We start from the raw sequence: 288,358 nt of genomic DNA on the forward strand, positions 1-288,358 counted from the left end.
CGAAAATTTCCAAATATATTATTTCGTAACAGTGTTGTGCGGTGGTGAAGGAGAAAATCAACTACTGCGTCTATTTGCACCTAGAAAGGTGGAGGTAAATAAGATCAGAGTAAAATCCAACGTTGGAGTTATCCAAATCTTATTGAAATGAGGTATGGGGAGCTCTGATGAACCTCACATCCGACGAATGGAGCGTTATAGTAACAGTTGAAATGAAGGCCTTCCGATGAAAAATTGCAGGTATTGAAAGTTGCCCAAAGATCACAACTATGCGAGTGTTTTCTTTTAATAGATATATACTGATATGTGAAGTGATTTTACAGCCAATTAAGGCATCCTTTGGATATCTCTGAGTACATATAGCATCACAAGTAAACAGTTGTATGGAAATTAAAGCATTCAATTCAGCAAGATATATCAAATATCTTAAGGTCTACTTTTAATCCGCTGATATATCTCCTTCGAGGAGTCTTGAAAAACAGATCGGTAAAATAAAATTGAAAGTAACTAGTTTTAGCCATTTCAGCAGCTTGAGGAAGAATTTAAAAAGCTGTATATCAGACTAATAGACTAGTCCACTATTAATGTTCGTCTCGTCATTGGTCGGTGAGTTTCCTGTTCAGCCAATCGTATCATAGCCTTCCTTTTCACCCTAATAACTATCTTCGTTCTTCCTAATGCCATATATACTGTTATTTTCCTAATCTAAGATTAATTATTTTTTATACGACAGTTTTCACAGAGTTTGATACATTAACTAGAGATATAACTCAATGAGCTCATTTTAAATTTGTTATACGTATAACTATAAGTAAAATGCTAATCTAACTCATCGGCACCTTTTCGTAATGTAGACAATTAACTGATTGCAGGACACATACCATAGTAATTTGCTTATTTGGACTTTATTTTCTTTAGAAAATGGAAATGAAATAACGTCAACCGTTTTATTGAGAGCTTTTTAAGCTGCAATAAGGATGTTAACCGGGATTGTAAAAGAAGTTAGATTTACGATCATTAAACAAAACTCCATCCATTGGCTTTTGTGAAACCTCCTTCCTTCTAATATAACCTAGATTTTGTCGCAGCGATTCTTATCGTGCTCCAGTGACCTTTAACCTTTCTCTTTAGAGTGCTAGTTTCTAACCTAGTTAATTTTTCTCTTCGTCTCTCTTCGCTACCTTCTTCTCTTCTCGTGAAGTTAATTGCACCCGAAGCTCTCTTGCCGGATGTATCACTTAAGTTGTACTTCAGTATGCATTAATTCCCTTCTTGTAACCAAACCAATATCAATATCCAATACAAAAATTTAACACGTCAGTAGAAAACTAGAATAATTATTTCCAATTTGTTTAGGGCAAAAATTCTTGGGAATCAATGTAATTGACTCCCAAGAATTTAGTCCTAAACAAATTAGAAATAATTATTCTAGTTTTCTACTGACGTGTAAAATTTTTGTAACTAGGTTAAGGATGCTGAAATTTATGAGGTTTATTTTTTGCGTAACCATAGACAGCCAATGATGAATAGAGGGCTGCATTGTAATTTATTCTCCGGAAAAAACGAAATACGACCAGGGCAGTATTAAATAAAAACGTGTACTATTATAAAATAATTGCCTTTTAATTATAAAGAATTAGTCTGAGTAGAATTAGCCAAAATCAAAGCCCACTCTCTCGATAATGATTGATTATTTAGCAGAGCAACTTTTTTACTATCAGAGAAAAAAATTCCACAAGAGGAGAATTATCTGGGATATTAAGTGCTTCTCGAACTAGAACATATACACACCCTTCAAAGATACCCGGAAAATATTAAAAAATTATATTAATTCTTGCTTGCGCCCTTTTTTACACCCAAGAAATACGTTCATTATTAAAACAGATATAAGTTGAATATTTTCTTTCGGCACTTCTTTAAGTGGGGACTAAAACATGAATCAATGCATGAAAATTGTTTAAAAAAATTGCTCACTCATATTTTAGCTGAAGAAGTATGTAAAAGCATGGGGTACTAATTTCTAAATCTGTGAAGTATTAAATGGAGAAATCTTTTAGTACACAAAATTGGCTTGTTGTTGCTACAGAATGGAAAAATATTAACGTTATGCATCTTTCCAAAGGAAAAGAGTCAATCGTTTCATCATTGATTTAAGTACCGGTATGCTGCCAAAAAACCAAGCAATGCTAATAAAGAAACAGGAATCTTGCGTCCGGAATAAACAAAATTTCCCTAATTGGTTAAAATATTGACTATAAAGGAACGTAACAGCATAAAGAATCTTCCGTGACCTTTTTATCGGCGAAAGCGATTTAGGTCCATAAAAGGATATTAAATGAATTCCAAGTGTATTCGTAATGTTTTTTTACCTACCCAATATCATTTTAACCACTGTAATTGCCAGTTAGAGAGTAATTGATGGTGGTTAGAGTCAAATCTTTCACTACTGAGCCGCAGTAAAGCTACTTCTGCGGCTCGTGAAGTTAAGAGTACTGTGTATTAAGGGTGACACAAGCAAAAGATAAATATCACATATTGCCAGGGAAACATAATGCATCCAGAATAAACGAAATGACTCCAAAATGGTTAAAATAATAATATTTAATATCTCAGAGAAACCTCCGTGACCTTTTATTCGGTGAAAGTGTTGAAAGTCTATTACATGATATCAAATGAATTCCAAACAGTTTTGTTATCTTCCTACCAATATTTTCATAAGTGTAATTGGTAGTTACAGAGTACAGGCCCAGTCTACAACTTTTTCCACCAGATTTAGCCAAGAATACTCAAATCTGTGTAAAGAGACTAAATTATTGATGGTGGTTAGAGTCAAACTTTCACAGCTGAGACGAGGGAAAGTTACTTCCGTAGCTCTTAGTGTTAATAGTGCTGGCACTGAATGTCAGAGAGATACAAGAAAAAATATAAATGATAACCACGTTTACTCGCCAATATAATGAGTTAGAAGTAGATGTAGAGTATACGAACATAAAATAAAAATACTTTATTCTATTCCACACTTTATTTTAAATAGTACGACCCGGGTTTCTACATATCATGCTATCATCAGAGTATTATTAGTAAAATCTGGTGGAAAAAGTTGTAGATTGCCTTTTCATCACTCCCAGTAAAGAATAAGAGTTTTGTTATGAACATTGAGTATTTCAGTAAGAGTATTTCATGCCTAAAGTTTTTTTAAAGTTGGATTTTGATGATAGCATGATATGCAGAAACCCGAGTCGTACTATTTAAAATAAAGTGTGGAATAGAACAAAGTATTTTTATTTCATGTAAGACTTTACACTTTCCCGGCGAACAACATGTAAAAACTCTTCTCGGGAAAAAATCAGCCATAGTCGAGCATAGCCTGGATGACGACCATAAAATACGGTGGGATGACACCAGAGTTTTATGGCGATCCAATCAATTCTGGGATCGTTTAACCAAAGATGCTATTGAAATAAGATTTGAGAATAAGAATGTAAACAGAGACATCGGATATTCGATCAGCAGCTCTTGGAATAGAACTCTTAAAAGAGTTATGCTTGCCAGAGCTAAGTCTACGCTGGTCCACGGTCCTCAACCAATCCGGCCCCTCCTGATGCTGAGCTTCAACGGTCACTTCAAATTTTCTGTCAGTAGCCGTGAGAATGGGTAACGAGTCGGTGCCCGAAACGTCGGCGCTCTCATATAATCTTACCCGCGCGGTATCCCGAGAAGAGGTTTTTACATATTTTTATTTTATGACGAAGCAGTTCCACAAAGTAACGCCGGAGACCGTGTCTTATATTAGAGTTTACGAAATTAGAATGCTATGATTTATCCCTACCGACTTGTTTTCATTGAACTTTCCTCTGCGGAATACATTATTTTGTCTCGCCACTGAAAGGGAAAAAGGTGCAATTAACAATTTCTCTGCTCTGCTTCAAAGGGAAGCCTCCCCGGATTATCGCGGGCAACACCGCCTCCGTTACCAAGCAACGCGGGTGTCTTTCGCGGATTTTTCAGCGTCAAAAGGTGACGTTTCTTTAGGCCGACATCAATGAAACCATCAAAGAAGCTCAGAATATTGCATGTAAGGATTCCCCAATTTTCTCGAGTGATCAATGAACGCACAAACTAAAACCGTCGGAAATTCTCATTTTCTGTCAACAAGAGGGCAGAATAATGGATGGTAATTATTCTGTGGTATGCTAGTTTAAGCCCTTGATATGGAAGACACATCAATCCATTTAAATACATTCAGCTATGAAATAATTTTCTCCTTCCGACCCGAAGAAAAATTTATGCTTAAATTGATTATGCTTGTGCGTGCTGAGTAAAACTTGAAATGAAAGGCCTTCCAGACATTCTGCCTCACATTAAATTATTGGTGAAAATAATGTAGAGAAGTTTGAAACACGGATATTGTCTTTGGCATGAGTTATGGAAGAAATGGGTACATATGAAAGCTAGGTTTTCCTATGAAATCGATTTCTCAACCTTCAGCCTTTCAAGAGGGAACCTTCAGCAATGGAATTTGAGTAAACTAAATAACCAATTTTTTTTAACAAAATTTTTGACGCAAATGGAGGTATTTAGTCTCTGATGACCTTTTTACCACTGTCTTCATATTTGCGAAAGGATCTTTATGGCTATGAAAATTGTGAACAAAATTCATTGACACCGTTGAAAAACTCTGGTTTAAACTAGCGATACATAATTTTCGAGAGAAAGAATATACTTTTGATTTTAAGTTTTTATTTTTAACAGCAGAAACCCGAGGTTTTACACTTCATCTTTTCTTCACGAGACAAATAAAGATGACTTCTGATGGTGAGATCAGAGCTTATAATAGGAAGAACCTCAGCAAGTGGCAATATATTCGAAGTGATTTAGCTTTTTCCGAATTCAGCGAATATGTGAGGTCATTTAGCTAAGCTATTGGCGTTGGATCATCACTTATCTAGGGCTAGGGAGTCATTTCCTTTCCTTGTATCTTCTTGCACATGGTAGATTTTGTTTTTGGTGTGCCAGGATTTCACTCGGGCCACAGGGTCTTGGATCAGCAACCCACCACTCTTTCCAAGAGGCCACAGCGCTCCCCATTCTGACAATGCAATTATTTCTACGTTGATATGGTTGAAAAAGTCCTCTTTTGATACGTTTTGAAGCTATAACACATGTAGCTTCTGATGACTAATCTTTCTCTCAATGGTATCAACAAGGGGAATCCTTCAAAAGAGGCTCAAAAATATGGCGGTTAAGCGTTAGATCTGTGACCGTTTTACGCACATTTTATTCGGCGGTGCCACAAGGCTGCAGTATCTATTTCAGTGTGAATTTTACCATTTACCGTGGTGGAAGCGATCTTTTTTTAATTTAAAACCCTCTTGCATGCGTTAAATGAGTGGTTCATTAAAATTATTAGCTGAATCACTCATTACTACCGCATATTTCCTCGTAAAAAGCGGATATCGATGACTGGTAGTGCCGCGAGTGGCGATTTTGAAATCTGATTTTAGTGCGAGCGGAGCGACAACAATTCTAGTGGCGGACTTGAGAATTATCCAATTTAATCTTACGAGTATGTTATATTCGTGGCTTTTAGATATGCAGAATAGGTTGGTTTGAAAAAAAATTGACGGATGCCTAGCCAGCTGTACCTCTCAACCAAGGGGACTGCAAGGAGGAGGCCCAATTTCATTCTATAGAAGGCTGATTTCTGTTGCCACTTCGGTCGCATTTTAATCTGTTTTCAAAAACATCCGCGGCGCGGTGATGGATGCAATGCGATCCACTTTATTCCAATATTTTGCAGTATAATGCTTGTCTATGCAAGAAATAGCATTGAAAAGTAATAAAGCTGTTAGAATACATAACCATGTGTATGAATAGGGTGGTTTCCTATTACTTATTTTTTTATTGCCTAAATCAAAAGATTATTACTCCTGGAGTACGTATTTCACGCTTTTAGATTTTTAAATGACGATATCTATTTTTCGCGATTAAATGAAAACGTGAACATTTTCAAGCGCGCGAAAACGCGACGGCTAATTATGAATGCCGGGAAATCTCCGTGTGACGTCGTTCTGGTTCCCGCTGCAGCAAGTGAGGTGACCTTGAGGCGAGGCTTTGAGCACTGATACGACGCAGGATGCTAGCAGGTAGCCGAGTATCATGCTAGCTGGTAGCGCTTGGCTTAAATAAGGATTATTAATACCTTATGAAACGAAGAAAACTTTCCGACCTTAGCCAGTTTTAATAGGTGATTATTAAGACATGTTTCCCTGAGCTCTGTGCCTCATGCCTGCATTGGTAATCTCAGACGATATAAAACTCCTATATACTCATATAGAAACTAGGTCCCTGTGACGTCACGTGGAGTGGCGTCGTATGGGCGCCATTCTGGCCTTTTTCAAATGAGCATAAAATTGGCCATTGCCATTCGTCTAAACTGGTATTTCTAAAACCAAATGATTTGAATATTATGAATACACTAATGGTGGGTAACGAATCGCAATCAATGCCTTTCGTTTTCTTTGATGAAGGAAACTACCCGATCTCGGTAAACACCACTCTTTATACCTTATTTCCCTGGTGCAACTCCGATCTATTTGTCCGTCAGCGACGCGAGAGGCGACTTTTGTAAAGCCATATAAATGCGAGTGGGCTACAACGTATTTAGAGACTGATTTGAGGATCCTCTTTTGCAATATTCATGCTCACACCTGTAACAGTCTATTGAGCAATGGAAGAAGTACGCGGCCGCAAGGGCGCAGCTAGGAATTAAGGCTGGGGGGAGGGGATGTTTCGCTGCAACTAATACCAGTGGTGCCTGGGGACATGGAATATCCGCCAGAACAAGCTGGAGGTGCGAAATTAATATATTGCGGAATTTTAAGATAATTTTTTCAAAATGGTGAGTTTTACGACTTTCTGAGGGATATTTTACTAATCCTTACCCTATTCTATAATTAGCATCAATCCAATTAACTAAAATGGATTAAACTTAAGAATTTCTCTGAGGTCTGGGAGGGGGGGAGGAGTTTATCCCAAAAAACTCCCCCTCGCTGCGCCACCGCTTATTGTTGCGTATACTTATATTCAAGATCTATCGTCGCTTTCGGTTACCTGGTTTCCTTACTCCCTTACCGCGTGGTTACCACGAATAATACAAGAGGATCCTCAAATCGGCCTGTTAATGTGTTGTCACCGACCGTGCATTTGGATGTGTTTGCAAAAGTCACCACTCGCGTCGCTGACGGACAAAGTGATCCAAGTTCCCTATGTTTTCACATAGGCCGTAAGGTTTGTTTGAGTAAAAAATGGACGAATGACTAGCGAGCTACAAATCACCACTTTCATCAGACCATTGAGCAAATAATGGGACTGCGTAGAGGATGCCCAATTCCATCCCACAGAAGACTGATCCCTGTTGCCACTTCAGTTGCATTTTAATCGGGTTCCAAAAATGTCCGCGGCGCGGTTGTGAGTGCAACGCGATCCAATTTATTTCCAATACTTTGCAGTTTAATGTTTGTAATTGCGAGGAATATCATTTAAGTCATACATTTGATAGATCACATCATCATGCGTACGAATTTCGGCTAAACCCCAAATCATACCTTATTTCTCCGTGAAACTCAGATCAATTTGTCACGTCTCATTTATTTTGTTCATCCTGGCCAATACAGGATTATTGTTATCAGGGGCATTATCTTTGCTACAGTGGATCCAGTAGCGAGAAGCGATGGCTGTATAGGTTTCTTTACGTCACGTGACATAGAAGAAGCTGGTCGCCGGTAGTTTTGGTGCAAGGCTCAAAATAAGATTATAAATCCGTTATATTTAAATTAATATGTAATATAATGGGCAAAAATTTGCAATTAAGTTTTTTTTTAATACGCCAGATATATATTTTCCGTAGTTACCAAAAGTCCGATTGCGACTAGAGTGGCGACTTTGATAAGCACATTTTAATGCGTGGTGGGTGATAACGCATTAATAGACAGTGGCGCCGACTCCATGGGGCCTGAGGGGGCCAGTGCCCCCTCAAAAATTCGTAATGGGTGTGAGGAAAAAATGTGTCAGGCTTGTCGATTTTCCCCGGAGTGTCCAGATATCGAGATTCGAGTTATCAGGGTTCTAATTTTGATCATACGACTCTTCTAAAATGCTTAAAAAACTTAAAACTCACTACTTATACGATTTCACGGGGCGAGATACCCGGTTTGGGCCCCACCAATATTTTTTGTAAGTCGGCACCCCTGTCTAAAGACCGACTTGAGTTTCCTCTTTTTTAATACCATACTCCCTCCGTCTACTCATATCCAAGGTCTATCGTCCTAACTCATCGCTTTCGGTTGCCTTGGCTCCTTTCCCGCGTGGGTACGCCGTTTGGGTACCCCGCCTTCAGCTCATCCGGCGAGGAGCGGTGGTGCGCGAAGTGACAGCTGAGGCAATGTGAGTGCGAGAGGGGATTTGTGGTGCTGGAGTGAGGGAGTGACGCTAAATATTAGATGGGGAAAGTAGGTGGGCGAAAAAAGAAAACAGGACGTGATGGGCCGGAAAACAAGAAACTGTCAAATGCCTCCTTTCTACCCCCGCTTTCGAAAGCGGGGATTTTCTCCTTCAGCCAACGGCTCATGAGGACGTGTGCGAGGACGTGCATATTGAAGAGGGGAAGATTTGTTTTTTTATCTTCGACAATTTTCGGAAACACCGATTGGAATGGTACTTTACCCCGCTCTTAGTATCTGATATGACTCAATGGTATGTAAAATGTAAATTGTTTTGTGAACGTACGATGGTTTCATTGTCTATGCCATCATGAGGCGTAGATTCATGGATTAGTCAAAGTAGCTACAATTGTGATACATGTGGCTTGTAGTTTGCAACAGGTTATATTGCAACACAAGAAAAATGTGTGGGGAAAAATAAAATAAAATATATATATGAAGTTATCATTTCATTTATCCTAAAAATATTCTCTGTGACGTTAGGATTTAATTTAAATGATATTGTATTTTAATTGGAAGTTGAAAATTTTGCAGAAAATTTTACAGCTTCAAATTTCACTATCAACTTTGTAATCGGAACGATTATCGCTGAAGTCCAAAATACAGTTAAAATAACTCGCGTTTGATATTGAAAAGCTTTTTTATGCTATTTAGATTATATTTCTCTCACCATTTTAGTTATAAGCTTTCAAATTTCAACAGTGGCGGATCCAGAATAGGGACAAGGGGGGGTTCAAATTCCAGCAGTAATGGGGGTCGGAAAAAATTACAATTCTATCTAGTGGAAATTGGATACTCAAGGGGGTGTATAGCCACCCCCCATATATCCGTCACTGAATTTTAACTCTCTTAATAACCTATTGTTTTGTATTTTAGAGAAGTATTTGTGCCACAAGTGACATTTTGTACAACCAAGTGCAGAAATTCAGCCCCGTAGAAATTAATTCAAATGCTTTTGAAAATTTTCATACAAGCTACTTTGCAGCACAGCGCTCTCATTTAAAATTTATAAATATTTTATATAACGAGGTAAGAATATACAAAAAAGTTTTATCTTATATACGGCAGTTACTCATTTTTAGCAGTCTAGTAAATCCGCAAAAACTCCTCTAATAATACGTACGCTTCTGAAATTGCTTCCCCGCGATTTTTTATGCACCACTTAATTTTTAGGTTACATCTTAAAGAGTAGCTATTTAAAAAATCTGTTAAAAAGTCGAGGCTTATATGTAAAAAAATTTCTCCCCATATTTTCTGCACTGAATTAAGCCCAGAGAAATGTTTGAAATATATCTTTCAGCAGGTGGTCGAAATCATTCTTTTTCTGTAAGTTCATAAGGTCTTACATCCATCTCCAATTTTCTTTCACGTAGCTTGATATTTTAAGCGCATGCAAGGTGATAAAGGAGAGGTGGTCTCAGTGTCTCCCGCCAAAGACCTGTGACGTCACGACCGACACCCAGCCAAAGTCGACGTATGCACCGAATGATAATTCACAGTTTTGTCAACGAATATTGCGGTCTATATCTTTTAATGATTTTATGCCACAACTCGTGCGTTATATAAGAATTATAAAGAATGAGCTATACGGTGGCTACGTGCGCTAACAGCTCTAGCATAGCAAAAAACGGACTTCAAATATTCTTTCATTGGTAGGAAAACCGTTGCGTTGTTGTGATTATATTGTATGAGGAATTATTCCATATAATAATAGTCGTTCATACAAACATGACCACTAATTAATATCAATTTGATTATCTTGAATGGTTTTCGGAAGTAAACGAAAGTAAGGAAGGAGTTGATAATGAAGTGCAAAGGGAAAGGTACATTACGGTTGATTCTAGCCATGTAAGTTCCGAACATATCGCCGTTGAAGACTTAAATAGGGATTAGCAAGAGCTTTACGCGCTATCTCTTGAATCGGAAATTTCATTCGCATGCAGCTCCAACTTTGAATTTGCTTACAAGTTTTATAACTCTTCTCCCAGCTGCAATCAACGAAAGGCTAAAAATGATGCTAAGACGTTGAAAGAAGTAAGTTTTTTATGTTTCCTAATAAACTTACAAAATTGGACGGTGAGTTTTGTTCATAAACATAAAGAAAATGTAAAAAGTTGTCCATCTTATCTCTTTGATTATAAGGTTTGGATATGTCTCCATCTACATAATGCACCTTAAGGGTGTTTGGCAGAGGGTGACAAATAACCAACATGCAACATGCAAGAAGACCGCCACATGCACTCCGGACGGTCATAGAAATATTACGCATATCAGCAAATTATTCATTCATATTCATGCAAAGAATAATTCTTGCCAATGGTTACTAGTAATACTGAGTAACCAAGAGTGATAATATAATGACTGCGTTCCTTTAACACGAATTTTTTCTCCAAATAAGCTGTTGTTTGCTCTTTATACCATGTATTATTGAAATTTTGAGTTATTCGACGTTTTCTCATTTCCTCATTAATAAAATGTTGATATTAATTAAAGCTATTTTTATGGTCCATGATAGCACAGTAGGAAGTATTCTACAAGGCTACATAATGAGTGATGCTGAGAAAATTCCTGTGGAGAATTAACAAGTAGATCACCTAACAGCCAAACTCTCCTAGCCTGCAAATATATACATATTATCTTGGATTGTATTGCTCAATGTTATTTCATGCTGAATTGCTCAGTGTTAAAATAGCATCATTTCACTGTATATTTGCAGCGTGAGACAAGATATTGTTCATTTTTCTTATCATAGTAATATTTTATGTTCATGGTTAACTCTTTTTTAATGTTAAACCTGCAATGCAACCGTTTTTTGTCAAATTAATGGCAAATGGATATCCTGCTAGTGCATTTGCATTCGTAAGTTTTCTGCCTGTAACTTTATAAATTTAATAGTGCATTTTTTGGGGTGCTTTCATGTAATGTTTTTACAAATACCTGCATCGTGAAATAAAATATTATGTTGTTTATTTACATTCAACATATTCATATAGCATTTCATATTACATTTTATCCCTGTTTGGATTCCAAACTTGTGATTCCACTGTTTTCTACCCGTACCTTATTATTGATAATTTTTCTGGCTCATGCCCACATTTTAACCAAAATTAGAGCAATTAAAATTTAACTAATCTATTACAATTGGTCATTTTTATTCATGATATTTTTCTTACCCATTTAATGTTATTGATTCTAATATTGATTTTATTTTGACCACTTTCAAGTCGCTGAGAGGGTGGGAGAATCATTTGGTTTATGGTTATCTTCTGTTTTTCCTTTAAAATTATCGTTGAATTTCAAATTATGCTCAAATTTAAAACCTCATGACACCACTACTTGTTGTGCCATGAAATTAATTACATTTTAGCAAATATGTTAAATTGGTAATTAATTATCTTTGCATGTGATGATAATGAACTAATAATCTCGCTTGTTTTAAAGAAAGTCTTTTTCTGGAAACACAAACGATCACTTGTTTAGCTTCCGTTTTAAAAACAATGGATTCACTATAGCGAATGTTCAATTTTTCATTCAATATGCAGTGTTAGTTGAAATGGATGAATATTCATTTTTGTTTGTTTTTTAAAAAGCACTGGTTGATAATTCTTAGCAGACGATTTTTTGTATAACAAGTACTATTTCGGTCATAAATGCTAGTAAAGTAATGTCATCAGAAATGCTAGCATAGAAGCAAAGTTAAGTTACAAGTTGGAGAAAAATTGGGTCTCGAAATTATAATCCGGGATAGTTGATACCATTGGAAACCAAATATACTCATGATCTTTCGGTCGAAAACGCACCATTTTTAAACTATAGAAGCTTTGAGCCAAGCGCTCCAATTGGTTACGAGTTTGCTATGTTGCCAAATGCTCTGAACATAGGCAACGGCAAATGCAGGTAAACATTCGAAGTCATGAACCTAAAGCATCCGGCAACAGGGCAAACTCACGGCCAATCAGAGCGCTTGGATCGAAATTTCTGTAGTTTTAAAATGGCGCGTTTACGACCTAAAGTTCATTAGTATTTTTGGTTCCTACTGGTACCCGCCAACCAGGATTACAATTTCGTAAAACAATTTTCCTCCACCCAATATAAGGAATATTCTCACCATAAATTTTTCGCATTGAGTTGAGCCATATATTAAAAAATATATATTTCAGCGCGCGGCCACTCTGGATACTGATAAAATCGGTCCGATGGGTTTCCCTCACAAAGGAGGCCCGTTTCTCACTACTCCCGACCTTAAACGCGCTCACCTGAGCCCAGATTTGTATTCAACCGGTCCACTCGCGGAATACAGATCGGAAAACCATCGCGCTGAATGGCTGGAAATGAATTTCGGAGAGATTTGGGAGGGCAGCCGTGCGCTGCCTCTTTTCTTTTTGACTACCCGAAGAAAGAAGTCCTTTTTTCACTTCTTAAGCTTCTATTTTACGCTTCCATATGTGTATTCATTTCATCCTCTCCTCAAAGTATTACTGTAGAGCCAAGTCAGCTGTAGCAGTGGGTCAGAATGGCCTTGAAAGGAAGGATGTAGTGAAAGGGAATCGGAAAATAGGAAGGCGAAAAGTGAGAAGGACGTGGTTTGGGTGAAGATTCTACCAAGGGCCAAGACGATTACATAGGGAGAATAGTTTTACGTAGAGTCTAGAATCTGACTCGTAGAAGTTCACTCAGCGCGCGATTTCATCGGTTTACAAAAATATCCACAGCGTGTCGATGAACAGAAAAATTTGTGTTTTTAAATATGCTGTTCGTTAATCTATTTGATATTCCAAAAAATAATTCATTTACAGTTACTTAGGAGGTTTAGAGGTTATAGTAATGACAGCAAATCTAGATATTATTACTATGATATAATTGTTGGCAAAAGTTTTCATTTTAATGGCGTGTAAAGATGCTCTAAGGTCAGAACTTAGGAGCATGGAATTACGCAAAATAGCAGTCAACTACGAGGATATAGAGGAGTAGTAGAATGATTGAAGAATTTTACAAAGGATATATTTCTTAACATATGACTGAATTCAATGCGGAAAATGTATGGTGAGAATATTCCTTATATTAGGTGGAGGAAAATTGTTTTACGAAATTGCAATCCTGGTTGGCAGATACCAGTAGGAAACAAAAATAATAATGATCTTCAGGTCTAAAATTGAGTGAATTTTACAAAGGAGTACTTGCAATCCTAAGAAGTAGCATTAAATTTATTAGTTTCGTAGGTTATATCGTCATGAATATTAATGGCGGCTCAGAGCCCAGAGAGACAATGATAGTTATTTTCCCATGAAATCCGGACTACTCTGTTGCCAGCGAAGGAAGTGGCGACCGTAAACCATTCAAATGACTTGTTATATAACAACATATCTTGCGGCCAACTGAACCATATTGTAATAATAGTTGACCCTAGGTCCCCTGTTTAACATGTTATTCTTCTCGTTTCTCCAGTTTAAAATTATTTTGAAAAATAAAACGGAAAGTGACAGGGCGAAAGATGAGATCTAGACGGAAGTTTGAGTATCCCAAATTTTATTTTAATGTAAGCAAACTTGGTCCCTTCCATTTATACGTCAATTTTAGCAGGCAGCTTCAATAGGTCAGTGAGGAATTTAGAATCTTGTTTAGATGGAGAATATTCAGCATTAATGTCATAGCATAAGTACACGACTCTCTCGGCTCAGCTATTTAGGTTCCTGAGGTTCCGAAAGATTCTAAAGGTTTTGCCGCAAGGTACACGATTATTCGCCGCAAAGGGATGTGTTATCCCGTATGTAAAAGGAAGGTTCTATTTAATTTGACGCGTGCGAATTTAGGGATGGCAAGTTCCACTCAACCGATTTACATCCAGCCTCCACACAAGATTATGATATATTAAACAATCACTCTACTACTCCTCTATATCCTCAATGTTGACTCCCATTTTGCGTAAGACCATGCTCCTAAGTTCCGACCTAAGAGCATCTTTCCACGCCATTAAAATTAAAACTTTTGCCTGCAATTATATCATATTATCTAGATTTCCTGTTATTGCTAAAACCTTTAAACCTCCTATGTAACCGTAAATGAATTATTTTTTGGAATATCAAATAGATAAACTAACAGCATTTTTTTAAAAACACAAATGTTTCCGTCAAAGTCAATCGACGTCCAGCAAAAAACCTAAAAACTAGCATTATTTCATAATAATTCATTCGTTTACGCCATAAAATATATTTAATTGATTACTGATGCATACTCCGTATGTTCTCTACTACGTACTCTAAGGATGCTGAATGGTAGCATTGTTTCAAAATAAAACCGCGATGGAAATTTATAATTGAAATGTTTTATTACATTATTCAACTTTTTGCATAAAATAATTTTTAAGAAGTAAGGAATGCATTTCGTAAAACTAAATTGAGTTGTTTACGAATAATATCCAAAAATAAATTTAAAAAAATATTCTTTAACTAAGAAAAAAAATACAGCAATTTAAAGGAATGTGACCTGAGATTATGAAAAAAAGGAAAACAAAAAGCAGCGTAAAAGGTCTTGCGGAAATTTGAGTATCCGAAAATTTATTTGGACGCAAACAAGGTAGAGATTAACGTGGGAGGTCCGGGGATTTTCTTGCCACAGCGTCATCTAATATTTCAATGTCGGTGTTAGATCCAAATGTCATCAGTAGATTTTTGGGGATAGTAACAGGTTTTATGAATTTTTGGAAACATAATGGCGAAAAAAAATTCGCAATACTAAACAAAGCTCTCTGGCAGAGGTCGCTGGGTCCATCTCTTGCGATGACACGTACGATTTCGTTTCGCTGGCGATGTAAACCCGTCGAGTTTTGCCGGCGAGCGTGGGATTATGGGATAAGGCCGGTATTCGAATTTCATTAATGGATGTTGGTTGGATAATTGAGGTGAGGATTAAGGTGGCTACAGCCCTTGGTCATATGTGGTACATCTTTTCATAATCTTAAAATTTTGATGAAATACCTCCGTTTGCTAGAGTACTGTTCTTTATGAATAGAGGACTTCCTTTTCTTTTTTTTTGAAAAATCAGAAGTAGTACGTAAGCACTAACGATGTCAACGAAATATGTAGCTGTGCATTAGATTTTCTACTCAATGTTAGCGCAGAACAGAGACACACTTGTATCCCTTGGCCACAAAGTTTTTGTATGTATATTTCTACAATTAATTTCTATGCCTTACACTGTTTAAAAAAATCATATATACGTTTAGGCCTCTAACCCCATCAAATAGCATATTTCAACTGAAACTTTGATTTCACAGCCTGAAAAACAAAAATGTTTCATGAACTCTCCCTTTCAGCAACTGAGAAAAATTAACAGAGAACACAACGGAATGGTTCAGAATGTTAAAAATTATTAGTGTGTATAAATATAACATATAAATATTTATCAAATTTACGTCAATCACCATGCCATAAATCTACTATAAAATCGACTTCTGAAATGTTTCAACTTAAATTTTGATTACACAGCCAACTGCAGAAATTTTTTCTTGTAATATATCTCTAAAAACTGAGAATATATTACAGAGAACGCAACGGAGTAATATTGAATTTCAAGATTAATTTATGTGCACAAGATGGTTGAAGTAAATAATTGTAAAAGTTCTGTACACATTCAACAGTTTTTCTTGGCGACTGCGCGGAAAAAAAAAGATTTGATTAAAACTATCGAACTGGTGTGATAGGGAGTATATTTGCTAAATATACTTAAACTTTGATGCAAATTATTAAGCACTTGATTTATTTTACCAAACGCAAGCGTGCGCTCGTGATATATTTCATCAAACGTTTTGATACTTCATAATTTGGTCAATTGTACGGAAGAGTTTGGTCAAAATAACCGAATTAATTCAATATGATTCTGAGTTTGGTAACTTTTATCGAAGTTATGATTAATTTTACGAAGGTGATTGCTTGTTTGGTAAAAATTATCAAACTCTACATTGATATGCAAATTTGGTTTGATAGAATTTACCTAGTGTTTCGTAATCTATCGAACGGTCTGTCGTTCTTCTTATGTTTATACCAATACCCCAATACACATTTGCAGTTGAAAGATTCTTAAACAGCCCTTACATGGAAGATAGGTTGGTAGAAATGATTTTGTTTTCATTATTTGTGATGGCGATAACGTTTTAATTTTGTTTACGTTCATTTTTCTGTTTTTTTTCCGCCTTAAATTGCAATGCTATTCGTTAGCTGGTGCATCAAAGACAATGATTGAATAGCGTATTATCATAGATATTAAAGCTGTTAGGAGATGTTTGTTTATTTCGACACATTAAAACTTTATCTAGAGGAATTCCTGAGGTATAATCATTCGCGATCATGTTGAATAACATGTGATAAAAGCCGTGATACTAGACCCAATCCATGCTTAGGATATCACCCAGAACGTTAAAGCCATCTCAATATCGATGTAAAAAGCCTGCAAATAAAGTTTTCTTGCGCATCTGCACTAGATATTCATATGGAGTAACTACGTAATGCAATTGTGTGCATCAAGTATTCTCCTTAAGCTTACAAAGGGAAGATGTAGTCACACCTTATTCACATTTCAAAACAAAGGTTGATTATTTCCAATAATAATATATTACAGCGTTTGAGTTATCAATTATTATGGCAACTGATTCAGACTAAAACAAAAAAAAAATTAAACTAAAAAAAATCGGTATGGTCACCTCAGAACTTTGTGAATATTGTAAGATCACAGAAGATTTACAGCACAAATTTTTTTACATGCATAAAAGTAAGAAAAAAATGGTGTGATGTTAAAGCTATTTTTAGGAAGCTGAATATCTTTGGAGAAAAAGATATAAGCGATCTAAAAATTTTATGTTTGGACTATACCCTTTTTCCAAGCCACAAGATGGACGCGATGGGTCTAATAACGGCGTCCTTTATTAATCAGATTGTAAAAAACGAAGTTACCTTTGACAAAAACTTTGAAAATATGGATTTAAACTTATTAGGCCAAGAGGCAAGAAATATTCTCAAATAGTATTCATTTCCCTAAAGTGTATTTTAAACATTAATTAAGCATACAAAGGGAAAATGTAGTCACACCTTATTCACACTTCAAAACAAAGGTTTAATACTTACAATATTAATATATTAAAGCGTTTAAGTAGGCATAAAATATGGCAACCGATTTAGAGTAGTTGTTAGAGTCCGTTGCTACCACGCAGGGGGCCCACGTTCAATGCTTCATGCAGGCATGTTATTTTTCCACTTTATTTTGTATTTCTTTTGCAGAAACTTACGCCAAACTCCTTATTTTATGATTTTCAATCAGAATATTGCTTTTCGGGTTGAAAATCTTTCACATGTGCACGCTACGTCGGTTTTATTACCCTTTCGATTTTGATAGTTTTTACCCAACTGCTGTGGCCATTTCGGTAACAAGTAATAATTACTGAATTTTTCAATGTGCCATATGAACCCAAAAGTTTGATAAATTTCATCAGAATTTCATCATCGATAATTCTAACTTAACTTTTTTTTCCGTGAGGGAAAAAAGAAATTGGATGTTGGAGAAAATTTCATCAACATCTGTAATATATTATGTTTTAAATTATTTACATTTTTCAGTGAATTCTAGAGACATCTGTCATGCACTATCAACATATCTGCGGGAGAAGAAAGAATTTGCCTTTTTATGCAAGTCACAATTCGTATAAGTATGTGCATAGATTATCTTGATGTGAAGAAAATTTAAGGATTTTCGATGACCGAAAGAGTTTAAATCGAATCAAACTTTCAAGATCATGTACCGGTTTAATGCAAATGGTTCAATTACATTTAATGAATCCCAATAAAGTGTGGTAAAATGGCGATGTTGTAAAATGTATCGCAAATCTGACAGAGGAATGGAATAATGCAATTGCGCCGATAAAAAAAACGAGGAGAAAGCAACATTTCCGGTTTACCACGATCATAGCTTTCTTAAAGTATGATCCTTCATAGTTTATGAGACTTAAATATGTCATTATTTGGAAATAATTAGAATATCGGGTAAGTCTGAATATGAATCAGAGCATTGAAGGTGATTTCAACTACAGAAACAGTGGACTAATTCATAAGCAACTGTTATTAAGGTTTATATCAAGATATTACGTCATCAAGGTTTCAACTGATCGTTTTATACTGTATTTTCCTAAGAAATGGCCATTGAATCAGCTATTTTTCATATTTGGTGATATTAATTTGATTGAACTTCCTGTTTAAGGAAGAGGCAGATAAGGGCAATGCTTTCTTGTCGTAAAATCAAAATTTCTCAAATATCTATTATTTCATTCTCGATAACGACTGATAGTCCCCTATATAATTACAAAAATATATATAGATATTTATGAAAAACAAAACAAGAAACAAAAGAATCATTTACAAAGTTTTTTATAAATCATGTTTTCGCCACTTCAAAAATATCCAGGAAATTTGATTTTCCCCGCTTTCAAAAGATGAAAGATAGTATTTACATTTGCACGCCATTCGGCGCTCTCACCTTTAGAAATGAGTATTAATTATTTCTTGCTTATGTTATGTTTAAAAAGAAAATATTAATATCTCTCTGCTAAGGCCGCTCCGTTATAGTTCTAAATATTTGAAATAAGCAGAAAAACAGTGTGAGCTTTTAAATCAATGAAACCTGTTCTTAAAAGGCGTGACTTTTCACGCTCGTGATAATATACCTAAAAACCCTCGTATCCTGGTTTGGACACTCATATTTGTTCATCATAGAAGCTTTACAATCCACAATGTGATATTGAAAAGCAGAGGAGAGAAATTTATTTGCTGGTATTGTGGATACTCTCATTTAAGTAAGAGCTTCTATAAAGGTTTATTTGCGACACGTGTCTGTTTACCTGCTCTGGCGTATGCGTGGATGGAGCCTCTGTAAATATTTATACGTTTATATTACACAGAGTCACCCATTAAGGTCGCGTAGTCCAGCCAAAACCGAAAGCTTAACGTTATATGCACAACTTTGTTTAGCTATGATGGAATGTCTATTTGCATTTTCCTAGTTATTCCTCCACAAGCGTGTCAAAAAGGTGAAACAACTTATTTTTTATTTAATCCTTATTTTAAATCACTGAATTTGGGATACAAAAATATAATTTATATTTACAGATGTAACATTATAGCATTATTTGAGTTTATTAAAAAAATTCCGAATGAAAATAGATCATTGCCTTTAGAAAAAAATTTGATGTACAACTAATACTAACAGGAAATATAAACTCAAGTAGTATACTGAAATAATACATGTAAGCAGTTACGTCAGATTGCGCGTAAAACAGCCTGAGTCCCTGAGAGCAGTTCTAGAACATATGCATTAGTTACGCGATAAATTGATTTGAATCTCCATTTAGATCCATTATTCGAGCTAGCTTCTCACTCACTTTTTCATGACATCCCTTAAGCTCAATAAACCACGTACGCAAATGATAGTTTAAAAGATGCATTGTAGTCAAAATGAGAAAGGTAAAGTAATGGTATTACATTATGTAAGGAAGCTTAAAGTAAGATAATTTCTTAAAAGTACATTCCTCGATGGAACAGCATATATTAATGTTATTGAGCATTTTTACTGCCCATTGCTTCCATTAACGCTATAAAGAGGACATGGTATGGAGTATATTGAAGCATGTGTTATAAATGCTGCTATTTGACCGTAGAGGGAACAACAGATTTCTTTGTCTTAAATAATTCCCTACTTAGAATACGAGTGTTGATTTGGAATCGAATGCTGTACCTGCCGCAGGTTTAATTAGCGAAATAAAAATAAATAGAATTCTACACTGTTTGCTCGTCGCTTAATAATAAACGCAGGATACAGAGGTGCAAACATAGTGAAAGTTGAACGAACTGCTCCATTTACTAGCTTTTCCTAACAGCTATTACTAGAATGTTCCGAAATTGGAATGCCATGACGGAGCAAGACCTGTTAGGGCTGAGTTATCGGGGTGAAAGTCAAGTTTGTTCAGCACAAAGGACAATATTGACGGCTAGATGTACTACTTGATATATTATTACAGATTTTCATGAAATACGAGGATTCATAAGCTAATAATGGGGTTTCCCACGAATAAATATCCGATTAGGCACCACACAGCAGGTAGTTGGGGTAGTAGCACTCAAAAAGAGACGAAATTGAAATATTAATATTTCATCTTTGATAACCATAACTTAATGATGCCATCATCTTAGGTAAAATGACCTCAAAAAAATAAATTTGCAGTAGAAAACCTTAAAATACAATGATGGCCAATTTACCATCACCCTTCTGTATTTTCCTATACCTCAAATTCGTAAGCTTTCCCTTAATATTTTTGCCATGTGCTATTTTTCATATTTGGGAAAGAGAAAAATGCTGGCAAATGCGATATCTCTTGAATTCTCTGAAAACTTCAGGATCTTTTTGAAAGTTTAAAAGGAGTATCACGTTAAATGTACTCTTGGAAACACGAAGAAAAAGCTTTTCAGCGCATTATGATTCCAGTTTCATTAGCTATTTTGCTATCAATATAGGACCATGCTCCAAATCAACAATCTTTATTTGAGAAGTTATTGACCTCATTGCCCATGGGCACCATTGAAAATTCTATGCTAATTTTTTTAAGTGGGCGAAGTCAGGTAGATGTCTCCTCCGTTGGATGTATTTCGTAAGTCGTCATATTTGATCGCTGATTTTCGTCATCAACCTAACTTGATTATGCGCGCTGTCCAAAACGCCCAAAATATCATGAAATAAATTAAAGTCAATGAAAAGGATGGCTCTCTTCTCAAAAAATAGTTTCATTAACTGTAACCAGGGCTAACTTCCTTCCTGGCTCTCATGTTACTTGCACGGATATAATACAAATAAGGGAATGGCGTAGTGACTGATGGGTTACCCAACCTACAACATTTTGGTCTCTGCATGTTCTCAGACTCCTCCGAAGAACAGTCTAGCTCGGAGTGAAGCAAATCCTGCTAAAAATAACACAGAAAGGGAGGAGTTGCGAAAAAAGGAAAATAATTTATATTTATTTCGAGCCTGAACACGGACGGACATTGGTAAAAAAGTTTGATCGTTGGAGGCAGGCCGTAGAGGAAACTGGTGATTTTTTATTAGAGATTCAAAAGCTGTAATGAATACTCCAATTATAATTTTTTTGCGGTTGATTTGATTCCCATGTTTTTATCAAAGGTGTCATTTGCCACAGACTTGTTCTATTAGTTGTTATGTATACATATCAGTCATTAATAGGGTTGTTTCCTATTATTTTTTTAATGCCTAAATCGAAAGATTACTACTCCTGAAGTAGGTATTTCACGCTTTTAGATTTTTAAATGACGAGATATATTTTTCGCGATTAAATGAAAAGTGAAAATTTTCAAGCGCGCGAAAACGCGACGGCTAAATATGAATGCTGGGAAAACCCCGTGTGACGTCGTTCTGGTTCCCGCTGCCGCAAGTGAGGTGACCTTGGGGCGAGGCTTTGAGCGCTGATACGACGTAGGATGCTAGCAGGTAGCAGAGTACCGTGCTAGCAGGTAGCACTTGGCTTAAATAAGGATTATTATTACCCTATCAAACGAAGGAAACTTTCCGACCATAGGCAGTTTTAATAGGTGATTCTTAAGAGACGTTTACCTGAGCTTTGTGCCTCGTGCATGCATTGGTAATCTCAGACGATGTCAAACTCCTATCTACTCCTATAGAAACTAGGTCCTTGTGACGTCACGTGGAGTGGCATCACATGGGCGCCAATGTGGCCTTTTTCAAATGAGGATAAAATTGGCCATTGCCATTCGTTTAAATTGAGATTTCCAAAACCAAATAATTTGTATATTATGAATACACTAATGGTGGGTAACAAATCACAATTAATGCCTTTCGTTTTCTTTGATGAAGGAAACTACCACGTGTTGTCCTTACCCCATTTAATGGGGCGAATTTTTTGCGAGTTAAATACCGATTTTGGCAACGGTACACACTAAGTAAGGCAGTGGTACTCTTGCTCATGTTCTAATAAATCAGATATAAAAAAAATTCTAAAAAATGGAAAGATGGAGCTGTAAATTACCCTCTACTTTGTCGGATTAAAACCTCGGTACTAGTATGCGATGCTAAAGCTGCAGCACAAACCAAATAAGATAAATCGGTAAGTGGATCAATATAACAATGAAGGTGTTACTGAAGTTACTAGCATGAGTGAGGACTACAGTGACCCGCTACCTATCTTAAGAATGTGGTGGTAAAAGCTGGAGAAAAAGCTACCTATCGGGGATCGGTTTGTGTGGTGGTTGGAGTGTTGGATTCCCACCCCGTGGTCTTGGGTTCAAATCCCGGTGGTTGCAGAGAAATTTCAGGGATGCCCGATCCCTGCCTGAATGTTGTGCGGAGGGCATTTCAAGCTCAACACTCCGTCCGTCGGATGGGACGTTAAGCCATGGTCCCCTTGGCGTCTTTCGTTAGGAGCAGGCTAATGCCGACGCCGGGTTTCTCTCCACCCTTCCTTCCATACCCTTCCCTCATGGCGCTAATGACCTCAACTGTCGGACGCCTCCTTCAAATACTATACTATAGTCTCCTACCAAAGTGTTGATAATGATTATAATGTATGTGACTGAGAAAATGATAGAATAGGACAAAAGAGATCAGCAAGACCGCAGGATAAAATTACATATTGCCGTTTCCTCTCGACATTCGAGGGAGGAGATCACTCTTGTCCAAGAACCAACAGTCTAAAATACACTCCTTTAAGTAAAATCCGTATCTTTCATTTCTCACCGCTACTGTCCCTATAATAGGAGCACATTCGCTGCCCGGAATTCCTCAGCGTCGGTCAAGATCCCATGTCTGAGTCGCCCATTGTCCAGCTGTCCACGAGAAGACACGACAATATAACCATTAACGAAATAAAGACCATTAAATAGACGCACCTACCACATTATCGGACGCGTTAAGCTGAGCTAATTCAGAGAAATATCGGCGGTAAAAGTACCCAGCTGTTTATATCTCATCGTATATTCATGAATAGTTTTTTTCTTGAATAAAGTTAATATTGATCTTTCGTTGAGAGATAATCACCGTTTTATTCATCGTTTTAATTTATTGATATTTACGCAAAAAATTAATACCTCTCAATAGCTTATTCACGTTTTCTCTAATAATTACAGACTATTCAGCATTTGTTAATGAGCATGTGCTCATTTCCATCACTTAATCTGAAACATATACTAGAGCATCAAAAAATGTGAAGAAAGACAATTTTGGAATGCATAAAAGGTACCTATGATAAAACATCGGTTGGATATTTAGCTTGTTAAATGCAAATTTGTCGTTCAAACCACTATATTCATACAGTAATGAGAAATAATGCCTTTTGAAATTCGTTCTGATTGTGTTTTTGAAAGTCGTAGAGTTCCTGAAAACAATAAATGAATCAATCCTAGAAGGGATAGTAATCGAGTTGATCAGAAATCAATGTTTATCGGACCAACTGAGCAACGGTAGGAGAAATTTAAAAGTGACGAATAACTTAGCTTATAGAGTAGCATGTCTCATTTTTCCAGTTTTTACAATCATTTACATCCTTAACGTAACCGCGGTAAACAACTATTAATGATTTTGTAAATTATTGACCCGCTAACGAAAACAGAAAAGCCATATTGCACGATTTGGGGAAAAATTATATGAATCACTCTAGGAAATTTAGCGGCAAATACATTAGTTCTGCTCCTTAATGAACCCTGTGGCGTAATTAGGTAAAACTACGACTGCAGGACTTTATAAAGAATGAAATTCAATCATATCGATGTACGACGCTAGAGTACCACCGGGGATTAAAAATCTACCAGACCGTAAAAAAATTTTTCACCGCTGTGGACAGCCTAATATCCACCTCGGTCGGCGCCGGAAGCAGGTTCCCATCGAGTCCCCGGGGTGTATTGACTTCCAATTTCGGTACGGTAGGTAGGAATTTCCGAGGACCAAATCGCTTCGAGAAAAAATTAGCCAGAGGAGTCAAAGGTATCGTCGATATTTCTACCTGATATACTATCAGGTTAAAAGTAACATACGCGGTGGTCGGTTGTTATGCAAATATGATGATATTGTTGAATGTGTAACCTATAAATAATCACGATTTTGAGTGAATCTAACGATTCGAAATAAATAGAGTGGAGACAAATAAATTGCAACACATTCCAATTAATGGTTAAAATATCATGTACTACTATCATCTTACTACATCTACGTACTACCCCGCCAACGTCCTCAATAGGCGTCTGGTGGGGGATGCCAGGACACCAGCTTTTATCAAATAAAAAAGAAATGCTCTAGCGAAAATACGCCTGGCATTAATTATACTCATTTTTTGTGGGATGGAAAAACGAATTCCCGCACACATCCGTTCGACAGAATCCCTCTCTAAATTTATCGTAAAATATATATTCGTATTCATATTCTTATATATTCTTAGAATATATTTGTACCTATACACAAAAATATAATTTATATGCGAGCTTCTAATAACGATTCTCTTCTTCGGCTAGATGAATCGATCAGTCAACGGATCGAATAGACCCATCACCTGATAAAAATCCCAGTACCAGACCCTGCAGATATACGTATAATTTTATGCATTTCCTTTAAAACAAAATAAAATAAAAATGAGCATATAGAAATCCACCTTCTCAATATGCAAGATTCTAATAACGATTCTCTGTGTAGGTAGTTTTAAAGAATCAATTAACCAACGAATCGAATAGACCATCACAATAAATATCCCAGTACCATACTCTGCAGGCATACGTACATATTTACGCATTTCTTTTAAAACAAAATAAAATAAAAATAAGCAATATATATACCACCTTCTCAACATGCAAGCTTCTAATTCTCTGCCTAGTCTAGAATAATCGATTAACCAACGAATCGAATAGATCAATCACTTAATAAAAATCCCAGTACCAGACTCTGCAGGCATACGTACATATTTATGCATTTCCTTTAAAACAAAGTAAAATAAAAATAAGCAATATATATACCACCTTCTCAACATGCAAGCTTCTAATTCTCTGCCTAGTCTTAAAGGATCGATTAACCAACGAATCGAATAGACCCATCGCTTAATAAAAATCCAGTACCATATTCTGCAGGCATACGTACATACAGTGTGTCCTAAAAAGAATTGCCCGATTTTAACTTGTAATACTATTGAAACAAATGTCACTAGACAAGCGAAACAGCACCAGATGTGATCGGCATTGTTTAGAGTTTTAGAAAAATCCGCTGAATGTCACCACGAGCGCTGATGTGGAGCGTGCAGGCCTTAGACCATTGGACTAACAATTAGGTTTAACAATAAGGTGCAGCCAGTCTCGCTGAAGATGACGTACAGGACCGCGAGACCAGGCTTTACACTCTTGGCCTCCTAGGTCCCCTGACATAACACCATGCGATTTTGTTCCTTTAGGGAAATGTTAAACAGCGTGTTTACGCTCCTCCCTTACCTCGTGACATTGATGAACTAAAAACAAGAATATCAGCTGCTGTAGCTTCAGTGACAGAGGACACCTTACGCTCACTTTGGGATGAATCCAGCTATCGACTAGATATCGTCCGCGCAACCAATGGAGGACATATTGAACATTTATGATGGGTTTTTATAAACTTTTGTCTTTTGTGAGTAATTTAGTATACAAGGTGTTGATGTTAAGCCCTTCTTCCTAATAAATAATCTTATTTAAAATCGGTTTATTCTTTTTGGGACACACTGTATTTATGCATTTCCTTTAAAACAAAAAAAAAAAAAAAATAAGCAGTATAGTAATCCACCTTTTCAATATGCAAGCTTCTAATATCGATTCTCTGTGTAGGTAGTCTTGAAGAATCGATTAATCGACGAATCGAATAGACCCATCACTTAATAAAAATCCCCTACGGGTCCCCTCTCGTCACGTTGCCACAACCATAACCCCCTCTTGCGGTCCCTTGGGTGTACTGGCTTCCGGTCCGGGCGTAGTAAGCTCGCTTCGGGTGGGCGGGTGGTTGGTTGGCGCCAGCGGTGTAAGGGGAGGGGGTGAAGATCCGTGGGGCGTGAGATGGGCGGAGCTGCTCCAATGAATGGAGCCACCCGGCCGTGTGCAGTTTCGCCCGTCGCTGCTTTCTTTTTTTTCCTTAAACCCTACCCCGAAGCTTTATTTATTTTTTTCTTCCCTTCTTCGCTGCTTCCGTTGCCATGGGAAGCTGCCCAGCTCAACGAGTGGTGGGGAAGAATGCGAGGCAATTAAGGGAACAAGGAAACAGGGGAGGGCCCGTCGGGGACAGAACTGTAGGGTATAGGACGGATAGGGAAGAGGGGATAGATTCGTGAAGGCTGTAGGGAATAGGGGAGGATAATGAAGAATGCGATAAAGTTAAAGGCTTAAAATTACCCCATGGTAGTCACCAATTATACAGTCATAAGATACACCAGTCCTAGCAGATAGATAGTATTTTGTATTTTTTCCTCACGTAATTGCTGTTTACAACTTATTATTTCACCTTGAAATTCTCTAGGCATTTAGTGAGTATCTTCCTACCTAATGCACGAATAAGAGCCCTTCTATGTACTTCTTTGGATAAATGAATAGGGAAGATTGTATCTAGGACAGCACGTTTGGATATAGGATGGATAGGAAGGAAAGGATTGAGTAGAGTAGGCTAAGGAGAATAGGAGATAATCGATGGTGTAGACGATAACTTTGAAGGTTTGATATTACCCAACGCTTGTCACTAATTAGATAGTTAAAGTGACGTACCACTCCTAGCAGATTGGTAGCATTTTGTATATTTTTCTTCGAACAATAAATGCTCAAAACTTACGCTATCATCTTGAAATTTCCGGGGAATTTATTGAGTACCTTCGACCCCTACGATAAGTTATCGTCGATAACTCACGAAGTTCTTATGTTTCAGCCAAATAATCATTGTAAATGAGTGCTCTTCTCATTTTATGTCAAGGAAACAGGGAAAGGTGCGTTTACGATAACTCGATAGGGTAGAGGGATTACAGATAGGGTAGAATAGAGTCGTGTATACTAGAGGGAATTGGGCATAACTACTGAGTAGACGATAAAGGTGAGGATTTGATGCAACGCCATGGTTGTCACGAATTTTAAGTAAATTGTTGAAAATGACGACTCGTAGCAAATTGGTAGTATTTTTTCCTCGTTTCATAACCGTCTTAAACCGTCCTTCCTAACTATCTGGAAAAGTTGTTGTGTTGCAACAAAATATTTAACTTGTGGTAATTGACATGAACGTCATTCATCCTACTAGAGCATGTGGATGAATGGAGTTGTTTTGGTTTAACTATTGCATATTTTTGTTGTATATTATGGTAATGTATAATGTAAAATATATCTATAAATATAATGTATTACTAGGCAATGCCAGTATTTTATGCTATAGTTAGTAAGGTCTACATGAAGTGAATTTCCAAGAAAAAAATAAATCGTAGCGTGCACTTTAGAGAAAGGAATGACTGTGGTATTCGGGAAAGAACTCTAAATTTATATACCATTATTGAAACGACTGCAAACGTGAGCATAATAAAGAGACAACAATTTATGGTGATGTACATTATGGCTTTTTCACCGGACCACCAATGATCTGATTCCAGGTGAAGCACTTCATTTTTAAATGGACCTTTGATGGATACATCTCCTTGAATCTCTCCCCTCTAAGTTTAAGCGACTGCAAACATGAGAATGATAAAAGTTAAAAATGTCATATGATTTACGTTATTCCCAAGGGACCACAGTATAAAAATTGCACAATTTTTACTTTTTAAAATAAATTTTAACCCTCTGTTTTGACACGCTCTTTGCAGCCTTTCACTTTTTGCATTTATGCCGTCAGGTCAGTGGCAGATTCTTCAGCTAAATTAAGCAAAATATAAAGCTAAACTAAAGCATTAATCGATGAATAAGATAGAAAAATAAAAAAAACTAATCTTAAAGAACGCACATGCTAAAATACATTTCATGTGATCCTCTATATTATTTCTACTGTATAGATACCTTTTTCTCAACTTATACGCAACCAAACTCTACAAATGAGGTACCAAAATGCACAGAATTTATCAGAGAACATGCAACGGCATATATTACTTCCTAAATATTGCTATTGTTTCCTAAAATTGGTTTTAAAGAATAAAAAAAAATAATCGATAGAAAAAATAATCGATTCAGGCAAGATTGTCCTCATCCCAAGAATACAGTTAACGCTGTCGGATCCCACCATGCCTTTTAATTTGACTCGCAGACAATTTCCCATTAAGGTTTCCTATGCGATGGCTATTAACAAGGCTCAGGGTCAGACTTTGCAAAGAGCTGGCTTATTCCTGCCTGACCCTGTATTCTCTCATGGCCAACTTTATGTAGCGTTCTCTAGGGTAAGATCTCTTCAAAATATATTTGTAAATATTAAGGAAAACGCTAAACATGTATTAACAGAGGATAGTGTAATTACTTCCAATGTTGTGTTTAAATAGGTCCTCTGACCTCAATTTGTACATGAGCATTCCAATCAAATTCGCACATAAGACCCTTTTTTTTCTACATTTTATAATTAGAAACGCGCCTATCCCACTGTGGACCAGCATTCAGAAGAATGGGGAAAGCCCGCTGGGGGCGGGCGCATCACGCTCCTAATACTAATAGCCTAAGGAGCACATTAAATTTCACCTTGATGGATCGATTCGGGGCCGTAAGACGGCATGTGTAGGGGTATATGCTTAGCCCGCAAGATATCTTTTAAGTGTTCGAATACACTAATGACGGTGCTTAAAACTTTGAAGGTGCGAAGCCCGAGCACTGAGCCATGCGAAGAGTTGTTAATGTTTTTTCACATCTGCACCTGTCGGGTACATTACGCCTGAACTCAGCAATTCCATGCGCCTGACGAAAGGTTAAAATACACTGTTTAAATAAATAAATCCTTAATTCAGGAAGTCTTAGGGCCGGTTTTATAACGTCTCACTAGCCTTAACCGGAACATGGTGCTGCCAAAACCTTAGCTGGAGAATGTAAGTAAGTTACAGTAAGCATAGGCGGATCTAGGGGGGGCGGCTCGGGGGCACGTGCCCCCCCCAGACCCATTAAAAATATGCAAGATTTTCAGTACGGTCCCACTATCATTGCGTTCGTTTTGTATTGCGAGGCATCTTTGCGAGGCATCATTCCTCCCCCCCCCCCAGAACAAAATCCTGGATGCGGCCTTGCTTGTCCCCCCCCCCCCCCCAGAAAGAAACCCTGGATCCGCCCCTGACAGTATGTATAAATAGTTCAAAATAGCATTAAGCTAAACTCATGATCTCCAGTACAAGGATGAGTTTTATTCAGTTTTCATGCTCCGCAAAATAAAACCAGACATTATAAAACCGGCCATTAAAGCATTACTTCGGGAGTAGGCGCGAACCCCAAAGGAAGGGGATGGAAACATGACGTAGGCACTTCAGGAGAACGGCGTGCAAAGGAGGGAAAGGCAGGACGAGGACGTTCTCGAGAGAGAGGGTGAAGAGAGGAAAGTTTGGAGGGAGATTACGAGGAGACAATGGCGGAAGGTTGTGGAGGGCAGAAGAGACGCAGCGATAGCGAAGGGATGGACGCTTAGCGAAGTGGGAAAAGGAGGATGATGATAAGGGGTTTTGAAAATCGCTTTCGCCTTCCTCAGTTGCGGTTGGGTAAAGTCCTCGCACGCCAGACCGAGGGTTGTGGGTTCGATTACCGCCTGCTTAGGTGCTCTCAATCTAGGAATTGTTTTTTTTTAAAATGAAATCCCATCACTCTGGATAAATTGCTGTTCATATTGATAATTGATATTCAATTACTCTTCTACACCTCGGAAATTGAAATCTATCTTTCGGCCATATGGGCGAAATTTAATTTTGAAAAAGCTATTCGTAATGCGAAGATCTTGTTCTTTCTAAAAAAATAAATAAAATAAAATGCACCGATCCAATATTTTAGTAGTAGAATTGAGCGAAAGGGTGCGTCGACGACAGGGTCATTTTGCACCGCTACTCAATCGTTTGATTCAAGACGCATTATAAATGGATCTTTACTACGCAATTTGTTCACAAAAATTAGAGGGGAACTTTTAAATTGTATTAAAAAGAACCTATTTCTCTGAGAAACAAAATTGTACCACTTAAATTGGTGGGGTGGTCTCTTAGAATAGATTCTAGGTCCCCATTTCGATTGAACCGTGTCCGCGCGTCACGGTATTTGTCGCACTCTGTCAAGATATGTCGCATACTTAAAGGGCACCTGCACTCATCACATTGAGGAGCTTGCTTCTCTTCGGTAAAAAGAAAGGCATGAGTCAGAGGGCAGTGCCCTATCCTCAAACGAGTGATAACTACTTCCTCCCTTCGATTTATACTGGTAGAGGAAGGCCAAGCTGACGTTGTATGTTTGATGCTTCGCAGTTTATTGTCATTCAAAGTCCTCCACGACTCCCACCTCTGTTGAAGTACAACATTTTTTAGTGACACTCTTAGGTCTTCGTACGGAACTAGCGTTGATGTAATCTCTTCGTTAGTAAGAGCTTCCTTGGCCAACAAATCTGCTTTTTCGTTTCCATGTATCCCCGCATGTCCCGGAACCCAAAGAAAAGAAACACTTATTCCCTTGTTCACGAGAGTCAGCAGCGTGGAATGAATGTGTTGAACAACTGGATGCATGGGTGAGAAGTGGCAATATTTTACCCATGACGAGATGAAGGCGAACTTTTCGCGATTTCCATAGTTTTTCCCGTGTTCTTCTTCACTCTTTCGTCCGTCTAAATGTTCATGTTTAAACAATTTTTGATGAGTTATTGTTGTAATCGCACGAGCAATGAGGAAAAACGACCCTGTGGAGCTTCGGCAGGATTTCATGCAAATGCTTGAATTTCAGCGTGCTATCTTTTTTTCGGCGATAGCAGTTCATTCAGTAACTTATAATTCAATCCGATTCTTTTTATAATATTAGTTTTTCTATCACCTTCAATAGACACCGCAAGCCGCTTCCGTAGGCGTATGGTGGGGGTGTTAGGGCACAAGACGTTAAAAAATTGAAAGGAAATGTTATAGCGAATTTCCGCCCCGCATTTATGAAAGATCTTATTTGTTCGAAGATAAAAATAATTCCTGTAACTATCCGTTCGTCAAAATACCTCTCTTAATTTATCGTTTCAGTTGGATGTCGAAATATGGGACCATCTTAGAACCATTTCCCTTGCTCTTTGTATTGAAATACTAAATGTTTTCTTTTTCCCATTTCTATGCCTACTGAGTCATCTTGGTTATGAACTAGTTTCGTGTTATATGTGTGGAGCCAGTGGCGGATCCAGGATAGGGACAAGGGGTAACCTCCCAACAGTAGCGGTGGTCCGAAAGAAAATTACAATTCTATCTAGCGTGAATTAAATACCCAAGGAGGGGCTATAGCCCCCTCACCCCTCCCATATATCCGCAACTGTGTGAAGTTACTCTTTTTCTACGTGGAGTACACCATTTTTAACCGTATACCACAATTTTTTCTGCTCACTATTAAATTCCTTGAGCTTTTCCTTTCTCGAGGGATCATGCTAAAAACCTCTCTCCCCGATTCTCAGTCATTCCGCGCCTTTTCTCTAAAATCCAACTTGAGTCGCTCTCTCGTTCACTCTCTCAAATCCCAAAGCTGCACTTGCTCCCCCCAAGTTAAGTCCCTCGCAGAGCACACACAGACCGAGTGACCCCCGCGAGCATTACCGCCGGCCCCATTCGACGCGAGAATACGCTCGCCGCGACCGCCGCATTCAACAGCTCTTTTATACCCACAGGAGAGCTCGCGATGGAGTTGGCCGGATTAGCGGTGAGGCAAAAGCATTGGTCCTGGCAACACGTACTGCAAGGTTCACAGCTGGAACCCGATCTTTTCGCTCCCATGTCAGGGAAAATATAAGCATCCTAGTTCGCTCTAGGTGGTGGCTCCGCGGTAACCAGAAGCTGAGGCTATCATTGAAACCCCAACTTCAGTAAAATCTCGCATAGTTTTACGGCCCGAAGTTTGGTTTGCATGAGTTAGGGTAGAGCTCGCTCCAGACTTCGCCGCAGCCTCGTGAATTTCACACACTCACAAAGGGCGGGTTACTTTCCCCGGGCAACCTCGCGGACATAAGTCACATCACTCACATAGGGTAGGGCAGTGGCGCAGCGAGGGGGGGGGGGTTTGGGGGGTAAAACCTCACCAGAGCTCAATGAAATTTTTAACTTTAATCTATTTTACTTAATGGGATTAATATTACTCATAGAATAGCGTAAGGATTAATCAAAATATCTCTCAGAATGCCGTAAAACTCACCATTTTGAACCATTTATCTTTATTTTTTTATGGCGGAGGGCCCCCCGCACCTCCCGCTTACCCTGGTGGGTATGCCACACCCCCAGCCCCCTCAGTATTCGTTGTGCCTGAAACCTCCCCATAGCCTTTATTCTTAGCTTCGCCCCTGGGGTAGGGGGGCTAGTTCTTTTCCCTGGAGCTCCTCGCTCCTCGAGGACTTAATCTCGGCTTCACCCGTGGTTTGAAACCGGCTTCCTAATGATTAGCAGCCAGGGGTACTTCACATTAGGATACCACCCTCCCCAGTATTACCTAAGCGAATAGAAAAAGTTAGCAAATGAAATGATAATGGTACATGATTAATTAAAGCCTAATTAAATTCTTAATACTACTACTTTTGGGCGAGCTCTACCCCCTCGAATATACCAGCATTTGGGTTGAAAAAAATTAAACTCTATATTTACAAAATAGTAAGAAATTTAAAGATAAGATCGTTGAATGTGAAAAATGCGATCACCTAAGCAAACACTTATTCGTCAAAATTGGAAAATCTAAAAAAATGCTGAGATATTATTTAAATACTAAGAAAATATTTACATCTTATTGCATGAGTGGTTATCTCAATTTTTGGTTGGGTAGACCTAAAAAAAATTCGTTATCGTCACAAGATGCGATTTTAAAAAAAGCTGCTTTATCTTCATTTTTTATGTGCCATCGTTATCAGGGTTTTTAAAACATAATTAGGGATTGAAATATTTTCATGTTATCAGGCACCAAAAATGAGAATTAAAAAACAACAAAAAGAGTATTTAACCCACTATTTCAAAGATACGAGTACCTTAGTTACAAGATTTCATGTTATAGAGAAATAGCATGTCATTTAGCAAATCTGAGAATATCTTAAATGACGCCAATGGAAATTAACTGGTTAATAGCTTGAATTGAGAACGGCAATGAATGACCTTAAGTCAAGGCCGACGGTATGTATATAAAGCAAAACGACAAACACCGAGAAATACAAATACCTCTCAATTTACTTAGCAGGATAATGTCAAGAGCTATGCCATTGAAAGTGAACTTTGCATTATGTCACTTAATGTCAAAACAACCTTATCCGGGGGAAAGTTATGAATATTTAACTAAAACAATCGTGACACTCATTAGCGATAATGGAGGGCTTACATGACTGGCGGATCAAAGAAATAAATTAACAAAAATAAAGCTGAGTATATACACACAATGTTTAGGAAGAACGAGATCCACGTAGCTCGCAATATAAATAGTTTTAAGTCAACATCAATAAACACAGAAACACAAAAAAGAAACACTCACACGGGAAATTAACTTGGAAGCTTTCGAAGTACTACTGACTTCTTTCTCAACCTGAGTAAGAACGGGGAGGAAAGGAGTGTGCTGGACAAGGAAAAAGAGGGGATAGGTGTATGGGGAGAGGGTTAGGAAGAGACGTTAGGATGCCACGTTCAAACCCGGAAAGCTATTGGCTTGCAAGTGCCAAATGCACGCCAATTCGAGGGTGTGGAGATTGAGGGAGGAGTCGGTGGGAGGGAGGGAGGCAATGACTGAAGCTTTGAAGCATTGATTGAAGACGGAACCGTGCGACTTTCAAAATTTGGTGTGTTCACCCCTAACTGAGACACGTTCAAGTGAATTTTACACGTTCAGGTTAAAGTGGCCAGTGTCTTTCCCTAGAACACCGAGTACGTATTTACAAATTTAATCATCTCACCTTGAGTTATTAATCGAGGGACGTCTGAAGGCTTCACCCGAGATATGACCCCAAAACCTTTCCATCAGAAGGAAAGCACTCAAACCACTAGCCCATAACTTTCAATTAAATACCAAGGCGCGGGTGTATGATATAATCTCGGTCTATGCACTAATACTCGTACAATACCGCTGGTAACCACCCGGAAGAGAGATATGGTCCTAAAATCTCTTTCTTTCAAGGGGTGTTCACCTGCTTAAAATTTGTCGAAATACCCATTTTTTTACGCGTTTCGTAGCGTGAGAATTTCATTTTTATTCCTAACAACAAGATGAAATTGAACAATTTTAGTCATTTAAGGATACAAATACTATTCAACTAATGAAAATTAAAATATTTTTGATATGACTTAGCTATCTGAATTCGGGCGTCAGGGGGGTGAAGACCCCTGTACCCCCCCATTCCACCCCTGCATGAAACTTTCCGTGCTCATGACGTAACATCAACGTCATGGTAGTTATAAGCGAGTGATTGAGGACGTAAGGGCTACGTCATCATTCCTTCGAACGGTATATTCCAGACCGAACGCCAGCCGCCTGCGGCAGTGAGAGACAGTCACCAGTCAGCGCCTGTCTGCCGCGCGGAAAGCTCCAAAAAATATTATTTTCCCTTTCTTCTGAGTTTCTTTATTATTTAGCTCCGCTGTGCAAGTACCCATTTTGAGGTGTGTTATTATATCTATTTTTCACTTCCATTTTATAACATATGATGAAACAGCAATATTTCAACTGAATTTTATTAAACTTCTTCGCAAAAAATATTGCTTTACCTGCATACCTTCAAAGTGAAATTGAAAAAAAAGCATATTGCAGTTGACCAAAAGAAGAATATTAATATTATAGTGAGGCAGTAAACTTTTCTTTACAGCACGTCAAATGAAGTGTAACGTGGTATTTATTTTTGCTCACGAGGAGAAATGGGTGTTTAAAATAGTGGAGCTTAAACGCCTTCTAATATTAATTACACCAAACTGATAGCTATAATCCTACATCAAATGAAAGAGCAACTCAGAAAATTTACATTAAAGTGTACAAGCGTTCAATGTGAGCACTATTCGTCACAGGGCACATATTTAGACGATATGCTAGTTCTTCTCAAACGTTGATCAACGTCTCTCGAGTAATTGTAGCAACAGTTGCTACAATTCGGAAAGGTCAGCTGGTAGTGGAAGCACGGATGTTATCATCACCTGGACGATCAACCGAACTTAAAAACAATCTCAAATTGAACAGTGACTACAGATTCCGTTTTTGCGAATAGAAAAACACAAAACTTTATCAGATAGAATTGTGTGAGGGGATGAGGACTGGGAAAGTTTGCAAGATTATTGCAACAGCAGCTTCAATCATCCTTCTTAATTGGGAAGGCCAGTTGCTAGTGCATGCACGGATGTTATTGTCAGCTGAAGGATTACTATAGAATATAATACAAAACGCACTTTGAACATAACTACATGTTCCGTCTTTGCAAATTGAAAAACTCAAAACTTTACCCTATAGAATTACGTGAGGGACTGGGAAAGCTTGCAGAACCTGAGATGAGCGAATTTTAAGCGTACCGCGAGCCGAAAAAGATGAATTCACTCCATTCCTCTCCAAAGAAACGTTGTGGAAGGGAAAGCATAACAAGAGGAGCGAAAGGAAAGGAGAAGAATCACTTCTGCCCAGCCATTGCAAGAGGAATCTTCAAGAGAGTAAGAGGGAGGTACGAGTTGGAGAAGAAAACAAAACATCCAGCCATCTCTTTAAGCAGAAGAGGCGGTCGGGTAGGAAGAATTGAGGAATGCTCCCCAAGCATGTGGCTCCGCCATGCGGAGGGCGCGAGAAACGAGGCGCGATTTCGTCGACGTGAATGAAGGCAACAGGGCGTGATCTGCCTCACCCCAGTCACAGACTAGCTAAACATTCCCTTTTGGAAGTCACGATCCGCCGACCGGAGGAACATCTATGAATGAGCTCCTAAAACTAAAAGGGCCATTGTTTTCACGGCGATTTTCTGCCTAGCAACTCCTTTTCTCTGCATAGGCCCCGGGTTCCTTCCGCGTAATGTAAACGGGGTACCCCGACTAGAATAAACGACATTGGGGTTTTTGGGTGCTTAATTCCTTGAGATGCGGCAGATATCTTTGAATGGTACATTTATGTGGGATATTTTTTTTGGTGGAAGAGCCATTTACACCCCCCAAGTCTGCATATATAATTGTATTTATACAGACTTTGCTTTCCACGAATTTTTGCCACGCATGATAAGGTCACGCACCTCACAGTAGAGAATCATATAGTAGGTTATTTCTCATAGGCATGCTGAGAGCACAACCTTTGAGAACAATAAAAGAATATATGAAAATAAAAGCACTGCTAGAGAGATACATTGAAAGAGAAATTGAATTTAGCGGATAAAACAAATACATGAGTTACCACGGTCGCATTATTAACACGGAAGATGTATACATAGGTATCTCCTGTGTTAAACGTAGACTAGAGGAGGTTGGAAAAAGGGATTTGGCGAATTCTTAAGGTAAGATATTGAAGGTGATATTAGAGTTTATAAATGGGGTGATGTTTACAAATGCTCTAACTAACCCGTAAGCCATATCGTTTATTTCGAATATTTTAGACGTTTTTTGCTCTTTAGTTCGAAAGACGTTCCCTTTCTCCTCAGAATATAAAACGTCTCTGTGTGAACAATATTTCCACAGATCTGTATTCAATGGAGTATTTTAGGGATTTCTTCAGTATTCACTCCTATCATTTCTCGTAAGATGACGTGACTTATCTTTCCAGGTATCACTCATTGAGTCGTAATGTACCTAAAATCCCTTGTGTGCTGAATGCGCAGAATCAAGACATTGTCATAATATTGCACCTTGAAACTTACATCTTTGGAAGCCAGTGAAATAGCAACGAATTCGCAATAAATTACCATTGTTTACTGGCCAAAGTGTCGCAATGTACCAGTATCTCTATTGGGTTGTATGGGTGGCATGAGGACGATGCCATTTATTATACAAATAGTAATTTACCCCTTGGGAAGTCTGGAAAATAGCAACAAAGAATTGCAATAAATACAATTAAGATGAAAGATAATTACACCTTCAAATGCTAAAATAATCCAGGCACAAGATAAAATCACTGTATTGATTCTTAATTGGAAAATCCCTTTACAAGGAGGTCGCTAATAACGACTATTTGTTTTGTGGGGGCCAACCCGAAATTTATGTGACTCGAAATTCTGGAACTCCGGGCACCATTGGCATAGTCCTAGGGGTCTACGGGTGCATCGTTGGCCTCTGCAACCTGAAGTACGTACCCATCACAGTACCCCTCCGCAAAGAAATAGGATGATGTAAAATTATCTTCAGCAAGGATACTTTCAAGTGGTTTATAAATTTTTCCTCCAAAATCTTTTATTCGAATATTTTTAGAACAATTCTAAACTGAAAAAATATCGATGTATTACGAAACTTATATAATCTTACCCAAAATAAAAATGATAACTCAGCCAGAAAATTTAGTTTAAATTAAAAAAGGACAACGATATACTTTTCAAAAAAGTTTTATGCCTTTTGATTATTTCAAAATAAAATATTATACCATAATACAGCTTAATAAAATTCATTTATTACTCAATTTAACAAAATTATTCTCACCAAAATGTTAAACCACTGCTCATTCAGAATAATACATACAATGAACGTAAAAAAATTTATTTTTAACAGTAATTTTTCTGACACAACCAAAATGACACCTGGTGAGGGGCCAGGCTTATGTGAATTATGCAACAATTTTGCGTATAAAAATCTTAAATGTGAGCTCCATCTTTAGTGGACTTCCTGGAACCTTAATATACGAATTTTGCTTCTCGCACATCATTCAAAGGACGAAATTCTCATTCATATCTTTTTCATCCCCACTACATTCTGCGTCATATTTAATTCAAACTGACATGTCAGATCACAGCCTTTCTGCCATTATTCATATGGGTGGCCTTTTCCCCAGCCTTTTCTTCCCTTTAAAGCGGCAGGCAGATTTTAGAAGCTCTCATTCCCACCCCACAACCACAATGTCGTTCTTTCGAAATTTATCTCCCATCCAATTAATATTTTCATATTCCATCAAGCAATCTTTTCCATTTATCTCTTCAACATGTCCTTCGTAGCTCAGCTTTAGACACCGAAATCCCCAAAAGTAAAAGCAAATTCAGCTGGAAAATTAATTCAAATTCAATATATGTTTGCCATTACATCTTTTAGGAAATGAAAACAATGCGGTCAAAAGGAATTAAAAAATTAAGCCATTATCGTGTGGAGGCAACATTCGCGCTGTGAGGAGCAATAAGAGGAGCAATAAGAGTTTGTTGTTTGTAAGTCAGCAGCAAGTAAGTGTTGTGGATACCTATTTGGATATTTTTCTTATTATTTGGGCAATACTTATCCTAGATTATTGGTTGGTTGATCTTTCAAATTCAGTGTTGGTACTACCAGAGAATTTTAGCGTTGAGATACATTACATATTGACATAATATACCGGCATAACATAGCAATATGATGGTATAGAATAGCTCAAATAACTGTAAACAAATAAAGCACAATAAATATTAAGATTATGAGGTTGCCAAAAATATATTCAAGAAAATCCGCTATATAACTCCTACATCGACGCTTTACCGTCGAAAATGTTTAAATACACCGAAAACTGTCTTGAGCAGCCATCAAACGAGTTGAAGAAAAGTGTCCATGTGGGAGCAGTTATATTATAACAAATACAAGCTCTTCAAAACACCGTTTGAATGCTCGTTTGAACGAAGTCTCTAGATCAGAAGAGGTTTATCCGCAAAATCTGTACCAAAGTATTTTTCGGTAGCAGAGGTTGGGGATTACCCGCTTGAGGATATTAGCCGAAAATAATACGGACGCAGGCCATTGAAGCATGTGGCCATTAACAGCAGGAAGATACTCATTGTTTAGGCTCTAGGGAATAGAGACTGCTTAATAGAGATGGGCGTTTTGTCAGGTTTTCTGTACCTTAATTACGATACGTTTTTGATGCTTAACTGATGCTATAATTTAGCCACCTACATAAAGAAACCTAAATTTTCCGCTCAAGTTTAAATGATTTTTAAAGTACTTAAAAAAAATAAAATGTCCACTTCTGTTCCTTGATTCTATTTTTCATCTTTAACCTAATGAGTGCATACCGATTTTCTAGGAACCATGCTAAAAGTGCAGAGGCTTTTTTGCTGATTTTGCAGTCGGTTAGGAAAAAAATGTCTAAAAACAGCTATAGGTATGCGTTCAAAAACTTTAGGAAATCTTTATTATATGTGGATTCACCTTTTTAATCTAATGTTTGACGAGGATTTAGTAGTATGAGTCAACTTTTCTGATTTAAAGAAAATAGTTAATGTTAAAATAAAATGAATATTGACTATTGAATTATTAGTGAGCTATCAGCATCTGAGAGTGACATTGCAGGAGGAGCGCTATCTCGCTCCAGGCACTTTTCGCCAGAGATAGGAGAAGTGAAATAGCACTCCCCGGCACTGAATATGAGGTAATTGAGCTATTATATATCTTGACCCGCTCTCTTTGAGCTTTTTCTCCCGGTAGTTTTAGCCTGTGTGTTTTGGTGTCTACGTGTGATTGTGTGTGAGTGAGTGAGTGCCAAGGCTGGCCGGTTGAGAGGCGGTATATGGTCCCTGCAGTCCTTTCCCATCTTCGCAAACCATTGCCGCAAACACGGGTCGGAGTAAAACTCTGAGTGCACGCTTCTCACTTACCAATTACACATCTTGACCGCTCTTCTTGAGCTTATTCTCCCGGCAGTTTCAGCTTGGCGTATGTGTGTGAGTGAGTGAATGCAAAGGCTTACCGTTTAGTGGCTGTGTTTGGCCCCTGAAGTCCTTTTCCATTTCGCAAACCATTGCAAAAAATTTCCAAGTAGGCTTCCGCGGAGATTATGATGATATTTAGTGATTTTTCTCCACCAATTGTACAAATATTGAGTTTTAATGTTGTTATGCCGACGTAACACACTTTAGGACAAGAAAATTTTGATTTTTGCAAGGTAAAAAGTAGTCGCTTACTAACTTACGTTTCTTACGTCGTAGGTCCTTATATGCTGCGTATCAAATGTGAAGAAATCTACAAGGCTATTTTTGGTGAAAAAATCATTAACTTACATCAATTCTGAAGCGAGTTACAAGGTTTTTATCTTAAGAAAAAATATTACGGTGCCGCTGGGCCGGGCTTCTTGCTTTCTCTTGCGCGCAGAGGGAAAATTCTCGGGCGGAAAAGGAGTTTTTTGTCAATGCATACTATGAAATGTATTTATCTATTCGTTTCATATCCTAAACAGAGAATACTCATACGTTGTAACATCAGTCTTTTTATCTGAATACATTGATACACGAAAGTAAGCAAGCGGCTTGGAAGTAAGACTCTTACGCCTTGGGTGTTTGGGTCCCATCAGGGAAACCAAGAAAAAGAATATCTCTTAATTTGTACCAAACACTACCCCATCCAGTGCACGAATTTACAAAAGGGGGCTTGGGTTTTTTTCTGAGTTCCTTTCATAGGGTACCATAAAACCTGCCCCAAAAGCGACCCAGGCCGAGGGGGCCGAGGGAAGAATTTACGAAGGCGTTCAGTTGGTCATTGCATTTTTTTGGAGTGAACAAGTGTTGTGTGGTGTATTGAACTTGAGAATTGTGAAGTGTGTTTTACACTTATCTTTGCTGTAACACGCCCAATCAATATGTCCGATACAAAGAAGAGGAGAAAAGGTGAGAAGCTCATAAGCCGCGAAAGACAGTTGGTGCTCAAAGTCTTCTCGTACATAAGGAAATGTCTCAGCATTAGTGAGGCCTGCCGAGAGACTTCGAAGGCTACTAGGTGCTAGAAGTTCACTATTTACAGAGTGAGAAAGGAAAGCTCCCGTGGTCCATTGGTAACTCCTTCAAAAACTAAATAAATTAGACAGCCTTCCAAAAATTCGAGGGCAGTGATTTTCGACGGTTTGGTGAGATCGGGAATTAGAAGGAAGGTACATGAATCCTTCGTGAAAGTTATTCCTCCGACTTTAAAATCCATCTTAAACTCGGTAAATATGGATAGTATTCTCCCAGATTACAAAAGGACAACACGATATCGTGTTCTTTTGGACATAGGCTTCGTGTACGAACGCAGGGGGAAAAGAATCATCCTTATCGAAAGGGATGATATCATTAGTTGGTGGCACAATTAATTATCTAAGGTAGCTAAAAAAATATCGTCGCGAACACAGGTATAGTGTATTTACAGGCGAAAGTTGGATTAATGTTGGACAAATAGTGAACATTAGTTTGCGAAACAAACAATTAGAAAATCCGCGTCAAGCTTTCCTTGTTGGACTAAATACTGGGCTTGGCCCCCACTTCCCGAGGAGGACGATTTGCAATTATAGACACAGGAACGGAAAATGGGTTCATAAAAGGAGCATCGCATGTGTTTCTGTACAAAAAGAACTCAATGGATGAGCATGAAGAAGTGGGTGGCGAGTGTTACGAGAGATGGTTTGAGCATTCACTTCTTGCAAACTTACCCGAAGGATCAATTATAGTGATAGGTAATGCCTCTTATTACTCAAGGAAATTGGAATCCTTCCCTACCACAAGGTGGAGGAAAGAGAACATTAAGGAAATTAGCTTTGAAGATGTCAGCTTGAAAAGAGATCTTTAATTTACAATAAACCAAGTACGGGAAAATTTTGAAAAATTAAAGATTGATGATGTCTTATACAACATCGCCTTTCATGTAATACTAGCTAGAGCCATAAAATATTGCATAATATGGAAGGAATAGAAATTTTGTCTCTTTCAGGAGAGGCTATAATTTTTATTATCCTTCAATTTATTGTTATTTTTTACATTACAGATTATTCATTATTCATTTTGTGCATGGAATAAGTACGTACATGAAATAACAAAAGACTTTTCCTTTTATCCTGCAGCAAAGGTATTGTAATTTACGCTAAAATATTCCTTAATTTACGTCGTCTTTCGTGCGATCCCTAACTCCTTTTTGAACTGAACCATTTTGGCGCTCTATTATGTGTGGTTGCATACGCTGTTGGGATGCCTGCCGGCGGAGCGGAAGCTTGGCAACACTGTTATCCATAAGGCCCGTACTGTCAACTAAATGTGGAACGCTCTATAGTATAACCCGGTACCCCAGTCAAGGCGAATGATTTTTTTCCTCTGTGGATTTTTCACGTAATTTTTGCGTTGCGGGTGACTCCCGTAAAAGTTATCACCATGGCTAGTCCCGGCATACTTAAAATAGTAGAAATTAATTTTCGAAACAAAGTATGCATTATGTTGGAGAGGCTGTGAAAGAGGTAATCCGACCAGATCCATCATGTGACCTCGGTGTTTATGGTTTTAATCCTAGTATCATACGCAGTAGCTGTAAACCACCTGTTTATTTTGAATCCTTGGCTGTCCTTTCTTGTGATTATCCGCTTTATTAACCGTTTAACCGCTCAAGAAAACTGGAAACATGTCTTCGTTCTTCAAAATCGTCTTCGGTCTTCGTTCTCTCCGGTTGATTTTGTATCTATTACAAATCCACATCAACACTGATTGAAGGAGATGTACCTATTCACATATCCGCAATGTATTTCATAGATGTTTAACCCTATAATGACGGCAAAAATGATTGTGTGTCAACTTAGTGTGAACACTAGAAAATAATTTTCACTATTTAAGTACCAAATGCTTATTTTTCTTCCAATAAGAAAATAAAATACCTACAATACCAGTAAAAATCTTGAAAGCAGTAAAGCGGTGGAATTTTTTCCTTTTTGACATGAATTTTGACACCTTCATCTACTTCCATCCTTGTTTTCTCTATATTATCGAATTTAATGACTTTTCCTGCTTATAGTACACATGATATAATATAATACATTGCGTGTTAGTTCCTTGGTGGCCAGAACCATGCCCCTGAGACATATCTTGGTCAACTCAATAGGAAACAGCTTATGGGCTAAGGACATTGATTTGGTTTGCAGGTCAGAAACATGGATATCCCCTAATCTTTGGTTTCTAACAGGAAAATATTTATTAATAAAATTTCCGCACCACGAATTATAGAATATCGGGCAAATGGCTGCTCGTTTCTATGCATGATACGGCCATTTTGCATTCTTCCGTTCTCGCGTTCGCATCCCATCTCGTGACTTGTTTTCATCTCGTGAAACCCTTGTGCGTATATCGTGGCCCATTTATCCGCAGCCTTTGGTCTCTTTTATTGAAACCGTCTTTTCGACGCCTTTTATATTGCGAGTCTCGGCTTTCCAACGAACGCTGAGGATCTGAGAATAAATTGAATGCTTTTTCTCTTTTCGTCCTACCTTCTCTGAACAATTCTTTTTATCAATGAATCTACCCTTCACAAGGATTCATCGCACTATTGAAATTCGATATCTCCCTCCCTTGGAACAGTACCTAAATATTTATATATTAAGTTAATTGGTATACTGATAGCATATTTCTTGCGTCAGTCATAATTTAACACTTAGAGTCTGTAAATGTTAAATAAGATGCTTCAAAAGCCGTAACAAGTTACTTTTATCCGTTTTACACTGACCCGTAATTTTCTGCAATGATATTTAGTAATTTTTTGAACACAACCTTCAAGGAGAAAATAGTGTGAAAAATATTTTGCACAAAATTCAATTCAATACAGACAACGGTCAGGCAGAAAGTGCGAGAAGAAGATAAAGTAAAAAAATACACGTTTCTGACGGAAATTTATGGAAATGTTTTTTATAGCTTTTGTTATAATTTTTATCGAAAAACTAATGGCACCAATGAATGCAGCACCTTTTTCTACATAAGCATAAAATTTTTAATCAGTGCATAACGTAACTTTAATTTTTGTGCTGTTATTGACAACACCGCGCTCCTGGCCTTATGGAGATTAACATGGGAAACGATTCTCCATAAGAGCCCATACTGTCAACTAAATGTGGAACGCTCTATAGAGTTATTAGGTTACATTAAAGTAGAGGTATTTCGACATAATACTTTTTACAATAATTTAATTTTCCAGCTGTTTCCCACTCTCATTATATCTGATAATATAGTGGGGCTTTCTACTTTGAGTACTGGCTTTGGTTATTAAATAATTTACAATATCTAGTTCTTGTTTTCCACCACAATCTTGCTCGGGAGCACTGCCATTCCTGAATTCCCCCATTTTTAGAGTAGAAACTTTAGAGTTCTTGTATAATTTTTCTTCAGAGAGGACATGGAAAACTTCAAGTCCCGAACATCCTGTTGTACATTCTTTGGAAGGTGCCGATTGGAGCCGAGGTGAGGGAGAAATAATCAGTTGAGCTAGATGGAATGTGCTCAGCAAAAGCCATGGTCGGCAGGAAGCTCTCGCCGTGTTGCAATCAATTACTACAAAGAGCCTTTCATATCCGTGGATCCATTCCCGAAAAAAAGAAAACCCCATGGGCTTAGAATTGTGGGGATGGCTGCCTGAGGAAAGCTCACGGAAAAGGAATGTTACGAAATGGGAATGATTCGAAGTTCTGATGGTTGGAGGGTAGTATTCGCTGAATTATGTTTCCCCGACCCGCCGTCGACGCTCGCGAGCGCAACTTTCGCCTCCGGCAGACAGAGATTTTTTCCATTGAGCCCCACGACGAGGAGCGATGAAAATAAATCTAGACACGGGATCTCGCTCCACACTCGTATATGAAATGTAATAGGGAAGCGTTTCCTTTTTAGGTCCAAAGGATGCGTTCGTGGATTCTCATCGCGGGAACGAGGAGGAAAATATCGCGCTCGAGAGGCAATTAAACTTTTTTACTGCAGAGAGATGCTCTACACAGAAGTTTCGTTCTCATTCAGGATGTCAGCAAGGCATGAGGTTGAAAAACCTCTTCACGACATACTCGGAAAACTATATCAATGAAAGAGGTTGGCGGAAAATGACGGAAGGAAGACGTAAATTGGCAAATAAATAGATAATGATAAGCCTAATGCCTGAAATTCACTCTAATCCATATCAACACCATATTCATCTAAAGATGAGTTGCTAAAGATGAAGGAGCAAAGGTTTATATTTTTGAATCTGGCAGTGTAGAGCGAAATAATTAAAAATCTTTATTTTCTTCTAGTCCTCCGCGATAATCTTGCTTGGTAGCCGTGCCAACCCTGCATTCCCTCATTACTGTGCCCCTGGCAACACGCAAATAAATGAGTTTGGGAATTTTAAAACGGCTTAAAAGAGGGGCTGAGGATTTAAGTTGTAGATTACTGAAGGGGTATAGAAGTTCATACATAAATAAAAGAGAACTGATGGGAGTAGAAAAACATATGTTATTTAATTTGGTACTGTGATGGCCTAACTGCAGATTGTCATACTTTTAAAAAAAATGTGCCTATTAATTAAATTAGCATATCTGTCATTAATATTACTAAAATATTCTGCGGGATCAGTCAGGTCTGCACGGAATAATTACGACTAATCGGGCAGTGTCTTTTTATGCTTTTTCCTCTTCAATTCACAGTGAGGCCTATTCCCTTTCACTCTATTTGAAAATCCTATTCCCTTCCTTCCCCTCCCTTGTTCACCTAACATTCTATCCTCTAACACCGTTTTCAACATCCCCTCCCCGCTAAGTACTCGCTCCATCTATACCTTCTGTCTCCTCCGTATTTTATCTAAAAGCTGGCTCTCCTCGCCCACCATGTCCAACACTTCTTCGTTCCTCCTCCTCTCCGTCCACTTCATTTTCTCCACCCTTTACCATACTCACATCTCGAACGCCTCCAGTTTTTTCTCGTCCTCTTTCCTAAAGGCCGTTTTACACGGTACACGGAATGGCGCAATCTGACGTACGTGCGAAGGCGCAATCAAAATTGCGTCGTGTAAAGCGGTGAATTGCTAGAACACATGCGAGAATGCGTGGATGCGAGACGGCAAAATAGCCCCTGTTCTAATTTCGTTCATGCATTCGCGCCATTTCAGAAATTAATGCAGCTCTAACCTGCGCAATTCCGTGTACCGTGTAAAACGGCCTTAAGTGTCTATGTTTCCACAGCGTAAAGCGCTAAACACCAGATTAGTCTTCACCAGCCTCTCTTGTATATTCTATGCATTAAAGATGATTAAAAATACCTTGGACAGTTAAAGCAATATGTAGAATACCCACCAGGATTGATACCTGTGCTTAAGCGTTCAATGGGCTTTTATCAGAATATTATTATTATTAAAGTAATCCACCGAATAAATTAGGTTTCCATTGAGTACTGCAGACGCATTCTGGGAGCCTCCCTTTCCTTCAAGCACTTCCCTCTTTAATTAAGGCCTACTCCCTTTTATTCTATCAAAAAATCCTCTTCTCTTCCTTCCTCTCTCTCGTTTACCCAATATTCATCCCTCTAACACTGATTTCAACATCCCCTCCCCGCCAAGTAGTACATCCATATATGTTTTCTGTATCCTCTGTACTTTTTCTAGAAGCTGCCTCTCCTCACGCACCATGTCCAGAACTTCGTCGTTCGTCAGAATATTAATGATAGAAATTTTACTTGTTGTACGCTTGGATTATATTGCAACCTCAGATAAACGATGCCGCAAAATAATGGCAATGTATCTTCTGTTGCGCTCTCCCTCGAGCTCAGCAAAGGAATAGGAGGCATAAACATAAAATTAAATTCTATTGGGACGTTTTTGTATCGTGGATTACATAAATATGGCAGTTCAAATGATCGCCTTCCTTTGGGAAATACTATTTAGGATGATCAATTTTTCTAAAGCTTTATACCGTTAAATATCTCGCCAGAAATATTAGTATAAGTCTATAATTCAACTTTAAAGAAGAAATTAGGTCATCCTAGTAAATACTATTATAAACAGCGACGAAGTTTATGCGCGGAATTCAAATACACTCAGTGAACGATAAGATGGATGCGGCAACGTGGCAGGTCTGGACTTAACATGAAAGAGGCTGGAGAAGATAAGAAAGTCGGGAAGGAATGAAGAAGAGCTGAACAAGGTTGGGGAGGATGAAAAGCTCCCAAAGCTCCTCGGAAGAGAAGAAAACGAGGAAAAGGCGTTATCAAGGTTCCCGACAAGATTCCCATACCAAAGACAGTGAACTGGAAGATACAAATAGAATTTCAGCGCTTAAAATGCGAGAAAAAGGAAAGCAGAGTTCAAGACAAGATATAATCAAAACCAAGCTGGCTTTGACGGCGGTGTGATAAATAATGTGAAGGTCGCGGGTTTGAGTCCCGCCTAGGTAAGGTACATCAATCCAGGGTATGGATGTTCGTGATTGTACAATTACATATCCAACGATTTTATCGATGGATTTTTCTCTTTAATAGGAAAATCCACCAAAATCGTCGGTACATTAATGGCTGATGCCAGGTTTTGCTATTTAGTGGGCCCTTTCCGCTTCTATTAGCGGTGAGGTGTTTACCCCGTCCCTTCCCTTGCAACCCTATCCCTATCCATGAGGCGTCGGCGGGCTCTTATCGCGGCGGCGCCTCCCGGCGGGCGGATAAGCCTCTGTCTTGGTTCCCGGCCCCGGTGTGTTGTATCCTTCAAAGGACCCACCTAGGAGTCTTGATCTCTCTGTACTATTATGTATTGATTGGATACTCGATATACAGGCCATTTCGACCAATTTCCTGGGCATGTGAAAATAGATTAAGAGATAAGCTTCGATTGATAAAAAAAGGTTAACACTCTGTGAAAAAAATAACCTTAAATCGATTTTATACCCAGTAATAGTAACTGATGGCAAATCTTCTCCTAGACTTCTCAGAATTTTAAAATTATAGCATAGGTTTTATCGAAAAAAAAAAGAAATTTCAATATTTTAAAAACGTATTTGTATTCGTAAAATACACTCAATAAGCATATGTTTTAGATTTTACTTTAAAAAGAAAGAAGTACCTGCATGTCATCATTGCAAAAATGAATTCCTAAGTAACCCTGTACTTAGTAATAACTAAAATAAGGACGACTCTTAAATCATCCGAAGCAATATCACAACGCTGGAAAAATTGGTACGAGAATAAACTGTTATAAATACAAACATTATAACATTTGGAGAGACAGAAGGGCGTTGAGAAAAAATAAGGAGGAAGGCCTAAGTAATTGTTTTTTTCACATAAAAATTGAAGAGATTCGAAAAAATTCAATATGAACGAGGGGTAATGATGAATGCAAGGATATAATGAGTTTTAAAACGAAGATATTTTAAACGGAATATTTTTCTGGTATCATTTAAGGGACATAACTCCAGCTTCAAAATTGTGTCTCCCGTATTAAAATCTCACTCCTCGCATAAATAATAAAATAATATCATAATTTCAACTCCGTTTTTATTGTACTGTAATCGAGGAAGATATCACAAAATATTCCCAAGACAAGAAACGAATTTACGCGCAGGGTCTAACAGCTTATCGAATATTCTCAATTTCTGTGGAATCCTGGTCAATTTCACGGATTAGGACATGTGATACTGGCACATATGATTCCAGAATTTGATACCGACCATGAAAATGTTTTTTATTAGTTCTCATTTAAAAGAAATCTTCTTATATTTTTTAGAATTAACAAAATTTGATTTTGAGAGTCAAAAATGTTTTATCATTCCCAGCTATACTGCATTTGATAAAAAAATTTATCCAACAGCTGATTATAATTTGAAAATTCTATTCTAGTTTATGAATACGATTTTAATTTTAAGACAGAATAGTGTCTAGCGTTGATCAGTGCAAAAATGATTACCCCCGTGAACCTTTACCAATAAATAAATAAAGTAATGGAGACTTTTACATTCAATGAGGCAATATCACGAGGCTGGAAAACTGGATTAAATTGAATTGACATTATAATGATTATTTATGGTGGGGCGATAGTGTTTAGGGGCAATTTTAAGTGAAAGATCCAGGAATTGCTATTAATCTTCAGCCTTGAAATAATGAGAAATAGCCAACATAATAATAATATCATTGTTAGCATTTAATTTTTTTCCGACGAAATAATGAGGCCGTCCTAAAATCAGCGCCCTGAGTTTGATGGCGGAGATAACCATTGAAACGTTGGCAGTACAAGAGTCAACCCAGTTGAATATACGAGAAGAATCTTTCACGACGGCAGTTTTCTTTCATCAAGTTACTACTTGATTTTAAAGCGGATGTAGATATTATTTTCCTTCATTGCCATCAATCCGTCATCATCCTTTGGAAACATGAAAAGTACAAATTAGTACGACATTTCACAGTTCCGACAAATTATTAATATAATGATTAATAGTGGGTGCCTCATTTAAATAAAATAAATTAACCATTCCATTATTGTACTATTTGGGTTTATGAAAACTCCGATTCACGGCAGGCAACCATCCCACTGCGTTTTTTGTAAAACTTTGTCTCTATTCAAGCAACTTCAGTGTCAACTCGCTGCATAAAATGTAGATGTGTCCTCAGACCAATCGGGTGACGAATCAGGCACAGAAGAAATCTATAAAAATGAATATCATTACAGCCCTATGCTTTCATAATATTGTCAGGGGTATTAGATCATATTCATTTCGCTCAACGGGGACACCATTTTTCCTTGCTCTTCAAATAGTCTTGCCAAAATAATATCCATGTGGCCAATAAAAATTATCTTCGAAATCACCAACAAAAAATGAAGGCTAAAAATGAAAATTTCTTATGAGTATGTAGGTACATGCAAAAAAAACCTCAGATATTTCAGAAAAATGAAAAAAGCCACCAGCTTCTAGAGCTGAGGTAACAACATTGTATCCGCAAAAAAAGCCCCCGGCGTCGTAATGTAAAAGGAATTCTACGCGTAATGATCACTCTTGCTATGAGATAGATTCTCGAGAATAACCTTCGATATTTCACATGTAACTTACATGGAAAACTTGCAACGTACAAGATACTTGCAAAATATATAAATATGTACGTATTATTTTACATGCTAATTCATCGCCGTCCTGAGGATTAAATTAGATTCAAAATAAGATATCAGGCAGGCATTGTATTTGATATACGAACCAATTTTGATCATGATTATGTGCCCACTTGTCATATTAGCGCTGCTCGAAATATGAGTTTCCTACCTTTCTTGCTCCGTACTGTGTCATTTTCCAATTCCCGGACAGCGGCTTCGCAGTGATGACCATATAGCGTTCAACGGCGATGGCTGCAAGGGTGACGATTGACAGGAGACCAAAATACCCAACTCCACAGGCGTAAACAACACAACCTGAGGATAAACAAAAAGATGTAAGAAGAATAGCTGCTAAATCTGTAAAGCAGAGGTTGGAAATCCCGATATTGGGGCCCCAATATATTTTCATACGTTATCTATTGCACATAGCCGTCCAATTTAGTAATTATACAATAGAATAAGAGTTACAATAACTATAAGGGAGAGCTATTATCTAAGTTTTGTTCCATATTAAATCAGTATGTTGAAGTGTATGTCCTGAAAAATAAAAGATATGGATTTATTTTTTATTTTTAAACCTTCAGGGCTTGAAATGGGTATGGATATATGATTTTGATATGCGAAAATCAGAGGGTTATACATATGTTTTAATATAATTTACCGTATAATAAAAATTTCAGTTGTATTTTAACAATAAAGGAAAAAACAATAAAAACTGTATCCAAAGATCATTCATTGAGAGTTTTCGCTGAATTTATCATTACATTATCAATAAAAATTGACAGGTAATATTAAAATTGCATCAGATGAACGACCATGTATAATAAAAATTGCAGAAAAGTATGTGTAAAAATTCCAGTTTCTTATTTATTATTTATTTACAACTAAATATGTTTCACATTTGATTATACTATCCATGATAGACTCAAGAAATAGCGTCTGTGATCATGTAGCATTGTTCCTAGTGTTTAATGCAATGATATCAAACTCACCATTCATGTATTTAAATTATGTTATAAATATACCTTTTCATGAAAGACATTTTGACTTTAGTATGGAATTTAGCAATGGATTTAGTATAGAATTTGACCTTTACCTCACACGAAAGTCATTCAGACGCAGAAGCTTTTTTGTAACCTGATAGTTTCAAAATGCTACGATTAGCCTTTGGAAAATAAAACGACTAATCTCTCGTAACGAATCTTGAGCGGCAAGGATGAGATCATAAATGTCAAGTCTAAATTGAGTAGCTCGTATAGTTTCATTTTATGGATACCAAACGCATCCAATGTTGCCATTTCCACTTTAACATTCTATATAAAACTTCATATTATACTTGCACGAGGAGAACCAATGCACATCGTTAGTCATTGATATAACGTATGTGTGATTTTAAATGCAGAAGACATGGAACTTTTAATTGTAAATGTGTGTCATTTAATAAAGGGTGATTATGCATAAGATAACTTTGGATATGTGACAAACTCATAATGTCTTATTCAACTTAATAATCTCTTACGAATCCCGAAAGCCTTGCTACGTGTAAAAACGCATGACATAGTTTTTACGATACCTATAGAATCCTGCCTAAGAATAGCCGAAGAATTACAAAACGATTTATAATTAAATATGATTTTATGCTTTCCCGGCGAATAATGTGGGTAAACTTTTCTCGGGATTCCCACCGGGTTAATGTTTTTATTAATATTTTTTTTATGCTGTTGTAAAAACATTAACCCGGTGGAAATCCCGAGAAAAGTTTACCCACAGTACATAATTAGTTGAATTCTACCGCTCACTAGCCAATTCAACCCATAGAGTACTTGGGATAGTTTAGAGCCTAGCAGGGGTGAATCCAGGATTTCTTTCTGGGGAGGCACAAGCAAGGCCGTATCCATGATTCTGTCCTGGGGGGTGGGGGGGCACAAGGATAACTCGTAATACAAAACGAACGCAGTGATAATGGGACCGTATTGAAAATCTTGCCTATTTTTTAAGGGTCTGGGGGGTCACCTGCCCCCGTTATCTCCCCCCTAGATCCACCTATGGAGCCTAGGATAAGAGGATATAAAAATCATCCCGGACTAAGCCAAATGAGAGTGAATCTAACGAAAAAAAGCAAGGGAGCCAATTCCTTTCTCATGGCTGATTCGCACTGCGAAGACTTAAATTTAGGTGTCAGAAAGCTTCATCTGGGCTTGAACACAGCACCCTTCGATCAGTAGGCCAATGCTCAATCCACTGGGCCAACACGATTGCCCGGGATTTCTCTGCGGGTAGCACAAAAAGAAGGTAACTTACCAGCTTTTCCGAAGGCCCACCCTCTTCTGAAGGATGAGGCGGCTGCCATGGAGTGAAGAAGCGAGTTGCACAGGTCGGCCACCGCAAGATTTACTATGAAGGAACTAGCTGGACCTCGGAGACGCCGAAAACTGAGGAAAAAAAACGGGAAGGGTATATTAGTATCAAAGTGTTTAAGAATCACTGTGCATAAATCTATATAGGGGAACCCGAGGCGGTGCGTGGTAAGCGATTTGTTGTTTAAGTGTTTAAGAGCGAAAAAAGGTGCCGTGCAAGCGGCAATAACTATATCTATTTCAGATTGGTGTTACTTATAAGTTAAGCAATACCAATCTGGACTAGCTATAGTTATTGCCACTTTTTTCGCACTCAAAAATCGCTTACCCCGTTCCGCCCCGCCACCCCGTTCCTCACCGGGTTCCCCTATATATTAAGTTTGCAGAAAGTCAGTCTGTCTGCATTGAAACCAAACTCGAAATAGTCCAGGGGCATGCAAGCAAAAAATTCTCGCCCGTAGGTGCACGTAGTGAGAGGAGTGAATTTGTGTTAGCATGACAGGATGCATGCCTTCGAAAATACGTCGCGTAGTTTGCGTTCGACGCATAGTCTCTGCACGCACAATTTAACTTGATCCCCGCGCTGTGGCTCGACACTGCGTAAAGTTGCGGACGAAAACGTGCAAAAATGGAACAAAAACAGCCTGTCCACAGAACGAGAGACAAAAAGTGGCAGACCACAATTAGCCTTTCGTCAGGCGCAATATTGGAAAATCTGAGTTCAGGCGCAATGAGCCTGACAGGCAGATATGTGAAAAAAAACCATTATAAACTAAGCATGGCTCAGTGGTACACATTTAAAGTTTGGAGCACCATTATTAGTGTAAAATAACACTTAAATGATGTCTTACTTACGATGCATATACCCCTTTACGCACTGCCATACGGCCCCGGACCAATCCAGAAAGATGCGATATAACGTGCTCTTAAGGCTATAAAATATTATTTTATGTACTGTATTTTAGCATCTGAATTCTGTAATATCAGTATTTTTTATTTGGCTGTCTAAATTTTCCAATAAATCTTTTATTTTGCTTTATTGTGACGTTATATTGCTTAATTATGCTGAATAATCCGCCATTGATCCGTTGGCATAAATGCGAAAAATGAAATGCTGCATCGAGCATGTGAAAAAAGGGCTACCGTAAGCGTCAAGTGTCTATACCACCTAGTATCGCGAAGAAATGTAAAAAAGCTCGCGCTGTGCCAGTCTGATCCATTGCGCCCTACGGGTTCCTGTCTGCAGTGGCTCTCCATTTCAAAATTGTAACAATAAACGATTGAAACACCTTGACAGGCAACAGTGCCACAATGATAGACGTCAGCGCAGGACAACTGTATTAACTTCCATTTTAATTCCTGTTAAATATTTAATAATTAATTCTAGTTAATAAACCGTTTTTACACTGCTTTTATCATTGCCTTCTTTATTCTGTTACCAATTTTTAACACATAACCAAGGAATTTTATACCTCACGACTCTTTTAACAATTTATAATAGCCAATATTTATATAATATTTTAATAGGTTTTAGAAATCTATTTATTACTTTACAATGTTTTTCTCACCAAGGTATTTGTATTACTTTTACTGCATTTACAGTATTCGACTGAGTGTCTTCCACAGTATGGTCCATTGGAGCGTCAGGTGACTGCTTGACTTGAACGGAGAAACCAAAATGTCCCAAAAAAATTAATAATGATCAAAGCAAATTCGACCTGCGTGTCGTCTCTGTATTTCTTTAAAATCTGTAAAAAGGGACCTGGTGCAGGGGGAGAGGGGGCCGGTTTGTGGCCTTACCAGGGCCAGGTTAAACAACAAACAAGTCAAGTCAGGGCAACGACCGGTAGCGCAGCGGAGTCAACCTGACAGTGGAACAGGCAGGCTGGCTATGCTAGTCTGTAATTAAAACATGATTTACTTACTCATAAAGTTTTGCATCGCGGTAACATAATATAGGGTAATGAAAAGCGGATTCTGCTCATGAAGTCATTCTTTCCCGGCGGATCAAGTTCGTGAAGTCTCTTAGGGATTTTCACCGGTTTAATTTCCACCAAAGTTTCAATGAACGACTCGTCCAATGGCTTCAGGATTTTATTACCCTCATGACGATGGGCGAGTCGTTAATTTGAACCTTTAGTGGAAATTAAACCGGTGGAAATTCCGAGAAGACTTAATGCAATGGATTCCGCAAGTTTTTTTATTTGGTAATTTTTGCATCATTAATATCGATTGTGAAATATCGTATCAACTGTAAAGTTTGGATCTAACTCAAAGATGTGGCCTGCATAGGTGACGAAACGTCATTATCAACCGACCCAGCAAACACAAAAAAACATGGAGATGCCATAGCAACAGTGCTGAAAGAGCTTCAGGTAGAAATGACTGATTGATAAATGGATTCCATGGTATAGGGAGCTTTGTGAGAAGCTCTGATAAGAGTTTGACATTTCTCAATCCTTTGTGAAAGAAACCCCATGTTTAACCTGGCTGCCACGTGGAAACAGCACACAAGAGCTCTACGGTTAAGACATGAAATGTCACACACATTAAATGTCATCCATGCTAAGTCCGGGTCAAAAATTGCTCAACTTCGGTGATATTAAAAGAACTGATGTGTTAATGTGATTTAAAATTCCTCCCTAAGACGGATTTGATGAGTAAGGCACTGCACTGAACGTAGCACTGAATTTTCTGGAAGCATGAGGAAGTAAGGATCGAAAATTGACGCTTTCCATATGAGTTCAAGGCATGAGGCATGTTTAGGGTTTCTCTGTAAATGACATTATTTCAACATCTAGAGCTGAAAACATAGGGAATCATAGGTACATAAGTTTTCAAAATAAGATTGTTATGCTGCATTTCTTCGACCTATGGAAAAGAAAAAAAATCCGCGGATATGTATTGTCAAACACATTTGGGAATATCGTGTGTTTGAATACTATTTGCGAAGTTAAAAACAAATGATATACAAGTATGCAATTATGAAACTAAACAAAATGGATACGTGATAAAAGGTTGGGTAAAAAATGAAAGTAGGTATATGCTTATCTTGTTAGTCACTTTTATATAATTTACGCTAAAAGTTAAGACAGTGGATAACCTGAGAAACACTTATAATCCGTAAAATAAAGCATTATGCTTGCCGCACATGCTTGAATTAATTAATAATGTATATATGTATATATGTATCCACTTGATGTTTATAACGTATTCACGGCTTTTAGCCGATTCTCAATCTCATTGAAGTTCATATGATAGATTATAATGATAATAAAGAGAGTAATGTGGTTCAAAAGAAAATAATGCCTCTTCTGACGGTTTCTAGAGAAGAGAGCACATAAAACGTTTTAATTCTTTGAAAGGATCGTTTCTTCCGAAATATCATTCAATATTTAACGAAAACAAAATTAGCGCATTAGAAAAAGACTAATGCTGTGTTTAGCAACTTGAAATGGGAAGTTCTGGAACAATATTTTCCATTTTTTGTTCCCTTTAAGATCAAAGAAATTAAAAGTTTCTCTTGAAAAAGCTTGGATGACAGCCAAAGTGGTTTTGAAACGTAACTACGGTAAGCACTAAATTTTTTATCTGATATAAGCCCAATTTCTACCTGTAGCAGCTGCGAGTTCTGGTGACTTACTATCATTATCACGTTCAACATGAATCTATTGACGTAACACTGACATTGTAACTGGTCACTGACGGTGTCTACATTGACACTGGTGGACATAAAACAATTTTTTCGAAAGTTTATTTTAAATAATATCCGTCGTAGTGGCAAATGAACCGAAAAGAAATTTCTCTAAATGATATCGAGCAATGGTACTAAACCCACTTTGAAGAGACGATGAAATTTGCAGCACATTACCACCTTTTCGGCTAATTCTTCAGCTCGCCATAAGAAGGGAGAATATTTTGAACAAATGTCTTTAATCTCGTTCATCATTGTCCAATTAAGCCATTTATATGAGAGTGCCATTTAGTTAGCTCATTATTGCCGTAAAAGGAAAATTAATGGGAAAAATAGAGATAATATCCACTTCTTAACTTCTACTTAAATGACCAATCCACAAGTTTTTCACATTTTCAAGGATTCAGAGGACCCTTAAAACCCTTGTTTTTGGGCCATAGCACTTTTATTGGCCTTAAGACATCCTTCAATCGCGTTAACATACTCAAATAAAGGAAAATTTATATTTTCTACACAAGCTATACTGTCAGCAGCACCGTAACGCCAAGCCGTAGAAGAGCGTGCCTAGAATAAATTCACTTCATTCTAAATTGATTTATAAAATATGCAGTCGGATTCCTTCATTATGATGAAAATTTCATACAACGGTGGGAGAAAATAAGTCTTCTAAACACTTAAACTCATTGACTTATTAATTTATTGATGAATTTGGTAACTTGGTTGGCAACAATATGAGGCATGATGGCCTGATGAAATTAATCGAATAGGGATAGTTAGAAGGGAAAAGGGTGGCCCCGAAAGAGTTACAGAACACAGGTAAGGAGGGATGTAAAAGAGAAGAAATACGCAGCTATGAAGAGGCTAGCGGATAGGACAGTGGAATAGAGAACTGCGCCAAACTAATATTTAAATTACTGAGTTATGATGATCATGAAATTTTAAATATACAAATATTTTAAAGACCGAAAGAGGTTTTTCCATGAAGCGCAGCGTTGCGTGGACAAAACATCTGAAACGCAGAGTTGACATGAGGTGAAGAAGTTCAAGGAATTCGAGATGTGGAAACGGAGGTGAATGGAGAACGTAATTGAAATGACGGATGCGAATTGGTGCTCTCCTTGAAGGCTGACGAAAAAGGTATCTGATGGATGAGATAAAGAGAAGAGGCAGCTCGTGTGAAAGGACTGGGTGTTAGGGAACGAGTAGTTATAGTGATTCATGAGAGAAGGCATTGTATAAAGGTGAGCGTGAAGGAGTAATAAGATATGCACAGCCAGGGCCGGTTCTAGAAATTTCTCTAATGTAAGAGTACAACAGAGTAAGACTGAACTATGGCGTTTTTTGTTGGGGTGGCGCATATTTAAACTCCTTGAAACCTACCGTTTTTTTACAAAAAAGATTTGTACGTATTATTTTGAAAAAGGACAGATTTGAAAGATCCTTCCCACTTTTTCTTCATCTGCGTTTGCTTCCGTTGAGGCATCTATATATTTATAAGGTCCTACGATGTTTTTATGCTAGAAGTGGCAACTCTAAAATATTTCAGTCCTTGCATTCTCCATTTACCCTGCGTAAAATAAGTGTGCCCTTACCACAGCCAAATTTGACTTTGTTTAAAAGGTGTTTTTTTTTGTGCGTAGGACCAAAGGTTTTGTTACCCCAGTCATGCTGTATTTCAAAGTCTTTGAAAAAGTTTTTGCAAAATTCACATTCTTGGCTTCTCACTGAAGAAAGTGTAGAACAAATATTGTTATAAAATATTGATGTAAACGAATTATAAATACTACTTTAGTTGTTTTTTCATGTATGCACTCAAGCTTTGTTAGTATAGAATATCAAGGTAACACAAAATGAGCTACACTATATGTAAAGCATAATGTATTATTATTTTGGATGGTAGCCTCAAACAGGCTATCCTTCGCGGCTACCTAAAATTACTCAATTTTGCTATTGTCATGTAATTAGTGAGTGGAGTAATAAAATTATTTATTATTATATTTATTATTATTATTGGAAGGAAAATGTTCATCCAAATTGATAAAAAATTGTCCTGGATATTAAAGCCAATCTTAGGTGTCTCTCCATCTAGGCACAAAGGTAAATTACTTCCGACATGAAAGCTACGGTACCGAACTGTTTCAAGGGGTTGCCTCATACGTGCCATGATAACAGTGTGGAAGTTTATCTAATCGATGAAAAAATGGGGTTAGACTAGAAAGTGAAACTTTGAAGAAACAAGTACTCAGAAACTATAAAAATAAAATAAGTTTTTCCGTATAATTACAAAAAATGAATAAAAATAGCTTTAACAAGATTTTAACCATTTTGGCAAATAGTTTTCATACCTATTTTTATAGCTATATGAAGTATATATACCCAGCTATAAATATATATACATATATAAATATACCTAGCTATGTGAAAGAAGTGGAAAGCACTACACCCTACATGGCATCTAAGATGCATCTAAGTTTAATTAAAATAATTGGCAGTCATTCTCTTCTCAAGTGCGTAAGTTAATCATACAATGCCGTTCAAAATATCCACATTTATTAGTAGTATTTAGAATATTTAATTCGCCCGCATAATTCAATATTCACCGTACCGAAAACAGATCCTTTAAGGTCTTCGTAGCGGGGTATTCTATCAAACAACAACTACCACTACGAATACATCAAACAAGACTATCATAATTAGCCATGCCTTGAATAGAAGCAATCTACCCAAGCGGAACCTGAGACCTTTGGTATGGCAAGCGATGATTTTGCCCCACCACCACCACACTTCTGCCGCCATAAAATCTTGATGGTTGAAAGAAAACATCACGGCCTGCACTACCAGCCCCGCTGACTTTTTCATTCTGAGAGTGTAACTCAAAATATTCTACAGACTTCAAATGAGGGCCCTAACGTGGGCTGAATATCCAAAAATTTGGAGAAAAATAATCCCTCGAGGTTTTAGCAGATTTTATAAAATGCCCAAAGTAATAGTAGAGTAGATCGAAATATTAATATAAAAACCGCATTTTTATTTAAACTAAAAAGGAGATCATATTACAATGAATTAAAAATTAAGCATGAAAATCCTCGTTTTACTTCAAACTAAAATAATAAAATTGCCTATGCTTAAGGTCCCTTGTTCTAATTTTGAAGATTGAAGTGTACATGGTCAAAACCAAAACATGTGTGCGAGTTTGCTGTACATTTGAGATTGGAGTGATAGAAATACATCATCATTAATTTGAGATTTTACTTGTAGTATTTCAAAAAATGTTTTAAGGGGAAAGACTTTGATTTACTCTACTTATTTATTCCAATACCACCTAATGGAGCACATATTGGCCAATTTATTTCGGAGTGTCAGCAAACTTATCAATTACACGTGCGTAAAGAACCATGCCCTGGATAGGGGCAGCCCACCGAGGCGGGACTCGAACCCGCGACTTCTTGTTTGGTAGGCGAGGCTTTTACCTCACCGCCACCGACTCCGACAATATTATAATGCTGAAATTGATGCGGACAGCGTTTTTGTTTTGAACATGACGTCCCTTATCTATAAAATTTAAGCGTGGGGCCGTAAGGAAAGGCAAGGCTGTTTATTTTTATTTTTTACTTACGAATGAAACGTTTGTTTGTAAATTAATTTGTAAAGTTGTTTGTTAGATAAATATTTGTTTTGTTAGCAAAGTCTAAAACGATGGAATACATGCTTAGCCAGTTAAAAAAAACGAATCTATATAAGGATAATCAATATGATGCCACAATCAGGAGTAGAACCAAGAACCTTCTAATCAGTGAGCGGGCGCATAATCTTTTTTGCCATGGAGCTTTCTGATAGCTCTAAAATATATGCTGGAGCTGAGCGATTAATACATAAGCTGATTGTTTAAAATTGCGGCTCATACTGTCCCTAAAGACCTGCAGACAGCGTTACAATTTACATAAGTTGGTTCTGATCTGTACTGAAAATTTCAAGTCGATGGCTAAGCAGGTTAAATTGAGTTGCAAGATTTTGTCCAGAATGACTAACTAACAGAGAGGAAAATGACTGTGTAAAGACGTGGTAACATGAGCTACATGAATGAAATTAATAGCGGCACACCCAAACCTCCATCCCATCATTATTTCGGTGCAATTAGAATAATTGTTGATCAATTTCATTTTTCAAGCTCGTGGTAAATCATATAATTTATTTGGACATAGACGAGTAAACTAAAAAGTGCATAAAACTTTCAATTCACCAAAAGAATTTAAAAAGCAATCGTAGCTTGCGTATATGATAGTGTGCACACATGACCTTGAGGGTTAAATAAAAACATAAAAGCCTATAGTGTTAACCTCACCGACCTTTCCATTCTGTAAATTTAACCCAAGAAATGCTCCAGTCCTTTCCTTGGGTACTCACTTTAAATTAAAAACGCCCACATCCACAGATGACCAGAATGAAAGGAGACCCTGCGAGAGAGCTTTCTTACGTCCCCGGAAAAACTGGGTCATTACTGCCCAAGGTTGGATGACGTCGACCTGTTTCTTTTCATCAAAACGTTTTTCTTGACTTCACTGGACTTGTGTGCGCTAAGGTGGTATTTTGCAATAGACTTTAAACTTACTTCGCGGTCATCTAAAGCTCTGAAATTTCAAAGCAAGATCAATTCCAGGTGACAATGCATGTTTGAATTGAACAGTTTATTAGCGAAACCCCATAACCAACAATTTTTAAATTTTAGCGGCGTCAAGAAAGAACTTAATTTACAAAATATCAACATATATTTTAATTTAATTACTTTTCTTTGTAAACAACCGAGATATTCACTGTCCCGTCTCTGTCTGCAACAAGCGATGTAGTTATTTCAATTTGTAGATCCATAATGTACTAAAATATCAATATCGAAAACAAATGCCAGAAATGGGGTTTCCACAATAAACGATTCAATTGTTTCAGCTCAGTCGTGACAGGATTTCCCGAGTTTTCTACGATAAAAAAATCAAATATGTAGATAAGTTCAAAAATTAATACAAAATTAGTGGTATCGCTGCAGTCTAAACATTTCAAGCATGAGGGTACATGAGCTATCGAGCGACGAATGATACCCTTGAATTTGTATTGGGCAGCACAGTTAAAAAATTACAAGGCTACGCTCACGAATATCACAATAGGGTATTCTCCGATCGTCCAGTGATCCTTCTATTTGCTTTTTTTGGTGCTTTTTTACCCTGTTGGTACGATGGGGCGCGTGAACACCCAAAATCAGTGGCGCAGCGCGGGGGATTCCCCCCCTAAGATCTCACAGAATTTTTTTAAATAAAAACATTTATTAACTCATATTAGGGGGACGAAAGACTAAAAAAAACATCAAACTATTCACACAGCTTGTGCGAAAAATCGACAGAGGAAATATCATGCGTCTTGACCGGGTTTCAAACCCGGATCCCGGTCAAGGCAAATGATTTTTCCTCTGTCGATTTTTCCTACAATTTGTGCATTACGGGTGACTCCGTAAAAGTTATCACCGTGCCTAGTCCCGGTATACTTAAATATTCACACAGCCGTAAAACTAAACATTTTGAACCATTTATCCTAACCATTTTGTGGGGTCCTCACACCTGCCGCTTACGCTACCGGGTATTCTATACCGCCCATTCCTCCCAGTATTTCAGTAATAGCTGTGCCTAAACACCCCCCTTGCTTTAATCCCTAGCGGCTCTCCTGCCCCAAGTGACTTGGCGACTTTGCAGTCAGTGCTTGACGTCTCGGTGCTTGGACCTTTGCTTCGGATAGCTCTTCAGATACTGCCCGATTCCATCAATCAATTCGTTTTCCAACATAATGTTTCAGAAATACGAAGTAATTTAGCTGACAATTATAAGTAAAGTTAAATACACCAAAGGATGAAGTTCGCCATGAAAAAATATTTGACTTCATGGCGAACTTCATCCTTTGGTGTATTTAACTTTGCACCCGTGCGCGTGACTGCGTACAAAGTCACTTGTTCCTTCAGTGCTTTGAAAATTATAAGTAACTCATCGGACGCTGAAATCAACATTCACTTCAAGTATAGAAAATAAATGCGTAATGAGGATCACCCGAGTTTTAATTATTTCCAGAGCTCAAGCATAAAATCTACGTAACATAAAAATAACATATGTATATTACGATACATATGTTATTTTTCACGTGATAGCTAAGCACAAATAAAGCGTCAACATGAGAAATACTATAAAAAAGGTACATAAAAAGAGCAATTTTGTATTTCCATACCTTTGTTAGTGCAGTGGGAAATTTGAACACACAAACAAGAAAACTATATATTTTGGCGCACAGACCGTGGAAGTGGATAAAGGAGAAATGGAAACGTATAAAAATATATTGGGGAGGTACTCAAGATATGAGGTTTATCAGTTCTACCATAGGTAAAATATGAGCAAAAATATAATATTGGGGTGTCTAAATACTCACCGTGTCACCCACCACGCGTTTAAATGAGTTTACAAAAGCCGGCACTCGCGTCGTAGACGATCAAATGTCATGATTAAATGAGCTATAATTAAGTGCATCAATCTAAGTTTATATTGATGATAGTGTGATCAACCATAACCTCTTCACTGTCATTCCTCGTGATTTTTATGCTAATACTGTCTGTGATTGTCTAATATAAGTTTTTCTCACATCTTGGACCTAAAAGAATCTGAGGCATTCCATATAGCCTCTCTTATTTTAAATGCGTAAATTCTTCACTTCCACGTGGCTGGGTCTGGATCTCCAAAGAAATTTGGAAGCCAAAAGCATATAAGGTGATTTAAAATTAAATATTTTTTGGAGAATAATGAATATATTAGCATATTTCTTGAAAATTGATAAAATTTGGTTCTATTAGAGCAAATTTACTCACCCAGAAATAAGGGAATACCTAAATCATGAAAAAATATATAATTCAAGTGGTTATGTTTGAAAAATGTCGTTTTATACATATTTTTAAAATTTCACTTCTTATTTTCTGTATCAATATAAGGCTGTACGGTTGTAGTATAAGGGTACCGCGAAGTTTCCCCGTCTATACACCTGAGACACACAACTCGCGGGTAGTTACCTTGAAAAGAAAAAAAAATCCACACCCTTTCACACAAACACACACACCCTTCAGCTCCGCTTTCTTGCTCAATGTACACACACCTTTTTTGATAGTACAGAGTCAACACACAAGGGCCTTGCTCCAGTGACAACAGGCGAGACCCGAGCACTGGGTATAGAAGGAGCCCAACGTTTTTCGGTGAGCGGAAGCGCGTAAAATAAGCTTTGGTGGTGGTGGTCGGGGGAGGAAGCTTTCATGCCTCGGTGCCTCATTAATTTTCTCCCCGTCCTCAACTCGCCTTTTACGTTTCCGTGCGCGTTAATTAAAATTCCACGAACTCCTTCCGAACGGATAGCTACATCTCACGCTCCCCTGAAGATTTCATGAGACACTTTGTCATTCCTAAACCATGGGAGACACAGAAGACGTCGGCGAATGAAGACACCAAGCCCAGAAATATATCGGCAAGAGGGTGCGCAAATCGCTGGAGAAGGATCGTTATGCCGGAAATCCAAGCATGACGATGTCTCACCGCCACGATACTGGTTTATTTTGTTTGAAAACTAATAGCGATGCCCTTTACACACCGATGGAAGAATAATTATTATTATTATAGTATTCTACCGATTAAGGTAGGTTTCCATGGAGTACTTGAGAAGTAATTCCCACCCGGCGGGCTCGGGTTCAAATCCCGGCAGTGGCAGAGTATTTTCAGAGACTGCCCGATCCCTGCTTGAGTGTTGTGTGGAGGACATTTCAAGCGCAACGCTCCGACGCAACGATGGGACGTTAAGCCGTGGTCCCCTTGGCGCCTTTCGTCAAGAGCAGGCTAATGCCGACGCCAGGTTTCTCTCCACCCTTCCTTACCTACCCTTCCCTCATGGCGCAGATGACCTCAGCTGTCGGTCGTCTCCTCCAAATACCATACCTTGAGAAGTAATCTGGGATTCTCCCTTTCGTTCCAGCACTTCTTTCTTCAGTTCACTGTAAGGCCTACTCCCTTTCAATCTATATCCATAAATCCTATTCTCTTCCTTCCCATCCCCCTTTACCAAACATTCTACCCTCTAACACCATTCAACATCCCCTCCCCGATAAGTACTCCCTCCATCCAAACCTTCTGTCTCCTCCGTATCTCATCTAAGGAAGTGTAGTTAATAATGTATTTGACTGTGACTGGAATAATAGTAATGTGGGAAAAATCACAGAAATATAATGAAATTGAAGATTTTACAGATTAGTGCGAAATAATTCACTTGTATGTTCCACAAAACTTTATTATTCCGACCCTGGGGTTCCTTATCAATGGAAATTTTCTGTTTATAATTATAATGTAAATATATTAATAGTAAACTACTTTTAATAGCACTTAAACTAATAGTTTCAACTACTATATAAATATTCTATAGTAGTTGAAACCCAAGGTCGGAACGATAAATTTTTGTGGAACATTGCAACGTCAGTTATTTCGCTCTAAGGATGTGTGGTTTTTCCAAGTGAAGTCTGAACTCTTGATATATATGATGGTTCAACAGTGCATTTGGATATTAAGTGGCTACAAAGTTATTGGAAACCAACCGTTCGATATTTTCACCAATTTTTTGCGCATTCATTAGCAGAATTAGAGGTCCAGACAGATTCACCGGACAATTATTGTCATCGGAGTCACAAATGTATCCAATGATAATTGCTAATGACAGTGAAGTAGCGAGGGAGGAGATCGGGGGGTCCAAACCCTCCTCCCCCCCCCCCAAATATAATAACACAATTACTTTCCTTCACGAAAGTAAACAACATATAGATAAATCATGGAATAAAAAAAACATTCTTTGACAAAAGAAGTTTATTCGATTATGAAAAATATTAAAATTATCTTAAAACCCTGTACTAAGTACTCAGTTTTTTTTTAAATTTCCACCTCTGGTTTTGGACCACCCCTCCCCCGAATGAAATTCCTGGCTACCCAACATGATAATGACAATCTAAACATTCACAGGCCACACACACGCTCCGATAATAATAGAGCATTGAAGTTTTACAGATACTTGTTTATATTTCTGTGGTACAAAATAATTGATGATAACGTATCCACGGCGGCCATTTTGACTGCCGAGGTCTGTGAAATACGTAATATCATTCCTACGTGTTGTCATTTCTGAGCTTCCTTGCGCGTCAAAATTAATTCCATGAACACCTTCCGAACGAATGGGTAGCTGTTCGTTCGGAAGACGGTGGAAAATTATGAAAATGAGGCCTAAATCTATATTGGTAGGTGAGGCGAAGATATCAAACGACAATAATAACGTAAAAAAGCTGTATAAATTGTTTCAATAACTACCCGAGCATGGAGAAGATTTTTTTATACAAATGAAAATGTCATTAATAATTCAATTATTTACAATGGAATAAATACATATGACAATATTTGATATAGATTTTTCAACAGCGTAAGTCGAAGTCATGGCAGAGTTTTATTTTTAGACAATCAATCCACACATATACCTACTATATGTATGTATGAGATAACTCACTGAAAATTTTGTATTTTGCATTTATCATAACATTAGTTTTCTTTCAGTTGGTTTTTCCTGCCCTGTGTTTTTTCGCTGAAGGGTATTACCCCCTTTTCCTCATGTTTTTTCCCCACGAATACAAATCTTTTAAAAATAGAATGACCAAACTTGTTTATTCTTTTTAATATTTCACTTACAGTGCATATCGCAAGTGTATATTTTCTATTGTAAATGCATATTTACCTTCAGATATACAGTATATGTATGCAACGGCGCTACAATGGGTAAAGTTAAAGAGGGGACTTTTTAGCCTCAACCTCGTCCAAATAAAGGCATTTAACATTATCTTCCTTCGAAATTATTCCCTGAAAATGTGCCCAATTTGTCACTTTAAGCCGTGGGAGTCACAATAGGCAGACAATTAAAATACCTTGCGAATCTATGAGGGAAACGATCAAAAGTTGAAGAAGACAAATTCTACCCAGCGAAAAGCAGAGCAAAAATATGTTTTAAAATCCCGGAATGATTTAATTTTCTGTTGCGAAAAAAATAGTATGAACATATTTTATATTGAATTTTCAACATCGCTAGTGGGCATCATGGCTGCTATGCAGCTGCTGATGAGAAAAGCAAAATTTTCACGTATTCCTTGCTTCCTTTGTCTTTTATAATCATAGGAGCCACGAAAGACCCTGACGAGTTAAGATCCCGAGGCCATAATCCATACCAATCGCTCAGCGAAGATCGCTCACGGAAATCAGAAATATTCATAAGAGCACAGTGTTGCGGTAAAAACTGGCAAATGGATGGCAAAGTTTTGCACATGCGATGATAGTTTCTGAAATGAAAAATGGATAATGATGCTTTACGCATACATATTATGTAATTAACGGTATGAAATTATGCAACAATAATTGATACTCAATATTTAACCGTAATACCTTGGAGACTACCTGTTGATTACCTAAGTCTTCGATTTTTTCACCTTTTTTGTGTGTTTAGTACTTTGTCATTGCTAGCAGTGGAAACAGCTGAAGAACACGGTATATTATGAGGCCACAGTCCATCGGTATGCGGAGCCATTAATCGCTGTAGACATAATGTTACCCTGAAAATCCGACCATGATGAGGTTCTACAACCGCAATACTGGATAATTTCGGTTTAATAAAATAATTATTCCTTCTTCCTGTAGGTGGAGATCAAATCGATCATTATTTTACCGTTGTATCAAAAGATGTATTGCAATATTATAAAAGAGATGTTTTTAACAGTGGAAATGGGTGGTTGCTCGGTTAATTTAGACCAAATTCTTCAAATTATTCACCAATTGTTAGAACAGTCTGAGTTTTCTCATCATCAGCTATAGAATACATACATATGTCTCCATTTTGGACATGTAATGAGTTATTAACCCATTGGTGCATAAAGTTATTTTTGTCAAATGTTCATTTAAAAAGTAATTATTATGGCTAAAAAGGTTCATTTAACTTATTTCAGCAATTTTTAAATTTTTTAAATCAATAGTTTCAATAATACAGCCCGTCCGATATATCGGAGAGTCATTTTTCAGTGTTGATTGCATATTCAAAATAGTACAGAAAAACTTGATATTTTATAAAATAAAAATATTACATTTAGAAGAAAAATGAGATTAAAGTTATCAACATATTGAGCAAAATACTACAGTAAAAATAATATACTTACCCCGTGCGAGTGACTGAAAATTCTTTCAATGCCATATCTCACAAAAATGCTTCTCAAGTCGATAAATTCAAGGAGTTATATAAAATAATAGTGGGGCGGTGAACATAGACATCCATTTGAAATTATTATAGTATCGAGATGTAGCGCAAGTCAACTGTAGCCTGAAAAAAATTAAATATGAGAGTCCGATATATCGGACGCTGTGAACTAATGGGTTAATTCGCTGTAGTGGCTGAAGATGCATTGCAATATTATAATTTTGACGCTTTTAACAGTGCAAGTGAGTGGCTTTACATTTATTTTAGACCTCGAAATATTCACCAATTGTTTTGACGTTTTGAAACATCTCATCATCAGCCGCAGGAGCCACAGATCAACCAAGCAAATTAAGAAACGGGGGCCTCAACCTATCGAGAACGATAATCGTTAACGACAATCAAGCAGAGCATGTTATGCATCTCCGAGGCGGGTTGCTGTTGTGGAAAACAAATGATGACATCACCTAAATGCAAATGTAGAGTCAATGAATATTTAAACTCAATGGGAGCAAATGAGTGATTGAAAAAGACATCCCATATCGATCACCCTTGATCGTTTGAGGCTAAAAGTATTGCTATGGCGTAGCAATTACGGTTGCTTGTGAAATTACTGCTACCCTCACATCGCCAAAGATACCGGCTTGAGTCTTTTACTTAGACAATGTAGAGTGTCCAGATGTAGAGTTTCAACAATGCAATTGAGCAAGCTCACCCCATTTTGAGATTAATTGTTTCAAACTATTATAATCGCACATTTTCGTCCAACATTAATTATTTAATGCCCCTAAAAATCCAGATTATTAAATTAAATGTTGAAAAGGCGGGATATCCAAGGAAAAAAGTTTTTTGGTAACTGCAAAGTGCATCCAAAACAATGTTTATGTTGCCATAGCTCAGTAACTAAGGAGTTACGACCTCATGATCATGGACAAAAATGCTCAAAATTGCCTCGCCTACCACCTAATGAAGTATTGTTGATCCATGCTCAATAAAAACTCTTGAACTATGTTACCGCGTCAACTTTTGGATCGCCCCGACGTTTCCCGAACGATGCTGGTCACCATCTCAAGGGAATTCGCTAGAATAGAGATATCCTTGAGAAAAGGACCATCATCGTTCGGGAAACGTTGGCGCCACCCAATAATTTACGCGGTGACATATCCCAAAAGTTTTAATCTAAAACGGCTAGTACCCGCGAAAGTTTTAACGAAGTATTGCAGATTTGTCCAGAAAAACCTGTGAATTAATTCCAAATATAAACCGTGCTCACATAAAATAAGTAAAATATCCAGTTTCAAAATATAAGAGCGGAATATTGTCGGAAAAATTCCGCTCGGCGAATAATACATTTCGAACGACTGCATTAAATTTGATTTGAACGTGAAGGTCGTTATTGTGCTACATAAATGGATTACTTTTCTGGAAGTTTTTCCTGCGATTCCCCAATTAGCAGCATTTATAGTATTTAATTAGCAGCATTAATATTGATGAACGGCTAGGAGTTGATGGTTAAAAAAACTACGATCCCAAAATAATTTCTTTGTTCACCAGTATAATTTATTCACGAGACTGTTCTCGACGGATAATTGAAATCGCAAAAAGAGCAAAACGAAAGGTTTTGATTTCAGATGCCTGGGTCTCCTTAACTGCTTCTGCCGATGCGACCAAAGACCTTGAACTCTCTACTCTTATGAGATTGACTTCCCTAAATCTGCTTTCCTAAGGAATCCGCGAATGAAAATCAAATTCTCGTCAGTCGAGTCAAAAAATAAAATAAAGAAGGAGGAATAAACCCTACCCTTTTATAACTTTTTACTCTTTTTATAAAAACCACTGTTTGAGGACAAATATTGGAAAAGTTTGCAGTCGGGTACTTGCGAATTGAGCATCTTCTAACATGAAACCCACTTTAAAAAATGATTTTGAAAATGACTATTTTTAAAACAATACTTTCTTTCCACGAAAATCTTCATTTAAAATTCAGCACAAGAACGATGATTCCAAGGTCTTATGAAATATAGAAAACTCTCTTAAACATTTTATTATTGATATCTATTTCGGAAAATGAATCATTGTTTTTGAATTTCTGAATACGTGCTGTCATTGGCTGAATATTTAAGAGGTAGGTGTAGGTGACATGAGGTAAAGTTACTCCACAAGTAGTAGTTGTGAGCGAGAATTTTATGTAAGAATTAATTAGGTATTTAAAGTAAGATTTTCAATTTTTTCCCCTGATACCAAATTTATCCATCGATATACCATAATCAGCGATGTGACGATGTGACGATACACAATAATCGACGACTGAGTCATGTATAGCAGCAAACAGACCCAAGTTAACTTTATATAAACGATGTTTTCTTTATATGGGGCCAAAGATATATAATATACTGCCTGCTAGAATAAAAATAAATAAAAACTGAAATGCAATGCTAAGACTTGCTAAAGACTGGTTCTTCTCCCACAAAATAGTTGAAAATTTATTTTGATGCTATTTATCGAAAAAACTCATGTATCATTACTGCATTTTATGTTTATTGGCATACATATTGTATTTGATGGTGGTTCAATTCTGGTCCTATGACCTTGGAGACCACCTTAAGCTCCTTCTCTTGTTTTTTGTATAAAGATGTAATAACAAAATGTAGGAGTAATAAATTATTATTATTATGATTTTCGTTACATGTAACAAGGATTTGACACCAACATGCTAAAAACATTGATTTGAAAGTTTTAATTCCTCCCGCTGCAATACGACGTATTAACCGCATCACCGATGATCGATATCAAAGGCGATAGATTCTATAGATGGAACAGTTACTTTGGATACCCCGGGACACCAGGATATTGACCTCTTAGCTCTCACGTGATTGACTTCCCTAAATCTGCTTGCCTAAGGAATTCCCGGTTGAAAATCAAATTCTCGTCAGTGGACTCGAAAAAGAAAATGGAGAAGGAAGAACAAACCCTCATCCTCTCCTTCCTTTGCAATATTACACCCATCGGAAGCCTGCGAAATCTTCATTCATGAAATCAGCACCAGATATCCGCCGCCTACCCGACCCTTCCTGTTTCAATAAAAACCGAAATCGATGAATATTTATGGTCGGCGCGGGTATGAATGGGAAAACAGACCGGGGGATGCGTGGTAAAATCAATTTTCCCCCTGCAACACCCCAAAAACCTTCGTAGAGTCACCCATACGAATGCCGAAAGAATTAGGGCAGGATCATTGTGAAATTGAATGCAAAAACCTATTAAGGTGCGTTAAAATATGCGAGAACATTTCAAAAAATATTTCAATTGTTACCTCAACGCGGCAATATTAAAGCGAGGAATTTTCGCTTATATATAAAAGGCTGTAAATATAAAAGAGGATGTCCTTTTGTCTGTCCGCTATGCATTTCCATACGGCAGCACAGATTGCTACCAAAATGGTTACATAAATGCATCTCATACTCCCAAAACCCTTAGTGCTACTTTAGATTGTATCAACGCGTAATTTACGTCGTTTTATCATTACCCTTTGTTACGTCACGACATTTAACTACTGTGGTTGAATATCCTGCCAGGTAGGCACACCTATTGACACACTTGCATGGAAATCATGACCCCTTTATCCTCTTGGTGCAAGCCTTTTTGCTGAGGTATGCATTCACACCAAGTTTTTGGTCTTCGCACGTACGGACACATGATTATCAATGTTGTAGAGCGGGATGTAAGCTGATCCCGTGCGTGGTGTACGGAAATCGTTTTCGTCGTAACATATGCATACCATCATTAGAGCTGTTTTGTTCCTTTATCAAAGAATCCTACTCCGTGACCATGAATTCCTAGTTCCCAGTTTCCCATTTCTCTGGGTGCTACCCTTCCCGGGAAACGCCGGGTGTCCTGCAAGTCCATATACATATGGTGTATGTATAAAAGAGGATATCTGTTTGTCTGTCCGCCATGCGTTTCCATACGGCTGCACGGATTGCAACCAAAGTCCATAGTTCAAAGTACATAGACACATGCTGTGCTATCAAACTCCGTAGTGCTACTTTTGGTTGCATCTAACGCGTCCCTGTCATCGTTTTCTCATCACCGTTTTTTACGTCACGTCATACAACTTCTGCGGCCGGACATCCTGTCTGTTACGCACATCTCTTTAGTCACTGAAAGGGAAAGCATGATGGGAAGGATATTACACATAATTATAAATCCTATCGGTGCAAACCATTTTGCTGGGGTATACGTTCACACGACGTTCCTTTGCTTAAAAAAACTTCTATGTCGCCATTAATTCTAAGTTCCAAGTTTCCTGCTTCTCTGGGTACTATCTTTCCCGAGTAACGCCTGTCAGTAGGCATATAAAAGAGGATATCTACATCTATATTATACCCTGCAAGCCGCCTAAAAGGCGTTTGGGAGGGGGTAGTAGGACACCAGCCGTTCATGCATAAAAAGGAAGTGCTCAAAGGAAATTACAACTAGCGTTTATTAAAGTCTTTTATGGTTCGGGGGAAAAACGAATTCCCATATCTATCCGTTCGGAAAAAAATCTCTCTTAATTTATCGCTTCTGTCGGACCTGCAAATATAGAGGGGATCTAATATTATGTTCTCCGTGTCGCTCTTGAAGATATCTATTCTCAATTATTCAAGTAATCTAGGCCTCTATTTGTCCGCCTGCTATGCATTTCTATACGGCAGCACGGATTGCAACTAATTAGTTAGTACATAGGTAAACGCGATGGTTTCAGACTTAACTTTGTAAAAACCCATTTTAAACAATTAAAAAAGTATGGCTTTTTTCACACAGTTTATTTAAGATGACCAATTTCGTAGGAGGGGTGACATATTCAGGTACAGAAATCGTTATTTTTGTTGATAATTTTAAAATTTATTTTTAAAAATAACAACAAAAGTAACGATTTTTTTCCCTAACGATGTCGCCTCTGCGACGAAACCGGTAGTCTTAAATAAACTGTGTGTAAAAGTACCATACATTTTTAATTCTTTAGTACATTGGTACATTTAATGCTATCGAACCCTGTAGTGCTACTTTCGGTTGCGTCCAATGCGTTGTTTTTCTCATTACCATTCGTTACGTCATACAAATTCCGTGGTTGGACATCCTACCGGATGGGCAAACCTCTTGACTCTCTCAAAAGGAAACATAATAAGGTTGTACGAATTACAAGCAAAGTAAGTATGTAGGTGCAACTCATGTTCTCAAATCCAGCATTTCTAGTTCCAGCTACGCCAAAAGCGTCTTTTGCGTCGTTTCCTCATTACCATTTGTTACGTCATGTCATAAAACAGCGGTTGGACACCTCTTGACACGGTGAGAGTGGAAAAAACATAAGGGTACTGCACTTACCTATTAATCAGTGGCGTAGCTAAGGGGGATGACCGGGGGATCCGAACCCCTCCCCCCTCTAAATAAAAGTACTCAATTACTTTCCTTCATGAAAGAAAACAAAATGTTGAAAAATCATGAATTTACAAAAGATTTCTTTTCCAAAGTGAAGTTTTTCGATTATGAAAAGTGTTAATTGTAATGACTGCTGCATTTTCCCGCTCTCGCCGACTTCCTTTCGTCGCTCGCTGTTGATGACTCGAAATCCCACGGTATGAGCGGTTTTTAGAGCGGAATAAAGCATGTCATAGAATGTACTCCTGACTCCTTAATTCATCATCTCGTTCCCTTGATGCGTCTCCGACGAACTCCCAATAGTCAATTGATTTATATAATATTAATTTAAAACCTTTTACCAAGTTCCCTGTTTTTAAAAATTTTCCCCCCTGGTTTTGGATCCCCCCCCCAGGACGAAATTCCTAGCTACCCTACTGCTATAAATCCCCTCGAGAGAAATCTTCTTGCTGGGTTGTACTAACGTGCGTTCACACATGGTTTTTGGTCAACGCACGTATCCACACCGTACTGATCAGTGTTATGGAGCGGGATATAAGCTGAATCCGAGCGTGGTGTGCGGAAATCGTTTTAAAAAATCAGTCCAAATAAATCACTACCTGGAGGACTTACAAAAATTTCCCCTTGGAAATAAATGGCCAATAACAGCGAAAAGAGTCTTTCACGATTTCGGCGTGAAGGCTTTGGGAATTATTACCATCGATTCCAATAACCCAAAATGAATTCTCACATCAATTATGTTTGATTAAACTAAAAATATTTGATGAAATAACGCTAAAAGTCAAATATATCATGCAAGCAGTTTTGGGAAAAGTCTCTGCAATCAAGTTTAACGTGTAATTCAGCAAAAGAAAGGTGAGAGAATTGAAGTAGTGGACTTTAAATTCTTAGAATTGAAATAAGAAAAATGGCTTATGCTTTAATGGAAGTGAGCAAATGATAATTCATTGGTCAGCAGTCGTTATAATTGTAAACTCCAGTCGATCCACATCGATAGTAAATACTCTTTCTCAAATTCGTTTATACAAAGTAATGAAATGAATGGTTTACGAGGCTACTTTGTAGAATGGTGACATGATAGATTAAAAAGTAAACTTTGTTAAGATAAACAAGTTTAAGATTATATAGATTAAAAATTAAACTTTGTAAATAAGTGAATTTTGATAAAGACAAATGCGTTCTTAAATCATTTTTGAGTCGTCTGCGAAACAAACATATTATTTTAGATTTAGATAAGTACATCATTGAAGGATGATGGTCAATTGCTAGAACGTATACTCATATATAGTTCAAGGAAAACGTGAAAATAATAGTCACATCGTATTCAGACTTAATTTACGCTCGTTTGAATACTCCCGTTGTACTTTTAACAACAATTCTTTTTCAACTTTGTGACGAGCACGTGAAATGTGTTGTATTTCATATATCCAGTACAAAACAAAGAATGCACCATATTCTAGAGAGATGATTACTTTATGTGATTATTCTCAAAATTGAACATCATGTTCATTTTTAAAGTATACCGGGACTAGCCGCGGTGATAACTTTTTACGGGAGTCACCCGCAATGCACAATCGTGCGAAAGATCCACAGAGAAAAAATCATTCGCTTTGACCGCGATATCATCCCGGTCAAGGCGAATGATTTTTTCTCTGTGGATCTTTCGCATCATGTTCATAATAGATGCAACCTTGAATTCCACTATGAAGCCGTTTTCTTCAAATAAAAGACCTCATGTTTCTATTTATAAGCAGAAAATAAATCCCCCTGCTTTCTTTGATTTAAATGTGGCGAAAAGCTAATGAAACCACATCATGCTTTGAAATCTGTACTGTAATTTGAATTCCGTTCACTGCTGCGCAAGAATGCATCTTCCCAGTTTTGAAATGATCGAAAAAACACAAGCATAAGGCTATGATCTCATCCCGCTGTGCGTAATACGGGAAAAAAACCCACGTGATTTTATTTTCCGAAGGATGTCGGCCGAAAATAACATGCAATCCCATCACAGGCGGCGTGTTCGGGAAATTCTTTCTTTCATTCCCATGCTGCTCTCAAAATGCAAATTAGCTCATCAAAACGCCGCTTTTTGCCGAAAATCTTCCCTTCGACAAAGATTACCAGCAGAGCGTCCACAGTATCGCTCTTTTCTCATCAGTTTTTATGGTATCGTATGGTCAATACTGAATTTAACTGGCAGTGGAATCTACAATTTCGGGTGAAAAATTCAATATATCCATGGAAGAGTTGAATAGGAAAGTAAAAGGAGATTACTAATAAAGTATTCCACCGAGCAAAGTAGGTTACCTTGGAGTATCAAAGAGACATTATGGCAGGCTCTTCCTTCAAGTGAATTCCCTCTTTAATTCACAATAAGGCCTATTCCCTTTCATTATACATACATACAATCCTATTCTCATCATTCGTTTCCATCGTTTACCCAACACTCTGCCCTATAAAGCTGTTATAAAATAAAAAAATAAAGTTAGAAGAATTGGTAGATAAGTATTCAGTGAAGTGATATAGACACCAACATGAGTTGGTGATACTTATTTTCCTAACTATTTCAAATAAATTCTTGATTCCATTAGCACTTGCCCGGAATCTGAGGAGAAAAGTTCATTTTAAAATCTTCTGGGGCCCTAAGCATCTCATTAAACTCTTTTCTGCGAATGAATAGTGCACAAAAATATATTTCTATCCATGATAAAAGTCTAGTAGCGCTAAGGATCAAAAGTTTGTGTGGTTTGTGTCAAATATCTATTGAATGCATTTCGATTCGTTTAGAATTTTGGTTTCAACTCCTTTTTTCCGTCTTTCTCAGGATGTTTACAAATTTTAAAAAATGCTCTTAAAATTTTTAATTCTCCTAATTAGCCGCCAATGCACATCAGTCTCCTTAAAATATATCTTTGAATTTTCCATTAGGTCAATAAGACACCTTTTACGCCTAACTTCTTCCCAGCTCTTCTACCAAAAATTTCCTCAATTACGGCATTCCTCATTCATTGCAGGCTAATCAAATCCATTATTCCCTTCAGTACGGCCACATTACTAGAACTGACCTAGCACACATTAAATTCTATTTAAGGCTTCTGTCACTTTAAAATGAAAAGAAGCATCAAAATTAGAGCTTTGTACGATTAGAGCATTATCTATTTTCATCAATTACATACATGGATCACAATTAAATGCTCTATTTATGTAAATAGGTGGAGATTTCTGCGGTAATTAAATTTTAAAATCCACATAGGTATGCATTCCTTCTAAAAAATTCAATACTTTTTTTTAAATTTACAATTAAATTGCAGCCTTAATGAAATACAATTAGTAGAGTTTTCAAAATAAATGAGAACATACTAGCATGCAAGCCTCATTATATATAAATTAAAGTATTTTAATTTTTAGCAGTGATTTAGCGTTTGCAATTAACCCCTATTTCCTTGTTAAAGGTAGGATTGATAGCGGTAGTTAATCCAAATACGAAAATTTAATTTATACTGCCCTTGAAATAGAAGTTCAAAATTGTAAGCCGATTCTTTCATATATTTAAACGATTTGATAAAAAGACTTATAATTGTAAATTGTAATGTAGGACTTGTAATGTAATTCATTTCTGATGAAGCTTAGGGACTCGACTAAGGATAGAAATTAAAAGAGCGTAGTAAAAATTTCATACGCATTAAATGTCATGTAAATACAAAATTAGTACGTAAAATTATTCAGTACTTATACTATTATCAGAATTACGATTTTATTATATTTTCTAGTGAAATACAATTGGCATAGGTTTTCAAAATAAATGAGAACATATTAATTAACATGCAAGCCTCATTATCTGTAATACATGAATTTTGATTTTTAGTGGCAATTTAGGGTTTGCAAGCAACCCCTAATTCCTTGTTAAAGGTAAAAATAATAAAAGTTGGAGGATACTAATTATACCATATTAACGGGAATCAGGAAGTTCCGATGCGCAAATAGCGAGTTTTCCGCATAATATGAGCTGGTTCATAATTCATTATGGTCAATTATCATTACATGCTTCCTCCGAAAGAGAAACGGCGGGGATAAGTCTCTAGAATTTAAAAATGGCTTACATAGAAGACTGAAATATTAATACTCAATTAGAAATAAACTCGAAAATTATAAATGAAAATATCATTGACCTATAACATCAGCTTAAAATAAAAGACGCGCAGTTATAATTGCAATGTGGCGGTACAGTTTGAGATGCTAAATTATACTTGTATATCAATTATATAGGATTTAATTTTCTTGCTCATTTGCAATTAAAAACTATATAGGCCTACTAAAAATGTGAGCCTCACCGTAAATAGTGCCAAATTAAAGGAAATTTTAAAGAGGGACAGTATAGGTGACAAAACTTTAAGGCACAGTGAAATGTATGCAGAAAGATCATTAATGCTGCTTAATGAGCGAATATCATTTAAAGATGAGAATGTAATTCAACAAGTTGATCATGGAATGAGGAAGGAATGATTTATCGCGAATATGATGCGAAATCTTAGTGGAGCTCTGAAATTCTCCTTCACTAATTGGAGAGGAATGAAGGCATTGAAGAAGGATGTTAGGAATGCTCACTAAGCATTCTAAAAGAGAATGAATACCCCCGGTGCGAGGAGAGACGAAAATGAAGAGAAAATAATAGGAAGAGACCATTTCTGTTGGAGAAAAAGATAACAAAGGAGCCGAAAAGCCGTGATGGACAGGAAGACGAACAAGGAAATGATTTGTCAAGGTGGATAAGGGAGACAAGCTGCTGGAAAGGACGAAAAAGTAAGGAATTAAGTTACTGAAACAGAAATAAACAACTCAGGAGGTGCTGACCCGTTTCTAAGTACGAAAATTTGAATGTGCGAGGTTGGAGGCGCTGGATAAAATGGAAAATATATTATTGGCGAAATATGTATAATAAATTTTACGTATCAGAACACATTTTTTAAAATTCAACGGACCAAATTAGACAAATCCGCAAAAATAAAATATCATCATATTTGCTTTTTAGCTATTAACTCATCAAACACATTTCGCTCCTGCCTTCTTTTTCATACTCTTTGTTATATTAGGAATAGATCCAAAGAATATCCTGGTAAAACCACGACCACGAAATTTTGACGGCTGGCATTAAACACATGCGCCTAAAATCTGTAATCTGAAGTTCTATGTTCAAACACCTAGGTACAAAAATTACTTTTGAAACTAGAAGTTTTTTTTACTTTCCCCATCAATATACGTCAACGCCCTGCTATCTGTTAGCGCATTAATGGCAATTTTTCAAATATTATCCTGGAAAAACCACGAACATAAAATTTTAGCTAAGGATCCTCATTAAATTAAATTTTAAATTATCCTTAGCTAAATAGCTAAGGATAATTGACAAATGACTATCATAAATTAATTTTTCCAGTCAGATTTACGCTCCATTCCACCGATTCATGACTTTACTATCATATCTGCGACGATCGAAAAAATCGACGATATATTTTCGATGCTCGGAACAAGACCACTTGACACCACGCGACGGTTGTCATCCTTTCCACCGGAGGAGAAACTAAGCCTAACAAGGAAGTCGCACAAATCCTTCTTAAGCGTTCCCTTGGCCTGTGCCTGTCTCCCGCACACATTCAACACCACCACCGCGACACCCTTTCACAACTCTTACACCGCCCCCCTCCAGTTTCGGTTTGACTTGATGAATCCATTTTCCGGACACTTGAATACCACTCTCTCTCTCCACCTCCCTTTTCCACGACAAGAAATATTGCTCCCTCTACTTACTGCAGGACGAAAGCTTTCGCTCGAAAAATAAATATGAATATAAAAATACGAGTGAAATACGCTTCAGCATCGAAACTTTTTTTTTACGTAAATATCTCTCTCCTAGGGGAGTCGAGTTGTCAACGTTTCGCCCATTCACATTTTCCCACCGCTCAACCGTGAGAAAAAAATATTAGACCTTGCTGTCAAGATCTACCCCGTGACAAAAATCTAACCAGACAGTGAAAGCGATTGAAAAATCTTTCCAGCGTTTATCGCCAGGAGACTTTTCTTGAGTTTGGCGTCCGTAAATATATTACTTTGGTGCATTTAGAGACAGATAGAAAGGTAGTTTGGGAATCACAGTGAATTTTCGAAGACATTATCTGGATTCTGTATTTTAGTTTAACTGTCATGCGTTGAATTATTCACTTATGAAACCCAGTAATCAAAGGTCAATGGTACTGTTTCAGTAATAAAGAAATTAATAAAATGAAAATAACTTTCCTGAGCTATGCTCAAGTGAAAATATTAATTTTCCCACACGTTACCTTGTGATAATCCGGTGGTTTCAATGAGTTTCATGAAAATACTTTTTGAGGCCGTAAATCATTGTTAAAATGGAATTTGGGCATTGAAGCACTCGATAAAATTAAGTTAACTATATTTTTCAAAAAAGAGATGTATCGATAACTGTAACAATACCGAGAAATATCAAATAAGGATTTATTCCCTAAAAGTTATGATTGTTCTAATATGCCCTGTCAAGAAACTGTTATTGATAACAGGTTATAATTGCCTTAAAACACTAAAGAGAGTTAAAAAACATGTTAAGTGTATGCATATTAATAACTACGAACTTGATTCTGTCAATACTTTTTGAAAGGAGAAGAATTAGGGTATTATTCATTTAGCATAAAGATTATTATGATTTTAATTTTCATATGCAATTTGACTTAAATATAATGAAAAAAATTATATAAGCAAATTTTGCACAAATATTGACGGTCAATAATGAAAGACAAGAGGAAGTAATAAAGTAATGTCTTTTTCCACTGACTTCTCTATGAAACCCAAAATATACGAGTACATTTCTTGCACGTAAAAATAAACAATTTCAAATAATGTAGTACTGAACTAAAATCCGTGATATGATATTGTAGAGTAGGGTCTTAATTTTTATTCTATTCTCAAAGTGGAGGAAATGGAACATTGGAATACAAGCGAAATTTCTTGATTTCAATTCAAGCTACGCCTTGGGATATACACGTGGCGGAATTTTCTACTAAATAGAATTGCGTGGAAACTTACAGGTGGCCCAGGGAGTGGAACGGACCCCCAAAGCGTTTAAGTGTGGATTTCCCGCTCCGACAGCCTTGAAACGGATTCTGCTCTCATACGGCTAGTCCATATTAGATTAATAATTCATGAGGTTGTTCACGTATTTTTTTGTTTTCAAACTATAACTGTCCTCTCTTTCTATGAAGAATGTAGAATATAAATTTATTGTGCTCTAGGTACCATTCACGGAGTAAAACTACAAGTGAGAAGTAGGGGGAACTTAGCTAACAAAATGGGTACATGAAAAAGAAAACATGGAAAGAGTGGTGGGTACAAAAAATAGATAGAGCAGTAAAGATATTGATGTAGCAGTATAACAAAAACAGTAATAGGGATAAAGAAAAGAGGGATGTAACTTTTCACGACTTAACTTAACTTAGAAGGACTTAACGACATTCGTAATATGTAGACTGTGATTTATTTAGCAAGTTCAATTTTGCTTCTCATTGAGTCGAGCCATGCATGAATTGCTTTTTTTTTAGAAAAAAAAGACCCTAACTATGAGTGAAAATACTCACGTATTGTCACTCGGGTATTCTTAATTGAGTTAACTGGTGATGTGCAATATACATACTGTTGAAGTGGACCTCTTCAAAATGCGTATATCAAAGTCTCTCCTAAAAAATATCTAATTCTCTTGAAAGATCTTAAAATGATGAAATTTATAATAAATTAAACGATTCTTTTCATATAAAAAGAATCGTTTACAATTAAATGACCTAGATATAGGAACATGTCAGTGATTTTAATCAATTGCACCGACTAACAGATGTTATCGTATTTCCTACCAATTACTCAAAAACACTTTGCCAAAGCATAAAAGTCCACGACATTGTAATCCAATTTTCCTTTGGGTTGGATATTTTTATCCATCGTATTTTCAACTTCAAATTATTTTACCAACGTAGGGCGTCTCTGAGAATAAAAATAGTTTCACCATAAAGATGACTAATCATCATAAACAGTCGGATATCCGACGTTTGGTTTTATGGAGCCCTACACTCAATTCTCCAAATAGTTATCCTTTAATATTCTTGTTAGTCATCATTTATCTTCGTTTTTATGTATCTAGCCTGTTGACTTTTTCTCCCATTTTTCTCCTTCATGTTTTCTTGCAACTTATACTGTCTTTTTCAATTAAACATCTCTCTGTCCTCCTACTCTTTTTAAGACTTTCAAATTGCTCAAGCGATCCATTTGATTGCCATCATTCTTCAATTCACTACGTTTCGAAATCCACAACACTTGATGAATCCGCTGCTATTATCACCCATGTCTCACTACCATAACGAGGCATGCTTCAAATATAGGCCTTTTTTATATTTCTGCCTTACTTCAATTATTATATCCGCAGCTGTGTGAGCTCTAGTACTTATAAAGAATGTAATTTTAGGTTGGGCCCTTCTGTTGAAGATTTTGTTCTTAATGCGTCCATCACTAGCCACTAGGGTATTTTAATAGGTTAGGTTTTATCCATATTCTATGAGTTCCCATAACTTCAAAAATTCACCGTTCCCCATTTTAACAATGGTCTTATCATATTCTCATCTACAAATCAAATAGACATAATTGACACATCAACTCACGCTTAAATTCTTTTAAAATTAAATGCCCCACATGCTGTATCAATAAACATAATAATAAAAACTTAATACCATGTCTGCAATTCATTATGATGCTTAAATTTATTGCCAGAACCTATGCAATATAAGACCCGTTATCAATTTTATTCTCCAGGAATGAAAGAAAATAGCCAATAGGAATGATATCCTGGAATTACGTGACAAACAATACGTACACGTAGTGCTGGTTGCGTGACAGGATAATTCATAGGCTGTAGGCTAAGCGCTGTTTTTCACAGCACATGAGCACCTAAACAAAACTGAATGTTAGAGATGTATAAGAAAACCAACTTTCAAAGTGATCTATATATTGTATTAAATATGAGTTAAGTAACACTAAAGTTCTGTTTACCGGAAAGCAATGAAGCTCATACGCTTTTTAGGTAGAACTTATCCATGTAACCTTTCTAGATATCCGTAATAAAAATTCATCATGAAGCCGGGACCCCTCAGTGTGAGTTTGATCATGCTACAGGTGACAACACCTTTTCATTGACAGTGCAGTGTATGTATTCTTCAACATTGAGACTCATACAGTTTGTTTTCGCTTAGAAACCAGACAGAGGAATATGAAAAAGAGTGATTTTTCTTGTTTAACAAAAGATAAGAAGTAATAGCCACTAACGGAAGGTGCATCCATTTCTCCTATAGCTGGCACGAAGGTAAGAACACATCGATCAACCCACACAGTATTTTTGTACATGTGCTTGCCGTTAAGATGACAAATTTTCACTTGTTTATATTGCAAACGCCACTTTTTATCCTATCGTATTCTTCATGAAAATGAATCAACTCTGTACCATACCATCAATTAATTACTAAATTATTATACAGGGTTATCATAAATGAACGGTGCGGTTTAAAGATAGGAAGTGCGGTTTCGTAGGAAGATAATATGAATAGGATGGCTGAGATTTTTCAGAGGCTGCCTGATACTTGCTGAAGTGCCTTAAAGAGGGTATATTATCTCATCAGCATCACACCATTAGTGGCCATATAAAATATCTTTGAAGAGATTTCATAGTTACAACTTCCCTTTATTTTTTTTCAATTTATGACATTATATTAATAACTAATTAATTTTAGCTTATTTTTACGAAGTTATTTACATTTCTCCCCTGTAAAAATCCTCACAGACAGCCCAGGTAAATGAACTGATATCAATAGCAGCAATAAAATATCCTCTACTATAGTCTGGGGAAAGCCTTCAATGCCATGAATAGATAAACTAATAAGTGAACTATCCATTTATTCAAAAAAGCAGCTTAATTGGCTCCATGCAAATGCATGAAACAAGTTTTCATCTCAAATTCCTGCCAGCCGTATACACTAATTTTGGCCTTAATTTTTAATTTTCATCCTTCTTCCTATCAATTGCAGTCTTTGTCGCATTACGCTCATGCAAACACTTTGATGAGGGAAGAAAAATCTGGTTTTCCCGGCGAATAGAGTGAATAAGGCTTTTTCGGCTTTCCATCAGAATAAGATCCATGGTGACAGTCATTCCAACTTACGACAAAGAATGTGTTGGACCAGGAAAGTTTGGAAAAAATGGACGCTTTTACCAGCCTGTAAACTCGAGTAAACCTAATCAAACATTGTGTAAGATTGGGACCACAAGTTATTCCGGTGTTAAATTGCACGACCATAAACAAAAAAACAACAATATAGTTGACCTTGGAAAGGAATGCGTAGTGGAGAATACATATTGGTTGATGAAAACAAGATGGCATTTTTTCCACTTTAACTTCGGTACTATGCGTTATAACCGCTAGAACATCGTCAGGCTCATATTTTGATGTTGAAACGCTTAGTAATAAAGTGAAACTTGTGCAAAAAGTGTGGAAATATCATCAGAATTTGGTGAATCTACTTAAAAAGCTATAGACTGACAGTCAACATTTTTCGAGGAATTTAACCGTTTAGTGATATAAAATTCTTTCTCAATTGCTTTTGCTAAAATATGAATAGAGAATGGTATAAACAACCCTCTACATAAGAGGGAACTACTGTGAAGAAAATGCTAGCTTCACGATCTTAATGCTTCCTCTTGGACAAAACGTGACCTTTGTCTCAGAGATTCTCTTGGACTTTTGACATGGTAAGAGAGAGAAAAAGTGGTGCTGCTCATTTTGAAGACAGACCCATAGCATAATCTATTGACAGTTTTGTCGACTCACCGCGTGAATACGAAGAGGACGAGTCCGTTTCCGAGGACGCCAGCCGTGCCGATGATGACGAGGAGCGTGCCGAGGAGATAGTGGAACTCTGGGCGGAGTGGCGGGTACTGCAGCCAGTGGTCGTGCGTGGGCACGGCTGACCTCGCCCACTCCACGTGTCCGTTCTCCCGGCCTCCGTCAGACCACGTGCCCACCCACACGCTCACGCCTAACTCGGACGCCGGAGAAGAGTTCTGGCTGGAGGGCCAAGGCGTCGTCTCCAACTGAAACCACATAACAAAAAAGGAAAAGGATCAGGTCTTGTTCAATGCACACCTCATTTGACTTCACCGACGTACTGTGGCGCCGAATCCATGGGGCTTGAGGGGGCCGGAGCCCCCTTAAAAATTCGTTATGGGTGTTAGAAAAAATGTGTCAGGCTTGTCGATTTTCCCCGAAGTGTCCGGATATCGAGATTCGAGTTATCAGGGTTTTAATGTTGATCACATGACTCTTCTTTAATGCTTAAAAAACTTAAAACTCACTACTTATAAAATTTCCCGGGGCAAGATCCCCGGTTTGGGCCCCCCAATATTATTTGTAAGTCGGCATCCCTACCTACGTAAGGAGAAATAAAGCCTTTAAAAATGAAGATAATTTTTTTAGCACCAATCGTCAAATTAAACAACTTCTCTGCCCGAATAACCCTCCTCTGGCTGTTTATTGAAGTATTGCTTCTTCGCCAAGGACTGCCACAGCTGCATACACACCACCCGAATGAAACCTTTGCAAGGCTGTAGGGACCTCGCTAAGGTAACCTGGGGTTGTAATCTGGGAACCTTCTTGGGGCTGATGGGACCCCACAACGGATGCCGGGTTATTCCCACAATCCCACTACCTGTGATCCTTCGCAGAGTTAATGGGACTTTGGTAAGGATGACAAGTATTCACACAATCACACTCACCAGCACTAAAAAATATTCACTCACACATACGCAGTAGGGCACAAATTCCGGAAGAACCGCTCAAAAATAGTGACGTTAAAAAAACACAAACACAAATGAACGAGGGTGAGTGTCATTTCTTCATCTAAATGCTTTCCCACAAGCCACCTAACAAAGTGTGCGGTGGAGGATGTTAGGACACCAGCCGTACACATATAAAAAGCAATTGGTCAAACGAAATTAAGACTAGCATTTATTAAAGTCCTGCATTGAGGTTATTGCTGCGACTCACAAGGGATAGGTTAATAGCTTATTCTGGATATCGCAACAGACGTCGTTGTTCATCATATTAACAACCTCTAAATCAAGTATGAACGCATCCGTCTTTTTTAGAGGCATATTTATAGTGCACAAATTATGGTTAAAATTTTTGAAAAGAAAAATAAATGAGTCTTACCCATCAAATTTATCAACGCATGCATATTTATCATCTTGATCAGGCAAGTGATAGGCCAAGTGTAGGTCATACAAAAGTTTCAAAGGATAAATGAACATCACTAAGCGCTGCAGAAGCACACAGTAAGCCATAAATAGTAAGAAAATTTGAGAAACCTTGGCTCTCCCTCTCCCTGCTTTGAGAAGATAGCCCTTCCCCACCGAATACCACCCGTTGGCCATGCAAACTGCTATTTTACTCAATTATCAAAGACGCTTGCTTGCTTAAATCATCCTTTTCAAAACATTTCAAACATTCATTCTGCTCCATGTTGTGAGTGATATAATTTCTAATCGGAAAGGACTCCAAATTCTGCCAACATCTAATTTTAACTAATCTTATACCAGTTAAAGAACATCACTATCACCAGCTACACTGGGATCATATCTTTATCGCGCTGCACACCGAGAAAATATCAATTTAGACTCATATTTGCTAGCATGATGCGATTTTATGATCCTTAAACCGAAGAAAAAACAACTTCCTATTTGCCAATTTCCTTTTGGCATTCCTGATAACCGTCTTATTGAAAAACCATGCAACATTTAACTGTATTGAATATCCAGCGTAGCACCGTGGAAAATTTTGGGGAATTCTATTCGTTTCCAATAATATAAATAGGCTAAACTAAAGCATATCTATCAAGAAACAAACACCAAACATGATAGGAGATTTAATTTACACAAAAGATCGGTAATTTCGCAGAATATGACTGAATTAATGAGCAGTCGTCGCTGACCTAGAACATGTGCATCTTTAACTGCCGATAACGGCTCAAGCTTGCAGTTTACGGGCGAGAACGGGATACTATAGCGATGTAACTTTTTTTTATTTATCACTGCACACACGCTATGCGAAAACCATAAAAAGCAGTTGAGAACTGGATAAGCCCGCGGCAGCGTATACATCGAGGAGTCAGAGATGGCTGCCGCCGTCAAAAGGAATTTTAGAGGCCCGTAACCCGCCCTCTTTTGCTTCGGTGGAAAACAATGCTTTGTACAAGGTTAGACCCACAATTTGATCCGCTGCATCGCACGTAGCTACATAACATTCTTTTACGAGAAAGCTGCGAAACTCATTGCAATTCCTATAGTATAAAGGGTAACAGCCTTTTCAACGCTAAAAATATTTACGGCGCCACACCAAAACGAGACCCGAGAAGAGGTCGCAAATAAGAATATTATTGCAGAAAAGTTTCTCGGGTTTTCCACCGGTTGAAGTCGTCCATGTCTCCCGACATTTCGATCAGCGGGCGATCAGATAGGATGATCAGCAGGTCGCTGCTCGAAACGTCGGGAGACATGGACGACATCAACCGGTGGAAAACCCAGGAAACTTTTCTGCACCTGATACGCCGGGAAACCTAAGATCATACGAGAATATTATTACCTTAACATATTGTTTTTGTGGCTTAAAGCCCTTAATACTACAATTAAGTGTCATAAAAGGAAATTTTCACGCCTTAGGAACCATTTTATATAAGAAAGAAAAGGGAATCCAACAAGGTATTCTTTCAACTGTTGATGGCACTATTTGGTGGAATAACATATCGTGGAAGAATATAAAACACTTAAAAAGGAAGACCTCGAACTTTTCTCCGTCATTTTCAATACCATATTTTTTACGGCATTCGGAATACTGAATGCTTCTCGGAATGGGTAATGGTTTCATTGAATCGACCATAGTTTGGGTTTAATTAATTATTTTGCATGCGGTACGATTAACATGCCTTAAGTGATCTAAAAATTAGAAACCCAATGTAATCACGTGGCGTGATGGTGTAGTGATAAGCGTCGTTAAAATGAAACGTGATGACTAGGGTGCGTAGCTTCACCACGGCGATATAACTTAGCGTCTTCAATTTGATCATATTTACCCGGCTTTAATTTAATTTCAACTGCAGCAAACCTTGGCAGGAGGAGAAACTGTTTATCGTCGCAATAGATTTTATGTTGCTAAGAAGTCTTAACTCGACAACGGAAATTAGAAAACAACACTAGGTAGGGTAGGCGTGCACTCAAACTTTAGTATTTTGTAAAAAAAGCCAAGAAGCTTTTTACATTCTGAATGCCATAAAAAACATAGCATTAAAAAATAAAAGGCGTTGCAAGGTACGTGGTATCTCCTTATTAGTAATATTCCACAGCGATTTGATTTCCCTAAAGGGTAGTGTACTGAGAGAATATGTATAGTGATGAGGGAATATTTTTGAAATTTGATAATATTTTGGTTGTAGCGATTAGCTAAATACTACATTGGCCCATCCAGGAGTTTAAACGTTATTGATAACTACCGTTTGTTGTTATCTCTTGGTGACACTTTAGTACTGCATTGCTTATGAGTGGGCTTTGCAGCATGATGGAACTCACAAGTACGTAATCATTCCTCGTAAGATGTTTATCTTGCTTACCCTAGTCTCAGTGCTAAGATTTCAAAACTCTAACACTGTATGGATTTTAGAGAGCTGTCGACTGCATAAATTGCTCCACACGATAACCACGGAAGCTTCGCATCGTGTATTCTCTGTTGCCTACCCAAGGATCTCGGAATTCGTATTTTTTCAAGTATTCACTGATTTCACAAAAGGTTTTTTTAATATACAGATAGGCGGTTGAAAAAAATTATGGCCATAGGATTAGATAAATTTTGCATTTAAATCTACTACCAATTGGAAGTGCGGTTCATGAAGTTCCCTGTGTTGAGGCAAACAAGAGGTGACTAAAAAGAGATTTCCACTTTTAAGATGATATATTTCTTTACTATTTTTTATGAAAACCTGTGTTCTAATGAAATAACATTATGTTTTAATCCTTTTAATTTACACTGTGTAACGCAAAAGAAATTTATTTATGCACCGTTTTGAAAACAAATAACACACGACAAAGAATTGCTGACGGTTCACGAACGAAGCAGTCGAAGCAGTTTCGATATTTTTTAACGAATGTGTTAAAAAATATCGAAAATACCTTCTCGAATTCTCAATAAGACAACGAAAACTTACTGATGTTCACCCAATCTCCTGATGCAAGCAAAAGCCGCCGGACCCTATAAAAATTACATTTTCATAGGGTCCATCCGGTACCTAACCCAACTTTAACCGAACGGCATCTTAGGTTTTTCAATAATTGGCTGACCTTTTGACAGCCACATTATCTAAATACTTTGTGCGACATCAGTATGAATGATTATAACCTCAATACATTAGATTTCATTATTTTTTCAATTTGTTTAGTTTTATAAATCCAAGAAGATGCAAGAAATAGTTGTTTTAGAGGTATGCAATATCAAAGATACAAAGCGAAAAGAAATTGCAATCAATATTTTTGACGCCGTTTCTTAAATGAATTCAAGGGTGAAAACATTTTGGCGGATGCTTCTTTTAGAAGAAATTATTTTGAGCTTTTGGTACATTTTTCTTTATGCCCAATGTATAGTCAGTGATACAGGCCCGCCTAGTGTTTTACGTAGGTATGGCTGCCCCGAATACCTATTTTGTATTCTTTGTATTTTTCCGCACTTTTCTATTTGGGGCAATGAACATATTATGCTACGGTCATGGGGATCGGGTTGGTGTGGTGGCTAGACTGTTGGGTTCCCATCCAGTGGGCTTGGGTTGAAATCCCGGCGGTGGCAGAGAATTTTCAGAGTTGGCCGATCCGTGCTTCAATGTTGTGCAGAGAACATTTCAGGCGCAACACTCCGTCCGTCGGATGGGACGTTAAGCCGTGGTCCCCTTGGCGCATTTCGTTAAGAGCAAGCTAGCCGATGACGGTTTTCTCTCCACCCATCCTTCCATACCCTTTTCTCGTGATGCAAATGACCTCAGCTGTCGGTCACCTCCTTCAAGTACTATACCATAGCTTCCTATCAAAGTGTAGCTAATGGTTATAATGTATGTGACTGAGAAAATGATAGAATAGGACAAAAAGAGATCAGCAAAACTGCAGTATAAATTTAGAAAATGCCGTGTCCTCTCGACATCCGAAGGAGGAGATCACTCTTGTCCAAGAACCAGCAGTCTAAAATACACTCCTTGCGGCAAACTCCGTATATTTCATTTCTCACTGGTGCTGTCCCTCCAAGAAGACCACCTTTGCAGCCCGGAATCCCTCAGCGTCAGTCAAGATCCCAAGTCTGAGTCACCCTTTGTCCAGCTGTCCACGAGAAGACACGACAATATTTCCGAAATAAAGACCATTAAATAGACGTAACTACCATATTACCTGACGCGTTAAGCTAAGCTTATTCAGAGAAATATCGGCGGTAATGGTATACCCAGCTCTTAATATCTCATCATATATTAATGAATTATGTTGACCTCAGCTGTCGGTCGCCTCCTTCAAATACCATCCCATACTATGATTACAATACCGCTGCTTTTCGTAGGTAAAGGGTTAAATGTAAAAAAATGAGCATCTGGATGAATACCACGAACGAATTAAGTAGGTATTCTGCGTCACAAATTTACATTTTTCACTCGGATAAGTTCGTATGATGCTGCAGAAAACACTTGAAGAATACGTTCCTTCAGAGAGCTAAGTGAAAAGGGAGGCTTAACTCATTAGTGCCTAGAAGTATCCTTCTGTATCTGAGCATAGAAGGAGTGTCGACTCGACGGCGAAATTTGGGCACCTAGGAGGAGCTATGGGAAATGAATAACCTCCCTCCCCGCGGTTAGGCCGGTTGAAGAGGAAGTGAACGACCTCTGCGAAATTTTCTCGGGAACGTTCACTCATTACAACCACTGCGAGACGAGTTTAATCAGGGCGAATTAGGGAAAGGAAGGGAAAGGTAGGTTTAAATTAAAGGAAATACGTTTGCTTCGAGGCGGCTGGAGAGGTCACCTTGATAATTCACAGATGAGTGTGAAACTTTAAAAGTGATTGTTTTGCGATATCTCAAGACAAAAGCAAAACTACACATACTTCCAGTAGTTATTCTTCTAAATATTCAGTATAGTTATAATGACGACGATGCTCCTCCCATTTATGACCTCAGTGTTCATATCGGGAAATGGTTTAGCTACCGGTGAGTGTACGCACCACCTCTTCAGCGCTATTGATTGAGCCTTTAATTCACTCAATTGGAACAAATGACACATCAAGTGTAAGGAACTAGTATAACCTTTCTAGTGTAAGTGATGACTCTGCGATGATAAGGTACCTCATATGATTACCTAAACGGTTACTCAATTATGAACGAACGTATCTTCTTTTAAGGAATATTTATAATACGGAAATATCGATGAAATAGTATTCTAAATGAATAAATTAGCCTATACCGATGAAATGTATCGACAAATATGTTTTCATTATTTTGCTAACGTTAAGGGTCAGTTTTAAGTCAAATTTTGCTCTAAATGAGAGAATAATATGAGTTAAAACTAATTCGTAAATTACACAGCTCCAAGGTCATTGAGTATCAAATACTCCTTATCTTTCCTTCCTTTCTAATGTAATTAGAACCTAAAACTAGATTATAAACTTATTAATATGGCTTCTCAGAAACCACTGTTTTCCGGTTGTATCATATAATTACTATATAAATTAAGTATAAATGCAAAAATATTCTTTAAGTAAATATTCATTATTCGTAAAGTATGATAAGTAAGTATTAGAATAAAAATGTATGAGCCTTACCGATCAAGAACATCATTCATGATTTGAACATGCTTTTATCATTATCGTTACGTGAATAGCCAAGAGTAAGTCATATCATGTTAAAAGAGAACTGAGTAAGATAAAATTTGACTTTGAATTCTCCAAGTCTCAAAGTCTACTTATCTGTCCTTCCGATTAACTAGGACCTGGAACTTCATAGAGATAGCTATTAATGTGGGCTACGGAGACCAGTGAATACCGGTTTGCCCTCTTCGCAATCTTCTCCTCAATTTTAACTCACAAGACTCACCATCGCTGTGAGACGTTTCTTATCAGTGGGTATGACCAAATGGAAGAGAATGGATGGCATGCATCGCAGGGAACACATGTGCTTTGAAGTGGCTGAAGTGTTTTCTTTTTAATAAAGAGGTTTTGCAGAACTTTGCGTCGCTGTTTACTTTGAAATATTCCAGCATAAAAAATAAAAAAGTTAATTACTGCACCGAGAAAAATATTTTTAGGTATTTTTTTAAGATATTGATTGCAATTTTTAATGCAGTTACAAGGAATGTGGCATACATAATGAAATAAATCAATTAACAGCGTACAAATCTTCATCGTGAGAGTATCTGCATATATTATTAGTAGCATATGACTTCGAAGTAGCCTACGAAAAATCAAGGAAACAATCGATCAATTTGCCTTTCACTGGTTGAAAATTATGCTGAATGGAAACATACGAACTTCGTTAATTTTCACAGATAATTTATTTGGCAAGACGCAAGAAAAGAAAAAGTGGACCGCATAAAATCTTACCTAACCCAGCAGACTGAAAGCCAGATTATTACAATTGAAAGTTAATGGCTTGGCATACTGCGAATTGAATATTTTCAAGCACATTATCTGCTTAAATTGAGGCACGTTTCCCGTCAAATATATGCATTTAAATTAAGTCACACAAAAAATAAAATGCCAACTACCTAACACTGGATCTTCTAACGTCATATATTGGTAGTTTCAATCCCATAATTCTCAGGTGCCGAAAATGGTAATTACACGTGTCAAACGTTAATCACACGGCTACTTATCTCGTTTAGTCTGCGCGTCAGCATACATTTGATGATGGGAGCGGATTAGGAATTTTCAGTCGGTGTTTATTTCTTTTGCTAGCTCTGTTGGCAGTCGCGTCATACATCATTTTTACGTTATTTCTGTTAAAATTTATCTGCGGTAATTATTCTCCAGGGCTCTCTTTAAAATCATATTTTAACTCTCCGAAAAGTTTTAAATTATCAAATAGTGAGCATAAAATTGAGCCGAACTTTTAACGCCAAGAAGTAATTTATGAGCCAATTGTTTGAATTATTTTCAGTGTACACAATTATAGTCAAAGGTTTTGTAAAAATAATATCACATTCGGCTGTAGCGGCTCGAAGTAATTCAGATGTTTTAATATCTTTTAAAATTTTAAACATTTTATTTTTGTTTAAATAATAATACAGCATAAAAGTAATTGCCAAAGATTAAACAAAATTACTGCATATACGGCTTCAGTGGATCAAAAACTTCATAAACAAAGATTTCAGACAAGAATGAAGTGAATATACTATCGAAAACGTTTTCAGAGATGGAAATAGTTCTGAGATTCGCAAGCTTTAGCTACTGTAGCACACTTGGTAGTTTGAGTATTAATATTTCTCATATCCTCTATGAGTTGATTTCATTACTTCCGTTTATGGAACATATTTTTACCAACTGTCGCTTTTACGAACTAGTCAGGTGTATGCGTACCACTTGTCGTGGTTACGAGATGTCGTGGTTACGAAATGTCTTGATTACGAACTTCCCCGTTCACGAGATGTCGGTTATGAAATAGCCGTTTAGGTTTTAACGTGAAACACCTCAAGGTACTCAAGCAGGTATCGGGCAGTCTCTGAAAAATCTCTGCCACCGTCAGGATTTGCATCCCAAACCAATGGGTGGGAAGTCGGCACTTAAAGATTAGGTTAATGTCGATGCCGGGTTTATGACTTTTCGACCTGCGCACATACTGAAATTTATTGAAGGTGTAAAATACTGTTTCAGATCACAAATAAAAAATTAAAAAAATGACATTAACGGAAAGCATTTCTCTTTTCACTTATAACATGTTAAAATCGCATCATTTTTTTAATAACTCTGTATCTTGAGATATTTAAGACGATAAAGAGATACTTTAAACATTGTGTAAATAATTTGTGCATAATGGGAGGAAGTTTTTCACCCATGCCAATGTATTTCATTAAAGACTCCGTTTTTAGATTACAAATCCTCATTCTATTGGTTTTAATCTCGTTCCTTTGCAGGAAGTTTAGTATTTCATTCATCAAAGCAAAGTATTTAGTAAAATTATAGTTGTTGTAGCTATCTGAAACGGAATGAACATATCAGCAGCCGCAATAATAATAGTAGCATTAAAATAAGAAATTCTGTTTTCATTTAATCATGTACAAACACAAATGAGCCCCATACCTAGCATGTTACGGGGCTCCATTTGAAATATAATGCCCCTTTTCCTGAAAAGGCGATATCACTGTAGCCGCAATCAAATTTCAGAATCGATAAAGATTATTAGATCCATGCAAAGGTCATGGGGAAATAGAAATGGTTTGTCCCGAAAATTGAAGGACTGATCGAAACAGCCACGTCGTAAAAGCTGCATTAATGAATCATCGTTTGGTTGCATGCAGCGACACGCGGCTTAAACTGGGAACGAAAACAGTCGATATTTTTTTAACGCTCATTGAGAAAAAGTGCCCGGAGTCAATTCCTCTTTCCCAAAATTAGAAAATCTAAAGCTGAACGGAATGCTTTTCATTCATGAGTGGAATGCGAGGGTGGACCGTACTTATTTTTAGGTGGGAAATTGCCACAGCGGTTACCCCATCACGGCAATGGTTTCCGCTTCACGCCAAACCGAGTCTGATGGAGGCCCTTCTCTGACGCTTACTCAATGAAACACATTTCTGCGATCGCCATTTCCACTCGCGGCAGGATCTGATGAACACGTCGGAGGTGTAATTTTACTCCCTGAAGGGGAAAGGGACTGACGGTTGCAATTGGCCCAGAGCATTATGGAACGAAAATTGCAGGCGATAGAAAATAACAAGAATGTTACAGTGGTAAGTGGTAAGTAAGCTTAAGGTACACGGGAAGGACTTCAATGGATGGTGTAGTCTAGAATACAGCCTGACAATTATTAAGGAAGTGTTGTACTAATCTCCATAGTCACAGGCTCAACTTTGTGGAAGTTCATTTCAATAAATAAAACGACTCTCTACCGGACTACGACTATCAAATCAAGGATGGCGACTTTGAATGATTTCAATCCAAAAATTCTACACCGGGAGGAAAAAGGTAGAAGAATGAACGAGATTTCCCAGCCACTCCTTCCACCTACCTTATTCCTCCCCCACACATATCATATGATATATAAGGATATTTTATTGCTTGTAATCTTTGTACCTGAGGATGACGCGGCTGCGTCGAAACTAGTCGTACGACGAATATAAATTGGTGGATTAATAAAAAGTTTGTTCGTTTTATTTATTGAAGTGTTTTACTGCTTAAGTCTGTCATTCTGGACACGTTGATTTAAAAAGGAGAAGATGAGATTTTTCAGTGCAACTAGATGTTTTCCCTCCCACGGACTATCCACTAAAAGGTTTTACATATGTTACCACCCGCGTCGCTGACAGTAGATTCAACTACGTACTCTAAAATACTCGACTACTCGAATAATCTACCATTACTTTGAATTGAAATTTATAACCACCGTGATGTAATATATAAACTTATGAGTTTTCAGTTTTGATCCTCGCTATTTTGAATAATATTTAAGAATTATAAACAGCAGTTTTACAAGACTTAGATTATTACAGTACTGTCAGAAGGTACCCGTTGATGGAAGTAGGGCGTTAAGCCTGGTTGCTACTATTGACTTAAATTATTAATGGAAGTGAAATGGATAAATTTGGATGTAAGAATACAAAAATCGGAACAAAGCGTATTGTGTAGGAAATATGAACTAAAGTTTCAATGACAGCATTCCTTTCTCCGCGCAGTGAAGTAAATTTCTACGAATTGAAAGGCCAGCATGGAATTCAATGCTTTTCTTATGGTGGTAGAAAATTAATTTAACGAGTCAAAAACATCTCCGAAATATTTTTTATTAAAAATAATTTCTCTAAGCGCCCAAAAATAACACAAAATGTGCATTCTGAAAATTTCTTGGCTGTATCTTAAGTAATTTGGGCTATGAGTTTGACAGTCAAGAAGTTTATAGAAGTTAGTTTATATTGGAGAAGTTAGGGTACTCAATTTAACAAGTCAACGTTTTGCCACCCACGGGTTATAGCACCCAAATGGGTTTACAAAAGTCACCACTCGCGTCGCTAACGATAGAGCGATCTGAATTCCAATGGAAATTAAGCTATAAATAGGGCTGTTGACCGGAATTTTGATTCAAGCTAATTTTACCGTCTTATTACTATCGAAGTTACGTGGCTCTAGCGAAAAATTATAGAGTATATTTAAGGATTTTGTAGAATTTTATGATAAAACACAATTTGAGACTACTATTTTTTAGATGGATGTGATATTTTTTATTTATTTAAAGAGGAATTATTTGCTGGTTATAATATTCTAATACATGGATAAAGGATAAAACGAAATGTAATTTTTTTTAAACTAATCATTATTTTAAATCCAGCCTGCGCTCTAGCCAAAATATCGGCTCGTGGCACTTATCGTCCGTGGAGCAAAAGCCTATTCATGATTGCCATGACGGCCCAACGTTTTACTCTATGATTTTTGACCTCCGTATTAGCCTTGGAGGTCAACTTGCCAATAAGACGGGTGTTTGAACAATACCAATGACTTGGGCATCCTGTAAAACCTATGGATAGACAGCTCTGTTGGTATGCCATTGTTTTTGCCACCCCAGTGACCTTGACTGTGACCTCATTGTGTCGAAGGTTGAATTATTGCAAATGAAAATGTTATTTTCGGTTTTTTCTTGTCCAAAAATCAAAGTAATTAACATATTGGTCAATGAATTTTGGACTTTTTTCCATCTCGATTTCTTAACATTGAAACCCCATAAGGCAAATTCAAAATTTTTGTTTTGGACCCACATCGTGAGGTAAAAAGATCAAAATGATAAAATTTTGTTTACACTCAAGAGAACTTAGAATCTTTCCCCATAAGTATGCCAACTTTCATGAAAATTTGCCGAGGCGAAGTTACCTAAATTAGAGGTCATAAATGAAACACGACGTGTGGGACAGTCTGCAAATTGGCCAGTGGCACCATGAGGGTTACTCTATTAAATCTGTAACTTTGCAACACTATCCTTTGCGATTGAAATACTCCATTGTAGGCAGTATAGAGAATATACGGATCGCTATGCACTCAACGCCTCGCAGCGGTCATTTTTGAAAACCGATTATAATGCGCCCAAGGTGACAATATAAATGAATTTTCTACAAGACGGACAGAGAGCCTCTCTTCTGAATTCCCTTGATCGACATTGGCGCCAAGTGTTTCGAAACGTAAATAACAGGCGTAAGAAGATACCACGAACATTACAGAAGAGGGTTCTCGAGTCAACAACTAGAAGTTTTGTCACCCGCGTTTACACATGGGTTTACACAAGGGTTTAAACATGTTGTCACTGTCGTCGCTAACGGTGTAGCGATCTAAATTTTTAGGGAAATTAAGCTATAATTATCAAGCGAAATTTTATTGGGGATAATTTAGCATACTGAAGTCAAAATTTTGAATGGAGAAACAATTTTTTATTTTTTAATGTGTTTTTTATTCACCTAGTTTATTATAATATTTTACCTCTATAGTATTATTAAATATAATTTTTCTAAGAAATTAGATTGTTGTATACGAAATTTATGCTATAAAATTGAATGATGCTTACTATTATTTAGTGTATTGTTGTGGGCTTATAACCGGAATTATAATAGGAGATAATTTAGCCTACTAAATTCAAAGCTTTGCACTACTATTCTTTACGATTGTATTTACTCTAGTGCAGTTATTCATAATAGATGGATCTCTGCATTCATCGATGCGCCGCGCTGCAGTCATTTTTGAAAACCGATTACCATGACCCCAAAACGCGAAACATGAATGAAGTCCTTAGTACAGAACGGGGCGTCCTGCACGTAGTCCATTTGGGAACAACTTTCTTCGATCACCATTTCCACTCGCGGCAGAAAATGAGGAACGCGTCAGAGGTGTAATTTTACTCTCGAAAGGCCTGACGGTTGAAATTAGCCGCGGGCGTTATGAAACGAAAATTGCGGGCGATAGGCGATACATGCGATAACCCAAGCTTTCCCATCTTCCGACGAAAGTGGATCAGATACGTATTGTATCGGATAAATTTATCTTTGTGAGGGGAGACGAACAGATCCATTTGGGGGTTAGAGGCATCGGGTGAGGGCAGAGTTAGCAGAAATATCTGCTGGCTTTGCCCCGAAGGTGAAGATCTCGTCGGTGCAAAAGATATACATTGCTTTCACTTAAAGAATTACCTTGAACTATTTTCCTCTGTAGAAACTTATCAGTTTGATCTCATTTATTTTGAAAGTTCATACACTCTTCTCCGATTTTCTATCAAACAATATCCAATTACACAGAGGTATGAATATTTTAGTCATTCTAAATATCTATGGTTATCTAGATGACGTAGGGATGGTAAGGGATAAAAATGCATCAAATTCAGCCTACCCACCTCACCTATCCTCGTCACCTACCCAAATTTATAACAGGTAAAACTAAGTGTAGTAAATGTACCAGCATGAATTTTACATATAATTCGGCAGAATCACGTGTTTAATTGTAAAAAAATTCATGAATTGTAAAGCCAGACGCTATTGGCGGTTGAAATAAAATCCAGAACGTTCTGAAAGTAACCTTTTGGGGGAATAGCCGTTACATTCAAGAGTCCCCGCTTTCTTTCTTCCAAAAAGATTACGTATAAATGTATTTTAGAAATCAGAATATAAGATTTTAGGTAAAGTGATGGTGGAAAAAATAAAAACTATAAAAAAGTCTTTGATTAACTACGAAAAAGAAAATCTCATATAAGCGATGGATAAAAATCAACTGGGTATCGGATTCGAATGACTGCATGTTATCAAACTGAGCAATTAAACGTAAGCCAAGCGATGATAATATTTTCGTAATTCGTAAAACATAAATACGTGGTTAAGTTTATCATGTCATATATGTGTACAGAAAGAAACATTTTTGGCACGGAAATTAATGCTAGGACATAAGATGAAAATAAACGTGAAAATTAAGGAGAACAGCGAAAGCATTGTAAATGGATACAAAGATGATTAACGGTGTCGGAGAAAGACATAGCAAGAAACAAGATGGAGATAGAGCCTTTGGTATGAATATCTGCCAAAAAATGAGGAAATGGTTAAAATGGACAATTGACACAAATATTTTTTGCTTGTGCTCTATGGAATATTAACTTTTGAAAATTACAAAGGAGTTGATTAATTGAATGATCGGCAAAAAATTAATTCAAAACTTTTAGTAATGATACTGAATATCCATGATAATATCTGGAAGCTCATTTTTATTACAATATAAATGGAGAAAAATGCATAAGCTCCCCAAGTTAGTTTCTTTGTAGGTCCTAAAATGTTCCATGTAATGGCTAAGAGTGAGAGGTGAGATTTTAGAGAGCGGAGAGATGTTGAAATTATTGATGTTAATTAATAACAAGGATTCAGGTTGCCTGGAGTCTGATCGCAATTCCTATAGAATATTAACATAATAATGATATGTAATAATAATGATAACAATAGAATATTAATATAAATATAATGATTTGCTATTCACATAAATGTCGGGTATGTTGCACTGCATCCTATTTTATTGCCAAATTATGCACGCATAAAAACATCGCATCTTTCACGCAATCTTACCAATAATTAAGTGTTGTTTCCAAACAGGATTTTATCAATGAAAAAATGACGAGGAAGAATACTGTAAAATAGATGGAATGAAACAGGGAATGAAACATGAATAGAGGGAATGAAACGAAGAATGCAATTCTTCTTTGTCGATTCTGTATGTTTATACATATAAATTAAGTTAATATACACATATTGTGTAAAACGAGAGTGACTTTTCTGAAAATTCATGTTGGAATCGCATGTTTTTTAGCTAGATGTACATCGTTTAAAATGCACGCCAAAATATTTTGAGTACTTTTTTGGCTGTCAGTTAAAAGAATGTAAATAATCGTATAGAATAAATAAAACGCATTCAATTTTCACATATGCCGTGTAGTAATTGTTCAGAATATTGAATAATACATTCAACTTCTATGTGGATGTGCATCATACTGCATCTTTACGAACAGCGTAAAAATGGTGTAAATAATTAAAATCATTTGTGCCATAGGCGTACCCAGCGAGGCGCAAGAGGGGGCAGCTTCCCCCTGCAGGAGCAAAAATTGCAAATGTCTTTAATGAAATGAATATATTTTCAAGCTAATAATTTTAAAAACTAACAAAAAGCTGTTTCCTTAAAATGTTGGTTTCATTCACCTTTTCCATGCAACAAACTTACCTATAACTTGAAAAACCATGGATTGGCAACCCCTAGTTTTGATCCCTTTGATTTGTACACATCTAAGGCCGATATTATTGGATTTAGAATACCGATCGATGTCACACACTTTGCACGTCATAAAGACGAATTTTCATTCTGTAACGCTGACAACTCGCCATATAAATGGAGTGCCTTCCCTTTCCATTGCTACCGGAGGATCGATATCTCTACCCCTCTTCTCATACCGCCGGCTCTAAGCCAGGGAAAGCCCTCATTTCTCAGCCTCGTTGATGGAGAACTCCGTGAGGGAGGGAGGATTTCCACGGCTGAGATTGGTCATTGAAACAGCACAAATTGAGGTGGCCATTTTCGGCTGCTGAAATTCAATTCCTACGGCGAAGATCTCTCAGATTCTTTTCCGGGGCCACTCTATTTGCGCAATCATGGTAGCTCCGAAAACAAATCCCAACTCCACCGTATCGTGAAATCAACGGGAAAAGTCCAATCCCACAAAAAATTCGTCATTCACCACCGCGCCTCGGTTGTCACCTCAACCGATCCCAGAAATTGAAAGTTTCCTTTCCCCCTTGCGGTCGATAATGGTGAAAGAAGAAAAGGATAGGAATTCCGGGAAAATTCATCCACCACCTGAAACCCTAGACTCGCACTAACCGTCAAACGATTTGGTCTATCGTGGCGTGCGGTTTTACCCCCTGAGGAAATGTGAAAAAACGTGATATCAACTAATGCGGATGGTTCCAAGATCGAAATAGCAAAATCTCGCGTCACGCGATGGGAATTATTGCCCTTTATATTAATATACCTTATCCCCTTGTCCCTGTCTAAATGGCTGACTACCACGACAGAATTTGTTGTCTATTTGCACATTTAATTCCCATTGAATGGAATACTGAGGAAGGAGAAATGTGATGGTTTTTTATTTATGAGTCAGTGTTCACTTCCCTTGATGGCCCTGTGTTACTTTGCAGCCACTTTTACAGCTTTTGTATGACACATGTTCTCTGAGGTTCCACCAACATTATTTGCAACTGAGTTACTTATAGTGGCTTTCTGGAAGAATATATAGACTATACAGATATCATAAAGCTGCATTTACAATATATTGTTTGCAATAAAAAATTAACTTGCTCACTTATTTGAGACAGAGAGATACACCTATCACAAAGCTATATTTCCTATTAAAATTAAAATGTATTCATTCAAAGGCATTTAAAATAAAAAACACAAATTTTAAATTTTGTCGCTAAAGTGATCAAACAAATGTAATTTAATTGGCCGAAGGGTATATTAGAAAAAAACATGCTTATAAAAAAAATTCACCAGATCTTACTACCCAATAAAACATCTGATTCTAGCTACTGGTTTTTACGGAAACCTTAGTGCTTCACTCAAACATTTTTATCTATTGCTTCGAAATTCCAATATTCAATGAAGCATTGTGAGAATCTTTGAATGCTACAACATTAATCCATACGATTAATCAGTAAATAAAAACTAAAATTCCCGTAATTTTCTGCAAACGCCTCGTTAACTTCCATCCCTAGGTAAATTAAAAAGTAGACTTGGTTGTATTTCACACAGTGCCTACTTAAAAAGTTCAACCGAAATCGACTTTTTCAGATCATTATCAAGGGATGAATAGCTGATCTGAAAATATCGATACCGGGCGATTTTTTAAAATGCTGTGTGGAATACAAAAAAGTTCACTTTTCAATGGATCATGTCGCCATTCCACAAAGTGAACTCGCTAGCAATGGATTAAAATGTACACTCTTAACGATTCTATCTCTAGGAGGACTACCTCCTTTTTTGGGGTTCACGCCAAAATGAAAAATTATTCAAAATTGTCTGTTATTTCAAAGAAAAGCTTTGATTATCATTATAATCATACCTACTATAATTGCACTATTTTTATTCACGAATAACTTAGAGTGCATTTACTATAAATAATATATCCACAATTTGGACACATCAAAATAATAATAAATCTATTATATTTGTATCAGCATTAATTTCAATAGCAGGGATTCCCCTAATTGAAATAATTAACTTATATTAAGATCTTATGTTAAATAAACAAGTAGCCTTCAAAGCTTCAATTAAAAGTAATAAGCTTTTAGGTCTTAGTTTGTGTAAACAACTACAGAATTGTAGTCTAGTATAATTTTTTTTTACTATGAAACCCTGCAAAACATTTTCTGGGTGACCAAAGAAAATGCGTCCGAAGTGGCAACAAAAATCAGCCTTCTGAGGGATGGAATCGGAATGGAAGTGAGGATGGGCCTGAAATCCTTTCTTTTCTTAATTTCCGAGTACCCTCCCTCCCTACGCGCTCATCATTGCTCCAAATACCACTTCCCACATTATCACTCATTCAACGCTCACTTTTTTCCGCCTCCCCTTACTTCTTACAACTGATTCCCTTCCTCCGAGTATTGATCCCTTTTCCCTATCCCCGAACGTCATTTCTAACTTGGCTCTATCTTACCTCTCTGAGCATCAATAGCAACATTTCCCATTTCTTACCACTGCTCCGATTCCCTTTTGCCTTATGAACTTACATTCTTTAATTTCAAAGATTTTTATTCTCGGAAAATTTTATGTATCTGATTCCCTTTACGTTATATGCATTTCGTTTTCTTGTTATACTTTCTTGTTATTGGGCCACTATAAATTGGCATTATTGCTGTACGTGGGATTTTGAAATAAATAAAAAAAATTAAATGAATATAAATACCGGTATGGTATTTGGAGGAGGCGACCGAAAGCTGAGGTCATTTGCGCCATGCGGGAAGGGTATGGAAGGAAGGGTGGAGAGAAAACCGGCGTCAGCGTTAGCCTGCTCTTAACGAAAGGCGCCAAGGGGACCACGGCTTTACGTCCCATCCGACGGACGGAGTGTTGCGCTTGAAATGCCTTCCACACAACATTCAAGCAGGGATCTGGGGCTGTCTCTGAAAATTCTCTGCCACTGCCGGGATTTGAACCCGAGCCCGCCGGGTGGGAAGCCAACACTCTAGCCACCAAACCAACCCGATCCCCAAATTAGATATCTCCCTGTCCTGTTCCGGCTCCTTTTTCCTCCCCTTCGGTAAGGATTCAGCGGGTAAATGGAAATATTGGTACCGCTGCTTTCGGGTTCCGGGCGCAACGGTGCTTTTTATTTCGTTCCTCACTTCTCCCTCGCAGATTCATTTCGCGCCACATTTACTGGGTGACTAATATCGTGATTCAGTCTCTCCGATGTGAATCACCTACCGTTGATGATGCCCCTAGCATCGGAGTGGATTTTGTGAACGGGCAGAGTCGAGTGCGAGGTGGGGGGTCTAACCGCTCCGCATCCATCCATCAACCAACCTTCACAAACGCTCACCCTTTCACCGACGACGCCGCCCGTGAAATGAACGAGACGGGGAGGAATTAAAAAAAACCAGCAAGTTTTGCGGTTGAATGCCGCGGTGTGAGAGGGAAAGTTAAAAGGCCATGCTGTGAGCTCTGAATGGATGGGGAAAACTCCTAAATTTCTGAAGGGTTAGCTGCATTACATCGCTTAAAATCTGTGACCTCAGCCGAGGAAGACCGAAATTCCGGTCATATTTAGGATTTTGCTCTAAATGAATAGTGTAACGCACGGATATAACAAAAGAGGTTCCTCAAGTCGGCCTCTAAAAGTGTTTTCACCCACCGCGCATTTAAATGGGTTTACGCAAGTCGCCACTCGCGTCGCCGACGGACAAAGTGATCCGAGTTTAACGGGGAAATGAGGTACAATCAGGTATAATTTACCGTAATTTCCAACAATGATGATCACACATGAAAAGAAGACTTCGTGGACTTCCACTGATTTATTTCCTTGGCAAAACATGTTTCGATACACAGAGGTCATTTTCAAGTTCCTTTCAGTTCAGTTCAGTTCAGGAACTTGAAAATGACCTTTATGAATCGAAACATGTCGTACCAAGGAAATAAATAAGTGGCAAATTTTCATTTATGAGTATCAACTTCCCCATAGTTGAGCCTGGTACCATTGAACGAATCCATGATAATGAGAATTATCAAAGTCATAACTGTTTAATGTTATTCCTCGTATTTGCAAAAATCATACAATATAATATTGTAAAAAAAGGATCGCATTGCACTCATCATCATGCAGCGGACATTATTGAAAACCGATTAAAATGTGACCAATTCGGCAACAGAAATCAGCCTTCTATGTGATGGAATTGGGCCTCCTCTATGCAATCTCCTTGGTGTACCGTTTGAAATTTAAAAAGGTGTTACTTACTGGTGCCGGGAAGTTGTTGGATAAAGGTAAGGGAAAAAAGGATAAGGGTATTGTTGAAAATATATGCAAAGCAGCAAGTTGATTAAAGAAGTGAGACGATAAAAAAATACCCAAAATTTAAAGAGAATAAAGGTGATTATAGGAAAAAAATCGCCTGACGTTACGATAGTTTCGTTGGCATGTAGAGAATAAAATCAAAATAGAAAAATATAAATAATATATATATATATTATTAACATCATTATTATTAACATGTATCATATATTATTAACATCTTCGTGCCCAGCGGATCGAGATACGCTGCTATAAAGTCATTTCAAAAAGGTAAAAATATTTTTGATGCGATTTATGGGATCGAAAAGCATTAATAATACCACAGGTGAGTCTCAAAAAACGTTAATAGATTTCTTTAAAAACACATAACAAACAATTTAAAGTTTATAGATAATTACATAGATAATAAGTAAGAAACTGGATAATATGGTAGTTTCCTTCATCAAAGAAAACGAAAGGCATTGATGGCGAATCGATACCTTTGATACCCAATGATACCCAAAATTAGTTTATTCATAATATAAATATTATTTATTTTAGGATTCCATGTTTAGGCGAATGTTAATGGTCAACTTTTACCTTTTTTTTATTCATATGAAAAAGGCCAAATTGGCGCCCATGCAATACCACTCAACGTTACGTCACAGGAACCTAGATACTATACGAGTAGTAAGGAGTTTAACATCGTCTGAGATTACCAATGCATGCATGAGGCACAAATCTCAGAGAAACATCTCCTAATAATCACCTATTAAAATTGCCCAAGGTCGGAAAGTTTCCTTCGTTTGCTAGGGTATTATCCTTATTTACGCCGAGCGCCACCAGCCAGTGGCCTGCATCGTAGCGGCGCTCATAGCCTCGCATCAAGGTGGCCTCAAGCGGCGGCAGCTAGAACCAGAATGACGTCACACGGGCTTTTCCCAGTATTCATACTTAGCCGTCGCGTTTTTGCGCCCTTGAAAATTTTCACTTTTCATTTAATCGCGAAATATATATGTCGTCATTTAAAAATCTAGAAGCGTGGAATACGTACTCCAAGAGTAATAATCTTTCGATTTAGGCAATAAAAAATGACAGGAAACCAACATACTGAGAAACCTCTTTAAGCGAAAAAAAATGTCTGCCTCTTGAACTCTCACTACTCAAGGTTCGGTTGTATTTTATTTTTAGCGTGGCACTTTTTACTTATTAGTAATTTACAAAAAATGTTGCAATGAGCATAAATTTACTCCAATGTCATCAATGTTTACAAGGACATTAGGTCTACGGTAAGAAGTTATACCTCACAATCAGTGCATTTTATTCTTCGATTCAAGCACGGCGGTATTTTCAGAAAAAATATCTGCAATATGGCGATGCACAAAGCTGGATATCATTAACACCCGAGAATTTGTCCAGCCTTTTCCATTTTTTTCCAGAGAAAAATTACCGTTTTAATGAGCAACCCATCATGGCGACCTTGACGGACGGCTTCGCTGGAGCCCGGGATGAGAGAGAAAAATTAACACTATGGGCTCGTATCGTTGAGCACTTGGGTCCATTTGAAACGGCGCATCAAGGAAAAAAGTGACTGATACATTTGCAAAATATCTTATTTTCAAACCTTTTGAATTTTTCAAATGACGAGTGGAAGAATAGCCGAAGTAATATCTAATACAAGTTTTAGAACTGTCATCTCCACACGATTTTGCTCTGTATTTAAAGAAATTTCACTTGAAGAAATGAAAGTGTGCTCGAGTGATTATTAAGAGTAGTATTTACTCGTTTAACTTTCTTTGGAATCGCTCAGCCATCTGCTTTAACGGCTACATTATTTACTGGCTACTGCTCTTTAATCATAGCTGAAGTAATAATGAGCCTGCTTTTGTGGCATAATATATCAAATATTACTGCGTGCAGTTGCAATTTAAATAAAAAATAGCCGGTCACGATTTTTAATAAAAACTTAATATTATACTTATACGCTCGGGCAGTGAACCGCACAGCGTACTTTATGCCTGCAGAGTTTGACCACAATGAGACGAGGCTGGCAATATTTTCCAAGCATAACTTTTTGGCTCCTTTGAAATTCAACCACACTTTCCACAATTATTGTTATTTATTTTCTTCCCGCAGCGTGTTCCCCTAAATGTGGCCATATTCATCACGTTAATGATGATATGCGTACTTATTTAATGCTATTCGTTTTTGAGGAGACGGCAAAATGTTTTAGCGGCAGCCTCTAAATTACATTAGCAAAAGGATTATTCTGATCTTATGCATGACGATTAACGTATAAAGTAGAGTAAAAACAGAAAATACACAAGTTCTACATTCATTTGTTATTTTTAAATTTGGTTCACTCAAAAATATCACCTGTAAATGTATTAATGTGCCATAATAATCATTTAGATCAGAAGCAATGTAAAAGGCGGATTGAATTTGTTATTCGGCTAATTAATGAAAAGAAATCCAGGAAAATGATATGGAAAGGGATGAAATTAAAAGAAAATGAATTAGTATCACATACTTGCAAACTACAGTAGCCTTGTATGTATTTTATAAAAAAAGGACTATTATGGCCTCCTCGAAGATTTGGGCTTAATACGAAAGAAGTATGAAAATTACGAGCAGATTTAAGGAATTAATGACTTTGGGAGCCATTTTCTCTCGGCAAACGAAGGCGATGTATACTTGTGTTCTTAGATGTGTATGAGTCATTCATTCACTTCATAATACGGTGCCTTAATTTTCATTCAAAGCTTACGAAAAGTGGAAAACTGAATGAGGCCTATAATTTTCTGCTTCGTAAGTTGATTTTGAGAAAAAAATTCGCTTGCTTTCTGCTCCACCGTGGTGGAAATTCTCAACAGTGTAAGGGAAACGCAAATGCTGTCCCTTAGTTTCCGGCAGATGGTCATTCACCAACTGTCGCACGAGCCCCCTTTACTGGATTATAGGCATCTTCTCCACGCCGAGGCCTCAGTTTTTAATTCCCGAAGGGAATTTCGCTTTTTCCGAGGGAACAATCTCGCGCCTGCTTTTCCAAATGACACCCAGTTTTCATATCCACGGAAGTTAAAAATAAAAACATCTCCGTATTCACACTTCTGGCAATTCTGGCAATGATATACCGTGGTAATCTTCTTGTGATATTTAAAAGTTCAGGATCCAAGTTTACAATCGAAGGCAAAAGCAATATAGCCATACCATAGACGAGATATGCCGTGAAAAAATGATTTGGCTCGACCCGGATGCGAAGGTTGAATTTCCCGATTAATCTTATTATAAGGAAAATATATTAGAAATTCTTAAAATTGGTTAGCTAGATAATAGAAAAAAATGGTGATGTTAACCCTGAAGGTTCCACACACGCTTGTTTTTGTACCATGAATTATTGCCCGTATAAAATTCAAATCTCTGTGTGGAACAAGAGACTTACTGAAAATATAACCGTAGAAGAAAGGAAACAGCAAGCATAGAGGCATAATGCGCATGTATCTTGATGGGAATGAGGTTTGGGCGTTGATAGCTGCAGAGAAATCAGAGTGGAGGCATTCGAAATGTGGCCCTACTAAAGAGTGATGAAGATCAGAGGCGGATCTATTGAGACGGGGGCTATATCCCACCCCCCTTGGGTATCCAATTTACGCTGGATAGAATGGTAATTTTATTCGGACCCCCACTACTGCTGGGAGGTTACCCCCAACTTATTCCCCCCCTTGTCCATATCATGGATCCGCCACTGATGAAGATAATATGGATCGACCGAGTGAGTAATAGTATGAGGAAGTGCTAAGAAGAGTGGGATAAAAAAGAAGTCTTCTATAAACCTTAAGCACAAGACGGGACGACATATTTGGCCACATTGTGAGGCAAGATAGCCTAATAAAAACGACCACAGAATGACAGGTGGCAGGAAAGAAGGGCAAAGGGAAAGAAGGGAATGGACGATCCCGAATGAGTTACGTAAGACTAAGGCTATGCTCAGATTTAGGTTATAAAAGATGTAAATGAGAAGAAATATGTCACTACAGATAGGCTAGATGAGTGCGGAATGGAAACCAATCTAGGAATTGTTGACTAATGATAATGATGTAAATCAGGGGCCAAAATGATGATTCGGAATGAAGAATCTAAGAAGCTTCTAAGAAACCAATATTTTTACTTTCCATTTAGGAAATGAATGATAAGAAGGAATAAATCTCATCTTATAAATGCCGCGCTCGGCTGGAAGGCTCATGAGGAAGTATTATGGAGGACACTGAGGTTACGAATGCAAGGTGAATTTAAAGGAGATAAATTAAGGGAAAGGAATGAAGAAGGAACCTAATATTCTGATGGCAAAATAGGTAAGTCTAAAAAATTACTAACGGTTAAAGAGTTTGACTACGCGTTGAAATAATTAAATTAAGCTATCACAAGATGGCAATTTTTTTGTGAGGCCATTCCGTGAAGCCTATTAGACTAATGTGCCTTCAATTTATACCTCATTTTTAATCTATGGTATCAAAATGTAATAAAAAAGTGCTGTTTCTCTTATGCTTATGAATAATGTGCTCCATTGTAGGCACTCACTAGGAAAATATAACTTTTCTTAATTCTGAAAAATAAGGGCCGGCCTACTGTAAAGTGAATTAATTGAAATATGTGAATCAATTTTAATGCTATCGGGCAGTAATTATGCTGCGTAATATCATGCTATGGCAACATCGCATTTACGCTAACGCTTAAATATACCACTCTCGAAGGGAGATGGGAGTTAGAACGTCATTGGTAAACAAATTATGTCCCCAGGGGTCTGGGGATTACCTCAGCCATCAACAGGCTCTCTGGCTCTCCTCAATCTCAGATAGGAATAACCCTGTGTACTAGTAGCGTCTCTGATCTCTGAGGTTAGACCTTACATACGACATGCATACGCCTAGTTAAAACACTTCTCATACCACGGGTGTGCTTTGTACCAGTACGTCGGTGTTTGATTTCCGGGATATTGTAGAAGTATTTATACATTATTTCTGAATCCAATATTTTAGACTTCAAATATAGCTTCATGCACAAAATAATTAACTTAGTTCTACTTATTCTATAGGTATTTTTTCTATTAAAAATACTCGCACTAAACAAATTTGCGTTTCTATATTGTAATAATCTTCTGTTCATGCGTTTCTGAGAGTGCAGGCTATTATTTTAAAATTTTAAAAGCTCAAGCTTCTATAGTACTCACATTATTAATTAGATTAATTTAATATTATATTTTTATTACCACTATGTTCAATTTTGACCATGTAACAACCATTAAATGTTCACTGGTAGTATTAGTAACAAAACATACCTACATCATAGACCTCCAAAGTTCCACAAATTATTTTTTCTCATTCAAGAAATACAAGGCATTAAAACTATCAAAAATAATCATCATAGATGGATTTTGAAGGTATCGTATCCTTAGCAATTTTCACACGACTAGCCAGCGATAAGGTATTACACAAGCATTCCAATTTTAATGCATGAACCATGGGATATGGTACAGTCAAAGGTACTAACTACCACAAAGAAGTCATTATAACCCTTGCATTGATATTTTAACACACCATACCCGACGTTGAACGTTTTAATGCATCTTAACCAATAAATGCATGCAAGAGTTGAATTTCCAAAGTAGTAGAGAGAAAATATCAACCTTTAAACAATAACGATCTGCGGTCTTACAAATTTAAGCCCATATTTTTATGAAAGCGAATGCCATGAATTACTTGAAATGCTTGTAATGTCCTTTATAATAATTTATTGCAAGTCGTATTGTTTAAAAATATTTGCTAAATATCACAATTTTTAAATATTTAAACAACATCATTGCAAAAACATATTCTTACATCCATGCAATGCGTTATTAATAATATTGGCTTGAACTATCTAGCATGGCTAAAATTGGACTTTCTCTGTCTCGGGATTGGTTTAGTTGAGCAGCTTGAGCAGTCGAATTTGTTAAATAAAAATGAAGTATTTCAACGGATTTCTCATTGATTTATGGCTATTTAAATTTCATTGTATTCATCAAGTGTAGCTGTTATTTCATGAATTATTTTTAGTTTTTATAAAAATATTCGATTAAAATTGTTAGCAAAAGCAATAAATATTATGATTTTTAAAAACCTACTTCGATTTGTAACCCAAGTGGAATCATGTTTCCCTTTATTTATTGCAGATACTTCATCAATGAGAACTATTTCTATAAAAATAATTTGCCTCACCTTTAAATATAATATCGACATTTATCCTTTATCTAACCTAATGTCGTAATATTGTCTATTCTTTTGTCACCAGTATGCTTAACATCCTATATGACCCAGCCGTCACCTGGTGGTTATCGGAGCTTCAATATTATCGGCTTCGTTTCCTTGAGTTCTTAAATATTTAGAAAGGCCGTAAGCGCTTTTCGAAGATCACCAATTCAGGTGACCCCGACGTCTAGTCGCCCGAACATTTTAAACGCAAAGTAAACGCACCTTCTTTTCCAAGGTCTGCGACGTTTTCCACCCAGGGGGAGCTATTAATATTCAACGACTTCCCGTCCTCATGCATTTATAAGAGACCCACGGGGTGGCCTAGGCTGCGCGCCTCGCGGCAGATAGGTGTGAGAGGCCCCGCAGATTCCCCCAAGGCCGAATCACGACCATGACTGAATGCGACTTAATGCTTCACATCAAAAATTTTCTTATTCGCCGACATAACGGGGTCTTGGCTTCTCTTTTCACCACATACCCTCCTTTTATTTAAGCAACTGATGAACTGAAGAAAAAATATTCGCCCAAGGTCTTTAAGGATTCATGGCAAGGACTTCTGTTAGGTCAGCAAAAAACATCAAACGCTCTTCCGAAATCGTATAGATAAAATAAATCTAGAATTTTTTGCGATTAAATATATGAAAATAATTTAGACTTAAGCCTTTTAATTTTGATCACGATGATCTTGATATAATTTACGATGCAGCTTAAAATCATGTAAATTATTAATTACACTCATGCGAAATTAATTTTAATAGAGAACTACCTATATTACAGCCATTGCAGACGATTTTTTGTCTTACGCCATAGAGATCACCTTACCTGTTCATATTATAGTTTTTATATTTTTCTGTAAGCAATCCACGTAAAAATACAAGGGCATCCATTATATGATATTAACCATGTATCTGGGTTTTACTTTCTGCTTTTAACAAAAAAAGTGTGGATTATGATAAATTCAATCTTCAAATTATATCCAATTTACATTTAAACTCCTATCCACGTATTTATGTGGCGGACATCGAAATATATTTCATGCCCAACATGCTGTATAATTGGATCAAAAACCTTTTCGTACGATCACTTTGTGGTTTTTTTATAATTCATGGCACGTAAAAAAATATATGTCGAATATAAAAATTGGTAGGTGAAAAGATAATACAGTTCATTTGCTATCGCTTATTTTCATACAATTGCTATATTATAATTTTAATAAAAGGAATATCATTGAATTTTCACGGATTATAATGACACTTGGTCAGTAGCAACCACTTTTGGTCATCATCAGGACTCCTGCTGATCAGAAATGGTTGTTACAGATCGGAGGCGAATAAAATATCTGGATTTATCATCGTATATTCAATTCATTTAAAATGCTTAAATTCCGCCAAGTTTCCCCAACGACTGTCAACTTAAAGTAAAACTCTTCTCCGAGAAGTAAGATTTATACTTTCACCCCGAAGGTAAAAACTTTAACTTTGCCCAGATCCAAAAACTTTTTAATCGCGTAGTCGGCCGTCATCTATTGATGACACTCGGAACTGGGCGGAGTCCGGCGCGCCTTCTATAGATGACGCTCGGTCTCAAAGTGAATGTGATTTTCCGAGCTTTTGTGAAGAGATGGTTATGTATGATAGTTAAACATGAGAAGCCTTTTTTTTTGGACTCATCCAATTCATACCTTTCTTAGAATTAGTGGTGGATGCCGGAATTTTTTTTCGCACAAAAAATGCCTTATTATCAATTTTGCTAGGAATTTTTTAGTACGAAAAAGGATATATGATGTGTATATATTCAGAAATATTCGAGATTACATATTATTCGAGATAATCAACTCTATATGAAATAAGATATAATTTAAGTGTACCGGGACTAGCCACGGTGATAACTTTACAGGAGTCACCCGCAATGCGCAAATTATGCGAAAAATCCGACGAGAAAAAAATCATTCGCCTCGACCGGGATTTGAACTTGGATCCGACCCTAATGACGTCTCGGTTGCTTTACTGGCTAAAGAATTCGACCGGAAATCTGGGAATCCGGGTTCGAATCCCGATCAAGGCAAAGGATTTTTTCTCTACGGATTTTTCGCAAAAAGAGATATGTTGAAATTCAGAATATAGCGCCGTGCTCAGTTATCAACAAATTAATTCAGCTACTTAATTCCAGCACCTGAAAACAATGGAATTAATTTGTAAGTGTATGAATCATGCATTATATTTCAATTCGCTCATTTAACCTCTTACTCTTTTCTGCTCTCAATTATCAACCGATTGCAATGAGTTTACCGAAAAGAAATAGAATGTATTTCCAAGGCTGGATAATTATGATGCACTCGATCCGTTGTAAGCATTTCTGATTATCATCAGGACTCCTGCTAACTAGAAATGGCTGTAACGGATCATGTTGAATGAACATAAATAAATTAATTTCCTTAGAAGAGTCTAAATTCCACCAATTTTATTCGCCAGCGGTTGAGTCAAAGCAGCAATAAATCCTAATTCCTTAACACTGAGAGGACGGGATGTGTCATTTTGACCCCTACACCATGTTTCAAATGAAAGTTAACTATCGTTTTCCATACTATTCCTCCCAAATTTTGCAAATTTATGTGTATTTTCAGATACCATGATAAGGTAAAAGAAAATTTCATGGTGATCCGTCGAAATATCTATAATGGATGTTAAACGAAGGACGGCAATGGGTCATTTTGATCCACAACTGTTCCTCCCTCTATACCTACCATATGAGCTCGGTTTACCCTCCATTCATTTTTGCACATCCCGGATATTTATTCAGGGATCAAACAACACGTCGGAATGGATGAAGAATAGCATTTTAAACCATGCGGAATAAAATAATAATTTTATTCCATTCCGATGTTATTCTCCAATAATGTAGATTGCATCGAATTTTCTGTGAATAAAGCCCCGCTGAAATCGTAGTGGTAGACTACTCAACCAAGAGTTGAGAGGTTCTGGGATCGAGTCCCTATCGGATCGTATTTTTACCCTTTACTTTCTGGCTAATTTCAACGACCCCAGAACCGTTGTCCTTCTTCTGCTCTGTCTCCCTATCCCTTTCTTCATATCGAGTGAACTTATTTGTATGTTAGCGCTATATCTAAATTTGTTTGTGTGACTACCCTATGGCAAGAAGAAGTTTTATTCCTACTTACCAGGCATATTCATAAATTGATGGCCGTTTGTTTATATTTTAAAAAAATGGTGCTTCAAAACACAGTTTTACTCGTGCAGCGCCACCTGCTGATTCATTGAGCAGCTATGGCAGCATTTGTTATGCTGCACAAGTCGTTTGATTGCCCGTGCATGCATATATTAGTGTCCGCGACAATCTACGAAAAATCGTAGGATTTTCCTTCCTCATCGGAAAATCTTTCCTTTTCGTAGAAACATTAAAGTATGGTTTCGCTAGCAGTGGGCCCTGGTCGCTTCTATGGCGGCGAGGGTGCTCCCGTCCCGCCCTTTCTTCCCTTTCCCGTCCCAGGAGGCGTCGTCGGGCTCCTACCGCGCCTCCTTCCTTTTTCCTACCATGTCCTCCCCCTTCTGCGGTGCAGAGGTGGTAAGCTTATAGCTTCAGACTTCGGCCCAGGAGTGTAACCCCGCGAGCCCGCCTATTTGTCTCGTATCCACATTCCGCCACAGTCGCTGATCCCACCAGCTGTGAAGTGCGTTATGTCATACGATTCTGTTATGGAATAGGATTGTCGGCTGCTGAAATTCATCAGGAGTTATGCCTAGTTTATAAACCTAGAGTTATGAGTGAAGGAAAGGATAGAAAATGGTGCCGTAAACCAACTTTAAACAGTGGCTCGGTGGACAACGTTTCGAAACCGAAAAGAAACTCAAGAACGCCATTGTCGATTGGCTCAACTCTAATGCAGCGAGCTTCTATGCAAAAGGGGCTAAATGATCTGGTGCAACGCTATGATAAATGCTTAGAAGTGAACGAAAATTATGTGGAGAAGTGAAGTAGGTTTCTAGCTAACTAAAAGTGCCATAAATTTTTTTTCGTATGAGTATATTTTTTCCTGTGACCAAATGTTACGCCCTTATGTTATGAATGGAGCGTAGAACAGCAGCATTCACATCTGTAAAATTGCATTTGTCTAAGATATTTTATCGGTAACAAGTTATCGATCCTCCATCATGGAATAATTCACTCGGAATCACGAAAAATGCCTAATAATTGGACACATTACGTGCAAGAAGCTAGGAAAATTGAAAGGTCAAAATGAATAAGTCCCGGAAGTGGTAAACTCCCGTCCTCCTATCTTTAAAGTGTACGTGATTGTATGTGATTTTTCGTACTTTGGCAAATATCTGGTTTTTATGTATTATTTTGGGATCTTTCAATCCTCACCTATCCCGTCGCTTTAGTTTTTAGGCAGCGGTGAATCAGTCGTGCGTTAATACGCTCGTCGTGCATTCCTTTTTTTTTGTTCGGCAGTCCGCGAATTCCCCCGAGGCAGAGCTGGGCTTTATGGAGATCACGCATTCTGCTCATTCCGAGCCGAGAGGAGATCTCTCGGTGCTCTCTCTAACGTGACTTGGGTTCCACACAAAACAGAGGCGAGTGTATTTTTTACGCCATTTTTATATTCCCTTTAGCCTCAACACACATACTCATTTCGGAATCCTTTCACTCCTCATGCCCAATTGAGCAGAAGTTCTGGTTTAAAAAAAACATTGGCCCAACATTTGGTGGCAAGTTTTCTTGACAGTTTTCTGTTGTAACATACCTCTCCTTAGGGACTAGAGGCTGCTCTTTATGCATCAGAGGACAGTAAAAGTCACTTCATTCCTCTTTTATCCAATTATTATTATTATTCAAGTAATTATGCGGATTGAGGTAGGTTTCCATGGAGTCCTTACGAAGAATTCAGTGAACTTCCCCATACTTCATGTACCATAATTGGCGAAAGAACTCGACCGGAAATATGGGAATCCGGGTTCAAATCCCAGTCAAGGCGAATGACTTTTTTCTCTGTGGATTTTTCGCATAAAAAAAGTATGTTGAAATTCAGAATATAGCGCCGTGCTCAGTTATCAACAAATTACTGATCAGGTACTTAATTCCAGCACCTGAAAACAATGGAATTAATTTGAAAGTGTATGAATCATGCATTATACTTCAATTCACTCATTTAACCTCTTACTCTTTTCTGCTCTCAACTATCAGCCGATCGCAATGAGTTTACCGCAAAGAAAATAAATGTACATCCAAGTTTGGATAATTATGATGCACTCGATCCGTTATAAGCATATCTGATTATCATCAGGACTCCTGCTAACAATAAATGGCTGTAACGGATCATGTTGAATGAACATAAATGAATTAATATCATTAGAAAAGTCTTAGTTCCACCAATTTTATTCGCCAGCGGTTGAGTCAAAGTAGCAATAAATCCTAATTCCTTAACTATGAGAAGACGGTACGTGTCATTTTGACCCCTACACCATGTTTCAAATGAAAGTTAACTATCGTTTTCCATCCTATTCCTCCCAAATATTGCAAATTTATGTGTGATTACAGATACCATGATAACTTTACCAAAATACTGCGAATTCTTCTTGATTCACTTTTCGTCTACATACCTCTGAATTATTATGCTAAATTGCCATAATTTTTACGAGAAGGGACTGTCAGCTCCATGCGCGTATAAATTAATCTCCGAAGTTTATTCATCCAGATATATACCGACAGATGGTCTGGCACTGAACCAAGCTCGTAGCCTCAGGGGTTTCCTCGCATTTTACGCATGGCAGAACTTCCGAGAAATCTTGCCGACGAAAAATGTGAGAATAACATCCTTTCCAGCAATGCGACAACACCGACTGAATATGTCTGAACTATTGCCAAGTAAGAGATTTTTGGAAAATCATTACACATTGCTGCTTAGTCATTTATTTGAATTAACTATATTCATTGCACTAAAGTAAAGGGTGGGGGCAAAAATACGTAAATTTATATTGTTTAAGATATCTATCACCTAAAGCGATCGTGGTACTTCCTATTCATCTAATACTGGTTATATCATGATTATTATAATTGAAATGCACATAAAATTAAGATAAATAGAAAAGTCTATGATAAAATAGGAAAATACAATCTCGGTGATGGTTGGAGTAAATTTTCCCTTTCCTTTCTGAAGGTCGCGGGTTTGAGTACCGGCTGGATATCCAGGGCAAGAGAATTTATTAAGTGTAAGTTTTATCTAAATTATTAAGATGATAGTAACTGGGAAATCTGATAGAATAATAAAAATGAATGCTATAGTTTGTAATAAAAATAGGATGTTTGTCTCTTTAATTATGATCTAACTAAATATTTTCGCGTCTTAAGTTTTCGAACGTCTTTACTTGTTGTTGAACCAACGGAGATAACTGTGACATAATATAGCCTTGAAACAACATGAATTCACTGCGGTGGTATTCAGTGGCGTAGTGAGGGGGGTCCGGACCCCCCGGAAATATAGAAACTCAATAACTCTGCATCACAAAAGAAAAAAAATATTGAAAACATCATGAATTTACAAAAGTTATCTTTGAAAAATGAAGTTTTTTCAATCAAGAAAAGTTTCAAAATTAGTTGGAAACCCTCAACATAGTATCATGTTTTTCCGACAATTTCGCCCCTGGGTTTGGACCCCCCGAAAAAAATTCCTGGCTACGCCACTGGTGGTACCTCTCACTTACTTGGTAACTCTTACTGCCTATTTAAGTTTATAGTTTATCCATCTATACTGCCATTTATTTTTATAACGTGGCTGTAAGTATCACCCATTTTCTTTCTAATGTATGCGTGATTATTATTAGCCTATTCTTTCTTTATTTAAAAGATCGTTTCTTTATTTGGGGCCGAAGATTTTTAACAAATTACCTTGTTCGATCAAAGAGTTAGAGAGCATAAATAAATTTTGTAAAAAGGCCAAAGATTGGTTGTTATCCTATGGTAATATAAATGTTCTTTTTTGATGTGTTTGTGAATAGTATACATATTATTGTATATTATTTTTATATTTTTGTGAAAGGAGGATAAGGAAATTTATTTTGTTTTGACCGGACCGGACTTTGCTCTTGTTTCTTGTAAGTTATTGTCACACATATGTTTCATAACGATAATGTTTCACAAAATTATACATACTTTCTTTTTGTTTTCTGGCCTGCCTTGAATTTAATTTTTAAGACGGTAGCTTCCATGCTGGTTTTTTATTTTAACCATTGGAGATACCTAAAGCTCCATTAATTTTGTGTTGTTAAAAAAAGTGTACATTCAAGCTTGAAGTAATATATTCATTCATTAATTTCATTCAGTCATTCATTCATTATTTAATGCCGATAACATACCTAGCGGTGAAATAAACATATTTCGTGAAATTGGTCGTCTATGTGAACTTTGGAATTTAAATAGGGCATCAAGAAAAGCCTTAAGCACTCAACAAGGCTTTTAAGATCCACTTACCCTTCACAAGACAAAGCAGTGCAAAAAATAATCGTGTAAAAATGCTCCGCGGTATAAAAAAAATCCAAAAGAAAATAAATATTATATTGATTTAGCTTTGATAGCAATTACGTAACGGAGATATCTTGACTCAAGTCAATAATAATAAAGCCAAAAAATATGAATATTGAAAATTTAATTTAGGGTATAAAGCGTACAACCCCGGTTTTTGCGTAAAATTATCATTAAATTGACGTGTTACCTGATATTTCGGAGATTAACTGACGTCAGGTTTGTATTTATCATGCCATGTGCACGAAAACTCAGTCTAGAGCCTGATTTAAAAAAAATCTAGGTACATGCAGTTAAATATTTGAAAGACGAACCTGAAAACTTTTAGCGTACTCCTTTATAATCGAGGCATTCCAGTTCAAGGTGTTCGCTCTGATGCTGTTTCGGTGAGTCCATTAACTTACGTTAACTAGACAATTTAAAATTTAAATATTTTTTTTGCGCACATGTTTGCGTAGCCAATGTACGTTTGGTTTTCGTGAAGAAAAATTAACAAATTACATTTTCGGTTAAATAAATAAACTTTTTACATCGCATAATGATCATTATATAATTATAAAATAGCAAGATGTTATTAATTTTAATTATTTTTCACTTTTGACTGTTATATAGTTTATTTATAACAAATCAGAAATTTTCTCTGTTCTAATTTTTTCCCTTTTAATTTCAGTTGTGGTGATAAGTTTGAAACAATATTTTCTCTTTTTAGCATTGATTTAAGGAACATCAATTAGTGAAAATAATAGGAGACCATCCGAAAATTATTTTCAAGCGAATTCAAGCTCACACCCGCGAATTATAATGTATTATGACTTCACAAATTGACACAGCTCAGCGCGTTTCCAGCCAATATGGAGCTCTCCGGGCATAGTTTAATTAGAGATGATTTCCATGGAAGTGATTTCCTTCAAACAATCTCGGCTTGCCCCATATTCTGAGAGGAAGTAGGTCGTGTTTGTTTTCGTGCCAACTTTTTGTGCCTGATGAAGGTGATTTTGACCTATTTCATAAATAAGGGTTGTATCTTAGACGGCTTACGCTTGATTCCAACCAATTCATTAGCGGAGAACCATATTATCCCTGCCAGTTGAAAGGCACCCTCATTTGGTGGTATTCTTAACTACGTTATAGCGGTATGGCATTAATATGCCATCATCAACCAGATAACAAGATACGACCAACTGATGATTGAATTACTTCACAAAATGCAGGCCTCAAGATGGTCTTAAGAAAAATTAAAGAATGTCAGAATGTCATTACACGGTTCTAACGGTAATTGGGGTTCAATGTGAGAATAAAACAAAAAACGAGGAAATTATGCTTCTGTGAAACACGTGCAGACTACCGCGATCATCAGGGTGAATTAGAGGAGGTGGGAACGAACGTTTCTTTTTATTTAAAAATGGGGATGGAGTTTTGTAGATGGTGGATGCGATTAAATGATAATTGATTCCCCTTTAATAATCATATCTATTTAATATACACACTCAACAAATGGTCTTCTTGGATAGATTTGTGATGCATGGGATATAAAAGGGAAAGAGATGATTAAAAAAGTTCTGCTATTTTTCCATAAAAACAGCTTTTTGATGAGTTTTGCTTGATTATTCCAATGTATTTCTTGTAAATCATGGGGAAAAGACCTTTCCAAGTAGCATAGTGATGAAAAACGAATAAAATGCTTAAAAATCGCAGTTTTTTAAGATCCCGTTCCAAAATTAAGTTTTTTAAGAAATAAGAGGATAACTTGCTAAATAGCATAGGGTTTCCTCTCCAAAAGTTAGGATTTTAACATCATTTGACCGCACTTAAATTATTGTAACATCCCCAAACTTGATTGTACGTATATAGAGAAACGGTTGATATCCTGACTCAAAATAAATTCATAAAAACCTTTAAATAATACAAATGCTCCATTAATATATTTGAAATTTTAAATAAAAATGTTAAAGTCCATGCTAAATAAAATATTGAGGATGAAAAATGCTAAATAACTACCGCCACTAAGCTGAAATTGCTAAAAAAAGCAATTTATATTTTCATGAGTAAAATACTAATTCAGTTTATCTTACAATAATGGATTAGTGAACAATTAAAAAGACAGTTTTTTAAATGAATTTGACAAATATTTTGTCTTAACCAAAGGAAATGCCAAAATGGAATATAATTTCACACACATTCAGGAATTAAAACAAAATGGTAGTGAAAGTAACACCTGGAATTATTGTAGTAAAACTTGTTTAGAGATTTAGAGTACGGGAATGAGTTTTCGTAACCTTACAAGCGGGATTCCTCAAATGCGAAGTACGTAATTTCATGGTCTCATATACTGTTTTCCCGTTGTCACAAAAGATATATAAGCTTTTATACTCCAATGGCCTTAGCCGTCGGCCGACTCCTCTAAATACCCGCAACCAATTCATGTAACTCCCAGAGCTAAAACCTAATCGGGGTGGTTCACTAACGAGGGTAAGTTTTAATGGAAAATATTTTCTCTATCAAACTTCTGATACCCAAAGGCATTCTTTCCTCTTCCACAACTTCGTATTCATTCCGACATTTGCACCACCTCAAAGTTCTCTATCTATTGCATTTATTCACGTCCTGTTTTTTCAGGTTTCTATTTGCCTCAGGCGTTACATAAAAAATGTATCCGTACTGCACGTAATTGCAGCTAACCTAGTTGAAGCGGATTAGCTGCTGACTAGGGAGTCCTACCTGGAGGCCGTGGCAGCAACGGCAGAGCCCGGGGGATTGTTTCCCCTGTCTTTCAATTACTCATTTTACCCTCCATCCTACAAACTAACCAACTCTCTTTGCCTTATTCCTCATCCTTCTGACAATTGGCACACCTAGTTCTATTGCTCATATAATCAAAACTAACGGCAAATGACGATACGACTATTTTTCAAAAACGAACAAGTAATACCTTCAGACATTACGAAATTGAAAGGGTTATGACTGCGGGTACCATTTTAAACATAACAATGGACTGAATTGAACCTGATAGTGTAATATTTGCTCAAATGGAAAGTATTTCAAAAATCTTATTCAGTACAGTTACTAAATTGGGAGCTTAGCATTAAGAGCGGTTTTCTGGCTCACTCTTGTTTCGTTGTCCCTCCAGCTTAAAAAATACTGAATTGTACGCAAGTGTCAGAGTTATAAGAAAAAAACCTACGATAAAGTATCATAAAAACTAGTTTATAACAAGGAATGGGTAAAAGTTTATTGCCCTCATAACAGCTATACAGAAAAGCCCACACAGAGACTTACCAGCGTGATTAAGTCGTGCTGGCGCATCAGACTACTCGATGTGAAATACCAAATTTTCAAGAAAAAAGAGCATTGCATTCGTTTCCACTCAACTATCGTCGGTATTGAAATTTCGGTGCATGATATCTTTAAGTTAAATAATATTATACAATCCATGAAGCTGTGATCGAGTACACCGAGCCAAGCATAAAAAAGTCACTCTCGAGATTAAATAGCATTTACCAAAAAAATAATGCCGCTTGTTTCAAAGCAGAATGGCTCATTTCAGAGTAGCTATTCTCTAGGTAGATTTCAATCGCTACAAGCATGTAAGAGATAGCAGCATTTTAAGTCACAGTGTTATCCAAGATAGCAAGGAGTATACGTCTCGGTGCCTCAATAGTTTAGCAACATCGTTTTCCCGTGAAAATGTATTGATGGGTGGAAATGGAAATGGATGGGTGGAAATGTACTCTTCAGGATTAGCAAAAAATAAAAAAAAAAGTAGTTAGGTGTCGTTCATAGACGGTGTGATTCCTTGGTAACAGCACGAGAATGTGATTTAAGGCATATATTGGGTGAGATGGATTCGGTGAAGGGAATGGGTGGCTGGTTGAGGCGATGGAGCGAAGAAAGATGTAGCTACGCAAGCGGCTGACGCTCAGAAATATGGAACCTTAAGCTCCGAATGAACCTTGAAGGCGGAGACAAGATATTGAAGGAGATGTATCCATCAAATGCTCACTTGTTATTGAAATGCTCCAACTTGAATTAGATCTTTGGTGGTTCTTGTAAGAAAGCTAATATTATTCTAAAATAAATATTTGCAATTTTCCACGATTATAACATTTATTTAGTCCAAGATTTCAATGTAACAATCTACATCAATCTACAACAATGTACATCATCTTCAAGGAAATTTAAAGTAAGAGAGTAATAATTTTGAAGATCTTTTAGAGAAGAGGAATCTTTTAGAGGAGAGAAGAAGAATTTCGATAAAAATATTGAAACTCAGGTCGTAATAAATTTAATAATCATGGAGAACTTCAAGTATTAATTTCAATATGGAAAAATTCCACTCCATCACGTTTCAATCTACGGATTTTAGTAAAAATAATATTAGATACATATCCGAAAAAAGTGATTTGATCACATATTGCCAATGTGTATAAGATGAGAATATTAATTTTACTTTAATGCATGTAACTAAATACGCCAGCTCAAACATTCTTTCTCGATTCAGGAAGAAGATAGAATGTATTGCAAGAGGTACAGTAATTGTATGCACGCGTAAAATAATTTCATTAAAACTCCTTGAGCAGCAGCCATTAATTCCTACTGAGATTTGGATCAGCATTTTTAAAAGTTTGGCCTAAATGTAAGAAAAATGTTGATTTGACATCCCAGAGATATTTCTCAAATAGCAAGAGTTACCAACCGCGGTGAATCTGGGAAACAATTCATATAGGTATTTAATTTGAAGCTTTGTTGAGGCTACTATTTCACAAGTATTAGAAACTATACATTTTAAATAACTCAAATTAACCTATCTTGCATTAAATTGAATAAAATTACGAAATTTCATACTTTGTGCCAAGTTTAATGAAACTTGTTGCCAAATTTGGGGCAGCTTTCGAGTTCTCTCTCTCGTTAAAAAAATACCGAAAAACGTAAGCAAAAAAATTCACATCCAAATTTACAGCGAATAAATTGTTGTGAAATGTAATGGAGAATACTATAAAACGTAACATTAAAAAAACTTACAATTGTTGTGAAAACGGTCAAGGTCAACGTCGTAAAAATCTATAAAATAAACAAAAAGTTTCATCGGTAAAATACAAAAAAATCGTAGAAAGACATACATACACGAGACAAAAAAGCATAAAAGAACAGTAACGGCATATTTGTTGCAGGAAAAGTTGTGGCGTGTTTCCCATCGGGGCTCGAAAAGTTTTTCTTATTTATATAGATGACCAAAATTCCTAGGGTACCAATTTGGGGAAAAAAGGAAAGGAAAAATTCCTTTCTCTATGCGTTTCTAGGAATAATATAATATCCGATCTTTATGTGAAGGGCATCTCTATTTTTTTTAGCTGAAGTGGATAAAAAATACAAACATCATAATTAACGGTTTCAAAAAGATAAAAGAAAATGCAGTTTTAGCAATGCAAACACAGTCATGAATGTGAGGAATCAAATTATTGTTAATACGAATGCTGCTATTACACATTTCTCGCAGTTTTTAAATTAAATCCTTAAATCTGAAAATATTTCCAATTGAGGGAAAAACGATAATCAATGCAATTTTCCCTTAAAGGCATGGCAAAGACTGAAAAAAGTGTTAATTCCAGCTAAGAAAATTACAATCGCGTGAGTGAGAGAGACTTAAAATGAAGTGTTTAGGTTAGACACGATTTAGGCTTGTGTGGTTTTCAGAACAGGCTATAGAACCAATACCATACGAAGTGACCATAATCTCTCGGACTATATATGGTTTGTCTAGGGACGTAATGCTCTGCTTATAAATCAATCAAATAAATATAAAAATATATTACTCGCTAAGGAAGGTTTGCGTGGAGAATGTTGAGCACTACCCCGGCATCTTGCTTGAAGGAATTAGCCGTAGGCATAAAAAAGACTTGGGATCTCTTTTTATACAGCTCTTTCTCTACCCAAGCACGACGTCCTCGTCTCTTTCTTTACTTAGGACCTCTCTTCCTACTTTCTTCGCCTTCTCAATCATTCAATATATCCAACACCCTTCCAGGCTCGACTGCATCTAGTATCATCTCAAGAATTCGGGAAGGTTGTCAAAAGGGAGTTATAAGCGTTCCCTAGAATGAGTTATCAACACGAATTGTACCGGTTTCCCGGGAAAGATTTTTCCCGGACGAGTTGAACGAAAAGGAAGGAATAAAAGAGAGTAAAAATTAAGGCAAGAATAAGAAATTATGCTCATCAAGACAGGCATTTTTGTGAATAAATTTTTTCCTCATTTCATCACTGCAAGTACTTTTTAATGAGGCGATGGACTGAAAAATATTCCAATTCGTGGAAAAATCGCGTGTTACTCCATTATCCCTTAAAACAACTGAACACAAAAATTAATCACAAAAATTCGTATTTATAAAAATCAAAGAGTCGTTCTTTTCAAAGAGACATCTTAAAACAACTGAACACAAAAATTAATCACAAAAATTCGTATTTATAAAAATCAAAGAGTCGTTCTTTTGGGTCATACGGGTATGAGATTGAACAAGTTTCAAATGCTTTTCCGAGAAAGGCTTCACAACCTACACTGTGATGTGAGCAGGAAACTATCAGATATGGCGGGCTCATTATAGTCCGATGCGAATATCATTCACTAGCCAGGGACCTACTGTACGTTAACAAACTTTATATTTCACTACTCTCGAGAAATTATACGTTTTAACACCTCGAACCTATCATGGGAAACATATAGAATAAACGTAATTGGTAGAGGCCTGAAGAAGCTAGGATTCGTCAAACGTGTTGTGGAAAGATTTTCAGATGGAAAAGTTAATAAGAGTTGCTGTTTCGTCCACTCACACCTTCAATACGCTGCAAGCACATGGGATGCAGTACAGAAGACTTAAACTGTGAACTTATTAATATACAAAAGAAACCTGCGCGATTCGTTAAAACTTGCTTCGGGCGTAGAGAAAGCGTTACATAAATGTTAACGAATTTGGCTGGGAGCCGCTAGAGACTCGAAGGTCGGTAACTGGGCTTAGAATGCTTGGGCAGTTGAGTACAGACATCTACTTGAGCGACATGGAGCACATAATATTAGAACCCCACTATACAGTGTGTCCCAAAAAGAATGACCCGATGTTAAATAAGATTATTTATTAGGAAGAAGGGCTTAACATCAACATTTTGTATACTAAATTACTCACAAAAGCCAAAAGTTTATAAAAAACCATCATAAATGTTCAATATATCCTCTAGTGGCTGCGCGGACGACATCTAGCCGATAGCTGAATTCATCCCAAACCGAGTGCAAGGTGTCTTCTGTCACTGAAGCAGCTGATATTCATGTTTTTGTTCATCAATGTCACGAGGTAAGGGAGGAACGTGAACACGCTGTTGAACATTTTCCAAAAGGAAAAAATCGCATGGTGTTATGTCAGGGGACCTAGGAGGCCAAGAGTGTAAAGCCTGTTCTCGCGGTCCTGTACGTCATCTTCAGCGAGACTGGCTGCACCTTATTGTTAGACCAATGGTCTAAGGGTTGTACGCTCCACATCAGCGGTCGTAGTGACATAAGCGGATTTTTCTAAAACTCTAAACAATGCCGATCACATCTGGCGCTGTTTCGCTTGCCTAGTGACATTTGTTTTGACATAGTGACATATTAATACAAGTTAAAATCGGGTAATTCTTTTTGGGACACACTGTATTTCAGGTCCGAGAGAAACGATGAATTATGACAGATATTTTTTCGAAAGGAAGGTTTCTCCCGAAAAATGAAGGACTTTAATAAATGCTCGGCGTAACTTTTTTAGATTATTAACTTTTTATTAGTAATCAGATGGTGTCCTTAAACCTTCCACCACACGATTATTGAGGTTGGTAGTGGGGTAGCATGTAAATGTAAATGCTTAGAAGCATTATTTTAGAAAAAATTGATAGTATAAGGCGTGACTTGGTGAAATTACTCCATGTTAAATAAAAAACTTTTTCAAATTTCACAAAAATGATTTTAATATAAACCAATTTCGCCGCTGTGCGACACCACCAGGTGCAAATACAGGCAAGTCAATACCTTATATTTATTAAGTCACTCGGGGTGGAAGGCTGGCCAAGGTGCGGAAGATAGGAAGGAGAGTATAGTGGTCCTTAAGTCATAAGTTACCGTATCCTGTATTTGCACCTGACGAAACTAGTTGTTATTAAAACTATATGTGAAATTGACAGAGGTATTATTAAATATTATTTTAGAGATAAAACGTTTGCAAACTGCTCTCTCTCAAAAACCACGTTTTTCTTTTTTTTCTCTACCTTTAGACTCTTTTTCCAAACTTTTTTTTGACTAAAAACCATCTACTTACAAAAAAGTAACACCTGTCTACACCAAACCAGTATCACCAGTATCCAGTCACCAGTATCATCGCCTGAGCTAAGGAAAATTGTGAAAAGAGAATTACAAGCGTTCCATAGAAACGATTCATTACCTGGAAAGAGAGAGAGCTTTTTCGCGAAGACGTTTTGCCTGGGCGAGCTTGCTGAAAAGACAGGGCTGAAAGGGAGTAAATGAAAAAAAGAGTAAAGCAGGAATAAGAACTTGTGAGCTGCTCAAACGCAAACCGATTTCCAACCTTCTTTTCCTGAAGGGGAGAAAGGTAGACGGGGGTGTGTTATTGTTACCCTTCCTAGTAACCCCAGAGGTTCCTTTTCTTTCCCGGATATCTTTTAAGATCTTTTAAGACTAAGAGTGCGGCGTGTCCTCTTTTCAGTCACTTCGCGTTCCGAGAGTTTAAAGACATTTGGTAAGGGGTACGTGGAGAGGACATGGCTTTCCGAGCAATGGGCTTTGCGAGCTGAACTCATCCGCCCTAAAGATATGGCTGGAAGAATTCCCATTGTTCCAAAAAACGAAAGCGGCCACGCATTTATACAGACGTCGTAAAATGTGGGAAAACATTTCGTCATTTTTATAACCACGGAGAAGTTGAAACATTTTTTTTACACAGTCTAAATTTACTTTCCCACTGTCCCTCTCACTAGGATTTTTCTTCCTCATAGGAAAGTCTCCCCGGGATGGTGGTAGAGAAATTGCGTATGCTTGGTTTCGCTAGGTAGGGCCCCCTTCGCTTCTATAGCGCTGGGATGTTTTATCCCTATTCCCCTCCCTTCCATTCCTTTCCTTTCCCTGGAGGCGTCGGCGGGCTCCGGTCGCGACGGCGCCTCTATCCTTTTTCCTTCCCATCCAGCCCCTCCCCGGGTGATCGGGCGTATAAGGCTCGGCCTTGGGTTCCCGGCCCCGGTGGTTGTATCCTCGAAGAGCTCCCCTTGAGCTCTCATGGTTCTCAGTCTAAATTTACTCTGTTATGACGACAGTAGTAATGTGTATGTGGGATTGTTTTTAACTTTCAGCAGTGGAGCATGTGTCTTTAATATACTGTATATGGAGAATATTTCTCTAGGGAAGCGAGGCTTAGACGATGATAGCAACAGGAGTCAAGAGTGGAATCATCTGAAATGCGGTCATACCGTAGAATGATGAAGATGAAATGGAATGACCGAGTAAGTTGTGAGGAAGTGCGAAGAAGAGTGGGGGAAAAGAGAAGTCTACTGGAAAACCTTGAGGTGAGGACATTAAAACTTACTTGGGCACGTGACCTGATTAAAGCAATCGTAGAAGAGCAAGTGGAAAGGGAGAAGGGCAAAGAATGGCCCCTGATTGGTTAGATAGGACAAGTTTTGAAGGATGTAAAGGAGAAGAAATATGTCGCTATGAAAAGGCAAGTGGATGGGAGAGAGGATGGAGAACTGCTCCAAACCTATCTTAGGATTTATGACTATTGATGGTGATGATGATGATGATAGAGAAAACTTAGTGTGTTCCGATTAAAAAAAGCATTAGCACAGTGAGGCAATTTATATGATCTAGTGGAAATGAATTATGAACTACAAAATATGATTAAATGAAATTTATTTCTATCTGAGACTATGAGAGAGAGAACACCCTTTTGTCGTTTTTAAATTTTCTACAGTGGATTTAAACGCCAATAATTGGTGATCAAAAATGAGAAAGATATTTACGAAGGCGTGAAAAAGTAAAGAAAATTGAATATAGGTATGAAATCTAGTTGATTAGCTTTCTGAAATTGCATTGAAATAGTTTTAAAGTATTAGCGATTTAAAATAAAAAATGTATATTTCCCTAGTAGCATCGCGGTTGAAATTACCTTCACCTATAAATAAAATATAGATAACCAAATTGTTATCACAATTTTAATTGTAGATATTAATCTACCACCTCTTTTTTTTCCAATCAATTTTCAATCTCTTTTGTTGGTCTCTGAATTGGTTATCCTCTCCGTCATGAGCCAGGGTTAGTCTCAAACCTTGACTCCTCTCAATAGAGGGACATTGCTTTTTTAGCTAATACCTAGCGGCCACTACATCAATTAAAATTTTCACCATCGCGGGATCGCCAAGTCTGTCATTATGTTTCTGCATGCGAAGATGGTAGCTCCGATTGAAATTCATCGTCAATAGGAAGAAGTGTGTTGTCCGAGGGGCATAGGTTGAAAAATGTACGGAAGTGGTGGAAAAAAATTACGTTCATGACGAGGAGTGGAATTCTCAAAATCAGCGCACTAGATTATGGATAACGTCTTTTGGGACAGAAAATGTGTCCTGTTGGTCGATTTCATGCCCTAGGATGCAAATATCTACTACGTGAGACACTATGGGACCTTAGCAAACTTCGAAGGGCTATCTGGAACAAAATACGCGGTAGGTCGACAAAATGTGTTCGATTGCACCAGGACAAGGCGTGATGACCACAAAGACAAGGATGTGGCCCATAAAACAACGTCATTCATCGAGCAATTTTGATGGAAGGTGATTGATCAGTGATCACCCAACTTACAGTCAAAACATCGCTCCCTGTGAATGTCATCTCTCTCCTGCCCCAAAAAAAGAATAGGGTAGTTTCCTTCATCAAAGAAAACGAAATGCATTGATTGCTATTCGTTACCCACCATTAGGGTTTTCATAACATACAAATTATTTGGTTTTAGAAATCCCAGTTTAGACGAATGGCAATGGTAAAAATTAACCGCATTTGAAAAAGGCCAGATTGGCGCCCATGCAATGCCACTCCACGTGACGTCACAGGGACCTAGTTTCTATACGAGTAGATAGGATTTTTACATCTTCTGAGATTACCAATGCATGCATGAGTCAAACAACTCTTAATAATCACTTATTAAAATTGTCTAAGGTCGGAAAGTTTTCTTCGTTTGATAAGGTACTAATAATCCATATTTAAGCCAAGCGCTACCCGCAAGCAGGGTACTCTGCTACCTACTAGTAGCCTGCGTCGTATCAGCGCTCTAGCCTCGGTTCAAGGTCACCTCACAGGGCGGCAGCGGGAACCAGAAATACGTCACACGGACTTTTCCCATCATTCCTACTTAGCCGTCGCGTTTTCGCGCGCTTGAAAATTTTCACTTTTCGTTTAATCGCGAAAAATAGATATCGACATTCGAAAATCTAAGAGCGTGAAATGCGTACTCAAGGAGTAATAATCTTTCGATTTAGGCAATAAAAAAATAATAGGAAACCACCCTATTGTGTGGGCGAAAATTCGCGAACAATGACGACGGTCAAGAAGCGGTTCTTAGCTACCTGCATATCGGAAGCGGCGGGAAGCTGGCCGGAGGATAACAGGTGCGGAAAGTCATCGAGGGCAAGGACGACTATACAGAAAAATGGCTTAACGTTCAAGGTCTCTCACCATGTGATATGCATTGGCAAAAAATATCATCAATCTCATCAGCTATGAAAAAAAATTGGAGACCTCGCTTTTCACATTCCCTCGTATATATCCGAAAAATTACATTTCCCTGCTATATAATAAAGAACTACTTTTTTCTGCAAAAATCTTAAAAGAATTCGGGAGCGTACCATACACGATTACAAACTCAAATTTCTTTCATCTGCAAATATCTATTTTGTATCTCCATGTTCCTTCCAGTACCCAGATGCGTTTTTTGAATGGTATGAAGCGGACCCATGACTGAGAAAATGTCACGGGGTCACAATTACAGTGCTTGCATGCATGTGCTAACCCATTTACAGGCTTCCTCACTTCTTGGAATATGTTTCTTCGTCCGCTGAACAGCGAACGATCGGAACATCGGAAAATACCGTTGCCTTATATCGAGAGGCGTATTATCCATGGAGACATGAAATATTCTCGTAATGCTACGCTTGGAAAAACTTGAAAGCGTCCAACACGAGTTGTGTATTGTACGAAGAACATTCCAATTGCATGGTAGCCTATTGGATTAAATATTTGGCGGCCGATCGAAGGACCCCAGGTTCAAACCCCTGGTGAAGTCTACAGACACCCTACTACGTAAAGTCTCGTAGTGCTAGGAGGCTTAGAGAAAGGAAATGGGCCCCCTATCCCAGGCGCGTAGCTAGGAATTAAGAGTGCGGGAGGTTCTAGGAGCAACTACTATTGGGAACAACTACAACTACTAAAATTTTTAAGATAAGTGGTTCAAAATGGTGAGTTTTACGGCTTTTTGAGGGATATAATATTAATCCTCACACTATTCTACAAGTAATATTTATTCAACGCAGTAAAATGGATTAAATTTAAGAATTTCTCTGAGTTCTGGGGGGGGGGGGGTATTCCCCGTACCCCCTTGTTGCGCCACTGACCTATCCTGAATATGTGACATGTACACGTCTCTTTTTCTAGTTTGGGGTTAGATCTACTCTAACCTTTCCAAACCAACTCACGGGTCAAATATACGAGCGAGAGGGATCATTTAAATTTTTACATTGTTAACCTGCACCTTTTTGCAAAATATACCGACAATTTGATATGTTTGAATGTTTGATATTTGATATGTTTGATTTGAAGTTCACACGCCCAATCCGAGCTCTACCCTCACCTGACCAAATAAACCTCAGGGTAGATCACTGAGTGATTGAGTATAACAGTTCACTACAAATTTGATGTGAGACTAAAATACTTATAATAAGTAGTAGGGAAGCCTTGCTATACACTATTGAACGCAGATATGTCTAAATCGCTTCTACGAATGGATAAGGAGAGTCACGTACCTTGATCGGGCAACAAGTTATATATGTCCGCGGGGAGCTGATCTCCTGGGAGGCTGCTAAACTATCCGTGATGTTATATGACATAATGATCACGTTTGACGCAAAAATTTGTTTATTTAGAATAGAATATCTCGAAACAAGTAGAGCGATGGGAATGCTCATAGACCGAGGACGGATTTCATGGCAAAGCTCCAGTTGAATATTCGTTTTTCTTGGAAAGAACAACTTTCTGGCGCGTTTGAAGTTTGCCCTCTTCCAGAAGCTGCACCCACCACCGCATTATCATTCCTGTCTTCTCTAGCTCGTTGTGAACAGGTATTTGCGAAGGCCTTTTTCCTCCCTCCCATATATTCCGCACCCTCAAGAAAATCTAAAACCTCGCCCTAAGGTATGGAATGGTATGGTATTCGGAGGAGGCAACCAACAGCTGATACCATTTGCCATTGGAGGGAGGCTGGAGAGGATCCCGGCATCGGCATTTGTCTGCTTTAAACAAAAGGCGCTTAGAGGACCACTGCTTAGCATCCCATCGAAAGCACCGGGTGCTATTTTTTAAGTGCCCTCCACAAAGCGCTCGAGTAGTCTCTGAAAGTCAAGTTATGGCGCAATCTCTGAAAAATCTTCACTATTGTCGGAATTTGAATCTGAACCCACAGGGTGGCAAGCCAATACACTGACCACGACACTAACCTAATACCCCCTTGCACTAAGGCTACACAGACCACGGAAACTAAAAGGCACTTGCATGAGGGTGCACAAATATGAGAGATATCCGAGCACAGCAATTATTTCTATTTATTAATTTTAAGGGTCTCAAAAACGGCATAAAGGCTTTTCTCATACGGCGAAAAACCATTAAATTATGAAGATAAATCAAGGTAACAGAAAAGCAACAAGAAGAAAATCAGGTCAAATGCGAATAAACGGAATGTGGAGAAAATAAAAATTATGATTCTGTAGCTGAAGGTTATTCAAGCTGCCTCTTGAATGTTCAGAAATGAGGCGAGGGATCCAGGAAAAGGTATACAGACGAAATAGTGCTGAAAAAAGGAGAAAGTTTGTAAATATGTGATCTTTCGAAGAAAAAAAGATGAAAATGAGGTTGGTTTCTTCAGTAGCTGTGACAAAAGTCACGGAGATGCGAATTTATTAGTATGGAATATTATTATGGACGCAAAAACACAAAAAATTGAGTTATGTAAGTAAAATAATGTATTAATACTCTTCAATTTCAAGAGTATTTCACACCTGCTCATGCATAAAGATGTCTATCGATTGCAATATGAGCTTGATCACTATGGACGACTACGGCATACTAACACTATACTACGGACTAAGTGTTGCTCAGGTATGAATTATTTCCACCTAAGGGAGGCTATGAGTCTGAAATGGAGAAGGAGGCGTAGCTAAGCAACGAAATGGCTGCTGAGGAGATACAAGTGAGGCATTCCTAATCCCGAATTCTCAATATCGTGGATGAAACCAGAAAAGGGAATTCTTTATGCTCCAGCAATGGGACTAGCGGAACCAGTTCTTTCTCTCTACGAAGCTTTAGAATGGCGCGCATGTGGCTAGACAAGGTTTCAAAGGAATGTACTCAGAGCAGAGTGGGACACAGGAAATGGTTCCATCTAAAGCTGGTCCAAAAAATATTTGAAAGCTGGGAGTGCGCCTCTGCAAGTAAAATCCAAACGAATTCAGATTGACTAAAAAGTATTCAACCCTACCAAATTAAGCAAAGAAATTTAAGAGCTGCACGTAGAAAACATACGAACACTTCTATATTGTTTTTCCTTTTTCCCGCGAATTAACTACAAAAAAATTTCTATCGTAACTTGCGATCTTCAAAACTATCATTTTGCAAAATATTCATTCTCTCATGTGTGCAAATATGAATAGTTGCTATATGTTTTCAGAAATCAACTCGAATAATTAGTAAATTTTTTTGGGCCAAAAAGTTTAAAAGAATAAACCTTTTCAAAAAAGTTTTCAGTAATATTAATGACAACTAATAAAAATATCGTGAGATTAAACGCAGTAAAGCCTAATAACATTCATTGAAGATTTTTTTTCCCCGAAGATATCAGTTAACAGGGAGATATTTTTACCCGAGAAAAACAAGAAGAATACGAAATTTCGGAAATATTTAAGAGCTGACCCTAGTCTTGGTTATTAAGTAACTTATATCTCGAGCAATACCTTCAGTGATAACGTTGTAATATCTTGAGAATAAGAATGATGTTGTTATACCGTCCTGGGAGTATTATACGTAATGGCACATTTGACTTTTAAGAAGTCGGAATGTGGGTGAGTTGAATTTTTCATGGTAAGCGTTTACAAGTAAAGACTTTGTGTATAAGTGAATAAATTCTTCTTATTAATACATAAAAATTAGATTTATAGGCTCTCGTAAGAAAATAATTGATATAATCTTTCAGAACGTGGACGAGTGGATACGTACAGAATCAATAAATCTGCTAATGACTCCTGTCAATTTCGCATTAGTCTTGTGGAAGACGCTCAAAGACTACCTCGTGACAAGTATTGCAGCATGAAATTAACCGCGTTGTGACCCCCACTCGTCTCTTGGCAGTTGATGCCGTGGCAGGGTCGGTATCTTTACGGCCATCTTGTTTCCCTTTTCAATTTCGTGGATGAGTGGATAGTGCCCATGGGGGATTGGCAGCTCATAATTTATTACGCTGTCCCGAGCTACACAGTGACCTCAGCATTAGCGTGGGTCGAGCAAAGTTTTATTTTCGGATCAAATTTTCCCTATGCTGGAAAGTGTAGTAATAATATCAGGATCCCATACGCTAAACGTTTTGAAAATTGGATTAAATTAGCTCGCCGAGCTTTAAATTTTCAAATTTTGCAAAACAAAAATCAGGCTTGTGACAGAAACAAATAAAAATGAACACTATTTTATTTAGGAATACGGTATAGTGAATAATATTTCACATTGGATACGTTTTTATAGATTACCATACTAAAATTTGCATTTCCATTTCCTAAAGTTTCCATTCTCCCGGTGCTACCGCGTCGGTTGTTGATGTAAGACAACAGTTTCACTGGCACTGCTGCCAGCGTCTTCAGGTCAAAATTGCCGGTCCACGATTCTCGTCCTTATATACGGGCTCGGTTCCGCTAGTTGTGGCTGCTGCTATCTCGCTGGCCCGCTTTATTAGTCTCCTCCAATTGGCATCCAAATGGTAGCCATCGGCCCTATTAAAAGTGTCCGTCCGGAAATATCCGAATTTACTGTTTCGAAATTGTTAAAAAATTAATAAAACAAAAATAAGAAAAAGAAATCATAGAAATAATAAAAAAAAATTATTAAAAATTTATAAACGTCAATTTTTAATATTAAAAAATTGTATCAAAAATAAAAAAAAGCAATAATAATAAAAAAATTAATGTTTATTTTTAGTTCAAATGCCTCATTAATAATTTAATTTTGTGGAAGCGCAACAACAGCTACTCTGAAATTTTATAAATGTTTCTTCTTTTTTTGGCAGAGAAAGGCATCGGAATATTTAGGGCGTTTGAAAGCGCCAATAATAAAATTAACTCGATTAAGAGGACACTTGATGACGAAGGACAACGGTTACATATGACAATCAACAAACTACTTCCGACATAAGGGACACCTTACGGTCATCGCATCGTTAAAGGCTTTGTTAGAATGAGTAATCACGAATATTGCAAAAGAGGATCCTCAAGGAGACCTCTAAATGTGTTGTCAACCACCGCGCATTCACATGAGTTTCAAAAGGGTCATTGACGGGTAATTAGTCCAAGTTTCACGGGAAAATAAGTTATAATTAGTGATTTTTACAGAAAAGTATACATACGATGATGTGATCTATCAAATACATAGAAGCACAACGCTATTCCTCGTAACTTCAAATATTATATTGAAAAATATTGTAAAAAAAAGTGGATCGTATTACACACATCACCGCGCCGCGGACATTTTTGAAAATCAATTAGGGTGCGACCGAAATGGCAACAGAAATCAACCATTTATGGGATGTAATTGGGCCTCCTCTATGCAGTGCCCTGGTGGTTAATATTGAAAATACGATGCTCATTTTTTCATTCGGCGATGACCGCTAGATGTCTCATCCGTTGGGGATAGTTTGCAATTTGTCATATGCGTTCGTTGCTTTTCGTCACCAAGCCAGCTCAAAATCAATTTTACTTGATTTTTGGCGCATTCCATAATGGCCAGAGTAGCGCTGTGAGTTGCTTGTCACCAACGATGGTACCTAGTCACCACAGGAATTCATGGAATTGATAGAAAACCATTATTGCACAATTTAGACAACCCTCATCCTGGGAGAGCATATTAATTGTCAACCTGGAAGCAATTTATCAATGGAACCGATAAACCGTCAGTAATTACTTGCACGTGTCGAAACATTTCGAAGGGAAGGCGTTGCATTGATTGATTTTCCCTCCGCATATGCTTACACCACATTCACCACGTGGATAGATTCGTCTGTTGAAATTTCCAGATGAAAGAAACCAAAAGATGCTATTAACTATGTATAATGGAGCTAACTACTTGAAGTAAATAGATATATAGGAGACTGCGCGCATTACTCACCCTTCATTCAACTTCTTTCAATTTTTCAGAGTGTAGCGTTTAAAGTGTAGGTTAATATTCGCCACGGCATTCTATTTTTAATATTCTCTACCGTTTATGTAATGATCCATTCAACCTGAATTTACGACTAAATTGAACAATCGAAGGGGTCAGCCCCTCAGGAAAGATTGAAATACCGAATTTTGGTTTCATAAAATTCTGTTTCATCAAGGCTTAAGATGAAATAAATCAGCGTGTTTAATTAATTTATAAAACAAATATTATTGCAGGTAGGTACTGTGACTGTACTTTTCCCAGTAGTTGAGTCAAGGAAACATGAGTATTCTTGGGAGAGTTGAAACATAGGGACGGCAAAGGGAGTAAAAATATGAAGTTGATGCTTCTTTCTCTCTTCCTCTCTCTAACCGTTGACCTTGTTTATCCGGCTCTGGGAAAAACAGCTGAAGAATCATAGCTGCCGCTTCTTCATGAATCGGCGAGTTGTCATGGGAGAATGAATCATTGTCTGGACGTAGCGTGCTTCGAAAAACGGCCAAAGATTCTGATTTTGAATTTCTGAAGCTAAATTCGTTATTGGAAACATTATTGATTTCCATTGGCCATAACTTACAACATGCTAACTCGTTCTCCACAAGTATTTTCACTTTACGGAAAATACGACAGATATGAAAGCATAAACTGGCCTAAAAATAAAGTGAATGCAGAAAATTACTTATTTTTCAAACCCAATAGTGTGTGTATAGGTTTCCATTATACTGTCGATATAACGAATAATTAATTACACAATTCTATTCAGCTTCCTGCCATGAGGAAATTGAAGAATGCCATGTTCCAAGAGTTTCAAATAACTAGATGTAACAATAAGAACAGAAGAACGTAAACAATAATTTGATTGTTTTCTGACAGTCAATTGATTAGTCAACTGAAAGAAAACATTATCATAAAACATATATATTTCACTAATTATGTATTATTCATCAATATCATTGTCAATTAATTAGTAATGAACCAGATTAAGTAAAATTGCTGCTCATTGTAGTGTTACGAGATTAATTTCAATTCACCCGTAGGAGGTTTTATTTTATTAGATATTTACTTGCAGACTCGCTACGGCATTTAATTACCCTTATTGTTAAGAGATTATTTTAAGATCTATTTGAAAGTATTTATTGAGACAATTGGCTTGAAGTGCACGAAGAAATTTCCCTGACTGCTAGGCACAAAAAGACGAAAAGCACTATCACAGACAGATATCATACTATCAGACTACCACAGAGAGAGATAAAACGAAATGTGATATAAAAAATTTGCCCACGATGAAAATAAAGTTCGTTTCGAAAACATGATAGCTCACTTTTTATAAAAAGCTTTAAATGCTTTGGCAGTGCGACAAATACAACGCTTTCGTTTCAATAAAGTTGATGTTCATCATGGCTAAAATGAAATAATTCCAGCTCTTTCAATAAAATAGCGTATCTACTATCTTTGAGGGTACTTCCTTCCTCAAATGTGTAGAGAATACTTGCAGATAACTGCGCTAAACTGACGAAGAGGTATCTCTCTCATTGCAATGTACAAAAACACGAAAAACGGATAGGTAAGGGTAGAAATTTGCGAACGCACTTGCATGGACGAGATAAAGTTGGGTGAGATAAAAATTTGTCACCACGGTGAAAATAAAGACCATCTCCAAAATATGATTACCTTTTTTTATTTCCGAACCTGAAATACATTTATAATATGTTAAAAAACAAATTTTCGTTGCATTAAATCCTGTGTTCATTTTTACTTAAAGTGAAATAAATCTAGCGCATTCATTCAACTAATGTGACCAATATTAGTGCAAGTAAGTTTTGGGGTACTTCTCCTTGAAAGTGTTTGGAGGATGGCTGAACTGACTAAGAGATTTCTCTCATTGCAAGGTACAAAAAGACTAAAAATGGGATTCCGTGACAAATTTGCGGACGCACTAGCATGGACAGAAACAGATAAAGCGAGGTGTGATAAAAAGTTGCGGCCACTGTGAAAAAAACGAGCGTCTCCAAAAACATTACTTCTGCTCTTTTTTTTTATTTTCGCAGTGAAATTGGCATGACGCCAAACCGATCGACTCTTGGGGAAAAGGACGATTTTTCAACAACCAGGTCGGTAGCGTTTTGGGAGCCTCACGAACGCTTTAAAGTGAGACGTAGAGGACTCTTCGCTTCTACACTAGAAGACGATAAGTGCCGGGGGTATAGAGGCGAGCGAGATACTCAGAAAGCCCTCAAACAAACGATACCTTGTCCTGCATCTTGGGTGAAAGGTACTGGAGTATACTTCAACCTATATTGCTTCTCAGGAGAGGGTGATTGATGCAGGAAGATTAAAAGAAAAATTCCAAATGGGGAAAGATCCTTCAAAACGTATGGGATTCGTATTTTTGAACTAAAGTAGGTTATAAGTGAAGGATTCAATTTTTTCGAAGTTGGACAGTATTGCACGAGTTCTCGGGACGACAACAGAGTGAAAATGTTCAGCGATGACGTTTCAACGGCTTGATCTGGCATCAGGATTAGAGGCCAAAGCAAGCCTTCAAATGCTAGCTATACAAGTGCAGTCGTTATGCTAGTATTATGTTCTCACGTGGATGTTTTCCTCGCTTATTTTCCGATAGTAGTTACTTATCTGGAAAAAGATTAAATTTCAACGTGAACGTGAAAGAATGCAAAAAAAAGTAATAAGAGGGCCAACAATGAAAAAACTTTTTTACTGAAAATACCTTATTCTTATGTTTTTAAAATTGCTGAATCCAAATATTATGGTTTAAAGTTGTATCACCCACCATTTATTCATATTTTACAGTTAAATTTATGAAATTAAGCAATATTTTTAGAATTTAATAGCTTTTTATAGTTATAATAAAATTGAAAAAGTAGGTCTAATGAATGAAGATAATGAGGGTTACTGTTGATACTTCACGGAGAAGTTTAGCAAGCGATTCATCGCAGAAAAAGCTAACAAGAAGATTCAAGGAAAAAAGGGAAAGAAAATGTAAACCAATTCCAGTTGACAAGTGAACCCTGAATTATCACGCTGTAGTAAATACAAGCAATTTTATCACGATGTAGTGAACAGTAAATACAAACAATTTTGTGATGCAACACAGTGTTTCATTGATATCCCTATATACCGTATAGGGGTATTATACTGAATATTATATAAATATTGCTTGGAAACTATGGGTGATACAAAAAAACTAAGACCACGTTTGGATTCGGCACATAAAAATTTATAAAGATCAGCTATTAAAATAAAAAAATTTCTAAAAAATTTATTTGTTGGCCTGAGTAATTATTAAAAGATATTTTACTCAAGTCACTCAAGTAGCTAAGCAATGTAATTTCAATAAGCACAAAAATTTTGCAATATAGGATTTATATAGCTATTTATAAATGATACCATCAGAAAATATCCACATGGCTGAAATCTATACTCTCAAACGTTACAGGAGGCGCCATAAGTTCTGTTGAGACTGAGCTCGGATGTGTTCGACTTTTATTCACTGAAATTTTTTATTTCTTAAAAATATTTTCTCCACTCCAGTTGCACTAATCACACAAAAATATGGTCAGTGAATTTATAATTTGTATAGACATTATGTTCATGTTTTTTTATTGGAGTTAAATCCACTGAATTTCATTTTTGGTTCATTAAGGAGCTAGAAGCGGGCTTCAAGGTGGGGTGTTTATACGTTGCATTTGGACCCTGAAGTTACGGCAGTAGCTCATTTACACTTATTCGTCTATGTAAGAAAATTCTACCCACTAACCTCGAGAATATGCTCCATTGCATCCAGAGATGCTAAATAGATTGAGTTACAGCAATATACAGTGAAATGCATTATCCCCATAATCAATAAATAATGCATATAATAATAATGATGCATAGAAGTGGAATTCTGTTCAATCCACCTACTTTTACTCAGGTAACCCAGGCGTCCGCTTTTCGCTGCTTGTGACGCGACGATAGAATGAATTAAAACTTTTATTTTATTTAACCGCAGTTTCCTTGACGACGTTATAATAAACAAAATTTTATTTTTGAGTGCAATAATGTGGAGCACACGGAATTCATGAGGGTGCTTATCATATGCACCTGTTTTGGCATGTGAAACAGTTTAATAATATCGATAATTATACTCACTACAGTTAAAATGCGCTTCAAGCAAGATTATAGTAAAAGTTTTTCATGGTCATTTTCCTACCCTTTTCTAGTTGAAATAGTGTAACGCGCTTTTCTGTCCGTTTCAATTGTTCTAGTTCACAATGAAAATGGGTAAAAAAAATGGCTTCCAAGCGAACCAAGGCATGAAAAACTGTCGGATTAAATATTTGAACACAATTAAAAATGAAAGACAGGTAGCATATCTCTCCTACATTATAAAATGCATTTCTGCGTGCATGGTGAATTTTTCATGAGAAGTGAGAAAACACTTAACTGTTGTTCTCAGTATGAATAAAAAGTCTGCCTAGAGATCGTGACCATGACTTATTTTATAATACAGTGACACGTGCCCAAATTCAAAGGTGCTTTATTTCCCGCCTATTCAACGCTTGAGGTGAATATAATAAAATAACATCTCTGACCTGAATGCTTTGATTTATAAAGAATTATCACACACAGAAAGAAAATATTTGAATTTTTTAACCCAAGGTCAGGGATGGCAGGTGAGTCGAAACGAAAATATTTCGTTTCGCCCCGGAGGAAAACGAAAATACGAAGCCTAGATTTAGATTCGTTCCCGCACTAAATAAAAATCATCAAGGAGATTAGTTTCGACCCGGGACGAAAATTTACTCCCTGGAACGAAACTAAATTAATTAAAACTCCGCTGCTCATAGTTAAGTTTAGATCCCAGAAGTTGATTGGAAGGGGATGAGAGGGAATAGTTTCGACCCATTACGTTTGACTTACGTGTAAAGAGGTAAAAAATCGAGCTTAAAAATCGAATGGCCAGTTTTTGTTCACCGTACTCCGGTTAGTGGTAAAAATATGAGAGCCCGATGCATCCAATGGCGATAGACCGAACCTCTACTTCATTGAGCCATGCTTCGTACTCGGTGTATGGGTCGAAACTAAACTGTTCGAAGGTCCCTCCGGTGCGAAAAATTATCTGCGTTTCTTTTCGTCCCAGAGTTTTAGTTTAGTTTCGACCCGAAGTAGTTTTGACTCCGATTTCCTTTCGATCCCGAGTTTATCTCCCAGGGTTTAAATCCATTTCGTTTCGTTTATACATTTCGCTCCCGGAAACGAAACTATTGAAATTTTACTAGTTTTGATTTAAATTTAGTCTCTATTGCCATCCCTGTTAAATATATGGTAATGTCAATAAAAATGTTTTTCTGGTATCTTAAGCTTCACGGTTTTCTCCTTGTATGCACAGGTTGTTTTAATAGTAATAATAATTTGTCTTTATTATACAAGCGAATTTAGGACAGAGTTGTCCTCTCTTACAATTATGCCGTTTTACACGGTACACGGAATTGCGCAATCTGACGTACGTGCGAAGGCGCAATCAAAATTGCGTCGTTTAAAGCGGTGAATTGCTAGAACACATGCGAGAATGCGTGGATGCGAGACGGCAAAATAGCCCCTGTTCTAATTTCGTTCATGCATTCGCGCAATTCCACGCCATTTTAGAAATTAATGCAGCTCTAACCTGCGATATTCCGTGCCCCGTGTAAAACGGCATTTAAAATAAATATACGAATTTCGAATCCTTCTATTTACTAAACTTTAAGGCATACGAATGTGAAAATTCGAGCAATATCCCATCCATGCACAAACTCCTCCCATACTCGGGCAAGCGTGTCTTTCGTCACTGATGTTATGGCAGAACAGATTCGGTTATTCTCCTCTTCGAGATGCGGTGTGAGTGGTGATACCTAAACATTTTCTGTAAAGAAACCCCACAGAAGAGAGGGTGTTGTTGTAGGCAGTAGTAACTCCCACTGGCACGACGAGTTTATTTTGAATGACTTCTTTGGAGGGCAGTTTTTATTCGAGCAACGTTTTCTTCAGAAACACGAGGGCGGCCAGGACTCCTTCCTTTTCATGCTCATCCTGTATCTACAAACTGTCCACCCATTAAATGGATCAATTTGGTACCTCAACCTAAAGCGTCTTAGCACTGTTATTACAGAATCGCACTTCGTAAACTCGAGGACACAAAATTATTTCCGCTGCGGAGCAGGGGCGCAGCCAGGAAGCGAGGTAGCGAGGGGGTAGGTGCACTGATACCGGTGTGTGTGTGTGTGTGGTGTGGTATACCCAACAGGATAAGCGATAGGTGCGAGATTATTAAATTGCAGAATTTTAAGATAAACGGTTCAAAATGGTGAATTTTACGGCTTTCTGAGGGTATATTTTATTAATCCTTACACTATTCTATTCTATTAGCAATATCAATCCAATTAAGTAAAATGGCTTAAACTTAAAAATTTCTCTGAGCTCTGGGGAGGGGGGGGGGGCTTAACCCCCAAAACCCCCCATCGCTGCGCCACTGCTGCGGAGTGGCTATTTAAAACATATGACAATTACCAAGCAAAACAGAAGCAACTAACATCTACCGGCTTTATATAAACTAGACTATGTATTCATTTTTCCATTAGCTGAGCCGAGGAACAAATATGACATTACTGAAAATCATACTATTTTTTACATTTTATTACCTGAATAGAGGCATTAAACTAACTATTAGTGCTAATTGCGATAAATATTAGTTTAGAAATATTTAGTTTTTAATTCTGCGAATTTGGTACATCATTCGATATTTGGCGAATTTATCTCGTAATAAATGTTAAATTTTAGACAAAAAATAAAGTTTCATTGAAACTTGCAACATAAACGAGTACATCCGAGCAAATCTAAACCAAGAATGATGGACTGTACTATCTTGTCTGTCTGTCTTGAACAGTACTGTCTTGAACGATACCAACATGTCAAATAAATGAAAGAGTATCGAAAATGCAAATTTTACCATATCATTTGTTGACCACTACTCCGCAGTGTCACCAGTGTGCAATGCACTTATAGTTTAATAATGAATGAAATATAAATGGGTGAATTAATTATTTTTTTCAATTACAAGCATACCCGTACGTCCACTATACATTATTATTGATAGTGATTTTGATTGAGATTGGGACTACTCACGGTAAATATGTGAGCAATATTTTTTTCGCCAGTGAAATAAAAGGTAAAGGAATGGGAAACTTAATTCGATTTTGATAGGAGCCTTCGTTTTCGCACTCTCAGAACTTATCAAAATCTTTCGCTACCCCTCCAATTTTTTTATACGCAGCTATATGATGAACGATCCTCGAGGGTGAAAAATGGGAAAGTCGAAAGGAAATAAGAGAAAGGTGAGAGTGCCAAAAGAGTGGGGAGAATACCAAAGTAGCCGAAGGTTCGAAAGTCTAAGACGGAGAAGGAGAAAAAAAGTCATGACGAGGAGAGGGAGGAGTTCCACCGTGAGGGTTGGAAAAACTCCGTCACGAGGAAAAGTTCCGAGTAGGATGGGATTAATTGCCGGCGGGGACCTCAATCAAATACAATATTTTGGAAGTCCTGCATGGAAGGTCTATTTTTCTCCAGATCGCAGACGCCCGATGATACCGTATATTTTTTACTTTTTCTAGTTTCGTCCAGACTAAACTTGCTGAATCATGATATGTAAGGCGAATTTTGGTGCCTCCTTTTTATCTCTATACACATTGTTTCCTATTCACATGAAATCCGATTAAACGGTCACAGGTGCGAATTACCCCGTATCAAAACAGACCACGTTCATAAATTTACTTCAATTAAACTTGGTATAACTTTGCAGTTGATAACTTGAGAATAGGGTTTACTGTTGAAAACAAATGAAAATAACTTATACCCGTCATAAGTTGAGATAAAAGTTGATTATTTAATTAATGAATTATTATTTGAGATGTAAAGTTTAAATATGGAAGCAATAATATTTCTTACAAATTTGCCAAAAGTAGTCTCTATGTATATCAAAGTTACGATCTACAAATTTATACTTAAGGTCGTAGGTTAATTTTTATAGTTAAAAATCAGCCATTTATATTTAATTTATGGTAAAATAAGATAACCGGAAATTGCAGCTTTACCTGACTAGAGATTTTTAATCTTTTTACAGAAATTACCATAAGTACATTAGTTTAGTTTTTCCGCGGCGGTAACACAATCATATTTTATGCCTTGTATCAAAGGTAGCCAGCAGTAAGGAAGATGGAAAGGCATATTGAAGGTCGTATAAGCTGTCAAAAGACCTCTTAAATGCATTTGATGATTAACGCTTAGCTATAAGAGGTGGAATATATCCAGAAAAGTTATTCAGAAAAGTCAATCAAAGTTAAGTTATTGTGCATGAGGCTCAACGTGCTACAAAAATCGAAGGAACGTACCAGTTGATAACCATAAAGGGGCCTACCGTTCAAATACTGTGCTTATGGATACGACCAATAATATCAATCAATTGTGAGATTTAGGAGCAGCCGATATATGGGCGATAGAAAGCTCAATCGGCAAATGGAGAGAAAGTCCGCCACAGAATGAGCCCACTTCAAAAATTGAGAGAACGCAGTTCAACGTTCCATCGCAACTATTGAGCAATATGTATCGAATGCTTTCCTCATGGAAAACAAGTGGAGATCAGGATTCCTCTGTGAATTCTGCATCGCTGCCAAGAGGACCGAACTAAGGCTCCACAGCGAAAAAACATCGTCCAACTGGGAATTGAAGTACAAAACTACCACTCGAAATAGAAAAAAAAGTTACCTCCATTTCAACGTTCACCGGGAGAATCAGGTGGAAAGCAGATTTTTACTCTGGGGATTTAAGGTTTTATTTGTTCGATCAAGAACATGATGTATTCTATAGGGTTTTAGCCCATAGAAAAGTGTTGGTGTGGATATTTACCGGAGAGAGCTGAAAAAAAAATTGATGCGCATCTATAGGGTGTTTTGGGTGGAATGGAGCATAGAAATTGGATTGGAAAGTATTCACATCATGTTGAATTGCAGTATTTACGATATTGGGAGGCATAAAAGCTAGCCAGGAATAGATAAAGGATTTGTTTACCACCAATTTTCTACAAATGGCTTTCAAAAATCATATAATCGACGTTTTGGGGTAATACTGAAACCATGAAAACTGCCCACCCTTGAAAAACAAAATTTTCCAGTCAAAATTCGCGCACGGATACTAAATGTAGATTTAAACTGATAAGTATAGCTACAAAAACCTGATTCTCCCTCAGGAATACATTTTTGGATTAAAAAAGAACCTGGAAGACTAATTTTTTCTCGATCTCAATTATTTTTCGCATTATGCATATGTGAATGCAAAACATATATTTCTTACGACTTTATGATAGTTTAATGCCAACATAATAACGAGAGAAATCAGAAAATGCCCAACAACGCCTACGAATTGTCTGCGCGATTTCCTAAGGCACTTGCTTCGAATGCTCGGAGCTTTAGTCCCGAATTCGGCCGGCAGTCGGCACCTCGCTTGCTTGGATTCTCGAATTTCCCATGTTCATGCATTTGATTCGAACGGAATTCTATACGTCCCTCTCAAGATGGCCATATTCGCATTGTCAACGCTTAACAAGGGTAGAGAGAATCAGCATTCCCTTGTTTATAGTTCAGTGATGGGGCGGAGAAATCGATTAATAGAAATAAAAAAGCGGTCAGAATATTCAGGAAGCTTTTTTTTTATAAATATTTTTACATTACCATGAAAGGGCTCAAATAACTCAGCAGGCAATCTGTTCCAATCTAAAATTTTTTTATTGGGATAGGAAAATTTTTCAACATTAGTCTTCCGCGCCCGGCATTTAATTTTGAACTGATGATCGTTCCTACCAATGAAATTATTTTTCCCACTTTATAAGTACCCTTATGCTGTTTTTGGCTCACAATACTTTCACCATTGCAACTGGAAACGCAATCTTTAAAAAGAACCTCGTTCTCCACCAACGTCGCGTTATGGAACTTGACAAGGTCGTCCAGGATTGTACTGGACCATGACTGGATTGTTTCCGCCCATTCCCACCGCAGTTATTCTGTTTTTATTCCGTGCCGCGGGGAATAGGAATGTGAGAGAGAGCGGAAGCATGTCGTATAACCGCAAATCGGTCGCGTTTTTGTCCTGGCCGCCTTTATTCACGAACAAGTATTGTCGTACCCAGAGGATGCACGGCGCGCCATGCCTGCGAAAACTTTCAACGCATTGTTGAGCAGAGTTTTATTTTCATACCGCACGATAGCAGCACCATTCGTCAACAGCCACGGTGGCAGCAACATTTGATGTTTTTTCGGTTATTATTTCGGATTGATTTTAGTTTACATTTAGGGTTGTCAATAACAGAGAATTTAGCTATTTTCAAACGTGTTGACGATTATGCTATCATCTACATCTACATACTAACACGCGAGCCACCTCAAGGGTGTTAGGCAGGGGGTGAGTGTACACCAACATGCAGCATGCAACACGTTACTTCTTCGAAGTTAATGATAAAATAGGCCATAACATGCACATGTCAACAGGCGGTGTAGCTCTCACCGATCATACAATTCTCCATGCAAGGTAATACCAACCTAGCAAAAAATACAACATGTTAAGTGAGTAAACACCCATACAGTTGCATAGCAATAGTTAGATGCAGGAAAAGAAAACAAGGACCAGTGAACCGAAACCAGAAAAGGGAAAATAATAAAATAATACACGTATTTCGTCGACCTAGCGAATGCACCGAAAAATTACATTGACGAGACATCTATTACTAGCCCCAATAGTCCTAAGAAAAAAAAGCATCTTAAATCTCCGCGTTCTGCAGTCTATTTATTTTATCTTCCTACCTGATTTTGATGATGATCTGAAGATGATTTTGTATTAGTTTTATAGAATGGGCTCATTCAAAATTTTTGTTTCATTACCTATTATTCTAGAGCTTGAAAAATAATGTTACTCGTATTTTACAGACCCGTGCCCTAATTCTTGAGGCATTCGCATAGAGGCAGCACCAGTTCGCTCTGTCCAGAGTCCTCTAGATTGCTCTCTCAACACTACTCTCTCATCATGTCGAGTCGTCGCATAGGCTTCCCCTATGGGAATGACGACGTCCGCCATTGTTAGTCCTAGCAGCCCATTTACCCATAAAGAGATGTGGGCAGATTTCTTTGTTTGTTTGGTATGCAAAGAATGTTGGTAATTTTCGGATAGTTGATACTAATTCCCGAAACCTTCGGTAACATAAATACAAATTTTCTAGGCATGACAACAATGGAAACGGTGAAAATAAAGGTAAAACCACGGCAAAGACTAAACGTATTACGACCTGATAGAACCCTTCTTTTAATGGGTTGACAGTCAATTGCGCTTAATAATCACTGAAAATACTATTGTATATTGACAATCATGGACCATCAGAACAGCTTAACACAAGAGCAACTAGTGACTCTGTTTAATTACTCTAGAAGTATTTTGAAAACCATTTTTCAATGTAAAGTAGCAAGGCTGATGCTATAGAAGTAATGAAAAATGGCATAACTGAAAAATTGCCAGAATATAAACAAAGGCAATGTGAAAGAAAAGAACTTGTAATGTATAGTTCAATCTTACATTCAAACAAACACGTCAATTTGAGAAGCTACCTCATTTGATAGATGATAGGCATTAACAAAGACTGCGTGCCTATTTTTCAACAACTGTGCTGATTTCTCAAAAAATTATAGATGAATGATAATGCTAACAATTACTTCATTTAAAAATATACATATGTAGTCATATCTCAGCAAAATTACCAAGCGCAGGTGACACGTGTGGAAGATGAGAAATGACTTACACTACCTAAAGACACTATCATGAGGCATAATAGAAAAAGGCAAACTACAAGAGATTTTAGGAGTCCATAACTCAGGGTAATAGGTGCTTATGTCATGAGTAAAAGCACAAATAAAGACATGCTCAGTATCTCCAGCTCCTAAGACTGCATGTAGCCATCAAAAACACTCAACCCCTCCAAGAAACGAAACCTTGGAATCATCCAGCCATCGACTATGCCAAACATGAATTACACACAGGGGATTTTTTCCAAGGAACACTATCGAGATACCACACGTCAATGATTTTGGTTTCATGCAAAAAATTTGTATGAAACGATACACGATAAATAGAATATGAGAGGTCTCCTCTTTGGTGTAATAGGCTTAGGATAATTCGCGACGTCGAAAATCGTCGGAACATCAGTAGGCTTTTAATTTATTCCAGCCTTCCTTCCGAGCGGATTCAAATTTTGATTCGTATAAGTGCACCTGTGGCAAGGAAAACGAAGATAACTCGCACGAAAATGTTTTCATAATGATTAAATGGCTAAATAATTACGTGCATGTACTGTATGTTGCCTTTCCCTTGGGCTACAACCTTGTCGCGGTGGAAAGGCTTGCGCGTTCTTAATACCCATAGAGCTGCACTGGCGGGATTAATTCTAAATTATTCCTGGAGGGGCCACCCATGCCAGATAGGTCGAAGGGTAGGAGCCAGACGAAAGGTAGTCCACGTGATGGTGTCACGTGAAAAACACTGTTGGAATGGAAGTGGGAAACCCTACCAACTATCTCTTCCCTGAAAACATGGAGTACAACCAAATGAGCCTCGGAATCTCATCGACCGGGACCCGTCCGCAAAGGGCGGGTGTCGGGCACGGCAGCGAGGTCGGCAAGGTCCTCGGGGTCGTCAACATGCGAAATCCTTGCAGAGACTTATCATCATCACCAGCAGCAGCAGCAATGAAGAGAGAAGAAGGCCAAGAAGATGGAGAAGAAGAAGTCGGCTATAAATGTAGGGACGTGGAATGTGAGGACAATCATGAGGGCATGGAAGTTAGAAAATATGAAAAGATAAAGGGAGGATAGATATCTTAGGATTATGCGAGGTGAGGTGGAGGGATGGGAGGACTATTGGAGTGATGGGTATAGGGTTATATATAGTGGTGGGGGGGGGTAAGCCAGCGAGGGGTAGCTTTATTAGTATTAAACAGGAAGATGGCTAAGCGTATGGTAGGTATGGATCAGGTAAGCGATAGGATTCTGGTGATAGAAATTGAGGCGCGGCCCACCGACCTTGTGGTGGTCCAAGTTTACATGCCCACTAGCAATCATAGGGAGGAAGAAGTAGATGAGGTGTATGAAAAGCTCGAGGAAATAATTAGAGAAACCCCGGGTAAGAAAAATTCGGTAGTGATGGGGGACTGGAACGCTTTAGTGGGGGAAGGGAGGGATGGAAGCGATGTAGGAGAATTTGGATTGGGAATAAGGTACGCATGGGGAGAGAAAGCAGCAGAATTTTGCAGCAGAAACAAGTTATTCATCACAAACACGTGGTTCAATCATCATAAAGGGCGAAGGTACCCATGGAAAAGTCCAAGGGATTTTTGGAGATATCAAATACACTACATTATGGTAAGACAGAGGTTTATGAATAGTGTGAAAAACTCGCGTAGCTTCCCAGCAGCAGATGCAGATTAAGACCACAACCTAGTACTTATAAAATGTAACGTAAGATTCAAAAGACTTATATACTAAAGTTAGAAAGGTGAAGAAATGGAACGTAGAACACCTGAGGGGGAGGATATCAGGAACAAGTGTACATTAGTATACGGGAGACTGGAAGTACACAGACTGAAGAGGAAGGGTGGGATAATATTAAAACGGGAATAGTCAATGCGGCGGAGAAGTCAATTGGCTACGTTGACAGCAGAAGGATAAAGAAGCCTTGGATTACGGAGGGAATGGTAAAAGAAATGGAGGAAAGAAGAAGTGGAAGAACGTGGACACAGATCAGGGCAAAAGAATGTATAGGGAACTAAATAATCGATTACTACGTGAAACTAAGAGGGCAAGGGAGGATTGGTGGAAAATACAGTTTGAGGAAATGGAAAAGTTCCAGAGGGATGGAGAAGTAGGCGCGTTGTACGCCAAAGTAAAGTCGCTATCGGACGGCAAAACAGGAGAAGCCATGTCTAAAAGTAAGGCTAAAGATGGAAGGATGCTAACCGAGTGAGAAGATGTACAGAGTAGATGGAAAGAATACGTGGAGGATCTCTATGAAGGAAGGAACAGACCGGAGAGATTGACTTTAGAGGATGAAAGTGAAGCGGGGGAGGATAATTTTGGGCCGGGGATATTAGATTCGGAAATAGAGAAAGCACTTCGTGATATGAAGGCTAGTAAAGCAGTGGGCGTGGACAATATCCCGTGTGCGCTTCTGGAGAATCTAGGGAAGGAAGGTAAGAAAAGGTTTTTCAAACTAGTACGCAGGATATATGAGGAGGGATATTGGCCGTAGGATTTCGTGAAGACGGTTTTAATTCCGCTACCGAAAAAGAAGAAAGCTGTGGAATGCGGAGTTTACAGGACTACCACCCTAATATCGCATGCGACGAAAGTGGTGCTGAGGATATTGAACAGACGAATGGAGGCGAGGGCAAACGACTATTTGGGCGAAGATCTGTTTGGTTTTAGGAAAGGGAAGTCAACTCGTGATGCAATAGCGATAATGAGGTCCCTGGTGGAGAGGAACCTAGAATATGACCAGGACATATATGTTTGTTCTGTGGATTTTGAATAAGCGTTAGATAGCTTGAACTGGTTAGAGTTAATGGAAATCCTCAAGAGAATAAGTGTATATTGGAGGGATAGACGATTAATTTGTAATCTGTATATGGCCCAGACTGCGCAAGTGTGGGTAGCGGACGGAGAACCTGGGTGGGTAAGCATTGGCCGAGGTGTGAGGCAAGGCTGTCGCCGCGTATGCCTACTTTTTATCGTATGCGCTGAGGAGATGGTAAGAGAAGCGAGGGATGAGTTAGAAGCTGGAGTAAAAGTGGGAGGAATGATGTTCAAATAAGTGAGATTCGCGGATGATCAGGCGTTGGTTAGCCAGTCAGCGAGGAGGCTTCAGGCTCTAGTGAATGCGTTATACGAGCGTTGCGAGGAGTATGGGATGAGGATTAATCACAAGAAAACTAAGTTTATGCGGTTTTGTAAAGCATCACGAGCGAGGAATGTGAGACTTAAGATAAAGGTGGGTGGTGAATAATTTGAGCAGGTTGAGCAGTTCAACTATTTAGGCAGTACGTTAGAGGTAAAAGGATACGGTAGTAAGGACATTAGGAAGAGAATTGCATTAGCAAAGGAGGAGTTCGTGAACAGGAAGGAAATTCTGAGAGGATTGTTATATAAGAGTTTAAAGAAAAGGTTAGTGAAGAGTTTGATCTGGAGTGTTGCGCTTTACGGTGCGGAAACGTGGACATTGAGGAAAGAAGACGAGAGATGATTCGAGGCATTCGAGGTGTGGGTATGGAGAAGAATGGAGAAGGGGAAATGGACGGAGAGGAAAAGGAACGACGAAGAGCTGGATATGGTTGGAAAGGAGAGGCAGCTTTTAGATGAGATACGGGGGAGACAGAATTTATGGATGGAGCGAATAATTGGCGGAGAGGGGATGTTGAAAATGGTGTTAGAGGGTAGAATGTTGGGGAAACGAGGTAGGGGAAGGAAAAGAATAGGGTTTTTAGAAAAATTGAAAGGAAGTAGGCCTTACAGTGAATTGAAGAAGGCAGCGCTGGAAGGATAGGGAGTCTCCCAAATCACTTCATTAGTACTCCATGGAAACCTACCTTAATCTTAATAATTATAAACTGTATGTTGACTATTATATTAATTAAGGAAGGTTTCGCTGTTTATAAATCGCATGTAATTACAAGGTGTAAAATCCAGCTTGAATTCGAATACAATTATCTGCAAACATTCGTTACCAATAACATAGTTCCAAAAGGGACATACTTAAATATTACATTATTTCAGTAAGTCTTTCATAAAAACTGGTATCATTGATTTCATTGCACGTAAAAGTTCCTCATGGTATTTCAAACGTGAAAGCACTTATATGGTTACAAGTATAACTTTCAAGGACACTTACAAGTATAACTTTCACGCGACGAAATAATAACAACTAACCACACTCCATCATGTGAATAGGTTGCGTATTCTGATGTTTATTGTTTGAATTAATCACTTGAATGTATCTCGGGTTACTTGTATTAGTTTTAAGACACTATGAACGTTTTAAAACACACTATTGCCACAAATAACCTTATAAACATGAAAAACTCTCAAAATAGCAGGAATTATTATGCACTCTTTTCTTTTTACATTACGTACAACGTAAAACTGAGTACCAAAGGTATTAAACTTTGAAATAAATCACAGCCTTTCATCAACTTAAGCTGAAACTAAGTAAAAACTTGATCTTCATATGAATACTTATCCAATACACTGAATTAAATCAACTTCTAACTCACCTCACAAATTGTGGAAGACGGCTATGGTTGCCACTTATCCATCCCGAAAATTTGTAACCATTTCGCCCTTACCTCAGGATTACAAGGAAAAACAAAAACACGGAACCCATCCCTGCAACTAATGGAACAGCTTGGTGCAGAAGAACCACCCATCTCTCTTATTAATCAATTACAAAAATGGAAAAAACTGCACCTACTTGACGTTACGCCTATGCAACAACACAGCCCGCCATTGATGTTTTGACCAACAATGGCGGATTGCGACGACTCAACTTCGTAGTTATTATATGGCAATATAGAGGAATCTGGCTCTGTCGAAGACCGATTTTTGTAACACTTCGGGTGCTTATTAATCGGTTTTCGAAAATGTTCGCATCACGGCGTTTAGTGCAAAGCGATCCATTTATCATAAATAATTGCAACAGAGTACTTGTAATCAAATGGAGTAATATGGAAATCTTACGGTTTTATTCAAATCAAATTCGATCACATTACGATCGTATTATTTGTTACTTCTTATCTATGTCATTTTGGGGTTATTGGTTAATTATTGGTGACTTATCCGTGAATTTCGGATCTTTATGCCTGTCAGCAACGTGAGAGGCTACTGTTTCAAAACCCAATTCAATGTGCGGTCGCTGTGGCAATATATCGTGAGGTCGACTGGGGTATCCGCTATTGGAATTGTCAAAGGGATTGCACAGAGGAGAACTATTCCATCCCATAGGAGGCTGATTTCTGTTGCCACTTCGGTCACATTTTCATCGGTTTCAAATAATGTCCGCGGTGCGGTGATGAGTGCAATGCGATCCACTTTTTTCTAATCTTTTTGCCGTACGATCTTTGTCATTGCATTAAATAGCATTGAAAAGTACTGAATTTGATATATCACATCACCATGTGCATGAATTTCGGTTAATACCCCTAATTATTCCTTATTTCCCCGTGTAACTCAGGTCAATTTGTCTGTCAGCGACACAAGCGGCGACTTTTGTAAGCCTATTTAATTACGCGATGGTCGACAACACATTTAGAGGATGACTTGAGGATCCTTTTTTGTAATACTCGTGGTAATTTTTCGTGATTTTTTCCTTGGTAACTTATAATTTAATTACCTTTCATCTACCGATATTTTTAATACCGATCTACGAATGTGGATCTGAGTGAATGAACTCATTGCGTACGCGCAGTGCGACTCATCATCCCACTCACATCATAGCTGTCCAAGAAAAACTCTTTATAACTCCTCTTGAAAGTATTTCGGTGCGGGACCCAGTTTTTTGTCATATTATCCCATATTTTGAATATCTATTTTCTAAGGAAGTAAATACTTAGGCTAAATTCACCGCATTAGACTGGAGTAGGAGCTATTTTACCCCATCCATAGAAATTTGTTCAGCACAAAGGAAAACATTGATTCACAAGGAGGGTTGTGAATTTACTCAAAAATGTCAAGAGTCTCTCACCGTAAACCCACATAGAAATATTATCCGTGATTTTTCAAAATATTTGTAAATTATAAAGGATGCCAAATAATAAAATATAACTAATCACCCCTCATTTCTGAAAAGCGACTCTGAAACTACCATTGAGCTTAGAATTTTTTCTCTGAAAAAAAAAACTGACTAGAAAAATTTAACTGCTCTTTGATTGACCTTAGTTAAATATTGACTGTCCAAATCTTCAATTTCATAAGAATAAAAATTTGCACAACGTTTCAGTACATTATCCCTAGAACATTTTTCCGAAAAAAATCCCGATACTGCATTTATTTGGTTTTACATACGTCAATGACAACGTTTCATCGTAAATGCACGAAATTTGTAACTCTGGCTGAAACCCTTCCATTGCATTACTTTGCAACGGTAAAATTAGTCTAGGCAAAGAGTGCTGTACGTTGTGGTCATATGTGTGCATTAAAGGAAGAATATAGCGTTATTTTATATATGTTAGACTCATGATACCATTAATATTTTGAAAAGGGAAATTATAAATACAAGTGTTTTGCGGAAAGATTTTTTAGGAAAAAGTAACCGAAGCTACAAAGTATAATTTGGAAATGAAATAAAAGACCGAAAGTGTAAAATTTTTAACAGTCCTTAATTATTGAGAAACAAATCCCTCGAACTACATACCATTTTTGTTAAAATATTTTTTCCTGTGAAATACATGAATATTTACGAAATAGTTCTGTTTTGCGAAACATAACATCTTTTCGTAATCTCCTTTGGAATTATTGCACATGAAATTATCTTTGCATATAATTCTTAAAATGTTAATTGGCCATAATTGTTTTTTTTATTCCTTTAGGGAATATCTTTTAAGTTATTTTCTTAGCTTGAGAAAGGTAAATAAAGGACACCATTTGAGGTTAGTATCGTAATTCTCATTAGCGTGATTAGATACCTTTTTTAAAATACCAAAATAATACGAATATGAAGAAATAGTGCGTAATGACTAATTACACACTCAATACCTGTTGAGCTTTCATATTGTGATTATATTTGATATCTTACATCATCTAACACCTTACATCACACACATCCGCAAGAGTTATTTAATTATATCAAAAGGTAGAAAAATTGAAACAACAAAAATATATATTTTCCCAGAAATTGTGCTTGGAAATATTTTTTTAAACATTCCAAACGCTCATTTGTTCACGGAAATTCGGATAACATTTTAATTTAGTTTCCCTAAAACTTATCAGAGAAAAATACACATCCCGACACCAAATTTATTTTGCACTACCACATGCACGCCCTCAACTGAATGATCCTGATAGAAAGGCACGTCCTGGATGCATGCGAAAAACGTTTAACTTCCATCTCTTCGCAACCCTGAGGCGTGTTCGCCGTATTGTTTTTAGAGCACGTCTATTTGTATCTGCTGCGGCAGAGTATCCTTCCTTGATTATTCCTCGGCTCGAATGGATTTATCGGAAAACTGCCAGTACGCTGTGCGGAGCGAGGTTTGGTCCTACTTCGCCGAGTCGATCGTTAAGGGAGAACGGGGATGAGGTGAAAACGGCTGTTGGTTATCGGTGAAAAGGGAAGGCCGATCGATTTTCTCAAATAATATTTCGAGGGATATTCCACTGTGCAGAGAGGACTGTTAAAATGCTAGCGGGACAAGCAAGAGATTTTCCGATTCCAGTTAGTAGGAGCCAAATTGCTACTGAGAATAAAATTCGCACAGGTGAGTTTGACGTAACGCTGTCGTCAACATCTTTATAAGCCATTATGTAAGGAAAAGGAATAACCTGGAACGCTTGTCTCACTTAGGCACTTTACAATATTGTTAGTAAGTTATATGTAAGTACTAACAATATTAACTCGCTGAAATGAGTGTAAATGATGTAAATGATGAGAGTAATTGATGTAAGTGTTATGAAATGATTAACTACGCTTATTAGAAAAATTTCATACTATTGCAAAATAAATACTACATTAATTGTAAACAATTAGTATGATATTAGCGAGCGTTTTCATAGCTATTTATTCCTTACGAAACATCGCAAAACATAGGCGTAGGGAAAAAAATAGAGAACTGTATTTTATGATTTTATAGAATAAAAGATAGCACTGCATCTAGTACCTATGGTAGCAAGAATTGTTTCACTGAATTAAAAAGTCTACAGACAGTTTTGTTTATAATCAACGGTAAGATTGAACTGCATTGAATGTAGAAGTAGCAAGCTATCGTGTCAATAGCTAGAAACGGTTGCAGAGCCATGAAAGTGCGAATGAAAGTTCGAGTGCATTGAAGTGTCTACATCTAATATCGCATTGTTCTACGAAGCCGAATAAATAAAACCATATTTGGAAAATTTTAGGGGATGCTTCACATTTTCTACAAAAAATCAAACGAAGCGTTCATGATTTTAATACAGAAATAAAGACTTGAAAAAAATAGGCAAACTTGCAAGCTCTCTCGCCTAATTAGGAGGTTATGATTATATAAGAAAGAAATATTACTGATTTTACCTTGCTTTGTACAAGGTGGACCAATTATTATTTATTTGAATAATATTTTCTTTTTACACGAATATTATGTAAAAAACCGTCGCAAATGATGAATTCAGTACTGGTCGCCTGGATATAATCTCTATGCTTCCGATATGTCGTTAGATTAAATTATAGCGAAACGTGGGTAACAATGTAGAGTTAACCCGATACCAAACCCGTGAAAAATTCATCTAAACTATTCGCGGGGACGATACGGAGGACTGCACCAAAACCATAAGATTACTGGTGGATGGAGTGGATGGATAGTAAAGGATTAAAATTTATAAAAATAACCATTCAACCCTGAATTAGTCATAAACTAAAATTAACGTTTCAGTGCAACTGAAGTCAAAGGTAAGTAAGGATAACCTAATTTTTTTATATTTTCCCTTTTTACTTACGTGATCTCTCAATAGAAGAATCAACTGAAGAAGAAACAAAACCAATAAGTTCGTATTTATTTTTTTTTAATGGTTAAGACCACTTTTGGTAAGTGGTTTACGAACACTGCTGGTTAAGACAGAGTGGTGAGGAAGTAAAAAATTCAAAATCAATTTTCTTAGAAGAGATGTCGTGGAACATAACTAATTATAATGATAAACGAAGATATTGTATAGTTCACAATTTATTAACTGAGTACTACACGTGCTTTGATTTTTATGCATTCATCCTCAGGTACTAAAGAAACTGACAAAAATTCAAATTCCAACGGATTTGGAATTCTTCAAAATCTTCAAAAATAGTGTGGGAAGGAGGTAGAGAATCAGAAGGAAGAATGTGGCAAGAGAAGAAGAAAGGGGTGGTTGAAATAGGGGGAGGTGCTTAGGAGGAGGCACAGAAGCAAAGCTGAGGTATGACATCATACAAAAAACGGAAAAAAAACAAAAATCCGGACTTGCGTCATGTCACATGGTAAAAGGTAAGGGAGTGGGGTTACATCAGACCCTATAACTAACTCTTTGAATTTTTGTCAGTTCCTAATAGTATATGAGGATGATTGTATAGCGATCGAAACACCTGTAGTACTCGCATAATAGAGTGCGGACAATACGATATATTCGTCTATTATTATCAAGACCTTACTTTTGAGCTGATTCAACTATATAGGTGGAAAAATTAAGTATCTGGTAAAGTTTTACTCGCCATAAAAAGCTCTACAAAGCATATCTCGAGAAACATACGGAAAAATAATCATTGGCCATTTCCTTCGGAGATTGACGGGAGCAAGTGAATAGTTATGAGAGCCGTCATTCAAATTCGTGAGGTTTAAGCGTTAGAAATTGGAATAATGAGTAAGATACCTCAAATTGTCGCCCTGGCAACTCCACGCCGGTGCTCAGGTCCAGAACCCAAAGAGGGGGCAGTTTTCTCAACCATGATACAGGCATAAACTCACCTAAAATGTAAGAGAGAAACATAAATTGGAGAATTTTCTTTGAAAACACACATGAATATATAACTCAGTTTTCATACAGCAAGGTGTAACCTCATCATCGAATTAATTTTTTGTAATTTTGTCTGACATTTATTTCAAGCATAAATATTAGAAATGAATGCTGATTAAGAGACTGGTACGAAGAAACTATAAAAGAATTCGTGTAAATAATTGTTACAAAATTATCTGAGAGAATAAATAGCATGAAGCTACGATCAAAGTTTAGATCTGAATATTTAAAAAATCTGTCTTCACGAAGCAGTACAAAAATCGTGGTCTCGTCGGAAGCAGGAAGAAGTCGGGGAACTTGAGTAAAGAAAATGAGTGAAATTTCCTACACAGGATGGTTAACTAATTCATTGAACTTTGTATGGTATTTGGGAAGCAGGATCACTTGTGACCGGAGAAGCAAGAAGGAAATTATCAGCAGAATAGCCCAAGCAAAGAGAGCATTCCACCAAAGAGAGACCTGCTTACAATAAGAATGAGGGCTCAGGGGAACCCTTCGAGGATACAACGCACCGGGGCCGGGACCCAGTAATACAACTGATACGTCCGATCAACCGGGGAGGGGGAGGACAGGAAGGAAAAAGGAATGAGGAGCCGCCGCGATAGGAGCCCGACGACGCCTCTGGGGTAGGGAAAGGGTTGGAAGGGACGGGACGGGGAAAAACATCTGAACGCTATGGAAGCAAAAGGGGCCCAAAAGCAAGCGTAACCAGGCGAAGCCATTACTGTGCCAGCGAATTTAGAGGATTATCCTATGAGGAAGAATAATCCAACGATCGAATCGCTAGACCTGCTTGCAGCGGGAAACTTAAATATGGAAGTAAGGAAGCAATTTATGAGAAACTAAATTTGGAGAATGCTCCTATATGAAAGTGAGTCATGGCCAATGACAGCATCGGAGAAAGCAAGGATAGAGGCCTTCGAAATGTGGTGCTACTGAATAATGCTAGCAGATAATGAAGATGTCCTAAGTAGAGTGGGAGTGAAGAGAAGCCTCATGAAAACCTTAATAAGAAGACGGAACAACCCCATAGGCCACATCTTCAGGCATGATGACCTGATGAAGACAATTGTCGATGCACAAGTGAATGGCAAGATTGGAAAAGGAAGACCTCAAACAAAAGGTATGGTACTAGTAAAGAGGGATGTGAAAGGGAAGAAATACGTAGGTGTGAAAAGATTGCCTGATAGGAGTATTGAGTGGAGAGCTGCGTTAATCCAATCTTAGGATTATTGACTGATAATGGTGATTGAAAACTGTATTGATACATTTCCTTTCTTTCTCAACGCCATCTGCATTGATTCAATGTAATGGTATTCTCCAAAAACATGCATTTTTTTGGAAATATTTAATTTCCCATCATGAGGACATAATTATGAAAAATTAATAAAATTTAAGTGCTTTAATTAGATAGGAAAATAAAAGTAACCGGCAATTTCCCAAATATATCCCAGTTTCACTCCGTGACAGGTTGCAATACAGTTTTTGCTATCACCTAAAGGTGATACATAATGTCTTGAACCGATCTAGGAGTGACATTAAAGTATGGGTAAAAATTACCAGTAACTTTGAACTTACAAACATGTTAGAATCACACCAGATAGAATGTCTCAACACCAATAACTGTTTGTTTTAGTTACAATAAAAAATTATGTGATTGATATTTTGGCAAATCGGGTAATCTTCATACATAATAATTGGGAAAAATGACACATATTTTGCATACAGGGTGCAGTCGGAGAGGGATCGCGAGCTAGCATATATATCATAGATAATTGAGGCAAAGAGGAAAGCATAAACGGAGCGCTAGTGTTGTACGGCCAAGAATCGGACGTGAATATGCCTTCAGAAGGACATATTTTTGTTCTTCCTTCGCGGCGACTTTTTCGCATTTTCGTGATATATGGCGCTGTTATCGTCTCCCTATAAAAGGACAGAGTGAGCTATTGCCAAGCGCGAGGTCATAGAGTCGTTATATCTTCGGAAATGGATCCTAAAACGCTGTAAACACGAAGTGATAAATGCTGGAGAGAGAAAAGTGCTTAAAAAATTTATTAATGGTATTTTTGTAACCTCTCTCTTTCTCACGCTTGCCGCTTTTGCGACGATGTTTTTGATTGCCAAAGAGCAGAAACTGGGCTTATACGGAAAACCTATTGTGCCAAGGAATTCCTATAAGACTCAAGTGTTGCATCAAGTCCACCAATTAATTTATTTAATCGGTTAATTAATTTATTCAATTGTTTTTCCGCTACTGTACTATATTAAATATAGGGCTTGATTTAATCGCGGCGCTATTATTTTTTATTGATTTCATTAGTTTGCCGCTACAACAATAGTGTGAATGTATAGCTTTACTTACATTCTCGGTATTATTTTGCGAAAATAGAAGAGATATTAAGTTAAGAACAAGTATTGTAATTCAGGATTAGGTGTCGTGCGAGGACTCAAATTTATGAATAAGTTTACCACCATGGATTATATTTGGAAATAGAGTGGCGATGTAGAAATTATCTATATATTTTGTCCATAATAGTATTGCTCTAATTGTGAGGAGTATCGAAGAAAAATTATATTTTCCGCGTACGCATGATCCCTTTTCAATCTCTCCTCAAACATCTTACCGGGGTGGTGTTCTTGATTACCGTTTTATCAGTAGAACAGTTAGCTGCCTTTTTCTGCATACTGCTGATGAAATATCAGAAAATACAATTATTTAGCCATAAAAACGTTTTCAATAAATTAAAGATTTAATTTATAATTACTTTAAACGTTTTATTCACACCACCACTTCCTTTCAAATTTCTTAAATGTCACGTTATGTTGATAATCAATGTTTAAAATTTGAGAAATGTTGTGACGAATTTCAGCCGCCATTCTGGCTCTTTAAATTTAAAATTTGTCTTCTATAATATTACACACTGTTTCTAATACCTGTTACGGTTAAAAAATTAGTTGGATTATATGAAGGATTCTATTCAACTTATAAAAAGTTTCATCAACAAACGGAAGTACTTGATTTCATTCATAAAAGGAGCTTGAAAGAAGTAAGTAGCGATATAGACTCGTCGTAGTCACATTAAGAGCTAGCTCAAAACATCCATCGTCGTGAAAGAATGAAGAAAGAAAGGCATTCTCAGAAAGGAACATAGAAAGGAATGGGTCTTGAGTCTGACCTCGCTCCAAGGCACCATAAAGCTTTGGAACAATAAATACAGAACAATAGAATAACAGAAAAGAATACGCAAGGAAGGAAAATATTTATTCTCTATGAGGAACGGGGAGAGCTTTGGAATAGGGTTCCAAGAACCGATTGACGTACGTAGTATAGATAAGCACAGCCCCCCTCTGTCAAACAAACTGAACTTAAAATAGTGTAAAATAATGTCAAGCAAGGAACATATGAATGCTAGGGGAGCAACGAATGTAACATCAAATGGAGCCAATTGAATTCGCTTCTCTTCAAGTATGAGCTGAGTTTTCTTAGTAAGCGGTTGCCTACTTGATTCCAGAATATCCCGCTTTTGTGATTAATATATCAGATTAGTGCACGACCCTTCTAAGTGTGGTGTGGTTACATTTTTAAATAGCGGATTTTAGATTTTAGTTGTCATTGGATCAGCAGTTAAGCGTAAGGTTTATTTAACCTGTAAAAACAATGCTGCACCTATCCAATATTACACGGAATAACATGGGATATTGCGTATATGATTACATTTATTTCCAATTAAGTTCAACAGGAGAAGTGCTTGCTCGAAAGGGGTCTTCGTATAGGGATGGTAACAATGATGTGCATGAAAATACAGTAAAAATTTCCAATTCCACACCAGTAAGGTTATTTCCATGGTTTCCATCTTGCTGATTTTCGTTACTATATAGACTATGGAAGGTAAAAGTTAAAAAGGCTAAAACACTGTCAAGAATTCAGAATTTCACTCTAAAATTAAGTCTTTTGCATATAATTGGTCTTTATCTCATAATACATTCAAATATCTATATTAATATATTCAAGCAAAATTAACTTTAGTACAGTTAGCTTGATAAATAGTGTTCGTGTAAAGTGTCATGTCACAAGGCATTTTAAAGAGGCAATTATTGGTTCCACCATTTCAATAAATTTCAATATAATATTAAATGTATTGATATATTTATGTTTTCTCCCCGCATTTTTTACTCAGCGCAAAAGTTCACCCTGAGATATCTTTCTTTTTCTTCCAACACGTTGGAATAATAATTTAAAAATGGCTTGAAGCGGAGAAAAAGCTATATATCAAATCATGAACCGTTGTACGCATACTTGGCTCATTTTTCATAATATAACAAATATCTTCAATTAAATTAACTTTAGTCAAGAAAGCTAGATAATTATAGGAATAGGTAATTATTAGTTCGATAGCCAGATAATTATAGTTCGCGCAAAGTTTTATCTCACGAGACATTTTAGGAAGAAAATTATGGGAAAAATTTAATGTAAATAACATGTATATTCAAATATATTCATATTAAATTGGCTTAAGTACAGCAAGCTTGGTAAGTAGTGAACGTGCGAAGTTTAATCTCACAAAATATTTAGAAAGAAAATAATATATAGCAACAAAAATTAAACAAAAAAAACACCCTCAATAATTCCACAATTAAAAACACAATATCAAAGATTATTTTTACAAATTTTGATCAGACTAAGATTATCAGACCCATCATGATAGCTCTCTGGCCACTAACGTCTGCCCCAGATGCCATTAGTATACCAACCTAGTTGAGGATTCAAGCGGTCAGGATATAGCGGACTAAATCGCTAGGGTTCTAGCCGGAGGGAGAATCAGGTCTCCTTCGGCGAAAGTTAGGGGAAGGGCAGCCGAGAAAGGCAAATGCCTTTCTACCAACAAAGCAGCTCTAACGAGCCGACCAAGCAGTCTGCCTGCGCGATAACGGAGCGAGGGAACATATGACTGGCAATAGGCGGCGCGCAGGACAAAAGGGACGGATAGACGGACGGATTCGGGATTTTCGGCTCTTTGTTGACCTCCGGGGTCGCTCGTCAAACTCCACCGTCTACCACAAGGGTCCGCGACGAAGGAAAAATCGGCAGTTTTGAGGCGAACTCCGACCCTTTCCGAATAGAAGCTCGCCCCGGTCATTTGACGGTGTATCCGAGGGAAAACGGTTCAATGAAGCCTTAGGTTTTGCACCACTTCAAGCCCGTTTTAAATTAAATTCCGCCTTACCCCAATATATTGAGAGAAGAGGAACGATATCTCGGGGTTTAACCGCGCGTTGGCTACAAATTTAGTGGTGACTGTGAGAGGAACACACAAAAACATATCGATTTATTTAGTAATTGGGGATACATTAGTAGTAAATTCTCTTCTCCTACATCCATTCTCCTCTAAACCCACATCCAAAGAGCTCTTGCCTCTTCTCATCCTCTTTTCTCATCGTCCACGTTTCCGCACAGTGAAGAGCTATACATTGGATCGGAATCTTTACTCATCTTTACTTTAAAGTCTTACTTAATCGTAAGCTTTTCCCGATTCATCAACACCTCTTTGGACGACGGATTGCTCTTCCTTCAATTGGTGATAAATACAAATTACTCGAGAAAATGACCAAATACCTATTACTTGTTGATAAATGTGTGTAGAATTCTTTTTACAACAATATTTTTAAAATATCAATTATGCATATTCATTGGAAAATCTCGCCATTTAGAAGAAAAAATTCCAAGCATTATCTATCGCATTCCTTGAATGCTTGAACGAAAACATCAATATTTAATGGACCACTATGCGATATAATACTGGAATCATTTTTACGAACTAAACCAAAGAGTTAAATAAATATATTTCGCTCATTTTCAAACGGGAATGTCCTCTTTCTCATTAAAGGATAGAATGTCTCACCTTTTCATGAATATACTGCAAATAACTGATCTTGCTTGTGAATTGGTTTCGTCCACCTGAAGAAGCGACTGCCACAATTTCCTCGGTTACAAATCTGTTACAATCTCGTCGATGCTATTACACTAATTTAGGAATACCGGGAATAGCCAAGGTTATAACTTTACGGAGTCACCCGCAATGCAAAATTGTGCGAGAGATCCACAGAGAAAAGAAATCATTCGCCTGGACCGGAATCTCGGTTGAATAAATCTATCTTACGCAGCGGAAATCTCCGTTCTCACATTCACTAGTTAATGAATTGAAATGAATGAATTCATACTCATTTCGCGCTTTAAATTTAGAATTGAGAGGGTGGGAAACCAAGGCATTTTTTTATTTTGTTTTTTTTTCCTGACTTTTTTGTGATCTTAGTGACTTTTTTCTCTAAACAGAGTTGTGCACAGAAATTATTGGAATAAATATACATAAAATTCGTGGCCAAAATATGCGAGTGAGTCTCTGTTCTCTGCTGACATGGAGTGTAATAATAAAATGCCTTACTGAGTACCTAGTTGCCCTCGTCTGTTTTCTTTACCTAATTTCTCTACCAAACTCTGTTTAGATTAAAATTCACTTGTACCCCTTGGCTTCTTACCCCCTCATTCAAACAAACGATCGCCTATGCTAACCTATAAAAAGTATCTAGATTGAGGAAAACATCGTAATTCGAAGATATTTACTTAATCAATCGGCCTAGATTAGAGGACCCGTCCTCATCTATGGTTAACGAGCCATTTTTAGAATGGTTGTGCACTAGAGCGCTGACACGTGTTATCTGACCTTCTTTAAGGGCCCCTCATTCCTCGTCTGCTTCGTACATTTACGCTCCATTCCATTCTCTTCTGACCTTGAACCTCTCAACAAGTAGAATGATCCTAAGGAATGCGTCCCAGTAGAAACGTCGAAATTTCCCCTGGAAACAACAGGATTTTCCGCTAGAATCGTCCCAATTTCCACTTGTTTAAACTGCGTTCTCTCTCTCCGTTAGATTATCCTCTTAGAACGACTGGATAGCAGAATAAACGTTGGTCTAACTCGTTAGGAACAAACTCCAAAAAAAACCATACCCACTTAAATTTCCCTTAAAATCCCTGAACGCTGCAGACTAGGTATTAGTTTATCTACACGGTTTCTATTTGTGTTTATCGTTAATGCTTGAAGTTTGGCATCATATATGTCATTCTATTATAAATAATCTCTTAGCATAGACTATAAACTAATGGAGCTGAATTTCGTTTCTTATCATTTCCTTAGGGCCAGTATACGTGAGATTTAGACTTCATTATAAACTAAGATGCTAGAAAAACATGAATGCTATTGAATATTTGCATAAAATAAATTTTAGTTTACATTATGAATAGATAAAGAAAAATGATAAACTGCTTCTCGCCTACCTGAAATAAATTTTAATGTTCCATTTACCAATAACGCTAACATAACTCATGACAAACACCCTCACGTGTTTTGGTGTAGAACAGGAAAGTAAAATAAAAATTTTAGCTATTTGAAAGTGGTTTTATGTCGTATGTATGTAAAGTTATCAATAGAACAAAATAACTTTGAAGACAGATTGTAAGCATGAAATATTTATCTTATTTTGAAGGTTCGAAATCCATCAATATTTATGGCGTCATCTTAGGTGAACGACAATTATTCATTTCAAGATGTAATTTAAATGCAATGCATATTCCTACGTTATATTGTTCAAGAAACAACCTTATTTCTAATATATGAATGCAAGGAGAATCAATTGTTAAAACAGATTTCTACATTGTGATATTTCCAGACGAGAGAAGTGTGCCTTCGATCAATTCAAATAACTCAAAACGGTGAATGACATCACAAAAATATTTTTAAATCAAAGTTCCCGTTTCGTATTCGGGGGCAGTTCGTATATTTAAGGAAGTTGAATCTCTTGCCAACAAAGTTCAATTGCAATAATGTTTTTACCTTTGGTCTCCTTACTCGAGGAAACATAGATCTCGTATTAATCAGAAAAGAATGCAGTACAGATTTAATCAATCTTATTAATTTTATCTTTTGCTTATTATGCTTCCTAAATCGGCAGAAACAATAAAAATGTGTTTTCATTGTGTCTGTCGATATTAGAGTAAAAATCTAACGATAGTAGTCGATTGGCAGCTCTTCCACTTCCATTGAGCACCGTGGCATTAAAAGTGGCACATGGTGCCTCGAACGCACAAGATAGGAGGCAGCAGATGCAGGCGAAGTGGATATTGAGAAGTTAAGATCTCTCGAAATCCTTTGTATGACGTGATGAGAAGCTTTCTGATCATTTTTACGGGAAAGGAAGAGGGGGGGGGGTTGATTTACTGTTGACATGGTCCCTAAAATCCCCAAATGAAATTCTAACATGATTGAGGTTTTTACTCTAATTAAAACAATTAAATGTTAAACGCATGGGCTCTTAACCGCAGATCGCTTAGAAGTAATGTGGACCCTAATGTGGAATGCAATGCCTTCCACCAACTACCCATTTGTATGGAAATATTATAACTGGGAGTGGATGATTATACATTGAGAAAGAATGATCATAGAATGAATCATCATATTATTTATTCAACACCTATACTTATGATGTATTACAATTTCTTTTACTATAATCAGCGTCACTCATATATATTTACAAAAAAGAATGCAGAGGTTTGAGTTAGATCATTATTTTTTCCTCAATAGCGATGATATTCAGTCAAAAAAATTAACCTCACAAAACAAAAGAGTTTTGTAAATCGCTCCAGTTCGCTGGAGAGGGCAGGGGTGACATGAGGAAGGAAATTAAGGATTTATTAACAATCTCTCGTTTATTCGAGTTAATATGCATTCTCTTTTGACTTGATAGACATTACACCTACTCAACTGCTATGCATTTATCAACAGGGATATGAAGTTTCTTTGAAAGTGCTTTTAATGCAAAAACCGGGGTCGGTGTTGCACATTTTCAATGGAATTGTACCCCATTTTTTATTTTAATCAGTGAAATGAATATAAAGTCTTGCATGATAACTTTCTCTTCACGAATAAAATTACTTTATGCTCACATTAGTGAAAAGGGACTTCTTAATTAAAATTCCTCTTAATCAATGGAAAATTGAATAAACTCTACCAAAAACATGGTAGATGGATGTAGGTAATGTGACGAAGAAACAAACTACCATACAAGTATCGAAATGCAAGACAATTGTCACTGGAAGGGAAAATTAGACTCAATGGTAGACCAATGACTTCAATTCCAGCCATACTTAACGATATGAGAGATGTGACGAAAAGCGTTCTTACGTCCAAAGATAAGGAACGTCTACAGTCATGATTTGGATAAAATTTGTTACTTTTGACATTTATTTTAGGTTAACATGAATAACAACTTTCAATCCCCAAGCCTTCAACTAATACATGAAAAAATATTGAAGAAAAGTAAATAAATATGTTTTCCCTTTTTCATTAATTTAAAGCTTAATAATTCGCCATTAAGATAGAATAATATGTACATTTAGTTATATTGTGATTTAACATTGGAATAAGCTTCAAACTACCGTTTTTTAACACTGAGGAGTGAGTGTTGAATGTACTAAGTATCCCAAAATTGGTTGTGCCGCCACTATCGCTCCACGGGGAAATGGGTTTTCTTTCCAGAGGGTTGTTATTCTTTGGTCGGTGAGGGAAATTCAAACAAGGTAAACCATTATCTGATCATTCTTCGCCGTCCATATACGCGACCAATCACTGAGTCTCCCTAAACCCAGAGCATGACTCGCGATGAACTCCATCGAATAGAGGCGAATTCGACGACATAATGTCTGCTTGGAAACTTTCCTCTGAATTTTCCTTCACATGTATCAACGAAACAACATATATCAGTGCGAGCCATAGTAAGCTATCTCTTGAGGGAAACAAGACAGTCAACGAGCAGATTTGATGGGTCACGTATTTAAATGCAGTTGATTGTAAAGAAGTTTTAGCTTTGCAAGAAGTACTGACCGCATTGACAGAACGCGGTTTCCTTTGGATGGAGGAGGATATCCTCTTATCTTGATTTGAAATGCTCTTTTTCACTAGGCGAGAAGAGAAAAGTAAGTAGCGGAAAAATCGGGAGAGATGAATATAAATAGAAGTACCGTGCACTACTGGATGAAACGCAACAGGGAGGGTGCTGAAGCATTACAAAATCGGAGAAGAGGAGGTTATAAACTGGTGATGGTGATGCTCATATATATCAAAGTGCTCGGCTCTTATAAAATTTACAATAGTTAATTTTACAAAATTGGTTTTCAAAACAATTGATAAGAAAGTGATGCATACAGTAAATACTTTTTACATCCTGGTTGTATTTTTAAAGAATGATACAATTTCTTAACATGTCTAGAATTGTTCGCACGATTGTAGTCAGCAATAGGTACACCAACAGGGACTTTGTCTTCTTCCAAATCCTTTGCAGAATAATCACGCGATAGAAATTTTGTTAATACCAACTGCACATCTTTCTCTATAAGGGCAACTGAAACTTTCTTAGACAGAACTGGAATTTTTTCTATGCTGCCACGCATTGACATTATATTTACAATCTCTATCATTTTCAGTACTGTAATAATCAAGCTCTCACACAGCACAACTTAAATATTTCAATAAATTCATTTATATCTCAGCAAGATGAATAAACGTATAGCTTGTTAAAATGGTTCGTCGTTTTGAAGTGAGGATATGACTTTTTTTAAATGTGATACCTAACTCAAAATCGTCCCTAAAAACTTCCTTTGCTGGAGCAGTGAGAGTGGAAAAATTTTAAATTAAGCATGACTTGTTGGGTTGCTGATGACCTCAATGTTGAATGACTAGAAATTTATAAGTTTATCTTCGAGTAAATTGGTTATTGGTCGCTTCATTCTCTTTGCTAGACTGATTATGAAAGAGGCATGTGCATACCTTTTGACTATTATTTTAGTTTTTTACTGGATAAAACGTTGTGATCATTCCACTTTAGACACCATGCAGTTACCAAGCTTCAAAGGGATGTACTTCATTCTGACTAAAGGTTTGGAAACGGAAAGGTCGTGTGTGGTGCTGAAATCGACTGGATAAGACAGGTCGCGCGGAAAATTAGGCTATTGGTCACCATGCGCCGGTGTTTGCGAAAAAAAGCAAACGTAGGCCGTGTGAAATTGAGCACGACCGCGGCGTGTTGTTTGACTGAGACAAGTAGTGAACTCCACATCAACCTCCAGGCGTGGAAGGAGAAGCTGCAAGTATGCACAAGGCAGCATTGCCCCAAGGGCTTAGCGAGGCATTCACGGTCTCATTTGCTGACGAACTCTCCAGCGCAAATAGTGGTCTTTTGGTGCAGTGAGCTAAGGGGATTATTCACCCCTAACAATAAAGGGATTTTTATCCCTTTTCATTGCGTGCTACGCTGACAAGGGGAATACACGACCTTCGCATCGCCGATCGAGCTCAAATTTTGCGAATCGGTAGTTTATGGGTACAAATGTAATATGCCGAAGCGAGACGACGCACTTCTCGTAAAATTCCGAGAAAAAAGCAATTAAAAATTGTTAAAAATGAAGGTACGCTATATAACCTGTGTTGAACGCCCATGTTAAACAATAGGGCGGCAGCCCAGTGGATACGATGTCCGACTGTGGAGGTGAAGGCAGCGAGATCGATGCTCGCTCAGGGAAATTTTTTTGTGTTAATTTTTAAGAATTTTATTGTTTAAAATTTTAAAGTTCGTTTTCTTATCTTCGTTACTACTATGGAATATATTTTTAAAAGAGTTTTTTAAAATATTTAAATCAGGAATGGATCAGCTTGGGATTAGGAACTGAGGATGAAGGGTGGATAGAAACCCGGCGTCGGCATTAGCCTGCTCTTAACGAAAGGCGCCAAGGGGACCACGGCTTAACGTCCCATCCGAAGGACGGTGTACTGCACAACTAGTGTAATCCACATTAAACGTAGGGATTGATTTTAGGAATGCCCCTTCATTCTTTACCGAGATTTGGATGTGGAAGGCCAGTACACTGCCTCACCACTCCAGTTAATCCTTTATTTGCAATTTTCAGGATATAACTCATCATAAAGACATGTAAAGCAAAGTGATTTGCGGCACCACGAACAAGTGGAAAAGGCGTTTTTTCCACAACTGCAACGACTGTCCATAATTTTTGAAGGAAAACACACGTCATTTACATTTACGAAAAATTGTCTCGTGCCACCGAGCTTCGAAGCAAACATGCATGTTCAATAATTTTCCCGGAAACATATAATGTTATGTGGATACTTGATTAACCTGTAATAGAAGAATCGAATAATTGGGGAAAGTTTTGCAAATTTTTTCCCTTTTTCGCGGCCGACGGGCATGAGCGGAAAGGGGTGATGTATGTGTATTTATGACCGGAATCACTTTTGTATGTGTTTGGTTTGTTTTCTGTTTTTGAGTTTATTTGTTGTGTGTTATTTGTCTGTGAGCATGTTTGTTTTTGTTTTGATTTTTTTTTGCTGATTTGATACTATGGTGAGGAGAGATAAATAGTAGATTGTTAGGCAGAGAGCCATCTTGGAGTGAATGTACATAAGATACAGTGTGTCAAGTGATATCTTCCTTTGGTTTAATCGCTTTGATACGTTAGGGGTACACACTTCTTTTGAACATAGAGACTCTATCCTTGGATATTCCTACGGATAAGTTAACGTGTGCGTGGCACTATTGCTGGGAGCTGCTCATCAATAAAAATTATGTTAGCTGCGAACCACGCGTTCAACATTCCGATAGATCAGCCTTTTCTGCTTGTTCGTGGTGCCGCAAATCGCTTTGCTTTGCATGTCTTTATGATGAGTTATATCCTGAAAATTGCAAATAAAGGATTAACTGGAGTGGTGAGGCAGTGTACTGGCCTTCCACATCCAAATCTCGGTAAAGAATTAAGGGGCATTCCTAAATTCAATCCCTACGTGTAATGTGGATTGCACTAGTTGTGCAGTACACCGTCCGACGGATGGGACGTTAAGCCGTGGTCCCCTTGGCGCCTTTCGTTAAGAGCAGGCTAATGCCGACGCCGGGTTTCTATCCACCCTTCATCCTCAGTTCCTAATCCCAAGCTGATCCATTCCTGATTTAAATATTTTAAAAAACTCTTTTAAAAATATATTCCATAGTAGTAACGAAGATAAGAAAACGAACTTTAAAAATTTAAACAATAAAATTCTTAAAAATTAACACAAAAAAAATTTCCCTGAGCGAGCATCGATCTCGCTGCCTTCACCTCCACAGTCGGACATCGTATCCACTGGGCTGCCGCCCTATTGTTTAACATGGGCGTTCAACACAGCTTATATAGCGTACCTTCATTTTTAACAATTTTTAATTGCTTTTTTCTCGGAATTTTACGAGAAGTGCGTCGTCTCGCTTCGGCATATTACATTTGTACCCATAAACTACCGATTCGCAAAATTTGAGCTCGATCGGCGATGCGAAGGTCGTGTATTCCCCTTGTGAGTAAACTTATATGTAAAGATACATGCATTCTGTGGAAAGTATCATTTTTTGCGGTCATTACGACACATTACCAACTTCAGTGTAAATGTTGATGAAAATCACATCTTTCGCAATGATTCAAGTCTTTTTTTTCTTGTTTGCCAAGAAAATTTCAGAAAATTACAGAAAATAAATTTCTTCGTTTTTTTTTCGTTTTTTTAAATAAAAGTAGGCTATTGGTCACAAGATTTAGAATAGATATTTATTGTTCTAGGACTCTTGTACTCTAAGAACAAATGCAATTTACTCATTTTTCATAGAGTACCTAGACAAATTCATGGAGTAGATTTAAACATAGAATTAATTCAACATAAAATCATGAAGCCAACTCAACTTACTCATTGTGAGCGATAAAATAACAGGAAAATATAGCAAAAGAGTTCCATTTTACTAAGAAATCATATTATCACTACAATGCATCAACAACAACATTGTACAAAGAAAAATATATGATACACAATGTTCCAGCGACAAATCACAGAAGCAACGAGGAGGAAGTTTTAGGTTTGACACCGCGCACCGGTGTTCCGCCTTTCGTTCAAATAGATAAGTTTCCGAAGCAGAGAAATATTGATATGATAGCAGAAGAGAATTGATCCTCATCGTTGTATTCAAGTAGTATTTCCGAGGGTGCGAAGGGGCCTCGCCAACTTTGCGAACTTCAGAACTTTGGGAGGGTTGAAGGGGCCTTGATAAGGTTGCCTCGGTTGAGATATCACTCACTCATATGCACACATGTGCTGTGGGAAAAAAAGTACCCCAACAGACTTTGTGCCGCCACCATCGCTTCGGAGGGGAATAGCTTCCCTTTCTAACGGTATATAATGCGAGGAACAAGAGAAAGGATCAGGTATTACAATAGTTAACTAAACAGTCATCACTCTAAAAGATATTAGTACCTCGATTGCGACTAAAAATATTTACTCAATGCACGTGGATATGATTGCTGAAAATTTAAATGACGAAACACAATTTTCGGAGATAATTTTAATAAATAGGAAAATATTAAACATTTTATATTTTGCATGCCGGTAACCAAAAGCAAAAGTTTTCTATTTTCGGCCATTTGAACCTCTATATATATATACTCTCTTATGATGGACAAACATATATTAATTTAATTTAAGCATGGAATTTCTGGATTCATTTGGGAGGGTGTTAGCCACAAAACCCCATTGTGTTGGCAAATGTTTAGCTTAATCATAATCAGACCCTTGCACACCTCGCATTTCTCTGAAAGGAAGGGGCTACTGCTACGGTAACTCAAATGTTTGTCTCTGTTATTTTGGACCGGAAGTCGGCCATCATGAAGTACCAACTTCTGAGATAAAAGTCGGATCTTGGAGAGCAAACGCAGAGAAGGAATAAACAGGAAGTGAATAAAATGGCCATTTACCCAAGATATGAAAACTAAGGAACAACAACAGGATTCGAAGACAACACTACTTTGAGGAAACATTAAAGAATTTATAAAACGACTTAGAATCTAATTTGTAAAGAAATAATAATATTTGAGCTCGTCAAGCGCTGAAGAACAAATGCCATTATTTGAGCTTTTTCTCATTACCTCTAAGTTTGAGGATGTGGATTTAGAGACTTGGAGTATAGGTCTTGAAGAACTTTAAATATAAGTTTTTGACAAAGTTTCGGCATATTTATACACCTTTATAAATGAATATGAATACAAAATTTTCATACTATGAACCGTATTAGCTTAGTTACAATCAATAAACAATGCCAAATCATTGCAAAAAGGAGCATCAAAATTCTAATCTCCTCTTATTAATTATTTTTACGATTCAATTCCTTTTATATTTCTATTTTTATTGTAGAAAGCATTGATATAACTTCTCATGCCTTTTATGCATCAAATTTATGTAATTATATTCATTCATAGCCCTAGCGAATTAGAATGACTATACCAATGTTTTGGAAAAATTTGCATTTAAAATTCTGTAAATTCATTTAAAATTCTGACCTAAACCGCCAGGCACTGAATCTCATTTTCCCCCACAAGTTCCCATGCGATTTTCAGTACAGCTTTTGTATTACCATCAATAACATTATAATAGCAACTAACAATATCGTTAATGCGGGAAGCAAAATTCCGTATGCTAGCTATGCCCATAATGTTTATGAAAACTTTTACTTGAAAAAATTTTAACAACGCCAATCTTTCCGTCGCGTGCATCTGTCATCGAACTAATAATTTCTTAAGCGACGCCATATGACATGGTAAAATATGTTGCCACTTTTAGAAATTGGCTCAAAATACAAGATTATCAGAAATGAATAAATTTTCAGGGAGCTCTTCCATTCACGATACAATATTTTAAAAATTGCTCTTTGGCCACGGGTAAGTCACCCAAAAGCTTGCTGAGTTTTGGGATCGACTATTCGATTTCCATAAAAAATTTGGTTTCTACATTCGTCATATAATTTCTAATACGACTTTACCAGGGGAAATCGATGCAAATAGTTTATATTTGAAAATAACATGCATTTTTTACTTCGACATCAATCATTTTACGAGCAAAAATGAATGCAACTACACCGATTGAAAGTTACTATCTAAGACAAGGGCCTTCAGCCATAGGCCCACGGGCCAGGGGACCGGCTTATTTCTTCCGTCCCCTAGAGGCTAAAGAAAATACTGTAACGCAACTGCCAAAATAAAACCAAATATAGAAACACTCGTCAAAAATAAACAATGCAAAAAATTGAATTGATTATTTGAAAATATTTACCAATTAAGATTATTGCACTTTGAAATTATCTATTTTTTATTTTGTTAATGTGGTGTTAAAGTGACGAAGAGTATTGTGGCCCTCCGGACGATGTAAAATCTATTTTTGTCCCTGGCATTAAAATAGGTAGAATACCCCTGATGTAAGAGGTGTACCTTATACCATGAGAAAATTTTTCAAAAATTGATACTAAAACAGTAATAAAGTATGAAAATGATGAATGAAATTGATCATTGATAGAGATGCATGGAAATCGCAAATGCGACATAGATGCGATGAATGGACTTTTATGATATTTTTACGCAAATTTGCGTTTTCGACGGCAAAATTCTTACATTTTGTGCCGAGCGCAGTTTAAATGCTCCGCCGACACTCACCGCTTAAATCATGTGAGCGACTGGCCAGCTGCTAGTTGGCTGGGACTACAAGTGAGCGCGGGCAAGCTACACCTCCGCCACTTTATGTCTTATTCCTTAATTTATTACTGTTCTACAACATAATTATTTCAAATATTCTGTATTTTGTCATCTAACTGTGTTTCACTACATTTTATCGTCATTTACCTCATTAAGAAAATAAAAAAGACGCTACAAAATGCGATGAACTGTTATTGAAAGTGCGATAAAATAAAAATGAAAGTGCGGTTTTCACGCATCTCTAATCATTGATTAATTATTCAACTAATACCTACAGCTGAGGATGAAATGTTACAAAATTTCGTGGCACGTTTTTGTGCTGAAATGTCACATTGGATTTAAAGATCGTGACGTCGCTTTGATGTGAGTGATGCTACAGGGAAGACAAGGGAGATTTCATGAATGCACTGCTATCAGGTGGATGAAGTGTCGCATTCAATTAGTGCTACTCTGTATATAGGTCAGCGGTTTTGCAGTCGGAGACAAAACACGATCTCTGGACGTGGAATACTTCCGACGGTGACATTTTTGCTATGATCCGCAAAACCTTAACAAATTAATTTACGGAGAATATTCAACTGAACTAAGAATTGAATATCGAATTTAAAAGAATACGTCATAGAGGGATAAATTGTAGGTATTCAACATTTCAAGTCCAACGGTGCAATATCATAATATCGAATTAAAAATGGAATATTATTCTGAGAATCGCTTTGAAATCGTGGCTTACTGCCAGTCTCGCAGCTTATAAAAATAAAAACTATCTCCATATTTGACACATCTCTGCGTTTCTTTCGATATAGTACATACACATAAAAGAATACGTCATATAGGCAGAAATAATTGGTATTCAACATTTGATTCATATTGATTTAAAAATGGAATATCATTCTGAATATAGCTTTGACATCCTGCCTTACTGCCAAGTACGCAGCCAATAATACTGCCTACGTCATCTATAAACTTATGCCACCCCAAATATGCGCTAACATTGACATATTTTTGCGTTTCTTAGGATAAAGTATACATAGAGAGGTTATTATAAGGGCTTATTTGTATTACATAAAAAACAAAATATTTTATATTTAATGCTTCTTGAGCATTTTCAGCAAAATAAGTTATTAATTTTTATCATCGCCATCATCTTATCTTCTTAAAATCCGAAGATTGACGCAGCTCTCCACTCAAATCCATCTTGATAACCTTTTCATACGTATTTACTTTCTTTTACATACATAATAACCTCACCCGAGGTTACCATCTACCTTTGCCGATTCCTTCCTTCGACTTGTCCTTCCATCATTTTTTGCATCAGAACGTTATGTTTCATAATGTAGCCGATTAAGCTGCTTAATGTTTTTAAGAAGACTTTTCTTTTTTCCCACTCTACTCCCTACAACCTCATTCTTCATCAGGGATATCTTTATCATTTTTTAGTACCTCCACATTTCGAATGCTTGACTTTTTTGTAACTCTCAACGCCTATGTGTATCCATCTCCCATAAAGAAACATGCTCCATATGTAGCATCTGCTAAGCGTTTCCTCACTTTTAAGCTTAACTTTAATATGAAGCTAATTTGCGATTTTTATAATGAGTGTCAAAATGTTTCTGTAAAGGGAGAGGAGGAAGAACGACGAAGTGCTGGACATGTTGGATGAGGAGAGGTAGTTTCTGGATGAGATACGGAGGGGACAGTTATGGATGGAGCGAGTACTGAGCGGGGAGGGGATGTTGAAAACAGTGTTGGAGGGCAGAATGTTGGGTAAACGGGGGAGGGGAAGGAAGAGAATAGGATTTTCAGATGGAATGAAAGGGATCATGCCTTATTATGAAATAAAGAGAGAAGTCCAGAAAGCGAGGGTATACTGAATTCTTCTGAATGATACTGCCAGAATTCTTCTTAGGTACTCCTACCTAATTCTCTAATTCTTCTAATGTACAGAATGTGAGAAGCTACAGCTAATTGGTAACTTTGTTAACTGAAGACTGGAAAAGTATAGGAGAAATAAAAAGAAGGATAGAAATGGCGAAAGAAGTTTTCAAGAAGAAGAAGAGAGCCTTGTGTAACATGGCACTGGAATTAAAAGTGAGGAAGAGAATGGTGAAATGCTATGTGTGGAGTGTGTCCATGTATGGATGTGAGACTTGGACGATGGGGAAGAGAGACAGGGATACGGTAGACGGATCGAGTTAGGAATGAGCGAGTGTTAAATAGGATAGATGAGAAAAGAACATTGATGGACAAAATAAATCAAAGGAAGGGTAACTGGCTGGGACATTTGATGAGAGGGAATGGAATTTTGAAAGTAGCCTTGGAGGGATATGTGGAAGGGGTCAGAAGAAGGGGAAGGAGAAGGCTGAAGTTCATTGACAACATAAAAATTGGAAGGTATGGAGACTTTAAGGAGATGGCCGGCGACAGGAGGGAATGGAGTCATCATTGGCGCGGGGGACCTGCCGACGGTCAGAACACCATAAGATGATGACTCCTACCTAACTCGATAGAATACTATAATAATAGTAATATGTTTCATGGCGAATATCACATTGCTTTCATTTCATATCCGTTTCAGCTCACGCTTCGCATTTCATTCCCAACCATCACTCATCTCACAGCCGTTCTTCAGTTTCACGCAATTCCGACATTTTTAATGCATGATAATTCATTTGATTATCTAAAATTTGGTATTTTTTCTCATATAAGCCTTTGGTACTACTTTATACGGAGTAAGAAAATACACAATCGGGCGATAATTTTATGAAAATAGGATATAATTGTTATGAATCCAGGGGAACAGTGATGCATAAATAGAGTGCTGACCAGGGATGGCCAGTGAAACGAAACGATATTGTTTCGTTTCAACCCTTAGAGAAACGAAACATTTTCGAGAAACCTTTCTATGGTAGAATTTTAATCCACAATGAGGAATCTTATGTAACCACCATGCATTGCATCTTATGCGCAACGTTACGATATACCTCTTAATCGTGTGTCATCCATGAAAGATCTTGGAATTATTGTGGACCAAAAACTTCTGTTCTCTGAACACATTCATGCGATCAAATCTAAAGCCATGTCACTCTTAGGACTGCTCTACCGGTTCACGGATATCTCCAGTACTAAGGCCCTCCAATCCTACTTCTCAACCATAGTTCTTCCGGTGATCAACTATTGCTCCCCAATTTGGTCAACGTCTGCCCCCACTAATCTTGCCACCCTTAACAGTGTTACAACTTTTTTTGCAAAAATTAAAAAAATTTAGAAACCCAAATCTCCGCGAATCACCTACTAGTGCTGTTTCATCCTCTTTACCCGTCCCTAGTCTCTCCCTACTCCGACTTCAATCAGACATCAAATTCATTTATAATACCTACCCTTAACTCCCACTTCGACATTGTCCTGACATTGTTTCCTTCCTCAACATTAGAGTACCTTCCCGCCACACCCGATCTACTTCTTTACTCCACATTCCTACACCCAGGCTATCTGTAATTAAGCGCTCACTTTTCCATAGGCTTTCCCTTTTAATAAATACTCTACCCAGTGATATTGATCCGTTTGGTCTGACACTTAAAAATTTTACTCATCGGGCATTAGCATATTTATCGCATAAATGACTAGATAGCCGGATAAATGTTTGTTGTTCTTTTTATTCTATTTAAATTTGTAATCAAATCATTATTATTTAATTATTTAATATTTGTTGTTATAAGTGCACTTTAAATTGGCAGTATTGCTGTATGTGTATCTCTTTATTAAAATAAATAAATAAATAAATACCTTTAAAAATTAAATTTATACGAACCTAATATAAAGTTGATGCTGAAATTCCAATTTATCGCCACATTTGCTACAAGGACGGTAATTGAAACGAAAATAAAACGTTCCGTATCGGGGCAAACGTTTCGTTTTGACCCAGAGAGAAACGAAAATACGAAACCGAGGATTAGTTTCGTTCTCGCACGAAATCAAAAATCGCCAGTGAGTTAATTTTCGACCCAGGATGAAACTTTACTCCCAGGAACGAAACTAAACTAAAACTCCGCTGCTCATAGTTACGTTTCGATCCTATAAGTCGAGTAGAGGGGGATAAGAGGGAAAAGTTTCGACTCATTACGTTTGACATGCGTGTAGAGAGGTTATGACATTGAGCTTAAAAATCGAATGGCCAGTAGGTGTTCACCGTTCTCCTGTAAGCGGTAAAAATATGATTGGCCCATGCATATAATAGCGGTAGGCCGACCCTCTACTTCATTCAATCATACTTCGTACTCGATATGTAGGTCGAAACTTAACTTATCGAAGGTGAAGTACGTGGTCCCTCCGGTACGAAACATTATCTATGTTTCGTTTCGTCTCAGTGTTTTTGTTTAGTTTCGACCCATAATAGTTTTGACTCCCATTTCGTTTCAACCCTGAGTTTAGGTAAACTTTTCTCGGGATTCCCACCGGGTTAATGTTTTTATAACGGCCAACGTTTCAAGTACCGTCTCGGCACTCATCATCAGGGCTGAATATTGATTTATTTAAATATATCAATATTCAGCCCTGATGATGAGTGCCGAGACGGTACTTGAAACGTTGGCCGTTATAAAAACTATAACCCCGTGGGAATCCCGAGAAAAGTTTACCTACATTATTCGCCGGGAAAGCATAAAATCATATTTCAACCCTGAGTTTAGCTCCCCGGGTTTAAATCCATTTCGTTTCGTTTCTACGTTTCACTCCAGGGAACGAAACTATTGAAATTTTACTTGTTTTCACTTTCGTTTAGTTCCTTTTGCCATCCCTGGTTCTGACTACTACTTTCAGAAAATTTTCTGCTACCTGGCATTGAAATTTCATTAAAAGTACATGAACTATGATCGCAAAGAAACCGCACAGCTCAGAACTTAGGGTGAAGTAATATATCTACCCCATCTCTATCAGAGCTTGTTAATTGTGATAAAAATTTCTTAAAAATCTCGCTCTGGTAAATAATTCCAACGTCCCAAGCAAATTAATTGGCGAATACATTTTATTCAGTACCTAAGTTTCATAAAAATGAATGAACATTACATGTATCACAGCAAAATAGGCAAAAAATTGCAGTTTAAACCGTTAACCTTGACTTCAGGAGGAAAAATATAGAAAAAAAGGAGTAACTGCTTGCTGTTTGTGTAATCATTAATAAAAGTCAAAGAAATTTTCAAAAACAAACTACGTTATGCCAATCAAATTTTACGGTTGAGAATCTTAAGTCAATTCCAAATTTGTGATCTAAAAAGTGGGTCAGATTAGTGTGATGAAATGCAGCGTAATGCTTTCGTAAAACATGATAAACTGGGTTACACCAAAGAACGTGAAAATAACGCTCAGGGAAGATTAAAGGCGAGCCCATGCAACCAGAATTGCCCTAAAACAACGTTGAAGGTTTTTCTTCGTGTAATTCACCAACGGAAGTAAAAAAAACACCGGAAGGCTTAATGCACCAAAATCTTTGGAAATAGAATTACACTCTCCGATTCACGAAAAAAATAATTCTTTCAATTTTCAATATTTTCCATTCCCTTGAAACATTCAGCGTCCATAACACGCAGGGATGAAATGGATTCAGTACTATAAACTCGTAAAGACCACGTAATCGGGTAAGCTTAAATGAGTGTTCACTACCCTTTCAAAAATCTATTTTTTTTAAACCAAGCTTAGCAAACGGAAATCTAATCGTCCCACTTCTCATGCAGTGCCCTCAGTAGCACAAGGATTCCCATAAATGCCTTGTAAAACCTCCAGAGCCTCAAATTGCATCTCCGTATGGACCACCATCTCATCAGCGCATAGCCTAGTGACCTCCAATACTCCCACATCTGATTTTCTTAGTGCACCAAATGCATTTCGTGGATCAAGGTTCAACCGGCCAGGATTCAATGTTATTATATATTCATATAAAAGAGGAGGCCTGTTTGTTTGTCGACCACCATCTCATCAGCGCACACCCTAGTGACCTCCACTGCTCCCACATCGGATTTTCTTGAAGCATCAAATGAATCAAGGCTCAACCAACCAGGATTCAGTATTATTCTATACTCTTATAAAATAGGATGGCTGTTTGTCTGTCGGCTATGCGTTTCCATACGGCAGCACGGATTACAATAAAAGTTAGCACATAGGCGAATCTCATGCTTCCAATACCCGTAGCCCTACTTTCGGCTGCGTTTGACGCGTCCTTCACATCATTTTCTCATTACCATATGTTTCGTTACGTCATATAGCTACTGTGGTTGGACATCCTACCGGGTAGGCACACCGCTAAACTCGCTCATGGGGGAAAAAATTACGGAATAATACTACACTAACCTCCGTTAAAACTTTCGCGGGTACTCGTCATGTTGAATGAAAAACTTTTGGGCTATGTCGAACAAGCAGGACTGGGCCACACAGTCGACCTTAAGGAAGCCAAAATCGTTTCCAAAGTAAAAGGTTTTAAACAGAGACTCGTCAGAGAAGCCATTGGAATATCTAAAGAAGAAAAGAACAATTTCAACAGGGACACCGGCATTAAAATTAGCCGTACTTGGCAACCCGTAGTGAGAAAAAACAATCAGCAACCCACTCCTCCAACCTCTCGCTCCCCTCCCCCCACCACCTGACACAGATACCTATATAAAAGAATTTAAATTCCTACCTCTTCAGAATCCCTTGAGAAAGCGACCAGCATCGGTCGGGAAACGTTGGGGCCACCCATGAATTGACGCGGCGACATAGCCCGAAAGTTTTTTATTCTACACTACTCTAACCTATTAATCGGATTTACATAACTTTACGGTAATCATTTTTTCCATTGTTTGCTGTCCAGCGAGCCTAAAAAATCCTGACTCGTGACTGTGAATTCCAAGTTCCTTGTTTACCACTTATCTGGGTACTATCTTTCCCGAGCAACGCAGGGTGGCCTGCTAGTAAAGTTATTAACCCCTTTTAGCATTAGCATCTAGACTGAAAAATATTATTTATCAAACATTTGAACAAAATCTCAATCAACTTGCCAAACACAAGAATCGTCGTATATAGAAGAAAACTTATGATCACCTATCTTCGCTAGTACGCTGTAAACTGATTTCTTGTTTAAGTTGTTTCGGGTTTCCCACCGGGTAAGGTTCTCCATATCTGCCGACATTTCGATGGCCGTGTCGTCCATCGTCGTCGGCCATCGAAACGTCGGCAGAGATGAAGAACCTCACCCGGTGGAAAACCCGAAAAAACTTCAACATCATCATACGCCAGGAAAACCTCGGATCTTCGATTTATTTTTTTCCTGAAGCGTGAAATAGTGTGAAATTCTCTCCCTCCATCGTGATTTTCAAGTGCCATCCTCCCAACATAATCGCCCCATCCAAACCCCTTACCACCTCAGCATCTCCTCTAAAAGTCTCATCTCCTCACCAAAAACCGGTGGAGATGCATTAGAAATACAAAAGGAGTACAAAAACTCTTTTAAACCATTACAGCCCAGAAAAATATCTCTCCTTGAGATTCTGAAGATATATAAGTGTTACTCCTTTGGTCATCTTTAGTTATGATTTAAAATATTGTGGTGTTACAATCATCGAAAAGTTCCCTCAAAATGGCCCGAGGCCGCATGGCTTCACTGGGCGGGACGGCGTCAAAATCTAATGTGATCCATTATCTACCACGACAGAAAGGATTAAATCTTCAGAGAATGTATACTTTTGGATGAAAGAATATTAAAATTTATCTTTTCAACGTCTTTCTATTTTTCTTTCTACTACCCTTTTTATTATTGATAAATAGAATTACATTCTCCAATGCAGGAAAAATTAGTATTTCGTTCATTACTAATTATTTTTCATTTCCATTACCCTCGAGCGGGCGCGCTGTCGTATAAAGCACGCCAATCTTCGAAAACCAAGGATTTCAAAGTTGTACTTATATTCCGGTCTAGAATGGCCTCATGTTTCTTACAATGCACTCTGACCGTCTATGGTGCGAATTTTAAAAGCTCGAAGTAAGGTAGCATATTTTTATTTAGATCGGCAAGAGGAACCGACACCCGATCGGTCGTGTATCTCGTGCTGCGCTCTTCTTGAATGACCTCGTGTATTCTTATTAAGTCATTTTGACTGTCTATAGTGTCAGTTTTAAAGCACAAAGTACTGTAGCAAATTGCTTTTGAATCGGCAAGAGGAATCCGACACCCGTGGCGTATAAATTACGCCGCGCGACATGCCGTGTACCAATTGTACCACCTGTGTACCTTTATATCCTATGTATCACCAATAAATGTACAAGATTGAACTGTTTTCCACAAATAAAGATAATTTTTTAACAAATATCGAGTTCTATAATATAAATGCTTATATCACGGACAAAGTACGCCACGCGCCCGGTCGTGCAAAAATATAAGGCGCGCCCGATCGAAGGTTAAAAGATTAAGCTATTATTTTATCTTATTCTTTCATTTATTTAATTCGATGTTTCTATCGACGCTTGTCATTCACATGCAGTAGGCGTCCATATTGAAATTCCAATTTCCACCCGTCTCTTTCAGCAAGTGGGATTATTTCTATCAGATTCAAAAATAAATTAATAGATAATATTGAAAAAATCTAAGCAGCAACGAAAAGAACATAGTTTGCAGTTTTCCATCAAGAGACTCATTTTCCCTGCACGGTAGGGTGTACCCACGTGGCCCAATTAACCAATGCAATCCACCCAAGGTGGGCGGAAATTGGTTTATAGGGACACCGGCCCAATATTAAGCCTAACGCGTCAACCGTTAAAAGCAGCATCGAAACCATCAACCCCGCCCCCTTTCCCACTTTCCTTCCAACTCCTATGCTTTCACCAGGTGCAGCTCCTTCATAGATGCGAAGAAGAATTCCTACCTCACCAGATTTCCTTGAGAACGCGACAAACATTGATCGGGAAACGTTGGGTCCACCGTTAAATTAAGTCAAGTTGAGTTGTTGAAAACAACGAATAGGTTCCATGCACTTTTGCTCATTAAAGGTTTGAAGCTAAAATCTTTGTCTACACATCTTCAAAGAAAAAGCACTCGAATACATTTTTCTCATGGTTTTAATCGATAAAAATGTAATGTAACGTACTAGTAAAATAATGCAGTAAAAGCTTAAGTATCTATCCGTGAAGGATAATATTTACCTAAGGATAATATAATTTTTGGGGATCGGGTTGGTGTGGGGGCTAGAGTATTGGCTTCCCACCCCATGGGCTCGGGTTCAAATCCCAATGGTGGCAGAGAATTTTCAGAGACTGTCCGACCCTTGCTTGATGTTGTGTGGAGGACATTTCAAGGCCAACACTTCGTCCGTCGAACCGGTCGTTAAGCCGTGATTACCTTGGCGCCTTTCGCTAAGAGGAAGCTAATGCCGACGCCGGGTTTCTCCCCACCCTTACTTGCCTACCCTTCCCTCATGGCGTAAATGACCTAATCTGTTGGTCATCTCCTTCAGATACCATATCTAAAAAAATGTCGGGGATGATGATGTGATACGTAAGTCGACTAAAAATTTTGGAGCCTAAGCTAATTCATTCCATTTGTTCGACATTCTTCAATAAGTATAACAATATACTTAATTAGCGAGTCCCAAGCAATAAATAGCGTATTTCCCATACCTTTTGTATTCGAACCCGTAGATTATATCAGTGATGTTCAATATTTGGTATGTTGCGGGATCTTCATAAATTTTTCACTAAATATTTGCTCGTCCTAAGCACATAGCACTATCTTATGCATCATATAGCATAGAACTCTTCACTATTTAACTACTTTAATCCTAAAAACAGTGATCATTGCAGAAAAGCAAAAACTTTTCCATCAATCATACTTTATCATGCAATCATATTTTATGAACCAATTTAATTAAGAGAAGCTCGATACAAAAAGTTTTTGCGTTTAAAGCTATCGCTTTAAAAACCCGTTTAAGGACTTGAGTTATTGATACAAATATGTATTCAAGCACATAAATAATAAAATTTTGAATATGAGACAAACCTTTATTCATGTTTTAACTATATTTATTTTTCTTATCGCCTCTTCAGATTCTATTATGCTTCTTTACGTGTTTTTTCTATCATTAGGTCTCTTCAATTACAGATACAATTTCAAACATCTTTACCACAATGCTCTCAACACCTCCATTATTTATCTCTCAAGAATTCACACCCATATTCGCACTTTCACTCTTCATTATGCTTCAAATTTAAAACAAAAAAAATCCTACCACCGCATTATCCCCTCACAATTTAACTGGGGAGTAAAAACTTCTCATTCTTGATACCAGCGTCAGCACCAAATGACAGGGTCTTTTGTTTGCAGTCCAATTTTTGTGGCACCGGCGGATGACGACGCATAAAAATCGATTCGATTTTCGAGGGTGAGATCGCATTATCGCATTTTGTCTTTCGCAGCCCATTCGGAGTTCAATTTCTCCATATCCGTCGAGCCGTCTTGCGCCTCGCACCACGCCATTCTCTTTTTGGACGAAAAAATGGAGAATTCGCTGTCGACACTGACGATGGAGATGAAGATGGAGCCGTGCTTCACAAAAAACGCCACATCGGAAAGTGAAATACGAATTTGAAAATTTTGAATTCACCGCACTCGGCTAAAATTATTCAAAGGAATGCATTTTACAAACTGAAATTGATTTAAAGGCAAAAAAGTTTAAATATTTTCTCCTTTGACTATAGCGTATATAGATAGAGTTAACTATTAAATGAATTCATTGTTTTCTTGGATATTACCTAATTACTTATACCACTGCTTTTTTACAGAGCGTGACCCAGGTTTCGACGATTTATCATCATCTTCAGGCGCAAATTATGATCTGTTTATCTTACTATTGTTAGCGAGTTACTTGATGAATTTTAAAACGGATGCCAGAATAGGGGAAAGGGATGTGTAAAGACATTCATTTATAAGAGTACTGCCCTGGCTTTCAATAATTTTTCACATTTCTAACTGCTCTCTAGAGACCAATTCACGGCGATCATTGCAAAATTTTGAAATATTCATTTTAAAATGGCTCCTATGGCAGTTGCTTATTAAGTGTTTCGCAAAATTTCTTTTTTCATCTTCGTAATTTTTGTAAGCACTTAAATGTTCTTTCTTCCTGACTTCGAAGCTTCTTCCTGCCTGCACATTGTAATCGCTGAATTTCAATGAATGCACTCCTTATCTATCCAATTGGTCTATCTGATCCTTACATTTAACAATCAGTCTGCTCAGAGTGGCATAAGGGTTAAAAAGCCATGCGGAATTTATCTTTGGGTAAATGATAAGCCATATTCAACAAATATTATAATGGAATACCACAAAGTCAATAAGGAGTTAATGAATTTTGTTCATTGTTTAAGCTAAGAACAATATTTTCCTTCATTTAATTCACTGTAAATGCTAAAAAAAGAATTTAATCGCTGTATTTCATGCTTTAAAGCATTTTTACATATAGTTAAGTATTTCATTACTTTTCAGGAGTCCATTTTTCTCCTCGCTTTGAGCTTTTTGAACGAAGTATATAGCAATAATATGTTACGTTGTCCACACTGATTGCCCTAAGAAAAATTCCCAAAGACCGGGAATCGAACCACGGACCTTTTCATTTCCAGGCCACTGCACAGACCACCAGGTTATTTATTTTGCGATTCAATTGCAATTATACTGCGATATAATATTCTATTTGTTTGCCCTTTGCAGTACGCAGCATCTCAGTATGCCAAAAGACCTCGGTTCCATTCCTTGTCCACGGGAATTTTCTCGTACGGCAATCAATGCGTATTTCAACGCCATGTAAACCTCATGTTAAAAATATACCATGCACTAGTTTTTGATGAGTTTAAAAAGCATGCCCTGAGATCATTTTACAATTGATACATTTATATTCATAGACGAATGTTTAAAAATTCAATGACTATTTATAGCTTTTTTTATAAAAAGGTGTGTATTACACCATTTGTCAGTTTGGCAAGGCATTAAGCCGTGGCTACTTTGAAAAACCCAGGAAAAATAAAAAAAAGCGCTAAATTTTAAGTACTGATAACAAGGCAAAATTATGCGAGAGTTAATTTATCCCATTATACAAAACATTACATACTGAAATTGATTTAAAGGCACAAAATTTTAACAACTCTCTTCTAGGAATGCGTTTAAAAAATTTAAATTGAATTTAAAGGCACACAATTTTAAATATTTTCTCCTTTGACTACAGCGTATATAGAGTAAAGTATTCAATGAATTCATTGCTTAAGTTTTCTTGAATATTGCACAATTACTTATACCACTTCTTTTTTACAAAGCGCAACCCGGGTTTTATGAGGTCTAGTGGGTAGAGCGTAGTGGCTATTTATTGTTTGATGGCTCTGATGTAGCTGTCGAACAATGCCAAACAAAATAGAAGTGCGAGATGGCGGAGGGGAGAGAACTGGACTGCTTAACACATTTCGTGCTCACCATATCTTAAAAGACAGATCTTCATGACTGAAAGTTTGTAAAAATTCAATATTTTTCAATTTGATTTTAAAATATGGAAAACATGATATTTGACCCTGGAACCATGTTTTCGTTCTAAATTTTCAATAATCCTAATATTTCATTTTGAAATTATATTGTTGCACGTATCGCGCCTAATTGGTGATACTTTCCCGCAATACACATCTTAATACATCCTCTATTTTTTCACTCTCATCACTATTTTGGAGGAAACCCATTCAAGCCTCGCAATATTGTGAAAAAACTCTTAGCAACATCTTGATACAGCCAAAATGAATATGTTGGCCAGAAAATGATACTAATTGATACCATTTTCTAATTTTGGTGCACTATAGTAAATATAACGAACTTTACCGGTATTTTTACGGTGGAGTTGTTCCCAATTTTGTCATTCAATAGCGACTTCCGTGACGTAGATGTTGCGTCATGAGGACGGAGTTTGTTAAGCTCCCTGAATGTCACCTTCATACTCTTGTATCTCCTTATGGGGTAGACTCTACCCTCACCTGAGCTAAAACCCGTACACAGGAAACAAAAATTTAACAGTTTCACCATCATGTGAATAGAAGAGTACAATAGAATCTATATCATCCAGTTTACCTAGCCCCTTTAATTGGCTAGTCAGCTGGTACATCGCATAGTCAAAATACCATTTTTCCTAATTTGTTTACAGTAATACGAGATTTTAGACTAAATGTGCCTTGCGAATGGGTCACTAAGAGAGTGATTATGACTAAAATACAACCTTATTCGTACGAAATATAGGAATGATTGCTCATGAGCGAGCGAGAATGGATACCCACCGATCCTTTCACTGATGTTTTTTAGCCGTTAAAGCCCACCGCATTATTCAAGGATATTTGGCCAGAGTATTACTTCAGCTCGTGTTAAAGGATTTACGTGCAAAGGATGAGTCATTGCGACAGTTATTATGAATATACCTTATTCATGCGAAAGGTAGGGATAATTGTTCAAAAGCGAGGAGAGTGAATAGCTACTTATCCTTTCACTGATATTTCTGAGCCGTGAAAGCCCCCCCCCCCCGTTCCATCAATCGGGGATATTTAGCCACGGTATTACTTAAGCGCGTTTTTAAGAATTTTCGGGCAGGGATGAGTAATTGCGTCAGTTATTACGTCTAAAATTTAGCCTCAAAATGCATGAAATGTAGAGCTATTTGTTTAAAAGTGGGGAGAGTAGATAGCTACGTATCCTTTCACTGGTATTTTGAGCCGTTAAAGCCCACCACATTTCATCACTCGGGGATATTTGACCATTTGTATTACTTAAGCTCGTGTTAAAGGATTTTCGGGCAGGGAAGCGGTTGAAGCGCCCGTGATCAATGGCGGGGTGTGGGGAGTCAGTCGCGGCGCTGTGCCTTGAACAAAGAGATACCTGCGTGGGCACATTCCTTCGATCCGCGAGTGTTTGCCGGAGTGTGGTGGATTCGCAGGATGCTGGCTCACCAAAAGCAGTAGTACGATGGCAAAAGAGCGCAATGATCGATTGATTGGAAATGGATTTGGGTACACCAGCCTCTTCTCATCCACGGCCTCTCGGGGCAAATGGGGTGTACATGGACCACCGCGGTTGATTTTTGCACGGCGCAGAATTAACGGCTTACGGAGCTGTGTACGAAAAAAATCAATGAAAAGATACGCCTTTTACGACTCCACCTCTGAGAGTTTGAAAATTCTAATCCCTCGCCGTAGTCATCGAAATCTTTTGCCTGGCGGTGGAATTAAATTTAGGCCTTCGCTAGTGGGCCATTTAATTAGAGGAGTAGCTAGGAGTTCCGATGAGCCTACCACAGCAATTTTTCCTTCAAATTCTTTAAAAATTTATTTTTAATATTTCATATATTCCGCACTTTTTTCAAAATTTTAGCGGAACAATGTATCTATTAAATGCTAGTCATTTGGTATAAATAAAAATAGCAAAAAGATTATTGCTAAATATTCAACTGATTAAGTTTGATGTCGATGGATGGTTTTCTAATTATATCATCCACTCTTTCCTCTCAAATTGGAATCAATCAAAAACCATTTATTTCACTATGAGATCTACTCACTCTCATTTATCACTCATAAATCCCATTATCTTCTAATCCCCACCTCGATTACCTAATATTCATCCCTATTTCATGGATTATAACTCTCTCCTTCCTCACTCAGTATTCGCTACATCCAAAGCCTACATAATTTTAATGGAAGATTATGATTCAGGAATTTTATAACTTTTTTAACAATTATAATGGGTTAATAATGAAGCTTAGAGAAGGAAAATTCGCTGCATTAAAAAGGTGGATGAGGTAAATAAGGTGAAAGGCAAAAATATTCCGAAATATCTCTAAAGATGTCGTGAAATGGGAGTTGAAATAAACGCAGTCGAGTTCCCATGGAAGTCAAATGTTAGCAAAATATATTTCAATAAATAAATAAATATTTAAAAAACCATCTTTTTATCCAGAAAAAAGAAGAAAATAAACTATCCTGTCTTGGCCCAAGGTCTCACGTTTAAATTTCGCAGATAAAAGGCTAAGTATTCGATAACAGAAAAACATCAACGTCATTTACATGTCAAATTTAAGCATGAGACCTTGAGCCAAGGAAGATGGCTTTTTTATTCTTTTTAATTCCAATAAAAAATTGTTTTTTTGGATTAGTTTTTTTATCTAATGCCATGTTATTACCAAACTAAATTTTAAAATTATAACTCGACTTTAATTCGCACAGGGCAGTGGGGTAGCCAGGAATTTTGTTCGGGGAGGTTCCAAAACGAGGGTTTTTGAAAAAAAGGGTTCTAAGTAGAGGTTTTAAACTATTTTAACACTTTTCACTATCGAAAAAACTTCATTTGTCAAAGATATCCTTTGCATTCTTGATTTTTTGATATTTTGCTCTCTTTTACGAAGGAAAGAAACTGTATTTATATATTTCGGGGTTGGGGGGGGGGGTCCAGACCACGCAGGTCTCCCCCCTGACTACGCCACTGGCACAAGGCCTAATAGCCGGAAAGAATTCTGAATTATCGAAAATCGCTCAAATTTATGCTGAGAAATTAATGCAAATGTAAACTGTCCGATATTGCGGCTCATACAGCCTGTGGCGAATTATGACTAGCGTGAGACTATGTTTTCATCTTTTCAACTTTTTTTTTTTGTCGATATTTAAACGAGAAGTTCAAGATTTTCCCGGCAAGACAAAAAAAACAGGAATACAAATAAAAAATGAGTTACTTTACAAATACGTAATGCAATAAAGGGAATTTGGGATATTTCTTCATTATAGAATCATATGAGTAATGGCACAAGATAATTCGCGACTGATTTTCCAAGGAATGGTATGAATACAATGCATTCATCCAAGCGAAAACTGACTCAAAACACTCCAACGGCTATACATATCTCTCACAGACAACCTAAGAGTACATGAAGTTTTTTATTTTGGAACTTTGTAGCAAACCGCCGCCAAAAAATTTACATGGTCAATAAATATTATTTATCGACCCAGTTATCGATATACTAGGTCCTTTCAAGGCAAAACAGCACATGAAGCGAGCTAATTTACAGAATTATTTTGGAGGTAGCGTGGGACAGTGGCGCAGCGAGGGGGGATTTTGGGGGATAAAAATCTCCCCAAACTCAGAGAAAGTTTAAAATTTAATCCATATTACTTTATTTGATAATTTAGCTTATTAAATAGTGTAAGGATTCATTAAAACTTTTAATATGTTTAAAAAAAATCCCTCAGAAAGCCGTAAAACGCACCATTTCGAACCATTTAAAATGAAAAATTTTCTGGGGAAGGCACCTACACCTCCCTATTCCATGCCCACCAATATTAGTTGCTCCTGAAACTCCTCCCAGCCTTAATTCCTAGATGCGCGCCTGGATTGGGGCGGTTAGGAAATGGGGAGGAGAAGCAGGTGTATTCGACCAATTTCTTCAGGACAAAGAGCTAATGAATTCGGCTAAAAAGTCAATGAAACACGTCAGTAATATAACCACATTTCTTCAAGAGAAAACACTCACACATCAAAGTAAGAACACTTGCTTGTTGCCTGTTACACGTTTTTTAGTTATTAGTTACATTTATTCTTAAACGATTGGAAATTAAGTATCATGCAATGAAAAAATTGCCAAAACCTGGATCATTAGTTATTCTGCCGTCGCTTTAGAGGGGTCACAAGGCGACGTTGCCCAGAGAAAGACATCGACGCGAACCCGAGAAGCAGGTGAGTGGCTATTTGGAGAGTGTGGGACTCCCAGCGCATAGAAAATACAGTCTGGTAATTAATATTGTCGTATCGTGTCGGATGGTAGACAATTCTATGGGGAAACTGATCCATATATTTTCCCCTCTATGGAACAAGCAGTTCAATCAGTTGCCATTACGAGCGTTGTTCCGAATGGTTAACAACGCGATCAAAATACATGAAGCTTGAATTTTTTCATCGTAAAGAAGAGTTGATCACTTGTAATAAGTATTCAGAATGAATCCAATAAAGCGGATACAAACGCTGGCAGTGATATCTGGTTGGGAAAGCTTAATCGGTGAGAAACACACCTCAAGGGATGAAAACGTTTTTTAAACATCTTAAACAACCTAAGTTCTGAAATAAAAAAGTTCGTATTTTCCTTGGCAAATGTTCGAGACAAACAAATTTTTCCAAGAATATTTAAAACTACCGAAGCCATCACTTATAAATTTCTCCATGGTTGAATATTTTATAGAAAAAAATAGAAGGAGCATCTCTTCTAGAATTTAACATACCTATAAATGGGACTAGCAGTAATATATCTCCATAGACCATGAAGGTCATCCATCAGAGAGAGCTAGCCCGATAAGCTGACGACAGGACGGTGTAGGAAAGCAATTGGGCGGAGAGGGAGATTGTTTTGATCAATAGGCATGAGAGCTCAGCAGGGTGTTGGCGAGGGAGGGTGTGTGTGAGCTTCTTATCCGGGTCAACAGGTTATCATCTTCGGTCTGGAGCTGACTCGAGTGGAACGCGCGAATACGCAAGAGGGAAGGCGGGGAGAGGAATGAAGATGCTCACTCGCAGGCTCACTACTCAAGTGTCTCAAGGGCAACGAAGGAGGGGTCAAATCCGACCCACTTGCCTACTTAGCCGTGACCATCTTACTCCTGTCTTCATCAGTCTTTAGAACTAGGCCGCGATGGCGAAAACACCCGGAGAAACTGGCCATAGGACCAAGAAAAAGTGGCAGTCACGGAGCAGTGACAAATTTCGTAATTAAGGTAGGTACTAAATGAAGTCCATACGGAGATGACCGTCGGAAACAGAAAATGCGGGAGTTGCGAAAGCAGTCAGAAATTTTGTGACGAAGGTTCAATTTTAGCACTACATCAAGATCATCCTCCAATGTCATCATGCCCTAATAACGATGGACGATTTGTTCATCGAAATGTCGGTTTAGATGGAGAACATGATCCGGTGGAAATCCCGAGTAACCATCCACGATGCAATATGCCGGAAAAGCTGAAATCATTCTTTACTACATCAAGAATATATATATTTCAAACCCTCTGACTCGTACTTATCTCATCTAGAGGCTGCCTCTCCTAACCCACCTTGTCCAGCACTTCGTTGTTCCTCCTTCACTCCATCCACCTTACCCACTCAATTTTCTGTATACTCACATTTCGAAGGCCTCCAGTCTTTTCTCTTCCTCCTTCCTAAGCGTTGAAATTTCCCTGCCGCAAATTGCTACGCTCCATTCTTTTCTAGTCCACGGTAAGTCTTTCCTTATCTTGCTCCCTTTCTTTTGACTGCCGTAGTGATTTCTCTTTACCTTTAACCTTTCTGAAGGAATGTCTCAGCATATCTCCACGTTGATCCTACGTGCTAGTTCCTAAAATACTTCTCTTAACATCCATAGACTCTTGAAAAGATCACATGGTACATTGTCCACACCTACCACTGTCCTAGCCTTCATGTAAATCTTTCGATTTCCACGTCCAAGGTCCCCGTTCCCAGATCATCTTCCTGCGCAGCGAATTCCTCTGAATCCAATCCTTCATGCCTGTTTCAGCTGCTGTGTAGATCCTCTGCATATTCCTTTCATTTCATCTGGACCTCGGGTTCATTAGTTAGCATCCTTCTATCTTCAGCCTTGAAATTTTGTATGATTTGCTTTCTTTATCCGCTCGATAGTGACTTTACCTTAGCGTACAGCGCTCTTACATTTTATTTCATCTGAAACTTTTCCATCACCTCACACTGTATTTTCCACCAAAACGCCCTCACCCTCTTGATTACTCACGCGATTCGACTATTTATTTACCAACGCATGCTTGCTGTATTTCCGCATTCTCTAAGTTCCTCCTCTCCTCCATTTCTTTCATCACTTTCTCCATTATCCAAGAACTATTTATCTTTCTAATTCAAACATAGCCAATTGCCTTCTCTCCCTGCCTCAGCCTGCATATCCGTCAGACATGGGTCCGAGTGACTTTTTCCTTTTTCCTAAAATGAAGAGAACATTAAAGGGCAGTAGTTTTATTAGCAGTGATGACAATAGCCCTTTGTAACTCAATGTTGCTTCTAAGTAACATAAAAAATGTAAGCATTTTCAGCTATATTTCGGAAAGATTTAAACTGTATGTTCTTCAGTGCTGTAAAGTTAAATGACAAAAGATGTAGCGTTCACAATAATGGTGAATGAGTAGAAAATTTTACAATTTTTTATAATAAGAAGTCTTGAAATTTAGTGTTTCTCTGAAACAGCTCATGGTTGGAAAGGGTTCAAAGAAATCACTGACAGAGCTGAAGACTATACCAAATATCGTGTATGAGAAGTGTATCTATGAGTGGAATAAGCGTTTGTATAAGTGCATAGTATGTAACGGATACAAATGGACACGCTAACTTCTAGACGACCAATCCTTACACCACCTCATACCGTAAATTAATAGAGTCCACATTAAAATAATCTCCGTCGCAATTCGTTTCCATTTCAAGTTCGATAACGCCACATGAACCTGACATTTCAATTTTATCTCTTTCTTTGAAGACTATTCGTGAGGCATGCTAACGAAAAACATTTTTTTTATAAGTTAGTACGAGCGTCTATTTATTCATAGCCTATAAGAAAAAATTCAGAAACGCAAATTTGAAATTTTATTCAAAATATAACCATAGCATCTAACAGGATTTTCAGGCTAAAATACCTTTACTACGCTATGGATTAGTGTCTTATTTACTGGCCATCAATTATGTAAATAAGGTGACCTAATTCAGCAAGAAAACTCATTTATATGATAAACATGAACTTTATGTTACAGACTTAGATCCTGAAAGCTGGGAGGAATTCATTCAATTCACATTATTAATGTTACGATTTTCCACGAAACTTTACTTTTGTGACGACATTCACCAAGCAATCTCTAGCCCCTTGTGACATCAACTTTGGGCACGAACATTATGCTTTGCTCCTTGCCTTAAGCTACTTTTTTGTTCCGCTCCCTTTGACGACGCGGCGGCGTTCACGTATTAGATTAAACTTCACAGGGCAGGTCCGAAATTACCAACTCCCTGATTGGGGCACGACGCTATGGCATCCTCAATGACATAGAGCCTCATCATTTCGGATATCTGACATTCCTTGGAGGAAGCCTATGCCCCTATGGAAGAGCAATCTTGAAGGTGAATCACGAAATTATGAAATATTTAAACCATGCATTAAAAAATATCAATTTCCTCAATGAATTCTGAAAAGGAGATGGCTGATGCCCATCAGTAGGTAAAGAGACGGAGACTATAAAAGGTAAATAAAAGACTTAAATCCAAGTGAAACCATTGAAGACCTCCAATTAAATCCTCGAAAGCGATTTAAATTCAATTAATTTGACAGAAACCATGAAATTGCAGGAAGACAGTTACAAATCTAGGAAGTAGTGACAACTTAGACGAAGGTTTACCTTTGCGTGCACGGAAATGCTACTAAAATATTTAACAATGTCTCAGTCAGATAGTCCGTGAAAAAAAAACTTTCCCCCTAGTCTCGAATACTTGATATTTAATCACCAGTCTTGCAAATTCAAACCTTAGTGCATGCATAATTATTCCAAACTATTAAATTTAGTTACTTTAATGAGTTAATATTGCCAGCATGGCAATATTTATTCTAGTTCAAATAATTATGAGTTTATTATCGCATCTTACTGAATCCGATGTCATGCGCACAGCAAATGCACAAAACCGAAAGCTACTCTATCCTTGCAGAAGAGGTCCTCAGCGTCTCTAATTAACACTTGTCACTGGATACCACACAACTGCATATGTTTTTCTTTCAGCTCAGCGAATCAAGAGGATCATCATAGCGTGCAAGAAGACTCTTTCTTGGCTACGGAGAAAAAAGCGAAGAGAGTGTAAAAGAAAACTTTTACTGAAGTATATGAATCTACTTCTGATAATTTTTAATCAATGAGAGGCGCTAGAGCTCACCTCAGACTAAACCACCGGCCTGAGATATCACATATTCAAGTATGGGTAGCCAGAATCTTTGTTTGGGCCACTCGAGGGACATCATTTTGTGTAGTCATAAAGTTTCATCCGGGGACTGAGCCTAATACCCGACGTTCTATCCACTAAGTCACCATGATATTTAGAGAATTGTAGCATGAGAAATGACAATGATAAGTAGGTATGGTTTTTAGAGGAGGCGACCGACAGCTTAAGTAATTTGCGCCATGAGGGAAGGGCAAAGGGTGAGGAGAAAAACCCTGCGTCGGCATTAGCCAACTCATAACAAAAGGCGCCAGGGGACCACGGCTTAACGTCCCACTCGGTGGACGTAGTTTTACACTGGAAGTTTCCTCTACAAGGGACTTAACCAGGGACCTGAAAAAATCTCTACCACCACTGGGATTTTAACCCGGACCAATTTGGTGGGAAGCCTGCAATCTAGCCACTACACCAAGATAAGAAGTGCAGAGGAATAAACGAAAATGAATTTGGCAAGTACTGAATCAACTGAAGTAAAGTTAATAGTTTTTTACTTTTTTCTCTAAAAGCAGAACTCTCGGTGGACTAAAAATCGCCAAGATGGTGGAAAGATAAAAGCCAAAAATAAAGAAGTAGAAAGGGAATAAAATAGTAATTTGTTTAGCCTTGGGCTTCACGAACGCAATCCTACTCCGGGTCGAAGTTAGTTGCGTCATCAGTCCTCCAAGGCAGGAAGATACCCCTTTAAATATCATGACCTACTTCTATTCCATCAGTGTTCCTCCGGATATCGAGCTGAAAATAAATGCGCGTTTCTTTTGAGTCCACGGTCGCAGTGAATCTGTATTTTTACTTCTTCAATGGTATGCAGCCGGACGTCCATATACATATACACCATAAAACTCTCATCTATTCAAAATATACAGTAAAATATTGCAAAGCAATGAATTTTTATTTGTTGTGAAATAATAAAAAGCAGAATAAAATAAATAACATAAGAAATAGAAAAAAACTATGATGACGAGAGGAAGAATCCGTGAAAAAATCGATTTCCGTGAGGAAATATACATGGCCAGAATAAATGTGACTTCAAAATATAATAATAAAAGAATGTATTATAGCTCAGGAGCCGAGAAAAAACATAAGGAGTACAGTAAATAACGAACGGCTTGCCCCAAGAACTGGCAAAACGAGAAAATGATGTTTTCAATGTGTTATTTTCCAATGGTTTGAATATGTGAGGAGGAATCAAATTCCTTACACTACCCTACATTATCGTATAGTATCACCTTTTTGTCCTCCCTTGGAATATCCCGCTATTAGTTTACACCCGCATTCCTCAAAACTCCAACATTGCATTTCGTTAGCTATTGTTTTTTTGCAAATCAGCTCCGGGTTTGATCACTGAGTGAGTTTATTTTCGGATTGTGGTCCAAATTCGTACGTGTCAATAAGTTGTAGCGAACGTTATACACACCATAAGAAATCCATAACTGATTCTTTCAGTGATACCACACTAAGGTTGGCTTAGATAGGTTAGGGTACAGCTCAATCTGACCTTGGCCACAGGTCCGTGAATTTCACTCTTTCAGAGTAATGGGACCATATCACCTGAGTTACCTCACACTCTGAGGATTTTGTTTTGGGATGTACGGTGGCTTTGGCTGGGGTTTGAACTCGGGACCATTCGATCAGTGGCCAAGTGCTCTACACACTAAGATACGACATGCATACTCATACCTTTAAAGACAAGTTGCAATGAATTCGTATTTATTCATCTCAGAAAATTTATTAGTTTGTTTTTCGTTCCCAGGCAATACAACTATCGGCGCCAAAAAGGCAGAACGCTGAAATTTGAGCATTTCTATAAAATCCTGCCGAAGCTCCAAAGGGTCGCGTCATATTCACCCTACGAAGATCACGTATTACATAACAAGGACCAACCTTACGCTGCATAAACGTGGTTTCTTGTTTATAGGGCCAAAAGTGTACAACTTATTACCCGTATCATGTCTGAAAGCAAAAAATAATAACGTAATTATGAAAAATATTCTGTCTTGGTTGTTTAGAATGCAAAGTGTGGAGGATTTTTTTCTATGATATAATACCATGTAATATGTATACGTACTTGCTTCAATTCAAATGTTGTGCTTGCTTCAATTCAAATGTTTATATGCCAGCATGACCCTATGTAAATGATGGTAGCCAAAAAACAGGTTGTCCTTAATGGCTGCCTAAAGTTTTATGTAATTAATTATATTCTGTACTTTTATTTGTTGAAGTAATAAACATTTATATTATTAAATAAACAATTAAATTATATTATTAAATATATCGTTTTACTCATTGTTTATTCGAATGCAACAATGAATCATTAAGCATTGTTTAAACGTAAACGTTGAGCTTCTACAGTCAAAAGAGTGAAGAAGAAGAGCACGCGAAAAACTTTGAGAACGGCGAAACGGTCGTCGTCTCCATCTCATCACGGGAAAAATATTTGATTCGTGCACTTCATTGTATATATTTATAGATTGAAAGACGTTTTCGCATTAAATAGCTTTTCATAATGCAATTTTACCCATTCTTTGACTTTTTAAATGGCCGGAAGGTAGATTTCAATTTCCGAGGTGTGGAAAAGAAAATGGTGTTCTTATTTTTTATATCCTTTTATGAGTTTTTAATCATGTTAAACTATGATCCAGTACTTAGCACACATTATTTTAGGTATTCCATTTCATGAATTACAAATGATATCATTTAATCATTTCCCATTACAGCCATATTTTCGAGGTAAAGTTTCATTCATTCATTTTATGATTCCGATTTTGACTCTACAACTCCAGATTAAAGGCCAGCTAATGAAAGAAATCTGCAATACAGATATATTTGGATTAACTCGGAAATAAGTTCCACAGCTTCGGGGCGTTCATTGATAACATTAACGTGGACTTGACGCCATCTATCATTTCTCTGCAGAACTACAGCATCAAACTGCCACTAATTAGGTATTAGAATTGAGTTGAACACATTTCTTTCCTGGAGCTCACACCTCAATTCCAAATATTTTTTATTAAAGTATTCTAACGATTAAGGTAGGTTTCTATGGAATTCTTAAAAAGCATTCTTGGAGCCTTGCCCTCCTTAAAGCAATTCTCTCTCCGATTCACTGTAAGGCCTACTCCCTTTCGTTCTATTTAAAAATCCTTCCTCTCCCTCGTTTACCTAACATTCTATCCTATAACACCGTATCCAACATCCCCTCGAAGCTAAGTATTCCATTCATACTTTCTGTCTCCTTGGTATCTCATCTAAGACTGCCTCTCCTCACCCACCATGTCACTCCACTGCCACTCCTCCGCACTTCGTCCTTCCTCCTCTTATCCGTCAACCTAACCTTCTCCATTTTTCTCCACACCTACATCTCGAACACCTCCAGTCTTCTCTCGTCCTCCTTCCTAAGCGTCCACGTTTCCGCACCGTGGTTATCAATGTTACATTAATATTTAATAATGCCATATTATATCCATGTTATTTTTCATCCGGATGTCTCATTCACGAATTCATAACGAAGAATCTACATCCACGATTCTCGGCTAGGAATGACAAAATGCGGTTGCCAAGCGCCTGAAAAAAATGAATACGACACTGTATGTTGCTAATTTTTACGTTTATTTTTTCCGTTAGTGCAAGATTTACCAAAGACCACCCCAATATTTGCGCTAATATCACCGACTTCCTCTTTAATTATTTTATGAACGCCGCTATTGATGTATGGATGCGGAAATCTAAGGTTCAGTGCTTCGCATGGACAATTTATCGTTAATTTCTGTTTGTCGGTCTCAATATTAAATATCATGCTCATTCAGATTGTGAATCTAAATGTGTAAATGTGAAAGATATAAATTAAATAGCATAGAGCCTTAGAACTGTAAGATGGGAGGACAGTTTAATTAAAAAAAACCTAAACTAAAATTCACTAACTCTTGATTTACTTTGTCGTATTCCATTATAAGTTTTCCTGGACATCACACATTCACACATTTTATCATCATCATTAGGCGCAAATTATTCATTGAAATCCGGGTCGCGCTCTGTAAAAAATAAGTGGTATAAGTAATTTTGTGATACCCAGGAAAACTTAAAAACCTAAACTGCCGGCCTCGGTGGCGTCGGGGATAATTCCTCGCATATCACGCCGAGCGTCGCGGGTTCGAGTCCCACCTGCATAGTTCTCCTCTTTTAGGACATGGGTGTGTGTGATCCTATGTTTTTAATCGTTTAAACTCCCGATGTAAAGGCCAAATTGAACAGTTTTCGGGGGTAATTGAGATAAATTAAAATACATAAATAAATAAACTTAATTTAAAAAAGAGCTATTGCATTTAAATATTATATCTCTGGAATTTTGTGGAAAAAAGAGGTGATATGCGTTTATCACATCTACCAGGTACTGAGCAAAACGCATAAAAATTCTGCACAAAGCATTTTCATTACTATCATATGAACCGAATCTCCCGTGGAATTCCTCTCTTTATCCCAGCACCTGGACTATCTCCATCCACCCGTTTCAAAAACACATTTCTTTCCCATATCCAACACCTTTTCCTGCATTAGTATCTTCACCATATATTTCTCTTTCCCCCCCATGAATCCAGGTATCCATATCCTTTGCCTCATCTGTGTCTTTATTCAGCTGTTTCCTCTCCTCCGCTCACGATGCAAAATACACTTCCAATCTCAACCTATCCCTTCCTTTCTTCCTCTCCGTCGCCCTTATCATTCCTATTCATTTTCCTGCTGTCGGATTGGCTTGCTTTCATAGTCAGGAGGAAGTCAGCATGTAGCGAGGTGGGGCTTAGGGGGGTTCATCCATGATCGAATATTTTTCCCTCCGCGGCGATTGCCTGCCATACATCCCCTCAAGAGGAACCTAAACCTAGCCCAGGGGAAACTGCCTCTCTTATTCTTTCAGGTACTGAAAGTAATAGATTTACATCAGGATATCACATTTAAAAAATGCTTAAAATGGAATAATAAAAAATACCTGCTGCCAGAGCCCCAGTTTATTTTTTTTTAGAAAAAATCATGAGGATTTCGGAAGTAAACTCTAACGGAAACCAAGATATAATAATAGAAGACACTTAAGTAAAGCCCAATGAAGGATTTAAAGCTATTATAATGCAGACGAATTTTACAGTTGGATTTATTATTTCCCGATGCATGGGAAATAAAACAAATTTGCAAGATTAGGCAACCCGCACACTACGTTCTCCTCCATGAATAAAATTTAATCCCGTGCAGGCGAGATGTCCTTTCTCTCACTTACATGGAAATGATTGGGTCCTGAGTTGTATTTCACGTAATTTTTTCATAATTATTGACTCATGTCGATCATTCTTAAGAATTTCCTTTAGATAAGATTTAGAGTTAAGAAAACTTCGGGGCATCGCTTTACACTGATTGAAATAATTCCGATTGGTTGCCATGATGAATGTTGATACCGATTAGTTAGCAACGCGACCAATAATCGGAGAACTTGAAAAATACCATTGCGAAGACAAGATAATCTCTAGTAATTAGTCGTCGGAATGAATCCTTACAAGCGAATTCAACCTCTTGCAGCGACATCTGATAGGAAAAACTCCAACCAGTGTGAATCATACCCCATGAGAGGAAAACGCGAGTGTTTCCTTTTAAACAACTGAAGCTCTGAAATAATGATTGTTAAGTGCATCGGGGAAAGTTTTGTGACTATCAAATTTTTGAATTCATATACAAAACTACCAAAGCAATCACTTCGTAATTTCCTCCATGGATGATCATTTGCCCGTAATATATTGTAATAGAAAAAAATCAAAGCAGCAGCTCTATTAGAATAAAAAACATACATCTCAAATGTTCACGTCAAATGGTTGCCACTTGAACTTCTCGCTTAAGATGAAAGAATCAGCCTGTGATTTTGTCTCATCATTATTGAAATACCATTTCATTGGCAGAGTTACCATATTTCTTCTGGTCTTTGGTAATTTTGCAAAACAATTTTCGAAGGGCTCACACAGTACCCATGGGGTTGGTTCAGTATTACCTCCACTTTTAACTCATAGGCCAAGAACTTGGCGTTTTTGAGCAACTGGAGATGGTGCAGCATGGATAAATTCTAGTTTTCTAGTTTAACTTCTGGTCTTCTTAATGTCGTAAAAAATACATATATGCGCATTTATCTATATTATGGGTATCTGAGGTATTTTATATTTTAATTTAGTAAAAGCGACTGGGAAGAAACGAAATCATGACTGAAATCAGGAACATCATCAAAATTCATAAATTCCAAGATTAGTTTTGCGCAGATCTCCACTCAATTCTCCAACAGGCTAATAAATTAACTCCTAAATAATCCTTATGCTTACACCCTCCATCACCTGGTCTATGTCTCTTAACCGTAGCCTACCTCTACCGCTCTTACCTTCCACCTATCCTACCATGATTATTTTAATTGGACCCTTTTCTCTAAATGAGACCGATCAACTAGTTCCACGGTCCACCCTGGGTTTGCAAAGGACTTTTTGCCGGCCTCGGTGGCGATGGGTTAAAGTCCTCTCCGAGCAAACCGTAGGTCGTGGGTTCGAATCCCGCCTGGGCAGGTGATCCCCATCCAGGGTGTGGATGTTTGTGTTGTACTTTGTTAATTTTTTTCCTGCTTGACCCCTATTTATAACTGCTCAAAAGTTCCTGGAGTTTAGGCCAAAACTAATAAATAAAATAAAAAATAAATATTTTCTCCAATTATTCTCGGAACTACCGCATTGCTCACACGATCTATCGATTTGATCCGCTTCATTGTTTTACACCACCACGTACACAAAGTTTCCAATCTTGATTTTTCCGCTGCTGTCATAGTACATGCCTCAGTACCATAAAAAAGCAAATATGCGTCCGAATAATCTGCTTCCAGACTTCAAAGGTTATATCTTAACCTCTAAGAAGAATCCTCTCTCTGAGCAACGCCCTCTCCGTTCGGGCTTTTCAACTGACTATATTATTCTTGCTATCTCCATCGTTTTCCCTTAGCTACCAAAGAAACAAAGACTCTTCACCTCCTTAACTTTATAATGCCCTAGTTTTAGATTGGTATTCAATGATTTCATTTCTTCAAATCAAGTGACATAATACGAATATAACAATGTCTATTCGACTATAGCGAAGATTATAGACTCGAGACAAAAGGTTAAGACTAAGGCGATTGTAAAGATAAGAGAAATTTTATTGAGATCTGGGCTTTAAACATAAAGGCTACTGCGGTAACTCCTTGCAATGATTTTCAGAAAATCAAGGCCTCACTTAGACACAAAAAGCTGAATGATTCAGACATACTACTGAATTTGATAATAATAAAAAGTAAAAATAAATATTTATAAAAAAATAGTGTTCTAAAATTTATTGTTATGTCATTCTATGATTCTCGTTCCTTCAAGTGATCGCAGCGCCGCCTTAGAATTTCGGTGGCCATTTTCTGAACTAATTTTAAATTCTGTTCGAATAACGAGATTCAGTCAAAATCATATTAAAAGTGTTTTAGTTTTCCAGAGCCATCTGGGTATTAGTCATCTTGAAAATTTCAACTTGATAGCTACTCGGATAAATGGCTAAAATTTAGTTGCAATATTTGGCAAGATGACAAACAACAATTCGAGTTAATGAAATCGTTATAAAAATATGAGCTTCCAAGAAAATCGAAATCTTACTCCAAGTGAGTGGGATGAGGATGAAATGCACGATAGAAAACGAAACGATAAAATAACAGGAAGAAAAACTGTTGATATTCAACAAAAGCACTCGGATGAGATCCTTGGAAAAGAGTAAAAAATATATATTCCAAGTGAATACATAATAAATTATTAAGACGAGGCAGATAACGAATGACTGAATGATAATAACAATAGTTATGGGAGAAACGAAAAGGGATTGTTCTAGCGGAAAGTTAGTTGGGGCAGAAAGGGGAGCGAAAGATTTTAGATGAGGAAGATGATAACAGATAAATATCACTCAGGGTGGAGATAATGAAAATAAGGGAAAATTATAAAAGGCTGCGGCCAAATGAACAAATTATTATGTGGTTCAATTGAACTTTTATGCAGAAATCAGAAGGGGCATTCCGACCGGCGGATGATACATACAGAGTACATTCGGAATGATTTGGCATATTCCATATATGATGTACCATAAAAAATGCTGATTAGTTTGAGAATACATTTTGTAAAACCATGGATGCTTAATCCGCAGCATCGCATGAAATTCAGCTGTAACATACATTCGTGATTTAATTAGCGCAGTTGACAAATATTAAGGGAAAATTCACTTAACAAGAAATGAATGATAGAGGAATAATGCTGGTATCGGTCAGGCGATATTTGGAGAACACTAGAAGCGTTACGTTATGTATTGGGGTTCGAAATTTCGGCGGGGTAAAATAACATATAAAATGCCTCAGAAAAAAACATAAAAATAATCCAGATAACAAGGAAAAACATTTGACGAACAAATCCAAAGTTTTGATAAGTAAAATTCTGTTCTAGGGAGTTCTACTAGTAGTTCGTAGTAATGGATAGTATGAAACTTTTGTGGATAGCTCGAGTTTCAATTCGTGCTTGCGTTTCTATACACTCGTAATATCATATCCTCGAAACAATTCTGTGAAGAATTCGGAAAGAGAGATTTAATAATCTGCTGAAATTAATTTGCGGGTGCTTCAAGGGTCTAACAAGAGGCAAGTCAAATTCTTAATTTGCCTCTTGAGACCCTCTCGAAAACCAGTCATCAGACCCTAAACCGGTAAAATTGCTTCTTCATCGACCACCGCTTCGATCTTAATCGATTCCTGGAAAATAACATTTTTGAAAAATATGAGACTTGATGCTTAAAAAATTCTGGTGGGTCGAAATAGAATTTGAAATGATAAGGGCTATTGATGTTTCCAACTTCTAATTAACTTTAGAAAAGTCTACGAAATCAGTTGGCCTTGAACAGCGCAGAAAATGAGTTACTTACCGTATTTAATAAAAGAAAGGGCTATATCAATAAAAAAGAATGATGATTAATCTAAAAACAAGATTCTGAAAATAGATGAAAGTTGGTTTTTGAAAATAAAAGGCAAGTGGAAAAAATAATGCGAAGAGACGAGAAATTTGGCGAAGAAAACGTATATTATTTAGCTAAAAAAAAAAAAATCAACGTATCACATAAACAATATATGCTCTTAGTATTTGCATGGATTAAAAAATTAAGTCGGATAAGAGCAAAATTTGCATTGAAAACTTATCATATCTTTATCTTAATCCTTAGAGTGCCAGGGAGCGCTATTTCGCTTCTCCAATCTCTCACGAAAAGTGCCAGAAGCGCAATTACGCTCCTCCTACAATGTCACTCCTAGATGCTGATAGTTCAATCTTCAATATTATTTCTACTATATAGATACCTTTTTCTCAAATTATACGCAACTAAACTCCACAAATGAGGTAACAAAATGCACAGAATTTATCAGAGAACATGCAACGGCATATCTTACTTCCTAAATATTGCTATTGTTTCCTAAAATTGGTTTTTAAATAATAATAAAAAAACAAAAACCGGTAAATATTCCTGACATTAACGGCGCACAAACTGGTACATTTCTTCATTTGCAAAAATATCTCGCATTCCTTAAATAACATTTATCAAAATGCGGCTGATTCCACATTCACGTCTCCTGTTGATACGTAAGTATGAGTCATCATGTGCGTTTAACAGAGGATAGTGTAATTACTTCCAATGTTGTGTTTAAAAAGGTCCTCTGACCTCAATTTGTACATGAAAATTTCAATTAACCCTCCAGCGGGCGCACTGTGGCACAAAGTGCAACATTTTGCTGTTTCGGTCTCACGTTATTAATAATAGTTGGTCAGTGAACCAAACGCACCAATTATTCCTTCTCTGTATCACTATGAAGATTTCTGTTTGTGATTAAAGCGCGTGGCTTCTCGAATTTTGAAATAAAACGAATAAGTAGCTGAACTGGTCGTCTTTGTTGCACTCTGTGCAACGCGCGCCTGGTGATGTAATAGTATACCATATTGGCACTTATAGATCAACATTGTTTCTTTATGTACGATGTAGCGTGAGGTGAGTTGGTGGGAACACAAGAGTTTTCACCATTCCTTCTCTGAATCAGGTTGAGCTAACAGCTAAGTGTATGGTGTTTAGAAACAGCTGTGTGTGGAGAGAAAAACTTTTGGAAAATTACCTGTGGCACGTGAGCCCTTTGGTGTGAGTACATTTTTAGAAATAATTTCCATTGGATATTTTGTTATCCTTTTATGGGATTTCGATGTAGAAAAATTCAAAAGCTAATTATCACACTGCTTAGGGCACGAAGATTCATTGCCGAAGAAGACTATCTGAGTGTACTACCAGTGCTGTCAGACGAGGAACAGGAAGTCAGCATTGAGGAAAGTGATGACACAGATGAGGAGGAAAGTATTTCCCTTGGTGATAACGGCAGAGACTCTGATGAAGCTACGTCTGATGGTGACATGGAAGAACCTACTACTGCTGAAGATTGTGATATTGATGGTGAGAAAAATTATTTTTTTTTTGGAAAAGTTGATGAATTTTGCAAGTGGAAAAAAACTTCTTTTTGCGGTGCTACAAAGATCAAGCGCAAAAACATTATGAAATCACTCCCAGGGACAAAACTCTGAGCAAGAAATACACCTGATGAGGCTGCGGCTTTTCTAAAATGTATAATTGTAATAGACATGATTGATGAAATTGTGATGCAAACAAACAAGTACATTCAAACCAAAATTGCTCTTGTCCACTATTCAAGGGATAGGGATTGTAAGGAAACGACAAGAGCAGAATTTATGGCTTTGCAGGGTACACTTTCTAATTGGCATAAAAAAGGTCATCATGCAAATGCTTTAGAATTGTGGAGTACAGATGGATCAGGAATGCAAATTCTAAGGGCAGCTATGAGTTACAAGCGATTTTTGTTTATTTTGCGATTAGTAAGATTTGACGACAGAATAAGTAGGGATTTCCGAAAAAGACATAAATTAGCTGCAATTCGAACAATAATAAACTCGTTCATAGAAAATTGTCAAAAAACATATGATATGAGTGAGTTTGTGACAGTTGACGAAATACTGCAACCATTTAGAGGCCATTGCAGTTTCATTCAATATATACCGAGCAAACCCGTGAAATACGGGATAAAGTTGTATGCTATGTGTGATGCCAAAACAGTCTTCACCAATAATCTCGAAGTGTATTGCGGGAAGCAGATGAACGGTCCATATTTAGTGTCAACTCACCAGCAGACGTTGTCAAGAGGGTGAGATCAATAGAGGCAACTAATCGTAATCTTACCACAGATAACTGGTATACTAGTTATCCGCTTGCCAAGCATCTCCTTATAAAAAATATTATAACCACTGGCACGCTAAAAAAAATAAAAGAGAGATTCCGCCTGAATTTTTGCCAAACAAGACGCGCGCTGTAGGGTCCTGTCTCTACGGGTTTCAGAAAGACATTACCCTCCTATCATATGTTACAAAGAAGAACAAGGCGGTGTTGCTGCTTTCAAAAGTGCATGATCAGGGGATCACGGATGAAGGTTCAAATAAACCATGCATTATATTAGATTACAATGCAATGAAAACAGGTGTCGACACGGTTGACCAAATGTGCTGTTTGTATTCTGTGTCCAGAATTACGAAAAGGTGGCCATTAGTTCTATTTTATAGATTTTTGGACATCGCAGGAATAAATGCTCACATATTATAAAGGGCAAACAATCCTACAGATAAACATTGCAGGAGGTCATTCTTGAAAACCTTATCGTACAAATTGATGAACGCGCGCTTGAAAAACAGGTCAAACATATTATCTCTACCAGTTGACATTAAAATATTCTTGTCAAGTTATCAAAACGAAGACTTGCAATTTGAAGAGGTGAGCGAGACAGCAAGCAAGAAACGCGGAAAGTGCGTATTGTGTGGCCGTGCAAGGAACATATCAACGACAATCAAATGTGGGAGGTGCAATAACTTTTCTTGCCGAAAGCACTGTGAAACAGTTATCACAAAAATAAAAAGAGCAAAAAGTGTTTTTTGCTTAAAAAGTGTACATAAATGACGTGAAAAAACCTTAAGACATACAAAATGAGTTTTTGGCATCGCTTAAAAAAAATGTAATAAAAATTTTTGGATTATAAAAGTGCTTAAAAATCTGTACTTTATGTCTAAATTATGTAAAGATCTATTAAAAAAACAAGGTAATGAATGTATGCTTCTTAATTCGAGTTTTTGTAATTAATATCAGCGGAAAACCAAGTGTTGCACTGAGTGCCACGCGCGCCCGCTGCTGTCAGAGAACATGGCGCGCCTGCTGGAGGGTTAAATTTTTTTTCCATTCCAAAAAAACCCTGCCTTTTTTTCTATATTTTAAAATTAGAAACGCGCCTATCCCTCTGTGGACCTGTATTGAAAAGAGCGGGGGAAGCCCGCTGGGAGCGGGCGAAGCACGCTCATAATCATTAAATAGTTAATATTCATTTAATAAAACATTAGCTATTTTCTTTAAATTGTAAAAATTAACTGATATCACCAAAAAAATCGTCAAATAATACACTAAAAAGGTGAAACTGCATGTAATAGAGATTTCCCTTAAGTTTTTGATTATATACTTTTTCTAGCTTTTGAGACCTTATTTTTTCGCTAACCCACTGCAAAATCAGCGAAAATCCCTCGGCACTTTAAGCATAGTCGGTTGGCACTGAAAGGGTTTAATAATGCATAATTTTGGCTGGAAGTGTCACTGAGTATGCGGAAAATTCAATGATGATCATGGTAAAATATTTCAATATCTTTCTACATGGGAAGAAATGGATACCGATGTCATGGAGAAAGTATGGGAAGAGGAACGATGAAGTGCTACACATGGTGGATGACGAGAGGAAATTTCTCGATGAAATAGGAATAGAAAAACGAAATTTATTATTCCGGGGCAAGTGTGTCCACTAGGAACATGCATGATTACACATATCTTAGAGCCAGCAAGAAGTAAATACAATAGGAGAATTTACAAGATGCATCAATGCCACAGAATCCGACGTAATTAAAAAAAAAATATTTAACAGGAAGGCGAATGTATGACCACCTATAAAACATCTGATTTTGAACAGTGTAGCACAGAATTTAGTTCACTTTCACTTGATTCCATATTTCACAAGAGGTAACATGACCTATCGTAGAAAGATGTTCGATGGAATATACAAAGTTCTTCCATGCGCCGGGCTGTACGCTTTTTTTTAGCATTGCACATTCCAATATATATGTGTGTGTGGGAAGTTTTGCCGTTTTTATCTTGTCCGGAGGAGGCAATAGGTTTGGATTGATTGAGTACTGATTGTGAGCGAGGAGGGAATGCAAAAAACCGCGTTTGAGGTTGCACTGTTCCTTAAGAGGGGAGGAAGAGAAAAGGTTTCTTACAAGTAGATATAATGAAGGGGAGTGGACCTAATAGACATTTTATAGGGGATTCAAATCAGGGAGGGGATCCGGAAAGGGCCATTTTTTGAGGAAAAAAATCCTTAACCTTTCTTGAGCAGTCAAAGTAAAACAAAAGAACAGAGAAAAATGATTTTTCGATAAGTTCTAGCTATAACTCTCCTAGTCATGATAATCTTAGCTTCTAGAGAAAACTGAAAAACTTGAGGAATTTAAAGAGATAGCCAAAATTCTCCTTGTGATGGTCGGCAAAGTTATGTAACGCCCTCTAATATACGCTCGCAGCATGGCATCGGCAGCGCCGATTACTTTGGGAGGATGGGAGTGAAGACTGAGCTGCCTAGAGTATCACCTTAAACGGCTGGGCGCCTTTGAAAGAAATTTCTTTCTTTTACTTTTTAAACGAGGTCAGAAGAGAGGAATACGATTGTTTGACGATGAGAGAAAACCTTAAATTGCCGGAAGAGCAGAAGAGAAGACAAACGTTGATTACTCCCATCTCTGTGGCGCCTTATATCTTGCGGCTGGAATCATTTCGGAGTTTTTTTCTCCTTTTATATCTCTCTCACTGTCCCCACGGCACGGGGGCTTAATCCCCCATCTTCCTTGCATTCATCAAAGAGAGATGTCCTTCATCCGAGAGAGCTGCAACTGCCGCTTGCTTCCTTCAACGTGTTCCTTTAATGGCTGAGGAGCTGGAGTGGAAGGTTGAGGGGGACCCCTCCTTTGACGGGACGCGACTCGTGGCATAGCAACGAGGAATCAGCCGCTCTTTCAAAAACTTCAAACTACTTGCTCCTCTTCTTTGCAAGCACTCGGAAACTACCTCCAGAATTCACTGAAAAAGGTGTCCATAATGCTGGATAAAATGTCTCACGCCGGGTACGGTGCCGGTGCCGTTTAGAGTGGCGATGCTTATGAGTGGTCCTTTGGATTATACGGTTCTAAATCCAGAAAATGGCTCCGAGCTATTTTAAGTTAATTTGAGAAAGCGTTTACATCATAAAATACGTATTTGAAGTGAAGTGTAATAGACTTAATTTTTTTTTCCAGAGAATAAGATTTTCGTCATTACAAATATTTTTTTATCAAATCACTGCCATCAAATCAGAATGTTTATGGACCAATGCTGATAGGTGAGGGAGTTACGCGATTGAGTTAATTTAAAAGATGAGTTAAAAAAATAAATCTGTGTGACTTACAAGTTAGTTAAATAAGTTATCATAAAATTGTTTACTTTGGAGGAACATATCTCAGTGAGTAGTATAGAAAGATACGGTATCAGCAATGTAAAAAAAGAGGTTGCTTGGAAATATTGGCAGTCAGGAACGTTTATAGGTAATAAAAGAAGATGCGAGAAAGATTATATCTCCGATGAATCAATGGAATTTTTATCAAGCGTGTACAAAATACCGAATGTATAAACTACTAAAGAGTTGGCAGATTTTTTGGTCAGTCTAATCCGGAGAAAAATTAATACTTAACCGCTTAATTTGCTCGCTGAAGCATTGACAGAGACGAATTCTGAAAGGGTTAAACATGGAATGAACCGCGTTATCAGCTGTTCCCTCAATATTTCAAACTACTACCTCTTCTCTGCAATTACGCAAAAAAGCTCCAGAGTTCTCTGCAAAATGTAAATCTAAGGCCGGCCCTTATTTTTCAGAATTCAGAAAAGTTATGTTTTCCTATTCTGAAAATGATCCATATGAGGTTTACATTGACGAGTTAAAATTTGGTTACTCTAAAATAACGGCAACCCGTGCACCAAGGGCCCTAGGTATTGAGGACCCTCAAATGAGTTTTTTTGGAGTGCTATTTCTATGTAAAACGTAAAAGTAAAGACCTATTGGGTCGAATTTCTGTTTCTTTTGACCTATCTCTAAGCGTTTACGAAATATCGTTCGTCGCAATCCAATCCCCAGGGTGCTACCCCGCACCACGGCGATGTTGATGTACGGCCCGCACCACTAACTAGAGACTTTCCCTCCACCCGCTCCCCTTTATATAAATTTTCTCAATTCTGAAAGATAAGGGCCGGCCCAGTGTCTATATAATATCTACCACTGGGTAAGAAAAGGGTGCCGTTTAAAAGTATGATTATTCTTATGAGTAGTCTTTGGGAAAATACGGATATTTCTGCCATTGTTGTGAGCAGAAAATGGCTCCGGATGAGAACTTTACCAAATTAATGCGAAAAAGTGTTTAAGCCATGATTTATGTCCTTAAAATGGAGCCAATAGGAGGAGAAAGTTTTTCACAGCGCATTAAATTCAAAAATACGTCATTCTATTTTTTTTTTCAAAAATATTTTAGCATGGAAATACATCTTTGCTGAATGATGAGAGTAACCTATAAATATAAATATACTTATTAAAATTTAAGTGGGGGAATAATATTAACAATACCTAAATAATATTGTGTACCAGCATTGTACCACCATACTTCTGCAAATCTTGACATCAAACCAGAGTGAAAAGTGAAACAAGGAATTATTCGATAAAATTAGTAGAGAACTTTAAAGGCCAAGAAGGATATTATATGGAAAATAAATTTTAAATAAAAAATGTTGAATTTTGTGAGTTTTTATTATAATAAAACAATTAATAAAAAACGCCATTCATTTCATGCAACCGATTTTCTCAAAGGCTAGTTACGTTTAGGCTGAATTATGTGTCTGGCTATTTTTATAAAATAATTAAAATTTATCCCCTATTATTGTTTTCATACGCTATACTAGAAAGAATTCACATAAAAAATATAACGAAATGGGTTGTTCAAAGCATATAGAAGCAAATGCCAAAAATATCCTTCTTCCAACGTATATATTCATAAAATAATAATTTGAAGAAGGAGTATTTCAAAGAAGGGAGGGTTTGGAACAGGTGAGGATACTCAATTTTTACCACCCTTAGCTGAATTCACAAGGATGAAATTTACAGAGGTAAATCACCTTCATGAAAATTTAAAATACCTTTTCAGCCATGAACATATGATAGAGGTTACAGATAATTTTAAGCCAATAACGATGAATAAAGCACTTCGTTTTTAGATTAACCTAAAATTGATTGGTTGAGAAAAATATAGTCAATATATTTTATGCTAAGGATGTAATGTAAATAATGTAATAAATGTGAATCAGGGAGTGATACAAGGCACAGCCATAGGCTGTTGCTAAATTTTAATTGGCTGAAACAGTTCTTCTTCGATGGCGAGATCTTTCGTAACATAATAAAAAGAAAATCTAAGTTTCACAAAAAAAATTTTTTGGCTATTGTTTCGTACAACCTTTATTATTTTTGACGATATCGAGTTTCCATTATGTAAATAAGAGGCTGTAAAAAGAGTCCATTAAGCAAAAATTTGATCATTCGTCAGAAAAATGGGTCCGTTCCATCCACGACTACTTAATTGAAATAAAAATTTCACTGAATAAAATATTTCCTCCTTTTGGTACTCTGCTGCACATTGAAATCTCTAATCACATTTCGCTATAGGTAACCTGTGTTATCCACTTTCAGCGCTTTAATTATTTCTTACAAATTGTCGACGAGAAGAAGTTAAGATTGAAATTGTTTCATTGAGATTTCAACCAGCTCATGTTGTACACATTAACTCATGACAAAGCACGGCCGGAACAAGTGAGTTTGCGTGTGACGCAGTCACGCGCACGGGTGCAAAATTAAATGCACCAACGAATAAAGATCGCCATGAAAAATTATTTGACGTAACCGAGTTTCGAATCCGGATATCCCGACTGTCAGTCAGGTATGGTAGCCAGTTATACCATCAAGGCATTTTCTCAGAGAGAAATTCGGGATGGGTTTTACCGAACAAAATGTTGACGCGACAAGTCCACACTGTGGTACATGTGGCGAGGGTCATGCTTACTAAGCCACTGTCGGGGTGAAAAAGCCTTATTTGTGACTTTGTAAGTGACTTTGTACGCAGTCACGCGCACGAGTGCAATGTTAATTACACCACGATTCGTACCGGGATTATTTGGAATTGGCGAACTCGCGGAAGTGCTTATGCTTAATAGAAAATTCCAGCAATGAAATATTTAGCCCAAAAGCTAAACTGTTTCGTCATCGGCAGCCAGCGATCAAAAATTTCATTTAAAGCATCTCACATTCAGTACCCATCAAAAGCTTTCCAATTTCTGCTAACTATACAAAGTTGCAAAAAAATCAATAGAAAGGCTTGATTTCCTGAATTCCTTCCTGAATGGAGAAGAATTTTATAAAATACAAATTTCCCTATTTCGTTAGAAAAGCTACTAAAACAATTGAATGGAGGTAAATAAGAAGCAAAATATGTCATACGTTATTCCATTATCACGATTATTCATAACTATATCAGCTAAATATTCTGCCCATCTATACTCTAAACTAAACTTAATGTGCTCACATTATTTTTCAGACAGGGATGGTTTAACAATGTCTGTTCTGTCGGAGAAAATACTACAAGCTTTCTATTATTTCCAGAAAATGGAATACACTGTGCTTTTTTGCTCTCGTTAGCAATATCTTAATGTTCCTATTGGATTAATGATAAATGAAAGCCAATACACTACATAGCAGTTAAAAATGAATAGCCTTGGTGGAAATTAATAATAAAAACTGCTTTATAGGCGTTAAATTCGAGGCTCAAAGGCTTTAAATATTTCATCTAAGAGAAAAATGTCGAAATAATTCATAAATCACTAAGTTGATTCGTTGTAAACTGCTACAAAATTCTCTCCTCCATACAAAGCGTGCGCGAATTCAAATGTCAACCTTCGTCCCTCGACGTGAGAAAAATCACTGGAAAGAGCTCTTTTCCTTCCTCGTCGTTATAATCATCGTTAATTTTTCTCCCTCACTCCAGCATTTTGGTATTTTCCGGTATTTTCCAGCATTCTGTATAGTAGCGCCTCATTAGGGGAACCCTGCTAAACTTTTTTTTTCACACAACGAAACAACCCCTTTCTCTCCATAGTCCCACATTCCTTTACCACCTCGTAGCCTCGCTACCGAAATCCTTTCGTGATGGTTTGGCGGAACTAGGGCTTTAGCAGAGCGCCGCAAGTCAGGACCTATTCACAACGTGCCTAAGTGCTGTTCCCAGTCGCCCGAGCCACCAAACTGCGATAGCGCCGTTTATTATATATTTTTTAATAACCGAGCGATGTTATTCGCACCAAGGTCTAGATTTTACGCCACTATTCTGGGTTACTGAAGAGGCAATAATTAATTAATCTTTGAAATATTAATCCCTGAAAAATAAAAAAGGTTATTCTTGAACCTTAGCTCAAGATATTTGTGACACCTTTTCCTCGACATACCTAGAATTTTAATGTGTAGCTGCAACAAGCGTATTGATAAATGAATTTATGCAGGTATTCGCAAATTTTCATGCAAAAGACAATCATTATTTGTAAAATATAGCGCCAGAAAAAAGATCCTATCCATTATTTAGTATCACCTATCCAATTTTCGTCATTCAGACAAGTAAGATATGTGCTAATCTTATGCAAAACTAGGAGAATGTAAATATTTAAATAAAAAGGTATTAAGTAATTAAAAACTGATATTATGAGATATAGTAGCATTATTTTTCTTTGATTTATTTATTAGACGTAGTGGCAAAGTAGCAATGTTATCGCGCCAAGGTCTAAGTTTTACGCCAATTTACTGAGGCACTGAAGAGGTAATAATGAATTACCTTAGGAATATTAATCCTTGAAAAATATAAGAAGATTATCTTTGAACCTTAAAGTAAATATATATTGTTTTAAGGTTCTTATTATATATATATCTCACTTGTAACTCCTTGAGCATGATATACCTAGTTTTTTATGTATTTAAAAGATATTAACAAATAAATTTCTGCTGGCATTTGCAAATTTTTATGTAACCGCCAATCATCATTTGAAAAAATATAATACCAGGAAGAAGTAACACCTATCCAGTTTGGTGACTTAGACAGCTAAGATATGCTCTAACCTAACGCAATATTCAGAGAATTTAAATATTTAGATAAAATTGTATCAACTAAAAAACTGATTTAATGAGACGCGGTAGCACTATATATTAGTAAAGTATTGAAAAAATTTGATAAATTGTAGAAAAAGATGAATCTTTCTCAGCCATAAAAATGTCAAGCTGCAATGGGTGTGTCGAAAAAAATGCCAAACAGCGGAAAACGCGAGATTGACGTTTGAATTCTAATATTTGGATCTCTAGACTTGTAATCCATTAATACCCTGACATTATGAGAGAACGTATAATGAATTAATTTTCAGGTAAACTTAAGAGTGAATGCAGGAAATGGTAATGATTGCAAAGTGATTGTTTTCAATTTCATGCTAATCTTGATAAATTCAATAAAATATGGATGATTCTGATAAATTATAAGATCATGTCATTACACTTCGGCCTCATCACATTTTACTTACTTTTCCATTCTTCCTTGGGGTTTAAAATCAATCACAATAATGAAAAATACCCCTTAGTTGAAACTTTAGACTTTCCCACAAAAATTTTTGGAGTAATTTAGGAAATCTTTGGCGCTGAAGAATTGCTTTAACTTTTCTCTCTGAGTGAAGATTTAAGGTTTCAATCCGGTATAGATCGGAAACTTACAGTCGAAAAAATAAATCAAGAGTTAAGGTCAAGAAAAAAAGAAGATTTTGGGCAAAAGCTATAGATGGAGAATGAGATTTCAAGTCTATGATAAAAGTAACACACTAAAATTTTATTTTTTGAACTATCGATATATATTATCAAAAACTCTTTTATAACTTCTACCGGCAAAAGTTTGGCAAATACTGACATCCGTGGATGATGCATACCAGTTTTAATGCTATCAATAGGATGATATTACCTGTCGAAGCGTCAAAGTCGGTACCGGCCTGGGTCTGCATCACAGAAGATTGATGGAGGATAGTTGGGAAAAGTGGTTTCTGAGAAGGATGAGGCCAGAAATCTAGGGCAAATGACACTATGATCCGGGTCATTCGTCGCTTACCTACTTCGGCAGTCGTTGGTCATCTATCAAGCGGATCCCACCAACTAAGCTCGGCTGCAGTATTGCATGGATCATTTAAAATCTGAGAACAGTTAACAAGACCTTCTGTTATAACTTATTACTTTATTATTGCTATCCCTCATATTGGGATATTACCTTCCAAAAAAAACTTCACTAAAAAGAACACAGTATTCGAATGAAGTGCAACAAAACATTTGGGAGGAAAATAAGAATGTAGAAGTTGAATATTACAAAAAAATGGCATACTTTGCTTATTTAATTTTATTTTTATGTCAGCACAGATTTATTGCAATTAAGATAAGTTGGTATTATTTTAATTTTAATGTAAGCTATTATGCTATAACATGTTCCCCTTACCTCAGTTCGAGTTAGTTTTTATTATTATAAGTAATGTTGTCGAAACAGAAAAACGTTTGTCACATTGCACGTGCGTAAAGGCAGAAGCTCCCAGATTGTCTTAATCGGTTTCGCTTTTCTTCCGCTATGCAGCAGCACCTCCCAGCGCTCACTATATACCCCAATTGATTTAAAATTATGGTGCACGGTATTGCCCCGCCGTACGGCATTACCGCTCTCTCCCCTACTTAGAGCTGTATACACGAAATATAATCCATTTAAAACACGAGAGACAGATAAATTATCTTTTCCCTTTTCAGCAGGTGAAATAGATGGTGGTAAAATGTCACGAGTAATTGTAGAGACATAAAATTAGAAGTTAAAAAAATTATTGCATTGACGTAAAATGATAAGTGCTTTCAATGCCTCTACAGATTTATGATCACTATTCCAGCGAAATTGTTAAAATTAAGCAATTCAGATTGTTCCCCTGTCATATAATAAAAATCTCTTGCCAGAATCGTTTAATTTCTCGCCTCATTTGCTCATACACTAGCTCCTCCATTTATTTTGGTTTTAAATACTATTAAACATAGTGTTTCTATTCCTCTTGAACTTTTTCGGGTATTAAACGTGGAAAAATACCCTGGAGACTATACGAATGTGCTCAAAACAAAATTCCAAATTACATTCTAATGACATCATATGGGTAAAATCTAAACTTTTTTCTTTTCCGGCTATGTAACTGAAGATGAATGCTTACGATGTTCCACTAAAATGTATCATACATAATTGCCTTAGCTCAATAAATTTCACATCAAATGTAAATGTAATTACCGTTTTGTCAACATGAATTTGTGCTCTAAACGTTCTACACACGACTCATCAAAAATGTTTTTCAGCAGGCAAAATTACGTAAAGTTGTTAACTATGTTAATGCATGAATTTAATAAATAACCTTATTACAAATTACTTTTTCCTGCCTTTTGATTAAATAACTCAACCTACAGATTGACCAGTAAATTGTATTCCGCGTCCGTTTCCTGCTACATGCATTTTCTCTTCCAGTTAATCTTAAATTTAGAAGGCATGAAACCTCTAAATTAATTAAAAAACGATTTCCTCTTCTCCTACTCTATTACCTTTGAGCTTTAATGCTATTAGGTTTCTGCGAACCAGACGTAGAGGTAATTCCAAATCCAAAACGATCAGTAGCATCAAAAATACTTTAAATTCCCTTCACGAAATGCTTCAATGTAATTGAAAGCGATTAGCATTGATAATGAAAAATTAAGTGACTCCGGTCGAAACATTAAAATTTATCTTTCCGTGGAAAAAATTCTAGTCTAGTCTAAGGAAAGCTAACCTTAAAGAAGTATTAGCCTCAAAATAATAATTATTCAATAATATTTTCTTTTCAAAACTCTAACAACTCTTAACGTGACTTCTATGAGGTCTGTAGGAACTAGACACATAGTTTCTTCCCATTATGATACCATCAGTAGCACCAAAAATATACTTCAATTTCACTTGACGGCATGTTTCAATGTAACTTAAAACGGAATGTATTGATGATAACAAAAGAATTACAAAATTAACGGACTCCGGTCGTGACATGAAATTTATCTTTTTGTGGAAAATTTGTAGTATCTTTCAATTAATTAATTATTTGTTGATAATTAAATGGCGGGCCTCTGTGGCGGCGGGGTAAAGTTATTGCCTGCCGTACCAAAGGGTGCGGGTTTGAGTCCCGCCTGGGAAAAGTGCTCCTATCTAGGGCATGGCTGTTTGTGTATGTTAAATTGTAGACTTGTAAGAAAATCCCGAAGTAGAGGCGAATTTAGTGCTGTTTTCTGCGGTATGAGATTAAAGAAAATACTCTAATAAGAAACTTGCTTGTTCCCATACCGGTACCATCAATTAAGCCAAGTTACAGCCTCCGAATCTACTTATAATAAGAGATAACAATCGCTAGGCCCATCTTCTTCATGCTCTTTAAAAAATGATAAACAAACTGCTAGACAACAAACTCCATGACTGTCTCCCTCCAGCAGCTCAGTTGTACCAGGTAAGAGGGTCCTCTTGGATTCTCCATTTTTCGGTAGCTGGGCGCAGAGAGCTTGACGACGGCGTGCACAGGGACGACGTCATTAGCGAAAGCCCTTCAACCCCGTGGCCAACGGCAGCCCGAGCCCAAGAGGGTGGTGATGAAGACGGCGTCCAACGCAGGAGACTTGTGGAGAGGAGCGTGTCCTTGCGGGGCTGGTCCATCTGCGCAGTATTTTAGGGGTGAAATTGGGTCCCATTGCCCCCTCGAAAACTTTCAACCGCAACTATCTGGTTGACTCACGCTGATGACTATTAAAAAATATAATTCTCATTAGTAGGATATAAATTTTTAGAGTAGGAATTGCGTTGTCTCACGAAATGTCGCAAGGCTAGTACATTTATTTTGATTTAAATTGTGCAAAAGACGGAGAAACCGCTGGAATAATATGTTGCGGAGGGCGAATCATGACTAAGGTTAATACTTCAATAAATTGAGATGAATATTTTTTTCTTCTTATCATGACCGCGTTTAATACATATTAAAATATTTCCTGGAGTTTAGGTCAACGTATGTTATGCTCAAACAAGTTATAGCCAACATTTCGTTTATTTAAAACCATCATCAGGGCTTAACTTTGTACAAAAATCAATTCATATGTACAAAGTTAAGCCCTGATGATGGTTTTAAATAAACGGAAACGTTGGCTATAACTTGTTTGTGCATTACATACGTTGACCTAAACTCCAGGAAATATTTTAACATATATTGAGATGAGAATTTGTAAAGGATATTGCGGGGTTATTCTTGCATTCGCGTCAAAATTTAAGATGGAAGGTGAAACTGAGAACATTTGCTTAGGCAAAAAGATGAACAAAAAAGATTTCGACAAAAGCAGTGATTGCCAGGAAATTATAATAAGCAATAGTGACCATTAAAAGCATATTCTCCTGCATCAGCAGGATAGAAATCTCATCGTTCTACTGAGTAGCTCAGATACGCGCACGATCTAAGTATCATATCGAGGATTTCCGTCTAATATCCTCGACTGAATTGATCACTTATTTGAATGGCGATTGAACGGTGCATGATTGTTGAAAGTTAGACCTTAATTCCAGTCTACAGTAGTATTAAAATTCTAAGACTTGTCGAAGTGAATACCTCCATTTTTCTCTTTCTCAGGCTATTTCCCTCAATTCCCAGAAATATTTATGCCTTGCGTGACTCCATCTTTCCCAAGTAGAATCTCTTGGCCTTCCTCGGAGGATTCACATTTTTCTCTTGGTGAAACAATTTCCTCCATATTAATACGGTTGGAATGTTTTCTTCTTTAGCTTCGAAATTGAATACATAATTTAAAATGCCGAAGAAGATGATGTAGGTGAATAAATTGTCCTGTCCTCTATTCGAGACCTCTTTTCCCTCCTACTCTTCCTAGAACTTCGGCATTACTCACACAATCTATCCATTAGATCTTCATCATACTTCTACAACACCACACATTGAAAGCTTTCAACCTTGATTTAAACGCTGCTACTATCGTAAGTGTCCCGTTACCATACAGAAACTGCTAATAATGTAAATTCTCATAGATTGATTCCTAATTTATTTTCTTATCTCATTTTGCATTCGAAAATTTAAGTTTTGTTACCTCGAGATTATTTTTATGAGGAAGACGCAATTTTTTTTAATAAGCATAAATTTGGCCGATCCTAGAGATGATAAATTTACCCAACCGCCCCGCCAAACACCTTGCAGAAGCCTGGAAGGGTATCATGTATAGTGAGCAGATCAGGGAGAAACCCTGAAGAATGTGGAATAGCGAGAAGGGTACGGCGCGGAGTCATTTTTTTTATCCCTAGCCAGCATGCAAAGGAGACGAGACATGGAAAGGAAGGGAGTGTTTCATTTATTTTTATATTTTCGACGTCGATTCACGGTTCATTTCAACGTGCGACGTGAATTTCAGCTTGGAATGGGAGGAGAGAGAGAGAGAGGGTGGATGCGCTGAGCTGGGAGAGTTTGCCTCGGCGAGGAAAGCAGCGCTGATGAAGGACGGGACGAAAATGAGAATTGGAAGGGAGAGATTGGCGAAGGGCTTTCCTGAGGAATAAAGAGGAAAGGGAAGACGTGAAGGTGAGGCCTTGGAGGGCGGGAGGAGTGGGAAAGGGAGAAAGGAGGAGATAATTAGAGCACGACTCTCTGGCGCGGGACGTTTTGAGATATCGTCCAGCTGCAAAACTTGCCCAATGCTTCAGTCTCGTATACGAAAAGATCTTTGACTTAATTCCTAGAATTCTTGAGATCTAACCATTTCTTTTTTCAAATGTAAGTTATCAAATAGATAATAGAAATAATTCATTTTCTGTTACTACGGTGTCGGTTGCCATGACGAAGAAAACAGTTTTTCTGGCACCACTGCCAGCATCTTCGACCCGGAGACCGACAACTGAAAAGACTCGAAGTGAAAATGCTGTTTCTGCCTCCTCTGCCGACGCGATGCTAACCGAAAATGAAGAATTTTATAGCACACTGAAATCTACATTCTCATTTCTACATATATATTGGTTGGCGTAGTGAACAATGGTCTTTTTAAGAAATGTTCACCAAACTTTTTGAATTTATCAGTAATGGATTATTCCACCTCAATATCTCCCTCGCCATTCCTATGGCTAATAATTTCTTCACTACCGTGTAGGTACAGTTTTCCAGAGAAAGTGAAGTGGACGGAGAGGAGGAGGAACGGCGAAGTGCGGAACATGGTGGGTGAGGAGAGGCGGCTTTTAGATGAGACACGAAGGCGACGGTGGTACACTGTGAAGGGCAGTGAAAAGTTATTAGCAAAAAATTAGATAAATCTTTGATACAACTTGCTTTAAAATTAAAATGCATGCAAATGATTAGAAAAAAATCCTCTTAAACCACTTATTCAGATAAGTTTTTGCGTTATAGTAACTTAGTAAAAATAATGGAGTAGATTTCTATGAAAAATATTAATGGTCACAAGAGTAGTCAAAATATATTGAAAACTATACTCCATTTGATACCTCAGTTTCGAAAAATGGAATAGTTGGACCACAATGCAATTCTAGAAGTAAAGCCGAAGTATAGCCTCAAAGGTACGCGTTATATTACTATTCCTATGTGACTGCTTTTTTTACGTTAACTAATTCCAATTTGAGTTAATATTACAGATGCATGAATTCATCCATATGTACCGTGATACTTCACCAAATAATGATAGCATTGAATACGTTAAGCTGTAAAAATGAACCTCTATAATCCTCTTGTCAAATAATACGCATGGTCATAATGATAAATACAATCAATGTTTTTTCAAGAAAAGTGTAACTTTCATAAACTCGTAAGGATTCAGAGGAAGATAATAATACAGAGCACTTAATTGTTGCTTAGTATTTCACCTCATCATGTAACTATGGGGAGCGTGGTAGTCTAGTGGGTAGAGTATTTGGCAGCTGATCGAGGGGTCCCTAGTTCGAACGAAAATCCTCGAAGTGCGCGGTGGCCTAGGGAAAGAAACTGCCCTCCCACACTAAAAGTGTTAAATTCACACTCATGTTTGTTCGTTTAGGGCGAGCTCTACCCTCACGTAACAAACCAACCTTCGGGTTGAATCAAATAGTGATTACAACTGTATTCGCTGAGATTTTCTCAAGGATACCCCTATTGAGAGGAACCAGGTAAACATTTAAATCCCGAACGTGAATGTGCCACTTTCAAATTTAAGGGATATTTAAAGACATTTTGACTATGCAATGCTAGTTCATACGATTATTTTCATATGGGTTTGATTAATATATGCGAAGACACTGAATCCTTTAAGGGACTTTCACAGCAGGAATGAACTGAGCAACAGTTAAAGGCGATATATCATAAGAAAGGGACGGAAAATACAAGATACACCATTAGGGATAAAGCCGTTGTCAAACATGATGGGTTCAACGGGTGTCATTGATCTTTTTGGGCTAATGAAAAGACTTTAAACATTTACGTAATTCAAAAATATTTCCATCGGTAAAAGATATAAAAATTAAATTTTATTTTCTCATTTCATTATATTTTATTTCATTTCACTCAAAAAATAAATTTATTTAATAATTTCAGAGATACATTATAATATTTATCCTTATGGCAGTCAAATTTGTCCGTTCCGTGCCTTTGATTTCGATTTCTTGCATGTTTAAAGTCCATTTGAGTTAAAAATTCTTATTTATGTAGGTCAATTCTTTTTAATAATTTCTTTCATATATCTAGTGAATGCCTCTATGTTAAGTGAAATAAAACTTTCGTATCCTAAAACCGATATTTTTCCATAAAATTCTCTCATCCCAAACTAATTTCAATACATCCATGCTGCGTTGATTTATCAATCACTCTCATCATTTTTGTAAAAGTGTATACCCCTTATAGCTCTAAAATACTGATATTTGAATATTAAAGTTTATTAATTAATTCGCATTGATTTTGAACAATATTTCAATGTAAGTCAATTTGCAGGAGTCAGATATGTGTCTTGATTACGCATAATTTGAGAATAAATAGTGATTTTTTGTTATTTTTTACTTCAGTTAGTACGCTGTGTTAGATGTATTGTTCGGCATTTGTTTAGAATGTATGGAATATAATTTTTTTCAAATTTCTCTGGGCAAATAAGATCACCATTGGTTGAGTAGCACCCATGTTAAAGGCATGAATCGATAGGATGTGGATGCGTAAGGTACACGTACAATTTCTTGTGAAACAAAAAAACGGGTAATTGAAGTGGACGTGGAAATTCTCCATGCAAAAAAGAAACAAAAATAAATGTGATGATTTCACATGCAATATTTACATAAGAGTATAGCTTTAAGTGTCACTTCGCTCTCAAGCTTTGATAGAATTAATAAAAATTTATTAAATAATTTAATATATATTTATAATAATTTTATAATATAAATATATAATAATTTTATAATATAAATATATAATAATTTTATAATAATAATAATAATATTATATAATAATTTTATATTTATTAAATTTAATACTGAATATTAAAGTTTATTAATTAATTCACTTTGAGTTTGAACAATATTTCAATGTAAGTCTATTCGCAGGAGTCAGATATGTGTCTTAATTACGCAAATTTAATAAATATAAAATAAACTAATAAAATTTATTGGTGAAAACGTAAAGAAGTTTTTATTTGAACGGTCATATGTGGCATGTAATTTTTACACAGGCCCTCAAATAAAAAAATATAGGCCTCCAAATACAGGCAAAAGGGATAATCACGCATACAAGGCCCTGGGCCTTAGCTGTCCACCGTTAACAAAATTATATTTTGAATATTTGAGATGAAAAATGTGCGCAATCCCAAGTCAAACTGGTCATGGACACATATTAGATTTGTTGCTCTCGTCGCTTAAGAGCCAAGAGCCATGAATTTTTCGAGTGAATAAAATAGCATATTTTCATTTCCATTGCATTTCTATGGACACACAAACGAAATGTAATTTAAACAGAAAATCCTATCGCATAATCCTAACACACCGTACCACAGAATTATCGATGATCCTGTTCTATTGAATATATAAGGTTCTGGATCAAATTTGCTTTGATGGAACGAAAGATTTTTACCGGCGATATTTATTCAGGAATTATTGAATGGAGTTTTTCAAAAGACACGGTCGGGTTAAAACTTTTCGCTGTTATGTATTATTTTAGTTCCCCAGCAAATGATACAAAATGTTTCTTACGTAAATGTTAAGTCATTTATGTTTTTCTCAAATATTTGAACCCCGTTTCAAGCTGTGCAGGTATCCAGGCTGATCTAATTAATGTAGCGGACAAATATTTCCGAAAAAGTTTGAAGCATACAGATTTAGGATGTATTTTAAATTGATCGTGTTTAAAATGTGACTAATTTTCTACATATCATAGTGCAACTCGCTAAAAATTAAAAAAAGTTTCTTACTAATATTTAATCTAATCCACGTAATTAACCACATAGCCATCCTTATCGCATGACTTCCCTCAAAACGCTGTTGATTTCATTCCATAACTAGTCAAGTAGTCTATAAAGACCACTCTAGGATATGAGGAAAGCTAATTCCAAATAGTTCCTTAATGAGAGTCTCTTCGTGAAATAACAAATATGAAAAATGGAAGGGTTTTGAGGATGCTTGGAAATTTCCGAGCCACAGATTTTTTAGCAGATTAATTGCGTAGGAGTGGAATGAGAGACGTGGGTGTAGCCCGATACTTGAAGCATGCTTGGCCGAAGGGTTTATTTATTCGCGGAATTTCGGGATACCCCTTTAATGTAAGTCACATGAAAATCAGGAAACAGCCAACTAGGGAAACATGCTCATTATAGTGACATTTTCGATAGATGATGCTTGAAAGACTGAGGAATTGAAGTTAAAGGGAGAAAGAAAATAATTGCTTTGAAAAGGTCAATGACTAAAGCCATGAATGAAGAATTAAACACAGAAAGCGACAAGGAAAGTGGAGAAAAGCCGACTGGAATGGCGAGGGAATTAGAAAGTTGATGTGGTAGATGAAGGGCCGGATGAGGCTAATTGAGGAAGTATTTTAGAGCATGAATTCAATGAATAGCCCTAGGAAATGTGAGCGCCAGATAATCGGCGGAAAATTACGCTACGAGAAATTTCTCAGCATAAAGCGAAAATTATTTACTCAGAGTACATTTAGTTTATTGAGAACTGAATAAATTAATGAGGTAAAACAATTCAGCCACAAAAAATATACCAATAAGTAATATCTAAGAAGTGCAAACGGATTCATTATTTGTACAATTGCTATTGGTATTAAAGGACATGGATAGCTTAGCGGTCTGCGTAGTGCCCCGGAAAGCCAAAAGTCTGTGATTCGATTCCCGTTCCAGGCGAATTTTTTCTCAAGTCAAATCTTATATAGGATTCATTATTTTTTAATTAGCGCCGAAATTATTAGAGTGCATCTACTTATAACAAGGATATATTGCATTAAAATAGGAATCGTGATGTTATCATAGCAATCTTTGGTGTTTAATTGCTGATCATTGTAAAATGTTGCTTATTATATTCGTATTTCGAACATTTTGAACAAAAATATGGTTAAAATACTCTCGTGGCTACGCAAACGAAGCCTACTATGACGAATTATCTTGAAAAATACTCGAGAATCGGTAGGAAGGCAATAGTAGAGCAATGGAGAAATTACTCATTTTATGCCAAATTCTCAAATTTCACTGCCTGAAATGAATGAAATTTAACGTTGGAGATACTAATCCTACCATGCCCTTCTTCCCTAACTAATAGTTTCACTGATTAAATGGTGGCAGAATAACTTCCCACATAAATAGGTTCTCAGCTCAAGAATTAAATTAGAATTACCTATCAAGTCCTCGTAGATAACTTTTCTTCCCTCATTACAAGATTAGATAGATTTTAAAACGCATTACTTTCCCCGACTCATACGAGAGGTTATCGAAGTAGCGAAAACATCCACTTTCAACAGGGAGGACAGCTATTCGCTCTCAAACACCTGGAAGAGAATCTTACCCAAACGGACCAATCAGAACGCACCTAGCCCAAACCAAGGCCTATATAAGACTTGAAAAAACCTGCATCAAACACTTCGAACCTGAAGACTCCAGCTGCAACGCCGGCGAAACTGTCGTCTTGAAGATGAAACGACGCGGAGGTCAATCCGAAAACCTTGCTACGCATGCTGCACCACCCTGCGAAAGTCTCCATCAACACCTGTACATTAAGGTGGTCCTTATTTTTAAAGTTTTCGAATTTCTTTTGGGACATTTTTGTTCCCCCAGTTTTGTTCCGTTTGGTGAGAAAATGAATCACGAAAATTATTTTTGCAATCGGATACCGGGAAAAACGTGCCGCATTGCACTTAAAGTTTAGAAATTTTGGTATTTTTAGGTGTTTTTCGTACATAAGTGAAGATAATGTCACTCTCGGATTATTCTATGACTTATTTGTCTTCTGCAACGATTTGTTAGACATTTGCAGAGATTCAGATCTAATTTCTTTCATTTCTGCTCTTATCGCACCAAGAGTGAGCACGCGCCACCCCACTCAGACACGCGGGTTGCATACTCCCAATAATCCGCCCATGACGTTTCAAACACAGAATTCAGCAGAAGATACCATGACAGTAAAATAGCATCTGAGGAAATACACCTCGCTCTTAACTGCTCTTTTTGGTGTAAAATTATTCGCGTAAAATTATGGTATCATCTTGAAAGTTTCAGGACAAATTGCGTATACTCTGATTAACATTTCCCTGAAAATCTAATGATAAATAGGAATGAAATAGAAAAGGTCAAAAACTTGCCTTTTTCCTGAAACAATATAGCATGCACAGAAGTGAAAAAGAAGCTTTTGATCGCTCGGAGGGAAAAGCGTGGGGGGTGATTAGGTTTCTTATAAATGATTGTAGAAGAGCCGAGTGAGGATTGGCGCCTTCGCTCAACTCTCCGAGAGATGGAAAGCTTAGCTTTAATTTTTAAGTCCACTTGATTCTGTTTTTGGAAAAGCTTGTTAGTTTTAATCTTATTCAATTTTATTCTCTATTGAGTGAGAATAAAAATGAGTATTTTCAATTAATTTATTAAACCCATTTGTTCGGGCCGGAACTGCCTTATGTTTTTCTTTTCTTTTAAGTTGAATTTCCCTCCTTTCTTCTTTTTTCCAGCCTGCCGTGGTTTTTTTGTTCCTCTTCGCCTATAGAGGGCTCTAGAAGCCCAGGTAGAATAGTGCACGCCTCGCACCAGGGCATTCGCTCGCCTGTGTCAAGGCGAAGAGGAAGTTTACGTTATCCCGCCGAAGCTCGGGCGAGGAACAGGACGCACGACGGACGCATGGGGTGCAGAGTTAGACGGAAGCCAAGGTGAGGCGGGAATCCCGACCTTATTTTCTTTTCCAACCCCATCATTTCTTCCTTTCCATTTTCAAGATTTCGTTTCCACTCCATCATTTTTTTTATTATTTCGTTGTAAACGTAAGGCTGCATGGATTGCATTTCGGGCGGGACACAACGGCCCCGTGACGCGACACCATTTCAATATCAATTTCATATTTTTATTTTTATAAAGTGAGATCTGTAAGGCTTCTCGGGGTTTTCCTTCGGGTGAGTTCATTGCATGCCGACGTTTTGATGGCTGCCTCTGTTGTCATCATATTAAGGACATATGCACTGCCCTGACGCCTGATGATACATGTCCTGAAGACGATGGCGGAGGCAGCTATCGAGACGACGACCTATAATGAACCCGGTGGAAAACCCGAGTAGATTTCCCTTGCATCATACGCCGGGAAAGAACAAGGTCTTATTTATATAATGTCTCTTTAAACTTCCCCTATAGAGTTCTCACGAAGAGACAAGGTGACGCTCAACAAGAGCATTATCCGACCAAGACTGCTGTATGGGTGTGAAGTATTCGGCAATACTTCCCAAGAGAAATTTTTAAATTTAATCCATTTTACATAATTGGATAAATATTGCTTATAGAATAGTGTAAGGAGTGATAAAATATCCCTCAGGAAGCCATAAAGCTCACCATTTTGAACCATTTATCTTAAAAAGTTTCTGGAGGAGGTCACCCACACCTCCCGTATTCCTTACCCCCCCACAAGGGCGTACCCAAGATCATAACTAGGGGGAGGCAAGCCATGGTCTAAGGGAGGGTCAACCCATTTATGAGAAAATTTCCTTGAAAAATAGTTTTATTTTAGTTATAATTCTTATACTAATAAATATAATTTTTCGTGGGTTTAAAGAAAATTTATTGAATACTTTCGCTTCAATTAAGTACTGATTTTGCTTAAAGACTTTTGCGGTTTTTGCTTTTAGAGGGGGGCGGCTGCCCCCCCCCCCCTAAAATCAGCATCGAAACCCAGTTTTGCATCTGCTGGCGATGTTTTTTCGGGTGTGCCTCGCGCATCTATGCTGTTTGTTACCCGAAATTTCGTTTCAACAGAGACTGCGGATTAGAAACAGCCACACGTGGGATCCTCGTTTGAATCATCATCTGGTGCTCTGCCCGTCGGCAGGTCCCTCGCAACAACGCTGTCTCCACACTCTCCTGTCTCCGGCCATTTCTTTGAAGTCCCTGTACTCTCCCATTTTCAAGCTGTCAATTGACTTTAGCCTTCTCCTTCCCCTTCTTCTTATCCCGTCCACCGTTCCCTCCTCACATGTCCTAGCCATTTACCCTTCCTTTTATTTATTTTAGCCATCAATGTTCTTTCCTCATCTACCCTTTTCAACACTTTCTCATTCCTTACTCGACCAGTCCACCATATTCCCTCCATCTTCCTCCAAACACACATCTTGAACGCCCCAATAATAACGCCCCCTGTCTCTCTTCCCCATCGTCCAAGATCCATGCATAAACACACTCCACATATAACACTTAACCATTCTCTTCCTCAAATTTAAGTCCAGTCCCTTGTTACACCACACTCTCTTCTTCTTAAAAACTTCTTTCGCCATTCCTATCCTCCTCCTTATTTCTCCTGTACCTTTCCAGTCTTCTGTTTTCAAAGATCCCAAGTACCTGTAGGTTCTCACATTCTGCATTTTCCCTTCTTTTGTCTTCACTCTCATACTATTCAGGACAAATTGCGTAGACTATGATTAAAATTTCCCTGAAAATCTAATGATAAATAAGAATGAAATAGAAAAGGTCAAAAACTTGCCTTTTTCCTGAAACAATATAGCATGCACAGAAAAGTAAAAAAGAAGCTTTTGATCGCTCGGACGGAATTTCCTGTTTTATTATCTGCATGTACATGATTTTTAACTCTAATGTATTTCTTTTTATCCCTAATTTATACCTCAACTGTGGTGAGTCCCGTGGTGCCCAATATTTGGAGGCTGTTGCCATAACATCGGTGGATGAAAGGTGTCTCTCCACGTCACAGCGGCTTCCTGACTTAACTGTCTATCCTTGACCATCCATCTCTTGGCATCACATTTTTCTGGACTTACCGGCATACGTGCCTATGTATTGCTTATTACAAAACATCTTATGTAAAAGAGCCCAGACCCAGGGGAAGAGGGGGTAGGACTGTTGCCCCATCTGGGCCTGGTTAAATAAACAACAAGTCAAGTCAAGTCATACTATATATATATTGCTTAGTTTCATCACTTAAGTGTTCTTAACGTTTATTTTCAATGACAATGCACTTTCTTTTCTGAAATCAAGTAAAAATACGATGGCAAAACCTACAGCCTCTCCCTATTCAACCTTCTTCCTTTTATGAATCATTATGAATATCCTCCACGGAAAAATTATCCTTATTACCTAAGAGAAAATGACCAGCAACAGCCATGAAACTCCGAGTAACAAACCGAAAAATATAACAACAGCCGGTTATTCAAACTAGAAAAAAAGTTTGCATGAGTGTCATTGACAATGCAATTTAGCATAGCTTGAAGGGTTAAATTTTAGAAACCACTAAAAACGGTACCTATTGATTTGATTACCAAAGAAACCTTGTTCTTTCTCCATTTGATTTTCGTTCTAAAAGCCAAAATTCGGGTAGGAGACCGAATTAATCTTTTTTTTGGAACGGGTAGAGTATGCCCGTGTTTACAAAGTTCTGTGGCGAACTTGCAAGCGGCTTCGACTGAGGCCCGGCCGCGCAAACATCAAACCTGGATCCCAAAAAGGTAACATCTTAATGGACACTACGAGCCACAGCGTGGAAGGAGGGAATGCTTGCCTCTCTTGCTGATCCCAAATTGGCGTTGGCAGGGGCAACTCTTTGGAGGTTTGGAAAAAAGGCTTTGAAGGTATTTGCTTCGAAGTTGAGATGCTAGAGTGCAAGGGCTCAACAGGATGACTCTTAATTGCTTTAAGATTCTGAGCATTCCCATAGTCCGATTAAACAACGAACCTAATTGCTTTTCTTTTGCGTTTTCTGTTCATGACTAGCATCTTTCCAATACACGAGGGTAAATCAAAAAGCTAAGTTCGGTTAAGCAAAACATATAAAAAAATCAAAATTTTATGCAAAGCAATTGTTTTATTTACATTCCTTACCTCTCTCTCTATTTTTATACATAATTTATATACTTGTTTAAAAATATACTGCATCGTTCAACAGGCTTTTGAATGTCTAAGTTGTAGAAATCAGTGGTGAAGCAAAAAATATCAAAAATCAAAATTTTTTCCAAAAGAATTGTTATATTAACAGTCCTTACATTTTTCACTATTTTTCTACATAACTTCTATACTTATTTACACGTTTTTTACATCGCTCAACCCTTGGGCTTTTGAAAGCCTAAGTTGTAGAAATCGGTCTCCTGCAAATATAATGTCTAATCGGCTTCTTTCACTTCATCATCTGCGTGCAAACGCTTTGCCGCCATGAAACTACTCAAGGTAGCGGAACATTTGGAAATCACTTTGCGCCATTTCCGGACTGTACGGCGGGTTGTTGAAATTTTTCGTCAACAGCATTTACCAAATCACCTGAAATCACTGGTTGTCGGCCAAAGCGTGGTTCATCATGCACATTTTCCCGTCCTTCACCCACTTGAACCTGCCGATGAATTTCTGCCGCTAAAATGTTTCTTGCACGCTACCACCGTATCACTACCATTAGTTCACATTCGGCGGGCTGATCAATCGTCTTAAACATTGTGAGCTGACACTATAAACAGCACACAGCAACAGTAAAAACGCTAATATAAAGGGTGAGCTTGACATACTCACAGCAAATTTAATTGGAATGAAAATTCCTATAGTGCATGATTACCATAGTAAGTACCATTTATTTTTCTATTTTTATATGGAATGGAATATCTTGCATTCTTAAGTCTTTTTTGAGAGTAAATATTTCCCTTTAGCTTTATTTACCACGCCTAGAAGGGAAATGTTTCTTCGTTTGCGTTATTGGCAGAACTGATGAGTGTATACTCAGATAGAACCGTAAACTTCAGTAACCTGCCGATGAATTTCCGCCGCTGAAAGTTTTCTTGCAGACAAAAAATGTATCACTGCCCTTACTTCACAATCGGCGTGCTTATTAAATGCCTTAAACATTGTGAACCGACACTATTAACAGCACACAGCAACAGTACCAACGCTAACGGTGGAGCTTGGCGCGCAAGGCATGTCGGGAGTCGGCGCGCATTCTTATTTTGCCCTTGGTGCCCGATTCAAATAGTTACGGCGAGTCAGAACTTACTTTTGGAATAACCCTCGTAAATTCAAACCCTAATTTGAACCCTGTGGTTGTCAAACCTCTATTTTATCGCGAGCAGCCGAGCCTCATCTGCGAGATGACCTCTGTGTTATTCAAATGTTAACGATTGTTTTCATTGATATTATGGGTGCAATCATGTTTTTGTCTTGGAAATACTTAAAAACAATAATATGGGGAGCTGCAGTATAGTAGCATATATAAGGGGGCCCAGGAGGCCTCCCTCCCGTAAAAACAAGTTTTGAGAAAATACAATAATAACCATTCGCACAGTATTTTCCATTGATTTTTTTGTATTATTAAGTAATGAATTATCTTTGTGCGATGGTGGTATTTGCTGACACCGGAGTATTTAAATGTAGAGGAATGCCGTACTTGGGTAAGAGGTAGGTTGAGATAAAAGGTTTGCGTTATTGGCAGAGCTGGTGAGTGTCTACTCTGAAATATTCCAACGACCTCCTTAATAACCAATCATTATGTTACCCAGCAGTAAAATGGAAATATGAAAGAATAATTTTTAATTGAGTTTTTATAAGATTTATCAATAAATTTTAAATATTAGAAAAATATTCTTGCAAAGACTAACACAGTGCGTGTTGGAGAATTAAAAAAAAAACACGAATATAATCTACGGGATCCTTTGAAGGCAGTCCTGGAAACATTATTTAATTACTTGTAAGTAATTGCAGGAGAAGTATAGATTCCTAGAGCTAATTTTTCCAGAAAAATTAAATTTTGTTTCATATTTTGAGAAGCACAGTATGCCATCAGACAGATTTCTTATAATCAAATATCTTAATTAATTTCGAGGGAAAAATAATTTTGCAACGTCCTTTCCATAAGCAGGAAAACACACAGTGTAAGATTTTTCATTAAGAAATCTAATTTAATGCACCGATCTTTATGAATTTTCAGTGCCCTTTTTTTTGAAAATACACCGTCCGGGAAGTAGGCAATAGGACAGCGAGGAACATTTCTCCCCTTATCATATCTAATTTACCATCAAAAATTTCATACGCCATACTTCTACAAGGAGAATCGTGAAAGATAAATTATTCTCGCTTAATTACCGGAAGCGAATTGAAAGTAAAACAATATAAAAATAACGGAAAAAGAATAATGCCGGAGACTTTTTTTTTAGGAAAAAAGCATTTCTTTAATCCTTACCAAAGATAGACAGTTTAATCAAGTTTTCAACGCTCGTTTTCAAAAGTAGCTTCCTTTCTTTCAATTCTTAATTTGTTTTTCAATGTGGAGAACGCCTCTAGGACTGCTTTCTTGAGAGCGATTGCTTTATTCAGCAAGCTGGATACGTGTAGGAAGGATTTCCGCATTACGTCAAAGGATCAATGAAAAAAAATGACTCCAAATAGATATTGCCTCGAAAAAGAGACAAATGCGAAAATGAAAATTAAAGGTATGCATAAAAAAATCAAAAAATAAAAGAAAAGATAAAAACAGGTTTTTCCAAAAACAGTATAAGATATATTAAAAAGTAAAATAAAAATAGCCTTTCATAACTCTGAGAATAAGGCTTAGGTGCTGATTAGGATTATTAAAAACGATTGCAAAGGAGCCTGATAGGTGAGGAAGGACTAGTACGCAATATTAATATCCAAACATAAAAACCACACACGCTTTACTCTCCTTATGAGAAAAGATAATTTTATACTTTTAGTGTATTTTGTAACGCTTTCATTTTAGATAATGCCTGTTTCTTATATTTATCAATTTTTATATCCAAATTTTCTTTGGTGAAACGTGTAATCCATTTAACCAGAACTTTTGAAGAAATTTCTGCCAAAAATTTTATAACAAACGCTAGCGATTGAGATAACTTGAAATTATTTTTCCACGTGGAAAGTTAGTTCATTAATAAGAGCACAACTGAAAAAAAATTCATTTATCTGTTTATTTGATATTGTATTATCACCAGAATCAAGTAATCGCGCGAAATTTAAGGCCGATCCGATAATGGGATGCGCGTTAAAAATCAATTACAAGACTCCGTCGATGGAGCAAACGATGCAAGTCATGAAAATGACCACGAACTTATTGAAAAGAAATACAATATAAAAAATATAAAATTGAATGAAAGGATGAAATCGCTATTAAATACTTAATTACTAGCAAAAGAAAGGAAGAAAATATCTGGCATCTTATATTCAAATGTAATTTTTATCCTTTTCAATTCCAGTTATCGAACCGGATACCGGATCTACCTCTTAGCGAGCTTGAAAATTTTGAGATCCGCCGCAATTCTAAAAGTTGCAATCGCGATACCGGCTTCCATCCTAGCTATACAAGGAGATCTGTTATCAGCTGCATGAAAAAAGGCAAGGGAACCACATAAAGAATTACAAACCACCTTCAGCCAATCGGAAGACAACTGAGCCTTATTGTTGACCACGCTAAACGGTCGATCCGGGTCAGTGTGAAATTGGACTTTCATTGAGTAACACGCCTTGGAAATAGGAGACATGTCGTCATCAGAAATGTTGGCATATACGACTGAGTAACCTGGTTATAAACCCAAGATGAATTCATCGTCATAATTCGTTGTGATAAACTAACAGTATGCGATACCATAATAAGAAATGGAAAACAAAATCGTATTATGCCTGAACGATGGTTAATTCTTTCGACACAGAAGAAGAAAACATTTTATAATTTCTATTACGACCAATGATTAAAATCCCGGAGTTAATCTCTCTCCCTCTGGATACGTTACTTAGGTTACGGCGAGAGGGAGAGAAAGCAGAAGTAACTCGGATATCATTAATGTAATGCAAAAGGAAATGGAAACTCATGGGACAGATATATTTTATTTCCCTTCGCTATTCTCGATTAAACCCGGAGGAGAAAAAAAAAAAGGATTAGGACGCTGGTGTCGGGTAATCTTCCCCTAGTCGCCGAATTTTAATCTCGTCCGCGTAATTTAGGGGGCGTTCCCCTCTTTCACTAGTACGAATATACTCACACATTCACATTCTCTCTCCCGCGTCTTGAATGTAAAAGTATACGAGAGGAAACGAAAAAAAAATATCGTCGCATGAACTGACGGAGGGAGTGAGAGGGAGGATATATATTTATATTTTATTTTTGTTGGAGAAAGGAAGGAACTGGTGGCCTTGGAGGAGTCTTGAGAAGGGCGGAGGGGGTTGGAAACTGGAGCGGCCGGGCCCTCCAAGGGCTGCAGTCAGAGATGTCTTAAGGAAAGGGGTAGGGGTTGGAGACGACTCTTTTCAATGGCTTGCCCAGAGGGGGAGATGAGCTGGTTACACTGCGGAACCAAAAAAATAATAAGAGTAGGATAAAGAAATAGGTCTTAAGAGAACAAGGCATTCCAACCCAGCCGGTCGAATTTTGTCTTTTCTTCATGAAGAATTACTCCTTTAAATTATATGCAATCATTAGGTATATTTTTTCAAAATGTATTAAATTTTTGAATTGGGTGAAAAAGAAATATTATCAACAGTGAATGCTTAAGTACATATCTCTATTAACTACATACATTATATCTTATCATAATTATTCCCTATATGCCGAATAAAAATTTTGCAGAAAATACAGAGTTGTGATTTTAAAATTTGATACACAAAAAAATGTTGAGAAAAGGCTTCTCCAAAAAGTCTTAAGTTTTCAAAACAGTTCATTATGTATTAAAAGTAACATGGATGGAAAAAATACTGACTTTTTCGGAGGAAATACACTTTTCATATTAAACGTGCTCTATATATTGTGAAATTTCAGAGGATGCAATATAAGCTCATGCCAATATTTTCCTGTACCGCCAGTATACAACAAATTTTTGGTTTATACAGACTAAACTGTGTATCATAACTAAGAAATTAATGCCTCAGTATAACGCCTTCAGGGGTAGAATGCGGAGCTAAATCTCCCATCTATGATGATGGCAGACTCAGCCTTCGAAACGTCGGGACCAATTGTCCAAAACCACATCCGGAGGGAAACCCGAGAATTATTACTTCAAATTAATGATGATTTAATCAAGAATTGGTGAGGAAATGAGAGCTTGAGTCTGAATGAAGAATAAAAGAAACTCAAAGCTATCGTCGAAAACAATTACTAAGAACCGCGTGTAAAATCACTGCTTTCGCTGCATTAAAAAATCTTGAGTATAGGAATGATCGTACGACGAAAATCGCTTTAGAGGTGAACACACAAAAAATGTTTCAATTCCTACGAAAAACTTATTAGTGTATATTTATGTAGATATTAAGAACACAAAGATCATGGAAACCAATAGGTTTCCTGGAAAGCTGAGTAAAACTAAAACTGAAACACAAGATATAATGAAGCTCTTTCCTAAAATTAGATTACAGCGATAATTTTAAGTATCCAATGTTAACATAGGTAGGGACACTGTGTTAGACTTATTCATCCGCCGCTACAACTTCTTCCTTGCTGTAGTACACCATCGAATCCCAACACTTAGATATTATGCCCGTGACTCCATACTTTCCTCCCTCAGGATCAGTAACATAACTAGCTGCCGTGACTTATCCGGACTCATGTTTCTGCATAGAATCTTTAGCGGTTATCTCCGGATAAACGAAATTCTCCACCTTTTCCGTTTTCATGTTCGCCCCTTACGTCATAACTCTCTGCTTCACATTCCTCACCTCGTTCCATATCTCAACTCTTTTCTACCGACTCCCGTCCTTGTTTAACTCCATGGCTTCAAAAACTCCTTCCCTGGACCTATTTTCCTCTGCCAGTAGTTACAAATCCTCCTTAAAATGCTACCTGAGAAATTTACCGCTATCTAATTCATGATGACCTTCTAATGCTAAAAAAATTTGTTTTCTTTTAGTTTTTTATTTATTGCGTCATCTTTTAGCTATTATTTATTTACGTAAACAGCCAATATAAAAGCCTTTGTGTCGTTCTTGGTGTTTAAATTAATAAATAAAAGATAGAAAGAGAAATCGAAAAATCCTGGGATCGTCGTGACAGAAAGGAATCCAACTTTTACGGCGACTGTCGTAAAATCAAACAATTACCATGGCGGCTGCGGCCTCCATGGAATTCAGTCAATTCGTACGAGGGGTGGTTGAGTGGGGATTTAGAAGAGGAAAGAAGAGGGAGAGTGATGACTGTTATCGATTATATTGTGGGCTATAGAAGATGTTGTTGGACTACGGATTGAAAATAATAAAAAGTCTAATAAAACGGTCTTGTCAAGTTGGAGGAGAAACTAAGAAGGGATCGTGGCCGGAGCGGTCAATATTTCAGAGGGGAAAGGAAATACTGGAATCGAAACGGAAAAAAATACTCCCATGCCCTTCAAACTGAAAAACAATTTAAAAAAATCGACGGTTAAAATATGAGGGGGTGAGAAACCAAGAGGATTTTTTTCTGAATAGTGTTTGGTCCGGAAATTAGGTATAGAAAACAAACAAGATCAACTAGATATTCAGTTAAAAATCATTTGTACCAATTAGCGTCTCACCCCCTCATTCTGTAAGAAAACATAAAATATATAAATATAAATAATGTATGTAAATATCTCACAAAAAGTTATGACTGAGACTCTACTACATTTATAGTGGAGCAGTGAATTTCAATTAAATGCTTTATATGCTCCTGCAATGAAAACAAGGGGTCGTGCAGTTCAAGTTACCACACAGGGGCTTGATTAAATAATTAATGAAACAATATGAATTTTTTAAACTAAAATTACATTTATAATGAGCATTTATTTAAAAATAGAGATATTTTGCATGGTCTGCATTGTGACCGCGATCTGTTGTAAACATTATGTACTGCAGCTTACTCCCGCAAGTGCGTAATGGTTACAACAGATGGCAGCCATGATGCAGGCCATGCAAAATATTTCTATTTTTAAATAAATGTTCATTATAAATGTAATTTTAATAGTGCACAACACTAATTTGCTGCAAAGAAAATAAAAGCTCAACAATATCATTTTTACGATTGCAAATCACATAGCTAAACCAGCAACTGAACGCCAAAATAAATAAATTTTTATCCTCAGCAAATCTGATATCTGGCGGGACGAATCGGAATTGTAACCAGGGCCAATGTGGTTGTACTGATAATAAATGACAATTGCTCACGTAGCGGATTCAGGGTAGCAGACGCCATTCGTCAACGCTACGATGAGTCTTGATATCACTATGCTGACAAATAAATTTTGCTCCATGAGAAAAGTATCGACAACAATTTTTTTCTCTGTGCAGGACAGCAAAATGCGATCAGACCAGAATCTCATTCGTTCGATACATGGTCAAGTCAAGCTATTACAGTGGCGCCGACTCTATGGGGCCTGAGGGGGCCCCATGGAGTCGGCGAGCCCCCTCAAAAATTCGTTATGGGTGTGGGGATAAAAATGCGAGGCTTGTCGAATTTCCACGGAGTGTCCAGATATCGAGATTCGAGTTATCATGGTTCTTATTTTGATGATATGACTTCTCTAAAATGATTAAAAAACTTAAAACTCACTTATAAAATTTTACTACCACCCCAATATTTGGGCCCCCAATATTTTTTGTAAGTCAGCATCCCTGACTTATTATACCGCCCATATTTACGTTGCTGAGCCCTAATAAGTTCACCGTAGGCCAATTCGTGGTTGTTGCTCTAAATTTAAAGAGATAGGATTATTAAATAATGAAAATAATACACAAAAGATAAAGCTTATCCTTCTTAGTAACGGTAGGATTAATGAAAGGGCAATTTTGTTGAACAGTACACATAATGGGAATTATGATGAGAGTTTTAGGAAGAGAACTGCATTAGCAAAGGAAGCGTTCACGAGCAGGAAGGAGCTTCTGAGAGGATCGTTATGTGAGAGTTTAAAGAAAAGGTTAGTGAAGAGTTTGATCTGGAATTTAGCGCTCTACGGCGCGGAAACGTGGACATTGAGGAAAGAAGAAGAGAGAAGAGGCATTCCAGATGTGGGTATGGAGAAGAATGGAGACGATGAAATGGACGGAGAGGAAAAGGAACGACGAAGTGCTGGATATGGTTGGCGAGGATAGGCAGCTTTTAGATGAGGTACGGAGGAGACCGAATGTATGGATGGTGCGAATACTTAGCGGAGAGGGGATGTTGAAAATGGTGTTAGAGGGTAGAATGTTAGGTAAACGAGGGAGGGGAAGGAAAAGAATAGGATTTTTAGATGGATTAAAAGGAAGTATGCCTTGAATTGAAGAAGGCAGCGCTGGAAGGAAAGGGAGGCTCCCAGATCACTTCTTTAGTACTCCATAGAAACCTACCTTAATCGGTAGAGTACTGTAATAATAATGATGAACATTATGAGAGAGTAGTCAAAACAAATACCCATTGCGGGAGAAAGTCATTAGATGTAGCCACGACTGAAATGAGCTCAATAGTATGCCGATTCACGGATTGATGGCTACTCACCGCGGCCTGACCTTTGCGGCCGATTACTCCTCGGGTCCCCAAGGTAACAAAGCCTCGAGAATAGACGGTGTATATTCCCCAAGGGGGTTGTTGGGAAGTTGCGCGAACCAAGCCATCCACCTGATCTCCGGATTGTTGGCTCAATAAGCTCCCACGCAGACTCGCGGACACATAATTGAAACCGAACTGTGTGATGCCGTTCATCTTTACCGAACAGATTTTAATAGCGTCTGTTCTCCACGCTCAACTCAACCGACCTTCAGAATTTCATAACGCTCCGAGGGAACGCCCACACTTTGAGAAACTCTTAAGGCTTAGCCGGAGACTCATTCAACCGAAAGTAAATAGACTTCCAGCACGCCAAAGATTTGAGGAACTGCTCATCAAAGCCTGAATACCTCCGTGGGTTTCGACTTTGGCCCAGGTAGAAGCGGTCTTCTTGAGTCATAATATAGGGACATGACTTGAGGGAGGTGGTATTCACTGAGAATGACAACATTTTGAGGCATCGAGAGTGCGTTGAAATTCAAAATTCATGAAGAAATGTCCAAGGAATAATGACTAATGCTGCAAAATTTTTATGCAGACATTTTTACTTTGTAAAAAGATAATGAAATTTTTGCTTGATGAGACAAACCCAATTAAATGTAACGCGGAAAATTCAATTATAGATCATCTTTTCGTATGAGTAGATGACACTTAAATTGAATTCAGTCATCTCATTTGTCAATACCACTGAGGGTTTCGACTTCGGCACAAGCAGAAGCGTTCTTCTGGAGTCATAATCTGGTGGCATAACTGTAGTGAGGGATAACGCAGTGATAATGACACAATGGCAACGCAACATACGCGTGTCGAAATTAAAAAATTTCGATATCCATTTAAAACTTCATTAATGATAATTTCTACAAAACAAAAGCACAAATGTGCAATGAATCATTACCAATACTGCCAAATTTTTATACGAGCATCTTTATATGACAAAATATAGTGAAATGCTTACTAACGTTTTGCATAACCAAAAAATTATACCAGGAGGACTATGATTCTAGATCATCTCATTATATCATTGACAACTTAACACTAGTTTTGAATTCATGAACCTCATTAAGAGCATAAAATATTATGTTTTTTAGAGATTTTAGCTACATTGGCACGCATCATACATGGTAGGTAATGTTTATATCGAGGCCGATTGAAAATAAATTTTATATCTTCGGCACCAGCTCTTCGTCTCAAGCAGAAGCTCTCGGGGGTTATTATGTAAGTGTCGAATCCTGATTTCCACTGCCCACTCCGGCAAGCTAAGCCGAGGTGATGTCACCGGGGTCATAATGGGAAGGTATGAGCATAGAAATGATAACTAATCAATGAAATCACAATGTATTAAGGGATTCAAAATGAAACTCAATTCAAAAGTTACGTTATCCATCCTAAAATTCATAAATACACAGAAACATTAGGCATGAAAAAAGCAACCACCATGGGAAAAGACACCCGCATGAAAATTCGAGGAATGACCGAATGCATTGAGAAATTTAAAAAATAATAATCATAAAAAAATTAATTACTTCTAAATTTTGACCTTACCGCTAAATAGCAAAGATACCAAAGAGAACTTCAGGCGGTTTCCAAGTTCATAAGACCAAAATTGAGCAACAATCAAATAACAAAAATGTATGCCAATAAAAGAAAATAATAATGCAGTTAATAAAACACGAGGGTTTCAAATAAATACCATAAAAAATGCTCAATTTTTTCTCTTGAGAAAAGCCAGTCTTTGACAAGTCTACATTTTATTTGAGGATTAAAAAAAAATATTAGTGGGCAGTAAATGAAATAACTTTGGCCCCATGTAAAGAAAACAACGTTTATCTAATGTTAATCTTGGTCTGCTTGTTACTACAAATGACTAGCTTTTAAATTATATTTATATTTCGGCCCACGGCACATTGCCAATTCTGGCATAATACAATTTTAGAACTTTGAATAATATGCCTCAGTGGAAACAACTATAGGGCCACAAAAAAACGGAAATGAGTGATCATAAGAATTTTTGGACAGTATTATCTGAATTATTTTTTTCGCAAAACGAGTGCACACTTAAATGTACTCATGTATGCACTGCCCCAGCAGATTATACCATAAGAAGTTTTAGAATGAACAAGAGCATAAAAAATGTTTTTTTTAAACCGGAAGTGGACATTTGATTCCTAAGTAGTAGAATTAGTTATGATAATTCGTCTTAAAATGATGTTACATTAGCCTGGTTCGGTGGATAAGCTAAAGCGTCAGGAAATATATAAAGAATATCTTGAAATAAAGAAAGATAAATTAACTATGAAATTGAATGCATCTGCCTAAAGTAGGAATGCATTAAATTTTTAATGATTATTGCTAGATCGAAAAGTCATTTTTACCTTTGTGCAATCTTGTGATGTTGTCATGTGAAAATGAACTTATAAGCAAACAACACTCTGCTTTCCATATTGCAAGTCTCGATGTGTCCGTTATTTTTCATTGAAAAAGTTGAATAGTTATTCAACCCCATTTGAGACTAACTAATCTTCTATATTATTTCTACTGTATTTTCTCAACTTATACGCAACCAAACTCTACAAATGAGGTACCAAAATGAACAGAATTTATCAGAGAACATGCGACGGCATATCTTACTTCCTAAATGTTGCTGTTGCTTCCTAAAATTGGCTTTTAAATAAATTTAAAAAAATTAAAAAAATAAAAATAAATAAAATATAAAACCAAAAACTGGTAAATATTCCTGACGTTAACGGCGCACAAACTCATACATTTGTCCATTTTCAACAATATCTCGCATTCTTTAAATAACTTTTATCAAAATGCGGCTGATTCCACATTCAAGTCTCCTGTTGATACGTAATTATGAGTCATCATGTGCGTTTAGCAGAGGATTCTGTAATTACTTCAAATGTTGTGTTTAAAGAGGTCCTCTGACCTCAAATTGTACATGAAAATTCCAATTAAATTTGTACATAAGACCCTGCATTTTTTTCTACATTATAAAATTAGAAACGCGACTATCCCTCTGTGGACCTGCATTGAAAAGAGCGGGGGAAGCCCGCTGGGAGCGGGCGCATCACGCTCGTATAAATTAAATCTGTGCTTCCCTGTATTTCAACATTGGTAAATTTTCAAAACTGTCCATGAAGGCAAGGTTCTTAAAAGGAAGGAAAATATATCTTGAACCACTACGACTAAAACCGTTATAGCTTTTGTCATTTATTATGTTTCAAAGTTGGAATATAAGGTTCCAGTAAACCAGGACTAGCGAAATCAGAAAGATGATAAGGATGTATGACCGATGGCAGGAGCCTTTTTGTTCACATTTCATCCCTTCACGGGTGTAAAATTATCCATAATAACGTATTATCCATCCAAATAAATGGTTTTCCCTTTACTGAGCAAGAAGAACAAATGTTAATCTACTTATGTTTTCAAAACCATGAATTATCTATTATCAGAAAACGTGAAACTAGTTCTTAAGTAATCTATCTAGTAGTGTGAAATTAATTTTCATTTGCAGGAAAATTTGATATGTGTCACTTAATTATGCATATGTATGATGAGTTATTTAAACTAAAATGGATGACGCTGATTTGTATAATAATTAAAACAGGCTTTTAAAATATTATTTTGAATAAAAATGTATCAAATTCAGTAGCAGAATATCCTCCATTTTTAACCGTATTGTTTTCGAGGAGAAATATTAAAAAAGAAATGAGGCAAATATATTTTAATACAAATATTTTTTATGACTTTATAGAATTTAATATATTGGACTACTTCATGGACGTTGAAACTTCAGATCGGTCTTGATACGAATCAACCTGAATCCGATTGCCAAAGGTGTAAAAGTTTTCATAAATGTTTTCCAAATTGCACAAGGGAGACAAATTCCATCGCATTAGCCTGAGTGATAAAACACTCCATGGATCTTATATTATTTTGAACTACGAAAAAAATACATTCTCAGTGACCCACGATTACTGCTCTGGATAAGCCAAAGGACCGAAAAGATGTCAATTCTTAATCCGGCCGAATTGAAGGTTAAAATGGAAAACAGATTCAAATTATTCAAATGTCTTCTCAAATTGCCTATCCATGGATATTTTCCCACTAGCCGCAGTTAAAATCTGAGAGACAACACCACCCGTTGAAGTGTTTGCTTCTGCGTCGCTTGGCGCTATCTTGCCTAGTCCGTTCCGAAATCTATTTCCATGAGAATAAAATACGACTGGGTGTCTTACACATCACTGCTGATTAAAAAGCCTCACAATCCGAGTGGAAGAAAGAAAAAACGTTCGTCTTTCTGCTGGAAGATTTATTTTTATTTTAAATTGGGAAGGGCATTTGCTCCTCTGATGACTTTCATGGCCCTTTCACGGCTAGAATCAGGGTACTAAAAAGTAGGGGACAGAGACCGTAACTCAAAGCGAAATTAAATTTTTACTAGCTTCATTTTTTATTCTGTCAGTTTCTTTGAGTTTTAAATTATCCAGTCGCCATTTTATCACCATGATGCAATTAGTCAAAATCGCTCGGTGACAAGGGCATAAGAGAACGAAAACCAATTCGATACGATAGTTTGAGAGAGAGAGAGAGAGATCTAATCTGCAAACGTAATGATAATTAACGAATGCTTGAGGAATTAGAACACTATACTATTTAGACACAGCAATGAACGCATGGTTTGCAAACCTAGGAGTATTTATTGTAACATAGAATATAGGGGAAGGTTGCCTGAATCGCACCAGTTAAAAAAAACCGACTTAACTGAATATAAGTTTTTATTGCAATATAAGTTTTTATTGCTGCTTCATGCCGGAAAGCATGTCTACTTCTCTAACAATTTTTGGGGACAGTAAGTTCCTGGTCCAACATACGCCAAAAAATTAAATTTCTAACCTTTGCAAACAGTGCAATTTAGGCAACATGTTTCCCAAACAGCACCACCCGAGGCCAAAATTAGGAAATGATGTTTCAATGATAACGAGAGACATGGTGGCACGTTTTTTAACGCTAATTTTTAGATCCTTAAATAGAGCAAATGAGTATTAAAAGACGTGGAACATAAGGAACGAAAAAAGTAAAAATGAAGCATATCATTGGCATTTGTAATAGATGTAGTTTTTCAGCTAGATAAAAAACTGAAATAATTGAAACAAAATTTTCAAAAACAAGTCTTTTGGAGAAGTGTTTATAATTAAGAATAGTCAATTAATTTTTTTCTTCTTATCTTGACCTCGATTAATTAATTGCACAATAGTTCTTGGAGTATAGGTCAAATTAGAATAGTCTTTTCACGGCAGCTCTTTTACGAGTTCTTGAAATCTTCTTAAAATCCATTGGAGTACATGCAGCGTACAACAGTAATGTTTACACCTCTTTCTGAGCTTGAAATCGTCCCAAACTATCGTTTTCCCTAATCTGCTAAAACTATCGGTGATCTCTTTCGAGTAGTTTGAAAGCCAGTTTCATCCATATTTAATAAGAAAATCGTTTAGTGTAATGTCATTTACAATCGATTTAAGGGCGGCAAGAAATGGTAGACACTATCTTTGTGGGTTCTTTTGACTCAATGAAAGGATACGTTCTCGGGATGCCGAAGACTTAGTTTTGGGCTGCGTGTAAGAAATCAATAATACCACTTTTTACTGGCCATAACCTTTTATTTGTTGAAAGGGTTGGTCAAATGAGTGATGGCTTCAAGAATTTGAAATTTGAAATCATCCTAACATCAATTGGCGTTAGCCCAAGTAATGAAGCTTCAAAATGAAAAATAACCTGAACTAATTCGTGCTCTGATTTTATCGGTAAAGCCTCTTCCACTAACTGCAAATAATATCACCATGAACCAAACTTCCACCAACTTCTCCTCGGTACAGTCGCAGATACGTCTTTTTGGAATAAATTTAACCATGGTTTCCTATTATTTTTTTATTGCCTAAATCGAAAGATTATTACTCCTGGAGTACGTATTTCACGCATTTAGATTTTTAAATCACGATATCTATTTTTCGCGATTAAATGAAAAGTGAATATTTTCAAGCGCGCGAAAACGCGACGGGTAAGTATGAATGCCGGGAAATCTCTCCGTGTGACGTATTTCTCGTTCCCGCTGCCGCCCTGGAAGGTGACCTTGAGGGAGGCTTGAGCGCTGATACGACGCAGGCTGCTATCGGGTAGCTGAGTACCCTGCTAGCTGGTAGCGCTTGGCTTAAATAAGGATTATTAACACCTTATCGAACGAAGAAAACTTTCCGACCTTAGCCAGTTTTAATAAGTTATTATCAAGACATGTTTCCCTGAGCTCTGCGCCTCATGCATGCATTGGTAATCTCAGACTATAACTCCTATCTACTCGTATAGAAACTAGGTCCCTGTGACGTCACGTGGAGTGGCATCGCGTGGGCGCCTATCTGGCCTTTTTCAAATGAGATTAAAAAATGGACCATTGCAATTCGTCTAAACCGGTATTTATAAAATGAAATAATTTGTATATTATGAATACACTAATGGTGGGTAACGAATCGCAATGAATGCCTTTCGTTTTCTTTGATGAAGGAAACTTTCCTATTGTTATTAGTTGTATTTCCTACAACATTCATTTAATCTAATTTTTCCTTCCTTGTATTTATTCAAGGCAGATTTTATGTCCACAAGGGGTTTATGTGCCATCAATCTTTTACACCTCTTCTCGTAATTTCTCTTCCTCCATTTCTCTAGGCTCTCGATAAAAGAACGGAAAGCCAAATCGTACAGAGACACGTGGTGCGATTGGGAAACGACCGCGATTTTATATTAAATCATTACCACAGCCTAAACATGTGGTTATACCACGCTTGTAATGGAGCTAATTGAAAAAAATAGACTTCAGAAACATGATATGTAACAAAAACTATGTAAATGCAACTTATCTGTTTTCAACATTCTTGCGGAAAAACGAAAAAAATAGCTAAAGAGACATCTTTTCTTAATATCCTCACTCCAGACTTGTCACTTTACCGATGGCGACAATTGAAGAGTGGTGTACTTGGGGATGAAGGAAGTTTTAAATCCAGCCATTAGATTGCACATAAGTCTAATACGTTGGTTTGTAGGACGGTGGTGCGATTCGGGAAGCGGTGTGATTTAGGCAACTCTCCCCTATATGGCTTCCAATTTTGACTGAAGGTTTCAAAGAAACATTAGGTGCATTATCCTGAAATAGGATGTTTTTCTCCGAAAACATCTACAGAAATATATCAATTTCAACTCAATCGCAATTTTGTTTTACATAGTGAAGGTAGGAAATTTTAATTTTCAGGCTTTTTAGATGTCGGCATGATATATAGAAAGCCATAAGAAGTACACTTGAATTACTATTAGGTAAAGAGAAGCATCGATTAAACTTTCTACATCAAAATATAAAGGGGCAGACAAATGGAGTTATCTTCCTAGTTATTTTTTAAATTCTCTGCAATTAGGTGCCTGAGAAATTTATTTATTAACTGTGGCAAGTGTGGAAGCAGAATTCCTTGATCTCATTTCATGAAAACTGCCTCTTTTTGACGATTACGGTGTCATATTTCCATGTGTGAGGCCACCGGTCTTGGCGAACCACTATTTTCCAGTGCGTTGCTATTTACGATTTTAATCTCCCCGATATCTATGTTATTTTGTATTAAAAAAACCCCTTAACTCTAAAAATTTTAGCCCTAAAAACAGAAATTTGAATGGAGAAATAAGTGCAGTATAGCTATCGACACATTCAAATAAATATAAATGAAGTTGAGAGAATTCACGCAGAACAACCATAGTGCTCCAATAAGTTGGCAGGTCACATAGTTTAAAGTTCTTAGCTGACAATGCCACATCGTCTGTATTTATCGTGCCACCTGGAAAAATGACGACCAACACGATACTCTCCGATATAAAAACTCAAATGTGGATTAGAATTGCCTAGCAAAAATTGTATCCTAAAATATGGATAAAGATACTTTACTATTTCTGATCAGGAGAGTATGCTACTCCTTTACACCTACAAATTATCACATTTTGAAGTAATTTCACGGCACACTCACCGAACAATGTTTTTAAATTTCGTTCACGTCGATTCACGCAAAAGATGACGTCACTTTTATTTCTCACTCATGAAAAAATAAGTAAATTGAAATTTGAACACGTAGGTCTGTCAATTTTTCACAAAAACAGATGACTTTTGGAGATGAATTTGATCCCACTGGCACTTTAGAAAAATTTTAAATGGCAGTAATGAAAGAAATTTTCTCGAGCTTTCCATCGGGTTAGAAAAATGAAGGTAGCCGTAGTTTTAGATTCCCAATCGTCACCGGTTCTCACAATTACTTCATGTATCCTTCTAAATGGGGTAACCTAAATCGTTGGTTGCGAGTACAACCCGAAAAGTCATTAGGTACTTATATTTAAAATTTCTCTCACGGTGGAGAGCGAGAGAAAATTTTCTCCTTTTTGTCACCTGTAAATGTTAAATTATGCATACCAAGGATGATATTTATCATTCACAAAATCATGGCATTCCCAATTCTTCTAATAAACTTTGGCTGGTGTTTGTCATTATAGTTTTTAAAATTTGGATTATGTTTCCCCATCACTATTTGGGTAGCTCCAACGTTCCTCGATGCCTACTTGTCACATATCGAAAGGAATCACCCTTGATTCACCTCCAAATCGATTCATTTCTTTCCGTACCAATGGGGGTCGCTATTTTGATGGAACAATTTTTCTGTGCTACCAAAATGGTGCGCGATGTCATGTGTAAAAGCCACTCAGGAATGAAGCAAACACTGTAATGTTGTAATAAATCGACGATGGTCTCACCATTCATCACCACCTGGTACCTCACATCTTCACAATCACAATTCTCTATGCGCAATTAAATCATACCATATTCTCTTGAAAAAGCCGTGGATATACCCAACCGTGACGGGGAGATATATATACCTATGGTTTTAAAAAATACAATGAAGGTATTCCCAATTTCTGGACTTTTCACGTAGCCTTCTATTTCAACGTTACCTTTTTGTTCCAACTGAATACCGCACGTGCTTTTGGACCATTCAGTGTTCGAACGTCACCGTGTCCTGGATTATTTTGGACGACGTCATCTGCACCCTAGTCTTTTGAGAGCGTGTTGATAGCCTCCTACGCCCGGTCGATAACTGCACTCCCATATACTCTTTTCAAATGCGCCCGCTTCTGCTCCCTTTAAAAATTCATCTCCGACTGACTGAGTCCACACGCGGCGCGGCGGGTGCCAGAACCGTTCCAGCCCATTCATCCATTCTATTCAACCAACAAGTTAGGAGGTGTGCCTTCCACGTTCACCACAAGTTGCCATTCATGATAATCTTACTTTCAGTCAAGCTTCAGAATTAACTTCAGCGTATCCCATGAAACCAATATTATCCAGAGCTTCCTAAAATAACTTCCAAGCAGACCCTAGGGCTAAAATAAAAAAAAAGTAACTAGACGGTTCTATTTTTCGTAAAACCAGCAACTTAATTAATTTTTTGACCTTACGACTATAAAGATCGTAAATTATAAAAAAATTTAGATCCCTTAAGAATTCTTACAATGATTACCTTTGTTATCTTATGATTCATAATATTTTTTTGTGAAGATTTAGGGGCATTTACTATTCCTTCAGTATAGACATATTTTTATCGAATTTCCTATATCGAACTGCGTACCACCCTTCAAGTTAAACTTCATCCTTCGTGAAATTTTAAACAAGCAAGGAAGAGAAGAAGGATATAATTTCATCCACCCTAAAGAATACAAATATTTGCCATTAGATAAAAGTGACAACCAAATACTATACATTCTCATATTTTTAGCAAGAATTCCAGCAACAAAGCGAAAAATATAAGTTAATTAAATATGGGAATTTTTCATCATATTATGATGTCAAAAGATTTCAATTTAAAAAAAGCCGAACTGCTTCATAGAATTTACTTCTCCGATTAGCAATTTTTGTCACCGACCATCGATCAAGATATTGGACTTCATTTTAATGACAAAGGTTGAAAATCTTAAGGTTTAATTACGGAATTTGATATTCGAATACTTGCTAATTGCGGCTAATTTAAAAAAAAATACTATTTTTCTTCAATCTTGAACCCCGAGGATATGAATTATTCTCGCCGATGATAAAAATATGACTCATGATGTCAAGGGCACAATTGAAAAGTTTTAAATAACGGAATCAAATTGAATGAAAGAACTTTTCTCGGGCTTGATATCGCGTTAGAAAATTTAAATTAGCCGTCATTTTATGTTCCCAATTCGTCACCAATTTTCAATGCTACCTAGCAACGATGAGGATTTCGGATATTCAAACAAGCAGTCGATATCAGTCCATAGTCAACACCTGTTTAAAATCGTCTGATATAAATTCATACAGGCACAAAATATCAGCTCTACCGCTCTATTCATCTTTTAGGATCATTGTATTTACTTTTTAAAGTTTAAACCTGCCTAAAGTACAAAGTACAATGGGATAATTACCTAATCTAAAATTGCAAAATCTAACGTTGGATTGATTTTGGACCATTAAATATACAATCTATATCCACCAGCGATAAAAATAATAAATCTGGAATCAATGAAAATACAGTCTGATCAAATCAACTCTTAGGCTACAGCAGGAAAAGATTCAACAATGGTATGCTCAACCATTTATTTAATATTGGACCAAAAGTATTACGGGATGAAAATTTCCCGGGGAATGTCGAGTAAAAAACTTGAATTCCCATTTTGGCATGAGATGAGGTCTCGGACCTGTCGTGAATGTCCCAGTGCCTGCGGAGGAACTTGGGTACCCCTAGAAATAAAGTAGGACGTCCCTGCTGTCATCGAGGGAGTTCAAGCCCTTCAACCAATGGGCGCTCGATCTTTCTTTTTTTTCCTCTCTCTCGTGGGTCAGTCTGATCGCTTCTCCATTTTGCCGCGGACGTCGAAGTAGGCGCCGTCCGTCTCTTCCCACGAGGGACACTGGCCAGTTGACCGCATTCCGTGAAATCCACCACTCATCGGGGTCGTATCCTCGGGTGGAGAACAATAAACTAAATTCAGGCATGGTCAGAATAAGGTCCTCCAGGGTTGAAAGGGCTGCTAGTGGACTCCTTGACCGCAAAAGTCCCACTGTCTCACCGTCAACGCATATATCTCCCTATTCTTACAATTGAATTACTTATATTTACATTTTTAAAACACTCAGCCACTACCCTCGGCCAAGGGTGCTTTTTTCGGAAAGACCGGTTTGTGGTCATTTATTTGTGAAAGAGGTCATTTTATAATGTAATCGATGGAATAAAATAGTAAACTATAAGCATAAATCTGCACATGGCATAACTCGGAGCCGTTGTGGTATGCAATACCTCACAGCAGTAAAGCGTGCGGCATTGCTAGTGCAAACAATATTTGGCCAGCATCCTATACAACGCCAAAATATAAACTACATATGACCATTATTACCTACTCATATTAATATTTCCATAACTATTCAATCAGAGTATCCGCGATCGAAAAATATAAAAAAAACTATGACCCTCTTTAGAAACTTAGGCGTTGGGCAGGCTAATGCAGTGACATTGGACCAGTGGCGGGTTAAGGCCGTGGTTATTTTGAGGGGGAGGATAGCATTTATTTAATCCCGCAGCGCCTTGTTGATTAGAAATATCTTCAATCGACAATGAGTCTGACGTATGATATGCCAAAAAAAAGGCTCTGAGATATTTATAAATTATCCTAGAACATCGTTCGTTATACTGGTGAAATAAAAACTTACATTATTGAAACACCTTAAAAATTACAATTTTTTTCAATTTTTCTACACATAATGGGGGCGGCAATTCCTTACGTCTCTTCTTTATTCTCCCCTTTCCATGACAACTCCCAACGAATAATCCTTCGATCGTACTCATACCACCGGTACGCTGTATATTTCCGATCTTCAACTGAACGATCTAAGATTCCAACAATAGTTTAAAGTGAGGTTTCCAGTTTAAGGTACGATTTAGACTTAAAAGACAGTGGTAGCATGGTAGCAAGAACATCATTTGGTAAATCACATGGCAATATTTGGTAAATAATATGTAGGATTGATAATAAATATAAAGTATATACCAAAGATTAATACTAATCCAGTCAAGCTTTTTGCGTAAAAATGCTAATCCTGCAGAATTTAATTCCTTCTTTTTAAAATATTTTTTAATTGAACTTTTTGTACTTTTATGTTACTTTTTAGGTGTTAGTTTGATGTTAATCATTTTTAATGTGTGAATGTGTGAAAGGAGCGACTTCAAAAAGTTGACTTTGTTTCAGCAAGAAATGTATATGCGGATATTCTAAAAATGGACAAAAGGGTGGAAAATGCTTATGAAAAACTAAATAATTAATGATAGTTACCCGATACATGTGAAAAAACATAAATAATTAATTTAAACTGGCAAAATAAAAGGCGTCAACTATAATAAAAAGAGAGTTCTCGTTATCCGTCCTTAACGCGTGAATTAGAAATGACTAAGATTCTGGTGATTCATACGAAGCGAGTTAAACACTCTTAATCAGTGATATATCATTGTGGCCGAACGCGCCGGAATGAGGTTCCGGCACTGGTTATCAAAAGACATAACAGTAAAAAAACTTTTACGATTTTGCTGCCTCAGAATTTTCAATTTATACACAAAACAAAAAAAATGTAATAAAATCTAAGTAATAACTTGTAATAAAAATCGTTAGAGTAATATTTCACTTCTAAAAAAAACTTAAAAGAAGTGCGTACCGGCACTGCTAACCTTGCCATGACATCACTGCTCTTAATATTTCTGCAATATAGATGAAATTTATTTATTATAATCATAGAAATATATAGGAGGTATAGAATATTTCAAAGAGGTGTCTTCATTTTCTCTGTCCCCTCTGTTCCCTTGAATTTTCCCCGAGCCATTGTTTAACGTCAAAGGTGGATAAAATCTGGCCCTAAAAAAAGTCAATGCTCGGGCTAAAATATCCAAATCGACGGTGAAAATATGAGCGGAGACTTTTCTTTTGAATGAATGAATGACTCGTCCTCCGAACTTCCGGTCGTTCCTTCCACATGACCCTTTTCTACCCAAATATCTGAGATTGCTCCCCTTCACGATTTTTCAGTCTTAAATAGACAACGAATCGAGTCTTTGAGACGAGTGAGAGAGGAAAGCGACTGAAATGCTCTTTCCCCGCTCATCATTGCCTTTTCAATTCACAGAACCCTTCATGAAGAAATGAAAAATGCCTTTGGACCATTTTCACTCGATAAATAACCAACGCCAACGTAAATGTACCGATCGAATGAATTAATTTCAGCATCTTACTTCGTAGTCAAATTAAATCGAAACTTGAAGCTTGTACGTGGTGGAAAGGCTCCATTTTATCAATAACAGAAAATTTGTTACTTCCACAAAATATTTATAAACATTTCTTTTTTATGATCGGTTACGGCTTCTACACCATTATCAAATACAGAAAATATCATATCAATATCAATCAAAATATCTATTATTTCCTGTATTTGATAATGGTGTAATGGCCAGAAATTCATATAAATATTTTGTGGAATGAATGAACTGTCTGTTATTGATAATAGTTCTTAATCTGCAATACAACTCATTCACTACGAGTATTTCTCGTATCCAACAGACCCAACTGAAGACAAAGCACTGATATTTGGCATAAAACATTACTCGAGCCAATATATTGAATATCGAGCTATTAGTTTTCATTAACTGTCTTAAAATTGATTCAAACTCGACTATCTCTAAATTCGAGGACTAAAATTCTACATAAATTTAGCTATCTTATCGTCACTCATCAAGTGGTAGGAATAAGACTCTTGACATCCTAGCTCGGGAAAAAAATCCATTTTTTAGTACCTAATGTATCATATATAGTTAATGACTTCAATGAAATAATAAAAATAACAATAAGAAATAATCAAATGATGATCGCATTGTTATACAAGTAAAAAGTAAATACAAAAACTATGATGCACGCAATAAATATCGCACTTCCTTTGTTGGATTTGGAATATTTTTGTTTCCTCAGACAATTTTCAATTAGGTTATATTTCGGTCGATGGTAAACTATATTGATGTATGTTTCCTCATTGAAATGGTATCATTTGAATTATTTCAATAAGTGAATGTCATTATCGAGTTTCTTCAAACATCTTTATTCTAAAATTTCTTTAACACTTACGCAACCAAACAGACTGTTCATGAATTTTTCCGGTCTTCATTCACCATTAGTTGACCGATTTTAATTTCATCCAAACTGCACTCCAACATGGTTCGACGGTTTCTTACCTGGAATTAAACAAAAAGAAACCAATGACATAATTAATAAATCATTGAAGTTGAAAAAAGACTGACGATTAAGCCAACGATAATTTTAGCCATGCAAGTCAATTTTAATTTATTTATATTTGAAGGAGCAAAGAATTTGAGGCTAAATATAACATTGAATTGGCAAAACTTTGAGCTGCTGGAGCAGTTTCACTTTACTGGAAAACGCACATTAGAGGAATACGAAGAGAATACCTCAAACGAAAGAGGCCTTTATTAAAAGGGATGTGCTCATCGAGAGGATAGCTGTATACTAGTGTAACGAAAAGAAAAACAAGCGAAAAGCCTGGTCTGGATTGTAGTGCTCTGCGGCGTGGAAACGTAGAAGCTGGAGGAAGAGGACGAGAAAGGACTGGAGGCATTCGCATCGTAGATCTGGAGAAGAATCATCATGTTTTTAAACTCTGCCGTTAAAGGTAGGTTTCCATAGGGTATTTAAGGGATACCTCGACAGTCTCCCCTCCCTTCATGTACTTCCCTCTTAAATTCACAATAAGACCTACACCCTACCATTTTATCTAAAAAAATTATCATTCTCTTCCTTCTTCTCTTTTGTTTACCCAGAATTCTTCCCTCAAACACTGTTTTCAACATTTCCCCTCCCCGCTCTATACTCGCTCCATCCATGCCTTCTGTCACCTCATCTAAGAGCTGCCTCTCCTCACCCACCATGTCCAACACTTCATATATCCTCCTTCTCTCTTCCCACTATACCATATCCAACCATGTCCGAGGATAATGGGATGGTGAAGAGGACTGAGAGGAAAATATTGATGGAATAACAACGCATGGTTGACGAGGAGACGAAATTTCTAGAGGAGATAGGGAAGAGACAAAATATCTGGACAGAGTGATCACTAAACGGAAAGGGTTAGGTAAAAACAGCATTAGACTGAAAAATAACAGGCATGAAAGGGGCAGGAAAAGACTTCATAGATAGAATAAAAGGGCCTTATTGTGAACTAGAGAAAGAAGTTCAATTCGGGAGGGTGGAACGACGTGTTGATTGAAACACTGTACGATAAACCAGCATTGGCCGAATAGAGGGAATATCTGAAGTGTGGGAGGATAGCTTAAGTAAAACTACGAGTATATTATTCCTCTTATTGTTGGTAAACATAGCGAGTATCTTTCTCATTTCTTTTTTTATCGTGGTAAATTTCCCACCTATTCAATGCCAAAATATTTAATTCCCTTTGTCAACTTAGAACCTATTTTTCAAAGCCAAAGCTTCATAAAACATGAATTCTCGTCCCATGCACAAGTTTGGTTTTTTTCCGTAAACACTAGGAAAGAGGAGAGAAGTAAAGTAAGTTACAAACTAGTTAAGAAGAAGATAAGTAACTTATAAGGAATTTCCTTATAATTAAAAAATATTTTTTTGCGTTTTTCAGTGGCTCACTGATACTTAAGCTTAAATTTGTACGAAATACAACAAAAATATTCCAAACGAAGAACTTCAAATTTCTCTATAAGTGACTTTTAGGCTTTTTCCTCTAATAGATGAAAATAGAGAAATCCGAAGAGTAAAAAGGAAACCTAGGCCACTCCCTTAAAGTTATATCAGACCTTGGGACTAAACTTTTTCGAACTCTACACAACGCCAAGCACCTTGGATTTGAAGCGCTGCCAAGGATCGTATCGAGTTCCGAAATTTACTACCGTGGTTACGGTTATTTTCTCTCGGGAAGGCCCAAGCATCGGAGAAAGATAAGTTCCACCAAATTGCCTGACATGTGATCAATACGGGTGCGCCAACATCAGTCGGGGACGACCTAATCGGCCAGACTACTACTTTATATTTTACGGTCGTCTAATCCGACCTATTCCGAAAATTGGGTTTTCACCATAAAACTATTTATATCTGGAAAAAAACAAATTGACAACGGGATTACTGGAACGTTTTCAAAATTTACGCTCTCCTTCATCGTAAAAATGTTGAAGACGACAGTAAATTATTCAATTATCCTTTCCTGGGGCCTATACAACTTGACGGCAATGGTAATTTCATGGTAATGGCCAATTTACCGGAAAATCCCGCTGTACGTAATAATAAGCCAGGATGCGTGTTTGGCTACTGGTGGTTTTTAAGCTCCACAAATTTTCATCGTCAACTTTTTTAAGTACCTAATTTGGGGTTCAAAGTCTACAAGAATGTTTCATTCTACTTAAAATTGATCTTATGTTAAGAAGGGGTAAGCTATTACTTTTTCACCCCTGAGCCGCTTAATTAAGGCATGTCATCAGAGCCTTTTCTTAGCTTCTGAGGGTGTTGGTGTGATCATTTTCAATGATTTCAGCGCTGCAGAGAGTGGTCAATGCCTACGGAAATACTTATAAATGTACTTTTTTATACAAAATCCTCAGTGAAAATATTATCCATTAGGAGTGCAATTTTCTGCATCTTGCAGTAATGAGAGTTCTGTGAGGCATCCTGGATTAAGATGATTTCTGTTGTTATGTAGGTACATATGTAAGGGAAGTTATGAAATCTTTACATGTGTGATGATTGAAATATACAGGGAGTAGCCACAGTGAAAACTTCACGGGAGTTACCCGCAATGGACAATTTGTGTGAAAAATTCACAGAGAAAAAAATCATTTGCCTTAGCCGGTATTCGAAACCAATTCTGCCACATTCTGGTCGAGTGCTTTAACCAGTTAAGCAACCGAAAAACCAACTATACCTTTGGAAATTTGTGGACACAACCGGACAAGTTAGCATCGGTAGCTTAACTGAATAAAGTAATAGATCGTAAATCGGGGTATACGGGTTCATATCCCGGTCAAGGTGAATGATTTTCACTCTCGAAGTTAGTAATGCTGCAGTTGGCAGCACTACAGTAGATAGAAAATTTAGTTTTTTTCACATATTTTCCAATGATTTCAGACGATTAAGAAAGGGAGTTGATCCAGTGACTTTGTCGCATCTTGTCTCGTTCACCCCAAATACAGGAGAATAATACACCTTACAACGCTAAAATTATATTTTTATCGAACACTAGTTTCAATTATTTAACTGTACATATTCTCCGTGTCTCTCACGAAATAGGTAAAGTTCAGAGGGAGTGAGTGAGCACTGAATAGTTTTTAATCACTAATCACGGCCTATTGTTTAGCTACCTAATAAAAATGTGATATTGGGGTCGAAGTTTCTTTGTAATGAAAAATATTGCATTTGTTACAGCGTTCATTGCCGAATTTGTATCAAACTTATGTTTCGTTATGGTGTGATTTTTCTACATTTTGGAGTGATTCCCCACCGACCAGTCAGTCGGTGGTTGGAAGTGGATTTTGTAGTAATTGGATAAAATTGTCTTTACGGCAGCCACTTGCAATAAATAGAGTTGGAAAAAAGTAGCCCTGATCGGTTAATTGGCTTTAGCATTCGAGAGCTTGAAATTTGGGGGACGGCTCACTTATACCCAGAGATTGCAAATTGGTGTCGTACAAAATAAAATCACCATGTAGAAAAAGAAAGTTTTCATTCCTTCAACTCCTGCGATAAAGGATTTCCATCAAGTCACGCTCGCTACTATTCCTTCATATTAATTTCTATAGAAGAAATAATCTTTGGCGATTTTCAATGGCAAAACTTACATCATAACTAATAAGTTTTTAATAAAATTAAATACCTCACCGCTACTTAAAAATTTGTTGTAAAGCATACACAAATCTTCCAGACGAAGAACTTCAATTCTCCTTTACAAGAGACTTTTTGGTTTCTTTCACGAAGAGATGAAAAAATAAAATTATATGGTGTAAAAAGAAAAACTGGGCCACTCTCTTAAAGTTATGTCAGACCCTGGGACTAAACTTTGGTGAACTCCTCACAACGCGAAGCACATCGGTGTTTGTGCGTGTATCATCACGAATAAATATCGCAGGTCAAAGGATTTTCTTTCAATATAAAACTGAATTATGGTGTTGCGACAAAAACGAGTCGTAGAATTTTGTGATAAAGCAGAGATTTCGCAATTTTATCGCACACCGTTTTGCTCATATTTCATTGCAAAAGACCTGAAGGTAATTTGTTACGTGCATACATTTCAAATGATTCGACCGGATATGCTGATCGAAAATATAGGCAAGGGACAAGAAGACGAAGAAAAATCACTCCAAAATGGAAAAAGATCACTTCATAACGAAAAATAAGACAAAAATTCTGCAATGAACGGTAAAACAAATGCAAGCTTTTACATTGCAAAAACGCTTCGAACTCAATATCACATTTTGATTAGATAACCAAGCAATAAGCCGCGATTAGTAATTTAAAACTACTCAGTGTTTACCCTCTCTACGAACTTTATCTATTGCGTGAGAGACATGCAGTGTATAAGCAGTTTAAAAAAATTAAAAGTAGTGTTCGAAAAAATTATAATTTTAGCGTTGCGTGGTGGGCTATTTATTCATTAAAATTTACATAAGAATACTATTTTGTCGCGAAAAAATGGTAATTTAGGCCAGCCACTTATCCCATGGATGCTTTTTAGGCATTCATTAAGGCCAAGGGGTTATGTAAACATGGGGACAGGAGAAGGGCAAAAATGAAGAATCGTGTTTCGAATGATAAACTTCGCAACTTTCTCTTGTACTTGCCAGTCGTCTAAGCTCATGTGCGACAAATCCACTCCCCGATAAAATAGGAGAGCGTGTACAGCACTTCTCCATGTACATTGGAAAAAATATTGCGTCATCCTAGGCTCACCCCGACGCTATTTTTTCCACATGAGAGTCAGCAGTGTTTCATGTGTCCTGTATTGTATCAAAGGAACTGAGGAAAAAAGGTTTTCAATGTTAAAGGTTTGATAATTTTAATAGTGAATTTAAAAAGCCAAGTACCTGTGCCTGTAAATGTTTCGAAGGATGCCTTACAAAATCGCATATAACTTATATTTTTATGAGGTCTAATTTTATAAAAGAAGAACCCAGCTTTTTTACGAATATTTCTGACCCTCAAAATAATTTATCTCACGAATACATCTTTATTTAGACTTGCGAAGAAGAGTCAGCGAATGTCTCTGACAGTTTATTTGAGAGATTTATTTTTGAACATATGATTCATAAATTTTTTCTCGTAGCGGTTAATATTAAAGGCATGAAGAAAATTTAAACAGAGCCGAAGCATACACTGTCATTTTATACTTTCACCATAAATTGCGTATGTTGACGAAACATTTTCTTTTTTGTAACATTTAATTCATAATTACCGTAAAATTATAAATAGTGCTGTATCTCATTACTTTTGCAAGAGCTTATGTTGTGGAACGTAATTTGAAACTAACAAATCCTACCTGTATTTCCTTTTGTATAATACTGCTTTAATGCTAGTATATTTTCATGATTAAATCATAATAAAAATGGCAATTTATTTAGGTTGTATAGAACTTATTTATTTATTTGCAATAAACCCAAAAACAGCACATGAGACCTTTTACATTGGATTTTTAAACAAATGGTTAAATAATGAAGTATAACAAGAAAAAATGACAAAAAAATTATTAAATACACTCAGATATCACGTAATACTTCACTTCAATGAACGCCTCATCCGCTCATATTCTGCATATGGCCGATCTTGATTCCCTTCTTGTTCAGTGAGGTCCTTATTCCCATTCCGTCTGTTTACCACTTTCCCTTCCAACCCCTACTATCCCTACTCCACTTACTCTTTCTACTTGGGTTTTGGATCTAATAATTTCCGCACGAACTGGACAGAAGCGGAAAAATATATTTCTAAAGCACCACCATTTACACGAGTACAATCTCAGGTATCCTAGACACGCAGTATTAATGCAAATGAGTCGTCCTGGGGAAGGAGAGAAACGTGTTTTACGCTCCAGACGGGCCCGGATCATGAGGCGTGAATATTTTCCTGGTCGTTACAACGCAGAATGGGAGAGACTACACGAGAATGTAAATGTCCGAGGGAACTTTCTCCAGGCGCGAATGCGAAATTTCTTCTCCAAGAGCTGTGAAAAGGGCTGGCGGGCGAGAAAGTAAGGGCTCCAAACTAATTTGAAGACCAAAGAGCATCCCCCGTCGTTATTTATCACATTTTTTTGACTGACTGTTCCATGGCGTCCTTTGAGTTCTAGAATAAGGGTGACAATATAGCCATTCCTGCTCCGGAGAATTAATTGCTGGTTGCGATTGGTTGCCTGGTAACGGCTTTGAATTCCGGAGATAAAGTCAGCGCCGTTGAACTCAAAGGGCCACAGTGAAATCAAAGTGAAAGAAAAATATTTATTTGGAATATTTATGCATAAGTTAATTATGAATAAGCTTTAAAAATTATCCTTTAAGCATCTTAAACATTTATGGTATTTGCAACTACAAATTAAGGTAATATCTTTTTTAAAGCCAATCTTGGTTTTCAACTGACACATTAAAATTTTTAAAACTTTCTTTTCAGAAAAGTATTATGATACGGACCTCAATGCAATTAGATGATTGAAGTATATTTTTTCATTTAAGAGTCATTGCATAATGACAGCATATCACTTCCACAAAATTCAAGGCGTGACTAAAATTCCAACGGAGTATTGATATGCATGGCCATGTCAAACGTTTACGAGAAATAGGGAATTTTTCTCTTTTGTGGAAATATTAATTTCATTAATTGTTGAAACATCGTAAATAAGAGTATTTCATTAATTTTTTAATGCTAAATACTTTGGAACATTATGGGTGACTGACATATCATACATTTTTATTCTTTTGCCGTAGACTACTGCAAAATTTCAGCCCTAAAGGCACTATATATTTGATGGTAATTACATCGTGCTCCATTCACATACTGTATTTTTCGGGGAAAAGGAACTCTTGATAATTATAATTACCGCAATTTATGGTATAGATAAATACTTAATGGGGAATGTGTTAAAAGTAAGCCTATAATAAAAGAATTCTTTCGAAACAAAAATTAACGAAGAAGAGGAGAAAGAAAAAAATAGTTCAGGAAGAAGAATTACGGATGAAAAGATTAGTTTTACGGATGACTGAATAGGCGAACTAAAGGTAGACTGAATATTTAAGTGGTCCCTCGAACAAAAATTTGGCCGCAATAATTTTTTGGTTGATTGAAAAAAGGATAGACACAGTCCGGAAGAATGAATATTTTATACTTGCATTCATTATCATTATCACTGCTCAACAATCCTAAGATTGGTTTGACGCAGCTCTCCACTCAATTCTTCTATCAGATAATCTTTTTACACCTGCTTCTTCTTCTCATTCACAACTTTCTTTACCTGTTCCACACCTTTTATTCGACGTCTTCCTTTTCCGTTCTTAGCATCCACTTGTCCAACGACGATTGTATTCATCAGGCCATCATGTCTCTATATTTCGCCTATAAGGTTGATCCGTCTTCTTCATAAGGTTTTCACGAAGTTTCTCTTCTCTCCTACTCTTCTTAGGACTTCGTCATTACTAACTAAGTCGATCCATTTGATCCTCATTTTTCTGTAGCACCATATTTTGAAAACCTATATCCTTGTTTTCTCCGCCTGTAATTGTCCATCCCTCACTTCCATATAGGAGCATAATCCGTATGTAGGTTCTTATGAATTATGAAGGATCTGGCACTTTCCCGGCGAATCTTGTTGATGAAGTCTTCTCGGTAAATTAGCCGGGTCAAGATTGACATTGCTGCCATTAATTGTTATTGAATGCTTTTATGAATTGTTTCCTTGCTTCCATATTTACACGGAATCCTTAGATTATAGGTTTAAAAAAAGTAAGTACCGTTTTATCTGCATCAACAATCATCAAACATAAGATAAGTTTGACGCAGCTCTCCACTCGATTCTCCTATTGAAAAATCTTCTAACACTTACATATTTCTTGTTTCTTCATCCTCATCCCTTCCACTTTTTTTAGAACTTCCAAATCACTGAAACAATCTATCGTTTTGATCTTCATCATTCTTATATAACACCACATTTTGAAATATTTCAACCTTGATGTCTCCGCTGCTGTCATCGTCCATAAATAGTCATGCTCCACGTGTGAATCCAAATAAATTCCTTTCTAACTTCAACGCTTATATTTTTCAGCTACAAGGAAAAACCCTCTTTCTGAGAGATGCCCTGTTCACTTAGACTTTTGTCCTATTCGTGCTTCTTCCATTGTTTTTCACTCGACTACCCAAGTAGCAGAGACCTCTCACCCCCTCTACTCTTTGATTTCTCAGTATCAGTTTAGTGCTCTATGTTATCCTCTCTTTAATTTACTTTTCACAATTCAAAAATCATGTCCATCCGATTGTAGATAACCTTCGTTTAGGTCATCCACTAACCGTTAACCATAACACTATGTTGTGTATAACAATACGTGTTCAATCGATGCAAGCTCAAATTTATGCAATTTTTTTCTTTTTGATTACATTATTCTATTTTTTTTGTGCTCTTACACCTTACAATGGCAAATTTGTTTGCTGAAACTTTGTCCATGCTCAAATGTATTTATTCATTTATAGGTTCTTATACAATGATAACAAATTTTCCCCCTCAAATTCAAGGCTTGAGTAAAATTTAAAAGGATCATTTATATACATTGTCATTTTATACTTAAATCAAAAATTTCATATTTTGCCGAATATTTCTCTCTTGTGGCAATATTTATTCCATTAATGATTGGGAAATAGTCAAAATTGATGCATTTCAATTCTGTGTAAGACTTTATGCTGTGGAACGTAATTAGCAAATTCAAAAAATTAAAATAACTAAGGGCCACACGATCAAGGATCAACAATAAATGGCATTACATTACAAGCGAACACCCTTTGGCGTCTGCCAGCCAGTGACATCCTCCTTGGTGACACTAAATGCCCTTACAAACCCTCATTTCCCTCGAGCGCAGTGTAATCTGGAAAGAGATATCTTTCGTGAGACTTGCCACCCACGTTGAAATGCATACGGGGATTAGAAGACGCAGAATCCACCTGGTTTCGCTTCCATCCCAGGTTGAAACGGGGCAAAGCTATTCATTTGCATTTCTATTTTCCCCACACGCCACCGGCGGCGCTGCCTTCGACAAAACCGCCACCGTCCAATCCTTTTTGCATCTCGTCAGCCCATTTTTCTTATTTTCCTTCGCATGGTAAAAAATATTCCTTCCATTAATAAGATTACTACTCAGTAAAATCTTTGACAAGTAGACAGACAAGTAAACCATGGCCATAATTGGGAATACCTAAAAGAAAGTATCCTTATAATGCATTTTTTCTTGCATCGCATTGCTTCTTATTGCCACTGTGGATTGCATTTATTTTTCCTCTTTTTGTCGTTATGTTGCCCATAAATAATTAATCATGAGCCAAACTGGTACTTGTTTATAAGGTAATTTTAATTGGAAGTACCATACGGAATAAGTTTAAACATTAATTGTGAAAAACATAATCTACATTACTCAGTGACAAACTCGTTTTTTCTGCGTCGAAGGTGTTTGAGGGAAATTTCCTGGAAATTTGAGCTGCATCCCTCTGAGTATGAGAGGTTTCAACCCAAACATAAAACTACAGAGTCATAGGTGTTGAGCAGGGCTCACTAAACGCCCTGAGAACGAAAGCAGAGTTAGCCGTCGAAACGTCGGCAATGCGTGATCAACTGAATTCGTGAAATTCCCGAGAGGTTTCCATCCAAATTGTACATCAGAAAGCGTAATGTATTATATAAATTAAAGCTTTTTTAAGAAATGCTTTTAGGGCTTATTTTGAATGAAAAATATTTTGAATTACGGTGAAATCCTTCGTGAAAATTCTTTTGGTTAGTAAAATATTGAATGCAAAGAAGTAAAATTCATTCCTTAAGGTAAATGCTATTATGTCAGAAAAATATTGTTCTAGGGGTTAATGCGAAGGCCGAAAAAATAAATATACTGGAAATTAACTGCCTCAAAACTAAAAAAAATCTGTTTGGATTTTTTCAAACATATGAATAACATTTTTCTATACGCCTACTAGACTTTTTCGGCTCATCAATACCTTTTATAACAGAGTATTTGCACCTGGGAGGAATGTGATTGAAATGCAGTTGATTCGATAAAGTGTATTAAAATTACCATTACTTTCGATTAACAACATTAATTGTTGCTTAGTTTGTGCAATAATTAAAATTTAATATGAATTGTTTTCGCATCGATATTGAGAAGACGAAAACGCTCATCTATTGGCTCCTCGGTATGTGTCGTCATTCTGTTTTTTCTCATCAGCGTGCAAGGTGTTTATGATACGATGAACTTTGCGTGCATTGGAAAACGTTGGTGGATCTGATCGGTGTAAAGGAAAACACGTTTAAGAGCATATCGTGGAATCAGGTTCCGTGCAGGTTTCTTAAAATAATATGCCGAAGATGATAATAAGCTTCAATGATTGGCCATTGGCCAACTGATTATGTTGGACTATACCTACATGCCACGGCACGAAGTTTTAATGTTACAATCGACGGGAAACCTTATAAGAAATAAAGTCTAAGTGATTTAGTAAGAGCCTTTCTTACAGTAGCTAATTGGCCAAAAGTTTGTAAGCACGGAGTTCTACGGAAGTAAAAGTGCCGGTGCGTAGGTAAATAGAGATATTTGTATCATTATTTCAAATTTATTATAATACCGATCTTAATTCAATTTATCTATTTTCTCCTCTATTATTATTTAACCTAATTACCCGCGAAAAAATAATTTTTCACATCGACTTTTGGCCCATAGTGACTGAATGAATATCCATGATTCATTATTTAACTGTCGCAACTTCTGGGACAATTAAGGCTTGAAACGTAAGCAAAAATAACTGGAGTTACATTCCAGTCCAAGCAGTTATCTGACCTCCATTTCTTGAACAAAACGCACTTTTTATCGACGTATTTTTTCTTCCGTCGTACTAATGTATTCAAAAGCAGAGTTCTGATTACCTCAATGTTTCTTCTAGTTATTTACATTTCGCCAATAAAGATTTTTCAGTCAGCTATACATTTGCTTGGATGAGGTTTATTAATAGCATTTGTGAGTTATATCTTGAATATGTCATTGAAAATTTGGCCCGGATGTGATCTTCTGATGGAAATCTATTCTCGGGCTGGAAATCAAATGTTTGATTGTAAGACCAGACATAAGGTACTTTTCATTCATCCGGTTTTAATATGCTTCTCGTTGTATTTCTTTACAAAATTTTAAAATTGGTTCATTTTACATTTCTTCACAGAATAAGTTCAGAGGTTTTCAAGGTACAAGTTTTTACTACATCTTGTTATGACCGTCCATGAAGCGAGGAATCCCTGCCCGCAGTGCATTTCCAAAAAGTAGTCGCGACTTGTGATACGTAATAATGAACTTATTTCACATCCGATTTGGAAAATATTTGCATCACTGGGTTTGGCATAAAATTACAAACATTTTTGAAGACCGAAACTAACACTTTTTTTTATCAAAAATTAATTTTCCGGTTTTTCCGGTTTTTAAGTAATAGAATGGGTACTGTTACTTGGTGACTTAGCTTTCACGAATTAAGTTGTAATATTACAAGGATAATCATTGTTTAACTGCTTCTATTAATGTTAATGTCAATATAAATCTGCAAAAGAGCGCAAAAGCGAGAACCAAAGACCGAGAAATACTATTAGGTAGTTCAGGGTACAAAAGTCTTGTCGCCAGCGTAACCGAGAAATAAATGAATTAACAGATGTAAATGGTAGCATGCACATCTTATGATCTGAAGATGTATGTTTAATCTTGTCCATAAGCCATTCCATGGCTTCTTTTCACACTCAGTATACGCTGTAGAGGGGCTCACCCTATTGAACAAGGCATGCCTGAAAACACATAGAACAAAATGACGTCACAGCTCTGAGAATATGGCTGCCTGGTGTTTCAGCGCATCATTAATTTTGCAAATTTTAGTAATTAACATCTCACTTAAAAAGGATATCACTATTATCAGACTCGGATTTCAGCTTAATTGAGGTTTAAAAGATTTTAACATCACTTCCCAAAAACGTGCAAATACTCTAATATCCATCTAAAGGTATTCCCATGTTGTTTCAAAAATATATAAAACAAAAAATTTTTGTATTCACTAATTTTTTGCATCATATTGTTTGATGTTTTCATTACCAAAATTGACATTGCTTAAAGGACGTTTTTTTTATGTAGGACCAAAGGTATACAATTTGTTTCCCCAGTCATATACTATTTCAAAGACTGTTAAATATGTTTTTGAAAAATGCACCTTCTTTGCTCCTCATCAAACAGAGTGTAGACCACACATTATTGTAAATAATTGATAATGATAAAGAAACTCTTAATGAGTAACTTTTAAGGTACACACTTGCATTGTTTATAGATTTTCATGGTATCACAACTAGAGGTATATGCATAAATAACTTTAAGCATGATGAATTATTATTTGATGGTAGCCTTAAACAGGTTCTCATTCAACGCTACCTAAAATTACTCTACATTTGCTATTGAAGCGTAATTTACTATATGGAGTAATAAAAAACTTATTATTACGCAATAAATCAATTCTCTTCTATTATTTTGTCCTCATTACCCTTTCCGAAATATGTTACGGAACATCACTTCAACGCAGTCTTCCTCGCAAACCATCACAACTCTCAGCCACTGCCCTTGCACTGTCTTTAATCTCCTCCCAGTGGTTTCTCCTCCTCACACACACGCACACCATGTAAATCCCTTTCCGTCCCACGCTAGTCTTATCTCGTCTCCCCTATACATTCACACATCAAACGCCCGAGGCCTCGCTCTCCTCTCAGAACTTGCGCAACATAAGAGGCGCACTTTGTATTCAGCCCTTTACCGCCACCACCTCTACCTTACTCTTAAGATACCATCACATCCCATTGTAAATGTAAAGTTAATGACTATATAGATCTAAAACTAGATAAATTGTACAGTTTCAATGACTCGAGTTGATTCGTAAGAGTTGGAGGAATTAAAACTTTGCTCTTTCCACATGATTTTTTTATTATTTCCGACCATATTTTCAGAGTGATAGTTTTACATAGTGACCATATCGTGGTCAAAAGCATTAAAATTTATACTCTTTGGTAAATCTACGGACGGGAAGAATAAAACACCATGTGGAGGGCAAATTATTCATTCCTTCGACTCCTACGATATAGGGTTTCCACCAAAATCACGCCCGCTACTATTAATAGAGTTGACTCATTCCGTTTTTAAGCTTAAATTGCTATCTGAGCCTGAAAATTTTAACTGTGAGTTCTTTCAAGGTACAATCTATGCAAACCAGCACTAAAAGCACAAAATCGGAAAGGGTTAACGAAAGGCTCTCAGACCAAATTAAACGTACGGAAAAATTTCATGTGACTCACAAAACTAGAAAAAAAGCAAATTATTATATCATCAATGTAAGGTAGCCTTATGGGTATAGAGGCTCGAGCTGAAGGCGCTAGGATGCTGCTCGATAGGTCCCTAGTACAAATGCCGGGAGAAGCTATCAGTCACCCTCAAACAATATAGTCCAGGAAATGAAGCTCATAAAAGTGAAAAACCTTGAAAATTTTTCAAACTGAATCGATTTGCACAAAAATTTGGGATTAGACTAATTATACCCCCTACTTCAAAATCTATATTATGCCGAAGGGCGCTTTTTATTTTTTAGGGGTGAAAACTACCCCTAAAAGCTAAAACTTAAAAAATTATATTTTAAAGCTAAATACGTGTAAAATGTAGTTTAAATTATTTTTATAATTATTTTTTTATGTTTGGCAAATAATTTTAAGGTGTTTCAACCCATAATAATCAACCCTTATTCGGGGTTAATGTAAAAAAGAATTTTCAAACTGAATCGATTTGCATAAAAATTTGTGATTATACTAATCATACCTCCTTTAAAAATTTTTTTCAAACCGAATCGATTTCCATAAATATTTGGGATTAGACTAATCATACCCCCTTCTTCAAAATCTATACTATGCCGAAGGGCGCTTTTTGTTTTGTAGGGGTGAAAACTACCCCTAAAAACTAAAACTTATAAAATTATATTTTAAAGCTAAATACGGGTAAAATTTAGTTTAAATCATTTGTATAATTATTTTTTTGTTTGGAAAATAACTTTAAGGCGTTTCAACTCATAATAATCCACCCTTAGTGGGCGTTAATGTAAAAAAAATATTTACCCTAAAAATATAAATTATTTATCACATTGTATCTTCTTATTCACTTTCTTACTCCTTTTATTATCTATTCACTTTTTTCTCTCATGATTTTATTCACAGCACAGAAAAGATAACAATAGGATAAACAAAACAAACTTCGTCATGGTAACATAAACAAATAAATGCACATTTATGTAGATATTACATGAAAAACTATCAAACGGAGACTTCCAGCCTTCCCACCACATGCATGCGCGCAGGACACTGTGAGCGAGAGCGCACATACTCACATATGTGTATGTTTATATACATCTTATGGGTATGTATGTTTATTTTGTAGGAAATTTGAGTGTATCGTTAGCTTCGAACGTAAAGTACACAAAGTATATGCTGATTATGAGGAATGTTATGCTCTGAATTGTGGATTTCGAATTTTTGGAAAATAAATTTGATTGGTATTTCAAACATAGCTCCATTATTTTTTATGATAGAAAGTTCATTTAAATTGTATCTTGTAGGGTTATTACTGACTACGAGGTCATGTGAATTAAATTTTTTTCGAGTCATTAATTTTGAAAGAGGAGGGATTTAAGAGTTTAAATAACGCGGAGCTCCCTTGGAAATAAAGGTTTTAATTATCAATATCTCACCAAATATTTATTGTACATAAAATTAAAACACCAAAATATTTGAAAATAAAGAAGCTACAATTTATTACTCTAGAATGTTTTTCATATCTCCAGTTTTTTTGGAGTTATTTTGAAAAAAAGAGCATTTTTAACGAAATTGTATAAAATGGCTTTTCACTTTTTCCTCCAATTTTTTCAAAATTTAGAATTATAAATTATTCAATCTTCTAGGATCAATTAACAATACTTAAATAAATAGAAATTCTGAAGGGTATTGATCATCATTGACTAGTCTGGTAATAAGGAGTTGTTTTCACTGATTTTTTCGTAGAAAAAAGTAGGGACTGATCTTATTTTTAATCATAACTCGCTCAAATTTCATGATAAAAATTTTTTTTTCTCATTTTAAGAAAGTTTTTTAAAAACGCTTTTAAACAGGTTGCATAAGTTTTCCTCGAAAAATACGTTTTTCCCGCTATTTGGTATTGAATCTTTCAAATTTAGCGTATGACAAACAATAGATAACCATCAACAAGTTGTAGCTCGGTTCGAATTGGCCACAAAGGGAATATAAAATAAGATTTTTATTTAATTTTTCACAAGCTATTATTTTGTAATTAACAATTTCCTAATAAAATTAATAGTTTTCAAGTTATTTGCCTATAATCGATTAAAGTCGTTGATTTTTTCGTCAAAAAACTGTTACTTTCAATTGCAAATAACTCGAAAAACATTAATTTAACGCAAAAAATGGAACGAACATTTTATTCTTAGAATTTACTTTTCTATCGATTCCTGTGGTCAAAACGTAATTAAAATGTTCCACCCCCGAGATGGGGTGGAAACCACCCCCAGGGTAAAAGCGCCCGTCGGCATGATATAGATTTTGATTCTTGGTATATTCCCTACTTATTGTGAAAATTTCAAGAAAATCGATTCAGTTTGAAAAAATTGCAAGCCAAAATGCTTCATTTCCTGGACTAATAATCTCCAAGTGCATGGTGGCCGATGGAAAGGAACAGGCTCCTACCACATAATGCGCGAATTCACACGCCTCAGCCTTACCCCTTAGTGACCTCGACCCTTAATTACAAAAACAAACTATCAGGTTGAATCAATGACTGATAGAGTAAAACAGATAAGGATGTCTTTGATATTTTGTTAATTAAGAAGTTTTTAAAGCGTTTTAATAAATTCACTTTGCTGTTTGTCATCAAGTCTCTGGGACATATCTTTCTACTCAATTTTAACCCACTTTCCGATTAGCTATCAAGCTGAAATGTTCAGGATTAACCAGAACCAGATGACAATGAAATATTCTAGCGCTTTCATTGTGATCTCTAAATGCTTTTTAGAATTTAAAATTAATTATAGAGATTAGTTCAATAAATGGCCACCAAAATCCGATGGAGGCGCTGCGATCATTTATAGGAACGAGAATGTTCATGGCAACAAATTTGTTTACATCAAAGTTCATTGAAAAACGATTCAACAAATAAATTTAAATGAATTATTTTTAGCTCGCGATAAAAACTTTTTTTATCAAAAATGTTTTGATTTTGCATAATTTTCGTATACCAAGATCATGCAGTCATATTCGTCACCAGCAACCGCGCAACAATTCCTATAACCAGAGCGTGTCAAAGGGCTACTGATCCTTTTACTGAGGGTTAAAATATCCGAAGAGCGATTTTTATAGTTACGGACTGGGTAAATAATGAGAGAAAAGTATTTCCTGGCGCTGCGTTTGGTCGTTAGAGTGTCCTACTGCAAGGATAATGCTTCGAAGGGAGAAGAATATTACACCGGCAAAACCCATTTTCGATTTCATCCTCTGTCGTATGATACCATATAGCTTCCATTTCTATTCCCTTCCCATTCAAATGGTGTCTCAAAGTACCTTCCATGTGACCCGAACACCCGTAAAACCACACAAGTCCTACCTTACCTTCACCTAAAACCACTCAATCCATACAGCAGTTCCTAGCGTATCGAATTTTTAAGGATGCTTCGAGCTCTCAGGCGTGAAATATGATATCTGAGCGACGAAAATGGTTTTCAGGATCGTCGGATCATGGAAACGACATTTCCTCAACACTCTATGGCTCGAAATATGTGACGTAAGGGCAAATATTTCAATTTAAATATTATCAAAGCATGAGCATTAAAATTAATAGAAATATCACTTTTTATAATTTCGAAAATATTCATCACTATCACTGGTCAGCAATTCTACGATTGATGAATTCTTCAAGGGTTCTAAACCAGGTTAATAGGCCGTTGCATAGGCCGAAGTTTCGAAAGACGACTTGACTCCCATTTTCAAGTTGTGTTATGATGCTACTCAATGAAAGTTCAATTTCACACTGAATCGAATTGTGCTCGCTATAGGAGATCTGCACTTACTTCTCCCGTCAGAAAATATTTTCACACCTCCGCATTTCTTCTCTTTCACATCCTTCTTCACCTGGTCCATATATTTCATTCGAGGTCTTCCTTTTCCGTTCTTGTCATGTACTCGTCCCTCGACCATTGTCTTCATCAGGTCTCCATCATGTCTCTAGATATGGACTATAATGTTGTTACGTCTTCTGGTCAAGGTTTTCATGCGGCTTGTCTTCTCTCCTTCACTTCCAAGGATTTCCTCATTACTTACTCGGTCGAAAATATAAATCAAATGTATTGCTGTACCTACAAAATGTATAAGGAATATAATTTTGAGGTAACTACGTTAATCATCGTGTACATGGCTATTCCTATGAAATATTGGTACCAAAAGGAAAAAATATCATTTCGCCAAAGAATTCAAGTTCAGGATTAGGATTCTTGAATGAGAAAAACGAAACAATTCTTATAAAATGCAATCATCAGTACAAAATGAATTTTAGGATAGTACATTTTTATACCTTATTTGGCATTATAATGATTACATAATCTACAAAATTAAAACTAGTTCCTGGATTATTGTACGGCATACCTCGAGTAGATAATTCCATACCTAATGAATATAATTAGGTAATTTCTTTTGGGGTACAGTTAAATAAATGATAAATATGTTTTATGTAAGGTACCTCAAGGGGAATTAATTCCAGATTTGTGAAATAGATAATAGCAAAAATTGGAGTCGAGCTAGCTGCCGAAAAATATTAATTTGAAACATATTACTCGATATCGAAGTGGCTGAAACTGTCTCGGAATTTCCGCATCGATTTATGAGATGTATGGAGCGGTGCGTGGAGTCCAAGCATGCTTTGGCAGATAATCGGAGATTATGCTCCACACGCTACCGTGAAAGGGAAACCAATATAGGAGGAAAAAGGACTATTTGGGTTTTTCAAAATAATAAATGCTCCTTGGGAATTACATGGCACGCATTTGAACGAAAATTGTCATGCCAGAGGTGACAAATTCAAACAGTTGAGATCTTTATTTCCTGGATATCGAGACAATATAAGAAGAACAAAGCTTTAGATGACGAGCGGAGGCTGAATCAAACTATCAAACAGCTTAAAATATATTTAGGATGAATGTACCTTACTAGGGCAACATAAGAGAAAAAAACAGCCATGGAATGCGATCAAACGAATACCTTTTGCTGTATACCATTACCAAAAAGTATTCCTCGCTCCAAATATGTTCCCAGGCTGTGCAAAAAAGGAGCTTGGAATGAAACCGCGAGAGGTTTTGTTTCCAGAAAACTGTATTCATACATTCGGTGCAACTCCTCATTCGCGCAACTCTGGCATCTTTTCAACATATATTCTATAAAATGATGGCGCGAGAACACGCTTGTTGCACTGCACAACGGCCATACTTTCAGAATAATAATAGTACGTGTTACAGAATATTCCTAACAATGGATTCCACCGCGTGGGAAGGCGAACGAACCGTTCCCTAGGGATACGGGATTGTTTCTCTTAAAGGGGAAGAACAGGAGCGTATTCAGCGATCCAACGAGACGGAATAGCAGGGCCGAGGTGAGCCGAAGAGCAGTCGGCGACTCGACGCATGAATGAAAGTACTTGAATAGACGCTTTCTCGCTCCAGATTTTCCTTTTTGCATGCTGTGGCGCAGTGCCTCAATAGGAAGGACGTCGGTGGCTCAGGTGAGGGTCCATCCTGACTTGACCACGCGTAAGAATGAATTTCGGTGGCTCAAATCGTTGATGATCTCGGTTGTGGAAAGATATGAAACGGATGAAACCTAGCGTTGGAGACGGCCTTATCTTTTGCGTTTGGGATTTACATCCTGAAAAATTAAATAGAAGTAACTTTGTGCTTTCACATGAAATATTCATTCACACATTTACACGACCATGGTTTCAACGTAATACGTCATAATCAGGTGAACTTTACAGATGCGTTCATTCCCCCTCCCTCATTTCTGTTGACCAATCCGTTCAACCTAGTTACCTTCCTCCCTACCCCTCCAAACATGGCATAAAAGGATGTGATGGACCTCTGTAGAGTACACCTGATGATGGCGTCTTGCGTTGAAGCCATGGTCGTGTAAATGTGCGAACAAATATTTCCTGCGAAAGCACAAAGTTTCTTCTTTTTCATTTTTCATAATGAATCCCTTTCATAAAGCTACGCCTCAAACCATCAATTTTTTTGTATTCTGGTTTAGCTTATCCCTCTTGCGGTCCTATTTGCTCGATGTAGAATAATTGTTTGGGCTCACGAAAAGTGACAGGATTCATACTTAAAAGGCTTTATGTCTACCTGCTCTCACAATAAACACGAAGACCCAATGAATTTCTTACAAAATATCACACACGGTGAGCCGGAATGTGCAAACTGTTTAACCGCATCAAATAATATATTTATAATTCAAAGTGGAATAAAAAGCAAATTAAAAGTCTTTCATGCAAGCATAACCAATTTTGGTTGGTATTTTTACAAGTCATTCTATAAACAGTCACGCAAATCAACTTTTATCAACAAAAGACCACTTAAAATCTCATAATTTGATTTTTTAAATTAAAAAGTATTATTTAAAATTCACTCCTCGTTAACGATGTAATGACGAAATATGCAGAATTTAAGCTTAAATGGTAAGACGTTGGACTAACTAAGGAATTGTGGAAGTTAAAGCGGGCTTGAATAAAAACATCCAGTTTTATTTATATTACATGCTTAGTACAAAAAGAAAAATCACCTTCAAACGTTATTTATATGAAAAATTTCCCGACCAGAATCACAAACATGTTCTGCTGCACCTTTTTCCTAAAATTTCCACGTGAGGTCTTGACAGATAAATTCAGTCCAGGGCCATGAACACATTAAGTGGAAATACATCCATACCTGAATATGGTGGGAAAATAGATAAGATTTTGGAATGCGGCTAATTGCTTTCCTGTCGAATGATATTCAGACTCTTCTATCATGTTTTCAGCCGCGTTAACGTCTCCATAGCAACCAGCGTTTTAGCTGCCGACTCGAGCACCATCTTCAGGGAAATAGTTCCGGTCCCCAAGGGGAGCCAGGGATGGCTATGGGAACTAAAGGAAAGTCAAAAGCAGTAAAATATGAATAGCTTCGATCCTGGGATCGAAATGTAGAAACGAAACGAACTGTATTTAAACCCGGGGAGCTAAACACAGGGTCGAAACGAAATCGGAATGAAAACTACCTCGGGTGGAAACTAAACTAAAACTCTGGGACGAAATGAGACGCAGAAAATGTTTCGTAACGGAGGGACGACGTACTTCACATTCGAGCAGTTTAGTTTCGACCATACTCCGAGTACGAAGGGTGGTTGAATGGAAGAGAGGTTCGGCCTACCACCATTAGATACATGGGGCTCTCATATTTTCATCAATAACAGGAAAACATTAGACGTAAACTAGCCATTTGGTTTTTAACCTCAATGTTTTAACCTCTCTGAACACATGTCAAACGTAATGGGCCGAGTCTATTCTCTCTTATCCCCCTCCACTCAACTTCTGGGATCGAAACTTAAATATGAGCAGCGGAGTTTCGATTAATTTAGTTTCGTTCCCGGGAGTAAAGTTCATGTAGGGTCTAAAATAAACTACTTGGTGATTTTAATTTCACGTGGGAACGAAACTAAACCTATGCCTCGTGTTTTCGTTTCCCTCTGGGTCAAAACGAAACATTTTCGTTTTGTTTCACCTGCCATCCTTGTGGGGAGCCAAAAGGTAGGACGCCGCGGAGATAGTAACCCGGTTGAAAACCCTAGAGCAGCTCCTGAATATCATGTTTCGCTGAAATTATAGTTCTTAAAGACCTTTTTGGGAGTGGATTTGATATACATTCACAGTAAAATAGATACTCAGAGTTCAAAATAACTTGGTACTTCGACCGACTAATGAACTCCAATTTTCTCACAAATTACCAACTCAAGGTATAAATGGATTATTTAAAAAATTGTCTTTAATCACTACCGCTGAGTAATAAATAATTTTTATCAAACTAGTAGCGCACCTGTTGCGTATTAATTGTTCAGTGTTCACCACATCATTTGATTTATCTCGTCCATAAATGTCTACTTTATTCCCCTTCGTAAAGTGACGTATCCCAATGATTTAAAAACCAAATATGGAGATGTAAATCTGTGTAGAGAAAATCATCAGGGTCACTCTTGCCAGAAAGGCTTCACCTTCAGATGCGACTACTCATTAGGTTCAATGTGAATTATATAACTACTCCCTAATGCCTTTTGTGCAATGGCGAGAGCAATACTTTCTTCAGTGAGTCAATAGCACCGTCCCACGGTCAATGACTCTTACGATTTCATTACTTGCACGAAGCGTAATGCTCGTGGGCATGGCTACCGAAACGGTAATGGCATTATTGCAATAGGCCGCCTCTCTTGGGGCACTCGACAAAGATATATGTTTGGAGAGAGTATACAGAGGTAATGGTCTCCCTAAGAGCAATTTAAGTCAAGAGGGCAAGTGAAAAGGCTTTTGCCCCTAGAGGTGTGTATACTGAAGACTGAAAAGGGAAATTTAACGCGCCATAAATCCAGGTGAAGGATTTTCGGAGCTAATGAAAGCTTGAAGCTGCAAAGAAACGTATTAAATTGTGCTTGATAAAAATAAAATAATTATTGAAGTACAGCAGATACTGGCTAACAATGGTAGATCCTCTAGAGTATCTCATTCAAATTTCGCTTGGTGATAGGAAATAAATACCCATGAGGAGTACTTTTTTCTTCAGTCACCAAAGGTCAATGGTTTTCGAGATATTTGCGACGGAAAGAAAGGCAAGGGGAACACCTTAATTTCTTGCTGCGCGCCTGTCTGATCGTGACACTGGAGGGACTTCCCTTGCGTTGTTATTTACAATTTTCAGTTGTTCGCTGGCTGGCCATCAAATATTTTTATGTTTACTCTGTGCAACAATACTATTCTGATCTGATGTTAATTAAATGAAGTGTCTTGAGTTGGAGTCATATTTTTACCGCCGAACCAGTGACTTCTAAAACTTACCGTTTATAATCAAATAGATATAAAGCTGTTAAAAATGGTTTAAAAATATTAGATACGACCTACTTAGCTTTATAACATACAGTTGTTTAAACTTAAGGCCTCAAGGAAATATTCTACGGACCGGTGCCGAGCTGTAATGGTGAGTTTTCTCAATATTATGCTTTTCCATAAAATTATTGTATTTCTGCATCAATCCTGTAAATAATTCAATTTACAACATTTTTCTTCAATGAAAAATAGCTGGCAATTTTTTTAAGAAAGTTTCCTAAATTTGTTAAGATACTTCGCCATTTATGCATAAAAATAACCAAAAATAGCATAAATTAGAATTATTATATGCACTTACGTCTTCGGACTTGCATGAGCTGTAAGCCTCTCTCAAGGGTGTTCGACAAACGTTTAACGCAAGTACTTCATTCCAAGTCCGTTGAATTAGCTCCGCCGAAGTGTTCAAAGGGGGTTTTCGAGGTAATTAAGCCACGTGTAGCATGGATTAAAAAATAATAAAGATTCAGTGTCTGTCATATTAACTGAATGGAGTTATTAACTGCACCCAGCGTGAGGGCTTTACTTTTTCTAGATTTATTGCTTTGATTTTTTATTGTACTCATGATGCTGATGGGTAATATATTGTCAATTTCCAGCCAATATCGGTAAATGAAAGAGTTTAAGGCATGAAGAGGAAAACAAATGTGTCAAAATTTCGTAATACTGGAAAAATAGAGAAGAATGAATTAATCACTTTCACCAAAATATGACCGTTACCGCATTATTCTGGGAATTTTCATTTATCCACAAATATAGGCTAATAATTTTGGAGTACTACAGTTAAGACAGCTAATCATTACCGCCCGAATATGGCCGTTCTAGCATTACACTGAGCATTTCAAGTTTAGCAATGCAGTCGTTTGGACTATTACAAATCATAGACATAGGTGATAGTATGCCTAAGGAGATGACATTTATAATATAAATAATTACTATCAGGCGAGGGAGAAAATTAGTGGATAATACTGGATGACTCCTGATTTATACTGGTAAATAAAATAAGAGATCCTGCAAATAAACTCCAATTATCATCTCAATAAACCAGTGGTTGTGAATAGAAGAGCTTATGACTTTTATCTGCCAGTCAACTGCTCATTAATGTGGGAGTTTAAATTTATCATTGCATTTTTTTTTTTTTCGGGCTTCGCTCTCCGGCTGTGGCGCCATGCGCACGACCTGGACTGCTAGTCGCATCATATGCTCAGCAGTCCATACCACCTTGTCCGGTATAGTCCACAAAATTCCACAGGGGAGAATGACGCCTCGGTAGCTTAACTGGCTAAAGCACTCGGCCGGAAATCGAGGGATCCGGGTTCGAATCCCGGTCAAGGCGAATGATTTTTCCTCTGTGGATTTTTCGCACTTTATCATTGCAGTCGTTTGGACTTTAAAAAATTGTAGACATAGTTGATAGTGCGCCTAAGAAGATGATACTTCTAACAGAAATAATTACATAGCAAGCTAAGGAGACAAGGAACAGATAGTGTTCGATAATTCCTGATAAATCCTTGCAAATAAGAAAGTAGAGCCTACATATAATCTCAAATCATCACCTCAATGAACCAGCGGTTGTGAATAGCAGAGCTTATGAAGCTTATCTACCAGTCAGCTGCTCATTAAACTGGGCATTATAAATTTGTCATTGCAGCCATGATTCACCAGGTGATATTTATTGTATGAATAATTAATAGGAGGTGATGAAAAAAGGAGTCTAGTATAAAATATAATACTGGATAATTCCTAATCGATACCTGCAAATAAAAAGTAGAAGCTAGGTACAAATAATCTCATCGCATCAATGAATCAACGGTTGTGAACTGTAAAGCCTTTGAAGCTTATTTACGAGTCAACTGAGCCTTTATGAATGGAACGCTTACGACTTTCAACCCTTTAAGCGCTTCATTATAACCCTTCGACGGGCATCAACGCAGAGGTTCTCTAGAGCAAAATTTTGACGGTGTCATTAAAAGACTTCGAGGTGACGGCAATTACAACATTCAAAATCCGCGTTAACTCTCGCTTTCATTCGCGACCCCTACACCCACCTCTTTGTCCTCAAAACTTTTCAATTCCCAAAGGGTTAACGACACTCTTCCACTCACAAACAAGTGAATGGTAGTATCTCGTGGTTCCTGACGAAAACCGCCACTTTATTCGCCATCAAACAACTTTGAATTCCCACGCGTCCTCCCAACCCAACCTGATCCCTTCATTTCTCTCTCCTTGCCCTTGGGAGTTCCGCTTCTCTCTTTGACTCTCATTGTGCCCTAATGGCAACTTTCTCAACCCTCTTTCTCCTTTTTGGTGAGTATTGCGGTTTGAGGGATATGTGAAAATAAAATAAATACACGACTCTAAAAAGTAGCATAAAATGCAGTAAAATATAAACAAATAAGCGTTTCATTTCTCAGGATAAAGCGTGGGTACCGATTGTGTTTTTTGAAAATGACTGTAGTAGAGACTGATAGGCGAGTAAGGATTATCACGCAGTATTAGTGTCTAAACCTTATTAGCTGTGTATCAAGTAATATATTAACCTTCCGTCGAGCGCAATTGATTTGACAGGCACAGGGAAAGTTTTGTTTTTTTGATTCCTTGGTGCCACTCGGTGGCATAAACCCTTGATGCCGATAGTAGTTTTTGTTTTGACTCGCTCTATGCAAGCTTTCACTTTTTGCATTTATGCCGGCCGATAGTGGCGGATTATTCAGCATAATTAAGAAAAATAATGGCACAATTAAGCCGTATAAAAGCATTATTAGATAAATAAGATAGGAAAATAAAAAAACTGATGTAATAGAATTATCATGCTAAAAACATTACATACAATAATACTTAATAGCCTAAAGATGCGTCTAATATCGCACCTTGCTGGATCAGTTCGGGGCCGTATTATGGTCTGTTGACCGTATTATGGCCAACTTGAGCATCCCCTATTGTAATATTCGTGACTCAGGTTCTTAATCCGGACTTACATAAGAGCAAATATCTCCTTGGTTTCAAATGTTTTGTCTTCTGACTTGGGCACCGCCTTCAGGGATATGAATGACATTTCCCTGAAGACGTTGACCGATTCGCGAGCCAAAGCGTTGAGCTTCATGGTGATATTGACCCGGATGGAATCCTAAGAAAAGATCCTGAATATTATTTTCCGTGAAAACACCAAGTCAGACTTCGTCATATGCATAGCATGAAATAAATTGTTAATTTTTCGAGTACACTAATAATGGTGGCTTTAACTTTAATGGTGTACCACTGAGCCATGCTGAGAGTTAATAATGTTTTTCTCACAACCTGTGCCTGACAGGTACATAACGCCTGTACTCAGCAAATCCAATATTGCGCCTGATGAAGGGCTAAACAGAGGTTTTAAAGAAACTTCAGCCATCAAATTTACCAAACATCATCTACTGAGAACATTAAAAACTATTTTCCACATTGTAAAGTATTTAATTAATTAAAGCACAATGAAAAAAATCAATTGGTTGATGACTGAATATTATATTGTCATCATAAACAAGATAGATTGCTAAATTTATAACTAACCCGACAAGGGATGTGTGTTAAAATAAAATACAAGATTCTATCAAGAAAACAGGTAAACAAACAAAGTACCTAAGTTTGACTTGAAGAAAAGCATGAAAGCATGAAGCACCATATTTATATGCCAAGCAAAAACAAAAAAAAATAATAAGAGATAAATTCCCGCCAAGGGGACTGCATACATGAAGCCTAATACCTTTCCATTGAAGGCTGATTTCTGTTGCCAATCCGGTTACATTTTAATCGGTTTTCAAAAATGTCCGCAGCGCGGTGATGAGTTGAATAGGATCCACTTTTATCCAATATTTTGCCTTATAATGTTTGTCATTGCGGCGAATAGCATAGAAAGGTAATGGTATTTTATGATAACATCGTCATGTGCATACATTTCGGTCAATACCCCTTATTATACCTCAATTCCCCGTGAAACAATTTTTCCGTCAGCGACACGAGTGGCGACTTTTGTAACCACATTTAACTGTGCGGCGGGCGACAACCCCTTTAATAGCCAGCTTGAGCATCCCCTATTGTAATATTCGTGACTCAGGTTCTTAATCCGGACTTACAGAAGAGCAAATATCTCCTTGGTTTCAAACGTTTTCTCTTCTGACTTGGGCACCGCCTTCAGGGATATGAATAATATTTCCCTGAAGACGGTCACCGATTTGCGAGCCGTAATGTTGAGCTCCATGGTGATATTGACCCGGATGGAATCCAGAGGAAAGATCCTGAATATTAATTTACGGGGAAACACCAAGTCAGACTTCGTCTTTGAGATATTTTTCTCGACGCAAATAACTAAGTGAATTCAATTTTCCTCCGAAAAATTAAGGACTTTAATAAATGTTACGCGGGACATAGAAAAAACATGGCATCAACACGTATATATCTTTTCTTTTCTTCCTATTATATTTAATAGCTAGTTTACTAACCGGGGAGCGTGGTAGCCTAGTGGATAGAGCGCTTAGCAGGTGATCAAAGGGTCCCGAATTATTTTCATGTTTGAAGACTTCGGACATCCCAAAACAATAATCTCGTAGTGCGAGGAGGCCAAGGGAAAGGAAGCGGCCCCGAAGAGATTTTTATTGCCTACGACGAATGTATGCTGAATGTATGCTGTGAATTCTTTGGTACTAAAAATGGGACGCAATACGTCCGAGGAAACCAGGTGGAGCAGTCATCGTGATTTTATTTCCCTCTTAGGCAACTGAGTTTAATTTCCTGAGGGCTGAAACGCCATTAAATGACTGCTTGACAAAGAAATAGGAAAATGGCGTGCGCTAGACAAACCACACTTGTTTATTGACAATCGGATGATGTGTCATCTCTGTTGGGCTTTGCTGATCATCGTTTTGCGGTCGTAACTGATCGTAGACTTGGCATTGATTCATTCTTTTATGAACAGCTAAAACGATCCAATGCAACGCTCTCCTCGTGCGTGATACACATCCCCACTACTACCCCTCGCATATATTCCTTTTACTTTCTGAATTCATGTCCACGCACCTGGATTCAAACCCGGGATCACTCGGTTGAAATCTGAAGTGTAACGAACGGCACTACCGAACCTCCCACTTTAATCCATAACTTAAAATGATTATTTTTCCCGTCTGCTTTCCGCAGCCGGGAATCGATACCGGGATACTCCGGGTATAAATCTGACCCTCGGCCAACAGAGCTAACCGACCTACCTGCGTCACACATTTTTTCATCTTCTTTCTATAAGTGGGAATCAAACCCTAGACTCTCCAGGTGGATGGCGCAGAACGTTGAAGCGTGGGATTAGTTTAGGATGACATGGAGCCATGAAGAAAAGTAACGAAGAAAAAGAATGATTTTGATTCAAAAGGGTTATTTTAGGAAGAGGGAATATAACATAGGAAACAAATGTCATGGACGGTAGCGGGAGATCACGTGGCTCAGAGGGTAGAGTGTTACATTCCCAACGGTGGATTCGGAGTTCGGCTCTTGGTCACGGAATGGTGACTAAATAAAGGATCAAAAGCAAGGGATGAAATTGGGCGATCGCCTTGCGTAGAGAATTAGAGTGTCAGGTTATCAACAGTAGGTCTGGGAACAAATTCCGACCACAGAATGGAGACAAAAAGTGTATTTTCAAATGTTTTTAGTCTACTTTGTTCAATAAACACCGGAAAATTAGAAGATTATCTGCGATTTAGTTTTAAACTAAATTTGGAACGTCTTCGAGAGCGATTTGATGAGAAGTAAATTGTGACAAAAATCTTTTACCTGGATTAATTGTTCATTAGTATGGGGAAAAAATCGTGGCACGTATTATTAAATTGGAGTAACAAATTTTATGAAATGAATTATACATTTAGAAGACACACAAAAAAATTACGATATATTCTAATAGCTTTGTATAGCAAAAAGTACGCTAGCTACTTTCTAATTAAACACACTAACATTCATCTATTTGAAAAAGCGTGAGATAGGGTGGTACAGTAGTTAAAGCATCGGATAATTTATTCTTTATCCACGGCTGAAAATAAAAACAGTAATCCCTCAGTTAGTATCCTACAACCTACTTCCTGCGCCAATAGAACTCCTCCTTTAATAACGTTCTTCAAATAAATTAATCCTTAAAAGTTTGAATTCCTTCTAATCGAAATCTCTATCACGCAATATAAGCGATGCACTCAGAAGTGTTCTCTTTGAAATTATCTGGTAGAGTTACTACTCAAAATTAGCTACCTTACCTCGATTTTCATTTTGAATTCAGCATTTAATTGTCTGATTGTGATCTGCGATATCCCAAGAGAGGCTGTTAAAACACGTGGATCATCATATACCTCACAGGCACCTAAGTGTCAACCTCCAAAGGGCAATAAAGTTGCTGTGGTAAATGTCTCTTGCAGTTACGCCGGCAAACACTTACTCCATTTAGATGAGTGTTTGAGATGGCTTGGAGCCAACCACAAAATTACTGCGGGGGTAAACTAGTCCCCCAATAAAATTTTCAGCCAGACACAGCCGAAGGCCGAAGAGATAAATGACAGATGTGATGCTCCGAAACATCAAAAGATAGATAATAGTAAAATAGAAGAATAATTGTTTATTTTAGCCACCCTCTGCATATTAACTAGTAGATAATTTCATTTACAAAAATTATGCTTGTTTCTTTCTCATAAAATGCACTTAATTTCATCATCTTAATGGAAGCAACTGAGCAAGACTTTATAGGCAAACGAATCGATGAGCGTGATGATACAAAGTGGCTGAAAAATAATGGAAACGAATTCCTTCTTCGGATGAATTTAAATTGAATCAGGCCTAAATTGTAAAAATTGTCAAGAGATTATTGAATACCCTAAATATGCATATCTAATATAAAAAACGCTCACTAAAATTTATGTGCAATAATAAAATAAAAATAATAAAAATAAACTCCTTTGTAAAAACATTCCTTCAGGGTACTGTTCAATCCGCCGCGGATATATTGAGTACTTAATTAATAAAAAAAATTATGTTCGAATATCTGTGCAGACTAACCGACAAATACACAGTTTAACCCCTCAACGCCGTCATGCGTACCCAGTACGCGCCCTTTAAATTTCGTATGCCGCCGTCATGCGTACCCAGTACGCTTCCTGACCTACTGTTTATAATATTTTTTCTCCGCCAGATATTGTATGTTAAATTAAAACTAATTACTCTATCTTTTGAAGAAATGTTTTTCCTTTCCAATAAAATATTCATAGCGGTTTTATGCCTTCAAGATTTTTTAAAAATGCTTCGATAAAATTCCGTTTTAAACCAGCGCCTTGACGACTTCGGTCCAAAAACTTAACGCCTTCTTTCAGCTGTTCTATCATGAAAACTTCCGCCTATTCTGATTAAGAGACGTCTAGAAGGGTCAGCTACTTTAGCTTGAGATACGGTGTCTTCTAAGCTCAATGCCATCTCTCCGTCTTCTCCTTGTTTGTCGTCACCTCGAGCCCCAAGTGTGTTTGGTCCGCCTCGTTAGTCCTAAGCGTCCTAAGCGAAGGGGCCATGTGCTTCGCTCTGCATTTATTTTTTTATTTTTTTTTCTGGACAGTAAACAACGAAGATAAGATTCCATCTAAACAGTCAGCGTATACCAGGGCCCCTTCGAGATATTTTCTTGTCTCTTGAGGGAGCTTCTAAACCACGAGCTTCAGTCCACCCAGTCCAGCAGAGTCATTCATGCTGTTTGGTGTTCGTTCAGGCAGTGTGCTGAAATTCTCATTGGGTGTACTTCCTGTGTATGGTATTTTTTTATAATTGGGGATCCTACGAAATGGGAATAGTATTGAAAGGCAAAAAAGAGACTCGGAAGTCTGTTTGTGTGTTAGGCTATAGTGAAATCATTGGTGGGGTGAATTTCAAGAACCTGTTATTGCATTTGTACGCAATGGAAAGAAAACGCCATTACAAGTGATGTATGAAGTTATTTAGGAGACTATTGAATGAGGCAGTCCTAAATTCATATGTTGTTCACAGGAAAAACACGTATAAAAATTTGACTTATCATTTCGCGTGCCATTGGGCGAAATAATATTTTTGAAATATCCAACGTCATACGAACTGTTTGGACTTGGCCGTCACTCATTACACAATTTAGTACCAAGACTCACAAAAATTGATTTCCTAAAGACAATTCCTGCAGCTGGGAAGAAATCAAAGTCTCAAAGGAGGTGTGCAGTTTGTGCGTAACATGGGAAATGAAGAGTTTGCGTGTACTGTTGTGAATAATGTGCAGTGGGATTATGTTTGGATTGCTTCAAATCATGTCAGAGCAGATTTTCTAAGGTAAATCATTTGAATATTTGCATATTGACGTTTGAAACATTAGCATGTGATTACCTATATGAAATGATACGGTAATAATGGAACAAAGTCAGAGAAGTGGGCGGAGTGGTAAATTTTCAAGTAGGCGAAACGGGTAATCCTATCGAAAGTATCCAATCTGTTATGAAATTTTCAACCCCAAATAACTAAATTACATCATGTAATTGTATTTTTTAAATGCATGGAATGTTAGAGATCTCGTAGCTTCTTCGAAACCAAATAAAAATCTTTCAAAATTGAAAATTAATTCATTAGTTCATAAAAAGAGATACATAAAACAATAAATATTTTTTCAAATCGCTCGAAAAATTATTATATAGTAGCGCATTATATTACACAAGTTTACAAAAATTTTCAACGATACTGATCGTATATTATGAAAGATATAAATTATTGAATGATAGTATACCAAAAAGGCGAAGATTTTTAAATCTCATCCGGCCACTGAGATGGGATTTAATTAAATGCCTGCCGCGCTTGAGGGGTTAAATGATGATAAATGTAATGCATATAGTGTTATACATACAAATTAGTACACATTATCTGATTTGGCCAAGAGTGAACATCCTAAATGCTTGCCACCTAATTGACATATCTGTGTGTAGTGTCACATATAGTCAAGGATATTCCTCCTACAGTTCATATCTTATCATTAACAGCTGCACTGATTTGCATCGGATAACAGCATCAAAACGTTGATTTTGATGATTTGGACATTATACTTGGTACAGTTGTTCCTTAAACCATTCCATAGACGATTTTGTGCACCGCCATACCCACATCATATGGTATTAATTGGGGATGCGGGAGCGTCGGATGGAATCCTTATTAGACATATATTCTTCAAAGTTCAGATTTATTAATTTAATATTCCATTCATAACAAGTTTAACGGAAAATATGATGAAGCACCACCACCAATCAATCAATCGGAAGCAGCAAAAATGGTGCCATCATTATAGATGTTCCCATTTGGTAAACTTTTCAATTACCCTTGGAAGCCGAGGGTATTTTTTAGTTTGTATTTAAATGGCTATTAACTTTTTGAATAAAAACAAGTGTTATAAATGTCAATACTTTTGCGAAAAAAAGCTCATTTATGCGAATCTATTCGGGAACTGGTCAGGAGGGCCATTGCCCATGATCTGCAACTGCAATCAAGAATTCTTTAAATGCTGCAATAACAGAATTTCAAGGTAAATATAAAATTTTATCAATCCATTCACAAAGAACTAAGAAATAAAAATATTCACAAAATTTTTGATTGCTTGAAAGCACGCAGCAATGTTGCGTGGACAAGATTGCTACACGAAAAAACATAAGACCCGAAAACCATTAGAGCATCCACCACTCACAGTTACAACCTCCGCAAGGGATAACATCAAATCCATGTATGTACCCGAGACTCATAGGGATAAACCGCCCTGTAATACAAAGATACACATTCCAGGTCATGATGGATGAAAGTGCTGACGGGACAACATCGATGCTGAGACTACGATGAAGGGCTGACTGTGGGCAATGTATCGATTAATCATAGCAGGGAGCGAAGCGCGGTTGAGAGGTTGAGGAAGGGGTAGGCGAGACTTCGAGGTGAAGGTCGCGGTTGTAGAGGGGTTGAGGAAGGGGGCGGTAGGGGAAGATAGGCACTGTTGCACCGTGACTCACTTGGAAATAAGGATTGGAACATGTCGGACAACCGAAGAACCAATATCACTACTGCTGAATCAATTTTACTCGTAAATAAATTAAGAGATACTTGCAATTTTCTTATTTTTAAACTAATCAAGTAAAATTAATTTAAAAGATACAGTGTCCGGAGTGATGCGGTGGAAATTGACAATGACAATGGCACAAGTTGCCGAAACCATGGTTGGTGAAAATAAAAGAGTGTGAAAACAGACAAGTTGTTTTAATAAGCTGAATAAAATTAATTTACATTTAAACAAATACTTTAATTTTAATCCACTACCGGTTTCAATACATTTTATCTTACAACTACCTTAATGCAAATAAATTAGTTAATTACGTATGAATTAATGATAATTACATACATACTTACTCGCAATTTTCCACAAAAAACATCACTTTACAATACGGCCGCTTTAAATAGATTTTGCGGTATCTTCAAATGAATCACAGATGAAATCAGTACAAAATTTAACCATACCACTAATCTTCTTTCGCTATTTCAGTAGTAATTTCACTCTACCGAAGGATATGACTGGTTCTTGATCTTAATTCTTTAGATTATATTTCCTTATGAATAAATCACACCTCACTAAGTCCTCCTCTCCTAAATAACTCGGTCAAGCCGGCAGGAAGAGCAACAGAGTATTTAAAATATAATATTTATCTATTTTCTAATTTTAAACATAGAAAGTTAAATCATCAACACATGCCGTTATGATGAAACTTTGATGTGGACTTAGAGATACAATTACTTCAAATAGCTATCCATTCAAAACAAAGGTTTCAATAATGGCTGGCATAATTTTAAAATTTCCCTTTCAATATCGCTGGGCAATGTTTTGAGCGAATTAAATCAATGCAATAGACGAATTGCATAGGAACTTTTTATGTAAAAGTGCTTTTGTCCATATCAATGTGAACTTCCGTAGCTTATACTATGCGCAGAAATGAAACGATTGATACTACAAACATGGAAAAAAATTTGTCAAGGATATATACTTTACATAGTAAATTCTGCACATGGTAAAGGGGTTTTTGAGAAAATATTAGTTTTATTTATTTATATCCATACCATTGAAAATAGCTCAAATTGGCCTTTTATATAGGGATTCACAGCAGCAGAATATTTACACGTACAGGAACAACTGTGCCCTGGATAGCGGCCTATCCAGGCTAAACTCGAACCCGCGACCTCCTGTTTTAATTTCGAGGTCTTTACCCCGCCGACAGCGATCCTGGTAAAAGTCGATGCACGATTACTCTTATTTCACCTTCATGCTTCTTATATAACTGCTTATCATTCATATATATGAGAATAACCTTTAAAAATTGTTTTTTTTTCGTAAAAGAGAAGATACTGTAACTAATGGTGTTTGTCGGTGTAAAATTTTCGGCTATTTTCAAACGTTTATTTCACGTATATACAAACATCTTTCCATGAATATTTATTTTTTCAATGTTCATTTGTTTTCATATCGCTGCCATAGCATTAATTATCTTGAATCGATTAAAATATTAAGATTTTTTTAGCAAACTTGAATTATAAACTTACGTTGTAGTACTTCTGAAAGATGCCTAATAAAAGGTGGAAATATTTTGGGCGCATTGACTTTAATTTCTTTGAAAATTCATAATTTTTCCCTGAATTAAGGTACTGATTTATTGTTTCTACGTCTTGTAGTTTAACAGCATTTCGTACGTCAAAAAATTTGGTGCCCAAGGAATATTTGTTGAGCTCGAAGAGTTATGCATAGTTATAGCTAAACAGAAGACTTGAAATATAACGCAAAACTTAAACCAGCACTATTTGGGATATTGTTGAGCGTAATTTTGAAGATTCGCGAATAAACATTCTCAAAATGAAAAAAAATACAAAATGAATGCAACTGCAGCATCTGCGATGTAATAGACAGCGAAACCTCGGTAAATTTACTGGCTAAAGCACTAGACCGGAAATCGGGGGATACGGGTTTGAAACCCGGTCAAGGTGAATGATTTTTTTTCTGTGGGTTTTACGCACAATCTGCGATGAATTTAAATATAAAAAAAGTCAAAATTATGCTTGTGTAGGCTTCTGATTGTGGTTATTTATGAAGATTATGGTCTTCCGGGCGTGACTCCGCGTTGATTTAGTTCATTAGACGATTGAAGCCCGGAATACCTGAATCCTCTCGAGAAAAAACATTGAATAGCGCCGGGAATCAGGTATAGCGGTAAAAATTTGCAAGCCAAGGGAAGAGGGAAAGAGGCTGACTTTGTGTTGAGGAAAAGACTTCGAAGGGACTTGAGTTGTGAAGTGGGAGTGAGGATGAAGGAGATGGATGGACGGGAAAGAAGACGAATGGGAAAGTGCTTTTCGAAGTGAATTGAAAGGAGAAGCAGCCACTGAAAAGCGATAAGAGGGATTTCAGGTTTGAGGAATGAGCACGTTCCATGGGATAATGATGTAGTGCAAGATCAAATGTATTGAGGAAACGATTAGAATATATATATGTGGACCTAAGTGAATTTTAATTACATCCTACAGTTGACAAAATCAAGAGACCTAAGTAAATTTTAATTAAAATCTACGGTTACAGTCACTGCCT

General features: G+C 37.1%; 1 long non-coding RNA gene across 1 annotated transcript; it reads left to right on the plus strand.

Annotated features, from left to right (window-relative positions):
* Positions 1–191,954: 191,954 nt before the first annotated feature.
* LOC124160492 lies at positions 191,955–197,384 on the plus strand. Its single transcript, XR_006865169.1, has 2 exons — positions 191,955–192,163; positions 197,185–197,384. It is a non-coding gene; the product is annotated as an uncharacterized LOC124160492 (long non-coding RNA).
* Positions 197,385–288,358: the final 90,974 nt, after the last annotated feature.

The sequence above is a fragment of the Ischnura elegans genome, chromosome 6, assembly GCF_921293095.1.
Source record: "Ischnura elegans chromosome 6, ioIscEleg1.1, whole genome shotgun sequence".
Classification (NCBI taxonomy): Eukaryota; Metazoa; Arthropoda; class Insecta; order Odonata; family Coenagrionidae; genus Ischnura; species Ischnura elegans.